The 288,358-nt window shown below is 39.6% G+C and overlaps 2 protein-coding genes and 2 pseudogenes across 8 annotated transcripts in view; 1 reads left to right on the forward strand and 3 right to left on the reverse strand.

Moving 5' to 3' along the window:
- Positions 1-12,291: 12,291 nt before the first annotated feature.
- LOC142143238 (centrosomal protein of 170 kDa-like) lies at positions 12,292-71,345 on the reverse strand (annotated as a pseudogene).
- Positions 71,346-89,718: 18,373 nt separating this feature from the next.
- LOC142143239 (centrosomal protein of 170 kDa-like) lies at positions 89,719-137,013 on the reverse strand (annotated as a pseudogene).
- A 16,663-nt stretch (positions 137,014-153,676) lies between these two features.
- On the reverse strand, positions 153,677-245,739 carry CEP170 (centrosomal protein 170). Of its 3 annotated transcripts, none has more exons than XM_075203496.1 (18): positions 245,549-245,739; positions 236,419-236,565; positions 233,069-233,158; positions 230,641-230,722; positions 213,258-213,313; positions 213,025-213,175; positions 208,310-208,441; positions 206,191-206,667; positions 203,789-204,396; positions 193,589-193,715; positions 187,052-188,797; positions 184,724-184,979; positions 183,767-183,941; positions 175,267-175,428; positions 168,937-169,025; positions 159,872-159,965; positions 157,266-157,317; positions 153,677-155,248 (listed from the first exon to the last, which is right to left on the reverse strand). In XM_075203496.1, exons 2-18 carry the CDS (start codon positions 236,521-236,523, stop codon positions 154,965-154,967), a joined length of 4,686 nt encoding a protein of 1,561 aa, XP_075059597.1. In that variant the 5' UTR covers positions 236,524-236,565; positions 245,549-245,739; the 3' UTR covers positions 153,677-154,964. The 3 variants fall into 3 exon arrangements, with proteins under 3 accessions (XP_075059597.1, XP_075059598.1, XP_075059599.1); XM_075203497.1 differs by having other exon boundaries at positions 183,794-183,941; positions 245,549-245,738; XM_075203498.1 differs by lacking the exons at positions 208,310-208,441; positions 213,025-213,175; positions 213,258-213,313; ... (2 more) ...; positions 236,419-236,565; positions 245,549-245,739 and adding an exon at positions 207,127-207,813.
- A 34,690-nt stretch (positions 245,740-280,429) lies between these two features.
- The window catches only part of EGLN1 (egl-9 family hypoxia inducible factor 1), a 23,953-nt gene continuing 16,024 nt past the window's right edge, over positions 280,430-288,358 (forward strand). For 2 of the 5 annotated variants that reach the window (XR_012689730.1, XR_012689731.1), the window contains exons 1-3: positions 280,432-281,694; positions 285,510-285,629; positions 285,962-286,098. Coding sequence is in view for 2 of the 5 variants with exons in the window: in XM_075203501.1 (XP_075059602.1) it covers positions 280,825-281,694; positions 285,510-285,629; positions 285,962-286,102 (1,131 nt within the window). In the remaining 3 variants the exon portion in view is untranslated. Of the gene's footprint in view, positions 281,695-283,061; positions 283,206-285,509; positions 285,630-285,961; positions 286,103-288,358 lie in introns of those variants that run through there. The other 3 variants (XR_012689732.1, XM_075203501.1, XM_075203500.1) reach the window with 3 other exon arrangements.

Here is a 288,358-nt window from a genome sequence, read left to right on the forward strand (position 1 = left end):
GAGTGGGAAGGGAGAGTTAGAGAAGTCAGAGAGATCACAGAGATGAGAGAAGACAAGGTCGAGGGAGTGACCAAGACAGTGGGTGGGGGAAGAGGTCCACTGAGTGAGGCCAAGAGAGGAGGAAAGGACGAGAAGTTTGATGGTGGCGTGGTCAGAACGGTTGTCAATGGGGATGTTAAAGTTGCCAAGTATGATGGAGGGGAGGTCAGAGGCGAGGTAGTGGGGGAGCCAGGCAGCGAAGTTGTCGAGGAAGAGGGATGTGGGGCCAGGGGGACGGTAGATGACGGAGACATGGAGGTGGATAGGGGAGAAGAGACGGATGGAGTGAACTTCGAAGAAGGAGAGGGAAGGTAAAGTAGGAATAACCCGAAAAGTACAGTTAGGGGACAGGAGGAGGCCCACTCCACCTCCTGGGCGCTCATCCGGTCTGGTGGAGTGAGTGAAGGAGAGACCCCCATAGGAGAGAGCAGCAGGAGAGGCAGTTTCAGAAGAAGTAAGCCAGGTTTCAGTGATGGCAAGAAGATTTAGAGAGTTGGAGATGAAGAGGTCATGGACGGAGGATAGTTTGTTACGGATTGACCTGGAATTCAAGAGGGCGCATGAGAAAGGGAGGATGGGAGCAGGGGAGATGCGGATGAGATTGTCGGGGTTGGAGGAGCGAGGGGGAGGGTGAGAGGTGGGGTGGTGAGAGTTGGGCAGGAGAAGGGGGGTCGGGGAGAGGATAGGTATGGGAAATGAGCAGGGCGGCATAGTACAGAGCAAGATCAAAAGCAGTGGCGAAGACAATATGAAATGCAGTTAAATGCAATGCAATAAAATTAATATAAAGTGCAGATGCAATGACATGAAATGAAATAAGAAAATGAAAAATGGGATGAAATGAAATAAAAGCGAATAAAAATTACAGTGTCAATAATATAAAATAAAATAATATTAAGATAAGATGCAAAGCAATAAGACAAACCATAAGATAAAATGGAATACTCTACAATACGATAAAATAAAGCTAAGTAACAATGAAATAGATCTAAGTAAAAGGTATACACTACAATACGATAAAATAAATCTAAGTCATAAAATAAATAAATAAATCAAAGTAATCGGATAAAACAGGGGCTGCAGAAAGCCGGTACCAGGTGTGAGGAACGGGAGAGTCCAGGAACCGCAGAAACCGGTGAAGGGGAGTGCAGGGCTAATCACCACAGGTCGTTGTAGTCGTCAGTGTAGTGTAGACCAGAGGTCAGGAACAACCAAGGCAGCGGGAGACGTGGCCAGGCTGCCCGCAGGGCGAAGACAAGGCAGCAGGAGATGGTGTCCAGAGGAACTGGCCAGCAGACCAGGTAGGGGAGACACGAGGAGAGGCAGCAGGAGATAGCAATGTCCAGAGATCGGGGCCGACACCACAGAGATCAGCAGCAGGAGATGATATGAGATGGCGGCAGAACAGGCGGCGGGTGTCCAAAGAAAATGGCCAGACGGGGGAGACACACGGAAAGGCAGCAGGAAGAAAGCAGTCCTGAGATCAGGGCCGATCACCACGGAGGTCAGAGAGCAGGAGCAAGCAGCGAGAGACCAGCAGGGACCGGGAGACCAGCAGGGACCGGAAGACCAGGCGGCAGGGAGACCCAGGCAGCTCAGGCGGATCGGGTCGGCAGGCGGTGGTCAGCCACGTGTTGAGGGGTAGACGGCAGGAGACAGCAGGCGGATCCAGCAGGGGGTCCGAGCAGGCGGATCCAGGCAGCGGGAGAGGCACCCTCACCGAAGAAAGCGGAGCACGGCGGGAGGCGTCACACTGGAGGACTGGAGGTAAGAACCAGGGGGGTAGTAGGCCCAAGCCGCGGCCTGTAGTAGTGGAGGCGGCGGTCAGTGGTGGGCATATGGATGGATTTAATGCTTTATAATGCTGTTTTATGTAAACGTGGAAAGTGTAAAATGAAATAGTGCTCTTTATGATCCTGGATTGTTAATGGATTTATTTCTGATGCCAGGCTGAATCCTCATCACTTGTTTTGGTTAGTATTCGGATGGCAGTATGTGTGATGGGGCGTTATGACGAAATGCAATTGGCTATTTTATTTAAAATACAATTTTACTCCAATAAGTATAGGCATGGTGTACATTTAATGTTCACAAATATATTTGTTAACATTTCCCTTCAGAATTTAAGAGTATAATGATGTATGTGTCCTATGTATCTCAAATAGTGCAAAAACATTGTGCTCTTTAGGTCTTATTTTTCCCCGTTGCAGGGTCCTTCAAAGTGTACCCATCGCCTACACACAGTGGAGAGCTGAGTAAGAATTATTTTGGCATCAATGATCGTGATAAATAGTAGGGGAAATAAATAAATGCGATAAGAGGCACACTGAGGAAGACGACAATGCGCATTTCGCTAGATGTGCTTTATCCAGGCTTTTTTTTTTTTTCGTCTGGGAAAAGCACATCTAGCGAAAGCACATTTTTTGGGAAAAATTGTGCACTGTCAAAAATCAGCAATTTTGTTCTTGTGTTTAATGTTTATAAACTGGCAGAGTGGCAGCCCCTTGAATTACTTGAAGAGCAAAAAAGAGATTAATATCTGAAAAGAAATAAAGAAAATGAATTTATTAAGAATGTACAGCAATAAATAATAGTCCCCCTAATCTATACTAGTGCAACAAACATTTTTCTTTTATATATTTTGCAGGGACCAATGATTGTTTATATGTTTTTCGGAACAAATGGTTGCCTGGTTAATTGTACATACTTATCTGTGTGGTAAGACTTAATGGAGTCATTAAGTTATGAGAAAAGGTTAGCCAGTTTGGGCATGTTTACTTTAGAAAAGAGGCATCTAAGGGGAGACATGATTACTATGTACAAATACATTAGGGGTCAATACAGAGAATTTCATGGGAACTTTTTACCCCAAGGACTATACAGAGGACACGGGGTCCCACCCTAAGGTTAGAGGAGAGGAAATTTCACAACCAGCAAAAGAAGGGATTCTTTACAGTAAGGGCAGTTAAGATATGGAATTCATTGCCAGGGAAGGTTGTTATGGCAGATTCAATAGATATGTTTAAGAAAGGGTTAGACAAATTTTTAGCGGAAAGGTGTATCCAGGGATACGACCGTTAATTAAAATGTAGGATCGTAGTGGATATAGGGTAAAAATAGGACTGCAATATTGAGTCTGGGGGGATTTTCACAATTGAAACAGATTGGCAGTTGCTTCCTCTGGATCAATTTCAAATATACGTGCAGGATCGTAGGAGATCCAAAATAGGTTGAACTTGATGGACTGGTGTCTTTTTAACCTCATCAACAATGTTACTATGTATGTTACTATATTGTAGTAAAAAAAAAATGTAACAGCGTTTGCCTCGTAGTCTTATACAGCAAAATACGTATTAAACACTTCAACATTTTTCTTTCTTCAAACACACAGCCAAGGACACTCAATTGATTTCAGAAAAAGAAAATAAAGCTGCTAGAATGGCCCAGCCAATCACCTGACTTGAATCCAATTGAAAATCTATGGAAAGAACTAAAGATCAGAGTTCATAGAAGAAGCCCATGGAACCTTCAAGATTTGAAGACTATTTGCATTGAAAAATGGGGCAAAATCACCCACTAGCAATGCATGCGACTAGTTTCTCCATACAGGAGGCATCTTGATGCTGTCATTACCAACAAAGTCTTTTGTACATTAATTAAATTAAGTATTAAATAAAAATTCAGAAAGCTTATTCAATAATTTTTCCCTTTGTGATTTCACATTATTACACACAGCTTAATTTATGAACATCTATGGTTTGATTTCTTTGTATATGTGGATTGCAAGGGTTGTTGCTGACATTTGGTGTAAATTTCATTACAATAGTCGCATTAAAAATATATTTACTGAGAAAAATGTTGATGTGTTCAATAATTATTTCACCTGCTGTATACTTACCTGCTGTAAAAGACTCCAAAGTAGGGTTTGAACGTTTGAGGGGACTTATTAGAGTCGAGATGTTATTCCTTGATGTGTGACTTGCCGCTGGGTGTATTGCTTACCTGTCATATAACAGATAATGGAATGGACCAATCACCGTTAAGCGTGGGCGGGTCTTTATAGCCTGTTGGTTGTAGGCAGTGTCAATCTCTGCTGACCTCTTTTGTTGACAATACACGTTACTACCTATTACGTTAAAATGGGGTGTGTTTTCAAGTATAAATAACCAATGGAATGGTACCATTGGCTTTTAGTGAAACGCACAATGGCGTAACACCACATGCTCCGCTGGCTCCTAGTGAAATATAAAATGTGTCTAATTCTGTATTTATCTAATAGCACAACAGGGATATCTAGCAATTTGAGAGATCAGAGTAGATAATTCCTTTGGTGCTCCCATATAGGTTTTGTTGGTAGGCTTATAAATGACAGAGATCGGGATAGGTCCTACAATTTAGAGTTAGTGCAGTGACACTAGATTCTATCTTCTGACAGTGCCATTTGATTATATATTCCCAATGGGTCACAGAAACTATATAAGGGGTAACGTAAGCACCTTTGAAGTGGCTTATATTTGTTTGTTAAGTAGCCTATGAGGGCTAGTATTAACAATGCAGCCACCGTTAATTTTACTCTGTGCTAACATCACAAGTGTTCTTAAGAGTATTTTAGGACTATATACTTCCTACCCTGGATATAGGCGCAGTAATAATTTTAGTCCCTTAATAAGGGGTTAAATGTTATGGGAGTTACAAAAAGTTGAAAAATTTCTAAGAGCTTTAAACAATTACAATGTAACATTATGAATTGATATATCAGCAGTGGCATGTTATAGCAGTGGATAATTGCTATTTTTAACATTGCACTACAACATTGGATCACAATATACATTTCATTGGTTTTAATATTTTGCTAATTAAAGATTCTTTTATCATAAGCTACTATATAGGTTTTTTATGCTAATAAAGTGTATTAATAAAGTTAATCGGTATATATTGGAAGAATAAATTCCAGAGTGCCCCAATATACACATTTCTGGTCTCTATCTCTTGGTTGTTTAGTTATATTATATGTGTGAAAGCACTGCTCTTTGGTGGTAATCAAACATGGATTATTTATTTTACTACTTAGGATTAGACATGGAACACTAAAGGGTTAAGGGTTTTACTCGGAGCGGTACAATTGTATAGTTTTACGTTTTGCCTTTAAACACATTGCCGTTTTAAATTTTGTCTGCAAAGTCGCAGAATAACTGCGATTTTCAGAAAATGGACCTTAATACATTTACTCCCTGATGTCCATTCTGTCCCATGACCTATATGGGGTTAGAATGAGGAGAATTTTAGGAAAAAATATTTTGATTCTGACAGTTTATTGTCTTCACAATGCTTCCAGCTGGACCAGCAAAAGTGTAAACTGATTGTATAGGAACGGTTTAAAAAACTGGATCGTAGGAATTCAACTATTCATGTGCGAAGCATATAAATAGGTGCATTTCTGCAAATAGTAATTTATTGCATTTTTGCAAATTACTTTTTGCTTCTAAGCAATTCAAAACTAGTATTTGTCTTTTTCTAGCAACTGTTTTCTTGGTACTGTTCATTTGATCAAATACCAAGCAAAAATGTGTGCTGGAAGAGTCTAGTAACAAAAAGGTCATAACAACCATCTTCTGCATTTTGTAAATGGTAGCCGACAGAAATAAACTTTGCTAGTTACAAGATAGCTACCACCCAGGTGGTATATTCCAAGAAATCTTAGTTCTAAGGTCCTAGACAATGGTTTTGAGTGACACACCTGTCACAGACAGCATAAGTATGGCTATTGACTAGAGCCAACCCAGACTTTACATGCCCACCTACTCACACTGCTACAAGGAAGTAATTATTAGAAAAAAACTACTGGAAAAAATTAATATATATAATGAGTGAAGTTACTGCCGTCTTGATGGGGTTGGAATTACTAGGGGAGGCCAAAAGTTGACCCTCTAAAACATCTGTATTGTTCTGGAAAAGTCCCCTTAAGGGACTATGGCATTTGAGAGTGGCCAGGCTATATCTTAGAGTGGCTCATTAAAAGGAATATTAGTAGTTTTAACACACACTGCATTGACCCATCACCGTTACCCATTTATTTCCTGACTTTTCACTCTTCTGTATGTGATACCAGCACCCAACTCCTGCTATCCAGTAATCCATTTGTGAAATACCATGACACAATTATTTCCTGTAGATGTGATGTGATGGGTACAAATATCAGTATTATTAGTTACAAAGCATTGAAGCACTGGATGTACTGTAAACAATTATGCATAACAATAGTAGCAATAGATAACAGGGCTTTAAATCTGAACCATCACCCAACAAGAATTGGTCATGTAGTTTTGAGGATGTCACTCATGTCTTCAAGTGGTGCTGTCTGTGTCTCCTCAAACACACAGGCCAGAGTGGTCCTCAAGGTTTATTGGTTGATGGGTGCTTTCTATGTTTATTTATTGTAGCAAACTGTATACTTGATGATGTATTTAAACAGGTTGAAGTATTCAGTGCTTCTCCAGTTGTGGATATAGGAAACAGAAAATATATTCCAGTATGCTGGGACTTGTAGTTCTACAACAGTTGGAGAGCCATGAGTTAACCATCTTCATAATGTGATTTGGTGTGATTGTTTCCTTCTACATCAATCATTAATTGTCCCAATATTACAGCAATTAGGGCTAAAATGAGTCCAATGCTTGATACAAATATCAGTTAGAAATTGATTAGGTTATCTGACATTTTGGTTGGAAGATGATGGTTATTGGCTTGTGATTGTTATCATCCTCTGACCAAACTGATCAGTGCTTGGAAATTATGTTAGTAAATCATACAGTTAACATAATAAAAAAATAAAAAAATATTAATTTACTGGCTGTACACATGACAGACATATTGAGCCCAGTGATTACATCCTGCAACTATTACTTCAATTGGTTGCTCAATTGGAAATATTTTCCTGCATAATGAAAATTTGATGACATATTAATGAGAAACTAGTCAATTGTTATATATCTGGTGCAAAGCATTACCTCTGCTCTTGTTTCTCTGGTTATATTATTCATGTAATAAATGCATAATTTGGGATAAACACAATAGTATGTGTGGTTTTCAATAATCTGGGCTAATGCTACATACACACCAGTTATCATCATCTCCTTTTCAATCCATTTGATACTATCATTCTAAAACATATAGTTATGTGAGTTTACAATAAAGGTTTAACTGACAAAGTTTACTATGGAAACATGAATGGTAGGGAGCTGCTTACACTGCTGAGATGTTCAATCTGAATTAGGGACACAGAATTAAAGGAGCACTTAGCACTACACCATCCAGTTTGATGACACTTCACATTGACAAATGTCCTTTTTTAGCCTTAAAAAACAATCCTGTATTAAATACTTTGCTTAAACCCTTGTCATCCACACATATACAGATTCTACAGTCCAGAATTTGCAGAATTTAGAAGCCCCCAATCTTTTTCCCATAAGCATATTACCTTGAGAAAAATCAAAGATATCAGAATAAATGTCTTACCCGACAAAGTAGATGATTCCAAACTTAAGGAAAAAAGGTCATTGGCGCTGGGAATTCCTCGAGTTGGGAATCGTCTAATTTACCTAGAAAAAACATAATTGTAAATATTAAAAATTCAACTAGCCCCATACGTTTATCAGGATTGTTACCATGTTCTCTCTCCCAATAAGCAGCTACATTAAAATTATAATACAATAAACATTTGTACAATTTATTACAAATAAGGACAAAATAAATGATTGAGGCTGAGCTCATGAGAATCATTGACCTGTCTCCGGATAACAAACGTTAACCCAAGCATCAGAACGCACGAGGACGATAAGAAAAATATGTTTCAAGGGGACCTACCTTTGTCATTTTAAACTTTCAGATCTAAAAATGAGAAAACCAGTATTTTTCTTTTTTCATACCATGCAAATAAATAGGACTTGAACACAAACAGTTACATGTCCCTTTTATAAAAGAATTTGTGGATAGGACTAGAACCAACCTTTATATAATCAGAATCCTCTGTTACTAGTAAAGTGTGGTTAATAAATAGAATTCCCTTTGGCCCCTTATTAGATAACTAATTTCTCTGACACTGAAAGTGGCTGTGCTTACATACATTACATCCCCATTCAGCAAACAAATATTGTCATAAGTAGTAATGGAACCAGCAATAAAATGTGCTTTCATGGGAAACATATGTCCAACCTGTATATTTTGTTTGGACAAATTATTTGCTAAAAGTGGGTATGCACTATTTTACTGCTGAACTCCATTAAATTGTAATGGTGTTGTTGTTTTTTTATTCTAAATTAATGTATCACACTGTATTTATTATGAAAACAAAGGCATCCCACGATTCTAACCATGTAAACCTTTTAATTTGCCGGTTTTTGTTTGAGCATAAAAGAAAAGTTGAACAATATTTTGGAGATGATAAAAAAAAACAAAAAAAAACTTTAACAACAAAAGGATACACATGTAACTAAAAGTAACCATTATTTTAAAAAAAAAGTAACATGCAAGGGAAACAAAAAATAAAAATCTTAACAGAAAATAAATAAACATTTTGTACAAAAAATAAAGATACATTTAAAATATTTCAGAAAGTGTATATATGATAGAATAAACTCAGCTACATTTGTGGAGGGAACTATAAACTTGTTTTAGACATTTTCCACTATTCCCATTTCAGTTTGAATTTCCACATGAACAATAGTATCTTTATTTATGAAGTTGTATTGTTACTCAAACCTTTGCCTATCAATCCCTTTTGCATATTACTGCATGTGCACGGGAGAGTCAACCAAAAAGATTGTGACTGTTACAGATTCAAACCTAATCGTAACAACTTTTTGCAATTTGAATTTTCTAAGTATATTAATAACCACTAAAAATGAAAAACAGCAATTTTAAAACAAATCCTCGTGTCACCAAATAACCCCTCTTTCCACACCTCCAGTTGCTGGAGAAATGGAAGGCTTCACAGAAAACAATGGTTACCAATGTCAGCCAATGCCAAGCTTCTGGTTTGTGAGAACATCTGCCCACTTCTACATATGCAACTGCCTACTGTATATATACGGAGGGCATGATCTTTATTCTCACGTTACACTGATAAGCACAAGAGTGGTACAGGTGTCAGCAAGTAATGTCACAGGGATTTCTTTGCGAGGGAGGATAAATGAATGGGAGACTTGAATCAAGATAGAAAGTTAATTAATTCAAGAAGAAATTCATCTCATAGTATTTGTTTTAGTAGTAACTATTGGATCCAATTTATAAATGCTTATAACTTTAGCACTCTATCATGACTATAGAAGGTCTCCCCTTAAAAAAAGTAACAAAAAAAGTAAATATTGGGAAATACCGAGGAAAAAAACGATGCCATTGCTTCAAGGCTTATAGCTAACTTTAGAAAAGTACATATATCTGCAATTGCTTTGTTTGACTTAAAAATATATAAATATGTGAAGCCAACACAGCACAAACATTATTAAGTTGCTATTAAGGTATAGACTAGCTGTGGTCATAAATGGGTTAAAACAGAAAGAGTAGGACACATCCAGCTGTCCATGGATGAAAAGTGTGGTATCTAGCTGATTCCCTAGCAGGGCTTATCAGTAAAGCCCTACATTATGGCCAGAGCGGGCACTGGGGTTGACGGTAGCAAGTGACAAAGGAATTTAATTTAAAGTAAATCATACTATTTGTTTAGAGGCCCTTTCATTTTTTTAGTTTAAATGAATGCATTTTTTGTATTTGGAAGTGATTGTTTGCTCCTTTGGCCAATGGGTGAACCATCTCTGCACTAAAAATGCTTTTCATTTAATAAAATATGTGAAGAATAAATTCCAACAACAGTTCTCATTCATTGTAATAGAAAAAGTAAATTAATTGATATAAAGGACAAATATGAGCAGCATTTCGCACCACTTGAATATTGGAAAAGTTAGTGATCCAAGCTGTTAAGATGTAGACCACTTAAACTGATGTCTAATCAGTTAAATCCATTTGGATAGAGAGTAATGATTTATAATATGCCTGCAGTCTTTTGGTTGTAGGACTAATCCTTTTATTTTATAAATATATGATTTTTATGAAAAGTGGATGGAAACATACAAAAAAATTATAAACGATCGTTCATGTGAATGTGACCAATTTTGACCTTTATGTCAAACAAAATTTACTCTCAAGTTTGTGTCCAGTTAAAATAATATTTTTAAATCAATTTTTTCATAATCAGAAAGAAATATTTATAGAACATAGACATTTGTACAGGTAAATTTTTTAGCAAAAGTGTAACCCATAGCTATCAGATATTTGTTTTGATTTATCCAACTTGCACTAGACTGATGGAAACTAATATCTAATTGGTTGCTTTTGCTATTTGCATATCTTTATTAAATACAAATTTAACATTTTATTTATCAAGCAAAAGTACCAAAAATGAATAAAGTATAACTTTTTATTAGGAAACAAGACAACAAAAAAATCTGATTAGTTGTGATGTTTAAAGTTGCACTACATCTTAGTAAAAGATATTACTAAAGTGTCGCTAACTCTAGGCAGAGCCTTAATGGCTGCTCTACAATGCAGATTTTCCTGGGGTTCTTCTGTTCCTCTTTGAGATTGAGGCTTGTGATTGGTTCTCGACTCCTCCTACTCACACACCTCTCTATCAGCAATTTAAACTGTTGGACGAAATTGATTAACTGGTTCGTATTACTGAACTGACAGCTGCATGTATTAGTTACAGGGGCTCTGCCTTGGGGGACGGGCACCTTAGTCAAATCTTTTATGTAGGTGGCAGTGCAATTTCAAATTCAATAAGGAAGTTATTTGTTTTATGACATAAAATGAGACGCTGGATATATACAAGATATAGTAATGAAAATGCTTAATACAAATTAAACTACAACTGAATTTGCAGCAAAAGAAGTTTTACATTTAATTTGTTTGATACATTTTTAAAGAATTACACAGAAACCTTTGCAATCCACTATTTATTTCTAGAACTGTAATGAAGCAAGTGATACATTTAGAACTTGTTTGTGTCTTGAAATGCTCTTAATTTGGGCCATGTATTTGATATATGTATTCATGCAGAGAATTTATTATGCTACACATAAAAAAACAGAACACTGCATCTGAATATATGACACATATGCATGTCTTTCAAATCACTGGAGTTATCTTCATGTTTTAGCTCACTATGAAGTCTGTTCCGCTCAGATGAGTTCAAATTGCAACACACATGGCAGTCAAAAACAATTTAATGCTGTAAGCATTTATACTTCTGTTACTACACTATGACTATGATATATATAGATGTAAAAGACCATGGGACAAAAAGCAATACCTAACTTGTTGGGATGACCAAGGCACAAGTGTTGAAAATAATGTTTTTTTGTGTGATAAAATGGTAACTGCTGGATAGATAAATGATGTTTAAAAATTGCGATAACAACTTGGTATAAAATCCACTAGTGTGCACAAATATTATAAATGATTCCTTATTCAGTAAACATACTTACCTGCTACTTAATTGTTTTGCATCCAGAACCTTTTCCACAATAGGACTTAACCAAACTGCAAAATGATTTAAGTAGTGAAGCATTATCTATAAATAAACAAGCTTTTAGCATTTTGCACATCATTATGATCTAAAAGGCTTCATAGCAAACCAAAAATAATCTTAAAATTGTTTTATATACAGTTTTCAGTGTTAATCCACCATAAAAACAAGTGGAAATATTTAATAAATTAGATCATTTGAATATATAGAGTATATTTGGTTGAGTGGGGCCATTACATATATATAGGGTATGTTTGGTAGGGAGGGTGCATTATTCTGTATAATGACTACATGGAAATGTTAATAAATACAAATGTTTTCCACACAGAACCTATAACATGCCTATAAGGCATATTTCTAATTATGTTCAATATTGACACTGTTGCAGTTAGGGCCGATGCACTCTGAGGCCAGCTCTTCACAATGGTCCCTCCTTTGAGGCTTAATAATGTCTTCAGGGATCCCCCAGAACTCATATCGGGGGTACCTCATTATAGGTATATTTGAGTGGAGAATTAGTTTTAAATTTTAATCTTTCACATCCCAAAGTGGACGCCTTATAATTGTGTAGAATATAATTGTATAAGACTTGTATATATAACATTGGAGTCAATACGGTTTCATTTTATTTGCGGTTTTGTATTATAAATGTCAGATTTATATTAACAGCGCTATTCGTGTAAAGTAGAATCTTCCTTTCCATCAGGGTTGAACAGATTGAAATGTATGCTAAAATCAGGATCAGATTCAACACCATCCAGTCAGTTTGGTACTGTGGAGCTTCGTTTGGGCTTTGGCTGGGCGGCAGGTAGAGAGCTGCCAAATCCCAATAAGTTCAGGGCATCAAGAGAGCCATCTGGGTCAATCATTGCATTGATAGCTAGAAAACAAAAAAAATATATATTTAAATGCTCAATACCAACAGTGTCAAAGTTAACATGTTTGTAGAATTATATTATGTTCTGACAATTTTCAGATTTAATTATCCATCAGCATAATTTTAAACACTGTTAATTAACAATTATTGCTTTATTCATCACCATAAAATAAATGTAATTCTTATTAAAAAAAAATCCACATTAAAGGGAGCAAGTGTTTAGTTTTGGTGGTAAAACCCATCGTATTAGTGAGGTGAATATGTGTTTCCTATTACACAAATTAACATGACTAAAAAAAAACTTAAGAAAAATAGAAAGCTCCTTCAATTATAGTCTGCACACACTAATAATAAAGCAAATCTGAAATGTAAATCAAATCTCTCTCAAGCCAAATGAATCAAATAGACCAATATTGTACATAAACTCATATTTAGGGGTAAATGTATCAAGCTGAGAGTTTTCCAGTGGGTTTGAAAAAAGGAGATGTTGCCTATAGCAACCAATCAGATTCTAGCTGTCACTTTTTAGAATGTACTAAATAAATGATAGCTAGAATCTGATTGGTTTTTAAAACACACCGGAAAACTCTCAGCTTGATACATTTACCCCTTAGTGTTAAATCAACAAGCTAGTAAACAAACAACTGTTTGCCAATATTAATGGCTGATGGTAGATTTTGTTGAATTAAAAAAAAATTGAATAACACATCAAAGTGATTTGTCACAATATAATACATAAAAATAAAGTAGCACATGTGCAACTTCAATTATTAACTAAATTCTTACACCAAGAACCTAGTGGTCTATATTCATGCAACTGCAATGTTACTAAATAATTAAGATAATCTACACATGCTAAAATTAAGTTTTAGCTGGAATATACCCCCCAGGTGAAACATGTGAGCAAAAATACTAATGTGTATGAAAAGACATGACTCTTATAGCATAAACTAAGCATTGTGACAATTATGTTCATGCAGAGAGAAGCACAAACTATTACTAGAATTAAAAGTGACAATAAAAAGGTTCATATGATGAAAAATTGGCGTAAAAAAAAAAAAGATGTATGGTAACATATGCTAGGAGTCTTCCAAACAAAATATGTGAACAAGAATGAATGACGTTGAAAGAAAATTATGATTCTGCAAGCATAACTGAGACTTGGATGGATAAAAATAAATGAAACTGGGAGAATAATGGAAGGATAGGAAAGTTATGATATTAATATAGAAAACCTGTGAAGCACCGATTGGTGTTTGCTATAAGATACTTAGCATAAATGACTGTACTGAAAATCAATTATTATTTACACATTGAAAGGGTAGCAAATAAAAATATGGTCCTTTTCATAGGTAATCTTAACTGTTCAGTTATAAATAGGCACAATGAAACTAGTGGTTCTGACAAAGAAATATGTTTTTTATTAATTTTAATAGACAACTAACTTTTGCAAATAGAAGAAGAATCAACTAGAGGGGTAGCGTACCTGGACTAGGTATTACCTAATAGAACTAATAGTATATGCAATGTCAAGTGAGGAGACACTTAGGCAATAGTGATAAAAACATGGTAACTTTTGCTTTGGGTTTCAATAAAACATATTGTAAGGGACCTAGAAATACTATGAATTTTAAAAGCAACATTTAATCTGTGCTTTTGGAGGCTTCAGGGAACAGCCAATCAGGAGAACACTGCAATCTGTATTTTATGTTAACATAGTGATTCCCACATTACATTTTAACTTTTGGAAGTGATTATTCTTTCAGATACACATAAAGTAAATTAATTGCTTCTCTGTGAGGCCCTGTGATATCTTATGACACAGCTTCCTGCTTAAGCTGGGTACACACTACAGAATTTTCCACCAACTTTTTATGCCGATCGATTTTACATGCGATCGATGTTCCGATCGCTCGGTCCTTGGACTGCATACACACTAGCCTTGTTTAGGACGATAAAGGGAAGAGCGGACGTCCCTTTAGCAACTTTTTTCAGCCATGTTGTTGTGAGCAATGACTGTAATTTCGTTGTCACTGTTGTGGATCGGTCGGAAGTTTATACACACTACACAATGGAAATGAGATTGGAACGAAAATATTAAACAGTACGACCAACCAAATGAGGCGACAATTGTCCATTTGGGCAGACTTTCGACCATTGTGTCACTTCACACACTGACCCGACTTTTGAACGAGCGGTCGTATGTCGGGTGATTTAGCCGATTATTGGACGAAAACCGTGTAGTGTGTACCCAGCTTTAGTAATGTCCTGTGACACTGCTCTGTGGTGCCATAATAAGGAGCCTATTGTGTATGTTTCGATCTACTCAACAGACTGAATTAGTGACTGTAAAGAAAGCAGCAATTAACCAGATTAACCAGAACATGGAATTTTGGTATATCTAGTCTGAGGAGCTTTAAAATAAATGCATATACTTGGGAGATTACATCAATGTTTTCCTTCTAAAAATTTTTATTTTTATGAACAGTTTACAAGAAAATTGTGTTTGAGTTGTGTGCATATCATGTATGTTGTGTAAACTAAAATAGAAGGGTAGTGACAATGGAATGATGGGATATGTTTAGGATTTTTCATGCAATAAAAGAAATAAAACATATCAATGATTACATAATAAATGGCATTTATAGATTTAGATCAATAATATGTAAACCTAAATACCTTGTAATTGTTTCTCAATTCGTTTCAGCTCTTGCAATATTGATAATATTTCCTGGAAAGAAAAACAAGTTTACTACATTTGTAAAAAATCAAATTAATGAAGTCTTTATGAAGTGTTGTTATACACTCCAAAGTACTTCAGGGGTAATCCTCAAGATAGGCAGTAAAGGTATGAATTGCATAGCTAAGACACCCTCTTTTACCATGTAAACACAGCAAAATGCTCACCGGAAAAGAGCCAATGGAAGCTCTATTGTAATAATATTATTCATATCATAAAACGATGAAGAAAGTTTTAGTGTTATCTTTGCTTTTAATGAACCTCAGCCTGCACCTTTTTCCTTTTCTGGAAGCTGTATTTTTCTTATCTGATGGTTTATTTGCTTTATCATCTAGCCTAGTGTTCATATTGTGGTTTACAAGTCTTGTAATGTATATTTTGTTTTAAGTAGCTCATCATAGATTATTCTGTATATGATAATCATATTTATTTACTATAGAAAAGAAAAAATATTTTCGCATATTTTTCCCCCAATTATAACATACTGCACTCAATAATTGCAAATTAAAAACAAAGAAATTGGTTTTATTTCTGAGCACAACTGATTAATCCTTCTCTTATTCAAAAGTGATTAGGCAGGGTCTTTCACACCCATGGGCATTCATCATTACCATTCTCTACCTGCTGGTCCCAAGACGGAGAGTGACACTCTGCAGCCAAATATTGGCCAGTAAGTCTCAGTATAAGATATGTAACTAATGCAGTGGACAACCCATTAACAGTAAGCCTACCACCATATTATATTTTCAGAATCAATAGTGGGTGTGAAAACCTACCAGTTAGCTGAAATTGCTTTATGGCTATAGCACAAACTGATGCAATTGAAAACCTATATATTAAGTTGTAATGTGAAGCAATGATCTCACTGGCAACCAGTCTAATAAATAGGAATTGATTGATTTAAAACGGTTTGTACCATTTGATATGGATTCGATTGCTTAGTAGGTCCCATCAGTCAAATACATGGGAAATTGAAGGAAATGTTACTTTCATCGCCTGATGTCAGTCATTATACACAGAGCACAAAGTCAGTGCAATGTACAGCTCAATGCAAAACCTTTGTGACAAAATCACATAAATTGACATTTCTTTGACTAAGCAAAGCCTTTCTCAAGACAAGTACATATACCATCTCTACATGTCTATGGATGTTAAATGAGCTTTCTTTCATGGAGATGGGGAGTGCCTAGGGTGGTGGAGCTTTCCTAAAATAAAGTTTGTGCAAGTGGAAAATGTCCTTCTTTCTCTAGATAATTATAAAAAGTAAATCTGTTGGGGCTTCGAAAAACTGGATTCCATGTTGCAGGTTCTTTGCTTTGCAAGACTGCCACGGAGACAGTAATTGGTAAATATAGGTAAAGTCCAAGGTGCAAAATATAATTGCAGTGTTAGTGTAAAAGAAAATACATTTAATGATAAATTCTTTCAGAAATTGCTTCTGGCCAGAAACACAGTAAAACAGACAACATCAACAGGTGTTAAAAACACAATAATAATAATAAAAATAATAATAACAATAATAATATGCAGATATTGGTGAGGTCAAAATCTTTACAAATAGGTGGTATGTTTCCCTATATTCCTCTGTATAATCCAAGTATTATTATTGATGAACACAGTCTGGTAGTAATATGATGCAGTGATCTCCTCAGCTCCTATTTCCTGGGTGCTCCACCGGGCTGTTTTTACTTGTCACCCAGCTCTTGGAGCCCAACAGAGTCCTATTATAATAGAATAAACATTTGAATCTCCTATTATAACAGACACTATGGGCCTGATTCATTAAGGAAAGTACTCTTTTTTTTTTTTACTTAAATTTTCTCCTGGACAAAACCATGTTACAATGCAAGGGGTGCATATTAGTTTATTATTTTACACATAAGGAAAATACTGGCTTTTTTTTCTAGATCAATTTAAAATTTCAGTGTACAAATAAGCTATCAATTATTAGCATGCTACATGAAAAACAGACAGTATTTTCCTTATGTGCAAAATAATAGACTCATTGCACCCCTTGCATTGCAACAGGGTTTTGCATAGAACACTTAAGTAAGAAAACTTACTAAATTTTTTGCTTAACTTTCCTAAATGAATCAGGCTCTATGTGAGCACTACAGTCAGCTGTGTGTGTGTTAGACCACTGACCATCAGTCTGACTAGTCCTGGCAGGTGTGGGCAATAACTTCCAACATTTCTCATTATTATTGCATAGTATTACACTGCCCCCACCTAGCTACTTCTTAATGCCACCCGGCTAGCAAAATTTTCTGGGGAGAACACTGTGAAGATAACTATATGGGAAAAGTTAGGACTTTATAGGAAGGTTGTGAATTTCTGTCAGAGTCACTGTAACTCTCTGTGTACTCCAACGTGCACCCAAATCTTTGAGAGCAGTTTTTAGGTAGATGGTGGTATTCAGAAGTTCTTTCTTCAAGAAAAGAGTGTCTTCTAGGGTGTGGATGCATGGATTAAACATAAGAATAAGCAATAAAATAATGAACACGAGTAAATGCAAATTTCTTGCATTAGGTAGAAAAAAACAAAAAAGTGTTATTTGTAATTATAATGAAAGAAAAATTGTCACATACCACACATGAAGTTTTAAAAATAGGAATTTCACTCTCTGATCTTAGTTTCTTCTCAATCTCATCCCAATTGCGTTCTTTGTCTTTAAATAATATTCTGAAATATAAATATAAAAACACATATATGCAAAGCTTAAGCACATTTTAAACAGACAAACACAGGTTTGGAAAACAGCCAATGAAATGTATATAAAAGCCTTTTATAAAACAAGATGGGAAAAAAAAGATATTTAAAATAAAGTGTGATTTTATTAATACATTTGTTCTAAGACTTTCAGCGATACATATAGCTTTTCATAGTCCTTTTGGAAAAAAATGCATGACATTTTCTTTACCTTTAATTCTGTAATGGAAAAGTAGTTATATATACAGCAATTTATATTACATAAACATGACATGCTTTGGTGCTATAATAAATGTACTATAATATGTGCAAACAATCTGCTAACTACAGTTATCTATGAAAATACTATATATTGCTATATTACCTTGCTGGGCAGCCCTGAGCTCTTTTTATCCCACACAGTATAGGGAGAGAAACTGAGAATTACATCCAGCATACAGAACATGAAAACTGTGTAGTATACACATAAAACAAAAAGGCCCTGTCCCATCGGATGCTTGGAAACTTTATACATATAGCTTAAATACTCATTAGAGTAATTACTATAATCATACAATGACACCAAGTTGGGAAAGTCACATCTTTGCGTAACAAAACATATATTCAGCTGAAATTGTGCCAACACATAATTTATCTATGTGGAACAAAAATGCAGAAGGGAAAACTTACAATATTCATTGTATGCATCCATAAATGTAAAATCAGTGTATTTCTTTTTACTTACATGTAAAAGTGAATTAGGGAGAGTCTTGGGTGTAGAACACTGAAAGCAGCTGAAGGGAAGAGTTACCATGTACTGAGATATGGGTGAGGTAACCTTAGGTAAACGTATCCTCGGCTGCAAGATGCTATATGTGTGATTGTAACAACCAGTTTTCTCACCACACTGCTTATCTTTGCCACTATTTAAGCAATTATGGTAAACTCTACAGAACTGTCATAGAGCTCATACTGGAGTGCATCAGCACCAAATTACAGCAATTAGCAGCATGTTCCATAATTAGTAAACCAAATGCCTATGGATGGTTGTCCCCCATTGATGACTAGATATCATTTTCACATTTTGACAATACAGCTGTTTCACATGGAATTACTTTCATTTAGTGGATTTTATAAATTTTTTTTGTTAACTTTTGATAGAATAATGTAATAAATACGTTTTTATGGAACAAATCTTTTTTTCTATTTTAATTGCTGCTATTTTTAATTGCTACTCCCAAATATTTAGCTAAAAATGTAATCAGCTATTCCTCCAGAATACACGGAAAGCAAATATGTGTATTTTATACAAGGACTGATACTATTATAGGAATTTAGTCCAAATATAATTTCAAATGGTGGATTGCTGATGGTGCAAAGAAGAGCTGTCTCTGGCAGGCAGTACTAGGCACAAACCATGCTTGTACAATGGGTAACGAAGGGTTCAAGGTAAACACTGATTTTTTATTATCAGGTGCCTGAAAAGCAAATGACATTTGGGGCATTGGGAATAGCACTGGAAGCAGAGCCTGGTTTTAGTGCTTGAAAGAAGAGAAACACAGGAAAAAGGGCTATTGTGGCAGGGCATTTGTATATATTTTGCCAGTCTTTCTTATCTTTTATGTAGTGGGATCAGCAAAAATCGGTGGAATGAATGCCTAATGTTAATAGGATGGCCTTTTCATTTGCATGCTAAGGGCTTTTACAAGTTAAAATAAATAATCACAAACATTTACGTTTGAATTGAGTTAATGTATCTCTCATGCTTTTCCTCATTTAAAAGCTTAAATAAACCTTAAAGTTTAAGGGTTTCTTCATTGCAATTTAGAAAATGAAAAGATGAATATAAAATGTCAGTATTATTCAGTCTTACAATAAAATGGATTGACTTGTCTGGCAATAAATGTTATGACAAGTAATCAGTTTACATTAATACTAAACCAGTACATGTTACTCAAAAGGGAAGTATAACACCTATATCTATCAAGGAGCATAGACGCTTCATTTGTGTTGGACTGTGGAAGAAACTGGAGCCCTACAAGAACATAAAAACTCCACAGAGATAGGGGCTGGCGCTGTGAGGCAACAATGTAAACCACCGCCCACTAAATCACTGAGAATGAGAGCCATACCTGGAGATTATAAAGTGCAGGCCTCCCATATTATGGTATTTATTCCAACAATAGAACAGTTCAGATGTAGTATTTGTAGAATTTTGACAGTAATTATTTCTACAGTAAGTACATAACTATATGTGCACAAAAATCTCATACCTTATTTTATTTGCAGTTTTGTCGATGGTTTGTCTAATTTTCTGAGAAAATTGAAACACTGGAGAAAGCAGTAAACTATCCCCCATTACCTATGTAAAAAAAAAAAAAGGGTTAGCATTCAAAATTACAATTTGGAAAAAATATTTCATTTTGTACTTATTAAAAATTGGCATGGAATTACATTCAACTATTAGTTCTTCTATATTTCTTTGCCTTTAAAATGAATGTTATCTGGAAGTACTGTACTACTTTTGCCCTTGGTTGGTTAATGCTAGTTTATAATAACCATCATGATATTCATGCTGTTATCATTATTATTAACATAGAAACATATAATTTTACGGCAAATAAGAACCACTTGGCCCATCTACTCTGACCATTTGTTTTTTTAATAACCTATGGTAACCTCAAACTCTATCTGGTCCTTTAATCTTTTGTAAGGGTATCCTTATGTCTATCCCAAACATCTTTATATTGCTCTACTGTATTAGCCTCTACCACCTCTGATGGGAGGCTATTCCACTTATCCACTACTCTTTCTGTGAAGTAGTTTTTTTCTAAAATTTTCTCTGAACCTACTTCCCCCCAGTGTCAGTACATGTCCTTGTGTTCTAATATTTCTCTTCCTTTGAAGAATGTTTCCCTACTGTATCTTGTTAAACCCCTTAATATATTTGAAAGCTTCTATCATGTCCCCCTTTTCCCTTCTCTGCTTCAAACAATACATATTAAGTTCTTTTAGTCTTTCCAGGTAAGTTTTGTGCTGTAGGCCATGCACCAGTTTTCTGGAAATAAATAAAGGGCGCAACTCTAATCTCATGAATGATTGTATATAATAAATGTGATATGAAAAAATGAGTGAGGACACATATAATGCTTATAGCTCTTTTTGCAAAACTGCATTACTGGAACCAACTTATAAAACAATTTCAGAAAAAATGGGGCTTTTTTACCCTACATGTCCCTACTGAGATGTTTGATTGTTGACCAGATAAGAACGCCAATGCATACAGTATTTTCCGGCTTGTAGCTGTTTTCAGTATTGGCGCGTATGAATGCGGGAAGTGGAACACAGTGGAATGCACGGCTACGGTGGCTGTAAGGATTAAGGACCAACGCGTTTCATCCGGCTAGCGGACTTTATCAAGGATGCATATCCACTATTTTGGGACTGATTTATACTGTTTTCAGTTCTCATTGGATAAAAATTCTTTATTTCAATTAGGATTTTAAAACATATAAAAAGGTGTTAAAAACGTATAAAAGGTATATGATTAAAAACAGGATTTATGCGTCCTGATTCATAATAAATGAAATAGTACTAAAAAGGAGTAGTACTAAAAAGGATATATAAAAAATATATGTTTAATTTTTTATTTGAAAAAGGTATATTTATAACTTCAAGAAAAAATCCAAGTCAAAATCACTGTTGAGACCGTGGGGTATCAGTGTTTTCATCTGGTATATCCACTTTGTTTCAATACGTGATATATTTGCTGCAAAATCTCCTCCTCACCAGCATTTCTCTATGTGTTGGATCCCTAAAAATGTAATTTATTCACATTACACACCTGATTATTAATGAAGTGACTGGAAACACTATGTGTTTTCAAACCTTTTCTAATGTTGTTCAGCAACTCTGGTTTTTAAGACACGTTTGGTTCTTCCAATATATTGGAGGCCACACATGCACTCCAACATATATATAACCCCCAGTATTGCAACTGATGTTGTGTTGAATCTCAAATTGATTTCCAGTGGTATTTGATTTAAATGCATTAATTGGTTTGGTTGTATTCAAATTATTGTTCTTACAACCTTTGCAATTCAGGCAATAGTGGAATCCTTTGGTATAAGTAGTTTTGTTTTTTTATGGGCGATATATAGCTTTTTGTGAGGATATTACGTATGTTTCTAGCTTTTTTGTAAATTATCTTCGGTTTTCTTGGGAGAAATTTGTTTACCTCATTGTGTATTGTGTAATAAAGGCAATTTCTGTTATTTCTTGTGGGTTCTTCTTTTTATATTGTAACAATTTTTTTCTGTCAAAGGACCTTACTCTTTATAATGCAGAATTCACTTCTTTCTCGTTATAATTTCTTTCAAGAAATTGTTGTTTAAGTTCATTTCGTTGTATGTTGAAGATTTATTTATTAGTACAATTTCTTTTTAATCTTCTAAATTGTCCAATATTTTTTATCCCGCTTCTATGATGATTGCTTGTTGCTGGTATAAAATTGTTGGTATGTACTTTCTTAGTGTATGTTTTTGCTTTTATGTTAATATCTTCAATTAAGGTTGATATCTAAAAAATGTACTTGAGTAGAGCTGGTTTCTGCAGTGAACTCTAGGTTTAGAGTATTTTGGTTTATATAGCTCAAAATAATGTTGTAATTCTTCATTTTCCCCGTCCCAAATGAACAGGACGTCATCTATATACTTCCTCCAAAAATGTAATTTATCTTTAAATGGATTATTTGTCCAGATATGTTCATTTTCAGACTTTGATACAAAGAGATTTGCATAGCTGGGAGCTAAACGCGCCCCCATCGCTTTTCCTGTGATTTCATTGTAGTATTCTTCCCCAAACCAAAAATAATTGTGTTGTAGGATAAATTCTATCCCGCATGATGAAATTTATTTGTTCATTTTTCAAATTTGTATCAGTACATAAATAATGATACGTATGTGCGCATCCATCTGCGTGTCTGATGCACATGTAAAGTGATTTGACATCGTAGGTTCCTAATATGAACGTATCTTACCGTTTTATTTCATCCAGGATATTTAGTACTGATGTTGTGTCTTTAAGGTGACTTTTTTGTTTACAGACCAGTCCCTGTAGGAAAAAGTCTATATATCCTGAAAGATTAGAAGTAATAGAATTGATTCCTGAGACGATCAGGCGTCCTGCAGGGTTATTAACCTCTTTATGGATCTTTGGCACATGGTAGAATACAGGTATTCTCCATGTATAAATGTTCAAATTCTTTTTTGTTGATAATTCCCATATGTAGCCCTTCTTCTAATAGATCCAATAGCTCACTTTAAAATTTCGCGGGTATTGTTCCAATTTTTGGTATGTTGAATTGTCTGCTAATAAACAGTTCGACTCTTTGATATATCCGGAATGGTCCATAATGACGATTCCTCCACCTTTATCAGCTGGTTTGATTATAATGTTTTTATTGTTTTTCAAAGCTTTGTTTTTCTTTTCTGAGATGTTTCTTCTGACCTTCGTTTTTTCTGAAAGATTTTTAATATCTTGTTCTACTAATGTCTGGAAAGTCTCTACTATTGGGCCTTTACAGAAGCTGGGATAGAAATTACTCTGTGGACGTAAGTTTGAATGTATATATCCCTCAGTGCAATTATTTCCATGATTGATCAGATTCCTTAAAAAGTATTCTTCATAAAAATTTTCCTAATGAAGTGATGTAGATCAATATAGACACTAAACTTGTCTGGTTTTGAATGAGGTGCAAACTTCATACCCTTTTTTAAGATATTCATTTGATCTGGGGTCAGAGTGGTGGTACTAACATTGAAAATCCCTGGTTCCTCTCCTTGAGACTTTAGGCATCTTATTCTTTTTATCCGAGGGGTTGTTTTTCTTATTCTTATTGATTGTGATGGGGGTTCCTCTGGTCTGAATAGAAATTCTAAAAAATCTTCTGAATCTTCAGAGAGTATTCTTTTTCTATTCTCGTTAGATGAATGACTAGTGGTTTGTTGTGGTATTGTGTTATTGATCTTTTTCATCAAAGCCTGTGATATAATTTCTGTCTCTTTTTTTGCAAATTGCTGTCCTTTCATGAATGATTTCTTAATGGTATAGTTTCTGTTATTTCTTGAATGTGTTCTGAAATGTTCAGTTTTATAGGGCTGATAAATTCTTTATTTTACTGGTCTTTTGGTGGATTCCCAAACAGAGGTTTTCTTTTAGGAACTTCCAATTTTTCATGATTTTGAACTTTGGAAAATCTGTCTTAACTTGTTTTTGTCTACTTTTCATGATGTCATATTTCTACTTGTCTTCTAGAACTCTGTAGAATTTTCTCCGTTTTCTTTCTGTGATTTCTTTTTCCAGTCTCGCTATTTTGTCATTAGTAAATGTAGATAACTGTTTATAATACTCCATGTTTTTTAAGGGCAAGAAGTCATTGTCTCCATGTTTATAAAAGGAGCAGCATTCTGATCTTGCGAGAGCGCCTCATTCCCTTTTTTATTCATGCACCATTTTAGTTGCCCTTCTTTGTACAGTCTCTAGTGTATTTATATCCTTCTGGACATGACCTTCAGAACTGAACACAGTACTCTAGATGAGGCCGTACCTATACAGTGGCATTATTACTTCTTTCTTTCTGCTACTGATTCCTCTCCGTATGCAACCAAGCATCTGCATTGCCTTCCTCATTGCTTTGTTACAATGCTTACCTACCTTTAAGTCACCTGAAATAGTGACTCCTAGATCTCTTTCCTCCTCAGTAGTTTTCATTATAGTGCCATTAATACTATATTAAGCCTTTGTGCTTTTGAGACTCAAGTGCATGATTTTGAATATTTTTGCATTAAACTGTAATTGCTACTCTCTTGACCATTCCTCTAGACCTAGATCATCAATCATTTGTTTTACCCCTCTTGGTGTGTCTACCCTGTTGCATATATTTGTGTCCTCTGCATAAAGTCATACTTTCCTTTCAATACCATTTCCAATGTCACCAATAGAGATATTAAAAAGCACTGGTCCAAGTATAGATCCTTGGGGTACTCCACTGGTAACCTTTATCTCCTGTGAATACACTCCACTTACTATAATGCTCTATTTTCTATCCAGTAACCAAGATCTTATACATTCAACCATTTTAGAATCCAATCACAAGCTTTCAAGTTTATTTAAGAGTCTGCGATGTGGGACAGTGTCAAAAGCTTTACTAAAATCTTGATATGCTACAACTGCGCCCCCCAGATCTATTACTAGTATTTAGTAATTAGTTATTGTAATATTTGGGCAAATGATTTAATTTTAATATGCCTTTACCATAGAATTGTGTGTGTATATCACTTACTATAGTTGTCATCCCCTCTGTCAGACTGTCTCTCAGTGGCCTCATTAACACTCTATTGAACCACCTATTGAGGCAGGTCTTTCTCAGAGTTGCCAGTCATGAATTGAGCACTGTTTAGTTTAGACTGCATAGGACTTGCTCACCTCACAAAGAACGTCCCTCTCTGCTACATTAAAGAGAGCCTCGCTCCAATCACCAGGTAGCTCTCTCGCTATTCAACTTACCCTGAATGTACTAGACATGGATTCACAGGCCTCCCTAATGTATATAATGATCCTACACCACTCTACTCTGTTCTCTACCAGCTCACCCTGTTTCAAACAAGAAAAGGTGGTGCCCATCCCTAATTAACGTCTTATATATATGAGTAGTAAGCTCACAGGGGAGAACTAAAACAGACACTCTGGGCTTACTGAGCAAAATCATTAAACAGGTGAGCAGCTTGGTAAACACCTGGAATTACATTAAATGGCACAAAGTATAAGAAAGTATAACTATGTTTGTTAGAACTCCACTAAATATCCAATCTTTATTTTTTAAGGCTATGTAAGACATCCGATTGCAGCCATACCTATGATTTATAAAGATTATCTCTGGTGAGCAGTTACCAAGATGTTTCTGTAATGTTCTTAGCAGCTATACTTAACGGGTACCAGATCAGCCATGCAAAATTGGACACATCACTGCAATTATTAGCATGCAGGCATGTACAGTTATTACAATAAAGACATTGAGCATGCATAGTTCGTATGTGCCAGTATTTACATGACTAATCTGGAAACTCTAATAAACCTGTAGATTCAAAAAGGACTTTGTTGCCTATCACAGCAAATCAGGTAAGTTCAGAAATTTACATTTAGGTTTGAATGCTGGTAGTTTGGAACTTACTTCATCTCTGCTCCAAGTCTTCCTTCGAGTGATAACTTGAGGTTCAGAACTTTCTTTAGGCTGAGGTTTTGAATCACCAGTTCGACAATTTGTCTCCGATTTGGACACAGTTGGAGGAATCTTTCTGAAGTTAAGGCTTTCATCAAAAACACGATCCACCAGCTGGCAGTCAACAAAAGAACATTCCATTTTTAGTAAAGGTATTTTTTCACTCATAAAGTGTCATACTTTTCAATTGGCCGCAAACTAACACGATGTGTCTCTGGAACAGTCGGGAGTTTCTACTAAAATCTCTGCTCATTTTCCCTCATGTCCCATAGAAATGTGAATGTAAAAGAGTGAAGAATCTGTACGGTATTAGTCCGCATCTCGCGACTAATTAAATGTCTCCTCTCACTCAACAGAAACAACTAGAGATTTCACAATTAATGTTTGTTATCTCTATCTATCTAATCAGTGATGACATTACATATGACATCTATTAAATCAGTAATACAAAACCCCCAGAACAATTTCAGCAATCAGCAAACATGGCTTATTCAACGAGAGGAGTGTTCCTTCCATGATCAGAGCATTTTTCCCTTTGAGGTATATTATGACTGCACATGGATGGAAAACATTTGTGAGCACATATCCTGAGGGTGGGAGTGAGGAAAGTGTCTGAAGTGAGGGGGGCTTTTTGTAGGGTTGGAGCCATATGCATGCTACTTATGCAGTTTTGCATGTCTGTACACTCATACAAAATGTGCAAGTGTCAAGGAGAATAGAGGACATCATTTTGAGGGGCAAGATGACCTGGAGGAGATGATGGAACATTTTAGATTCTCTTTTCACTTTACTTCAATTTAAATTTATTTCTAGCACTATTATTTTTATACTTTTTTTTTTGGGGGAGACGTCTGTACAGGAAACACCTAACCCATGCCCTTTCCCCTACATAACTGCAGCAGTAGGTCACTTGTAATAGTGATCAAATGGTTGCTGACATACCAACTGGCATTACTTTATGATTATGAGTGAATTATTAATACAGAGATGCAGCCAATCCAGCTCTTACCTGCCCTGACTGCGCCCCAGGCCTGACACTGTTTTCACATTTGGACACATAGGGGTTCATTGTCAGGCGCCGTCTGTGCACCTCCGCTGGGTGCTGGAGACGGACGCCCTCTGGCCGCAACTCACGTCCTGTTGCTAGGCAACGGGACGCGATCACATGATTTTGTTGCTAAGCAACACAGACGTTACCCGGCGATCAGCTGAGACTGATCGCCGTAAATCCTTCTTCCTATGATTTCCTTTTGGCCTCTATTTAAACTCTACTCTGGCACCATTAGGGTGCCAGAGCATTGGTTCCACCCTGCTCCAGCATTATCATTGTTCCAGATTGTCTACTGTGTACCTATTCCTTGGCTTGTCTGACTACTCTCCTGGATCTCCCCTTGTACTTCGCTGCCCGCACTTGTATTGACCCTTGGACAATTCCTGATTACTCTTTTGTCTTCCCTCCGTGATACTGCGCTTCTCTAGTTTCGACGTGGCCTGTCTGACTACTCTCCATTCATTGCACTGGTGACTACCTGGGAGAACCGCGACTTGCGCATCACACCCATACCTCCTTGTGGGGGTCCCTGGTGAACACCGGTGGTGCATTAGACTCAGCGCCTCTCAGCTTAGTAGCACCAATGCCAGTCAGTGATATTTCTAGTGAAAAGACGTGACAGAATACTCTGGCCATGAGCGGACCGGACGAACCTTCGGCCCGTGAATTATTATTACACTTGGGCCAAAGAGTGGTACGGCAAGAATCCAACCAGGCACAATTACTGCAATGCATTCAGGGAGTGGTCTCCCGCCTGGATTTTATTCAAGTCTCTCTACCTACTCTTTCCACGGTCGCCACAGCCTCCACTGCCTCAGCTCCTACCATCTCTTCTAGCATCGTAGCCACCAGAGGCCTCCGCATACCTCCTCCTGAGAAATACAATGGTGATCCTCTAAAATGTCATGGTTTCCTTAACCAGTGCGCCATTCAATTTGAGTTGGCTCCAGAGAACTTCTCGTCAGAAAGGGCAAAAGTGGCATATTTGATTTCTCTTCTCTCTGAGCAAGCATTGGCTTGGGCTTTTCCACTATGGGAATGGGATAACCCCATGCTTCAGAACTCCATGCTCTTCATTGAGAGGTTCCGTAAAGTATTTAACGAACCCGGAAGAGTTTCCTCAGCCGCCTCCGGTCTCCTAGGGCTACGCCAAGGTTCCCTCATGGCAGGACAATATGCAGTGAAATTTCAGACCTTTGCAGCTGATCTCCGATGGAACGATTAGGCTCTCATCGCGACCTTTTAGCAAGGACTCAATTATCGCATTAAAGATGACTTAGCCTCACGTGATCTTCCTCCTAGCCTGGATGACCTCATATCCCTCTGTATTAAGGTGGACATTCGTCACAGGGAACGAGCACATCAATAAGACCGAACTCGCTGGCCTTTTCCTCGGTTGGCACCTAACTTCATTTCTTCCACTCCATCCTCTGAGGAGCTTCCTTCCTGCTCATTGGCCTTGATATTAACCTATCGACCTCATTCCTGGAAAGAACATTCCTAGAGGTAGGGTTTATCCTCTATCCTTACCTGAGACACATGCCATGTCCGAATATGTTTCCGAAAATCTCAAGAGCAGATTCATCAGAAAGTCATCTTCCCCGGCAGGTGCAGGCTTCATTTTTGTTAAGAAAAAGGACGGTTCTCTCAGACATTGATTGCATTGATTACAGGAGACTAAACGCCATCACTGTTAAGAATCGTTATCCTCTTCCCCTGATTTCGGAACTCTTCGATCGCATTCGTGGGGCACAAGTATTTACCAAGTTGGATCACAGAGGTGCCTACATTCTGATTAGAATTCATAAGGGTGACGAGAGGAAGAGTACATTTAATACCAGAGACAGCCACTATGAATACCTGGTGATGCCTTTTGGGCTCTGTAACGCTCCAGCTGTTTTTCAGGAATTTGTTAACGAAATATTGAGGGATTTACTCTATCAGTCGGTGGTTATCTATTTAGATGACATTCTAATTTTTTCACAAGACCTGTCTACTCATCTTCTGCATGTCAAAGAGGTGCTTTCTCGTTTATGCTTTAATCAGCTATTCTGCAAATTAGAGAAGTGCCACTTCAATTGCTCCCAAGTACCCTTCTTGGGATATATGGAATCGGGTTCTGGCCTTCGGGTGGATCCCAGCAAATTGGAGGCTATTCGTAATTAGCCTCAGCCTTCCAGCCTCAAAGCTACCCAGTGTTTTATTGGCTTTACGAATTATTATCGCCAATTCATCAAGGGATTTTCCACACTAATCTCTCCCATTACTCTTCTTACCCGGAAGGGTGGTCAATCAAAATCCTGGTCCCCAGAGACAGTACAAGCATTTCTAGCCATTAAAGATGCCTGTACGCTTGCATCCGTCTTATCTCAACCCGACCAAAGTAAACCGTTCTTTTTGGAAGTCGACGCATCCTCTGTTGGGATTGGAGCGGTGCTGTCTCAGAGAACTTTTTGGAAAGGAAACCGCAAGGAAAGGGAAGACCTGCAGAATTCTTCTGCCAGTGAGGCCAACTATGGGATTGATGATAAAGATTTTCTCGCCATCAAGACCGCCTTAGAGGAATGGCGCTACCTGTTGAAAGAGGCACGCTTTCCCATCACAGTGTTTACTCATCATAAAAATCCCACCTATTTGCAGTCTGCACAATGCCTGAACCCCCGTCAGGCCCGCTGGTCACTATTCTTTAACAGAATCCAGCTGATATTAGCCTTCAGGCCCGGTACCAAGAATCATCGTGCTGACACACTGTCCAGATCATTTTAATCCTCTGATGCCTCGTCACTAATGGTTGCCAAACCCATCCTCAACCCTTCCACGATTCTAGCCTTGACCAATTCTTCTTTCTAGACTCCTCTTCCTGGTTGCTCTTTTGTGCAGGAACATCTCCGCATTAAACTCCTGAGATAGGCTCATAATGCCAGATTCGCTGGTCATGCTGGGGTTAAGAAGATGGTTGCCCTGCTATCTCGTCTATATTGGTGCCCCTCATTGCCCTCCGATGTCCAGAAATATATTCGTTCTTGTGAGGTCTGTGCCCGGCATAAAATTCCTAGGAGACCTCCTGCCAGTCTTCTCCATCCTCTTCTTATTCCAGACCTTCCATGGCTTAGTATTAGCATGGACTTTATCACAGACCTTCCTGCTAGTCAAGGTTTTAATACCATCTGGGTAGTGGTAGACCGCTTTTCGAAATTAGCCCACTTCATTCCTCTCAAAGGACTACCCTCCGTCTCCCAGTTTGCACTTCTGTTCATTCGAGAGATTTTTCGCCTCCATGGCTGCCCGAGGGACATCATTTCTGATCGCAGAGTCCAATTTGTCTCCCAATTCTGGAGGTCCTTCTGCAAACAACTTGGTATCAGTCTAAAATGCTCCTCCGAGTACCACTCGCAAACCAATGGGCAGACTGAACGCACCAACCAGGACTTTGAGGCATTCCTTAGATGCTACTGTTCAGATCACCAATCTTCTTGGAATTAACTTTTACCCTGGGCAGAGTTTACTCATAATAACCACCAGCATGAGCCTACGGGTAACTCTCCCTTCTTTACCATCTGCGGGAGACATCCTATTCTCCCCACCTTTTCTAATCTTGCTGATTCCTCGGAACCTGCCGCACAGAGTATTATTCGCAACTTTTCCAAATTTGGTCCCAAGTACGTTCCAGGTTACTACCGTCTTTGGATCGTTGCAAATGCTTTTTGGATCAGCATAGAAGGAATCTTCCAGTGCTTCGGGTAGGAGACAAAGTGTGGTTAGCTACCTGCAACCTTAGACTCAAGGTTCCCACTATGAAATTGGCTCCACGCTATATTGGTCCTTTTTCCATCTCTCATGTGATTAATCCAGTCACCTACAGACTTCATCTACCAGCTTCTCTTCGGATACATAACACATTCCATATTTCTCTGTTAAAACAACTCATTCTCAATGAATTTTCCAACAAATTTCCTCCACTGCCTCCTAAGACCATAAGGGGAGAAAAATTTCTAGTGGAACGCATCTTGGAATCTCTCATCTCTCGAGGGAAATGCCAATTTCTAATTCACTGGAAGGGTTACGGCCCTGAAGAAAGGTCCTGAGTCTTTGAAGAGGATATTCATGCCCCACGTTTCTTGGCAAAATTCTTGCACTATTCCTATGTTACCCACAAGAAAGAGGGGGAGGATACTGTCAGGGGCCGTCTCCGCACCTCCGCTGGGTGACGGAGACGGACGCCCTCTGGCCGCAACTCACGTCCCGTTGATAGGCAATGGGACGCGATCATATGATCGTGGCACTCGCGCATGCGCCACTTTTGTTACTAAGCAACACAGACGCTGAGAAATATCACCTTTAAATTTCAGTGTACAAATAAGCTAACAGTCAGTATTTAATTATGTTCAAAACAAAATACTAATTTGCACTCCTTGCATTGTAACATGATTTTGTCCAGGAGACTGAAATAAGAAGTTTCTCAAGTTAAGATCCTTAATGAATCAGGCCCATGGTTGGGAACTGAACTCATGACCCCAGTGCTGTGAGGCAGAAGTGCAAACCACTAAGCCACCGTGCTGCAAACTCAACATCAAAAGCGAGCGAAGAAGAGGTAGTACCTCGGTGGCCTCCAAATGGATTCAGAGAAATGGATTTTACGGTGAGTACAAAAAACCTCTTTTTTTATCCATCATATTTGGGGGATACTGCTATTCATGGGGATGTTCAAAAGCTTCCCCTACGGTAGTGAAAGGTCAGACATAGCTGCACGGAAGACTTTATGTCTAAAACAGGCGTCCTTTAAAACAAAAAAAAGACATTTAACCTATATAAATTAATACAGTATGGATTGAGGACCAGGTTGGTGCCCAAAACAGATGGTTCACCAATGCTCTTACAAGGCATTATTAATAGATACCCATGGAAGGTGTATCAACTGCTATTATAGTTACTAATAGAATGTGGGGAAAAATAAAAGCAATAAATAAAAAGTACACCTGTTTCTACCCAATAACCCCCCATGACCTTGGGAAAAACACACACATACATTTGGCATCTCTATACTCCAGAAAATACAAATATTCTGGAATTTCTCCAAGTATGTAAAAGAAAACGAATAAAGAATTTTGGGAACAAATTTTTATTTTAGTCTGTTTATTCCTACCTAATGGCCTCAAGTGGGTGTATGGTTTTTAAATATGGGAAGAGCTTATCTAGAGGGTACAATTTAAGTCTACGAAACTCATGCTTCCTAACATTTTATACCTATGGCATTGACTGTCTTAAACATTCTTTCAACATATTTTCTTTAAAATTTGCTGTTTTTCTGAAAGTAAAAGATATAGTAGGAGAGATTAAAATGCAGCATGTCCAGCATTGTTGGATCTCCCCTATAAAGAGGCCAGGTTATATGCGGGCGCTCTGCTAGATATAGTAAATGGTCGGAATCCTAGCGGAGGCAAATCTTATCGTAGTGGCAATGCAGTATGTGCACTGTGAAAGGAGGGCTGTACAGGTGGATGAATAGTGATGAAACTGTATGGTAATGCAGTGGCTATAAAGGTGCATACATAGTGTTAAAACATAGTGGTGGCTAAGATAATTGCTATATCAGTAGGAATTTATACAATGGATAAAGTAGTATTTGTACAATGGATACATAGTGGTAATATAATGAATTGATAATAACTTTAGATGTGAATGCATAGCCTATATTGTAGTGGATGCATGGTGCAAGACAGGGTATGTACATGGGATGTGGTAGTAGCAGCACAGTAGATGAACTAGTAACTGCACAGTGGATGCATAGTGCCCCTACACTAAATGTGGGAATGCAACAATAACAATACAGAGTGTAAGGTGTCTATATTAGGAGGGGTGAAGTGCTTTAGTTAGTAGGGTTAGGCACAAACAAATATTTCCCATGATAACGACATTAAGAAATGTACTGCAATGAAATATATTGCAATAAATATCTGATTAATAGAAAAGACACAAAAATGCATGCGTGGAAAACAGACAACAGAACATAAGAGGTTACCACATGAATACCCAGTGCTGCTGCTGCTGCTGCTGAGGATGGAGAGCAGACAGCAGGACAGAAGTAGTTAGAACAGGAAAGAGGAAATTAGAGGGGATAAATCATTAGGGCTAGAGTACTGCTTTCCCAATACAGCAATCCCAACTTCACTCCACAAAGACCAAAGATGAAACTGCTCCCAGTTGCCTCCTCTGACTTGGGCAGTGGGGGTACTACTCTCCACAGCCTCTGATCATGCTTTGCAGCAGCTCACTGCAGGAGCCAGCTCATTGTTTTCAGCCAATCAGAAGATTGATCATGTGGGGAGTTAATATATAATAGTGCATCATAAGGGATCATTGCCATACCCACAAGCCATTCTCCAAAGCACCAACATTAGACTCAGATAAATTTCTCTCCTAGACCAAACCTCTTGCACACATTATAAAACAACGCTAGTTATGGCACCAAAACCCCTAGACACACATACACTATAAAACAAACCAAATACATTTGACCAAATTCCATGGTAAAAACCATTAAAGCTATTTTATCCTCCAAACCTCCATGATCACTTACCTTGCTTTGATGTCCTGTGGAAAGGGGGATTCAGATGACTGCATTTGGGCCACAAGGCCAGTCACTCAGTAGGTGGAAGGAGACTGTGCAGAGCGCAGGTGACATTATCAGTAGGAGTCACTAATGCATTGCACGGTCATCATCCCTCCAAATACAGTTGTGCAAGGGATTATGAAGTCAAAAGTGGCCAAATGATCCCCCCCTCTTCACTGGAAAGCAAAACAAGGAAAGAGGAAGAGGAAGAGGAAGAGACAAGTAAGCCAGGCCCCAGACTAACAGTAATATTGCAGAAATATAAAGTAAGATATACCACCTAATAGTCACTTTCTACTACTGCAGTATTACTATGGGTTCGGTATATTGCCCATCCCTATTACACAGTGGATGCAGACGTGGTTATACAGTAGATGTAGTGCTACAACATTGAAGGCTTAGTGAATTTCAGGGGATACACAGTGAGGAGTAGAATGGTGGGTGAATAGTGTCAATGTAGTTGGATGCTGTAAAGGCTATCCAAGGGATGCATACTGACTTTACAATAAATAGGCTTGTGGTTATAAAATGATTTCACATATATTTGCATGCATAGAGGCTGAATAGAAATTATACATTGGATAAAGTGGTTTCTATATAGTGGCTATATATATATATATATATATATATATATATATATATAATGCATAATGTCTATATTAAGGTGAACAGTGGTCAAGTCGTTAATGTTGTAATGGCTGTGCAGTTCTTGCATAGTGGCAAGACAATAATTGTAGCAGTAACTATACAGGCAAAGTATTAGTTGTTAAGGTAATGGCTATACAGTGGATGCTGTAGTACATATACAATGGATGCAGTATTGACTATATAGTGAATATGGAAGTAGCTATATTTATGTATTATATATAGATATATAGTGGAGAGGATAGGGAATGTGGTAGTGTTTCTGCAGACAGGCCTGGCACTACCATTAGGCAGCAGCCTAGGGCGCAGCTTTTGAGGGAGCCAATGGGATTAATAAACACTGTTAGGGTTAATTAATTATGGGGAGAGAGGAGTTAATTATGTTGAAGGAGTTGTTATGATGAGGCTAAAGGATTTAAAGATTATAAGGACGGGTTCATTATTTATGAGGAGGAGGATGTTGGAGCTAATGATTATACGGAGGTTAATTTGCAATGTTGGGGGTTAATTAAGGATGGGGAGGTTAATGTTGATAAAGAGGTTATTATGATGATGAGAGATGTATTGAAGGGATGAGGGCATTGATTGATGAGGGTGTAAAGTATTATGATGAGAAGTTAATTATGAGGATTTGGGGGGTTAGTAATGATGGACTGTTTCTGTGTGCTTGACTCCCAGACTAAAATTTGCCAGCCAGCTCAGGGATGATGGTGGTAAGAGGGATGGGGCTGGTATTGGTGTAATGTGTGGGGAGAGGAGTGGTGGTGTAATGCACCATCAGCTCTTTTAAGTGAGCAGTAATAAATTACATTTACCTTCTAGTGGAATTGGGGAAACAAAACAAAAAAATAAACATCCTTTAGTCAGGGTTGTAAAATTAAAAAGTTATTTTGTCTTAAATATCTAACTTTTAAAACAATAACCCTTTTACTAACATGCAGTACTAGCAGCCCTAATATGTGTCAAGATAAATGCCACCTTTCTGGTGCATCACTCTACTTTCAATCAGTACTGCAGGTATTCACTGGATGTTTAACCTAATTTCCCTGATGCTGGGGGAATGGAGAACTACATGACCTATTACCACACATTTACCATAAAACTTTAACTGACTTTAATAAGTCAGAATCATTTTTGGTTAGTTCTTAGTTAGCAAGTCAGATCTTTACATTTGCTTACAGATTCATAAATTACATGTAAGTGTAAGTATGTTTTAAAAGCAGAACTTTAAAAAAAAGAAATGAGACCTGAAAAAATACATATTGAATGTTATAAGCAAAAGACAAAGTAAGAGGAAAGAACCTGTATATCTTCATGAAGATCTCCTACCTCTTCTCTGGTGTCTATAGCTGAACCAGGTGTAGTAGCTGCTGTGCTTACTGTGGTGCTTGGTGCAGTGCCAGATGATGTCACTGAATCTATTTCCCCTGCAACGTCATTAATTTCTCGAGCAATGAGAGCCAAATCTTGGCCGATCCTGTAAAATGAAATTTCTAAAGTTACTGCCAAATTAATGATTTCCTAGAAATCCCAAGACTACTATATACTGTATAGCTGAAAACTGCTTATGCCTTTTATTGGCAGTCAGAACAGCTCTGGTTAATCAGAAAAGCATTCAGAAGCTACTCATTGCACACTTCCATATTTCCATGAAGTCCTTTCCACAATCATAGTAACTGACTTGAAAAAAGGTAAAAACTACGGTTTATCTGTTTGTATACAACACTTAAAAAATTGGAAAATTAAATGCATGGAAACAGAATAAAGAGTTGGAAGACAGACAAAACAGTAGCAATAGGAAAGTGGGGAGGTTGGGAATGCACAGACACAGGTTAGGGGGAGAATTAATACGGGCACTTCTAAATTTCCAGTATAACAGAACCGTTATAAGTATCATTTTCTCATGTCTAAATAAATGCCTAATATATTTTAAACAATAAACCATCATGTACAAGGGTCCGATGACACATTAGCTCCTACAGAGATGCCACATCTTGGGGTCCAGCTTTTTCCTTTACCACCACTGTGTCATGATGGGAAGGAAGATATCCTGAGTTTTTGAGTACAGGAGCTGGCTGAAGTGCTTGAAATTGTAGTCATTATTGTTTATGTTGGTGTTATTTGATTATTTTCAATAGTTTTGCTTGTTATGCGTTATTGTCTTGAATATTATTTTTAATAATTTGTGTGTAGGAATCCATATACATTTATTTATAATGTCTGAATGCTGGGTGGATTTATTGCTATGCATGTGCCTTTTAAAACAATATGCTCTTACCGTGCTATTTCTTCAAGATGAGCAGTCCAGTCACGGATATAATCTTCCTGTTCTTTTGCCTTATGTTTAAATGTAGAGGCATTTAAAGTTCCTGAAGGTGGTATAACTGGTATATTTCCAGTAACTTGTGATCGCTGAATTTTAATGGTTGGAGAGGCACGTAGTCGAGGGGGTTTGGTTGAGTTATGTTTAGATCCAAATTCATCTTTAGAAGTTAAAGTATACTCGGGAGGAACTCTTCTCCATCGGTTATTGGCTATTTATTATTTGTTGTGGTAAGGAAAAAAAAAATTATATTTAAAAAGATTTTTCAATAAAAAAAACATAGTTATAGCAGACAATGAAAATACATTAAAACTCTGTAAAAGTCACAGTAATAATATTTGCCAAATGTCCCTAATGTAAATTCTAGAATACTTCATAATAATATATTTAGTATAATAATATTCATGTTGAAGAACTTTACCAGTAACTATATTGTAACTATACATGGCTTACATTAATTATACTTGATATTTTCTCTGCCCGATAGTCAACATTTATCATTCTAAAACCATTCTGAAGTCAAAACAATATCTTCTGGATACTCTCAGTGGGCAAATCCATTTAAAATACCTTCTTTGTTGCCATTTAAACTATATTATAAACTATATTATAGCTGTCACGGTTCTTGCGAGGAGACTCGGCAGATGTAGCGAAACCAAGAGATTCGAACAGTTTGGCACTACTCCAACAGGGCGCGGAGTCTAACGAGGAGACGGTGTTCACCAGGAGCCGCCGCAAAGCGGTATGGGCTTAGCTGCGTCTACCTCGCAGGTCGCGGTCCCTACTAGAGCACTGTACGAAAGTCCCTGGGAAGACTACAGGCAGTAGTACCATAGGAAGGATGATCAATACAATAAGTAATGGCAATGAAGATGATGCAGATCGGTGTAACTCTGTAAACCACTATGTGGTGTAAAGTTCAGGAGAATGAGCGTCAGCTCTGAAGACAAATGTAGAGGAGATGTCTGGAGATGAGCGTCAGCTCTGCAGGCCACTATGTGGCAGAGAATTCCGTAGAGTGAGCGTCAGCTCTGCAGGCCACTATGTGGCGGAGAGTTCCTTAGAGTGAGCGTCAGCTCTGCAGACCACTATGTGGTAAAAGTTCAGGAGAATGAGCGTCAGCTCTGAAGACAAATGTAGAGGAGAAGTCTGGAGATGAGCGTCAGCTATGCAGGCCTCTATGTGGCGAAGAGTTCCGTAGAGTGAGCGTCAGCTCTGCATGCCACTATGTGGCGGAGAGTTTGGTGGAGTAAGCGTCAGCTCTGCAGACCACTATGTGGTAAAAGTTCAGGAGAATGAGCGTCAGCTCTGAAGACAAATGTAGTGGAGATGTCCGAAGATGAGCGTCAGCTCTGCAGTCCAGAATGGAGGTAAATCACTGGAAAGTAACAGGAAGCCACTTCAATCACCAGGAGGTAACACGAAGAACAGGCACTGAAGATAGAGAGGAGGTGCCTTTTAAACTTGCCGCCAGGGAGAAGGACCAATCAGCAGAGAGCAGGGGAATTAGAATAATCGCTGGGTCTGCACATGCGCAGACCCGAATCCAAGATGGCGGCGCCCTGCGGGAAGCGGAGTGCCGATGAGAGGTGAGTCTGCCGGGTGTCAGGTGCGCTGCCTGAACACTCGGCGCGTGATAATAGCTTCTATTGTCACATCATTGACCTATGTGTCTATGCAGAGCCAAAATAGTTTTTCATACTGATGATTTCATAGCAGTTTACATTAGTCAGACAATGTGGAAGCTGCTGCCATTCTATATGTACAGTGCATTAAGCGTTTAAAATCAGCAGAGAAGAATGTAAAGTAAGCATACCCTCTACTGGATGACAATTTGTGTCTAAGGCTTAATGCCGGAAATAAACAAAAAGTGTACATGAGCTTTATAATCTCCGATGTGTCAGACTAAAGAAAGTTAAAAGTGAGCAGACAGCGTCAGCTAGCTTCTTGTAACCAGTCAAAGAAAGCAATATGGACTCCCATAGAGGCTTGGTACTTAGGACAACCCCAGAGGTTCACAGGAACTTCTACTTGTCAGTAGAAGAAGAAATAAAAAACACTGATGCATTTCGGAGAGGGATAATCTTTAGTTTGTTTAGATAACTGTTATGGGACTGGCAGATATGATGGCATAGATAACTGAAATACTATATAGTACATGAGTGTGAATAATTGTATAAACAACTGTGAAATATATCCTAATTTTTGGTGACTAATGGTAAACTGAGAGTGGCAGAAATAAAAAGTATCCTTCACTATAATGTCCTGTTTAGTAAATACCACACTCATGCTAGAGCGTGACGTAGATAACAGTACAAAACATGAGTGGTGTGAATACTTGTATTACCCGCTGTGAAAGATAACATTCTTTGACATCAAGTCATCATAGATAAGATTGTTCCCTGTAGTTGCCATTTCAGGACATACCTTAAGAATATCACAGTTAATAAATTGCATATTTTCCATTCAGGGTATTTCAACAATACTTACAGCTTATCTTCTTCATTTCTATCTAATATTTACCTCAGCCAATATTCCTGTACACAGCCTGTCCTTTATTCAAAAGCTTGTGACACATTTGTGTGACAGGCTGACAACTTTTGATAATTAATACACTTTTTATATTTTAGTGACTAAAATATAAATATAAAACTACTGCTTGTGTTTTATAAGGAATAATTTACTCCTACCATGACATAAGCATAACCAGGACCTCTGTATGGTCACATAACTGTTCAGTAACTTCTAATATACAGTACTTCTATTTTACAGAAGAGGGCACATTATTACATATATATTTCACAGTTAATCATACACAGTATTTACTACCACTTCTCAGCTGAATTACTCCCTTTTTCCGTGTGTGGAGCGCTTCTGAAAAATGTAATGAGGATGGGAATAACAGGAGCACTCTGGGGAAAGACTGGGCTGATTTTTATATGTAGCAATGTATTTTATACATTGTGCTCCAAATTATGAAAATAACATGCTATCTGGAAAAGTCCTAAGCATTCCAGAGAAATGATCCCATGATTGTATACCAAAAATACAATTAAATAAAGCGGTAATAAAATAAGGAGTAACTTGCCCTCTACCTTGTAAAATAAGGAAAAAAGAAGTTACCTTCTGTGCTGTGTATACAACTTGTTTTATGATGATAGAACTCCTTTGTGATATATAATATTCTTACATTTTCAACAGAAGTGCTTATCCTGTGTATATTTTTTAAATGTTATCTATGAATGGATTATTAAATTATTTTTACAAATCTTCTAAATACATGTATTGATTTTAGCCAGTTTACACAGTTTCATTAATATTAAAATGTTACATTTACCTGAAGGAGAACTGTGAGTTGGCGCAGCCATCTTTGCTTTGGCATCTGATAAGCGAGAAATGCTGTTAGCTCTGGCCCTTGGTGAACTTTTCCCATCAGGTGTTGGAGTGGTTTTAAGACTATTCCCACTTGCAAATTTTGCTGTTTGAGAAGATCCAGAACCTTTTGATATTGTTGCTTCAGAGTCATTGCGTGCTGACAAAGAACCAAGTCTTGTTCTACGTGGCTGTGCAAGCAAATCAATTCTCGAAATAGTTTTTTTACCAGTAGGTTGTTTTGATGTTGAACTTGTAGATACTTCAGAGTCAACAAATGCTCTCTCATTATCCCCAACTTCTGTATCTGATGCTTCACCTAAGCGTGATCTACGCAACAGTGAAGTCCTAGTTGGACGAGGTCTTGGAAGAGTGATTGACTTATTAGCTGCAGAAGCTTTTGATGTTGCAAATTTGTCATCTGCAGAAGTAAACTGAGCTTTGGTAAGTGGCTTTCTAGAATATGTTTTTTGATCAGATGATAAAATATCTGAGACAGCTGAACAAGGTAGACTAGAAGTCTGGTCATCATCTGTCAAGTAGAGATATGGTGGTCTATTTCTTGCACTTGTTCGCAGTACCTTACGTATATCAGTTCTAGTTGCAACCTCTTTAACATTGGTTTTATTTTTTCTTTCTCGATTCACCGCTGCTGATGAATTAGGAAGGTCTTTAGAAGGAGAAGAAGTTGATTTCTCTTTGTGTAGACTACTGAGGCTTTTTCTCTTCTGGGGACATTTTTTATCTGAATTACCAGCAACAAAACTAATGGTGCTTGCTATATCAACATCTGACTCAGGGGATATAGCATTATCTTGGGTATAGCTAGGAGTGATTGGCTCCTCATCAGGCTTACTTTCATCTTGGAGCTTCGCCTCAAGGAAAGCCACGACTGCTTCTGTATCTTTCAAAAGGAAAGTAGTATCCAGGCTAGAGTCATCTACAGAGAAACTTCTCTCTCTTATATTGTTTGCAGATGTAATAGGAAAGATAGGTGACACAACATGTTGTTTATTAATGTGTGGAATAAGTTCTATTGGTACATTTGAGCTAGGTTTGTCTAGAGTGAAAGTACCCTGTCTCACTAGTGGCTTTATGTGTTCTTTTTTCTCAGTTTCAGCATTTTTAAGGTTATCATTGCTTGAAACCAATTCATTTTTTTTACTAAGTTCATGAGTCATTTCTAAAGATTTCTGCAGTTTGTAAACATTTTGAGTCAATGAATCACCTTTACTTAGTTGTACAGGTGGCGGCTTATTGGATAATTTTGCAGATGACACATCTATAAGACAAAAGGTGAAATATATATATTATATATATCATCATCATTAACATTTATATAGCGCCAGCAAATTCCGTAGCGCTTTACAATTGGGGACAAACAGGAATAAACAATACTGGGTAAAACAGACAAAGAGGTAACATATACACTCGCACACATTATATATACTGTATACATCTGGAGAGATCGAAAATCTTCAGAGATGTAAAATAAAGTATAAACATTATTATTAATGTAATTATAATTAAAGCACAAATTCCTACCACTTTATTTACTCTCTTAATATTGCACACCAGCCTAAGTTATGGCTTAAATTAATCATGCAGGTGTTTAGGGGCTGTATTAAATGTGGCAGTTTCCCATGTCTGTAGCTTTTACTTTCCTTGTTTAGATTGAGCCACGTTCTCCTTTGCATAGCATAGCAAGGAATCTCCACAAATGTACCTTCTCAAGCCCTGTATCTCATTTCAACATTCTCATTCTAAAAAAGGAAATTTCTGCACTTCTCAAGAACAGTAATCACATAGTTGCCCCTATATTAGGAATGCGCTTACTTCTGCCATCTTCTCCTCTCTGTCTGTGCAAACTCTTGCTCCTCCATAAATTCCATTTTACTCTCTAAACTAAATTGTCCCCTGTTTTGTTAAAGACATTTTGTACAATTTTTTTTAACTATTTTATTGTTGGAACCACCGCTATTTTTAACTATTCCCTCACTACTTTTGCCGCAATAGTATGTCACTTCACTATACTATAGAAGATCCACTAAGGTTACTTATACAGAATGGGATGGATCTAAACTACAATGTGACATTATTGTTGAGAAGGGCACAAACAACTAAACATAGAAAAATCTCAGGCCCTGTGGTGAAACAAAAAAACAAGGATCATCAACTGCCCAAAGATAGAAAATAGCACAGTACCTGAATACATCAGCTACTCAGATTAAGGAACTAGCACAGTGCCTGTATCTACCATAGGTAAGTGATTCTTGCAAGTTATGTCAAGTAACAGCATGCTGCCTGGAGTAGGAACTAGCGCAGTTCATGTAATCACCAACTGCCCAGAGATAGAAACTAGCACAGTACATGAATACATCAGCTACTCAGATTATGGAATTAGCACAGTGCCTGTATCCACCATAGAGAAGGTATGACCTGTAACAGCATGCTGCCCTAAGCCATGAACTAGGACAGTGACTGCAATCATCAACTATCTAAAGCCAGGAACTAGCAAAGTACTTGTATACACCAGCTGCCTGGAGCCAGGAAGTACTACAGTATCTTTATCCATGAACATGTATCCCCACATAGCTACAGTTGCTATTTTGCTACCTTATGTAACAAATGTACCGCACACCTATTATATTATAAATTTGTTTGGGCAGAGCCATCTTTACCTATTATTTCATGTTACTGTATATTATCTGTTTATGTCACAATCCCCTGATAGTATCATGCGGAATATGTTGGTGCTTTATAAATAAAAAATAATATTATTTTACTGTTTGATGTTATTATTTATATATTTTATTTGTGCATTCGAATAATTTTGTTGAAAAAAAAAAAGAAAGGTTAAAACTTTTGCAAATTTACTTTTTTTTATTAATGAACCAAAAATAATGAATATGTTCCTTCACATACATATTTTAATTACATGACGCAGGATAGAATAAATACAAAAATAAAAAATCTACATTTCTTCATATTCTAACTTAAAATAAAACTTTATATTAAATCATAACTTAGAAAAATAAAATATTATCTTCCTTCACTTATAAAATACCTATGATATTGTAAAATATAACAGCTTTGCAGGAAAAAATCTAATAAGCATTATTGCTTTACAATTGTGAGCTTTTTAATGTGTTCCAAATGTTAGAGGGGAAGTATCTTATATTTATTGCACAGTAAAATTGACATAGCCAGACATGTTATGACTCCATCCATGCTCAACTTGAAAGGACCTCTATAAGGGGGCTCTGCTATTCTGGTGTCCCAAGGACCAACAGACCCTAGGACATTCCAACATGCAATGTGACAACCAGTCTAGTGACATCACCATTTACAGCAGTGATGGGCAGCAGGTGGCCCTTGAGAGGCCAGCTGCCCTCTGAACCTTCACCTGCATCTCACCAGCTATATGCCCCATTCATCCTTTTCTCCACACTGCCCCCAGCTTTTATGATCTGCTTTATGCACTGCCGAACATTACCCATGCTCCCAACTATTGAAGAGCTTGGGCTATAGATGAAGTGATTATAAAGCAGCAAATAAATGAATCTGATCTCATTCTTTGCAAGCAGCCAACTTCTGCATCACATGGCTTCCTCTGCATAACATAACGTCCTGTCCACCATGACGGGTGGTCCTGCAGCACCAGTGGGATGTATGATAAATAGGTTTGTAAAGGGAATATGGGGTGTTTTGTGTGACTTTGCAGGTCTGAGGGGTGTTTTGAGTGAGTGGGGGAGTTTCAGATTAAGGCTAATGTGCAGCCTTTCTGAAAGTTTGAGGGCTACACATGCAGCCCCTAAAGTGTATCAGATTGCACATTAATGATTTACAGTAATGTAGACAAAATGATGCATTTGTGTGCACTGATGCAACCAAAATACATCTATGTCAACTTGGAGGAAACATTACAGCAACATTCTTGGTGGTAGTTGTGTATGAACACTACAATTTGGCACTCACCTTAGTGCTTTTTGTCCTTAGGGCTTAAAAGCAGTTTGTCTCTCATAGTGTATTCAGGTGACCAGGGAGGGAACAGAGTATGTTACTTTCACCAGGCAGAACAAATGAGATAATGAGGGGTCAGCTGATATCATTGCATCATAAGGGGAGTATGAGGATTCCACTGGTTGCCAAGCAACCAGACACACAATCATAATGAAAAAAAAGGGCTAAAAATATGGCAATCATTCAAAGACTGAGTGTACAAAGGGGAATACTATAGGTACATATGAGCAAATAGGAGCTAACACCACCCAAATACCGCATATATATATAGGAGCAGTACCATTAATCTATAACTATAAAAAGCTAAAAATGAAAATGAATATAAACAGACTAAGCGTGCCTAAACAAGTGCAAATGCTAAAAGATATACTATGAATAAAATGAATAAAATATTAAACACGTATTATACGTATTATCCAAATATAGACACAAACAATTAACTATATGGTCCTAAAGTAAACTCAGTCAAGGGACTAGAAAACTAGTACAATTCAGTAAAAACTAATTTTTAGTTATTAACCATGGAGCTAAATACATTATTTGGTTTTAAGTATCCCTCCTCTGACTGTATTCATGTCAATGGAGTCCACTGAAGCAGTTCTGATAAGAGGTTATTAGATCTTCCAGCAGCACAGTTGAAGGGTGTCAGGAGAAGAGACCTACTACATTTGTCACCCTAGAGGCAAAAACAATAGGAATTAGGGGTGTTTCTAAAGACCATTAAATAGGTGTGCAATATGAAATGCACTAGACGGATAAATTGGTGCTCTTGTGCAGACAAGGAAATGATGTGGTTCTGCACTTTTTGCAGTATGTAAATTAAGCCTTAACATTGCTCATTTCTAAAAAGAATATGGTTGGGGAAAAGTCTCATTTGCATGTAGGAAAAGGGAGTGCTCTTTATGGATTAAATATGTAAAGCATATTCATATAAAGAAAACAGCATAATAAAACATCCTGCACTATGCCATTCTGCTCCACAGGAGGTTTCTGTCCGCCCCAGTCAAACTCCACTTCTGCCACTGTCCTCGGAGCAGACCTCACCTATCAAGAGGCATTCTGGGTTAAATAGTGAACTGAATAAAGACTTAATAATGCATAGAATTTTGTTCTGCCTTGAGAATACACTTCCTCATACACACGTTTAACACGTTTAAATGTATCCCAGCTACTTCAATCTTCAGACTTGAAAACCAGCTTTCTGCATGATTGTAAGATCTGATGCTATAATAACCTTCTTTGATATAAAGTACATTAAGACATCAAAACATATTAGGATGGCTATAACTAAATTAGGTTTTGAGTTGGCTATTTAAATATAAGTTCAATAGCTTATCTTCTATCTATGTGCTATTTTCAACTTTATGAAAAGAAATGGGTTCAATTCAAATCAAAACATTTCTATCCTATGATTTGGTATAAAATACACTTGTAGACATAGGTCCTCTGCACTCACCATGTACAGACTGGGGTGCAAGAGGGGGTTGCCCACAATGTATAGACAAGAAAACAGGGATACTCTGCACTCTCCAAACACATATTTAATGCTATATCAAGTACTGTTCTATATTAAAAACAGGGAATGTTAGTTCCACATATTGCAATATATGTTTAAGCTGACCAACTCACGCCAAAGTCTTCCCATTCTGGTCAGTCCTAACATGATCAAATGCTATGCTATTTTATCTGGGCTTAAGGCTTACCTGCACACAGCTTTTTTTTTTTTTTTTTTTAAATCTTTTTATTAGTTTTTCTCAGAAGTCAGAAAAAGACATGACAGTAACAGTAACAAACACAAAGTATACAATACCAATTACTTATTTAGATGCGTTCATATACAATCAAAATTTTAGTCCAGTGACTGAATTTGCTTAAATTATACATTGACAATATGTATAGCTTTATGCTTATAACAATTTAAAATCTATATCGAAGAGAACAAGAAAAATACGGTTTTAAGGAAAACAAACGAAAGAAAAGGGGGGGGGAGTAGTTGCCACTTTAGCGAGCAGAAGTCAGCTAAACAGTACAGATCAATCTTTTTCCAACCTAGTAGTAGTCTGTGTCTTTTAGGGAATAAGACTAGATATTATTTTTGTAATTTTTCTCTGTATTCAGATTGAACTCAAATCCTCAGCATCCGAGAGAGTAAGCAGTATCTTTAGACACGAATAGATGATTTATTTATTTTTTCTCATTAGGCGGGTCGAGAATTAGCTTAATTGTTTATGTAAATACCAAGTAGTATATTCAAATAGTTTATAGATATTTTGTTGGATCGAGGGTTCTAGCGACTCAATATAAGTGCCCCATTTCTTCTAAAATCTTTCTCCACCTTTTTCTATGTCTGGAAGAGTGGCTCTTCTGTCCAAATAAATAATATTCAAAATTTCAATTTTGAGCATCTCTAGAGATGGAGGCACTGGCGATGCCCAAAATCGCAGAATCAGTTTCTTTGCTACCGTAACCAATACAGTCAGAGCAGGTAAAATCCCATAGCCGGGTAGGCATTCTTTCCAACTGTTGAAGTCAGCCAGCAAGAGGGATTCTGCGGCCAATGCCACCCCTGATTTAAATGTGTTGTTAATGAAATCAACAACTTTATACCAAGATTTCCTAATCTTCCTGCAGTTCCAGAAGTTATGTAACCAGTCTGCTTTTTGAGATTTGCATTTTGGGCATAGTCCTGTCTCCCCGTCAACCATAAACCTACGTCTTGACTGTGGTATTGTCACGATTTGCACTCTGCAGCTGCTGTCTGCAGTGACTCTATTGGATTTGTTATGCTTTCCACTTGTAGTACCACTGCCCACCAAAGGGGCCACTGTGCTACTTGATTATTCTCCTTGATCACTGGGAGTGGTTTCAGCTGCATGAGGCCTATTTATACCTGCCTGCTTCAAACAGTCTGGGCCAGATCATCAGGTCATTCTGAGGAGCATTCCCTGTGCTCAGCTTCTATCTGCTATCTGGACTCCTGCATATTTCTTCGTTGAAATCCACTATTTGCTGTTACCTGTGTCCTGGACTCCTGCAGCTTCAACCATTATACCTGGTACTTGTAGTTCAACGCTGCCTGTTGAAATCCACTATTTGCTGTTACCTGTGTCCTGGACTCCTGCATCTTCAACCATTATACCTGGTACTTGTAGTTCTACGCTGCCTGTTGAAATCCACTATTTGCTGTTACCTGTGTCCTGGACTCCTGCATCTTCAACCATTATACCTGGTACTTGTAGTTCTACGCTGCCTGTTGAAATCCACTATTTGCTGTTACCTGTGTCCTGGACTCCTGCATCTTTAACCATTATACCTGGTACTTGTAGTTCTATGCTGCCTGTTGAAATCTACTATTGCAGTTACCTGTTTCTCATCTGCACTTTGAACTGTCTCATGAGTTACCTTGTCCTCTCTGTTTATTAATAAACTCATTATAACCACTTATCTCCTCTCCGTGGTCATACCTGGGGAATCCTGACAGTATGATCTGGCCATAAAACCAAGCCTGCTGCTGCACGGCTTTCATCTCTTTTGGAAAGGATTTCCAGGGAAGTGACCTACTCCGTTTTCAACATTAAGACCATGGCTGCTATTTCCTCAGAAAATTCCCTGTTCCAGTTGCTCCAAGTGGACATTCTTCAACTTCGCACTCAAATAGCGCAAGTATCTTCCTTGCTGAACCAAGTGCTAAGCAACTTCCAGTTTCCACCCCTAATACATCCTGCTGTAAGGAGTCTAACTATGCTGCTAACATTTCATTACCAAATTTGTCTGCCTTTGACTCTCTGCAAGCAGTACCTCCCAATATTCCTGTAACAAATTCCAGGTTTTCAGGTGCTCCACGCCCTTACCTGACCGAAGAGGAGCGATGGCGCGGGATGACCCACAAACTGTGTCTTTACTGTGCCAGTGATGTACATTTTTTACAGGATTGCCCGCTCCGTAGACTCCGACCATCTTCAACCTCTATCTCCAGCTCTAAATTACAAGCTTCTGTCTTCATTCCAGACATGTTATCTGCTCCCATGAGAACCCAGGTTCCCCAGTTCAACCCAGAGGGGGCGCTGCCCTTAAAGTCTGCTCCAGAGGGGGCGCTGCCCTTAAAGTCTGCTCCAGAGGGGGCGCTGCCCTTAAAGTCTGCTCCAGAGGGGGCGCTGCCCTTAAAGTCTGCTCCAGAGGGGGCGCTGCCCTTAAAGACTTCTCCAGAGGGGGCGCTGCCCTTAAAGTCTGCTCCAGAGGGGGCGCTGCCCTTAAAGACTTCTCCAGAGGAGGCGCTGCCCTTAAAGACTTCTCCAGAGGGGGCGCTGCCCTTAAAGTCTGCTCCAGAGGGGGCGCTGCCCTTAAAGTCTGCTCCAGAGGGGGCGCTGCCCTTCCCGTCCGCTCCAGAGGGGGCGCTGCCCTTCCCGTCCGCTCCAGAGGGGGCGCTGCCCTTCCCGTCCGCTCCAGAGGGGGCGCTGCCCTTCCCGTCCGCTCCAGAGGGGGCGCTGCCCTTCCCGTCCGCTCCAGAGGGGGCGCTGTCCCTCCAGTCTGCTCCAGAGGGGGTCCTGTCCCTCCAGTCTGCTCCAGAAGAGTTGCCAGTCCATGCGGTCCAGCCCGAGTTGCCAGTCCATGCGGTCCAGCCCGAGTTGCCAGTCCATGCGGTCCAGCCCGAGTTGCCAGTCCATGCGGTCCAGCCCGAGTTGCCAGTCCATGCGGTCCAGCCCGAGTTGCCAGTCCATGCTCCCAAGTCTGCGGCCCAGTCCGGGCCTGCTCCCAAGTCTGCGGCCCAGTCCGGGCCTGCTCCCAAGTCTGCAGCCCAATCCGGGCGCCCTGCCAAGTCATCTGCCCAGTATGGATTGTCTTCTGCCAAGGGGGTCCTACCCAAGTCCCAAGGGATGTATGTTCAACCCGAGCTGGCCGAGTCTCATGCTAATTCGAATTCACTTTCTGTTCAAGTCTTCCAACCACCTACTTTCAATGGGGATATTCAGCAATTTCGTGCTCTTATTAAATTCTGTATATCCTATTTTCCCTCTGTATCCAACCTCCTTGATACTCAACGAAAGCAAGTGTTTTACATGTTGGCCAACTTTACAGGGGGAGCTCTGGAATGGGCAGAGCCCTTAATTGAAACCCAAGATCCCATTCTGTCTGATTTACAGCTTTTTACTGAGGCCGTGATCAAAGAATTTACACCAGCACCTGCTATTCTCACTCCCAGTGGTTCATCTATGCCACATGTTCTATCTCCAGCTACTCCCACTTTGAGATTATCGTTTTCTTCACTCCATTTCCAGCAACCCTCTAAAAACCATAAAAAGAAAGTGAAGAGGAAGAAGAAGAAGAAGAAAGATTCTCCTGGATCTCAACTCCCCTGTGGTGTGGTTTCTATACCCTTCCCATCCTTGCATGAAGACTTCTCAAATACATGCCCAATTCTGGACTATGACTCTGACTTTTCTGACCATTTCTAGTATTTGGGCGTCTGGAATCCGCCCTTTAAGGAGGGGGTACTGTCACGATTTGCACTCTGCAGCTGCTGTCTGCAGTGACTCTATTGGATTTGTTATGCTTTCCACTTGTAGTACCACTGCCCACCAAAGGGGCCACTGTGCTACTTGATTATTCTCCTTGATCACTGGGAGTGGTTTCAGCTGCATGAGGCCTATTTATACCTGCCTGCTTCAAACAGTCTGGGCCAGATCATCAGGTCATTCTGAGGAGCATTCCCTGTGCTCAGCTTCTATCTGCTATCTGGACTCCTGCATATTTCTTCGTTGAAATCCACTATTTGCTGTTACCTGTGTCCTGGACTCCTGCATCTTCAACCATTATACCTGGTACTAGTAGTTCTACGCTGCCTGTTGAAATCCACTATTTGCTGTTACCTGTGTCCTGGACTCCTGCATCTTCAACCATTATACCTGGTACTTGTAGTTCTACGCTGCCTGTTGAAATCCACTATTTGCTGTTACCTGTGTCCTGGACTCCTGCATCTTCAACCATTATACCTGGTACTTGTAGTTCTACGCTGCCTGTTGAAATCCACTATTTGCTGTTACCTGTGTCCTGGACTCCTGCATCTTTAACCATTATACCTGGTACTTGTAGTTCTATGCTGCCTGTTGAAATCTACTATTGCAGTTACCTGTTTCTCATCTGCACTTTGAACTGTCTCATGAGTTACCTTGTCCTCTCTGTTTATTAATAAACTCATTATAACCACTTATCTCCTCTCCGTGGTCATACCTGGGGAATCCTGACAGGTATATATGCTCTATGAATCACCTTCAGGTGTACTTCCTGGAGATGAGCAGTAGATAAGGATTTCCAGATAAATTCAAAGTGCCGAGTTAAGGTGATTGGCTCATTTATACTAGAGATGTCTTTTTGCCACGCCTTCACTGTTCGGTTCCAAGGGGTTATATTTTGCGTAGATAGTAGATCTGCATAAATATATCTAATTTTAAATTTGATATTTTTCAAAAAGGAGAGCAGACTTTCCAAATTATCTGGGTTTTCTTTAGATTTCCTCGGATCTAGGTTTGAGTTTGCATAATGTCTAAGTTGGAGATACATAAAAAACTGAGAATTAGGGGTCCCTAGTTTTTCTTTTAATTGCTCAAAGGAATAAACCCTGCCACCCGGGTCAAAAATGTCCCTTATTGCCATTATTCCTTTATCACGCCATGCGAGATAGTTAATATTTTCTAAACTGGGCTGAAATGCAGGATTACCCCAGGTTGGGAGATAAGAAGTGGTTTTGAAGTCTCTATTATACTTTTTGTTAATATGGATCCAAGCTTTGTGCGTATCCTTAAAAAAGATATTTTTATCAATTTGTGGCGGTATCAAGGCTTTAGGTAAGTGTAAAAGAGCTGCCGGGGAGTATGGATGAAATAGAGCGTTTTCAAGTTTTTTATCAGTATAGCAATTACGTTGAAAAAGCCAGTTAGAGATGTATCTGAATAATGCTGCTTGTGTAAATAAGTTTATATCAGGCAAGCCTATTCCTCCTTGTGATTTTCCGAGAATCAGTTTGCTTCTTGGTATACGAGGTTTTTTAGAGTGCCAAATAAATTTGGAAAACAATTTTGTGCAAACATGCGTGTCCAGTTTGTTTAATCCTATATGGAGCATTTGAATTGGATATGATAGCTTTGGAAAAACTACACTTTTTATGACCGCATTAGGCCCTAGGAGAGAAAGTGGGAGATCATGCCATTTGGTTAAAAGCATTGAAATTTGTTTGATAATAGCAGGGTAATTGGCCCCATACAAGTTTTGGAGCTTAGCTGGGATATGAATTCCTAAATACTTGATTTTGGTATGACTCAGCGTGAAGTGAGATGTGAGGAATGTGTTATTCGTTATAGTTTGGGAACCTGCCAATGGGAGCATTTCTGATTTATCAAAATTTATCTTATATCCTGCAAAGGATCTAAATTCCTGAATTGTTTTTAGGATAGCCGGGATTGATTTTTCTGGGTTAGACACCATCAATAGCATGTCATCTGCGAAGAGGGCCAATTTAACCTCTTGGTTGCAAACTTTTATGCCTATGTAATCTGAGTTTTTTTCTTAAAGCCACTGCAAGGGGCTTTAGCGCCAACGCAAATAATAATGGAGATAGTGGGCACCCCTGCCTGGTACCTCTTTCTACTGTTAATGGAGCTGATAGATAACCATTGGACAGGATTTGTGTATTAGGTGAATGATACAATGTTTTCAGGGTTTTAATGTATTGTGTAGGGAATCCGAATTTGTGAAGGGTAGTGAATAAATGTTCCCAGGTTACCAGGTCAAATGCCTTTTCGGCATCTAGGGAGAGTAAAAGGCCGGGTCTTCTTTCCCTGAACCCTCCAAGGCCTGGAGGACCGTTAGGATTTTTCTAACATTGGTTACTGAATGCCGCCCCCATATAAAACCTGTTTGATCATTGTGAATAATAGTTGGCAACAGGATTTTGAGGCGTTCTGCCATTATTTTCGTGAATAGTTTATAATCAACATCAAGTAGTGATATGGGTCTATAAGATCCTGGTAGCCCGTGATCCCGTCCCGGCTTAGGGAGCACTTTGACAATAGCGCTATTAAAATAAATTGGGATTCTGTTTTCCAAGAGTATCAGATTGAAGAGATCTGTCAGCAGAGCTACAACTCTGTCTTGTAAAAGTTTGTGAAATGCCCCACTAAACTCGTCTGGGCCCGGGGACTTGAAAGACTTCAATTGTTTAATCGCTTGCAATACCTCCTCAGAGGAGATGGGCTGAATTAAGGAGTCTGCCTGCATTTTTGTCAGTTGGAGCAGAGCGTTTTTACCCCAAAACAGGGATTGTGCATTTGTATCAATTGTGTCTTGGGTATAAAGATTAGAATAGAATGATTTTAGGATTTCTATGATTTCTGTCGCTCTATATTTTATAGACCCATCATGCGATTGTAATGATGGAATATTACTGTTTAGCCTGGTGCCATTTAGTAAGTTCGAAAGAATTCTACTGGATTTATTGCCAAACTTATAGAAGTTAAACTTACTTGCCATATCTTGTCGTGTGCATTGCTGCTGCACTACCTGATCAAAGTGGACTTGTTTTTGTTTATATTTGTTTTTATTTTCTGCGGTAGGCTGACCTTTATATAACTCAAAGGACTTTGTCAGTTCACGCTGAGCCTCCAAATAAGTTTTCTGTTGGTCTTTATTATATTTTGTCGTATATGAAATGATCTCCCCCCTCAGGACTGCTTTGGCCGTCTGCCAGAAGAGCAAAGGGTCATCGACATGTTGTTGGTTATTATGCACATATTCGTCCCATGCTAGTTTTAACATATCTTTGAATTTATTGGAATTAGAAAGCTTGGCTGGGAATCTCCATTGCCTATGTTTACCTAGTGGAGTCTGTCTTTCTATTTTAATCCAAATCATAGCATGGTCAGAGAGACCTATTGGTTCAATACCAGTTGATAGGATTTTATTGCCTAAAGTGTGTGAGACCAGAAAATAATCTATACGGGAGAGTGTGTTGTGAGCTGCTGATAAACATGTGAACTCTAAATCGACTGGGTGTCTAGCTCTCCATACATCAAACAACCCCAGCTGTTCACTTATATACTTTATACCAATTTGACCACCAGACCTCTTCTGTCTTAAGGGAGCTGATCTATCTAAGTGTCTAGAGGCCACCATATTAAAGTCTCCTCCAATTATGAGAGATAAATTTTAAGTATGTATAGAGTTTATTAATCAGTTGTAGAAAAAATGGTTTAGACTGCCTATTAGGGGCATAAACATTGCAAAGTACATATTTGGAGCCTTCGATAGTAGCCTCTAATATAACAAATCTCCCTTCTTTATCAATTATCTTATGGTGAATATCCACCTGAAGGATTTTTCTAATTAGGATTGCCACTCCTCTTGACTTCTTATTGTATGAGGCATATACTAAAATTTTATGTCCTAACATAGAGAGTTTGTCATGCTCTGTGTCAGTTAGATGGGTCTCCTGAAGTAAGGTAATATCTGCTTTACACTTGTTTAAATATGTCAGCAATTTTTTCCGTTTAATAGGTGAGTTGATACCTCCAACATTCCATGAACAAATTTTTAGCGCAGACATCTAATTTTCATATTTATATATTCTAGGGCAATGTCAATAAACTTTGGACTAGAAATATGAATTAGAAATGAATAACTTTGACCTGACAATGAAAATATAAAAAATAAATAATTAAAAATATTTCGTGTGTTGGTCTTTCTTCCCCCATACTGTTGTTTGGCGTTTGATCTGATTTTTTTTTTTTATTTTTTTTTTTTGTTGTTGTTTTGTCTAAACTTTAAAGAAGAGCAACTACTGTTAAGGTAGGGAAGAGGTGGGGACATAAACATTGGGTGTGAAAGAAATAGGTGTGGCACAGAATAGTCACTGTGAACTCCAATTTTTTTTCAGTGTGCTGGAGACCAGCCCACCACCTTGACAAATTAAATGTAAATTTAATGAGAAATACTAACCATAATATTGGGATAGAGAGTTTAAAGTGAAGTGAAGGGAGGGAGGGGGACCCCACTAATTTGGCGATAGAAACCCACAGTTACCATCATCGTTACATGTTAATTAATGCAGTACAGTACAGTACAAAATAACATAACATACCGGGGATAACTCTGCATTAAAATTTAAATCTAGATCTAATAGGTAGGGCCAAAGCATAAAAACAACATCAGATCAGAATAGTTTAGCTTAGTGATACTATAACATTAAACATATTCTTAGTTACCATTGCGGCCTTGGATAGCATAATACAATCTTGAGACTTTTCAGATATTAGAGTATTAATAATAGAGCTTTTTTTTTTTTTTTTTATAAATCTCAAGCTTATCTAATGTTGAGTCTCCTTAGGTAAATCAGTTCATACTCACAAAGCTTTCTGCCACATAAAGTCTATATAACTAACATTTTAGGAATATAAGTATGGAATAAACACATTAAGACTAGATAGGCATATTTACGTGACCACGGGAACGAAACCAATTGTCACGACAGCTCAGATATTGTGAAAACGTGATAAGCTGGCACATGCTTCTGGCAAGTCCAAAACTTAGTCAGTCTCTTTGACTTGTTGATTCAGCTTCCGCTTCCAGTTCTTGTAAGTAGGCTTGCGCAGTCATGAAGTCCTTATAATCTTGGCCTTTGAAGATCCTCAGGTGTGCTGGATATAAGAGAGCAAACTTCTTTTCTCTCTTCACCATCATAGAACAGACCATAGAGAATTCCTTCCTTGCCCTAGTAACTTCTGCTGAGTAATCCTGGAAGAGCACCAAGCGGAAACCTTCCCATTTTATCGGGCCCGAAAATTTTGAGGCCATCCAGAGAGCATTTTTATGCGTATAATTGAGGCATTTAAAGATTACTGTGCGAGGCCTTTCTTTCATATTTTCTCTTCATGGCCCCAACCTATTCGCACGTTCGATCTCCATATTGGCGAAATCCTCGCTTATCCCCAGAGGTTTTGGTAACTCTTTCGATACAAACGTTGGCTGGGCCTTTAATTGTTTCTAGCAGACCTACCAACTGTAAATTACTCCTCCTGGATCTATTCTCCAAATCATCCAGCTTATTTAGCATCTGTTTTTGAGTTTTGAGTAGTGAGTCTGTGAGAGTCTTCTGGTTTCCGATATCACGCATATTTTCTCCAATGCGTAACTCGTTTACCTGGACTTGTTTAGTAATCTGTGAGACCTGGTCCTTAAGCTCTTGCATAGCAGCTGTAAGAGTGCTCATTTGTTGCTGCATTAAAGGTTCCATAGTCTCTTTGATGGCTCGAACTACTGATTCATAAGAGAGAGCTGGTGTATCCGGTGTCAAGTGATTAGCACGAGGTGCAGATGAAGAACTGGCATTTGAGTTGTCACTCACATCCTTGTCACTCATTTTGTTGCCTTGCTCAACATTCCTCGCTCCTCTTTTACGTTCAGGTTCAGTGCGTTGCTGCTTACCACCCGTGGGTGGGTTAACATATCTATCCATTATAGATGGTAAAGATCAAAAGACAGTTCCCCAGATGAATAACTTTAGATTTTAGAGTAGTCCCCTTCAATTTTAGAAAGAGTGGACAATTCTCCCTCCCAATTTGATTGGAGTATTACATCTCAGAGGATTCACGAATATAAGAGGAATATTCTCTTATTTGTTTTATAGGAAAAAGATTATTTCAAGGACAGTTGTTCCAAAATGTTATGTTAAAAGATCTGCTTTTGCTGCTGTGTTTTCAGTTAAGAACAATTTTATGTATTAAAGTATAGGTTATCCTGCAATGGACTTTCAAACCACTAGAGGGGGCACTATCACCTCCACTGTTGTCAAATATCTTTGCAAAGGTGTCTAGGATTGCAGGAATAAATGTTCTCTTTGCAAGATATTTCTGTTATTGATGTACTATGCTCCTGGGGTATCCAAGTAGATTAAGATTAAGATATATAGGGTTGTATTTCCTTCGTCTATATTTTTATTTATTGCAAATAAACTTTTGTCCTCTTTTTTTTCCTTTTTTTTCTTTCTTGTTTTATTTCTCTCTTAACTTCTTCTTTATAATGCTTAATTTCACAGATTAGGAGCTGATATTTCTCACCTTGATTCAACGATATTTTCGCGCCAAAATTTTTTTCTCTTGTCTAGCCCCAAGTGCAGATAGCTGTTTTCTGCAGCCGTTGGTAGCGGATTCAGGCAGTCCAAAATCGGAATACTTTGTTTCTGTGGGTCAGGACTTGTGGTATCAGGATCGCTGCCCTAGCAGTAATGACCACTTCTGTTTCTGCTGCTTGCTGTTTGAAACTCCTATGCTGGCACCGCAATGGCGCCCAAGCGCGCTCCGGGGAAGAGCTGGCCTCCGGTATTCAGGCAGATCGTTTTAACGTTTTACCCTTGGGTTCACAGAACCCTGCGGCACTGCGGGGATGTTTTCTGTGCTTTTCCGCACACTCTGTCCGCTCAAACCCGGCCTTTTCTATGAGTAGTCACCGGAGCTCTCTCACAAGCGTCCGGCCATGTCGGCTTACAAGCCACGCCCCTGAACACAGCTTTTAAAGGAAAGTCTTTCCCTTGCTCTAGCAGCCATGGGAGACCTGGGACTCACCTGACACACAAGTTGGAATTAATTAATGTAAAGAATGGGGTGCAAGAGTCATGGGACTTACATTGTATAAACAAAAACAGACATAGGTCCTCTGCACTCACCATGTACAGACTGGGGTGCAAGAGGGGGTTGCCCACATTGTATAGACAAGAAAACAGGGATACTCTGCACTCTCCAAACACATAATTAATGCTATATCAAGTACTGTTCTATATTAAAAACAGGGAATGTTAGTTCCACATATTGCAATATATGTTAAGCTGACCATCTCACGCCAAAGTCTTCCTATTCTGGTCAGTCCTAACATGATCAAATGCTATGCTATTTTATCTGGGCTTAAGGCTTACCTGCACACAGCTTTTAAAGGCAAGTCTTTCCCTAGCACTAGCAGCCATGGGAGACCTGGGACTCACCTGACACACAAGTTGGAATTAATTAATGTAAAGAATGGGGTGCAAGAGTCATGGGACTTACATTGTATAAAAAAAAACAGACATAGGTCCTCTGCACTTACCATGTACAGACTGGGGTGCAAGAGGGGGTTGCCCACATTGTATAGACAAGAAAACAGGGATACTCTGCACTCTCCAAACACATAATTAATGCTATATCAAGTACTGTTCTATATTAAAAACAGGGAATGTTAGTTCCACATATTGCAATATATGTTTAAGCTGATCAACTCACGCCAAAGTCTTCCCATTCTGGTCAGTCCTAACATGATCGAATGCTATGCTATTTTATCTGGGTTTAAGGCTTACCTGCACACAGCTTTTAAAGGCAAGTCTTTCCCTAGCACTAGCAGCCATGGGAGACCTGGTACTCACCTGACACAAGTTGGAATTAATTAATGTAAAGAATGGGGTGCAAGAGTCATTGGACTTACATTGTATAAACAAAAACAGACATAGGTCCTCTGTACTCACCATGTACAGACTGGGGTGCAAGAGGGGGTTGCCCACATTGTATAGACAAGAAAACAGGGATACTCTGCACTCTCCAAACACATAATTAATGCTATATCAAGTACTGTTCTATATTAAAAACAGGGAATGTTAGTTCCACATATTGCAATATATGTTTAAGCTGATCAACTCACGCCAAAGTCTTCCCATTCTGGTCAGTCCTAACATGATCGAATGCTATGCTATTTTATCTGGGTTTAAGGCTTACCTGCACACAGCTTTTAAAGGCAAGTCTTTCCCTAGCACTAGCAGCCATGGGAGACCTGGTACTCACCTGACACAAGTTGGAATTAATTAATGTAAAGAATGGGGTGCAAGAGTCATTGGACTTACATTGTATAAACAAAAACAGACATAGGTCCTCTGTACTCACCATGTACAGACTGGGGTGCAAGAGGGGGTTGCCCACATTGTATAGACAAGAAAACAGGGATACTCTGCACTCTCCAAACACATAATTAATGCTATATCAAGTACTGTTCTATATTAAAAACAGGGAATGTTAGTTCCACATATTGCAATATATGTTTAAACTGACCAACTCACGCCAAAGTCTTCCCATTCTGGTCAGTCCTAACAAGATCAAATGCTATGCTATTTTATCTGGGTTTAAGGCTTACCTGCACACAGCTTTTAAAGGCAAGTCTTTCCCTAGCACTAGCAGCCATGGGAGACCTGGGATTCACCTGACACAAGTTGGAATTAATTAATGTAAAGAATGGGGTGCAAGAGTCATGGGACTTACATTGTATAAACAAAAACAGACATAGGTCCTCTGCACTCACCATGTTAGGACTGACCAGAATGGGAAGACTTTGGCGTGAGTTGGTCAGCTTAAACATATATTGCAATATGTGGAACTAACATTCCCTGTTTTTAATATAGAACAGTACTTGATATAGCATTAATTAAGTGTTTGGAGAGTGCAGAGTATCCCTGTTTTCTTGTCTATAAAATACACTTGTGTCAGTTTATTTTTCATAAATTTCAAATGAAAATTAATCCAAAATTTGCAGAGAATATTTTGGTAAAACAGCTAACTTATCAATCAATTCACTAGAATGTACCTTTATGAAAACTAAAAGTAGTGCTTGAATACACTACAAGTAAAGTAACCCTATAATGAATAAAGCATACCGAAATTTATTTAGAAAAAACAAAACACATGGCCAAAAGGTAATGCTTGTGGAAGAAATTACCATTTTCAAGAGAAGAAACTATATTTGCTTCACTCTTCCCGTTATCTTGGTCATGCCCCACATGATTAGAAGCCAGACTTGTCCATTGAGAGGCCCAAAGTTTTTTGCTAGATGAAGTGACAACATCCTGGAATAAGAAAAAATAAAACAATGTGTTAGCAATAAATCTAAAGGAACACTTTTGCCAAAATTAAAAAACAAAACAAAAAACCCAGCCATAATTTTTATTATTTAGAGGTGTTGTCCATTTTTGGACAACATCCACCACTTCATCATGATATTCTCTTCTCTCTCCTAAAGCCTTTATGCTGGGAGCTACCAGGAGCTGTGTTACTCTGTGAGCTCTCAGCCCAGGAGCACTGGACACATCTAGTCCTCTTCAATTGCGTTGAATAAAGCACTATTCAGGGGTAAAAGTATCAAGGTGCGATTCTGCAAATCCAGTGATTTTCTCGGGAGAGTTGAAACTCGCTGATGTATGAAACTGAGATTTCATGTTAAATCGTCAGAGTTGTGTTTCTGTCAAAATCGCTATTTCCAAAAACAATAGAGATCAAAATCCCGACTGTCTGCCACTCTAGCTATACAAGTCTCAAATGTATGAAGCTGCGATTAAGCAAACTCTCCTGAGTTTACTGTAAAATTCGCCAGATAGAACACACTGCATCCTAGCAGCGTGTTTAGTAAACACATCACTGTTACACTGTTTTGTCTATAGAGCCGGAGGACCCGGCAGCTGTCAAATGTTTAAAAATAGATAAAAAAAAACAAAAGAAAAACCCTAGTGCTGCCCACCTACTGCTGGTTACGTGAAAATCAGGGAAAAATATTACGTGTTGTCCCCCCGATTTTCACTTAACCAGCACTTGGCAAACCAGCCTGGGTGGCACTATAGCAGGGGTACACGTGGCAGGGGTCCCCCTGCCATAATGACAAACCAACCCCAGGCTGTTCAGCGCTGGGCTGGCTTCCCTAGGGAGTGTTGTCCGCCAAAAAACGAGCGGGTTTCCCCTCTAGGGACAACCAGCCCAGTGCTGAAAGCACTAGTGCTCTTCCTACACCCTGGACGGTGGGTGTAGGGTTAGAATAGTGATATGTAAATGTAAAAAAACAAATGGATGACATTTTGTTTTGTGGAAGTCCCGGACAGCCAGGGTGCCATAAACAGTCTGGGAATGCTGATGCTTGTATAACTACAAGCACCAGCATACCCATGGCAGCCAGGGCATGCTGGCACTAGGAGAACCACAAGTGCCAACATGCCCTGATACCCACGGCTGGCTGACACATGTAGTTCCACAAAACAAAAAGTTTACAAAACCACAACTCCCTCATTCAAACCATATACATTTAATAAAAATAATAAAACTGCAATACTTCGCTGCCCGGGCTCTTCAACATCCTACATCATTACGGGCACCTTTCTGGCTATAAGATTAACGTTGCTAAATCAGAAGTCCTTCTGCTTAATATCTCCAACTGAGAAGGGCTAGCCCTCACCTCCCGCTTTAACTTACAATGGCAAAGAAAGAAAATTAAATATCTCGGAATTTTTATTACCGACTCCTACCGGGAGAGTTATCTGGGCCTTTTTGCAAAAATCAAGTCGGAACTCTTCTCCTGGCGCTCATTGATTATCTCGTGGCTGGGCAGGATTATTTTTGTCAAGATGAATCTCCTTCCAAAGCTTCTTAATTACTTTCAGACCTTTCCTGTTAGAGTTCCCCTTTCTGAACTTTCTTCTATCTAAAAATGCCTTTCTAGGTTTGTCTGGAACAGCCAGTCTCCTAGGGTCAAGCTGGCTATCCTAAAGAGCACCACTAAATGTGGTGGTAGGGGCTTCCCGGATTTTGAAGATTTACTATTGGGCTGCTCACTTGAGCCACATTGTAGCCTCCTTTGTTCCCCCGGCTGCACTGTCGTGAGTTCACATTGAATCCGCCTACCTCAAACTTCAGTTCTGTTTCTGCATATGGGGCCTTCCAAAACAGTCTAGATCGCCACCTACTGGCCGTTGCCCCACCCTGTCATTCTCAGCTACGATCTGGGAGACCTGCCTGCACCACCTCAATATCCGCCTTCATCCCCTCCTATCCTGCTTCTCTTGAGAAATCCTGCCTTCCCTCCTGGGCTCTCCTCAGCTTTCTCTGGTGCCTGGTCTACTTTTGGCGTCCGATTTGTTGGGGATCTCCTATATCAAGGTGCCTTTATATCCTGGGATGATCTACGTTCTACGTATCCAATCCTCCATCCTAAATTCTACAAATATTTTCAGCTGCGGCACTTTGTGGGCTCTCGCCCCAGGTGTGCTCCTCCCCCCACTTCCCCCATTGAAACCTTATGTCTCTCCTCACCCTTGAGCAGAGGTATGATTTCTTATATCTACCGCTTAACCCTTGATGCAATTTTGCCTGGGAGAGGGTCATCATCCAGCTGTTAGTAAAAGCGCCACAGTGTAACCTCAACCAGCTTAATTGTGTAACCGCCAAATTCTCTGTGCCAATTTATGGCCTTAAACCAGAATATTCCTCCAGTTAGAAAGGAAACTTACCAACCCACCCCCCCATATAAAGTATACTATCGATGGTACTTCACCCCCGACAAGCTCGCTAAAATGTTTCCCTCTAGCTCTCCATTATGCTGGCAGGGTTGTGGCCAGATGGGATCTTTTCTACATATATGGTAGACCTGCCCTAAAATATCCTCCTTTTGGGACAAAGTTAGGGCCCTCCTCTCCTCCCTCCTTCCGTGTTCTGTCTGGAAAAGACCTGTGGTTCTTCCACCTCTGCTATCCCCTGACTAACGATGACAGACAATCCACAAAATTAGCTTCCCACATCCTTGCTGTAGCGCAATGCTTGGTGGCCAAGTCATGGAAACAAGCTGGGCCCCCACTATCGTGGCCCTACGTTCCTATATCTGGTTTATTGCCCAGATAGAACAGATCACACACCATTTACACGATAAGGATGATAAATTCCACCAGATTTGGGCTCCCTGGTTTTACTTGTAACCCCTTAACTCCTTCATTAGTTCCCTCCCTTTAAGTGAACCCCCTTTGGTCTCCATTGGCGAGCGGCTCTTATTTTGTCTGGTCCTCGGAGTTGTCCCCCTGCCCGAGATTTTGTTAAGTACTTTCCTCTGCACTCTATTTTCTTCCTTCGGCGACGACCAGTGTCCTTCCCCTCCCCCACCCACCTCATATTCTTGAAAAATGTTATAGTTTGAGCAATTGGTGCAACAATTGTTCCTCATTTGTTTCTTCTATGACAAAGTGTTTTTGTTTTTGTGTTTTTAATCGAATGTTTGCCTTTGCATTGCTATCTACCTATGCCTGCTTTTGCAATGTACTAATTGTTGATTCCTGTTTGTATATCAGTGCTATTTTTTCAAAATATATAGTTAAAAAAAAGTGCTATTATTATCATTATCCTTTATTTGTTGGGCGTCACAAGGTTTCCGCAGCGCCGTACACAATACAAACAGTAGTACAAAACAGGGTGACAAAGTACAGAACAATAAACACAAAGTACCAATGATTCAGGAACTCCAGGAAGACATATGGAGTAAAGACAAAGCAGAAGAACCGGTATGGAGACAGGAGGGGAGGGGGCCCTGCTCATAAGAGCTTACATCCTAAGGGAGGGTGAAACAAAAACAGGCACGAAAGGGAACCAGTGAAGCAGGGGGAGAGAAGAGAGGGGCCAGGGGAGAGAGGGAGAACGAAAAGAGTAGATGAGGGTTAGGTGGCTCGTTGGTAGGCTTTAAGGAACAGGTGGGTTTTAAGTGCCCGTTTGAAGGAGCACAGGTTGGGAGAGAGATGGATGGAACGAGGGAGGTCATTCCAGTGTAGGGGGGCAGCTAGGGAGAAGTCCTGGATTCTAGAGTGGGAAGAGGTGATCAGAGTGGAGGAGAGGCGACGGTCATTGGCCGAGCGGACCGGAGCGTAGGTGGTGAGGAGGTTAGTGATATAGGGGGCAGTAGACTGGGAGAGAGCTTTTTAAGTGGTGGTGAGGAGTTTGAAAAGGATCCTGTAGGGGAAGGGGAGCCAGTGAAGGGCGTGGTAGAGAGGGGAGGTAGAGGAGGAGCGGCGTGAGAGAAAGATGAGTCGAGCAGCTGCATTGAGAACGGAGCGGAGAGGGGCAAGGTGGGAGAGGGGGAGGCCAGTGAGGAGAAGGTTGCAGTAATCGAGGCGGGAGATGATGAGAGAGTGGATGATTGTTTTGGTGGCATCTTGAGAGAGGAAGGGCCGGATGCGGGCGATGTTGCGCAGTTGGAAGCGACAGGCTTGGGCAAGGGATTGGATGTGGGGGCGAAGGAGAGAGAGGAGTCAAGAGTGACACCTAGGCATCGGAGTTGGGTGACAGAGGAGATGGTAGTGTTATTGACAATGATAGAGAGGTTGTGATGGGAGGGGAGTCTGGCGGGAGGGAAGACAATAAGTTCAGTTTTAGAGATATTGATGTTAAGAAAGCGCGAGGACATCCAGGAGGAGATGGCGGAGGCAGTGAGATACACGAGAGAGGAGAGTGGAAGAGAGATCAGGAGAAGAGATGTACAGTTGAATGTCGTCAGCATAAAGGTGATACTGAAGACCAAAGGAGGTGATAAGAGCACCGAGGGAGGAAGTGTAGAGCGAAAAGAGAAGGGGGCCGAGAACAGAGCCCTGGGGGACGCCAACCGGGAGAGGGGAGGGGGTAGAAAAGGAGCCAGACATGGAGACAGAGAAGGTGCGGTTAGCGAGGTAAGAGCAGAACCAGGCATGGACTGAGCCAGAGAAGCCGAGAGAGAGAAGAGTTTGCAGAAGGAGGGGGTGATCAACGGTATCAAAGGCCGCAGAGAGGTCAAGGAGGATGAGTATGGAGAAGTGACCCTTGGATTTGGCTAATAGGAGGTCATTGGTAACTTTAGCCAGGGCAGTTTCAGTGGAATGGTGGGGGCGGTAACCAGATTGGAGAGGGTCAAGGAGGGAATGGTCAGAGAGGTATTTGGTGAGTCGACAGCAGACTATGCACTCAAGTAATTTGGAGGCGTAGGGGAGAAGTGAGATGGGGCGATAATTGGCAAGGGAGGTGGGGTCAAGATTGGGTTTTTTGAGGATAGGAGAGATAAGAGCGTGTTTAAAGGAGGAGGGTACTACACCAGAGGAGAGTGATAGGTTGAAAAGGTGAGCAAGGTAGGAGCACGCAGTGGGAGAGAGAGAGCGAAGGAGGTTAGAGGGGATGGGATCGAGAGGACAGGTAGAGGGTGGGGAGGAGAGAATGAGGCTGCGAACTTCTTTGCCAGAAGTAGAACAGAAGGAGCACCAGAGTTGTTTGTTGGAGGGGGAGGAGGGATGGGGGCAGTTGGAGAAGGGGTGGAGGAGATGTTGAGTCTGATGGCCCCAATTTTTGAAGAGAAAAAAGTGGCGAAGTCTGCAGCGGAGAGGGAAAGTGGGACAGGAGGGGGGACAAAGGAGGGAGTTGAAGGTGGCAAAAAGGTGACGGGGATTAGAGGACTGAGAAGAAATAAGGGACTTGAAGAAGGTTTGTTTAGCAAGGGATAGAGCAGAGCAGAATGAGGAGAGGATAAATTTAAAGTGAAGGAAGTCAGCCAGGGAGCGAGATTTCCTCCAGAGGCGTTCTGCCGTGCGAGAGCACTTTTGGAGGAAGCGGGTCAGTTTAGAGAGCCAAGGTTGGGGGATGAGGCAGCGTTGGCGGATAGGAGAGGCAGGGGCAACAGCATCCAAGGCAGTAGTGAGGGATTGGTTATAGAGAGAGGCCGCTAGGTTAGGGCAGGCCAGGGAGAAAAGGGGGGAAAGGAGAGAATCAAGAGAGGAGGAGAAAGAGATGGGGTCGATCACTTCAAGGCGTGTCTGGTGAGGGTAGATTTCGGTGGGGTGGAGCAGGGGAGGAGGTGTCAAAGTAAAATTTACTGAAACTAACAGAAATACATACGAATTCACATATAATACTAATATATAGAGAACCAATGTATTATAAAGGCCTGTAGTATTACTCAGGACCTGTACTTTTAAGAAGACAAACTTTAGCTGAAAAACAAGTTATATAATATTACTAATGAGACACAGGTTTTTAGTAATTTTCCATTGTTGCACACTTCAGGAGAAAAACAGATTATATCATAGTCATATGATGATTAAGCAACCATTTCCACGGGTGTGGTAGGGCCTGTGTATACTGAGAATGGGCTAAAGAGGCAACCTAAAATGGAGGCCAGAAACTGGGGACACTGAGGCAACCTAAAATGGAGGCTAGAAACTGGGGACACTGAGGCAATCTAAGATGGAGGCCAGAAACTGGGGACACTGAGGCAGCCTAAGAAGGAGGCTGGTGCTGAGGGGCCACAGAGTCACGGATGGTGTTGAGGGGCCACAGAGTCACAGATGGTGCCGAGGGGCCACAGAGTCACGGATGGCGCTGAGGGGCCACAGAGGCACAGATGACTTTGGTGGAGCTGGCACGGGGCACCAATGGGAGAGGCAGCAAGCGGGAGAGAGGCACAAATGGGCAGAAAATGTTCGATTAAGCTGTGGCAGGCGGGGCAGATGATGATGAGGAGAAGGCCGGAGCCGCGGTCAGTAGTGAGGCGGCTAGATGCAGGGGAAGAGGCAGCAGGCTCACCATCAGTAGGAGACCACAGGAGACAGTCACGGGCGGCAATACAGGAGCAGATTAGGCGGACAAGAGGAGTCACGGGCGGCAACACAGGAGCAGATCAGGCGGACCGGAGGAGTCACGGGCGGCAACACAGGAGCAGACCAGGCGGACCGGAGGAGTCATGGGCGGCAACACAGGAGAAAATCAGGCGGACCGGAGGAGAGCAGTATCATCGGGCATGGAGGATCGTGGAAGAATTGGCCGCAGGACCGGAGACAGCTGGACAAATCCACCTCTTCATTAGCACTGCAGGAGTTAAATTAGGGGAAATATTTACCTAAAACATACCTGTTCACCGCAGCACAGAGTATATAAGTGACTGTATTGGTCTTGTGGGAAACAAAGACCTGCCCTCTCGTGCAATTATGTTGGTGAAGATAGGGCTTCCTGTGAAGGGGCATTGTCATGATGTGAGAAGGAGAATAGAGTCAGATTTAAAGTTAGAAAGTGGAAAGAGCCAAGCACCCCAAAAGCAGAGTGGTGAGGTCAGGCTCCTGATGCAGGAAGATTGTGGAGTCAAATGCACCTTTAAATGAAATAATGTTCTAACAGGTAACTTGTATACAATCTACAATGCCATACAATTGTGATTAGCATAAATTTCACATTTTCAAAGCATGTTTTACTGTAACAGATATGGTGATTTGAAAGCTCATGGAAGCATACACTGTGCAATTGCCCAACACTGTTATACAAAGTCTTAAGTGTTACTTTTTAACTATAGACATCTAGCAGTCATTTTATTTTTTATATTTGCACTACCTTTGCTTCTGGTGTGTTGATCTCTTCTGCATTTGTTTTTTCGTCAAATGACTATCCTTAAGATCGTTATCCACAGGAGACAATTCAATGTTGTGAGATGTAACTCGCTTACTGTTTGGTTGATGTCCAAGACTCCCAGAGCTTCTCAATAAAACATTTTGTGAAAATAATAAGGATGTACAAGATTCTTCAGATTTCAGTTTTAGCAACAATTTAGCATGTTGTTTGCTATGAATTACTCTGTGAGATGAGGAACCTGATTGTAGACCTAATAATAATCCTTTTGGATCAGCAGAAGCAGCTTTTACTCTCTCAATTCTTGACTGTGGAATAGGATATGGTGCTTCTGGACCTGTGGCACTAGCATTCAGAGAGAATGAATATGAGCGTCTTTTTATTGGATGATCATCATCGAAAAACTGTATTAGAAATGCAGTTTGACTTGCAGTGTCTTGCTGCCTTCCCCCAGTCTGACTATTCTGATCAAACTTTCTCTGTTCTAAATTTTTTTGTCTTGCACGATCTTGTAAGTTGTTAGTTTTGTTTATACATTTAAGAGATGCACTATTTTAATAGTCCCTTTGAGTTCCATCCTCATGTTTATTGCCTAAAATGAGACAAAAAATTAAAAAAAGGAAAGAGACTATTACAATAAATGTGCACAACATGGACATCCCTTCAAAGGCGTCTCAGCATATAATATTAAATACTTTAATACCAATTATACCAAATTATAATTTTCAACTGAGTTCAATATTTTGTTATGACTTGCTAATATTCTGGCATTTGAAAACCTTAATAAAAACCTAATACAATATGGATATCTACCCTAAAGAGAAAAATGATATATTCATATATTATGATGTTAAAACCTGCCTAATCAGCATCTTCAAGCGCTAACCACAGTGTCAGTATATACAGATTACTGCGCAGCTTTAAATTCACTAATGCATGTAAACTATTTTTAGGTCAGCTCAGATACTGTGTTGCCATTTGCACACACTCCCCAACCATTTCTGTATCACTATACTTGTCAGTTTACAGGGATGTAACTACAAATATCTTCACTATATAGCAAAATTGTGGTGGGACCCTCTATGCATCATCATAATGTCACACCCACCATGATGTCTGCTCCATCCCCAATTAAGTATTGGAGGTAAATTTATTATGGCACTTTTGTTGTTCAAATCATCATTGCTCTAGGCCTCCAGCACCCACAAAAAATAAGCCTCCAAAAAGGTGTATCTGCTAATATGTCCAAGTCTAATTGTGTCGCAATTATGTGAACATACCCTTACTATGCTTGGGTGCTGCCTTTTTGCCTCTCGAGGTATAAAGAGAAGCAAGCCAATAATAAATAGAAATTTATATACAGATGCATGTTTCCGCATTTTTATGCAAATACGGACATACCCAAAAATTGATGAAATGTTCAGTTATAGATAATATTTCCCAGAAGGCTGTTCTCCAGATTAAGTGTGACATACAGTATGTGGTCATATGTATAAGAACTACTTAACACTTGCAAAGGCTTTGCTTACCTTCTGCAAAGAATGATTAAAATTTCCCAGTTCCATTACTAATCTGTGTTAAATTTTCATATGACATTTTGTTTTTCAAGAAAGTTTGGTTTGTTTGTAGCTTATACGAGTACACTAACAAGAGTGCCTCAAAACAGACATTTCATTAAAGTTTCTTGAAATTTTAGTTTTACAACGCAACTCAAAAATGCATATATTTCTAAGCACGTTTACCATAAAATTTGCTAAGATTTATTTTTACAATGCAAAGGTCAAACATACACAGATGCATCTTGCCCTTTTTTGTGTGTGTAGTTTAACCTATTCAAAAACATCACAGACGCTAAATGACATTAATTTGTGAATACAGTTCAATAGTGAGTTAAAATGTACTACCTTGTAACCTCTTCAAGTATACTGGTACATCACTTTTAATACTTTTAGCATCATCTTCATCTGCTTCTTTCAACAAACGAGTTGGGTTATTTTGTGCCAACCTGTCAGCTACTTTACTTTCTGCAGCAATCATCTCTGTATTTAACCCAGCAAGTTCTTTATCGCTAGAGGATAGAGGCTTCTTTCCTTTTTGACGTTGGTCCATAAATTTGGTTACATGATCTTTAATGGTTACTTTACCTGGAGAACTATCATCAAATTCAATTGTAAATGAGGCATGTCCTGCACCTGATACTTGAGGACATTGTGGGTCTTATGTTGGCATTTTAAAATTTGCATTTTCTTCTACTTCAGATCTTTGTTGGAGTTCTTTGTTAGGGATCTCAAAATAACTGGACTCTCTGCAAAATGCACTCATAGCTTCTTCCTTGAATGCTTTCATTTGCTCACCAAATTTCTTGCCATATTTGCAGGAGCCTGAAAAAGAAAGCAAATGTGTATCAATTTATGACTGCTATAACCATGGACCTACTGCTACTACTAATGCACCAGTCAGTACTCATATTTAAATATTTTATACACATTTCTAATTATTTTGTTAATTTACTTAATTAGTAAAAAAATAAGTCCTTAAAAGTAAATATCAGACTTTGAAACTGCACCAATGTTTTCAAAAGGTACCAATAGCCACTAGTGGGCATACAGAAAATACCCAACGAGGAAACTGTCATACCATCTGGCCCAGAAATTATGCTAATGAAATATACAAAATGAGAGATTGCTTCAAGATACCAGTCCTCTAGTAAATGCAGCATCTTTCACAGCTTCTGTCCGCCTAGCGTCTTTGTTACCTGATGACCAATAGGAGGGGCTACGTTTAATTTGTGCGCAACTCCATATATTTGAACTTGCTCTGATCTATAGCAAATTATGGTCAGATAGCTTGATAAAGTACCTGTCAAGGTACCAACGAGGAGTGACTGGACCCTTGCGGTTCCGCTGAGATATGTAGGACTTCACCTAGAGGCACGGAGGGAAAGGTTTTCGCCAGGGCAGCTAGAAAATAAAGGGTTATATTGTATACCCATAACCTGAGAAGGACATCTTCATATTAGTATAGGATAATCGTCAGTTAGCTCCTGTTATATACATCTCTAGATCCCTATGGAGATTTAACAGCTCAGCCCCATACATTTTCTACTCTTAGAGACATTATTAGAAAATATATTCTTGTCTTCTAGATAATATACAAGTCTACTAGCTATGCATCCAGCGTTTTAATACACACTATTTCACCTTATTCACCAGCAACTTAATATTTCACTAATTTTAACCCTATATTTTTTAATATTATAATAAAAGTTATATTTTAACTAATTTTGATGTTCTACCAATCATTTCTATAATATTCATGGAAATTGGTGCACCATATTATATAACTTCTAGCTCCTTTTTTCGTGCTATTAGATAATAAAGGAATTAGATACATTTTATATTTCGCCAGCAGTGTGTGTGATGACGCGTTTTGCTAATAGCTTTATCAGAGGAAAGCCGATGGGACCATTTATACTTGAAACCACACCCTTTTATGATGCAATACTTTTTAACATGTATTGACAACCAAAGACGTCAGCCAAGATTGACAGTGCATACATATAATAGGATATAAATACCCACCCACACTTGACGGTGATTGATCCATTACATTATCTATTTTATGACAGGTAAACAATAAACCCAGAAATAAGTTACACATCAAGGAATAACAAACCGAGTCTAATAAGTCCCCTTGAACGTACAAACCCTACTTTGGAGTCTTATACAGCAGGCAAGTATGTGCGGCTATGAGGCAAACGCTTTTTTATTTTTACTACAGTAAAGTCTTATCAGACAGATAAGTATGTAAAATTAACCAGGCAATCATTTGTTCCGATAAACATATAAACAATCATTGGTCTCTGCAAAATACACAGAAACCCTTCTGCCCTCTAGTATAGGCAAATCAGATTTTATAACATAAAAGTGATGCATAGCAATTTAAGGATGAATACGAATACTGTGAAGTACAGTGCCACTACTGGACAAATATAAATCAGTGACACTATAATATACATATTTCACAATTGGGAATGGAACATTCCCAGGATACTAATTAGTCAAGAATGGAGTCAACTGATAAATATAGACGGTTCTCTATATCTTATTGAGTGAAGGGGAGTAAATTGCTGACTGCCTGATTGTAAACTTGCACTTTGGATTTGGCACAATAATAGAGCTGAGTAAGAATTATTTTGGCATCAATGATCATGATAAATAGTAGGGAAAATAAATAAATGAGATAAGAGGCACACTGAGCAAGACGCCAATGCACGTTTCGCTAGATGTGCTTTATCCAGGCTTTTTTTTTGACTGGAAAAAGCACATCTAGCGAAAGCACATTTTTTGCTTTTTATAAATTTGGGACAAATTGTGCACCGTCAAAAATCAGCAATTTTGTTCTTGTGTTTAATGTTTAGAACCTGGCAGAGTGGCAGCCCCTTGAATTATTTGAAGAGTAAAAAAGATATTAACTGAAAAGAAAAGAAGAAAATTAATTTATTAAGAATGTACAGCAATAAATAATGCAATAAATAATAGTCCCCTAATCTATACTAGTGCGACAAACATTTTTTTTTAAAATATTTTGCAGGGGCCAATGATTGTTTATATGTTTATCGGAACAAATGGTTGTCTGGTTAATTGTACATACTTATCTGTCTGGTAAGACTTTATTGTAGTAAAAATATAACAGCGCTTGCCTCATAGTCTTATACAGCGGGAGAAATACGTATTGAACACTTCAACATTTTTCTCAGTAAATCCGGAAGTGGAAAGAACATCATTTCACCATAAACAGGCCACGAGCAGGTTCCAAAGTAGGATTTGAATGTTTGAGGGGACTTATTAGAGTCGGGATGTTATTCCTCGATGTGTAACTTGTCGCTGGGTGTATTGCTTACCTGTCATATAACAGATAATGGAATGGACCAATCGCCGTCAAGGGTGGGCGGGTCTTTTTATCCTATTGGTTGTAGGCAGTGTCAATCTCGGCTGACGTCTTTTGTTGACAATACACGTTACTAAGTATTACTTTGAAAAGGGCTGTGGTTTCAAGTATAAATAACCGATTGAATGGTACCATTGGCTTGACTCTGAAAAAGCTGGCTCCTAGCGAAATATAAAATGTATCTAATTATGTATTTATCTAATAACACAACAGGGATATCTAGCAATTTGAGAGATCAGACTAGATAATTCCTTTGGTGCTCCCATATAGGTTTTGTTGGTAGGCTTATAAATGACTGAGAGATCAGTATAGGTCCTACAATTTAGAGTTAGTTTAAAGACACGTGTAATAGAAGAAAGCATGCTTGACAAGGGCACTCTGTAATAGTCATTTTTCAAATTTAAAATATACCTTTTATTAGTTAAATTTAAAATATAATATCCCCATCATAAACCTAAATATCGTTGGCAGCGAAATAATAAAAAGAAGAGAAAGTAATGAAAATAAAGATTAAAATAAAGATATAAATAAAATGGCAAGAGATGCCAAGCCTCGCTATGTTGTTTTATTTCTTATGTATTTTGAGGATATATTTCATTCATTAATGGTTCTCACATTGTGTGAATCCAAAATTAACCAGAATATCAGTGGATGAGTTCGGATTGCTGTGTAACAAGGTATGTATTCTTAGTTTTATTGATGAACCTTATTACTCCATTCTTATCATGAATGGTAACATTGATCACATACTAATATGCCCATTACGAGAGATTAGTCAATATGACTTATATCAAGTTAATTCGTACCCTAACTGGTTCTAATATAAGAATAATGTTGATTTAATGTCATTTATTCAGTGTGAACTAAGAAACTGTTTGCACTTGGATCTCAGAGACGTTATAGCCTGGGGGAGCTAAGTTTCTCTTTTGTCACTTATCCAGTGCTAGAGATTGCTGGGTAAATGCCATGACTAATTAGCACTCGGACATCGGGGGATATGAGTCCTTTTTATAGCTATTCCTTGGCTCAAAGATTTTCAATTCAGTGCATCTCTATAAAACAGAATTAGTATTCCTCTGATAATAGGATCATAGTTTGTTTCTCCATTCTTGTCATAAATGGTAATATTGTTCATATGTCTAAATGTCTATTACAAAAAAATAGTCAATAGGACTTATATCATGTTAGTTACTACAGTAACTGATCCTCCTCTAAAAATAGTATGGATTTAGTATTATTTATTCAATATGAACTGTTACTAAGTAACTATTTGCACAGCAATCTCGGAGCCACTCAGAAGGAGGAGGCACTACAGATTCAAACCGACACGAGGGGGAGACACAAAACTTAGAGAATGCAAAAAAAGGAAACAAATGGAGGGACGGGAAGGTCCCCAATTCCAACGGAGGAACTACAGAGGCTAGATGTATCAGATTCATTGCTTAAAATTATCAATCTAACTGAGAAACAATTGGATCCGATACATATAAGAGTCCTAAGTCGAGGATTATCATTTTCACCGACACAATCTTTTAACCGGTTTGAATGGGAAAAACATTTAAACTTGTTTACAAGAAAATTATTATTAAAAAAAGTTTTACTGCAGCCAGAAAAGGATAAATGATCCTCAGCTGATAAGCTTGACCAATGAGGATACCACATTGAACATGGAACTGGCATCTCTAACTGATGATGAAAGACAGGCTCTATCAATCCTAGAAGAACTTGATACCAATAGGAAAGAAGAGAATCAGATGACACAAGATATACCAAAGCAGACCAAACTAAAGAAAAAATCCACTTTTTCTCCAGACATAACAATTTGTCCACAGGTTAAGATTTATCGTGATCTGGTATCTAAGGATTTAGATAAATTACTTGGACAGGCAAGATTAAGGAATCTTAATAAAAATCTATCAAAACAAGAATTCAAAGCACTTAAAGAAATAGATGAATGGGAAGACACAGTGATAAAACCTTCTGACAAAGGCGGTAAAATTGTCTTATTACCCACATCTAAATATATGACAGAAGCATATAGACAACTAAATAACACTCAGTGTTACAAAAGGTTGATTTTCAATCCTACAGCCAACTATGTGAGGAAATACAACAACCTGATCAATAATGCTTATAGAAACAATATCATATTTAAATCAGATTACGAATTTTTAAAAGTAGAAAATCCAAAGATTCCTACCTTTTATATCCTGCCAAAAGTTCACAAATCTATAACTGATCCACCTGGCAGACCCATTATATCGGGAATTAACAGTCTGACCGAGAATGGCAGTAGATACGTTGATCAACATCTACGTAAATATGTCACAAGTTTACCATCATACACTAGGGACACATTAGATGTCCTATCTAAGATTAGTGATATTTCTGTCAATCAGGAGGTTATATTAGCGTCATATGATGTGGAATCACTTTACACAAATATCTCACATCAGCAGGGCATTAAAGCAGTCCAATACTTTTTAGATATGGACTGCAAAAATGACTTCTATGATTTTCTGATCTCTCTTTTAGAATTCATACTAACCTACAATTACTTTGTATTTGACGATAGATACTATCTACAAATTCGTGGAACAGCTATGGGCACAGCTGGTGCACCAACTTATGCTAATTTATATCTCGGCTGGTGGGAGAAGGAATTTGTCTTTAATGAACAGAACGAACTATATACTGACCATATTCAAATATGGTTCAGATATATAGATGATATACTCCTATTATGGGAAGGAGAAGAAACTTCATTTCATAAATTCACTGAACAACTAAATACTAACAACTTGAATCTCCTACTTACCTCTGATATACAACAACAAACTATTAACTTTCTTGATCTCCAAATATCTATAGACACAGAAGGAAAATTAAAAACAGATATGTATAGAAAATCTACAGCCACCAACAGCTTATTGCACTCTACTAGTGCACATTTTCCTTCAGTAATAAAGGGTGTCCCGAAAGGGGAATTCCTTCGAACAAAACGAAACTGTTCAGATATTACCACTTTCCATAAAAGATCTGGAGAATTAAGAGAAAGACTCCTACAAAGGGGATATAGCAAAAAGAATATACAAAAGACCTCTTATGAAGTAAATCAAAGAGAGAGAGAATCCTTAATATTCCCTGTGCCCAAAACTGCTCCTGAACAAAAAACAAGAATGATAGGAACATTCTGCTCTGAATGGAGAAATATCTCAAATATATTTCAAAAACATTGGCATATATTATTATTAGATGATGATCTTAAACTAAACCTGGATGACAGAATTACCATAACATGGCGGAGAGCCCGTAACCTGAGAAATCGCTTTGTTCATAGCCACTTTGTTAAGAAAAGGAAACCATTGAATCCAATAGTGGGATTCCACAAATGTGGCAGAATGAATGTGGCAGCATGAATATGTGCATAGATATTCTAAAGTTTGGAAAATCAATCAATTTGTAAATTGTAATTCAATTGGGGTCGTTTACTGTCTAACTTCTCCCTGTGGCCTGAATTATATAGGTATGACAACCAGGCCATTTAAGAGACGCTTATTGGAGCATGTTAATAATATCAAAAATGCTCCCAGCGATAGGGACAAATTTAAACCCATCACCACAGTAGCTAAACATTTTCTACTATACCATGAAAATAATCCGTATACACTCTAAGCATATGTGATGGAACAGGTATCCCTAGGAATTAGGGGTGGAAATTTACAACAAGAATTTCTGAAAAAAGAATCCAAATTAATATTTTTAATGAACAGCCTGGTGCCATATGGGTTAAATGATAAAACCAATTACATGGTTTTTATCTAGTAGGCCCTAATGGACGTAATAACACATGATCCTTCTTAATAATTAGGTTTAATCTGATTATAACAATTTCCATTCTTCACTTTTATCACTCCTTAATTGTTTATTAAGAGTTGTCACACATTTATATCATACATGGGAATGTATGTCTTAAACTTATTTTTTCACTTCAATGGGGACAAGATAGCAAAAGCTTCTTTCTTCCATTTACATATATTTTTTTATTAAAAATCACACTCCTTAACCACTGTTATTATAATTTTTCATTTTTTCTTTATTAAAAATAATTATCACAAAAATACATATATATGTATTATTACTTCAAAATAAAACACACTCACATATAAAAATGGAAAAATCTTTTTATTATATATATATATGTAAACAGTCATTTACTACTCAAAAATCCACAATTATGTTATATTTTTCGATAACAAAATATAAATAAATCATTTAGTAAATAAATTTTAGGAGGATCTATGAAGGCTGAATATATCCTTAATAAAGAGGTCCCTATTAGAATGAATAGATATTCATAAATACTACCTATACTCACTTGATGTATAGGACCCCTGACCGATCTGCTATTGTTTCTGTTTATTAAAAAAGGTTTCCTAATCTTGATTTAATGTGATTAGCTTACACATTGTAATGAATATTGGGAGAATCTAAGAAGGTTCAATATATTTATAAACATAAACAATAAGTTCTTGCACGATCGTATAGATACTTACAAATATCATTCATGTCCACCTATGAGAAAAAATACACCTATCAGCTTACTATATCTGATGGGCGGGACCCCTAATGGATTTGTTAATGCTCTTGTCTATCAAGAAGATTCTCCCGATTTCAACATAATCTTATTGGCCCATATATAAAAGAAGTGTCAGTTCCCCTCTCTCGGCTTGCCTAGTTAAAGTGAGTAGCGAAACGACGCGTCGGCGTTCGCCTCGCTATGTTACAATAAGATCTCATGTTGTCTCTATGATTTGATTTGATATGTTACAATCCAATTACTAGAGGGATAATATCGCTTTATAGAGATGCACTGAATTGAAAATCCTACTAACCGAGGGATAGCTATAAAAAGGGATTTAGTTCACCCGATGTCTGAGTGTTAATTAGCCACGATATTCACATAATTATTATTATTATTAATATTTATTTATAAGGCGCCACAAGGCGTCTGCAGCGCCGTACAGAGACAAACAAAATTACAATACAATGGGAGACAGCACAGTAAACACAGCAACTCAGTAAGCTCAATGCACAGCTAGAGAGGGCGGGGAAGGGGGAGGGAGGATCCGCAAATGACGGGGCCCAAGAAGGAGGGCGCGGAAGACAGGGAGACCCCCAGGGGGAGGAGGGAACGAGAGTGGACGTGGGGTGGAGGACCCTCGAGGAGGAGGGCTAAGTAGCTGGAGAGCAGAGTTAGAAGTGGTGGAAACAGGAGGAGAGATGGCCCTGCTCAGAGGAGCATACAATCTAAGGGGAGGGGTGGACAGACAGAGAGACGCAGGGGAGAGAGGGAGAGTAGGGGGACAGAGGCAGAAGATAAGGTAGGAAGTTAAGTGGGAGACAGAAAGGCTTTAAGAAAAAGGTGGGTTTTTAGGGCCCGTTTGAAACTGGACAGATTAGGGGAAATTCTGATGGAGGGAGGGAGCTTGTTCCAATGGAGGGGGGCAGCGCGGGCGAAGTCTTGGATACGCGCGTGGGAGGAGGTTATAAGGGGCGAAGGGAGGCGACGGTCAGAGGCAGAACGGAGAGGGCGGGATGGAGCATGAATAGAGAGGAGGGTGGAGATGTAGGGCGCAGTGGAGTTGGCGAGGGCCTTGTAGGTGAGTGTGAGGAGCTTAAAGAGGATTCTGAAGGGGAATGGGAGCCAGTGAAGGGCTAGGTAGAGGGGGGAGACAAAAGAGGAGCGGCGAGAGAGGAAAATAAGCCTAGCTGCAGCGTTAAGGACGGATCAAAGGGGATCGAGATGAGAGTGGGGGAGGCCAGTGAGGAGGAGGTTGCAGTAGTCCAGGCGGGAGATGAGCAGAGAGTGGATAAGGCATTTGGTGGCATCTTGGGAGAGGAAGGGCCGGATGCGAGCGATGTTGCGCAGCTGGAAGCGGCAGGATTTAGCAAGAGAGAGGATGTGGGGGCCAAAGGAAAGAGAGGAGTCGAGGGTGACACCAAGGCAGCGAAGTTGGGGGACAGGGGAGATAGAGGTGTTGTCGACAGTGATGGAGAGGTCAGAAGGGGATCGGGTATGAGAGGGAGGAAAAACTATGAGCTCAGTTTTGGCAAGGTTAAGTTTGAGGAATCGAGAGGACATCCAGGAGGAGATGGCAGAGATGCAGGCGGACACCCTAGAAAGGAGGGAGGGAGAGAGATCAGGAGAGGAGAGGTATATTTGAGTGTCGTCAGCGTAGAGGTGGTAGCTGAAGCCGAAGGAGCTGATGAGTTCACCCAGGGAGGAGGTGTATAGAGAGAAGAGTAAGGGTCCCAGAACAGAGCCCTGAGGGACACCGACTGGAAGGGTGGATGGGGGGGAGAGAGACCCAGAGGTGGTGACAGAGAAGGATCGGTGAGTAAGGTAAGAGGTGAACCAGGACAGGACTGGGCCGGAGAGGCCAAAAGACTGGAGGGTGTGAAGGAGGAGGGGGTGGTCAACGGTGTCAAAGGCTGCAGAGAGGTCAAGGAGAATGAGAAGGGAGAAGTGGCCCCTGTCTTTAGCAGAGAGGAGGTCATTCGTAACTTTAGCCAGGGCAGTTTCAGTGGAGTGGAGGGGGCAGAAACCAGACTGGAGAGGATCAAGGAGGGAGTATTCAGAAAGGTAGGAGGTGAGACGGCTGCAGACGAGCCTCTCGAGAATTTTGGAGGCAAAAGGGGGAAGAGATATGGGGCGATAGTTCGAGAGAGAAGTGGGGTCGAGATTAGGTTTCTTAAGAATGGGGGATACGAGGGCATGTTTGAAGGAGGAGGGGAAGGTGCCAGTGGAGAGGGAGAGATTAAAGAGGTGAGCGAGGTGGGAGCAGGTGGTGGGGGAAAGGGAGCGAAGAAGGTGGGAGGGGATGGGATCCAGGGGACAGGTAGTGGGGGGGAGGATGAAATGAGAGAGTGGACTTCCTCGCCGGTGGTGGGACGGAAGGAGTGGAGGGGAAGGTGGTTGGGGGGGAGGACAGAAGAGTGGGAGGGGTGGAAGAGAAAGTGGAGGAGGAGATTTCAAGTCGGATGGCCTCGATTTTAGAGGAGAAGAAGGAGGCGAAATCGGAGGCAGTCAGGGAGGAGGGAGGGGAGGGGGCCAGGAGAGTGCTGAAGGTGGCAAAGAGGCGGCGGGGGTTAGAGGACTGGGAAGAGATGAGGGATTTAAAGAAAGATTGTTTAGCGAGAGAGAGGGCAGAGCTGTAGGAGGAAAGGATGAATTTAAAGTGGAGGAAGTCAGCCAGGGAGCGGGATTTTCTCCAGTGACGTTCGGCGGAACGGGAGCATTTTTGGAGGAAGCGGGTAAATTTGGAGTGCCAGGGTTGGGGTTTGGAGCAGCGGGGGTGGACGGAGTGGGCAGGGGCGACCGCGTCCAGAGCGGAGGTGAGGGTGTGATTGTAGAGGGAGACCGCTTGGTTAGGGCAGGCCTGGGAGGAAAGGGGAGAAAGGAGGGTATCGAGAGAGGAGGACAGAGAGGCAGGGTCAAGAGCGTCGAGGTTGCGTATGGACAGAGTAGGTTTGGGCAGGGGGAGGGGAGCAGGAGAAGAGGAGAGAGAGAAGGAGAGGAGATGGTGGTCGGATAGAGGAAAGGGAGGGATGGAGAAGTCGGAGAGATTACATAGGTAGGATAAGACAAGATCAAGGGAGTGACTAAGGCAGTGGGTAGATGAGGAGGTCCATTGGGTGAGACCAAGCGAGGAAGAGAGGGTGAGCAGTTTGCTGGAAGCAGGGTAGGTGGGGTTGTTGATGGGGATGTTAAAGTCACCGAGAATGATCGAGGGGAGATCGGAGGAGAGGTAGTAAGGAAGCCAGCTAGCAAAGTGGTCAAGGAAGAGGGAGGTGGGGCCAGGGGGGCGGTAGATGACAGTGACGCGGAGGTGGATGGGGTAGAAGAGGCGGATGGAGTGAGCTTCAAAAGAGGAGAAGGAGAGGGAGGGTTCAGGGGGAATGACATGAAAAGTACAGGTGGAGGAGAGGAGGAGGCCAACTCCACCGCCTGGGTGGACACAAGGCCTGGCGGAGTGGGTGAAGGAGAGGCCACCATAGGAGAGGGCATCGGGGGAAGTAGTATCAGAATCGGAGAGCCAGGTTTCAGTAATGGCAAGAAGGTTAAAGGAGTTGGATAGAAAGAGGTCGTGGATAGCAGTCAGCTTGTTGCGGACGGATCTGGCATTCCAGAGGGCACAGAACAAAGGGAGAGAGGAGAGGGGGGAAATGGGGATGAGGTTAGCAAGATGAGCAGCGCGCGGGGGATGGCGGGGAGGAACGGGAGAGGTAGGGCGGGGGGAGAGTATGGGTATGGAGTGAGAGCGGGGAGGCATAGTAGGGAGAGCGAGTAACAGAACAGTGAGATAGTGGGGACACTGAAAAACAGGTAAGAACAATGGCAGGAAGACAATGAAAAGATGGAAGATAATAACGAATTAGGGCGTGGAGGGCATGGAACAACAGTACAGTGAGATAATAAGGACAATGAAAACATGTAAGAATGATAGCAGAACAGTAAGATAATAAGGACAGCGGATAACAGGTAAGAATAAGCAGGGAGACAATAGCAAGATGGAGGACAATAACCAATTAGGGCGTAGAAGGCAAGGAATAATAGAAGGAGAGGTAATAAGGACACTGGAAATAGGCAAGAATAATAACAGGTAAAAGTAGTTGCTGGTAAATATAAAATCAGGAAAAACAAGATAAAGGCATATAAATAGTAGAATAATAACAGGTAAAAAGTAGTTACTTGTAAATGTACAATCAGGGAAAACAAAATAGTGGCATATAAAATAATGATTTATATGCAGTTGATGCAGTTAAGCCAGGGATTCAGCAGGAGAAGGGTTAACTGACAAACCAGTTCTGTACACAGTAGATCAGTTGATGCAGATAAGCCAGGGATTCAGCAGGACAAGGGTTAATTGACAAGCCGAGTCGGTACACAGTAGATCAGTTGCTGCAGATAAGCCAGGGATTCAGCAGGAGAAGGGTTAATTGACAAACCGGGTCGGTACACAGCGATCAGTTGCTGCAGATAAGCCAGGGATTCAGCAGAAGGGTTAACTGACAAGCCGGGTCGGTACACAGCGATCAGTTGCTGCAGATAAGCCAGGGATTCAGCAGGAGAAGGGTTAACTGACAAGTCGCGTCGGTACACAGTAGATCAGTTGATGCAGATAAAGCAGGGATTCTGCAGGAGAAGGGTTAATTGACAAGCCGGGTCGGTACACAGTAGATCAGTTGATGCAGATAAGCCAGGGATTCAGCAGGAGAAGGGTTAATTGACAAGCCGGGTCGGTACACGGTAGATCAGTTGGTGCAGATAGGCCAGGGATTCAGCAGGAGAAGGGTTAACTGAAAAGCCGGGTCGGTACACAGTAGATCAATTGATGTAGATAAGCCAGGGATTCAGCAGGAGAAGGGTTAATTGATAAGCCGTGTCGGTACACAGTAGATCAGTTGGTGCAGATAAGCTAGGGATTCGGCAGGAGAAGGGTTAACTGACAAGTCGGGTCAGTACACAGTAGATCAGTTGATAATGCACCGGACAAGTGATACAAGAGGAAATTAACCCTCCCCAGGCTATAATGATATCCCGTTTTATAGAGATGCATTGAAATGAAAATCCTATAAGCACACTGATAGCCATAAGAGGGATCTAGATTATCTGATGTCTGAGTGTTAATTAGCCACGGCATTTACATAGTAAATTTTAGCAGCGGACAAGTGACACAAGAGGAATTTAACCTTCCCCAGGCTATAATGACCCCAAGATTGCTGTGCAAATAGTTACTTTGTAACAGTTCATATTGAATAAATAATACTAAATCCATACTATTTTTAGAGGAGGATCAGTTACTGTACTAACTAACTTGATATAAGTCTTATTGACTATTTTTTTGTAATAGACATTTAGACATATGAAGAATATTACCATTTATGACAAGAATGGAGAAACAAACTATGATCCTATTATCAGAGCGATACTAATTCTGTTTTATAGAGATGCACTGAATTGAAAATCTTTGAGCCAAGGAATAGCTATAAAAAGGACTCATATCACCCGATGTCAGAGTGCTAATTAGTCATGGCATTTACCCAGCAATCTCTAGCACCGGATAAGTGACAAAAGAGAAACTTAGCTCCCCCAGGCTATAACGTCTCTGAGATCCAAGTGCAAACAGTTTCTTAGTTCACACTGAATAAATGACATTAAATCAACATTATTGTTATAGGAGAAACAGTTACGGTACAAATTAACTTGATATAAGTCCTATTGACTAATCTCTCGTAATGGACATATTAGTATGTGATAAATGTTACGATTCATGATAAAAATGGAGTAATAAGGTTCATCAATAAAACTAAGAATACATACCTTGTTACTCAGCAATCCGAACTCATCCACTGATATTCTGGTTAAGTTTGGATTCACACAACGTGAGAACCATTAATGAATGAAATATATCCTCAAAATATATAAGAAATAGAACAACATAGCGAGGCTTGGCATCTCTTGCCATTTTACTAATATTTTTATTTTAATCTTTATTTTCATTACTTTCTCTTCTTTTTATTATGTCGCTGCCAACGATATTTAGGTTTATAATGGGAACATTATATTTTAAATTTAACTAATAAAAGGTATATTTTAAATTTGAAAAATGACTATTACAGAGAGCCCTTGTCAAGCATGCTTTCTTCTATTACACGTGTCTTTAAACTGAATATTTCACATGCAGAGGTGCACCAATCCAGCTATATGATATTCATATAAACGTGATAAGAATATCAGTCTGGATATGTAAAAAGTAAAAAATAACACTTAGTGCGGTGGTATATAACCTTTCTAATTTAGAGTTAGTGCAGTGACACTAGATTCTATCTTCTGACAGTGCCATTTGATTATATATTCCCAGTATTTCCTGGGTCACAGAAACTATATAAGGGGTAGCGTAAGCACCTTTGAAGTGCCTTATATTTGTTTGTTAAGTAGCCTATGAGGGCTAGTATTAACAATGCAGCCACCATTGATTTTACTCTGTACTAACATCACAAGTGTCCTTATGAGTATTTTAGGACTATATACTTCCTACCCTGGATAGAGGCGCAGTAATATTTTAAGTCCCTTAATAAGGAGTTATATGTTATGGGAGTTACAAAAAGTTGAGAAATTTCTAGGAGCTTTTCAACATTTACATTGTAACATTAAGAATTGATATATCAGCAGTGGCATGTTATAGCAGTGGATAATTGCTATTTTTAACATTGCACTACAACATTGGATCACAACATACATTTCATTGTTTTTAATATTTTGCTAATTAAAGATTCTTTTATCATAAGTTACTATATAGTATTTTATGCTAATAAAGAGTTATGGAATTGTATTAATAAAGTTAATCGGTATATATTGGAAGAATAAATTCCAGAGTGCCCCTATTATTAACATTTCTGGTCTCTATCTCTTGGTTGTTTAGTTATATTATATGTGTGGATACGTGATGGGTACAAATATCAGTATTATTAGTTACAAATCAGTGAAGCACTGGATGTACTGTAAACAATTATCCATAACAATAGTAGCAATATATAACAGGATTTTAAATCTGAACCATCACCCAACATGAATTGGTCATGTAGTTTAGAGGATGTCACTCATGTCTTTAAGTAGTGATGTTTGTGTCTCTTCAAACACACAGGCCAGAGTTGTCCTCATGGTTTATTGGATGAGGGGGGGGCTTTCTACGTCTATTTATTGTAGCAAATTGTATACTGGTCATGATGTATTTAATCAGGTGGAAGTAATCTGTGCTTCTCCAGTGGTGGTTATATTAAACAGAAAATATATTCCAGGATGCTGGGACTTGTAGCTCTACAACAGTTGGTGAGCTATGAGTAAACCATCTTCATAGTGTGATTTGGTGTGATTGTTTCCTTCTACATCAATCATTAGCTTTTACAAAATAGAAATACCATCTCCCAGAAGAACAGTTTTGTCAAGGTACCGACAGGTACTGTGCAAATAGCGTCATTGTATCTTTTAAAAGCAGGAAGTGTTCGGCCCACCAAATTTCAAAATATCTGGCAACCCTGGCTTGCCACCTATGGAGTAGATAAACCAAGGGCACATTAAATCGGAGTTTGACATCACTGAATTAGTTTTAAGTCACACGTTAAACGTCTGACAAGACCCAGGACGCCAGGCTGAATCCCCTCCATTCCCCATGCTAACCCTCCCCTCCTTTCCCCCTCTTGGCCCCTTAAGTCTGATCTTCTCTACTCATCAGACATTACGCCTCCTCCCCTCCTCCCCCCTCACCCCCTTTCGAGCTTTAACTTTTTTCCACTCTCAGTTTCGTGATTTAGCTTTATAACACAGTTCTTAATAACAAATTTTTCTTTAAGTTTTAAAATTCTCTGATTTGTAATCTAACCATTATGCTGTTAAACCATGGAAAACCTTTCAATAAAATATGTTTAAGAAAAAAAAAAAACAAACAGGAAGTGATCACCAGCATCTGGAGGGATTCTTGCTGTGACTGTCCACTTTGAAATGTAGCCTGAAGGAGGGGGCAATTGGTGGGGGCCAGCAGGCTAGATGTGATATTAGAATGTGGTCTTTGCAAATCTGTGACCACAAGGTACATTTTTTTTAATGCTGAATCTTTTTTTAAAAACAAACAAACAATAACACAGGTACTAGGAAATATTCTTGAAAATCATCAGTATGCCACGAAATCTGGTGACACACACTGTGTAATTGTCCCAATATTGTAGCATTAAGGGCTAAAATGAGTCCAATGCTTGATAAAAATATCAATTAGAAATTGATCAGGAAATTTGACATTTTGGTTGGAAGATGATGGTTATTGGCTTGTGATTGTTATCATCCACTGACCAAACTGATCGGTGCTTGGAAATTACGTTAGTAAATCATACAGTTAACATAAAAATAAATATTACTTTACTGGCTGTACACATGACAGACATATTGAGCCCAGTAATTACATCCTGCAACTATTACTTCAATTGGTTGCTCAATTGGACATATTTTCCTGAATATTGAAAATTGGATGACATATTAATGAGAAACTAGTCAATTGTTATATATCTGGTGCAAAGCATTACCTCTGTTCTTGTTTCTCTGGTTATATTATTCATGTAATAAATGCGTAATTTGGGATAAACACAAGAGTATGTGTTTTCAATAATCTGGGCTAATGCTGCACACACACCAGTTATCATCATCTCCTTTTCAATCCATTTGATACTATCATTCTAAAACATACAGTTATGTGAGGAAAAAGGTTTAACTGACTAAGTTTACTATGGAAACATGAATGGTAGGGAGCTGCTTACACTGCTGAGGTGTTCAATCTGAATTAGGGACACAGAATTAAAGCAGCACTTAGCACTACACCATCCAGTTTGATGAGACTCAACATTGACAAATGTCCTTTTTTTAGCTTTAAAAACAGTCCTGTATTAAATACTTTGCTTAAACCCTTGTCATCCACACATATACAGATTCTACAGTCCAGAATTTGCACACTTTAGAAGTTTCTAATCTTTTTCCCATAAGCATATTACCTTGAGAAAATCAAAGATAACAGAATAAATGTCTTACCCGACAAAGTAGATGATTCCAAACTTAAGGAAAAACGGTCACTCGCGCTGGGAATTCCTCGAGTTTGGAATCATCTAATTTGCCTACAAAAAACATAATTATAAATATTAAAAATTCAACTTGCCCCATACGTTTTCTCAGGATTGTTACCATATCCTCTCTGCCAATAAGCAGCTACATTAAAATCATAATACAATAGACATTTGTACAATTTATTACAAATAAGAACAAAATAATTCTTTAAGGCCGAGCTCATGAGAATCATTGACCTGTCTCCAGATAACAAACGTTAACCCAAGCATCAGAACGCACGAGGACGGTAAGAAAAATATGTTCCAAGGGGTCCTACCTTTGTCATTTTAAACTTTCAGATCTAAAAATGAGAAAACCAGTATTTTTCTTTTCTTCATACCATTCAAGTAAATTGAACTTGAACACAAACAGCTACATGTCCCTTTTATAAAAGAATTTGTGGTTAGGACTAGAACCAACCTTTATATAATCAGAATTCTCTGTTACTAGTAAAGAGTGGTTAATAAATAGAATTCCCTTTGGCCCCTTATTAGATAACTCATTTCTCTGACATGGAGGGGGGAATTCAAAAAGTATTACCGTTATTACGGTAGTTTTAACCCGGCTTTCTGCTCGCAGCTCCCTGCGAGCAAAAATCCAGCATCATGACTACCGTAATAACGGTAATAATGCGCAGGCCGCGTTACTTTTAACGGTAACGCGGCCAATTGAATTCCCCCCTGAAAGTGTCTGTGCTTACATAAATTACATCTCTATTCAACAAACAAATAATGTCATAAGTAGAAATGGAACCAGCAATAAAATGTGCTTTTAAGAGAAACATATGTCCAACCTGTTTATGTTGTTTGGTCAAATTATTTTCTAAAAGTGGGTATGCACTATATTACTGCTGAACTCCATTAAATTGTAATGGTGTTGTTGTTTTTTTTATTATTCTAAATTAATGTATCACACTGTATTTATTATGAAAACAAAGGCATCCCACGATTCTAACCATTTAAACCTTTACATTTCCTGTTTTTTGTTTGAGCATAAAGGAAAAGTTGAACAATATTTTTGAGATGATAAAAAAACAAAAAAACTTTAACAACAAAAGGATACACATATTACTAAAAGTAACCATTTATTTTTAAAAAAAGTAACATGCAAGGGAAACAAAAATCTTAACAGAAAATAAATAAACTGTTTGTACAAAAAAATAAAGATACATTTAAAACATTTAATAAAGTGTATATATGATAGAATAAACTCAGCTGCATTTGTGGAGGGAACTATAAACTTGTTTTAGACATTTTCCACTATTCACATGTGTTTGAATTGCCACATGAACAATAGTATCTTTATTTATGAAGTTGTATTGTTACTCAAACCTTTGCCTATCAATCCCTTTTGCATATTACTGCATGTGCACGGGAGAGTCAACCAAAAAGATTGTGACTGTTACAGATTCAAACCTAATTATAACAATTTTTGGGAATTTGAATTATCTAAGTATATTATTAACCACTAAAAATGAAAAACAGTTACTTTAAATCAAATCCTCGTGTCACCAAATAACCCCTCTTTCCACACCTCCAGTTGCTGGAGAAATGGAAGGCTTCACAGAAAACAATGGTTCCCAATGTTAGCCAATGCCAAGCTTCTGGTTTGTGAGAACATCTACCCACTTCTACATATGCAACTGCCTACTGTATATATACGGAGGGCATGATCTTTATTCTCACGTTACACTGATAAGCACAAGAGTGGTTCATGTGTCAGCAAGTAATGTCACAGGGATTTCTTTGCGAGGGAGGATAAATGAATGGGAGACCTGAATCAAGATAGAAAGCTAATTAATTCAAGCAGAAATTAATCTCATAGTATTTGTTTTAGTAATAACTATTGGATCCAACTTATAAATGCTAAAAACATTAGCGCTCTATCATGACTATAGAAGGTCTCTCCTTAAAAAAAGTAACAAAAAAAGTAAATATTGGGAAATACCAATGAAAATAACAATGCCAATGCTTCAAGGCTTATAGCTAACTTTATAAAAGTATATATATCTGCAATTGCTTTGTTTGACTTAAAAAATATATAAATCTGTGAAGCCAACACAGCACAAATATAATTAAGTTGCTATTAAGGAACAGACTAGCTGTGGTCATAAATGGGTTAAAACAGAAAGAGTAGGACACATCCAGCTGTCCATGGATGAAGAGTGTGGTATCTAGCTGTTTCCCTAGCAGGGCTTATCAGTAAAGCCCTACATTATGGCCAGAGCGGGCACTGGGGTTGACGGTAGCAAGTCACAAAGGAATTTGATATAAAGTAAATCATACTATTTGTTTAGAGGCCCTTTCATTTTTTCAGTTTAAATGAATGCATTTTTTGTATTTGGAAGGGATTGTTTGCTCCTTTGGCCAATGGGTGAATCATCTTTGCACTAAAAATGCTTTCATTTAATAAAATATGTGAAGAGTAAATTCCAACAATAGTTCTCATTCATTGTAATAAAAAAAGTAAATGAATTGATATAAAGGACAAATATGAGCAGCATATCCCACCCCTTGAATATTGGAATAGTGAGTGATCCATGCTGTTACTATGTAGACCACTTAAACTGCCGTAGGTGGAGTAGGCTTTGGCATTGTTCCAATTTGTTAAATCCATTAGGATAGATAGCAATGATTAATAATATGCCTGAAGTCTTTTAATTGGAGGACAAATCCTTTTTAGCAAAAGTGTAACCCATAGCTATCAGATATTTGTTTTGATTTATCCAACTTGCACTAGACTGATGGAAACTAATATCTGATTGGTTGTTTTTGCTATTTGCATATCTTTATTAAATACAAATTTAAAATTTTATTTGTCAAGCAAAAGTACCAAAGATGAATAAAGTATAACTTTTTATTAGGAAACAAGACAACAAAAAAATCTAATTAGTTGTGATGTTTAAAGTTGCACTACCTTTTAGTAAAAGATATTACAAAGTGCCCCTAACTCTAGGCAGAACCTTAACGGCTGCTCTACAATGCAGATTTTCCTGGGGTTCTTCTGTTCCTCTTGGAGATTGAGGCTTGTGATTGGTTCTCGACTCCTCCTACTCACACACCTCTCTATCAGCAATAAACTGTTGGACGAAATTGATTAACTGGTTCGTATTACTGAACTGACAGCTTCATGTAGTAGTTACAGGGGCTCTGTATTGGGGGACGGGCACCTTAGTCAAATCTTTTATGTAGGTGGCAGTGCAATTTCAAATTCAATAAGGAAGTTATTTGTTTTATGATATAAAATGAGACACGCTGGATATATACAAGATATAGTAATGAAAATGCTTAACACAAATTAAACTAAAAACTGAATTTGCAGCAAAAGAAGTTTTACATTTAATTTGTTTGATACATTTTTAAAGAATTACACAGAAACCTTTGCAATCCACTATTTATTTCTAGAACTGTAATGAAGCAAGTGATACATTTCGAACTTGTATGTGTCTTGAAATGCTCTTAATTTGGGCCATGTATTTGATATATGTATTCATGCAGAGAATTTATAATGCTACACATAAAAAAACAGAACACTGCATCTGAATATATGACACATATGCATGTCTTTCCAATCACTGGAGTTATCTTCATGTTTTAGCTCACTGTGAAGTCTGTTCCGCTCAGATGAATTGCAACACACATGGCAGTCAAAAACAATTTAATGCTGTAAGCAATATATACCTCTGTTACTACACTATGACTATGATATACATAGATGTAAAAGACCATGGGACAAAAAGCAATACCTAACTTGTTGGGATGACCAAGGCACAAGTGTTGAAAATAAAGTTTTTTTGTATGATAAAATGGTAACTGCTGGATAGATAAATGATGTTTAAAAATTGCGATAACAACTTGGTATAAAATACCCTAATGTGTACAAATATTAAAAATGATTCCTTATTCAGTAAACATACTTACCTGCTACTTAATTGTTTTGGATCCATAACCTTTTGCACAATAGGACTCAATCAAACTGCAAATTGATTTAAGTAGTGAAGCATTATCTATAAATAAACAAGCTTTTAGCATTTTGCACATCATTATGATCTAAAAGGCTTCATAGCAAACCAAAAATAATCTTAAAATTGTTTTATATACAGTTTTAGTGTTAATCCACCATAAAAACAAGTGGAAATATTTAATAAATTAGATCATTTGAATATGTAGAGAATATTTGGTTGAGTGGGGGCATTACATATATATAGGGTATGTTTGGTAGGGAGGGTGCATTATTCTGTATAATGACTACATGGAAATGTTAATAAATACAAATGTTTTCCACACAGAACCTATATTATACCTGTAGTTTGTTCAATATAGAAATAAATGTATATTTCTAATTTTGTTCAATAGTGACACTGTTGCATTTAGGGCCGATGCACTCTGAGGCCAACTCATCCCAATGGTCCCTCCTTTGAGGCTTAATAATGTCTTCAGGGATCCCCCAGAACTCATATCAGGGGTACCTCATTATAGGTATATATGAGTGGAGAATTAATTTTAATTTTTAATCTTTCACATCCCAAAGTGGATGCCTTATAATTGTGTAGAATATAATTGTATAAGACTTGTATATATAACATTGGAGTCAATACGGTTTCATTTTATTTGCGGTTTTGTATTATAAATGTAAGATTTGTATTAACAGCGCTATTCGTGTAAAGTAGAATCTTCCTTTCCATCAGGGTTGAACCGATTGAAATGTATGCTAAAATCAGGATCAGATTCAACACCATCCAAGTGTGAGGATACTAATACAATATTTGGTCGACTGGTCCTGCTTTCCATTTGACAACGGGTTGATATTGATGAACTGACGTTTGGTACTGAGGAGCTTCGTTTGGGCTTTGGCTGGGCGGCAGGTAGAGAGCTGCCAAATCCCAATAAGTTCAGGGCATCAAGAGAGCCATCTGGGTCAATCATTGCATTGATAACTAGAAAACAAAAAAAAAATATATATTTAAATGCTCAATACCCAACAGTGTCAAAGTTAACATGTTTTTAGAATTATATTATGTTCTGACAATTTTCAGATTTAATTATCCATCAGCATAATTTTATACACTGTTAATTAACAATTATTGCTTTATTTATCACCATAAAATAAATGTAATTCTTATTAAAAAAAATCCACATTAAAGGGAGCAAGTGTTTAGTTTTGGTGGTAAAACCCATCGTAACACAATGTATTAGTGAGGTGAATATGTGTTTCCTATTACACAAATTAACATGACAAAATAAAAATTAAGAAAAATAGAAAGCTCCTTCAATTATAGTCTGCACACATTAATAATAAAGCAAATCTGAAATGTAAATCAAATCTCTCTCAAGCAAAATTAATCAAATAGACCAGTATTGTACATAAACTTATATTTAGGGGTAAATGTATCAAGCTGAGAGTTTTCCAGTGGGTTTGAAAAGTGGAGATGTTGCCTATAGCAACCAATCAGATTCTAGCTGTCACTTTTTAGAATGTACTAAATAAATGATAGCTAGAATCTGATTGGTTTTTAAAACCCGCCGGAAAACTCTCAGCTTGATACATTTACCCCTTAGTGTTAAATCAACAAGCTAGTAAACAAACAACTGTTTGCCAATATTAATGGCTGATGGTATATTTTGTTGAATTAAAAAAAAATTGAATAACACATCAAAGTGATTTGTCACAATATAATACATAAAAATAAAGTAGCACATGTGCAACTTCAATTATTAACTAAATTCTTACACCAAGAACCTAGTGGTCTATATTCATGCAACTGCAATGTTACTAAATAATTAAGATAATCTACACATGCTAAAATTAAGTTTTAGCTGGAATATACCCCCCAGGTGAAACATGTGAGCAAAAATACTAATGTGTATGAAAAGACATGACTCTTATAGCATAAACTAAGCATTGTGACAATTATGTTCATGCAGAGAGAAGCACAAACTATTACTAGAATTAAAAGTGACAATAAAAAGGTTCATATGATGAAAAATTGGCGTAAAAAAAAAAAAGATGTATGGTAACATATGCTAGGAGTCTTCCAAACAAAATATGTGAACAAGAATGAATGACGTTGAAAGAAAATTATGATTCTGCAAGCATAACTGAGACTTGGATGGATAAAAATAAATGAAACTGGGAGAATAATGGAAGGATAGGAAAGTTATGATATTAATATAGAAAACCTGTGAAGCACCGATTGGTGTTTGCTATAAGATACTTAGCATAAATGACTGTACTGAAAATCAATTATTATTTACACATTGAAAGGGTAGCAAATAAAAATATGGTCCTTTTCATAGGTAATCTTAACTGTTCAGTTATAAATAGGCACAATGAAACTAGTGGTTCTGGCAAAGAAATATGGTTTTTATTAATTTTAATAGACAACTAACTTTTGCAAATAGAAGAAGAATCAACTAGAGGGGTAGCGTACCTGGACTAGGTATTACCTAATAGAACTAATAGTATATGCAATGTCAAGTGAGGGGGCACTTAGGCAATAGTGATAAAAACATGGTAACTTTTGCTTTGGGTTTCAATAAAACATATTATAAGGGACCTAGAAATACTATGAATTTTAAAAGCAACGTTTAATCTGTGCTTTTGGATGCTTCAGGGAACAGCCAATCAGGAGAACACTGCAATCTGTATTTTATGTTAACATAGTGATTCCCACATTACATTTTAACTTTTGGAAGTGATTATTCTTTCAGATACACACAAAGTGAATTAATTGCTTCTCTGTGAGGCCCTGTGATATCTTATGACACAGCTTCCTGCTTAAGCTGGGTACACACTACAGAATTTTCCACCAACTTTTTATGCCAATCGATTTTACATGCGATCGATGTTCCGATCGCTCGGTCCTTGGACTGCATACACACTAGCCTTGTTTAGGACGATAAAGGGAAGAGCGGACGTCCCTTTAACAACTTTTTTCAGCCATGTTGTTGTGAGCAATGACTGTAATTTCGTAGTCACTGTTGTGGATCGGTCGGAAGTTTATACACACTACACAATGGAAATGAGATTGGAACGAAAATATTAAACGGTACCACCAACCAAATGAGGCGACAATTGTCCATTTGGGCAGACTTTCGACCATCGTGTCACTGCACACACTGACCCGACTTTTGAACGAGCGGTCGTATGTCGGCTGATTTAGCCGATTATTGGACGAAAACCGTGTAGTGTGTACCCAGCTTTAGTAATGTCCTGTGACACTGCTCTGTGGTGCCATAATAAGGAGCCTATTGTGTATGTTTCGATCTACTCAACAGACTGAATTAGTGACTGTAAAGAAAGCAGCAATTAACCAGATTAACCAGAACATGGAATTTTGGTATATCTAGTCTGAGGAGCTTTAAAATAAATGCATATACTTGGGAGATTACATCAATGTTTTCCTTCTTAAATTTTTATTTTTATGAACAGTTTACAAGAAAATTGTGTTTGAGTTCTGTGCATATCATGTATGTTGTGTAAACTGAAATAGAAGGGTAGTGACAATAGAATGATGGGATATGTTTAGGATTTTTCATGCAATAAAAGAAATAAAACATATCAATGATTACATAATAAATGGCATTTATAGATTTAGATCAATAATATGTAAACCTAAATACCTTGTAATTGTTTCTCAATTTGTTTCAGCTCTTGCAATATTGATAATATTTCCTGGAAAGAAAAACAAGGTTACTACATTTGTAAAAAATCAAATTAATGAAGTCTTTATGAAGTGTTGTTAGCTTGAAATGTTTCAGACACTCCAAAGTACTTCAGGGGTAATCCTCAAGATAGGCAGTAAAGGTATGAATTGCATAGCTAAGACACCCTCTTTTACCATGTAAACACAGCAAAATGCTCACCGGAAAAGAGCCAATGGAAGCTCTATTGTAATAATATTATTCATATCATAAAACGATGAAGAAAGTTTTAGTGTTATCTTTGCTTTTAATGAACCTCAGCCTGCACCTTTTTCCTTTTCTGGAAGCTGTATTTTTCTTATCTGATGGTTTATTTGCTTTATCATCTAGTCTAGTGTTCATATTTTGGTTTACAAGTCTTGTAATGTATATTTTGTTTTAAGTAGCTCATCATAGATTATTCTGTATATGATAATCAAATTTATTTACTATAGAAAAGAAAAAATATTTTCGCATATTTTTCCCCCCATATAACTTACTGCACTCAATAATTGCAAATTAAAAACAAAGAAATTGGTTTTATTTCTGAGCACAACTGATTAATCCTTCTCTTATTCAAAAGTGATTAGGCAGGGTCTTTCACACCCATGGGCATTCATCATTACCATTCTCTACCTGCTGGTCCCAAGACGGAGAGAGACACTCTGCAGCCAAATACTGGCCAGTAAGTCTCAGTCTAAGGTATGTAACTAATGCAGTGGACAACCCATTTACAGTAAGCCTACCAACATATAATATTTTCAGAATCAATAGTGGGTGTGAAAACCTACCAGTTAGCTGAAATTGCTTTGTGGCTATAGTAGAAACTGTTGCAATTGAAAACCTGTATATTAAGTTGTAATGTGAAGCAATGATCTCACTGGCAACCAGTCTAATAAATAGGAATTGATTGATTTAAAACGGTTTGTAACATTTGCTATGGATTCGATTGCTTAGTAGGTCCCATCAGTCAAATACATGGGAAATTGAGGGAAATGTTACTTTCATCGCCTGATGTCAGTCATTATACACAGAGCACAAAGTCAGTGCAATGTACAGCTCAATGCAAAACCTTTGTGACAAAATCACATAAATTGACATTTCTTTGACTAAGCAAAGCCTTTCTCAAGACAAGTACATATACCATCTCTACATGTCTATGGATGTTAAATGGGTTTTCTTTCATGGAGATGGGGAGTGCCTAGGGTGGTGGAGCTTTCCTAAAATAAAGTTTGTGCAAGTGGAAAATGTCCTTCTTTCTCTAGATAATTATAAAAAGTAAATCTGTTGGGGCTTCGAAAAACTGGATTCCATGTTGCAGGTTCTTTGCTTTGCAAGACTGCCACGGAGACAGTAATTGGAAAATATAGGTAAAGTCCAAGGTACATAATATAATTGCAGTGTTAGTGTAAAAGAAAATACATTTAATGATACATTCTTTCAGAAATTGCTTCTGGCCAGAAACACAGTATCACAAACAACATCAACAGGTGTTAAAAACACAACAATAATAATAATAATAATAATAATAATAATAATAATAACAACAATAATAATATGCAGATATTGGTGAGGTCAAACTCTTTACAAATAGGTGGTATGTTTCCCTATATTCCTCTGTATAATCCAAGCATTATTATTGATGAACACAGTCTGGTAGTAATATGATGCAGTGATCTCCTCAGCACCTATTTCCTGGGTGCTCCACCGGGCTGTTTTTACTTGTCACCCAGCTCTTGGAGCCCAACAGAGTCCTATTATAATAGAATAAACCTTTGTATCTCCTATTATAACAGACACTATGGGCCTGATTCATTAAGGAAAGTACTCTTTTTTTTAACTTAAATTTTCTCCTGGACAAAACCATGTTACAATGCAAGGGGCGCATATTAGTTTATTATTTTACACATAAGGAAAATACTGGCTTTTTTTTCTAGATCAATTTAAAATTTCAGTGTACAAATAAGCTATCAATTATTAGCATGCTACATGAAAAAACAGACAGTATTTTCCTTTTGTGCAAAGTAATAGACTCATTGCACCCCTTGCATTGCAACAGGGTTTTGCATAGAACACTTAAGTAAGAAAACTTTTTGCTTAACTTTCCTAAATGAATCAGGCTCTATGTGAGCACTACAGTCAGCTCTGTGTGTGTTAGACCACTGACCATCAGTCTGACTAGTCCTGGCATGTGTGGGCAATAACCTCCAACATTTTTCATTATTATTGCAAAGTATTACACTGCCCCCACCTGGCTACTTCTTAATGCCACCCGGCTAGCAAAATTTTCTGGGGAGAACACTGTGAAGATAACTATATGGGAAAAGTTAGGACTTTATAGGTAGGTTGTGAATTTCTGTCAGTCACTGTAACTCTCTGTGTACTCCAACGTGCACCCAAATCTTTGAGAGCAGTTCTTGGGTAGATGGTGGTATTCAGAAGTGTTTTCTTCAAGAAAAGATTGTCTTCTAGGGTGTGGATGCATGGATTAAACATAAGAATAAGCAATAAAATAATGAACACGAGTAAATGCAAATTTCTTGCATTAGGTAGAAAAAAACAAATAAGTGTTATTTGTAATTATAATGAAAGAAAAATTGTCACATACCACACATGAAGTTTTAAAAATAGGAATTTCACTCTCTGATCTTAGTTTCTTCTCAATCTCATCCCAATTGCATTCTTTGTCTTTAAATAATATTCTGAAATATAAATATAAAAACACATATATGCAAAGCTTAAGCACATTTTAAACAGACAAACACAGGTTTGGAAAACAGCCAATGAAATGTATATAAAAGCCTTTTATAAAACAAGATAAGAAAAAAAAGTTATTTAAAATAAAGTGTGATTTAATGAATACATTTGTTCTAAGACTTTCAGCGATACATATAGCTTTTCATAGTCCTTTTGGAAAAAAATGCATGACATTTTATTTACCTTTAATTCTGTAATGGAAAAGTATTTATATATACAGAATTTATATTACATAAACATGACATGCTTTGGTGCTATAATAAATGTACTATAATATGTGCAAACAATCTGCTAGCTGCAGTTATCTATGAAAATACTATATATTGCTATCTTACCTTGCTGGGCAGCCCTGAGCTCTTTTTATCCCACACAGTATAGGGAGAGAAACTGAGAATTACATCCAGCATACAGAACATGAAAACTGTGTAGTATACAAATAATTAAAAGCAAAAAGGCCCTGTCCCATCGGATGCTTGGAAACTTTATACATATAGCTTATAATGCTCATTAGAGTGATTACTATAATCATACAATGACACCAAGTTGGGAGAGTCACATCCTTGCTTAACAAAACATATATTCAGCTGAAATTGTGCCAACACATAATTTATCTATGTGGAACAAAAATGCAGAAGGGAAAACTTACAATATTCATTGTAAGCATTCATAAATGTAAAATCAGTGTAAATCTTTTTACTTACATGTAAAAGTGAATTAGGGAGAGTCTTGGGTGTAGAACACTGAAAGCAGCTGAAGGGAAGAGTTACCTTGTACTGAGATATGGGTGAGGTAACCTTAGGTAAACGTATCCTCTGCTGCAAGATGCTATATGTGTGATTGTAACAACCAGTTTGGTCACCACACTGCTTATCTTTGCCACTATTTAAGCAATTATGATAAACTCTACAGAACTGTCACAGAGCTCACACTGGAGTGCATCAGCACCAAATTACAGCAATCAGCAGCATGTTTCATAATTAGTAAACCAAATGCCTATGGATGGTTGTCCCCCATTGATGACTAGGTATAATTTTCACATTTTGACAATACAGCTGTTTCACATGGAATTACTTTCATTTAGTGGATTTAATATTTTGTTTTGTTAACTTTTGATAGAATAATGTAATAAATAAGTTTTTATGGAACAAATCTTTTTTTCTATTTTAATTGCTACTCCCAAATATTTAGCTAAAAATGTAATCAGCTATTCCTCCAGAATACAGGGAAAGCAAATATGTGTATTTTATACAAGGACTGATACTATTATAGGGATTTAGTCCAAAAATAATTTCAAATGGTGGATTGCTGATGGTGCAAAAAAGAGCTGTCTCCGCCAGGCAGTACTAGGCACAAACCATGCTTGTATAATGGGTAACGAAGGGTTCAAGGTAAACACTGTTTTTTTATTATCAGGTGCCTGAAAAGCAAATGACATTTGGGACATTGAGAACAGCACTGGAAGCAGAACCTGGTTTTAGTGCTTGAAAGAAGACAAACACAGGAAAAAGGGCTATTGTGGCAGGGCATTTGTATATATTGTGCCAGTCTTTCTTATCTTTTATGTAGTGGGATCAGCAAAAAACGGTGGAATGAATGCCTAATGTTAATAGGATGGCCTTTCCATTTGCATGCTAGGGGCTTTTACAAGTTAAAATAAATAATCACAAACATTTACGTTTGAATTAAGTTAATGTATCTCTCATGCTTTTCCTCATTTAAAAGCTTAAATAAACCTTAAAGTTTAAGGGTTTCTTCATTACAATTTAGAAAATGAAAAGATGAATATAAAATGTCACTATTATTCAGTCTTACAATAAAATGGATAGATTTAAGTGCATATGTCAGTTTTTACTCTATTACAAATAACAACATATAGTGTCAAACCTAATTGTTCAAATGAATACAATAAAATTACTAAGCTGGAAGGATATTAAGTTAAAAACTTATATTTAGTATATAAAAATAAGATATTTGGAAACAATTATTCTACACAGAGTAGACTTCCTGCAAGCAGAGAAGAGACTTGTCTGGCAATAAATGTTATGACAAGTAATCAGTTTACATTAATACTAAACCAGTACATGTTACTCAAAAGGGAAGTATAACACCTATATCTATCAAGGAGCATAGACGCTTCATTTGTGTTGGACTGTGGAAGAAACTGGAGGCCGACAAGAACATAAAAACTCCACAGAGATAGGGGCTGGCACTGTGAGGCAACAATGTAAACCACCGCCCACTAAATCACTGAGAATGAGAGCCATACCTGGAGATTATAAAGTGCAGGCCTCCCATATTATGGTATTTATTCCAACAATAAAACAGTTCAGATGTAGTATTTGTAGAATTTTGACAGTAATTATTTCTACAGTAAGTACATAACTATATGTGCACAAAAATCACATACCTTATTTTATTTGCAGTTTTGTCGATGGTTTGTCTAATTTTCTGAGAAAATTGAAACACTGAAGAAAGCAGTAAACTATCCCCCATTACCTATATAAAAAAAAAAAAGGGTTAGCATTCAAAATTACAATTTGAAAAAAATATTTAATTTTGTACTTATTAAAAATTGGCATGGAATTACATTCAACTATTAGTACTTCTATATTTCTTTGCCTTTAAAATGAATGTTACCTGGAAGTACTGTACTACTTTTGCCCTTGGTTGGTTAATGCTAGTTTATAATAACCATCATGATATTCATGCTGTTATCATTATTATTAACATAAAAACATATAATTTTACGGCAAATAAGAACCACTTGGCCCATCTAGTCTGACCATTTGTTATTTTAATAACCTATGGTAACCTCAAACTCTATCTGGTCCTTTAATCTTTGTAAGGGTATCCTTATGTCTATCCCAAACATCTTTATATTGCTCTACTGTATTAGCCTCTACCACCTCTGATGGGAGGCTATTCCACTTATCCACTACTCTTTCTGTGAAGTAGTTTTTCCTCAAATTTCCTCTGAACCTACTTCCCCCCAGTGTCAGTACATGTCCTTGTGTTCTAATATTTCTCTTCCATTGAAGAATGTTTCCCTACTGTATCTTGTTAAAACCCTTAATATATTTGAAAGTTTTTATCATGTCCCCCTTTTCCCTTCTCTGCTTCAAACTATACATACTAAGTTCTTTTAGTCTTTCCAGGTAATGATGTAGACCATGCACCATTTTACTGGAAATAAATAAAGGGCGCAATACTAATCTCATGAATGATTGTACATAATAAATGTAATATGAAAAAATTAGTGAGGACACATATAATGCTTATAGTTCTTTTTGCAAAATTGCGTTACTGGAACCAACTTATAAAACAATTTCAGGAAAAAACGGGGCTTTTTTACCCTACATGTCCCTACTGAGATGTTTGATTGTTGACCAGATAAGAACACCAATGCGTACAGTATTTTCCGGCTTGTAGCTGTTTTCAGTATTGGCGCGTATGAATGCGGGAAGTGGAACACAGTGGAATGCACGGCTACGGTGGCTGTAAGGATTAAGCACCAACGCGTTTCATCCGGCTAGCGGACTTTATCAAGGATGCATATCCACTATTTTGGGACTGATTTATACTCTGTTTTCAGTTCTCAGTGGATAAAAAATTCTTTATTTCAATTATAATTTTAAAACATATAAAAAGGTGTTAAAAACGTATAAAAGGTGTATGATTAAAAATAGGATTTATGCGTCCTGATTCATAATAAATGAAATAGTACTAAAAAGGAGTAGTACTAAAAAGGATATATAAAAAATATGTTTAATTTTTTATTTGAAAAAGGTATATTTATAACTTCAAAAAAGAATCCAAGTCAAAATCACTGTTGAGACCGTGGGGTATCAGTGTTTTCATCTCGTATATCCACTTTGTTTCAATACGTGATATATTTGCTGCAAAATCTCCTCCTCACCAGCATTTCTCTATGTGTTGGATCCCTAAAAATGTAATTTATTCACATTACACACCTGGTTATTAATGAAGTGACTGGAAACACTATGTGTTTTCAAACCTTTTCTAATGTTTGCCAGATGTTCAGCAACTCTGGTTTTTAAGGGATGTTTGGTTCTTCCAATATATTGGAGGCCACACATGCACGCCAACATATATATAACCCCTTCAGTATTGCAACTGATGTTGTGTTGAATCTCAAATTGATAACCAGTGATATTTGATTTAAATGTATTAACTGGTTTGGTTGTATTCAAATTATTGTTCTTACAACCTTTGCAATTCAGGCAATAGTGGAATCCTTTGGTATAAGTAGTTGTGTTTTTTATGGGAGATATAGAGCTTTTTGTGAGGATATTACATATGTTTCTAGCTTTTTTGTAAATTATCTTCTGTTTTCTTGGGAGAAATTTGTTTACCTCATCATCTTAGTGTAGTACATGCCAATGTTTATGGATAATGTTTTCTAGAGCTTCGGTATTGCTGTTGAATTGTGTAATAAAGGCAATTTCTGTTATTTCTTGTGGGTTCTTCTTTTTATATTGTAACAATTTTTTTCTGTCAAAGGACCTTACTCCTTATAATGCAGAATTCACTTCTTTCTCGTTATAATTTCTTTCAAGAAATTGTTGTTTAAGTTCATTTCGTTGTATGTTGAAGATTTATTTATTAGTACAATTTCTTTTTAATCTTCTAAATTGTCCAATATTTTTTATCCAGCTTCTATGATGATTGCTTGTTGCTGGTATAAAATTGTTGGTATGTACTTTCTTAGTGTATGTTTTTGCTTTTATGTTAATATCTTCAATTAAGGTTGATATCTAAAAAATGTACTTGAATAGAGCTGGTTTCTGCAGTGAATTCTAGGTTTAGAGTATTTTGGTTTATATAGCTCAAAATAATGTTGTAATTCTTCATTTTCCCTGTCCCAAATGAACAGGACGTCGTCTAAATACTTCCTCCAACAATGTAATTTATCTTTAAATGGATTATTTGTCCAGAAATGTTCATTTTCGGACTTTGATACAAAGAGATTTGCATAGCTGGGAGCTAAACGCGCCCCCGTCGCTTTTCCTGTGATTTAATTTTAGTATTCTTCCCCAAACCAAAAATAATTGTGTTGTAGGATAAATTCTATCCCACATGATGAAATTTATTTGTTCATTTTTCAAATTTGTATCAGTACATAAAAAATGATACGTATGTGCGCATCCATCTGCGTGTCTGATGCACATGTAAAGTGATTTGACATCGCAGGTTCCTTATATGAACATATCTTTCCATTTTATTTCATCCAGGATATTTAGTACTGATGTTGTGTCTTTAAGATGACTTTTTTGTTTACAGAACAGTCCCTGTAGGAAAAAGTCTATATATCCTGAAAGATTAGAAGTAATAGAATTGATTCCTGAGACGATCAGGCGTCCTGCAGGGTTATTAACCTCTTTATGGATCTTTGGCAGATGGTAGAATACAGGTATTCTCAATGTATAGATGTTCAAATTCTTTTTTGTTTATAATTCCCATATGTAGCCCTTCTTCTAATAGATCCAATAGCTCACTTTAAAATTTTGCGGGTCTTGTTCCAATTTTTGGTATGTTGAATTGTCTGCTAATAAACAGTTCGACTCTTTGATATATCTGGAATGGTCCATAATGACGATTCCTCCACCGTTATCAGCTGGTTTGATTATAATGTTTTTATTGTTTTTCAAGGCTTTGTTTTTCTTTTCTGAAATGTTTCTTCTGACCTTCGTTTTTTCTGAAAGATTTTTAATATCTTGTTCTACTAATTTCTGGAAAGTCTCTACTATTGGGCCTTTACAGAAGCTGGGATAGAAATTACTCTGTGGACGTAAGTTTGAATGTATATATCCCTCAGTGCAATTATTTCCATGATTGATCGGATTCCTTAAAAAGTATTTCTTCAGAAAAATTTTCCTAATGAAGTGATGTAGATCAATATAGACACTAAACTTGTCTGGTTTTGATCGAGGTGCAAACTTCATACCCTTTTTTAAGATATTCATTTGATCTGGGGTCAGAGTGTGGTACTAACATTGAAAATCCCTTAATTTGACATGTTTTGGGTAGTCTTTATGGGGTGGGTCTTTCCTCCTCTGGTTCCTCTCCTTGAGACTTTAGGCTTTTTATTCTTTTTATCCGAGGGGTTGTTTTTCTTATTCTTATTGATTGTGATGGGGGTTCCTCTGGTCTGAATAGAAATTCTGAAAAATCTTCTGAATCTTCAGAGTGTATTCTTTTTCTATTCTCTTTAGATGAATGACTAGTGGTTTGTTGTGGTATTGTGTTATTGATCTTTTTCATCAAAGCCTGTGATGTAATTTCTATCTCTTTTTTTGCAAATTGCTGTCTGTCACGGTCGTCTGAATTTCTTGATCCGATTCGGGACCCTTGGGACTAGCTGGAGCAGGAGTGAAACAGAACTTAGCAGCCTGGATGAACTTCTTGCTCATGTTCGTGCTGATTGTAGAATATAGCAGGGGAATTAGCAGTCTGGAAATGTAGACAGGAACACTGCACTTGTAATGCAGTCAGGAACACTGCACTTGTAATGCAGTCAGGCACACTGCACTTGTAATGCAGTCAGGCACACTGCACTTGTAATGCAGTCAGGAACACTGCACTTGTAATGCAGTCAGGAACACTGCACTTGTAATGCAGTCAGGAACACTGCACTTAGGAGTGCAGACAGGATTACTGCACTTGTAATGCAGTCAGGAACACTGGAGCCAAGAACTATCCTCTGGAGAGAAGTGTGTTGTTCTGGCAATGAACAGATCACAGCAGCAGGTTTAAATAGGATGTCCCAAACAACTATTGGCTGATCAGTTCATGTGATCACAGCTTCTGAATCTGGTTGGTTTGGAATGATCACCTGACTGCATCCAAGATGGCCGCGCCCATGCATCAGGACAGACAGTATGTGTTTGTTTACAAATGAAGGTGTGGAGAACGGGAATGCTGCAGATGACCAGAAGGGACCCAGGTAGCCGTGATATGACAGCGGCGGATGAGGTAAGTGCGGCTAAGATCCCGATTTGTGACAGTACCCCCTCCCTTACGAGTGGCCACTGGACACTTAGATTGGGGCTTAGTTGGAAACTTGCGGTGAAATTTTTTGATGAGAGATGGAGCGTGAACATCAGAAGCTTTGATCCAGGCCCTCTCTTCTGGACCATAGCCTTTCCAGTCGACTAGATATTGTAAGGTTTTATGTCGAAACCGAGAGTCCAAGATCTCTTTAATTTCATATTCGTCACCATGTTCAGTCTGCACTTCAGGAGAAACCAGTTTGGGTGTATAAAACCGATTTAGCACCAGTGGTTTCAAGAGAGAGATATGGAAGGTGTTGGGTACCCTGAGGTAAGATGGTAGATGTAATTTGTAGGACACTGGATTGATGACTCGGGAGATGTTAAACGGTCCAATAAAGCGAGGAGCGAATTTCATAGATGGAACTCTGAGGCGTAGATTGCGAGTAGACAGCCAGACTCTGTCTCCGGGTTTCAAGCTTGGAATGGCTCGTCGCTTTTTGTCGGCCTGAATTTTGTAGCGTTGGGACGCTTTAAGTAGAGATTCCCGTACCTGGCGCCAGGGGCCTGAAAAATTCTTTAGGAAAACTTCAGAGGCAGGTACTGAGGCTGTAGGAAGGGGATTAAACAAGGGTACCCTGGGGTGTAGGCCATAGACCGTATGAAATGGAGTGGAAGCAGAGGATTCGTGATAATGATTATTATGAGCAAATTCTGCCCAAGGAAGCAGATCTACCCAGTCGTCTTGAGAAGAGGATATGTACAAACGGAGAAATGTTTCTAGGTCTTGATTAACTCTTTCCGTTTGCCCGTTGGATTGGGGATGATAGGCCGAAGAGAAGTTTAGTTTGATCTGTAGTGCTTGGCACAAGGATCTCCAGAATTTCGCCACAAACTGAACTCCTCTATCTGAGACGATTTCTTCAGGACACCCATGCAAACGGAAGATCTCCTTTATAAATTGCTGAGCCAGGATAGGTGCTGATGGGAGTCCACGGAGAGGAACAAAATGCGCCATTTTAGAGAATCGGTCAACGATGACCCAGATGGTATTGAAATTATTAGAATTGGGCAAATCGGAAACAAAGTCCATAGAAATATGGGTCCAGGGTTTGGTGGGAATAGGCAGAGGCAAAAGTTGACCAGCTGAAGATTGTCTTGAACTTTTATGTTGGGCACAGCTGCCACATGCGGAAACAAATTGCTGAACATCCTGATGAAGCGTAGGCCACCAGTAGCTTCTCAATATGAAAGATTGAGTTTTGCGGATGCCAGCATGACCGGCAAATCTGGAACAATGTGCCCATTGGAGCAATTTTTTACGCAGATTCTCAGGAACAAAAGTTTTCCCCTGGGGAGGTGTATTGTCGGGTCTACTGACTGCGATGCTGAGTGGGCTGATAATAGGCCGTGGATCCACAATGATGGAATCTTCTTCTTTTACCATAGAACGTGACAGAGCATCGGCCTTGCGATTTTTGGAACCGGGACGGAAGGTGACATGGATATCCAATCGAGAAAAGAATAGTGCCCATCGGGCCTGACGTGGATTCATGCACTGTGCAGTTTTAAGGTAGAGCAGATTCTTGTGATCCGTGTATATTGTGACAGGATAACGAGCTCCCTCAAGTAAATGTCTCCACCCTTCAAGCGCCAATTTGATGGCAAGCAGCTCTTTGTCCCCTATGGCATAATTTCGTTCAGCTGGTAAAAATTTTCGGGAGAAGAACCCGCAGGGATGCCATTGCTCATCAGCTGGTTTTTGGGAGAGAACTGCCCCTACTCCGACAGATGAGGCATCAACTTCCAAGTAGAATGGACAGGTTAAATCTGGTTGCCTCAGTATGGGAGCAGAAATAAATGCTTGTTTCAGAAGTTGAAAAGCAGATTGGGCTTCTTCAGACCACTTGGCAGGATTAGCTCCTTTTTTGGTGAGGGCGGTGAGTGGTGCTACTACAGTAGAGTAGCCACGAATAAATTTTCGATAGTAGTTAGCAAATCCCAGAAATCGCTGTACTGCCTTTAGTGTAGATGGTTGAGGCCAGTTAAGAATAGCTTGCACCTTCTCTGGGTCCATACGGAGACCGGTGCCCGAGATGATATACCCCAAGAATGGAATGGATTCAACTTCGAAGGTGCATTTTTCAAGCTTGCAATACAGTTTATTCCTTCTGAGATGGCTGAGGACCTCTTTAACATGTCTGCGATGGGACTGGATATCAGAGGAGAAAACGAGGATATCGTCCAAATATACCACAATAGTATGGTACAGTAAGTCCCGAAAGATTTCGTTTATGAAATTCTGAAAAACCGCTGGGGCATTGCTCAGACCGAATGGCATGACAAGATATTCGTAGTGCCCATCCCTGGTGTTAAAGACGGTTTTCCATTCATCGCCACGCCTGATACGGATCAAATTGTAGGCCCCGCGGAGATCCAACTTCGTAAATATTTGCGCACCTTTGACTCTGTCAAATAACTCTGTGATGAGGGGCAGAGGATACTGGTTCTTGATGGTAATGTCGTTGAGACCTCGGTAATCGATGCAGGGACGTAATCCACCATCTTTTTTTTTTACAAAAAAGAACCCGGCTCCTGCCGGTGAAGAGGATGGGCGAATAAAGCCCCTTTCCAAGTTCTCTTTTACATATTCAGACATAGATTCTGTCTCAGGGATAGAAAGAGGGTAGACTCTGCCACGCGGTGGGGTTTTACCCGGAACAAGATCAATGGGACAGTCCCAATCCCGATGAGGTGGTAGAGTTTCAGCGGCCTGCTTACTGAAAACGTCTGTGAACTCTTGGTAGGCAGAAGGAACTGGCAAAACTTCCTTATCAGAGGTGGAGCAATGTGGAAGAACACGTTGTAAACAGGACCCGAAACAAGTTGGAGCCCACGCCAGGATTTGTGGAGTCGACCAGTCAATATGGGGGTTATGCGTTTGAAGCCATGGAAACCCGAGAACCACAGGGCTAGTGGCTTCTGGGATGACCAAAAAGGTAAGAGACTCGGAATGCAGAACTCCTATTTGGAGCGTCACTGGAGAAGTCTGATGCGTAATGGTACCCCCTGGAATACGGCTACCGTCAACCGCAGACAGAAAGATGGTCACTGGAATTTTCTCTAGTGGAATGGCTAGTTCAGCAGCTAATCTGGCAGACATGAAATTCCCAGCTGCTCCAGAATCCAGCAGGGCTGAAATGTATTGGGAGCCTTGAGCGTGTTTCAGAGTGACTGAGATAATACAGTCCTTGCCTTGTGGGGAGCGAAGAGCCACTCCTAGGCTCACTTCCTCATCGTCAGCTAGGAGGTTGTGTTTACCCGGCTTACGAGGACAATGATGTAACAGATGTCCGGAACTGGCACAGTATAAGCAAAGTTTCTCTCTAACTCGCCGTTCTCGCTCGGTGGGTAAAAGACGTGCTTTGCTTAATTGCATGGGTCCTTCAGGGAAAGGAGACGGTACACGGACCCGTTGAATAGGGTGGAACTTGGGGTGTTTCAGCTTCCTCTTTTCTAGAGCTCTTTCTCTGAACCGAAGATCAACCCGATTGCAGGTGGTAATCAATTGGTCTAGCGTTGTAGGTAAGTCCCGAGACGCTAATACATCCTTAATGTGGTCAGACAGGCCCTGCCAGAAAACCGCAACAAGAGCATCGTTATTCCAAGATAGTTCAGAGGAAAGTGTTTGAAATTGAACGGCATATTGGCCCACAGACTGCTGCCCTTGCCGAAGGCGCAGAATATCTAAAGCGGCTGACATTGTTCTTCCAGGCTCGTCGAATATTCTGCGGAAGGTAGACAGGAAGCTATCAATGTCAAATAAAATTGGGTCAGATTTTTCCCAGAGCGGTGATGCCCATGCCAGAGCTTGCCCTGATAGTAGCGAAACAATATAAGCAGTTTTGGTACGTGCAGTGGGGAAATTTCCGGGTTGTAATTCAAAGTGTATACTACACTGGTTGAGAAACCCGCGGCAATTCTTCGGATCGCCATTGTATTTAGCTGGCGTGGGAAGATGGAGTCTGGATGAAGTAAGTAGTGAAGCAGGTATTACTGGCTCAGGCGGAGTATGGGATGGTTGACTGCGGAATAACTGCAAGGTATCCATACGTGTAGAAACATCCTGCAGCAATCTCAAAATTCGCCCCTGGTTAGTTTCTTGTCTCTCAATGCGTTCAGCTAATATTTGGACAGAGTCCTCCCTCGGGGTATGTTCCCCTAGCGGATCCATTACGCCAGAACAAACTGTCACGGTCGTCTGAATTTCTTGATCCGATTCGGGACCCTTGGGACTAGCTGGAGCAGGAGTGAAACAGAACTTAGCAGCCTGGATGAACTTCTTGCTCATGTTCGTGCTGATTGTAGAATATAGCAGGGGAATTAGCAGTCTGGAAATGTAGACAGGAACACTGCACTTGTAATGCAGTCAGGAACACTGCACTTGTAATGCAGTCAGGCACACTGCACTTGTAATGCAGTCAGGAACACTGCACTTGTAATGCAGTCAGGAACACTGCACTTGTAATGCAGTCAGGAACACTGCACTTGTAATGCAGTCAGGAACACTGCACTTAGGAGTGCAGACAGGATTACTGCACTTGTAATGCAGTCAGGAACACTGGAGCCAAGAACTATCCTCTGGAGAGAAGTGTGTTGTTCTGGCAATGAACAGATCACAGCAGCAGGTTTAAATAGGATGTCCCAAACAACTATTGGCTGATCAGTTCATGTGATCACAGCTTCTGAATCTGGTTGGTTTGGAATGATCACCTGACTGCATCCAAGATGGCCGCGCCCATGCATCAGGACAGACAGTATGTGTTTGTTTACAAATGAAGGTGTGGAGAACGGGAATGCTGCAGATGACCAGAAGGGACCCAGGTAGCCGTGATATGACAGCGGCGGATGAGGTAAGTGCGGCTAAGATCCCGATTTGTGACACTGTCCTTTCATGAATTATTTCTTAATGGTATAGTTTCTGTTATTTCTTGAATGTGTTCTGAAATGTTCAGTTTTATAGGGCTGATAAATTCTTTATTTTACTGGTCTTTTGGTGGATTCCCAAACAGAGGTTTTCTTTTAGGAACTTCCAATTTTTCATGATTTTGAACTTTGGAAAATCTGTCTTAACTTGTTTTTGTCTACTTTTCATGATGTCATATTTCTGCTTGTCTTCTAGAACTCTGTAGAATTTTCTCCGTTTTCTTTCTGTGATTTCTTTTTCCAGTCTCGCTATTTTGTCATTAGTAAATGTAGATAACTGTTTATAATACTCCATGTTTTTTAAGGGCAAGAAGTCATTGTCTCCATGTTTATAAAAGGAGCAGCATTCTGATCTTGCGAGAGAGCGCCTCATTCCCTTTTTTTATTCATGCACCATTTTAGTTGCCCTTTTTTGTACAGTCTCTAGTGTATTTATATCCTTCTGGACATGCCCTTTAGAACTGAACACAGTACTCTAGATGAGGCCGTACCTATACAGTGGCATTATTACTTCTATCTTTCTGCTACTGATTCCTCTCCGTATGCAACCAAACATCTGAATTGCCTTCCTCATTGCTTTGTTACATTGCTTACCTACCTTTAAGTCACCTGAAATAGTGACTCCTAGATCCCTTTCCCCCTCAGTGGTTTTCATTATAGTGCCATTAATACTATATTAAGCCTTTGTGTTTTTGAGACTCAAGTGCATGATTTTGAATATTTTTGCATTAAACTGTAATTGCTACTCTCTTGACCATTCCTTTAGACCTAGACCTAGATCATCAATCATTTGTTTTACCCCTCCTGGTGTGTCTACCCTGTTGCATATATTTGTGTCCTCTGCAGAACGTCATACTTTCCCTTCAATTCCATTTCCAATGTCACCAATAGAGATATTAAAAAGCACTGGTCCAAGTATAGATCCTTGGGAACTGCACTGGAATGAGGTCGAAGAAGGCGAAGAAGAGGTAGTACCTCAGTGGCCTTCAAATGGATTCAAAGAAATGGATTTTACGGTGAGTACAAAAAAACTCTTTTCTTATCCATCATATTTGGGGGATACTGCTATTCATGGGGATGTTCAAAAGCTTCCCCTACGGGAAAGAAAGGTCAGACATAGCTGCACGGAAGACTTTATGTCTAAAACAGGCGTCCTTTAAAACAAAAAAAAGACATTTAACCTATATAAATTAATACAGTATGGATTGAGGACCAGGTTGGTGCCCAACACAGATGGTTCACCAATGCTCTTACAAGGCATTATTAATAGATACCCATGGAAGGTGTATCAACTGCTATTATAGTTACTACTAGAATGTGGGGAAAAATAAAAGCAATAAATAAAAAGTACACCTGTTTCTACCCAATAACTCCCCATGACCTTGGGAAAAACACACACATACATTTGGCATCTCTATACTCCAGAAAATACAAATATTCAGCTAAATATTCTGGAATTTCTCCAAGTATGTAAAAGAAAACGAATAAAGTATTTTGGGAACATATTTTTATTTTAGTCTGTTTATCCCTACCTAATGGCCTCAAGTGGGTGTATGGTTCTTAAATATGGGAAGAGTTTATCTAGAGGGTACAATTTAAGTCTACGAAACTCATGCTTCCTAACATTTTTTACCTATGGCATTGACTGACTTAAACATTCTTTCAATATATTTTCTTTAAAATTTGCTGTTTTTCTGAAAGTAAAAGATATAGTAGGAGAGATTAAATGCAGCATGTCCAGCATTGTTGGATCTCCCCTATAAAGAGGCCAGGTTATATGCGGGCGCTCTGCTAGATATAGTAAATGACCGGAATCCTAGCGGAGGCAAATCTTATCGTAGTGGCAATGCAGTATGTGCACTGTGAAAGGAGGGCTGTACAGGTGGATGAATAGTGATGAGGTTGAAACTGTATGGTAATGCAGTGGCTATAAAGGTGCATACATAGTGTTAAAACATAGTGGTGGCTAAGATAATTGCTATATCAGTAGGAATTTATACAATGGATGAAGTAGTATTTGTACAATGGATACATAGTGGTAATATAATGAATTGATAATAAATTTAGATGTGAATGCATAGCCTATATTGTAGTGGATGCATGGTGCAAGACAGGGTATGTACATGGGATGTGGTAGTAGCAGCACAGTAGATGAACTAGTAACTGCACAGTGGATGCATAGTGTCACTACACTAAATGTGGGAATGCAACAATAACAATACAGAGTGTAAGGTGTCTATATTAGGAGGGGTGAAGTGCTTTAGTTAGTAGGGTTAGGCACAAACAAATATTTCCCATGATAACGACATTAAGAAATGTACTGCAATGAAATATATTGCAATAAATATCTGATTAATAGAAAAGACACAAAAATGCATGGGTGGAAAACAGACAACAGAACATGAGAGGTTACCACATGAATACCTAGTGCTGCTGCTGCTGAGGATGGAGAGCAGACAGCAGGACAGAAGTAGTTAGAACAGGAAAGAGGAAATTAGATGGAATAAATCATTAGGGCCAGAGTACTGCTTTCCCAATAGAGCAATCCCAGCTTCACTCCACAAAGACCAAAGATGAAACTGCTCCCAGTTGCCTCTCCTGACTTGGGCAGTGGGGGTACTACTCTCCACAGCCTCTGATCAGGCTTTGCAGCAGCTCACTGCAGGAGCCAGCTCATTGTTTTCAGCCAATCAGGAGATTGATCATGTGGGGAGTTAATATGTAATAGTGCATCATAAGGGATTATTGCCATGCCCACAAGCCATTCTCCAAAGCACCAACATTAGACTCAGATAAATTTCTCTCCTAGACCAAACCTCTTGCACACATTATAAAACAACGCTAATTATGGCACCAAAAGCCCTAGACACACATACACTATAAAACAAACCAAATACATTTGACCAAATTCCATTGTAAAAACCATTAAAGCTATTTTATCCTCAAAACCTCCATGATCACTTACCTTGCTTTGGTGTCCTGTGGAAAGGGGGATTCAGATGCCTTTGGGCCACAAGGCCAGTCACTCAGTAGGTGGAAGGAGACTGTGCAGAGCGCAGGTGACATTATCAGTAGGAGTCACTAACGCATTGCACAGTCTTTATCCCTCCAAATACAGTTGTGCAAGGGATTATGAAGGTCAAGAGTGGCCAAATGATTCCCCCCCCCCCCCCATTGGAAATCAAAACAAGGAAAGAGGAAGAGGAAGAGACAAGTAAGCCAGGCCCCAGACTGACAGTAATATTGCAGAAATAGAAAGTTAGATATACCACCTAATAGTCACTTTCTACTACTGCAGTATTACTATGGGTTCGGTATATTGCCCATCCCTATTACACAGTGGATGCAGACGTGGTTATACAGTAGATGTAGTGCTACAACATTGAAGGCTTAGTGAATTTCAGGGGATACACAGTGAGGAGTAGAATGGTGGGTGAATAGTGTCAATGTAGTTGGATGCTGTAAAGGCTATCCAAGGGATGCATACTGACTTTACAATAAATAGGCTTGTGGTTATAAAATGATTTCACATATATTTGCATGCATAGAGGCAGAATAGAAATTATACATTGGATAAAGTGGTTTCTATATAGTGGCTATATATATATAATGCTTAATGTCTATATTAAGGTGAACAGTGGTCAAGTCGTTGATGTTGTAATGGCTGTGCAGTTCTTGCATAGTGGCAAGACAATAATTGTAGCAGTAACTATACAGGCAAAGTATTAGTTGTTAAGGTAATGGCTATACAGTGGATGCTGTAGTACATATACAATGGATGCAGTATTGACTATATAGTGAATATGGAAGTAGCTATATTTATGTATTATATATAGATATATAGTGGAGAGGATAGGGAATGTGGTAGTGTTTCTGCAGACAGGCCTGGCACTACCATTAGGCAGCAGCCTAGGGCGCAGCTTTTGAGGGAGCCAATGGGATTAATAAACACTGTTAGGGTTAATTAATTATGGGGAGAGAGGAGTTAATTATGTTGAAGGAGTTGTTATGATGAGGCTAAAGGATTTAAAGATTATAAGGGTGGGTTCATTATTTATGAGGAGGAGGATGTTGGAGCTAATGATTATACGGAGGTTAATTTGTAATGTTGGGGGTTAATTAAGGATGGGGAGGTTAATGTTGATAAAGAGGTTATTATGATGATGAGAGATGTATAGAAGGGATGAGGGCATTGATTGATGAGGGTGTAAAGGATTATGATGAGAAGTTAATTATGAGGATTTGGGGGGTTACTTATGATGGACTGTTTCTGTGTGCTTGACTCCCAGACTAAAATTTGCCAGCCAGCTCAGAGATGATGGTGGTAAGAGGGATGGGGCTGGTATTGGTGTAATGTGTGGGGAGAGGAGTGGCGGTGAGGTGGTCATTATAAATCTTAGCAATGTAATGCACCATCAGCTCTTTTAAGTGAGCAGTAATAAATTACATTTACCTTCTAGTGGAATTGGGGAAACAAAACAAAAAAATAAACAACCTTTAGTCAGGGTTGTAAAATTAAAAAGTTATTTTGTCTTAAATATCTAACTTTTAAAACAATAACCCTTTTACTAACATGCAGTACTAGCAGCCCTAATATGTGTCCAGATAAATGCCACCTTTCTGGTGCATCACTCTACTTTCAATCAGTACTGCAGGTATTCACTGGATGTTTAACCTAATTTCCCTGATGCTGGGGGAATGGGGAACTACATGACCTATTACCACACATTTACCATAAAACTTTAACTGACTTTAATAAGTCAGAATCATTTTTGGTTAGTTCTTAGTTAGCAAGTCAGATCTTTACATTTGCTTACAGATTCATAAATTACATGTAAGTGTAAGTATGTTTTAAAAGCAGAACTTTAAAAAAAAAGAAAAAAAGAAATGAGACCTGAAAAAATACATATTGAATGTTATAAGCAAAAGACAAAGTAAGAGGAAAGAACCTGTATATCTTCATGAAGATCTCCTACCTCTTCTCTGGTGTCTATAGCTGAACCAGGTGTAGTAGCTGCTGTGCTTACTGTGGTGCTTGGTGCAGTGCCAGATGATGTCACTGAATCTATTTCCCCTGCAACGTCATTAATTTCTCGAGCAATGAGAGCCAAATCTTGGCCAATCCTGTAAAATGAAATGTCTAAAGTTACTGCCAAATTAATGATTTGCTAGAAATCACAAGACTACTATATACTGTATAGCTGAAAACTGCTTATGCCTTTTCTTGGCAGTCAGAACAGCTCTGGTTAATCAGAAAAGCATTCAGAAGCTACTCATTGCACACTTCCATATTTCCATGAAGTCCTTTCGACAATCATAGTAACCGACTTGAAAAAGGGGAAAAACTACAGTTTATCTGTTTGTATACAACACTTAAAAAATTGGAAAATTAAATGGATGGAAACAGAATAAAGAGTTGGAAGACAGACAAAACAGTAGCAATAGGAATGTGGGGAGGTTGGGAATGCACAGACACAGGTTAGGTGGAGAATCAATACTGGCACTTCTAAATTTCCAGTATAACAGAACCGTTATAAGTATCATTTTCTCATGTCTAAATAAATGCCTAATATATTTTAAACAATAAACCATCATGTACAAGGGTCCGATAACACATAAGCTCCTACAGAGATTCCACATCTTAGGGTCCAGCTTTTTCCTTTACCACCACTGTGTCATGATGGGAAGGAAGATATCCTGAGTTTTTGAGTACAGGAGCTGGCTGAAGTGCTTGAAATTGTAGTCATTATTGTTTATGTTGGTGTTACTTGATTATTTTCAATAGTTTTGCTTGTTATGTGTTATTATTAAAAATAATATTCAAGACAATTTGTGTGTAGGAATCCATATACATTTATTTATAATGGCTGAATGCTGGGTGGATTTATTGCTATGCATGTGCCTTTTAAAACAATATGCTCTTACCGTGCTTTTTCTTCAAGATGAGCAGTCCAGTCACGGATATACTCTTCCTGTTGTTTTGCCTTATGTTTAAATGTAGAGGCATTTAAAGTTCCTGAAGATGGTATAACTGGTATATTTCCAGTAACTTGTGATCGCTGAATTTTAATGGTTGGAGAGGCACGTAGTCAAGGGGGTTTGGTTGAGTTACGTTTAGATCCAAATTTATCTTTAGAAGTTGAAGCATACTCAGGAGGAACTCTTCTCCATCGGGTATTGGCTATTTATTATTTGTTGTGGTAAGGAAAAAAAAAATTATATTTAAAAAGATTTTTCAATAAAAAAAACATAGTTAAAGCAGACAAGGAAAATACATTAAAACTCTGTAAAAGTCACACTAATAATATTTGCCAAATGTCCCTAATGTAAATTCTAGAATACTTCAAAATAATATATTTAGTATAATAATAGTCCTGTTGAAGAACTTTACCAGTAACTATCTTGTAACTACATGGCTTCCATTAACTATACTTGATATTTTCTATGCCCGATAATCAACATTTATCATTCTAAAACCATTCTGAAATCAATACAATATCTTCTGGATACTCTCAGTGGGCAAATCCATTTAAAATACCTTCTTTGTTGCCATTTAAACTATATTATAGCTTCTATTGTCACATCATCGGCCCATGTGTCTATGCAGAGCCAAAATAGTTTTTCATACTGATGATTTCATAGCAGTTTACATTGGTCAGAAAATGTGGAAGCTGCTGCCATTCTAAATGTACAGTGCATTAAGCGTTTAAAATCAACAGAGAAGAATGTAAAGTTAACATAACCTCTACTGGATGACAATTTGGGTCTAAGGCTAAATGCCGGAAAAAAACAAAAAGTGTACATGAGCTTTATAATCTCTGATGCGTCAGACTAAAGAAAGTTAAAAGTGAGCAGACAGCGTCAGCTAGCTCCTTGTAACCAGTCAAAGAACGGAATATGGACTCCCATAGAGGCTTGGTTCTTAGGACAACCCCAGAGGTTCACAGCAACTTCTACTTGTCAGTAAAAGAAGAAAAAAAGGGATAAAAAATAAATAAATAGATCAAGGGAGAGGGATAATCTTTAATTTGTTTGGATAACTGTTATTGGACTGGCAGATATGATGGCATAGATAACTGAAATACTATATAGTACATGAGTGTTAGTAATTGTATAAACAACTGTGAAATATATCCTAATTTTTGGTGACTAATGGTAAACTGAGAGTGGCAGAGATAAAAAGTATCCTTCACTATAATGTCCTGTTTAGTAAATACCACACTCATGCTAGAGCATGACGTAGATAACAGTACAAAACATGAGTGGTGTGAATACTTGTATTACCCGCTGTGAAAGATAACATTCTTTGACATCAAGTCATCATAGATGAGATTGTTACCTGTAGTGGCCATTTCAGGACATACCTTAAGAATATCACAGTTAATAAATTGCATATTTTCTATTCAGTGTATTTCAACAATACTTACAGCTTATCTTCTTCATTTCTATCTAATATTTACCTCAGCCAATATTCCTGTACACAGCCTGTCCTTTATTCAAAAGCTTGTGACACATTTGTGTGACAGGCTGACAACTTTTGATAATTAATACACTTTTTATATTTTAGTGACTAAAATATAAATATAAAACTATTACTTGCATTTTATAAGGAATAATTTACTCCTACTATGACATGAGCATAACCAGGACCTCTGTATGGTCACATAACTGTTCAGTAACTTCTAATCTACAGTACTTCTATTTTACAGAAGAGGGCACATTATTACAAATATATTTCACAGTTGATCATACACAGTATTTACTACAACTTCTTAGCTGAATTACTCCCTTTTTCCGTGTGTGGAGCACTTCTGAAAAATGTAATGAGGATGGGAATAACAGGAGCACTCTGGGGAAAGACTGGGCTGATTTTTATATCTAACAATGTATTTTATACATTGTGCTCCAAATTATGAAAAAAACATGCTATCTGGAAAAGTCCTAAGCATTCAAGATAAATGATCCCATGATTGTATACCAAAAATACAATTAAATAAAGCTGTAATAAAATAAGGAGTAACTTGCCTTCTACCTTGTAAAATAAGGAAAAAAGAAGTTACCTTCTGTGCTGTGTATACAACTTGTTTTATGATGATAGAACTCCTCTGTGATATATAACATTCTTACATTTTTAACAGAAGTGCTTATCCTGTGTATATTTTTTAAATGTTATCTATGAATGGATTATTACATTATTTTTATAAATCTTCTAAATACATGTATTGATTTTAGCCAGTTTACACAGTTTCATTAATATTAAAATGTAACATTTACCTGAAGGAGAACTGTGAGTTGGCGCAGCCGTCTTTGCTTTGGCATCTGATAAGCGAGAAATGCTGTTAGCTCTGGCCCTTGGTGAACTTTTCCCATCAGGTGTTGGAGTGGTTTTAAGACTATTCCTACTTGCAAATTTTGCTGTTCGAGAAGATCCAGAACCTTTTGATATTGTTGCTTGAGAGTCATTGCGTGCTGACAAAGAACTAAGTCTTGTTCTACGTGGCTGTGCAAGCAAATCAATTCTTAAAATAGTTTTTTTTACCAGTACGTTGTTTTGATGTTGAACTTGTAGATACTTCAGAGGCAACAGATGCTCTCTCATTATCCCCAACTTCTGTATCTGATGCTTCACCTAAGCGTGATCTATGCAACAGTGAAGTCCAAGTTGGACAAGGTCTTGGAAAAGTGATTGACTTAATAGCTGCAGAAGCTTTTGATGTTGCAAATTTGTCATCTGCAGAAGTAAACTGACCTTTGGTAAGTGGCTTTCTATAATATGTTTTTTGATCAGATGATAAAATATCTGAGACAGCTGTACAAGGTAGACTAGAAGTTTGGTCATCATCTGTCAAGTCGGGAGATGGTGGTCTGGTTCTTGCACTTGTTCGCAATACCTTACGTATATCAGTTCTAGTTGCAACCTCAGTTTCAGCATTTTTAAGGTTATCATTGCTTGAAACCCCTTAATTTTTTTTACTAATTTCACGAGTCATTTCTAAAGATTTCTGCAGTTTGTAAACATTTTGAGTCAATGAATCACCTTTACTTAATTGTACAGGTGGTGGCTTATTGAATAATTTTGCAGTTGTCAAGTGATCTTTAGTGTGTTCATGCTGCGTTTTGCATAAAGTTTGCTTTTTTGCAGAATTTGCAGGAAGAGAGCCATCTTTCTTAGAAGCCTCATAACCCAATATTGAATAATCTGTGAGGCTTCCTATCTTTTTCACTGAACTGCTATATAAAGGTTTCCATGACTTATCCATGCTTCGCCCATATGAAACATAAAGGTTGTCTTTTTTGCTTACAAGTCTAGGTGATTCTATCTCCTGTAACTTGGCATCTTGTTTCTTGCCAATATCTGACCTATGATTACTTGTTCGCAGTACGTTACGTATATCAGTTCTAGTTGCAACCTCTTTAACATTGGTTTTATTTTTTCTTTCTCGATTTACCGCTGCTAATGAATTAGGAAGGTCTTTAGAAGGAGAAGAAGTTGATGATTTCTCTTTGTGTAGACTATTGAGGCTTTTTCTCTTCTGGGGACATTTTTTATCTAAATCACCAGCAACAAAACTAATGGTGCTTGCTATAGCAACATCTGACTCAGGGGATATAGAATTATCTTGGGTATAGCTAGGAGTGTTTGGCTCCTCATCAGGCTTACTTTCATCTCGGGGCTTCGCCTCAAGAAAAGCCATAACTGCTTCTGTATCTTTCAAAAGGAAAGTAGTATCCAGGCTAGAGTCCATGTCTACAGAGTCACTTCTCTCTCTTATATTGTTTGCAGATGTAAAGGGAAAGATAGGTGATACAACATGTTGTTTATTAATGTGTGGAATAAGTTCTATTGGTACATTTGAGCTAGGTTTGTCTAGAGTGAAAGTACCCTGTCCCACTAGTGGCTTTATGTGTTCTTTTTTCTCAGTTTCAGCATTTTTAAGGTGATCATTGCTTGATACCACTTCATTTTTTTTACTAATTTCATGAGTCATTTCTAAAGATTTCTGCAGTTTGTAAACATTTTGAGTGAATGAATCACCTTTACTTAGTTGTACAGGTGGTGGCTTATTGAATAATTTTGCAGTTGTCAAGTGATCTTTAGTGTGTTCATGCTGCGTTTTGCATAAAGTTTGCTTTTTTTGCAGAATTTGCAGGAAGAGAGCCATCTTTCTTAGAAGCCTCATAACCCAATATTGAATAATCTGTGAGGCTTCCTATCTTTTTCACTGAACTGCTATATAAAGGTTTCCATGACTTATCCATGCTTCGCCCATATGAAACATAAAGGTTGTCTTTTTTGCTTACAAGTCTAGGTGATTCTATCTCCTGTAACTCGGCATCTTGTTTTTTGCCAATATCTGACCTATGATTACTTGTTCGCAGTACGTTACGTATATCAGTTCTAGTTGCAACCTCTTTAACATTGGTTTTATTTTTTCTTTCTCGATTCACCGCTGCTGATGAATTAGGAAGGTCTTTAGAAGGAGAAGAAGTTGATGATTTCTCTTTGTGTAGACTATTGAGGCTTTTTCTCTTCTGGGGACATTTTTTATCTGAATCACCAGCAACAAAACTAATGGTGCTTGCTATAGCAACATCTGACTTAGGGGATATAGAATTATCTTGGGTATAGCTAGGAGTGTTTGGCTCCTCATCAGGCTTTCTTTCATCTCGGAGCTTCGCCTCAAGGAAAGCCATGACTGCTTCTGTATCTTTCAAAAGGAAAGTAGTATCCAGGCTAGAGTCAGTGTCTACAGAGTCACTTCTCTCTCTTATATTGTTTGCAGATGTAAAGGGAAAGATAGGTGATACAACATGTTGTTTATTAATGTGTGGAATAAGTTCTATTGGTACATTTGAGCTAGGTTTGTCTAGAGTAAAGGTACCCTGTCCCACTAGTGGCTTTATGTGTTCTTTTTTCTCAGTTTCAGCATTTTTAAGGTTATCATTGCTTGAAACCACTTCATTTTTTTTACTAATTTCATGAGTCATTTCTAAAGATTTCTGCAGTTTGTAAACATTTTGAGTGAATGAATCACCTTTACTTAGTTGTACAGGTGGTGGCTTATTGAATAATTTTGCAGTTGTCAAGTGATATTTAGTGTGTTCACGCTGCGTTTTGCATAAAGTTTGCTTTTTTGCAGAATTTGCAGGAAGAGAGCCATCTTTCTTAGAAGCCTCATAACCCAATATTGAATAATCTGTGAGGCTTCCTATCTTTTTCACTGAACTGCTATATGAAGGTTTCCATGACTTATCCATGCTTCGCCCATATGAAACATAAAGGTTGTCTTTTTTGCTTACAAGTCTAGGTGATTCTATCTCCTGTAACTCGGCATCTTGTTTTTTGCCAATATCTGACCTATGATTACTTGTTCGCAGTACGTTACGTATATCAGTTCTAGTTGCAACCTCTTTAACATTGGTTTTATTTTTTCTTTCTCGATTTACCGCTGCTGATGAATTAGGAAGGTCTTTAGAAGGAGAAGAAGTTGATGATTTCTCTTTGTGTAGACTATTGAGGCTTTTTCTCTTCTGGGGACATTTTTTATCTAAATCACCAGCAACAAAACTAATGGTGCTTGCTATAGCAACATCTGACTCAGGGGATATAGAATTATCTTGGGTATAGCTAGGAGTGTTTGGCTCCTCATCAGGCTTACTTTCATCTCGGGGCTTCGCCTCAAGAAAAGCCATAACTGCTTCTGTATCTTTCAAAAGGAAAGTAGTATCCAGACTAGAGTCCATGTCTACAGAGTCACTTCTCTCTCTTATATTGTTTGCAGATGTAAAGGGAAAGATAGGTGATACAACATGTTGTTTATTAATGTGTGGAATAAGTTCTATTGGTACATTTGAGCTAGGTTTGTCTAGAGTAAAGGTACCCTGTCCCACTAGTGGCTTTATGTGTTCTTTTTTTCTCAGTTTCAGCATTTTTAAGGTTATCATTGCTTGAAACCACTTCATTTTTTTTACTAATTTCATGAGTCATTTCTAAAGATTTCTGCAGTTTGTAAACATTTTGAGTGAATGAATCACCTTTACTTAGTTGTACAGGTGGTGGCTTATTGAATAATTTTGCAGTTGTCAAGTGATCTTTAGTGTGTTCACGCTGCGTTTTGCATAAAGTTTGCTTTTTTGCAGAATTTGCAGGAAGAGAGCCATCTTTCTTAGAAGCCTCATAACCCAATATTGAATAATCTGTGAGGCTTCCTATCTTTTTCACTGAACTGCTATATAAAGGTTTCTATGACTTATCCATGCTTCGCCCATATGAAACATAAAGGTTGTCTTTTTTGCTTACAAGTCTAGGTGATTCTATCTCCTGTAACTCGGCATCTTGTTTTTTGCCAATATCTGACCTATGATTACTTGTTCGCAGTACGTTACGTATATCAGTTCTAGTTGCAACCTCTTTAACATTGGTTTTATTTTTTCTTTCTCGATTCACCGCTGCTGATGAATTAGGAAGGTCTTTAGAAGGAGAAGAAGTTGATGATTTCTCTTTGTGTAGACTATTGAGGCTTTTTCTCTTCTGGGGACATTTTTTATCTAAATCACCAGCAACAAAACTAATGGTGCTTGCTATAGCAACATCTGACTCAGGGGATATAGAATTATCTTGGGTATAGCTAGGAGTGTTTGGCTCCTCATCAGGCTTACTTTCATCTCGGGGCTTCGCCTCAAGAAAAGCCATAACTGCTTCTGTATCTTTCAAAAGGAAAGTAGTATCCAGGCTAGAGTCCATGTCTACAGAGTCACTTCTCTCTCTTATATTGTTTGCAGATGTAAAGGGAAAGATAGGTGATACAACATGTTGTTTATTAATGTGTGGAATAAGTTCTATTGGTACATTTGAGCTAGGTTTGTCTAGAGTGAAAGTACCCTGTCCCACTAGTGGCTTTATGTGTTCTTTTTTCTTAGTTTCAGCATTTTTAAGGTGATCATTGCTTGAAACCACTTCATTTTTTTTACTAATTTCATGAGTCATTTCTAAAGATTTCTGCAGTTTGTAAACATTTTGAGTGAATGAATCACCTTTACTTAGTTGTACAGGTGGTGGCTTATTGAATAATTTTGCAGTTGTCAAGTGATCTTTAGTGTGTTCACGCTGCGTTTTGCATAAAGTTTGCTTTTTTGCAGAATTTGCAGGAAGAGAGCCATCTTTCTTAGAAGCCTCATAACCCAATATTGAATAATTTGTGAGGCTTCCTATCTTTTTCACTGAACTGCTATATAAAGGTTTCCATGACTTATCCATGCTTCGCCCATATGAAACATAAAGGTTGTCTTTTTTGCTTACAAGTCTAGGTGATTCTATCTCCTGTAACTCGGCATCTTGTTTTTTGCCAATATCTGACCTATGATTACTTGTTCGCAGTACGTTACGTATATCAGTTCTAGTTGCAACCTCTTTAACATTGGTTTTATTTTTTCTTTCTCGATTCACCGCTGCTGATGAATTAGGAAGGTCTTTAGAAGGAGAAGAAGTTGATGATTTCTCTTTGTGTAGACTATTGAGGCTTTTTCTCTTCTGGGGACATTTTTTATCTGAATCACCAGCAACAAAACTAATGGTGCTTGCTATAGCAACATCTGACTCAGGGGATATAGAATTATCTTGGGTATAGCTAGGAGTGTTTGGCTCCTCATCAGGCTTACTTTCATCTCGGAGCTTCGCCTCAAGGAAAGCCATGACTGCTTCTGTATCTTTCAAAAGGAAAGTAGTATCCAGGCTAGAGTCAGTGTCTACAGAGTCACTTCTCTCTCTTATATTGTTTGCAGATGTAAAGGGAAAGATAGGTGATACAACATGTTGTTTATTAATGTGTGGAATAAGTTCTATTGGTACATTTGTGCTAGGTTTGTCTAGAGTGAAAGTACCCTGTCCCACTAGTGGCTTTATGTGTTCTTTTTTCTCAGTTTCAGCATTTTTAAGGTGATCATTGCTTGATACCACTTCATTTTTTTTACTAATTTCATGAGTCATTTCTAAAGATTTCTGCAGTTTGTAAACATTTTGAGTGAATGAATCACCTTTACTTAGTTGTACAGGTGGTGGCTTATTGAATAATTTTGCAGTTGTCAAGTGATCTTTAGTGTGTTCACGCTGCGTTTTGCATAAAGTTTGCTTTTTTGCAGAATTTGCAGGAAGAGAGCCATCTTTCTTAGAAGCCTCATAACCCAATATTGAATAATCTGTGAGGCTTCCTATCTTTTTCACTGAACTGCTATATAAAGGTTTCTATGACTTATCCATGCTTCGCCCATATGAAACATAAAGGTTGTCTTTTTTGCTTACAAGTCTAGGTGATTCTATCTCCTGTAACTCGGCATCTTGTTTTTTGCCAATATCTGACCTATGATTACTTGTTCGCAGTACGTTACGTATATCAGTTCTAGTTGCAACCTCTTTAACATTGGTTTTATTTTTTCTTTCTCGATTCACCGCTGCTGATGAATTAGGAAGGTCTTTAGAAGGAGAAGAAGTTGATGATTTCTCTTTGTGTAGACTATTGAGGCTTTTTCTCTTCTGGGGACATTTTTTATCTAAATCACCAGCAACAAAACTAATGGTGCTTGCTATAGCAACATCTGACTCAGGGGATATAGAATTATCTTGGGTATAGCTAGGAGTGTTTGGCTCCTCATCAGGCTTACTTTCATCTCGGGGCTTCGCCTCAAGAAAAGCCATAACTGCTTCTGTATCTTTCAAAAGGAAAGTAGTATCCAGGCTAGAGTCCATGTCTACAGAGTCACTTCTCTCTCTTATATTGTTTGCAGATGTAAAGGGAAAGATAGGTGATACAACATGTTGTTTATTAATGTGTGGAATAAGTTCTATTGGTACATTTGAGCTAGGTTTGTCTAGAGTGAAAGTACCCTGTCCCACTAGTGGCTTTATGTGTTCTTTTTTCTCAGTTTCAGCATTTTTAAGGTGATCATTGCTTGAAACCACTTCATTTTTTTTACTAATTTCATGAGTCATTTCTAAAGATTTCTGCAGTTTGTAAACATTTTGAGTGAATGAATCACCTTTACTTAGTTGTACAGGTGGTGGCTTATTGAATAATTTTGCAGTTGTCAAGTGATCTTTAGTGTGTTCACGCTGCGTTTTGCATAAAGTTTGCTTTTTTGCAGAATTTGCAGGAAGAGAGCCATCTTTCTTAGAAGCCTCATAACCCAATATTGAATAATTTGTGAGACTTCCTATCTTTTTCACTGAACTGCTATATAAAGGTTTCTATGACTTATCCATGCTTCGCCCATATGAAACATAAAGGTTGTCTTTTTTGCTTACAAGTCTAGGTGATTCTATCTCCTGTAACTCGGCATCTTGTTTTTTGCCAATATCTGACCTATGATTACTTGTTCGCAGTACGTTACGTATATCAGTTCTAGTTGCAACCTCTTTAACATTGGTTTTATTTTTTCTTTCTCGATTCACCGCTGCTGATGAATTAGGAAGGTCTTTAGAAGGAGAAGAAGTTGATGATTTCTCTTTGTGTAGACTATTGAGGCTTTTTCTCTTCTGGGGACATTTTTTATCTAAATCACCAGCAACAAAACTAATGGTGCTTGCTATAGCAACATCTGACTCAGGGGATATAGAATTATCTTGGGTATAGCTAGGAGTGTTTGGCTCCTCATCAGGCTTACTTTCATCTCGGGGCTTCGCCTCAAGAAAAGCCATAACTGCTTCTGTATCTTTCAAAAGGAAAGTAGTATCCAGGCTAGAGTCCATGTCTACAGAGTCACTTCTCTCTCTTATATTGTTTGCAGATGTAAAGGGAAAGATAGGTGATACAACATGTTGTTTATTAATGTGTGGAATAAGTTCTATTGGTACATTTGTGCTAGGTTTGTCTAGAGTGAAAGTACCCTGTCCCACTAGTGGCTTTATGTGTTCTTTTTTCTCAGTTTCAGCATTTTTAAGGTGATCATTGCTTGATACCACTTCATTTTTTTTACTAATTTCATGAGTCATTTCTAAAGATTTCTGCAGTTTGTAAACATTTTGAGTGAATGAATCACCTTTACTTAGTTGTACAGGTGGTGGCTTATTGAATAATTTTGCAGTTGTCAAGTGATCTTTAGTGTGTTCACGCTGCGTTTTGCATAAAGTTTGCTTTTTTGCAGAATTTGCAGGAAGAGAGCCATCTTTCTTAGAAGCCTCATAACCCAATATTGAATAATCTGTGAGGCTTCCTATCTTTTTCACTGAACTGCTATATAAAGGTTTCTATGACTTATCCATGCTTCGCCCATATGAAACATAAAGGTTGTCTTTTTTGCTTACAAGTCTAGGTGATTCTATCTCCTGTAACTCGGCATCTTGTTTTTTGCCAATATCTGACCTATGATTACTTGTTCGCAGTACGTTACGTATATCAGTTCTAGTTGCAACCTCTTTAACATTGGTTTTATTTTTTCTTTCTCGATTCACCGCTGCTGATGAATTAGGAAGGTCTTTAGAAGGAGAAGAAGTTGATGATTTCTCTTTGTGTAGACTATTGAGGCTTTTTCTCTTCTGGGGACATTTTTTATCTAAATCACCAGCAACAAAACTAATGGTGCTTGCTATAGCAACATCTGACTCAGGGGATATAGAATTATCTTGGGTATAGCTAGGAGTGTTTGGCTCCTCATCAGGCTTACTTTCATCTCGGGGCTTCGCCTCAAGAAAAGCCATAACTGCTTCTGTATCTTTCAAAAGGAAAGTAGTATCCAGGCTAGAGTCCATGTCTACAGAGTCACTTCTCTCTCTTATATTGTTTGCAGATGTAAAGGGAAAGATAGGTGATACAACATGTTGTTTATTAATGTGTGGAATAAGTTCTATTGGTACATTTGAGCTAGGTTTGTCTAGAGTGAAAGTACCCTGTCCCACTAGTGGCTTTATGTGTTCTTTTTTCTCAGTTTCAGCATTTTTAAGGTGATCATTGCTTGAAACCACTTCATTTTTTTTACTAATTTCATGAGTCATTTCTAAAGATTTCTGCAGTTTGTAAACATTTTGAGTGAATGAATCACCTTTACTTAGTTGTACAGGTGGTGGCTTATTGAATAATTTTGCAGTTGTCAAGTGATCTTTAGTGTGTTCACGCTGCGTTTTGCATAAAGTTTGCTTTTTTGCAGAATTTGCAGGAAGAGAGCCATCTTTCTTAGAAGCCTCATAACCCAATATTGAATAATTTGTGAGGCTTCCTATCTTTTTCACTGAACTGCTATATAAAGGTTTCTATGACTTATCCATGCTTCGCCCATATGAAACATAAAGGTTGTCTTTTTTGCTTACAAGTCTAGGTGATTCTATCTCCTGTAACTCGGCATCTTGTTTTTTGCCAATATCTGACCTATGATTACTTGTTCGCAGTACGTTACGTATATCAGTTCTAGTTGCAACCTCTTTAACATTGGTTTTATTTTTTCTTTCTCGATTCACCGCTGCTGATGAATTAGGAAGGTCTTTAGAAGGAGAAGAAGTTGATGATTTCTCTTTGTGTAGACTATTGAGGCTTTTTCTCTTCTGGGGACATTTTTTATCTAAATCACCAGCAACAAAACTAATGGTGCTTGCTATAGCAACATCTGACTCAGGGGATATAGAATTATCTTGGGTATAGCTAGGAGTGTTTGGCTCCTCATCAGGCTTACTTTCATCTCGGGGCTTCGCCTCAAGAAAAGCCATAACTGCTTCTGTATCTTTCAAAAGGAAAGTAGTATCCAGGCTAGAGTCCATGTCTACAGAGTCACTTCTCTCTCTTATATTGTTTGCAGATGTAAAGGGAAAGATAGGTGATACAACATGTTGTTTATTAATGTGTGGAATAAGTTCTATTGGTACATTTGAGCTAGGTTTGTCTAGAGTGAAAGTACCCTGTCCCACTAGTGGCTTTATGTGTTCTTTTTTCTCAGTTTCAGCATTTTTAAGGTGATCATTGCTTGAAACCACTTCATTTTTTTTACTAATTTCATGAGTCATTTCTAAAGATTTCTGCAGTTTGTAAACATTTTGAGTGAATGAATCACCTTTACTTAGTTGTACAGGTGGTGGCTTATTGAATAATTTTGCAGTTGTCAAGTGATCTTTAGTGTGTTCACGCTGCGTTTTGCATAAAGTTTGCTTTTTTGCAGAATTTGCAGGAAGAGAGCCATCTTTCTTAGAAGCCTCATAACCCAATATTGAATAATTTGTGAGGCTTCCTATCTTTTTCACTGAACTGCTATATAAAGGTTTCCATGACTTATCCATGCTTCGCCCATATGAAACATAAAGGTTGTCTTTTTTGCTTACAAGTCTAGGTGATTCTATCTCCTGTAACTTGGCATCTTGTTTTTTGCCAATATCTGACCTATGATTACTTGTTCGCAGTACGTTACGTATATCAGTTCTAGTTGCAACCTCTTTAACATTGGTTTTATTTTTTCTTTCTCGATTCACCGCTGCTGATGAATTAGGAAGGTCTTTAGAAGGAGAAGAAGTTGATGATTTCTCTTTGTGTAGACTATTGAGGCTTTTTCTCTTCTGGGGACATTTTTTATCTGAATCACCAGCAACAAAACTAATGGTGCTTGCTATAGCAACATCTGACTCAGGGGATATAGAATTATCTTGGGTATAGCTAGGAGTGTTTGGCTCCTCATCAGGCTTACTTTCATCTCGGAGCTTCGCCTCAAGGAAAGCCATGACTGCTTCTGTATCTTTCAAAAGGAAAGTAGTATCCAGGCTAGAGTCAGTGTCTACAGAGTCACTTCTCTCTCTTATATTGTTTGCAGATGTAAAGGGAAAGATAGGTGATACAACATGTTGTTTATTAATGTGTGGAATAAGTTCTATTGGTACATTTGTGCTAGGTTTGTCTAGAGTGAAAGTACCCTGTCCCACTAGTGGCTTTATGTGTTCTTTTTTCTCAGTTTCAGCATTTTTAAGGTGATCATTGCTTGATACCACTTCATTTTTTTTACTAATTTCATGAGTCATTTCTAAAGATTTCTGCAGTTTGTAAACATTTTGAGTGAATGAATCACCTTTACTTAGTTGTACAGGTGGTGGCTTATTGAATAATTTTGCAGTTGTCAAGTGATCTTTAGTGTGTTCACGCTGCGTTTTGCATAAAGTTTGCTTTTTTGCAGAATTTGCAGGAAGAGAGCCATCTTTCTTAGAAGCCTCATAACCCAATATTGAATAATCTGTGAGGCTTCCTATCTTTTTCACTGAACTGCTATATAAAGGTTTCTATGACTTATCCATGCTTCGCCCATATGAAACATAAAGGTTGTCTTTTTTGCTTACAAGTCTAGGTGATTCTATCTCCTGTAACTCGGCATCTTGTTTTTTGCCAATATCTGACCTATGATTACTTGTTCGCAGTACGTTACGTATATCAGTTCTAGTTGCAACCTCTTTAACATTGGTTTTATTTTTTCTTTCTCGATTCACCGCTGCTGATGAATTAGGAAGGTCTTTAGAAGGAGAAGAAGTTGATGATTTCTCTTTGTGTAGACTATTGAGGCTTTTTCTCTTCTGGGGACATTTTTTATCTAAATCACCAGCAACAAAACTAATGGTGCTTGCTATAGCAACATCTGACTCAGGGGATATAGAATTATCTTGGGTATAGCTAGGAGTGTTTGGCTCCTCATCAGGCTTACTTTCATCTCGGGGCTTCGCCTCAAGAAAAGCCATAACTGCTTCTGTATCTTTCAAAAGGAAAGTAGTATCCAGGCTAGAGTCCATGTCTACAGAGTCACTTCTCTCTCTTATATTGTTTGCAGATGTAAAGGGAAAGATAGGTGATACAACATGTTGTTTATTAATGTGTGGAATAAGTTCTATTGGTACATTTGAGCTAGGTTTGTCTAGAGTGAAAGTACCCTGTCCCACTAGTGGCTTTATGTGTTCTTTTTTCTCAGTTTCAGCATTTTTAAGGTGATCATTGCTTGAAACCACTTCATTTTTTTTACTAATTTCATGAGTCATTTCTAAAGATTTCTGCAGTTTGTAAACATTTTGAGTGAATGAATCACCTTTACTTAGTTGTACAGGTGGTGGCTTATTGAATAATTTTGCAGTTGTCAAGTGATCTTTAGTGTGTTCACGCTGCGTTTTGCATAAAGTTTGCTTTTTTGCAGAATTTGCAGGAAGAGAGCCATCTTTCTTAGAAGCCTCATAACCCAATATTGAATAATTTGTGAGGCTTCCTATCTTTTTCACTGAACTGCTATATAAAGGTTTCCATGACTTATCCATGCTTCGCCCATATGAAACATAAAGGTTGTCTTTTTTGCTTACAAGTCTAGGTGATTCTATCTCCTGTAACTCGGCATCTTGTTTTTTGCCAATATCTGACCTATGATTACTTGTTCGCAGTACGTTACGTATATCAGTTCTAGTTGCAACCTCTTTAACATTGGTTTTATTTTTTCTTTCTCGATTCACCGCTGCTGATGAATTAGGAAGGTCTTTAGAAGGAGAAGAAGTTGATGATTTCTCTTTGTGTAGACTATTGAGGCTTTTTCTCTTCTGGGGACATTTTTTATCTGAATCACCAGCAACAAAACTAATGGTGCTTGCTATAGCAACATCTGACTCAGGGGATATAGAATTATCTTGGGTATAGCTAGGAGTGTTTGGCTTCTCATCAGGCTTACTTTCATCTCGGAGCTTCGCCTCAAGGAAAGCCATGACTGCTTCTGTATCTTTCAAAAGGAAAGTAGTATCCAGGCTAGAGTCATCTACAGAGATGAGAAGTATAAATATGATACTGCAGCTTTATATAACTGCTTTGCAGGAAAAAATCTAATTAGCATTATTGCTTTACACTCGTGAGCTTTTTAATGTGTTCCAAAATGTTAGAGGGGACGTATCTTATATTTATTGCACAGTGAAATTTACATAGCCAGACATGTTATGACTCCATCCATGCTCAACTTGAAAGGACCTCTATAAGGGGGCTCTGCTATTCTGGTGTCCCAAGGACCAACAGACCCTAGGACATTCCAACATGCAACGTGACAACCAGTCTAGTGACATCACCATTTACAGCAGTGATGGGCAGCAGGTGGCCCTTGAGAGGCCAGCTGCCCTCTGAACCTTCACCTGCATCTCACCAGCTATATGCCCCATTCATCCTTTTCTCCACATTGCCCCCAGCTTTTATGATCTGCTTTATGCACTGCCGAACATCACCTCCCAACTATTGAAGAGCTTGGGCTATAGATGAAGCTCAAGTGATTATAAAGCAGCAAATAAATGAATCTGATCTCATTCTTTGCAAGCAGCCAACTTCTGCATCATATGGCTTCCTCTGCATAACATAACGTCCTGTCCACCATGACTGGTGGTCCTGCAGCACCAGTGGGACGTATGATAAATAGGTTTGTAAAGGAAATATGGGGTGTTTTGTGTGACTTTGCAGGTCTGAGGGGTGTTTTGAGTGAGTGGGTGAGTTTCAGATTAAGGCTAATGTGCAGCCTTTCTGAAGGTTTGAGGGCTACACATGCAGCCCCTAAAGTGTATCAGATTGCACATTAATGATTTACAGTAATGTAGACAAAATTATGCATTTGTGTGCACTGATGAAACCAAAACACATCTCTGTCAACTTGGAGGAAACATTACAGCAACATTCTTGGTGGTAGTTGTGTATGAACACTACAATTTGGCACTCACCCAGGGCCGTAACTAGGACCGTGCGACAGGGGCTGAAGCGGGGCACAATTTCAGAATATTTTAGGTTAATGTGGTTAAAATTGAGAGCTAGGGGGGCGGCATTTTTCTTTGTCGACCCAGGCGTTAGAATTCTAAGTTACGGCTCTGCACTCACCTTAGTGCTTTTTATCCTTAGGGCTAAAAAGCAGTCCGTCTCTCATAGTGTTTTCAGGTGACCAGGGAGGGAACATAGCATGTGCAATATGAAATGCACTAGACGGATAAATTGGTGCTTTTGTGCAGACAAGGATATTATGTGGTTCTGCATTTTTTGCACTATGTAAAAAAGCCTTAACATTGCTCATTTCTAAAAAGAATATGATTGGGGAAAAGTCTCATTTGCATGTAGGAAAAGGGAGTGCTCTTTATGGATTAAATATGTAAAGCATATTCATATAAAGAAAAGAGCATAATAAAACATCCTGCACTATGCCCTTCTGGTCCACGGGAGGTTTCTGTCTGCCCCAGTCATACTCCCCACCTGCCACTGTCCTCGGAGCGGATCTCACCTATCAAGAGGCATTCTGGGTTAAATAGTGAACTGAATAAAGACTCAATAACACATAGAATTTTGTTCTGCCTTGAGAATACACTTCCTCATACACACGTTTAACATGTTTAAATGTATCCCAGCTACTTCAGTCTTCAGACTTGAAAACCAGCATTCTGCATGATTGTAAGATCTGGTGCTATAATAACCTTCTTTGTTATAAAGTACATTAAGACATCAAAACATATGAGGATGGCTATAACTAAATTAGGTTTTGAGTTGGCTATTTAAATATAAGTTCAAAATCTTATCTTCTATCTATGTGCTATTTTCAACTTTATGAAAAGAAATGGGTTCAATTCAAATCAAAACATTTCAATCCTATGATTTGGTATAAAATACACTTGTGTCAGTTTATTTTTCATAAATTTCAAATGGAAATTTCCAGAGAATGTTTTGGTAAAACAGCTAACTTATCAATCAATTCACTAGAATGTACCTTTATGAAAACTAAAAGTAGTGCTTGAATATACTACAATATACTACAAGTAAAGTAACCCTATAATGAATAAAGCATACCAAAGTTTATTTTAAAAAAACAAAACACATGGCCAAAAGATAATGCTTGTGGAAGAAATTACCATTTTCAAGAGAAGAAACTATATTTGCTTCACTCTTCCTGTTATCTTGGTCATGCTCCACATGATTAGAAGCCAGACTTGTCCATTGAGAGGCCCAAAGTTTTTGGCTAGATGTAGTGACAACATCCTGGAATAAGAAAAAATAAAACAATGTGTTAGCAATAAATCTAAAGGAACACTTTCGCCAAAATTAAAAAACAAAACAAAAAAACCCAGCCATAATTTTAGAGGTGTTGTCCACTTTTGGACAACATCCACCACTTCATCATGATATTCTCTTCTCTCTCCTAAAGCCTTTATGCTGGGAGCTACCAGGAGCTGTGTTACTCTGTGAGCTCTCAGCCCAGGAGCACTGGACACATCCAGTCCTCTTCAATAGCGTTGAATAAAGCACTATCCAGGGGTAAAAAGTATCAAGGTGCGATTCTGCAAATCCAGTGATTTTCTCGGGAGAGTTGAAACTCGGTGATGTATGAAACTGAGATTTCATGTTAAATTGTCAGAGTTGTGTTTCTGTCAAAATCGCTATTTCCAAAATCAATAGAGATCAAAATCCCGACTGTTTGCCACTCTAGCTATACAAGTCTCAAATGTATGAAGCTGCGATTAAGCAAAATCTCCTGAGTTTACTGTAAAATTCGCCAGATACAACACGCTGCATCCTAGCAGCGTGTTTAGTAAACACATCACTGTTACACTGTTCTGTCTATAGAGCCGGAGGACCCGGCAGCTGTCAGATGTTTAAAAATAGATAAAAAATATTAAAAAAATCCCTAGTGCTGCCCACCTACTGCTGGTTACGTGAAAATCAGGGAAAAAAATTTGTGTGGTGTCCCTCTGATTTTCACTAAACCAGCACTTGGCAAACCAGCCTGGGTGGCACTATAGCAGGGGTACACGTGGCAGGGGTCCCCCTGCCATAATGACAAACCAACCCCAGGCTGTTCAGCGCTGGACTGGCTTCCCTAGGGAGTGGGGTCCGCCAAATAAACGAGCGGGTTTTCCCTCTAGGGACAACCAGCCCAGTGGTGAAAGCACTAGTCCTCTTCCTACACCCCTGGACGGTGGGTGTAGGGTTATAATAGTGATATGTAAATGTTAAAAAACAAATGAACGCCATTTTGTTTTGTGGAAGTCCCAGACAGCCAGGGTGCCATAAACAGTCTGGGAATGCTGATGCTTGTATAACTACAAGCACCAGCATATCCATGGCACTAGGAGAACCACAAGTGCCAACATGCCCTGACACCCACAGCTGGCTGACACATGTAGTTCCACAAAACAAAAAGTTTACAAAACCAGAACTCCCTCATTCAAACCATATACATTTAATAAAAATAATAAAACCCCAATACTTCGCTGCCCGGGCTCTTCAACATCCTAAACCATTACAGGCAGCTTTCTGGCTATAAGATTAACATTGCTAAATCAGAAGTCCTTCTGCTTAATATCTCCAGCTGAGAAGGGCTAGCCCTCACCTCCCGCTTTAACTTACAATGGCAAAGAAAGAAAATTATATATCTCGGAATTTTTATTACCGACTCCTACCGGGAGAGTTATCTGGGCCTTTTTGCAAAAATCAAGTCGGAACTCTTCTCCTGGCGCTCATTGATTATCTCCTGCCTGGGCAGGAACATTTTTGTCAAGATGAATCTCCTTCCAAAGCTTCTTTATTACTTTCAGACCTTTCCTGTTAGAGTTCCCCTTTCTGAACTTTCTTCTATCAAAAAATGCCTTTCTAGATTTGTCTGGAACGGCCAGTCTCCTAGGGTCAAGCTGGCTCTCCTAAAGAGCACCACTAAGTGTGGTGGTAGGGGCTTCCCGGATTTGAAGATTTACTATTGGGCTGCTCACTTGAGCCACATTGTAGCCTCCGTTGTTCCCCCGGCTGCACTGTCGTGGGTTGACATTGAATGCGCCTATTTCAAACTTCCATTCCGTTTCTGCTTATGGGGCTTTCCGAACAGTCTAGATCGCCACCTACTGGCCGTTGCCCCACCCTTTCATTCTTAGCTACGATCTGGGAGACCTGCCTGCACCACCTCAATATTTGCCTTCGTCCCCTCCTATCCTGCTTCTCTTGGGAAATCCTGCCTTCCCTCCTGGGCTCTCCTCAGCTTTCTCTGGTGCCTGGTCTACTTTTGGCATCCGATTTGTTGGAGATCTCCTATATCAAGGTGCCTTTATATCCTGGGATGATCTACGTTCTAAGTATCCAAACCTCCATCCTAAATTCTACGAGTATTTTCAGCTGCGGCACTTTGTGGGCTCTCGTCCCAGGTGTGCTTCACCCCCCACTTCCCCCATTGAAGTGTTATGTCTCTCCTCACCCTTGAGCAGAGGTATGATTTCTTATATATACCGCTTAACCCTTGATGCAATTTTGCCTGGGAGAGGGTCATCATCCAGCTGTTAGTAAAAGCACCACAGTGTAACCTCAACCAGCTTAATTGTGTAACCGCCAAATTCTCTGTGCCAATTTATGGCCTTAAACCAGAATATTCCTCCAATTAGAAAGGAAACTTACCAACCCCCCCATATAAAGTATACTATCGATGGTACTTCACCCCCGACAAGCTCGCTAAAATGTTTCCCTCTAGCTCTCCATTATGCTGGCAGGGTTGTGGCCAGATGGGATCTTTTCTACATATATGCCCTAAAATATCCTCCTTTTGGGACAAAGTTAGGGCCCTCCTCTCCTCCCTCCTTCCGTGTCCTGTCCGGAAAAGACCCGTGGTCCTTTCCCCTCTGCTATCCCCTGACTAACGATGACAGACAATCCACAAAATTAGCTTCCAACATCCTTGCTGTAGCGCGATGCTTGGTGGCCAAGTCATGGAAACAAGCTGGGCCCCCACTATTGCGGCCCTACGTTCCTATATCTGGTTTATTGCCCAGATAGAACAGATCACACACCATTTACACGATGAGGATGATAAATTCCACCAGATTTGGGCTCCCTGGTTTTACTTGTAACCCCTTAACTCCTTCATTAGTTCCCTCCCTTTAAGTGAACCCCCTTTGGTCTCCATTGGCGAGCGGCTCTTATTTTGTCTGGTCCTCGGAGTTGTCCCCCTGCCCGAGATTTTGTTAAGTACTTTCCTCTGCACTCTATTTTCTTCCTTCGGCGACGACCAGTGTCCTTCCCCTCCCCCACCCACCTCATATTCTTGAAAAATGTTATAGTTTGAGCAATTGGTGCAACAATTGTTCCTCATTTGTTTCTCCTATGACAATGTGTTTTTGTTGTTGTGTTTTTAATCAAATGTTTGCCTTTGCATTGCTATCTACCTATGCCTGCTTTTGCAATGTACTAATTATTGATTCCTGTTTGTATATCAGTGCTATTTTTTCAAAATTTATATTTAAAAAAAGTGTTAAGGACAAGTCCCACTCTTCCTTAGCACTGCAGGAGTTAAATTAGGGGAAATATTTACCTAAAACATACCTGTTCAAAGCAGCACAGAATTATATCAGTGATTGTATTGGTCTTGTGGTAGACAAAGACCTGCCCTCTCGTGCAATTATGTTGGTGAAGATAGGGCTTCATGTGAAGGGGCATTGTCATGATGTGAGAAGGAGAATAGAGTCAGATTTAAAGTTAGAAAGTGGAAAGAGCCAAGCACCCCAAAAGCAGAGTGGTGAGGTCAGGCTCCTGATGCGGAAGATTGTGGAGTCAAATGCACCTTTAAATGAAACAATGTTCTAACAGGTAACTTGAATACAATCTACAATGCCATGCAATACAATTGTGATCAGCATAAATTTCACATTTTCAAAGCATGTTTTACTGTAACAGATAGGGTCATTTGAAAGCCCATGGAAGCATACACTGTGCAATTGCCCACCACTGTTAAACAAAGTCTTAAGTGTTACTTTTTAACTATAGACATCTAGCAGTCATTCTATTTTTTATATTTGCACTACCTTTGCTTCTGGTGTGTTGAACTCTTCTGCATTTGTTTTTTCGTCAAAATGACTATCCTTAAGATCATTATCCACAGGAGACAATTCAGTGTTGTGAGATGTAACTCGCTTACTGTTTAGTTGATGTCCAAGACTCCCAGAGCTTCTCAATAAAACATTTTGTGAAAATAATAAGAATGTACAAGATTCTTCAGATTTTAGTTTTAGCAACAATTTAGCATGTTGTGTGCTATGAATTAATCTGTGAGATGAGGAACCTGATTGTAGACCTAATATTAATCCTTTTAGATCAGCAGAAGCAGCTTTCACTTTCTCTATTCTTGACTGTGGAATAGGATATGGTGCTTCTGGACCTGTGGCACTAGCATTCAGAGAGAATGAATATGAGCGTCTTTTTCTTGGATGGTCATCATCGAAAAACTCTATTAGAAATGCAGTTTGACTTGCAGTGTCTTGCTGCCTTCCCCCAGTCTGACTTTTCTGATCAAACTTTCTCTGTTCTAATTTTTTTTGTCTTGCACGATCTTGTAAGTTGTTAGTTTTGTTTATACATTTAAGAGATGCACTATTTTCATAGTCACTTTGAGTACCATCCTCATGTTTATTGCCTAAAATGAGACAAAAAATTAAAAAAAGGAAATAGACTATTACAATAGATGTCCACAACATGGACATCCCTTTAAAGGGGTCTCAGCATATAATATTAAATACTTTTACCAGATTATAATTTTCAACTGAGTTCAATATTTTGTTATGACTTGCTAATATTCTGGCATTTGAAAACCTTAATAAAAACCTAATACAATATGGATATGTACCCTAAAGAGACAAATGATGTATTAATATGTTATGATGATAAAACCTGCCTAGTCAGCATATTCAAGCGCTAACCACAGTGTCAGTATGTACAGATTGCTGTGCAGCTTTAAATTCACTAATGCATGTAAACTATTTTTAGGTCAGCTCAGATACTGTGTTGCCATTTGCACACACTCCCCAGCCATTTCTGTATCACTATACTTGTCAGTTTACAGCAATGTAACTACAAATATCTTCGATATATAGCAAAATCGTGGTGGGACCCTCTATGCATCATCATAATGTCACACCGACCATAATGTCTGCTCCATCCCCAATTAAGTATTGGAGGTCAATTTATTATGGCACTTTTGTAGCTCAAATCATCATTGCTCTAGGCCTCCAGCACCCGCAATAAATAAGCCTCCAAAAAGGTGTATCTGCTAATATGTCCAAGTCTAATTGTGTCACAATTACGTGAACATACCCTTACTATGCTTGGGTGCTGCCTTTTTGCCTCTCGAGGTATAAAGAGAAGCAAACCAATAATAAATAGAAATTTATATACAGATGCATGTTTCCGCATTTTTATGCAAATACGGACATACCCAAAAATTGATGAAATGTTCAATTATAGATAGCCCAGAAGGCTGTTCTCCAGATTAAGTGTGACATACAGTATGTGGTCATATATATAAGAACTACTTAACACTTGCAAAGGCTTTGCTTACCTTCAGGAAAGATTGATTAAAATTTCCCAATTCCATTACTAATCTGTAATAAATTTAAATATGAAATTTTGTTTTTCAAGAAAGTTTAGTTTGTTTGTAGCTTATAAGAGTACACTAACAAGAGTGCCTCAAAACAGACATTTCATTAAAGTTTGTTGAAATTTTAGTTTTACAACGCAAGTCAAAATGCATATATTTCTAAGCACGTTTACCATAAAATTTGCTAAGATTTCTTTTTCCAATGCAAAGGTCAAACATACACAGATGCATCTTGCCTTTTTTTGTGTGTGTAGTTTAACCTATGCAAAAACATCACAGATGCTAAATGACATTAATTTGTGAATACAGTTCAATAGTGAGTTAAAATGTACTACCTTGTAACCTCTTCAAGTATACTGGTACATCACTTTTACTACTTTTAGCATCATCTTCAGCTGCTTCTTTCAACAAACGAGGTGGGTTATTTTGTGCCAACCTGTCAGCTACTTTACTTTCTGCAGCAATCATCTCTGTATTTAACCCAGCAAGTTTTTTATTGCTAGAGGCTTCTTTCCCTTTTGACGTTGGGCCATAATTTTGATTACATGATCTTTAATGGTTACTTTACCTGGAGAACTATCATCAAATTCAACTGTAAATGAGGCATGTCCTGCACCTGATACTTGAGGACATTGTGGGTCTTCTGTTGGGATTTCAAAAATTGCATTTTCTTCTACTTCAGATCTTTGTTGGAGTTCTTTGTTAGGGATCTCAAAATAACTGGGCTCTCTGCAAAATGCACTCATAGCTTCTTCCTTGAATGCTTTCATTTGCTCACCAAATTTCTTGCCATATTTGCAGGAGCCTGAAAAAGAAAGCAAATGTGTATCAATTTATGATTGCTATAACCATGGACCTACTGCTACTACTAATGCACCAATCAGTACTCATATTTAAATATTTTATACACATTTCTAATTATTTTGTTAAATTTACTTAATTAGTAAAAAAATAAGTCCTTAAAAGTAAATATCAGACTTCGAAACTGCACCAATGTTTTCAAAAGGTACCAATAGCCACTAGTGGGCATACAGCAAATACCCAACGAGGAAACTGTCATACCATCTGGCCCAGAAATTATGCTAATGAAATATACAACATGAGAGATTGCTTCAAGATACCAGTCCTCTAGTAAATGCAGCATCTTTTACAGCTTCTGTCCGCCTAGCGTCTTTGTTACTGGATGACCAATAGGAGGGGCTACGTTTAATTTGTGTGCAACTCCATATATTTGAACTTGCTCTAATCTATAGCAAATTATGGTCAGATAGCTTGATAAAGTACCTGTTAAGGTACCAACGAGGAGTGACTGGATCCTTGCGGTTCCGCTGAGATATGTAGGACTTCACCTAAATGCGCGGAGTCGAAGGTTTTCGCCAGGGCAGCTAGAAAATAAAGGGTTATATTGTATACCCATACAACTGAGAAGGACAACTTCATATTAGTATAGGATAATCATCAGTTAGCTCCTGTTATATACATCTCTAGATCCCTATGGAGATTTAACAGCTCAGCCCAATACATTTTCTACTCTTAGAGACATTATTAGAAAATATATTCTTGTCTTCTAGATAATATACAAGTCTACTAGCTATGCATCCAGCGTTTTAATACACACTATTTTACCTTATTCACCAGCAACTTAATATTTCACTAGTTTTAACCCTATATTTTTTAATATTATAAAAAAAAATATATTTTAACTAATTTTGATGTTCTACCAATCATTTCTATAATATTAATGGAAATTGGTGCACCATATTATATAACTTCTAGCTCCTTTTTTTGTGCTATTAGATAAATAAGGAATTAGATACATTCTATATTTCGCCAGCAGTGTGTGTGGTGACGCCGACGCGCGTTTTGCTAATAGCTTTATCAGAGGAAAGCCGATGGGACCATTTAATTGGTTATTTATACTTGAAACCACACCCTTTTATGATGCAATACTTATTAATGTGTATTGACAGCCAAAGACGTCAGCCAAGATTGACAGTGCATACAGATAATAGGATATAGCTACCCGCCCACACTTGACAGTGATTGGTCCATTACATTATCTATTTTATGACAGGTAAACAATAAACCCAGAAATAAGTTACACATCAAAGAATAACAAACCGAGTCTAATAAGTCTCCTTGAACGTACAAAACCTACTTTGGAGTCGTATACAGCAGGCAAGTATGTGCGGCTATGAGGCAAACGCTTTTATATTTTTACTACAGTAAAGTCTTATCAGACAGATAAGTATGTAAAATTAACCAGGCAATCATTTGTTCCGATAAACATATAAACAATCATTTGTCTCTGCAAAATACACGGAAACCCTTTTGCCCTCTAGTATAGGCAAATCAGATTTTATAACATAAAAGTGATGCATAGCAATTTAAGGATGAATACGAATACTGTGCACAGTACAGTACAGTGCCACTACTGGATAAATATAAATCAGTGACACTATAATATACATATTTCACAATTGGGAATGGAACATTCCCAGGATACTAATTAGTCAAGAATGGAGTCAACTGATAAATATAGACGGTTCTCTATATCTTATTGAGTGAAGGGGAGTGAATTGCTGACTGCCTGAATGTAAACTAGTACTTTGGATTTGGACACAATAATAGAGCTGAGTAAGAATTATTTTGGCATCAATGATCGTGATAACTAGTAGGGAAAATAAATAAATGAGATAAGAGGCACACTGAGCAAGACGCCAATGCACGTTTCGCTAGATGTGCTTCATCCAGGCTTTTTTTTTTGTCTGGAAAAAGCACATCTAGCGAAAGCACATTTTTTGCCTTTTATAAATTTGGGTCAAATTGTGCACCGTCAAAAATCAGCAATTTTGTTCTTGTGTTTAATGTTTATAACCTGGCAGAGTGGCAGCCCCTTGAATTATTTGAAGAGCAAAAAAGATATTAATATCTGAAAAGAAAAGAAGAAAATGAATTTATTAAGAATGTACAGCAATAAATAATGCAATAAATAATAGTCCCCCTAATCTATACTAGTGCAACAAACATTTTTCTTTTAAATATTTTGCAGGGGCCAATGATTGTTTATATGTTTATCGGAACAAATGGTTGTCTGGTTAGTTGTACATACTTATGTCTGGTAAGACTTTATTGTAGTAAAAATATAACAGTGCTTGCCTCATAGTCTTATACAGCGGGAGAAATACGTATTGAACACTTCAACATTTTTCTCAGTAAATCCGGAAGTGGAAAGAACATCATTTCACCATAAACAGGCCACGAGCAGGTTCCAAAGTAGGATTTGAATGTTTGAGGGGACTTATTAGAGTCGGGATGTTATTCCTCGATGTGTAACTTGTCGCAGGGTGTATTGCTCACCTGTCATATAACAGATAATGGAATGGACCAATTGCCGTCAAGGGTTGGTGGGTCTTTATATCCTGTTAGTTGTAGGCAGTGTCAATCTCGGCTGACGTCTTTTGTTTACAATAAACGTTACTAAGTATTATGTTGAAAAGGGCTGTGGTTTCAAGTATAAATAACCGATAGAATGGTACCATTGGCTTGACTCCTAAAAAGCTTTTAGTGAAACACACGTTGGCGTAACACCACATGCTTTGCTGGCTCCTAGCGAAATATAAAATGTATCTAATTCTGTATTTATCTAATAACACAACAGGGATATCTAGCAAATTGAGAGATCAGACTAGATAATTCCTTTGGTGCTCCCATATAGGTTTTGTTGGTAGGCTTATAAATGACTGAGAGATCAGCATAGGTCCTACAATTCAGAGTTAGTGCAGTGACACTAGATTCTATCTTCTGACAGCTAATTGATGTCACGGGCACTAGGAGTCTTTACCCAGGGATCACCAGGTGGTAGGCTTACCAGAGCAACGTAGGTGGTAATAGGGTACTCTGGTAGCAGGGTGATCACGGAACAGTAAATAGCAGATGATGAGATGCTCAGGAAAGTCTATGACTAGCAACACTGGTAATATGGAGGTGGTAGTACACGAGGAACTGTATGGACAAGGACACGTGAAGGTAGTCAGTGGTCTGCGATAGCAAGTTGTACCACTGCTATAGTGAGGAGGAATGTCCAACAGAAACGAGGAGGTGATGAGAGTCAGCGGTCTGCGGATAGCAAGTTGTACCGCTGTCTGAGTGAAGGAATGGAATCCAAGTGGAGGTATCCGGGGAGTCAGTGGTCTGCGATAGCAAGTTGTACCACTGCTAGGTGAGAGGATACTGGAACAGGTGAAACTGGAAACAGGGATCAGTGGTCTGCTACTAGCAAGTTGTACCACTGAATATATATGTGAGGAGGTGCACGGGGAGAGACTGCAACACAGGGTAAACACGGCACCTTAACACCATCCACAGTAATATGCACAATATAGATATATGAATGACTGAACAGCACTGCAAATATGGAAAGTCTCTTGAAGTAATCCGGAACAAGATAGTACAGTCAATGATGGCAACAGACTCAGTGGATAGCAGACTCCAGAGGAGAACCAACACAGTCCAGCAGGTATGCAATACACCAGCACAGTCAATGAGAAGTATGCATACCGTGGTTCAGAAGCAGGCAGTCAGACAGGAGTGCAGCGATACCTGAGCGGCAGGAGGCCGGCAGGATGAGAAGTCCCTGGATGGATGAAGCAGAGGTCTAGTAGGTGCAGCGCACAGGTAAGTAAACCAACAGGGACACGAATCCACAGGAATCGGTAGAACACGGAACTGGACTCTTGGAGGACCCAGGAGAATGGTGATGATCTGGCAGCAGGATAGCAGATGAGACACGAATCCAATGCTGACAGGCGGGTAGAGGCCAGCGGAACACAGGAAGGTGTGGAGAGCGGATCAGCAACAGATGGACGATTAGCGCTGGCAGCAGGAGCAGGACTCTGCGGACACACGGAGGTAACCAGTAGCAACCAGCAGGTGCAAATAGCGATGGAACACGGGTGAGCAGAGTAGACCAGGAGCTGTTGATCACGGGAGTAGCGAATGGCAATAATAGCAGCAGTCTCGAGGAAACACGGGAGAGATGAGATGAAGACTGCAGCGCACAGAGGTAGCGGATAGGAATCAGCTCACCGTCACGATGTTGAAACACAGACGAGTTGCAAGCTGGAGTCTGTAGTGCACGGAGGCAGCGGATAGGAATCAGCTAACAGTCATGATGTTGAAACACAGACGAGTTGCAAGCTGGAGTCTGTAGTGCACGGAGGCAGCGGATAGGAATCAGCTCACAGTCTTGATGATGAACAGGTGAGTAAATGTGGAGAGTGGCTGAAGTGCACGGAGGCAGCGGATAGGAATCAGCTCACAGTCTTGATGATGAACAGGTGAGTAGATGTGGAGAGTGGCTGATGTGCACGGAGGCAGCGGATAGGAATCAGCTCACAGTCACAATGATATGAGATAGAGTTGAAGTGGTTTGGAAGACTGTAGTGCACGGAGGCAGCGGATAGGAATCAGCTAACAGTCACGATGATACACTTGATGTAGAAGTGGTATGGGAACCACAGTAGTAGAAGTGGTTTGGAAACCACAGCGGTAGAAGTGGTTTGGAAACCACAGGAATCAGCAGCGCTGAATAAACGAGGAAACACCTTCAGAGACTCATGGGGAATGAGACTCCAAGATCAGGCAACGTGGTGTTGACCACAGGTGCTTAATATAGGGAGGTTGCCTGATCTGCCAATTAAGTTAAAGGAACATACACTGAAGGTTTGGAAAGGGCTGCGCATGCGCAGTCCCTCAGGATAGAGGACGTCCACGGTTCCTAATAGTCCGGGAAGAAGCACTCACAGTCCGGTGAGTGACAGTACCCCCCCTTTTAAAGGTGGGCACAGAACGCCTGGAACCGGGCTTGTCCGGATTTTTGGAATAAAACTTCTTCAGAAGGGCAGGAGCATTAAGATCTTCAGCTTTGATCCATGAACGCTCTTCAGGACCAAAGCCCTTCCAATGAACGAGGAAACGGAGGACTCCTCGCGAAATTTTTGCATCCAATACCTCAGTAATCTCGAAATCCTCCTCCTGATGAACTTGAACTGGCTGCGGTGCTGAGGGAGGAGTCGAGAAACGATTGATAATAAGAGGTTTGAGTAAGGACACATGGAAGGCATTGGAAATCCGAAGATTCTTAGGAAGAAGAAGTTTAACACATACTGGATTGATAACTTGAATGATCCTATATGGACCAATAAAACGAGGGGCGAATTTCATAGATGGAACCTTCAAACGAATATTTTTGGTAGATAACCAAACCCGATCTCCAATTTTTAGTGGTGGAATAGCCCGCCTCTTCTTATCTGCGAAAGACTTATATTTGTTAGATGTCTTCTTTAAACAGGTTTTGACCTGAGACCAGATATTTTTGAAGGTCTGACAAGCAGTCTCCACAGCAGGAACTTGGGTGGGTGGGAGGGCAGGAAATTCCGGAAAAGACGGATGGTGACCGTAAACCACAAAGAATGGAGTTTTGGATGATGACTCATGGTACATGTTGTTATGGGCGAATTCAGCCCAAGGGAGCAATTCTACCCAGTTGTCTTGGTTGGCTGAAGAGAACATCCTAATAAAAGTCTCAAGATCTTGATTGACTCGTTCCGTTTGTCCGTTAGATTGCGGATGGTACGATGATGAGAGTGCTAATCGTATGCCCAAGGTTTTACAAAGGGCCCGCCAGAATCTGGAAACGAATTGTACTCCTCTATCTGACACAATCTCAGACGGACATCCATGGATGCGGAAGATTTCTTTAATGAAATGTTCAGCCAGAGTAGACGAGGAAGGTAAACCGGACTGAGGGACGAAATGAGCCATCTTCGAAAATCTGTCTACCACTACCCAAATAGTATTGTGATTCTTACTTGGTGGCAAATCAGTAACGAAATCCATACTAATATGGGTCCAAGGTTTGGACGGAATGGGTAGTGGTCGCAGCAACCCTGCTGGAGTTCTGCGGGAGGATTTGAACTGAGAACATAAATCACAGGAAGCAATAAACTCTTTGACGTCTCTCCTCATTGAAGGCCACCAGTAACTTCGAGAGAGAATCTCAAAGGTCTTGTGTTCACCGGCGTGTCCGGAAAAACGAGAGGCATGGAACCACGAAAGGATTTTCCTCCTCAGAGTAGGAGGCACGAGGGTCTTCCCAAATGGTAGCATTTTGGTGGATGAAGCAGCCAGAGAAATACATTTGGGGTCTAGAATAGCATGGTTGGGAACCTCTTCTACATCAGAGGACGTCACCAAAGCTCGAGATAGAGCGTCAGCTTTCTTGTTCTTAGCGGCTGGTTTGAAGGTTATAATTAATTCAAAACGGGAAAAGAAAAGAGACCATCTTGCTTGACGAGGGTTCAAGCATTGAGCAGATTGCAAATATGACAAGTTCTTATGATCCGTGAAGATCGTCACCGGATGGCGAGCTCCTTCCAACAAGTATCTCCATTCCTCCAATGCAGCTTTGATGGCCAGCAACTCCTTGTCCCCGATAGTATAGTTTTTCTCTGCGGGCAGAAGACCCCGAGAATAGAAGGCACAAGGATGTAATTTTTGTTGCTCCGAGCGTTGGGAGAGAATGGCTCCTAAGCCCACATTAGAGGCATCTACTTCTAGGAAGAAGGGAAGTGTCACATCAGGCTGTCGAAGAATGGGAGCAGACGAGAAGGACTCTTTGAGAATTTGAAAGGCTTGGAGAGCCTCAGATGACCATTGCTTAGTATTAGCCCCTTTCCGAGTTAGGGCCACAATAGGAGATGCAATGGATGAAAAGTCTTGAATGAAGCGTCTATAGTAATTGGCAAAACCTAAAAAACGCTGGATGGCACGAAGAGTAGTTGGCTGAGGCCAATGTAGTACAGCATTTACTTTGTCTGGATCCATCTTCAGGCCAACTCCGGAAACTATATACCCCAAGAATGGAATCTGGGGTAATTCGAATGAACATTTTTCCAATTTACAGAACAATGAGTTTTTCCGTAGTCTGGAGAGGACCTCTGCCACATGTTGGTGATGAGAAGGCAGGTCCTGTGAGAAGATCAATATGTCGTCCAGGTAGACAACGACACATACATATAATAAGTCCCGAAAGATCTCATTGATGAAACCCTGGAAAACAGCGGGGGCATTACACAGCCCGAAGGGCATTACTAAATATTCGTAATGCCCATCTCTGGTGTTGAACGCTGTCTTCCATTCGTCACCGGAACGAATTCTAATTAAATTGTAGGCACCACGAAGATCCAACTTAGTGAAGATACGGGCTCCCTTGATGCGATCGAATAACTCAGTGATCAGCGGAATGGGATACCGATTCTTGATAGTAATGGCATTGAGTCCACGAAAATCTATGCAAGGGCGTAATGATCCATCCTTCTTTTTGACGAAGAAGAACCCAGCTCCAGCGGGAGAGGTGGAAGGTCGAATAAACCCACGCTGGAGGTTCTCCTGTATGTACTCAGATGTGGCTTGAGTCTCAGGTAACGAGAGTGGATAGACCCGGCCCCTGGGAGGAGTCTTGCCAGGTAGAAGGTCGATCGGACAATCCCAAGAACGATGAGGAGGAAGACGTTCAGACTGAGCTTTATCAAACACATCAGAAAATGAAGCATACTGAGGAGGGAGTCCCGGTGAGGAAGATGAGATGGAAGATTGCTGTACTTTGAGAGGAATAACTTGGGAAAGGCACCGATGATAACATTCAGACCCCCAAGACGTAACTTGAGGAGTGCGCCAGTCAATCTGGGGAGAGTGACACTGAAGCCATGGAAGGCCTAAGACAATCGGACTTGTCGTAACTGGAAGGATTAAAAACGATATTTCTTCATGGTGCAGGGCACCAATCTGAAGAGTTACTGGAGACGTACTCTGGGTGATGAGACCGTTGATGAGACGTGATCCATCTATAGCCGTCACAGTAATGGGTGTTCTTAACGTAATTACTGGTAGAGACCATTGATGCACTAATGATTTGGAAATAAAATTTCCTGCTGCTCCGGAATCAATCAATGCCTGTGACTCAAAGGTTTTGGTAGCAAAGGAAATCGTAACATCAAAAGCGCAGACTTTAGATTTCATAGAAGATGGAGAGGACTCCAGGGACCCTAACTTTACCTCTCCAGAACTAGTTAGGGCCTGGCATTTCCCGATCTCTTAGGGCAAGAGCTGAGCATATGAGTGGAATCAGCACAATAGATACAGAGTCTATTCTTTACTCTTCGTTTCCTCTCCTCTGAAGATAATTTGGAACGTCCTATCTCCATGGGAATCACAGTGGGTGAAACTGGACGAAATTGAGGGTTTGAACGAAGAGGTGCTTTAGCAGAAGTTGTTTTCTCAGCCTCTCTTTCACGAAATCTCATATCAACACGATGGCAAAGAGAGATCAGATCTTCAAGTGACGAAGGAAGCTCCTGGGTAGTCAGTGCATCTTTAATTTTATCGGAGAGCCCCTGCCAGAAGGCGGCAACTAGGGCTTCAGTATTCCACTGAAGTTCAGAGGCTAAGATCCTAAATTGAATGACGTACTGGCCTACTGTATGAGATCCTTGTCGCAAACGGAGGATGCTGGAAGCAGCGGAGGTCACACGACCTGGTTCATCGAACACACTTCGGAATGTAGAAATGAATTTGGCACTATCTTGCAATATTGGGTCGTTTCTTTCCCACAGAGGGGAGGCCCAAGCCAGGGCTTGTCCAGAAAACAAAGAGATAAGATAGGCCACTCTGGAACGATGGGTAGAAAAATTTTGAGGTTGGAGCTCAAAATGGACTGAACATTGGTTAAGGAAACCCCTACAAGTTTTGGGGTCCCCATCGTACTTTGACGGAGTAGGCAGGTGAAGCGTGGAAGCTGTAGACACCTGGGATGGCACTGGGGAAACGGAGGAAAGCACAGGAGCCTCAGTAGTGGCTGTCACAGTCTGTCCAGATGTTCCTTGGGAGGTTAATGATTGATAACACTGAAGTAACAGCTGTTGGCGGGCATCCTGTTGCTCCACACGGCTGACCAGATGTTGCAGCATCTCTTTAGCGGTAGGTTCCGTATCTGGGTCTGTCATGGCCTGATCTTACTGTCACGGGCACTAGGAGTCTTTACCCAGGGATCACCAGGTGGTAGGCTTACCAGAGCAACGTAGGTGGTAATAGGGTACTCTGGTAGCAGGGTGATCACGGAACAGTAAATAGCAGATGATGAGATGCTCAGGAAAGTCTATGACTAGCAACACTGGTAATATGGAGGTGGTAGTACACGAGGAACTGTATGGACAAGGACACGTGAAGGTAGTCAGTGGTCTGCGATAGCAAGTTGTACCACTGCTATAGTGAGGAGGAATGTCCAACAGAAACGAGGAGGTGATGAGAGTCAGCGGTCTGCGGATAGCAAGTTGTACCGCTGTCTGAGTGAAGGAATGGAATCCAAGTGGAGGTATCCGGGGAGTCAGTGGTCTGCGATAGCAAGTTGTACCACTGCTAGGTGAGAGGATACTGGAACAGGTGAAACTGGAAACAGGGATCAGTGGTCTGCTACTAGCAAGTTGTACCACTGAATATATATGTGAGGAGGTGCACGGGGAGAGACTGCAACACAGGGTAAACACGGCACCTTAACACCATCCACAGTAATATGCACAATATAGATATATGAATGACTGAACAGCACTGCAAATATGGAAAGTCTCTTGAAGTAATCCGGAACAAGATAGTACAGTCAATGATGGCAACAGACTCAGTGGATAGCAGACTCCAGAGGAGAACCAACACAGTCCAGCAGGTATGCAATACACCAGCACAGTCAATGAGAAGTATGCATACCGTGGTTCAGAAGCAGGCAGTCAGACAGGAGTGCAGCGATACCTGAGCGGCAGGAGGCCGGCAGGATGAGAAGTCCCTGGATGGATGAAGCAGAGGTCTAGTAGGTGCAGCGCACAGGTAAGTAAACCAACAGGGACACGAATCCACAGGAATCGGTAGAACACGGAACTGGACTCTTGGAGGACCCAGGAGAATGGTGATGATCTGGCAGCAGGATAGCAGATGAGACACGAATCCAATGCTGACAGGCGGGTAGAGGCCAGCGGAACACAGGAAGGTGTGGAGAGCGGATCAGCAACAGATGGACGATTAGCGCTGGCAGCAGGAGCAGGACTCTGCGGACACACGGAGGTAACCAGTAGCAACCAGCAGGTGCAAATAGCGATGGAACACGGGTGAGCAGAGTAGACCAGGAGCTGTTGATCACGGGAGTAGCGAATGGCAATAATAGCAGCAGTCTCGAGGAAACACGGGAGAGATGAGATGAAGACTGCAGCGCACAGAGGTAGCGGATAGGAATCAGCTCACCGTCACGATGTTGAAACACAGACGAGTTGCAAGCTGGAGTCTGTAGTGCACGGAGGCAGCGGATAGGAATCAGCTAACAGTCATGATGTTGAAACACAGACGAGTTGCAAGCTGGAGTCTGTAGTGCACGGAGGCAGCGGATAGGAATCAGCTCACAGTCTTGATGATGAACAGGTGAGTAAATGTGGAGAGTGGCTGAAGTGCACGGAGGCAGCGGATAGGAATCAGCTCACAGTCTTGATGATGAACAGGTGAGTAGATGTGGAGAGTGGCTGATGTGCACGGAGGCAGCGGATAGGAATCAGCTCACAGTCACAATGATATGAGATAGAGTTGAAGTGGTTTGGAAGACTGTAGTGCACGGAGGCAGCGGATAGGAATCAGCTAACAGTCACGATGATACACTTGATGTAGAAGTGGTATGGGAACCACAGTAGTAGAAGTGGTTTGGAAACCACAGCGGTAGAAGTGGTTTGGAAACCACAGGAATCAGCAGCGCTGAATAAACGAGGAAACACCTTCAGAGACTCATGGGGAATGAGACTCCAAGATCAGGCAACGTGGTGTTGACCACAGGTGCTTAATATAGGGAGGTTGCCTGATCTGCCAATTAAGTTAAAGGAACATACACTGAAGGTTTGGAAAGGGCTGCGCATGCGCAGTCCCTCAGGATAGAGGACGTCCACGGTTCCTAATAGTCCGGGAAGAAGCACTCACAGTCCGGTGAGTGACAATTGATTATATATTCCCAGTGTTTCCTGGTTCACAGAAACTATATAAGGGGTAACGTAAGCACCTTTAAAGTGGCTTATATTTGTTTGTTAAGTAGCCTATGAGGGCTAGTATTAACAATGCAGCCACCATTAATTTTACTCTGTACTAACATCACAAGTGTCCTTAAGAGTATTTTAGGACCATATGCTTTATAGCAGTGGATAATTGCTATTTTTAACATTGCACTACAACATTGGATCACAACATACATTTCATTATTTTTAATATTTTGCTAATTAAAGATTCTTTTATCATAAGTTACTATATAGTTTTTTTATGCTAATAAAGAGTTATGGAATTTTATTAATAAAGTTAATCGGTATATATTGGAAGAATAAATTCCAGAGTGCCCCCATTATACACATTTCTGGTCTCTATCTCTTGGTTGTTTAGTTATATTATATGTGTGGAAGCACTGCGCTTTGGTGGTAATCAAGGTATCCAAAAGGACAGGACAGAGCAGGTCAGCAATAGTGCAAGACACAGACGCTTTAACCAGCAGGAAGGCCAAGCCCTCCCTGCATTATATACAGACACACACCAATCAGGGAACAGGAGGGTGTGACCCAGGACGCCAGGCTAAATCCCCTCCATTCCCCATACTAACCCTCCCCTCCTTTCCCCCTCTTGGCCCCTTAAGTCTGATCTTCTCTCCTCATCACACATTAAGCCTCCTCCCCTCCTCACCCCCTTCCAAGGTTTAACTTTTTTCCACACTCAGTTTCGTGATTTAGCTTTATAACAAAGTTCTTAATAACAAATTTTTCTTTAAGTTTGAAAATTGTCTGATTTGTAATCATTATGCTGTTAAACCATGGAAAACCTTTCAATAAAATATTAAAAAAAAAAAAAAAAAGCAGGAAGTGATCACCAGCATCTGGAGGGATTCTTGCTGTGACTGTCCACTTTAAAATGTAGCCTGAAAGAGGGGGGGCAATTGGCGGGGACCAGCAGGCTAGATGTGATCTTAGAATGTGGTCTTTGCAAATCTGTGACCATTAGGTACAGTTTCTTTTAATGCTGAACCTTTTTTTTTATAAACAAACAAACAATAGCACATGTACTAGGAAATATTCTTGAAAATCATCAGTATGCCACGAAATCTGGTGACACACACTGTGTAATTGTCATAATATTGTAGCATTTAGGGCTAAAATGAGTCCAATGCTTGATACAAACATCAGTTAGAAATTGATCAGGTTATCTGACATTTTGGTTGGAAGATGATGGTTATTGGCTTTTGATTGTTATCATCCTCTGACCAAACTGATCGGTTCTTGGAAATTATGTTAGTAAATCATGCAGTTAACATAATAAAAATATAAAAAAATATTACTTTACTGGCTGTACACATGACAGACACAGTGAGCCCAGTGAGTTACATCCTGCAACTATTACTTCAATTGGTTGCTCAACTGGACATATTTTCCTGCATAATGAAAATTTGATGACATATTAATGAGAAACTAGTCAATTGTTACATATCTGGTGAAAAGCATTACCTCTGCTCTTGTTTCTCTGGTTATATTATTCATGTAATGAATGTGTAATTTGGGATAAACACAAGAGTATTTGTTTTCAATAATCTGGGCTAATGCTACACACACCAGTTATCATCATCTCCTTTTCATTCCATTTGATACTATCATTCTAAAACATATAGTTATGTGAGTTTACAATCAAGGTTTAACTGATAAAGTTTAGTATGGAAACATAAATGGTAGGGAGCTGCTTACACTGCTGAGATGTTCAATTTCAATTAGGGACAGAGAATTAAAGGAGCACCTAGCGCTACATCATCCAGTTTGATGACAATTTTTTAGCCTTAAAAAACAGTCCTGTATTAAATGCTTTGCTTAAACCCTTGTCATCTACACATATACAGATTCTACAGTCCAGAATTTGCACATTTTAGAAGTTTCCAATCTTTTTCCCATAAGCATATTACCTTGAGAAAAATCAAAGATATCAGAATAAATGTCTTACCAGACAAAGTAGATGATTCCAAACTTAAGGAAAAACGATCACTCGCGCTGGGAATTCCTCGAGTTTGGAATTATCTAATTTGCCTACAAAAAACATAATTGTAAATATTAAAAATTCAACTTGCCCCCATACGTTTTGTTACCATGTCCTCTCTGCCAATAAGCAGCTACATTAAAATTATAATACAATAAACATTTGTAAAATTTATTACAAATAAAGACAAAATAAATGATTGAGGCTGAGCTCATGAGAATCATTGACCTGCCTCTAGATAACAAACGTTAACCCAAGCATCAGAACGCACGAGGATGGTAAATTGTCTATTTAAACTTTCAGATCTAAAATTGAGAAATCCAGTATTTTTCTTTTTTCATACCATTCAAGTAAATTGAACTTGAACACAAACGGCTACATGTCCCTTTTATAAAATAATTTGTGGTTAGGACTAGAACCAACCTTTATATAATCAGAATCCTCTGTTACTAGTAAAGAGTGGTTAATAAATAGAATTCTCTTGAGCCCCTCATTAGATAACTCATTTCTCTGACACTGAGGGGGGAATTCAATTCCCCCGAAGTACCGCCGAGCTAAAACTATTACCGTTATTATGGTAGTTTTAACCAGGCTTTCTGGTCGCAGCTCCCTTGGAGCAAAAATCCAGCGTTAGAACTACCGTAATAACGGTAATTACGCTCACTATTACCGTAATAACGGTAATAAGGCGCAGGCCGCATTTTAACGGTAACGCGGCCAATTGAATTCCCCCCTGAAAGTGGCTGTGCTTACATACATTACATTCCCATTCAACAAACAAATATTGTCATAAGTAAAAATGGAACCAGCAATAAAATGTGCTTTTAAGAGAAACATATGTCCAACCTGTTTATGTTGTTTGGTCAAATTATTTGCTAAAAGTGGGTATGCACTATTTTACTGCTGAACTCCATTAAATTGTAATGGTGTTGTTGTTTTTTTAGTCTAAATTAATGTATCACACTGTATTTATTATGAAAACAAAGGCATCCCACAATTCTAACCATGTAAACCTTTAAATTTCCTGTTTTTTGTTTGAGCATAAAGGAAAAGTTGAACAATATTTTTGAGATGATAAAAAAATAAAAAACTTTAACAACAAAAGGATACACATATAACTTAAAGTAACCATTTATTTTAAAAAAGTGACATGCAAGGGAAACAAAAAACAAAAATCTTAACAGAAAATAAATAAACTTTTTGTACAAAAAATAAAGATACATTTAAAACATTTAATAAAGTGTATATATGATAGAATAAACTCAGCTGCATTTGTGGAGGGAACTATAAACTTGTTTTAGACATTTTCCACTATTCACATTTGTTTGAATTGCCACATGAACAATAGTATCTTTATTTATGAAGTTGTATTGTTACTCAAACCTTTGCCTATCAATCCCTTTTGCATATTACTGCATGTGCACGGGAAAGTCAACCAAAAAGATTGTGACTGTTACAGATTCAAACCTAATTGTAACAACTTTTTGCAATTTGAATTTTCTAAGTATATTAATAACCACTAAAAATGAAAAACAGTTACTTTAAATCAAATCCTCGTGTCACCAAATAACCCCTCTTTCCACACCTCCAGTTGCTGGAGAAATGGAAGGCTTCACAGAAAACAATGGTTACCAATGTCAGCCAATGCCAAGCTTCCGGTTTGTGAGAACATCTGCCCACTTCTACATATGCAACTGCCTACTGTATATATACGGAGGGCATGATCTTTATTCTCACGTTACACTGATAAGCACAAGAGTGGTACAGGTGTCAGCAAGTGATGTCACAGGGATTTCTTTGCGAGGGAGGATAAATGAATGGGAGACCAGAATCAAGATAGAAAGCTAATTAATTCAAGCAGAAATTAATCTCATAGTATTTGTTTTAGTAGTAACTATTGGATCCAACTTATAAATGCTAAAAACATTAGCGCTTTATCATGACTATAGAAGGTCTCTCTATAAAAAAAAGTAACAAAAAAAGTAAATATTGGGAAATACCGAAGAAAAAAAACGATGCCATTGCTTCAAGGCTTATAGCTAACTTTAGAAAAGTACATATATCTGCAATTGCTTTGTTTGACTTAAAAAAATATATAAATCTATGAAGCCAACACAGCACAAATATAATTAAGTTGCTATTAAGGAACAGACTAGCTGTGGTCATAAATGGGTTAAAACAGAAAGAGTAGGACACATCCAGCTGTCCATGGATAAGGAGTGTGGTATCTAGCTGATTCCCTAGCAGGGCTTTTCAGTAAAGTCCTACATTATGGCCAGAGCGGGCACTGGGGTTGACGGTAGCAAGTCACAAAGAAATTTGATTTAAAGTAAATCATACTATTTGTTTAGAGGCCCTTTCATTTTTTCAGTTTAAATGAATGCATTTTTTGTAATTGGAAGTAATTGTTTGCTCCGTTGGCTAATGGGTGAACCATCTTTGCACTAAAAATGCTTTTCATTTAATAAAATATGTGAAGAGTAAATTCCAACAATAGTTCTCATTCATTGTAATAGAAAAAGTAAATGAATTGATATAAAGGACAAATATGAGCAGCATATCCCACCCCTTGAATATTGGAATAGTGAGTGATCCATGCTGTTACTATGTAGACCACTTAAACTGCCGTAGGTGGAGTAGGCTATGGCATTGTTCCAATCAGTTAAATCCATTTGGATAGATAGCAATGAGTTATAATATGCCTGAAGTCTTTTGGTTGGAGGACAAATCCTTTAATTTTATGAAAATAAGATTGTTATGAAAAAGTGGGTGGAAAAACTCAAAAAAAAACTATAAACGATCCTTCATGTGAATAAAGAATGTGACCAAATTTAACCTTTATGTCAAACAAAATTTACTCTCCAGTTTATGTCCAGTTAAAAAAATCTAAAGACATATTTTTAAATCAATTTTTCCATAATCAGAAAGAAATATTTATAGAACATAGACATTTGTACAGGTAATTTTTTTAGCAAAAGTGTAACCCATAGCTATCAGATATTTGTTTTGATTTATCCAACTTGCACTAGACTGATGGAAACTAATATCTGATTGGTTGTTTTTGCTATTTGCATATCTTTATTAAATACAAATTAAAATTTTTATTTGTCAAGCAAAAGTACCAAAAATGAATAAAGTATAACTTTTTATTAGGAAACAAGACAGCAAAAAATCTAATTAGTTGTGATGTTTAAAGTTGCACTACCTTTTGGTAAAAGAAATTACAAAGTGCCCCTAACTCTAGGCAGAGCCTTAATGGCTGCTCTACAATGCAGTTTTTCCTAGGATTCTTCTGTTCCTCTTTGAGATTGAGGCTTGTGATTGGTCCTTGACTCCTCCTACTCACACACCTCTCTATCAGCAATTTAAACTGTTGGACAAAATTGATTAACTGGTTCGTATTACTGAACTGACAGCTGCATGTAGTAGTTACAGGGGCTCTGTCTTGGGGGACGGGCACCTTAGTCAAAACTTTTATGTAGGTGGCAGTGCAATTTCAAATTCAATAAGGAAGTTATTTGTTTTATGATATAAAATGAGACACGCTGGATATATACAAGATATAGTAATGAAAATGCTTAACACAAATTAAACTACAACTGAATTTGCAGCAAAAGAAGTTTTACATTTAATTTGTTTGATACATTTTTAAAGAATTACACAGAAACCTTTGCAATCCACTATTTATTTCTAGAACTGTAATGAAGCAAGTGATACATTTAGAACTTGTATGTGTCTTGAAATGCTCTTAATTTGGGCCATGTATTTGATATATGTATTCATGCAGGGAATTTATTATGCTACACATAAAAAAACAGAACACTGCATCTGAATATATGACACATATGCATGTCTTTCAAATCACTGGAGTTATCTTCATGTCTTAGCTCACTATGAAGTCTGTTCCGCTCAGATGAGTTCAAATTGCAACACACATGGCAGTCAAAAACAATTTAATGCTGTAAGCAATATATACCTCTGTTACTACACTATGACTATGATATACATAGATGTAAAAGGCCATGTGACAAAAAGCAATACTGAACTTGTTGGGATGACCAAGGCACAAGTGTTGAAAGTAATGTTTTTTGGTGTGATAAAATGGTAACTGCTGGATAGATAAATGATGTTTAAAAATTGCGATAACAACTTGGTATAAAAACCCCTAATGTATACAAATATTAAAAATGATTCCTTATTCAGTAAACATACTTACCTGCTACTTAATTGTTTTGGATCTAGAACCTTTTGCACAATAAGACTCAATCAAACTGCAAAATGATTTAAGTAGTGAAGCATTATCTATAAATAAACAAGCTTTTAGCATTTTGCACATCATTTTGATCTAAAAGGCTTCATAGCAAACCAAAAATAATCTTAAAATTGTTTTATATACAGTTTTAGTGTTAATCCACCATAAAAACAAGTGGAAATATTTAATAAATTAGATCATTTGAATATGTAGAGAATATTTGGTTGGGTGGGGGCATTACATATATATAGGGTATGTTTGGTAGGGAGGGTGCATTATTCTGTATAATGACTACATGGAAACGTTAATAAATACAAATGTTTTCCACACAGAACCTATATTATACCTGTAGTTTGTGTAAAGTTCAATATAGAAATAAATGCATATTTCTAATTATGTTCAATAGTGACACTGTTGCACCGATGCACTCTGAGGCCAGTTCTTCCCAATGGTCCCTCCTTTGAGGCTTAATAATGTCTTCAGGGATCCCCCAGAACTCATATCGGGGGTACCTCATTATAGGTATATTTGAGTGGAGAATTAATTTTAATTTATAATCTTTCACATCCCAAAGTGGACGCCTTATAATTGTGTAGAATATAATTGTACAAGACTATAAGACTTGTATATATAACATTGGAGTCAATACGGTTTCATTTTATTTGCGGTTTTGTATTATAAATGTAAGATTTATATTAACAGCGCTATTCGTGTAAAGTAGAATCTTCCTTTCCATCAGGGTTGAACCGATTGAAATGTATGCTAAAATCAGGATCAGATTCAACACCATCCAAGTCTGAGGATACTAATACAATATTTGGTCGACTGGTCCTGCTTTCCGTTTGACAACGGGTTGATATTGATGAAGTGACGTTGTGTACTGAGGAGCTTCGTTTGGGCTTTGGCTGGGCGGCAGGTAGAGAGCTGCCAAATCCCAATAAGTTCAGGGCATCAAGAGAGCCATCTGGGTCAATCATTGCATTGATAACTAGAAAACAAAAAAATATATATTTAAATGCTCAACTACCCAACAGTGTCAAAGTTAACATGTTTGTAGAATTATATTATGTTCTGACAATTTTCAGATTTAATTATCCATCAGCATAATTTTATACACTGTTAATTAACCATTATTGCTTTATTTATCACCATAAAATAAATGTTATTCTTATTAAAAAAAATACCACAGCAAAAGGAGCAAGTGTTTAGTTTTGGTGGTAAAACCCATCTTAACACAATGTATTAGTGAGGTGAATATGTGTTTCCTATTACACAAATTAACATGACTAAAAAAAACCTTACGAAAAATAGAAAGCTCCTTCAATTATAGTCTGCACACACTAATAATAAAGCCAATCTGAAATGTAAATCAAATCTCTCTCAAGCAAAATGAATCAAATAGACCAGTATTGTACATAAACTCATATTTAGGGATAAATGTATCAAGCTGAGAGTTTTCCAGCGGGTTTGAAAAGTGGAGATGTTGCCTATAGCAACCAATCAGATTCTAGCTGTCATTTTGTAGAAAGTACTAAATAAATGATAGCTAGAATATGATTGGTTTTTCAAACCCGCTGGAAAACTGTCAGCTTGATACATTTACCCCTTAGTGTTAAATCAACAAGCTAGTAAACAAACAACTGTTTGCCAATATTAATGGCTGATGGTAAATTTTGTTGAATTTAAAAAAAAAAATAGAATAACACATCAAATTGATTTGTCACAATATAATACATAAAAATAAAGTAGCACATGTACAACTTCAATTATTAACTAAATTCTTTCACCAAGAACCTAGTGGTCTATAATCATAACAAAAAGTATGGTAACATATGCTAGGAGTCTTCCAAACAAAATATGTGAACAAGAATGAATGACGTTGAAAGAAAATTATGATTCTGCAAGCATAACTGAGACTTGGATGGATAAAAATAAATGAAACTGGGAAAATAATGGAAGGATAGGAAAGTTATGATATTAATATAGAAAACCTGTGAAGCACCAATTGGTGTTTGCTATAAGATACTTAGCATAAATGACTGTACTGAAAATCAATTATTATTTACACATTAAAAGGGTAGCAAATAAAAATATGGTCCTTTTCATAGGTGATCTTAACTATTCAGATATAAATAGGCACAATGAAACTAGTGGTTCTGGCAAAGAAAGATGATTTTCATTAATTTTAATAGACAACTAACTTTTGCAAATGGAAGAAGAATCAACTAGAGGGGTAGCGTAGCTGGACTAGGTATTACCTAATAGAACTAATAGTATATGCAATGTCAAGTGAGGGGGCACTTAAGCAATAGTGATCAAAACATGGTAACTTTTGCTTTGGGTTTCAATAAAACATATTGTAAGGGACCTAGAAATACTATAAATTTTAAAAGCAACGTTTAATCTGTGCTTTTGGATGCTTCAGGGAACAGCCAATCAGGAGAACACTGCAATCTGTATTTTATGTTAACATAGTGATGCCCACATTACATTTTAACTTTTGGAAGTGATTATTCTTTTAGATACACACAAAGTGAATTAATTGCTTCTCTGTGAGGCCCTGTGATATGTTATAACACAGCTTCCTGCTTAGTAATGTCCTGTGACACTGATCTGTGGTGTCATAATAAGGAGCCTATTGTGTATGTTTCCATCTACTCAACAGACTGAATTAGTGACTGTAAAGAAAGCAGCAATTATTCAGATTAACCAGAACGTGGAATTTTGGTATATCTAGTCTGAGGAGCATTAAAAATAAATGCATATACTTGGGAGATTACATCAATGTTTTCCTTCTTAAATTTTTATGAACAGTTTACAAGAAAATTGTGTTTCGAGTTCTGTGCATATCATGTATGTTGTGTAAACTGAAATAGAAGGGTAGTGACAATGGTATGATTGGATATGTTTAGGATTTTTCATGTAATAAAAGAAAAAAACATATCAATTATTACATAATAAATGGCATTTATAGATTTAGATTAATCATATGTAAACCTAAATACCTTGTAATTGTTTCTCAATTCGTTTCAGCTCTTGCAATATTGATAATATTTCCTGGAAAGAAAAACAAGGTTACTACATTTGTAAAAAATCAAATTAATGAAGTCTTTATTAAGTGTTGTTAGCTTGAAATGTTTCAGACACTCCAAAGTACTTCAGGGGTAATCCTCAAGATAGGCAGTAAAGGTATCAATTGCATAGCTAAGACACCCTCTTTTACCATGTAAACACAGCATAATGCTCACCGGAAAATAGCCAATGGAAGCTCTATTGTAATAATATTATTCATATCATAAAATGATGAAGAAGGTTTTAGTGTTATCTTTGCTTTTAATGAACATCAATCTGAACCTTTTTCCTTCTCTGGAAGCTGTATTTTTCTTATCTGATGGCTTATTTGCTTTATCATCTAGCCTAGTGTTCATATTGTGGTTTACAAGTAATGTATATTTTGTTTTAAGCAGCTCATCATAGATTATTCTGTATATGATAATCATATTTATTTACTATAGAAAAGAAAAAATATTTTCGCATATTTTTCCCCCCATATAACTTACTGCACTCAATAATTGCTAATTAAAAACAAAGAAATTGGTTTTATTTCTGAGCACAACTGATTAATCCCTCTCTTATTCAAAAGTGATTAGGCAGGGTCTTTCACACCCATGGGCATTCATCATTACCATTCTCTACCGGCTGGTCCCAAGACGGAGAGAGACACTCTGCAGCCAAATATTGGCCAGTGAGTCTCAGTATAAGGTATGTAACTAATGCAGTGGACAACTCATTTACAGTAAGCCTACCACCATATAACATTTTCAGAATCAATAGTGGGTGTGAAAACCTGCCAGTTAGCTGAAATTGCTTTATGGCTATAGCACAAACTGTTGCAATTGAAAACCTGTATATTAAGTTGTAATGTAATGCAATGATCTCACTGGCAACCAGTCTAATAAATAGGAATTGATTGATTTAAAACGGTTTGCAACATTTGCTATGGATTCAATTGCTTAGTAGGTGAAATGTTACTTTCATCGCCTGATGTCAGTCATTATACACAGAGCACAAAGTCAGTGCTATGTACAGCTCAATGCAAAACCTTTCTGACAAAATCACATAAATCAACATTGACTAAGCGAAGGCTTTCCTCAAGACAAGTACATATACCATCTATGGATGTTAAATGGGTTTTCTTTCATGGAGATGGGGAGTGCCTAGGGTGGTGGAGCTTTCCTAAAATAAAGTTTGTGCAAGTGGAAAATGTCCTTCTTTCTCTAGATAATTATAAAAAGTAAATCTGTTGGGGCTTCGAAAAACTGGATTCCATGTTGCAGGTTCTTTGCTTTGCAAGACTGCCACGGAGACAGTAATTGGTAAATATAGGTAAAGTCCAAGGTACATAATATAATTGCAGTGTTAGTGTAAAAGAAAATACATTTAATGATACATTCTTTCAGAAATTGCTTCTGGCCAGAAACACAGTATCACAAACAACATCAACAGGTGTTAAAAACACAATTATTAATAATAATAATAATAATAATAATAATAATAATAATAATAACAATATTAATATGCAGATATTGGTAGGTCAAAATATTTACAAATAGGTGGTATGTTTCCCTATAATCCAAGTATTATTATTGATGAACACAGTCTGGTAGTAATATGAAGCAGTGATCTCCTCAGCTCCTATTTCCTGGGTGCTCCACCGGGCTGTTTTTACTTGTCACCCAGCTCTTGGAGCCCAACAGAGTCCTATTATAATAGAATAAACCTTTGTATCTCCTATTATAACAGAAACTATGGGCCTGATTCATTAGGGAAAGTACTTTTTTTTTTTTTACTTAAGTTTTCTCCTGGACAAAACCATGTTACAATGCAAGGGGTGCATATTAGTTTATTATTTTACACATAAGGAAAATACTGGCTTTTTTTTCTAGATCAATTTAAAATTTCAGTGTACAAATGAACTATCAATTATTAGCATGCTACATGAAAAAACAGACAGTATTTTCCTTATGTGCAAAATAATAAACTCATTGCACCCCTTGCATTGCAACAGGGTTTTGTATAGAACACTTAAGTAAGAAAACTTTTTGCTTAACTTTCCTAAATGAATCAGGCTCTATGTGAGCACTACAGTCAGCTCTGTGTGACCACTGACCATCAGTCTGACTGGTCCTGGCATGTGTGGGCAATAACATCCAACATTTGTCACTATTATTGCAAAGTATTACACTGCCCCCACCTGGCTACTTCTTAATGCCACCCGGCTGGCAAAATTTTCTGGGGAGAACACTGTGAAGATAACTATATGGGAAAAGTTAGGACTTTATAGGTAGGTTGTGAATTTCTGTCAGTCACTGTAACTCTCTGTGTACTCCAACGTGCACCCAAATCTTTGAGAGCAGTTCTTAGGTAGATGGTGGTATTCAGAAGTGTTTTCTTCAAGAAAAGAGTGTCTTCTAGGGTGTGGATGCATGGATTAAACATAAGAATAAGCAATAAAATAATGAACACGATTAAATGCAAATTTCTTGCATTAGGAAGAAAAAAACAAATAAGTGTTATTTGTAATTATAATGAAAGAAAAATTGTCACATACCACACATGAAGTTTTGAAAATAGGAATTTCACTCTCTGATCTTAGTTTCTTCTCAATCTCATCCCAATTGCGTTCTTTGTCTTTAAATAATATTCTGAAATTTAAATATAAAAACACATATATGCAAAGCTTAAGCACATTTTAAACAGACAAACAGCCAATGAAATGTATATGAAAGCCTTTTATAAAACAAGATAAGAAAAAAAAGATATTTAAAATAAAGTGTGATTTAATGAATACATTTCTTCTAAGACTTTTAGCGATACAATAAGATTTTTACTCACCGTAAAATCCATTTCTCTGACTCCATTTGGGAACACTGCGAGACATTGGGGTATAGTAGTGGGCTCAGGAGTCTTGTCACTTTAACTTGTTAAGTCTGTGCACTCCTCCTCTACTTAACCCCCCCTCTCAGAGAGATCCTTAGTTTTGAATAACCAAGAGTGAACGTAAAGGAGGTAATATAACCTGGACAGGTCTTAAATTATAAAGAACCATAACCAAAGTTTTCACACACAGAACTATATACAGAGCAAGGGAGGGTGCGCAGTGTCCTCCAATGGAGTCAGAGAAATGCATTTTACGGTGAGTAAAATTCTTATTTTCTCTTTCCTGCCCCTGGGGGACACTGCGAGACATTGGGGATATACCAAAGCTTCCTCAAGGGTGGGAATGCTCTGGACCAGCTGCACGCATAACCCTGCGACCAAAGCTTGCATCAGCCACCGCAAAGCCTTGAAGTCTGTAAAATTTAGAGAAAGTGTGCACGGAAGACCAAGTCGCCGCTCTACACAATTGCTCCGCAGACGCTCCGTGCCTGGCCGCCCAGGAGGCACCTACTGCCCTAGTAGAATGCGCCTTCAAATTTCCTGGAACGGACAGAGAAGCTGCAACGTAAGCTTCTCGAATTGTGGACTTGATCCACCTGGCAATTGACTGCTTTGAAGCAGGCCAACCCCTCTTGTTTGCGTCATATAAAACAAAAAGATCTCTGGTCTTTCTGACCTGAGATGTACGGTCTACATTAGCCTGTAGAGCTCGTACCACATCCAAGTACTGCATAGACCCTTCTGAAGAATCCTTTTTTGACTTGAACACAGGTACAACAATTTCCTGATTAAACCTGGAAACCACCTTAGGAACGAAAGATGGTTTAGTACGAAGGACCGCCATATCAGCGTGGAAAATAAGAAAAGGAGGGTCACAGCGAAGAGCTCCAGGCTCAGACACTCTGCGAGCAGAAGCTATCGCCAACAAAAACACTGTCTTCCACGTAAGATACCTTAAGTCTATTGACCCCACAGGTTCAAATGGAGGCTTAGAAAGAGCGCGAAGAACCAAATTGAGGTCCCAGGGCTCGACAGGATGGCAAAATGGAGGTTGCATATGTAACACCCCTTGCAAGAAAATCTTAATGTCAGAATAACTTGCAATCTTTTTCTGAAAGTTAACAGAAAGGGTCGATATCTGGCCTTTGAGAGAGCCCAGACGAAGACCCCTCTGAACCCCATCCTGTAAAAAATCCAACACACGAGAAAGCTTAAATCTAGAGGAATGGAATCTTTTAGACTCACACCACAAAAATATATGTCTTCCACACTCTATAATATATAGAGGACGAAGATTGCTTTCTGGCCTTAATCATGGTAGTTATAACCTCTTGAGAGAAACCCTTTGCTTTAAGTATTAGGGTTTCAGTAGCCAGGCCGTCAAAGCCAGCTGATCTAAACCCTGGAAAAGGAATGGACCCTGGACCAGAAGATCTGCCCGCATGGGAAGCCGGAATGGAGGAGCCCCTGCTAATAATAGCAGATCTGAGAACCACGCTCTGCGTGGCCAAAATGGAGCTATTAGAATAGCGGGAACATTCTCCCTCTTCAACTTCTTTAGAACCCGGGCAATCATAAGTATTGGAGGAAAAAGATACACCATCTGATATGGCCATGGAGCTGACATGGCATCTATTATTTCCGCCCCTGGGTCTCGAGCTCTTGCGCCGTAGCGTGGAACCTGATGGTTCAGCCTGGACGCCATCAGATCTATGTCCGGGCATCCCCAACGGTCCCCCAGAAGGGAGAAGATCTGACTGTTCAAAGCCCATTCGCCGGGATGAAGTAAGTGTCTGCTGAGGAAGTCTGCTTCCCAATTCTTCACCCCCGGAATGTAAATGGCTGAAATCTTGGGCACTTGATGCTCTGCCCAAGACAAAATGCGCCTGGTCTCTCGCATGGCAGCCGCACTGCGAGTGCCCCCCTGGTGGTTTATGTATGCCACCGTGGTGGCGTTGTCGGACTGAATTTGTAGTGGCTTTCCTCTTAGAAATTTCTGGGCTCCTATCAGAGTATTGTACACTGCTCTGAGTTCTAGTAAGTTTATTGGAAGAAGTGATTCTTGAGGGGACCAGAGACCCTGAAGCCTCAGAGTTCCTGTTACACCTCCCCATCCCAACAGACTTGCGTCTGTTGTGACTAGAGTCCAAGCCCAGGTCTGTAAGGATTGACCCTTTTCCAGATTGGTTTGGGACATCCACCAGACAAGAGACAGCCTTGTGGATCTGGACAGACGAATAATCTGCTTGTCTAAATTCTTCTGAGACCCTGACCACTTGAGCAAGATCTCTACCTGAAGTGGACGGGAATGAAACTGTGCAAAAGGGACTGCTTCGAAAACCGATACCATTGTCCCCAAGAGTTTCATGCAACTGAGGACTGAGACTCTCTTTTTCACTAGAATGACTCTGGTCCTTTTCCACAGGGCTAAGACTTTTTCCCTTGGAAGGTAAACTCTCAGAGACTGAGTATCGAAAAGCAAACCCAGGAAATGCATTTGTTGGGCTGGAACAAGAGATGACTTGGGTAGATTCAACACCCAGCCGTGACTCTGAAGAAACTGTATGACTGTCTGCACCTGGTGGGACAGAAGAACTGCCGATGGTGCCTTCAATAGAAGGTCGTCTAGATAAGGTATAATTGTTATACCCTTCTGGCGCAACAGACCTGCCATGATGGCCATAATCTTGGTAAAGACTCTGGGGGCAGTAGCCAGACCGAAAGGGAGAGCCCTGAACTGGAACTGTGCGTCTCCCACTGCAAACCGAAGGAGACTCTGATGTCCCTCCCATATCGGTACATGTAGGTAGGCATCCTTGATGTCTATGGACGCCAAGAACTCCCCCTTCTCCATCCCTGCTATTACAGAGCGAAGGGATTCCATACGGAATTTCTGAATAGTCAGATGTTTGTTTAATGACCGAAGATTCAGAATGGGCCGGAAGGACCCATCTGGCTTTGGTACTAGAAACAGGTTTGAGTAAAAACCTAGACCTCTTTCTAGAGGAGGCACCTGAACAACAACCTGCGCTGTTAGAAGTCTTTGAATAGCCTCCTGAAGCGCCACCCGTCTGAGGGGACAAGACGGGAGAGGGGTGATAAAAAATCTGTGATGGTGGGAGTGGGCAAGGTCTATCACATAGCCCCTGAATCCAGAGATCTGGCGTGAATATCCACCACTGATCTCTGAACTGAAGGAGACGAGCTCCTACTTGATGCTCCCCCTGAACAACCCCTTCATGCAGAGGGCTTATCTGCTGGGCGAGTAGAACCTCTTCTCGCCCCACCTCTACCTCCTCTGCCTCTGATAGCAGGAGCCCTAGGCGCTGAGTAATGCCCTCTATTAACGGTACCTCCCCCTCGGGAGAACTTCCTAAAGGAACGAAACCTTCCTTGACGGGACCTGTTGGGAGCAGTAGGGAGAGAAGTGTTCTTTCCCCCTGTGGTGTCCTGGATGACCCTCTTAAGCTCCGCCCCGAATAGGGTTAAGCCGTCAAAGGGCAGATTCTCTAAAGCCCTTTTAGAGTCTGCATCCACCGACCATGTCCGTAACCATAGGTTACGCCGAGCTGCTACAATAAGGGCAGATGCCTTAGCATTCACCGACACCGCATCCATAGCTGCGTTTGCCACATACTCTGAGGTCTCCAGTACCTGCTCTGCCATTTGTAAGAGCTCTGTACACGGAATATTATCTCTAAGCCCTTTAATCAAAGCTTCCATCTATAACTGCACGGCCTTGTTGGCCCAGGCCACAGCCATATTGGGTCTAAACATACTTCCCACAGCCGTGTATGCTGAGCGAAGAGCAGAATCACACTTTTTATCTGTGTAATCCTTGAGGGTTATCCGTTCTTGGACAAGAATAGCAGATGAAGAAGCTAAACGGGCCACCGGGGTATCCACCTTAGGAGATGATTCCCACTTTACCATGTCCTCAACTGGCAGAGGATAAAGGGATTTGAATTTTCCTGGCATCATAAATTGTTTACTTGGTCGCTGCCAAGCCTCAGAAATAATCTCCAACATCTCTGAAGAATGGGGGAATGTAGCCAACTGCGCCTTAGCTCTTTTAAATAGAGAGACACCCATGGGCGCTGAGGGCTCAGGATCAGCATACCCTAATGTATGCCTGGTTCCTAAAATTAAACCATCCACACTAGTGGAAACTGAGTCAGAGTCATAACGACATTCCCCTTCCGGGTTCAAATCTACCTCACCTTCCTCTGCCGAGGAGAGATCAGAATCCTGTACTACGTCCAGACCTGTGTCAACAACAGCTCTCTTACTCCTCTTGGAAACAGATAATAACCTGTCTTCCCTCTGGGATGACCCCCCATGTGATGTGGAAGCATAGTCCTCAGACTGACTGCCTATGCGTGTAAGTGGGATAGTGTTCTCACGTACCTCTGTCACGCGCAGCATAACTTATTACAATAAAAGGTAATTGATCTGATGTGGCGTTTCACTCAGTGTGCAGCCTGATATATGTAAAGGAGTGTCCACTATTCTCCTACAAATAAAGCATAGACATACATATAATAAACATATACTTAGCGCGCACCTTTTTCACATCTCACAGGTGATAGGGACTCCTATATTCCCTTCACTGGATGACCCTTATCTCTCTCCTCAATTAGAGTTCCTATAGTCTGAAAATCAGACTCATGGAAACATAAAATAAATGGAGAAATGATAGTGCAGATTGTTATAAATAAACATGTAAAAGTCCACAAAGTTCCCGGAAAAAGAATGTAGAATATAATCTTCAACCTCGTGATGGAAACGAAGGAATACCACCGTTATTCTTGTGACTTTAATGCACCATCTCCCCCAAAGGTATATGCTTACAAGATGTTGGCTTTAATAAAGCATCTCAAGTTATCCTTTCTGTATGCCGTTTTCAAGTTCCTCCACAGAGTAATAGCATGATGTACCAGATAAAAAGAAATAAAAACCAATCTGGTGCATTATCATAAAAACACCATTTAATATTATCTCCAAACAGAGACCTGTACATATAAAACATCAAGGATATCCCCAAATGGTAATGTGTGTACTCATACCAGATAGATTCAGGATATTCACATGGAAATAACTGTCGTCAGTCTTTCCACAGCTGAAGAGAAGGATTGCAGCCAAGGCGGTTCCACCACTGCAGGCGATGCAACCCGGACTGGGCTGTCACGCTCCTGAGCCTCCGCAGTACAAGCTGCGCAAAGGGCGTCTCGGTCAGTGTCCAACAGAAAGTTTTGTATTACATTTTGAACAGGTAAAATACATAACAGAAGGCCCAGAGCAACCCTTGCCTTTAGCTGTCCCCTTCTTAGCCATTGTCCTATTTCTTAAAATAATTATAAAAAGAAATATAGACAAAATGAGACTATAAAAAAATCTCTTGTGCTAGGAAGTCTCTTTAGAAAAAGAGCACCACTCCAAATAACAAAAAACAAAAAGTTATACAGAACTTTCTGTGAAAATTCCTATAACATGAAATAACTCACATGACAAATGCATACATATGTAAAACCTCCACAAAACATTCCATTAGTCATACAAGCCTGTTAATCTGTAAGGCAGTTATGTCTGTCGGTAGAGGATAGGCAAAGCAGAGGATCTGGCCAGCGCTGACACGCTGTTTACTTCCGTGTTCCCACGAGTAGACTGGGTCCTGTGCGCAGGGAAATACAGCCTGGGAGGAGGAAGTTGTCATTACTTCTCCTCCCCTTCCTGCTGCTTCTGTCCACCCTGCTTGCCTCCGCCTTCAGGCGCCATCCTGACCTCGCAAAAATGGCCACCATGAAGCGCTGGACTCGCACTGTATCCACCTATAATGCCCAGGAGCGCGAGTCATGAGAAACGGCCAACTCACCTCTAAATGAGTGTGAGCGCCGCTTGTCCCCTCTTTTCCTAGCTGCTCGTTGCCATAGGGGCGAGCGGGGACCTGCCGGCATCTGAAGCCGCATGGGAGGAGAAGCTGACTGCAAACTCTCTCCCCTTGTCCGCTATCCTGGAGTACTGTGCAATTCTAAAGGGAAATACCGGCAGAAGGTGAAGGTAAGTGAGCCCAGGCTTCTCTTACCTGCGCTGGGACCCAGAGTGAGCAGAGCTGCGTCCTACTCACTTTCCTGGGTCTTAGGCTGGAGTCCCGCGCTGCACATAAGGGAAAGAAAAAATAAAAACATGTTATATCTATAAAGACTAATAGAGTATAGGCACGAGCCTATACTCCAGTGACCTTAGCTCCAAGTCACTTACAAAAAACTGAGGATCTCTCTGAGAGGGGGGGTTAAGTAGAGGAGGAGTGCACAGACATAACAAGTTAAAGTGACAAGACTCCTGAGCCCACTACTATACCCCAATGTCTCGCAGTGTCCCCCAATGGCAGGAAAGAGAAATATAGCTTTTCATAGTCCTTTTGGAAAAAAATGCATGACATTTTATTTACCTTTAATTTTGTAATGGAAAAGTGTATACATATATATATATATATATATATATATATATATATATATATATATATATACATACAGTAATTTATATAACATAAAAATGACATGCTTTGGTGCTATAATAAATGTACTATAATATGTGCAAACAATCTGCTAACTACAGTTATCTATGAAAATACTATTTATTGCTATATTACCTTGCTGGGCAGCCCTGAGTTCTTTTTATCCCACACAGTATAGGGAGAGAAACTGAGAATTACATCCAGAATACAGAACATGAAAACTGTGTAGTATACAAATAATTAAAAACAAAAAGGCCCTGTCCCATCGGATGCTTGGAAACTTTAATGAGCATTATAAGCTATATGTATAGAGTGATTACTATAATCATACAATAAAACCAAGTTGGGAAAGTCACATCCTTGCTTAACAAAACATATATTCAGCTGAAATTGAGCCAACACATAATTTATCTATGTGGAACAAAAATGCAGAAGGGAAAACTTACAATATTCATTGTATGCATCCATAAATGTAAAATCAGTGTATTTCTTTTTACTTACATGTAAAAGTGAATTAGGGAGAGTCTTGGGTGTAGAACACTGAAAGCAGCTGAAGGGAAGAGTTACCTTGTACTGAGATATGGGTGAGGTAAACTTAGGTAAACGTATCCTCTGCTGCAAGATGCTATATGTGTGATTGTAACAACCAGTTTGGTCACCACACTGCTTATCTTTGCCACTATTTAAGCAATTATGATAAACTCTACAGAACTGTCACAGAACTCACACTGGAGTGCATCAGCACCAAATTACAGCAATCAGCAGCATGTTCCATAATTAGTAAACCAAATGCCTATGGATGGTTTTCCCCCATTGATGACTAGATATAATGTTCACATTTTGACAATACAGCTGTTTCACATGGAATTACTTTCATTTAGTGGATTTAATATTTTGTTTTGTTAATTTTTGGTAGAATAATGTAATAAATACATTTTTATTGAACAAATCTTTTTTCTATTTTAATTGTTGCTATTTTTAATTGCTACTCCCAAATAATTAGCTAAAAATGTAATCAGCCATTCCTCCAGAATACAGGGAAAGCAAATATGTGTATTTATACAAGGACTGATACTATTATAGGGATTTAGTCCAAATATAATTTCAAATGGTGGATTGCTGATGGTGCAAAGAAGAGCTGTCTCCGGCAGGCAGTACAAGGCACAAACCATGCTTGTACAATGGGTAACGAAGGGTTCAAGGTAAACACTGGGTTTTTTTTATCAGGTGCCTGAAAAGCAAATAACATTTGGGACATTGGGAACAGCACTGTAAGCAGAACCTGGTTTTAGTGCTTGAAAGAAGGGAAACACAGGAAAAAAGGGCTATTGTGGCAGGGCATTTGTATATATTGTGCCAGTCTTTCTTATCTTTTATGTAGTGGGATCAGCAAAAATCGGTGGAATGAATGCCTAATGTTAATAGGATGGCCTTTCCATTTGCATGCTAGGGGCTTTTACAAGTTAAAATAAATAATCACAAACATTTACGTTTGAATTAAGTTAATGTAGCTCTCATGCTTTTCCTCATTTAAAAGCTTAAATAAATCTTAAAGTTTAAGGGTTTCTTCAATGCAATTTAGAAAATGAAAAGATGAATATAAAATGTCACTATTATTCAGTCTTACAATAAAATGGATAGATTTAACTGTATACGTCAGTTTTTACTCTATTACAAATAACAACATTTAGTGTCAAACCTAATTGTTCAAATGAATACAATAAAATTACTAAGCTGTAAGGATATTAAGTTAAAAACTTATATTTAGTATATAAAAATAAGACATTTGGAAACAGTTATTCTACACAGAGTAGACTTCCTGCAAGCAGAGAAGAGACTTGTCTGGCAATAAATGTTATGACAAGTAATCAGATTACATTAATACTAAACCAGTACATGTTACTCAAAAGGGAAGTATAACACCTATATCTATCAAGGAGCATAGACGCTTCATTTGTGTTGGACTGTAGAAGAAACTGGAGCCCCACAAGAACATAAAAACTCCACAGAGATAGGGGCTGACGCTGTGAGGCAACAATGTAAACCACCGCCCACTAAATCACTGAGAATGAGAGCCATACCTGGAGATTATAAAGTGCAGGTCTCCCATATTATGGTATTTATTCCAACAATAGAACAGTTCAGATGTAGTATTTATAGCATTTTGACAGTAATTATTTCTACAGTAAGTACATAACTATATGTGCACAAAAATCACATACCTTATTTTATTTGCAGTTTTGTCGATGGTTTGTCTAATTTTCCGAGAAAATTGAAACACTGAAGAAAGCAGTAAACTATCCCCCATTACCTTTATAATATTAAAAAAAAAAGGGTTAGCATTCAAAAATTACAATTTGGATACAATATTTAATTTTGTACTTATTAAAAATGTGAATGGAATTACATTCAACTATTAGTACTTCTATATTTCTTTGCCTTTAAAATGAATGTTATCTGGAAGTACTGTACTACTTTGCCCTTGGTTGGTTAATGCTAGTTTATAATAACCATCATAATTTCCATGCTGTTATCATTATTATTAACAAGAACCACTTTGCCCATCTAGTCTGACCATTTTGTTTTTTATTAACCTATGGTAACCTGAAACCCTATCTGGTCCTTTAATCTTTTGTAAGGGTATCCTTATGTCTATCCAAAAATCTTTATATTGCTCTACTGTATTAGCCTCTACCACCTCTGATGGGAGGCTATTCCACTTATCCACTACTCTTTCAAATTTCCTCTGAACCTACTTCCCCCCAGTGTCAGTACATGTCCTTGTGTTGTAATATTTCTCTTCCTTTGAAGAATGCTTCCCTACTGTAACTTGTTAAAACCCTTAATATATTTGAAAGTTTCTATCATGTTTCCCTTTTCCCTTCTGTTTCAAACTATACATATTAAGTTCTTTAAGTCTTTCCAGGCAAGTTTTGTGATGTAGGCCATGCACCATTTTACTGGAAATAAATAAAGGGCGCAATACTAATCTCATGAATGATTGTATATAATAAATGTAATATGAAGAAATGAGTGAGGACACATATAATGCTTATAGCTATTTTTGCAAAATTGCATTACTGGAACCAACTTCTAAAGCAATTTTAGGAAAAAAACGGGGCTTTTTTACCCTACATGTCCCTACTGAGATGTTGACCAGATGAGAACACCAATGCGTACAGTATTTTCCGCCTGTAGCTGTTTTCAGTATTGGCGCGTATGAATGCGGGAAATGGAACATAGTGGAATGCACGGCTACGGTGGCTGTAAGGATTAAGCACCAACGCGTTTCATCCGGCTAGCGGACTTTATCAAGGATGCATATCCACTATTTTGGGACTGATTTATACTCCTTTTTCAGTTCTCATTGGATAAAAATTCTTTATTTCAATTATGATTTTAAAACATAAAAAGGTGTTAAAAACGTATAAAAGGTGTATGATTAAAAATAGGATTTATGCGTCCTGATTCATAATAAATGAAATAGTACTAAAAAGGAGTAGTACTAAAAAGGATATATAAAAAATATATGTTTAATTTTTTATTTGAAAAAGGTATATTTATAACTTCAAGAAAGAATCGAACTCAAAATTACTGTTGAGACCGTGGGGTATCAGTGTTTTCATCTGGTATATCCACTTTGTTTCAATACGTAATATATTTGCTGCAAAATCTCCTCCTCACCAGCATTTGTCTATGTGTTGGATCTATAAAAATGTCAATTTATTCACATTACACACCTGGTTATTAATGAAGTGACTGGAAACACTATGTGTTTTCAAACCTTTTCTAATGTTTGCCAGATGTTCAGCAACTCTGGTTTTTAAGGGATGTTTGGTTCTTCCAATATATTGGAGGCCACACATGCACTCCAACATATATATAACCCCTTCAGTATTGCAACTGATGTTGTGTTGAATCTCAAATTGATTTCCAGTGATATTTGATTTAAATGCATTAACTGGTTTGGTTGTATTCAAATTATTGTTCTTACAATCCTTGCAATTCAGTCAATAGTGGAATCCTTTGGTATAACTAGTTGTGTTTTTTATGGGAGATATAGAGCTTTTTGTGAGGATATTACGTATGTTTCTAGCTTTTTTGTAAATTATCTTTGGTTTTCTTGGGAGAAATTTGTTTAGCTCATCATCTAAGTGTAGTACATGCCAATGTTTATGGATACTGTTTTCTAGAGCTTCGGTATTGCTGTTGAATTGTGTAATACAGGCAATTTCTGGTATTTCTTGTGGGTTCTTCTTTTTATATTGTAACAATTTTTTTCTGTCAAAGGACCTTACTCTTTATAATGTAGAATTCACTTCTTTCTCGTTATAATTTCTTTCAAGAAAATGTTCTTTAAGTTCATTTCGTTGTATGTTGAAGATTTATTCATTAGTACAATTTCTTTTTAATCTTCTAAATTGTCCAATATTTTTTATCCAGCTTCTATGATGATTGCTTGTTGCTGGTATAAAATTGTTGATATGTACTTTCTTAGTGTAATGTACTTGAGTAGAGCTGGTTTCTGCAGTGAATTCTAGGTTTAGAGAATTTTGGTTTATATAGCTCAAGATAATGTTGTAATTCCTCATTTTCCCCATCCCAAATGAACAGGACGTCGTCTATATACTTCCTCCAACAATGTGATTTATCTTTAAATGGATTATTTGTCCAGATATGTTCATCTTCCGACTTTGATACAAAGAGATTTGCATAGCTGGGAGCTAAACGCGCCCCCATCGTTTTTCCTGTGATTTGTTTGTAGTGTTCTTCCCCAAACCAAAAATATTTGTGTTGTAGGATAAATTCTATCCCGCATGATGAAATTTATTTGTTAATTTTTCAAATTTGTATCAGTACATAAATAATGATACGTATGTGAGCATCTATCTGCGTGTCTGATGCACATGTAAAGTGATTTGACATCGCAGGTTCCTAATACGAACGTATCTTTCCATATTTATTTCATCCAGGATATTTAGTGCTGATGTTGTGTCTTTAAGATTACTTTTTTGTTTACAGACCAGTCCCTGTAGGAAAAAGTCTATATATCCTGAAAGATTAGAAGTAATAGAATTGATTTCTGAGACGATCGGGCGTCCTGCAGGGTTATTAACATCTTTATGGATCTTTGGCAGATGGTAGAATACAGGTATTCTCAATGTATAGATGTTCAAATTCTTTTTTGTTGATAATTTCCATATGTAGCCCTTCTTCTAATAGATCCAATAGCTCACTTTGAAATTTCGCGGGTCTTGTTCCAATTTTTGGTATGTTGAATTGTCTGCTAATAGACGGTTCGACTCTTTGAAATATCCAGAATGGTCCAGGATAATGACGATTCCTCCACCTTTATCAGCTGGTTTGATTATAATGTTTTTATTGTTTTTCAAGGGTTTGTTTTTCTTTTCTGAGATGTTTCTTCTGACCTTCGTTTTTTTTAAAGACTTTCAATATCTTGTTCTACTAATTTCTTACAGAAGCTGGGATAGAAATTACTCTGTGGACATAAGTTTGAATGTATATATCCCTCAGTGCAATTATTTCCATGATTGATCGGATTCCTTAAAAAGTATTTCTTCAGAAAATTTTTCCTAATGAAGTGATGTAGCTCAATATAGACACTAAACTTGTCTGGTTTTGATTGAGGTGCAAACTTCATACCCTTCTTAAGATATTCATTTGATCTGGGGTCAGAGTGGTGGTACTAACATTGAAAATCCCCTAATTTGACATGTTTTGGGTAGTCTTTACGGGGTGGGTCTTTCCTCCTCTGGATCCTCTCCTTGAGACTTTAGGCTTCTTATTCTTTTTATCCGAGGGGTTGTTTTTCTTATTCTTATTGATTGTGATGGGGGTTCCTCTGGTCTGAATAGAAATTCTGAAAAATCTTCTGAATCTTCAGAGAGTATTCTTTTTCTATTCTCATTAGATGAATGACTAGTGGTTTGTTGTGGTATTGTGTTATTGATCTTTTTCATCAAAGCCTGTGATGTAATTTCTATCTCTTTTTTTGCAAATTGCTGTCCTTTCATGAATGATTTCTTAATGGTATAGTTTCTGTTATTTCTTGAATGTGTTCTGAAATGTTCAGTTTTATAGGGCTGATAAATTCTTTATTTTACTGGTCTTTTGGTGGATTCCCAAACAGAGGTTTTCTTTTAGGAACTTCCAATTTTTCATGATTTTGAACTTTAGAAAATCTGTCTTAACTTGTTTTTGTCTACTTTTCATGATGTCATATTTCTACTTGTCTTCTAGAACTCTGTAGAATTTTCTCTGTTTTCTTTCTGTGATTTCTTTTTCCAGTCTCGCTATTTTGTCATTAGTAAATGTAGATAACTGTTTATAATACTCCATGTTTTTTAAGGGCAAGAAGTCATTGTCTCCATGTTTATAAAAGGAGCAGCATTCTGATCTTGCGAGAGCGCCTCATTCCCTTTTTTTATTCATGCACCATTTTAGACTTTTTTGTACAGTCTCTAGTGTATTTATATCCTTCTGGACATGACCTTCAGAACTGAACACAGTACTCTAGATGAGGCCGTACCTATACAGTGGCATTATTACTTCTTTCTTTCTGCTACTGATTCCTCTCCGTATGCAACCAAGCATCTGAATTGCCTTCCTCATTGCTTTGTTACATTGCTTACCTACCTTTAAGTCACCTGAAATAGTGACTCCTAGATCCCTTTCCCCCTCAGTAGTTTTCCTTATAGTGCCATTAATACTATATTAAGCCTTTGTGTTTTTGAGACTCAAGTGCATGATTTTGAATATTTTTGCATTAAACTGTAATTGCTACTCTCTTGACCATTCCTCTAGACCTAGACCTAGATCATCAATCATTTGTTTTACCCCTCTTGGTGTGTCTACCCTGTTGCATATATTTATGTCCTCTGCATAAAGTCATACTTTCCTTTCAATACCATTTCCAATGTCCCCAATAGAGATATTAAAAGCACTGGTCCATGTATAGATCCTTGGGGTACTCCACTGGTAACCTTTATCTCCTGTGAATACACTCCACTTACTATAATGCTCTATTTTCTATCCAGTAACCAAGATCTTATACATTCAACCATATTAGAATCCAATCTCAAGCTTTAAAGTTTATTTAAGAGTCTGCGATGTGGGGCAGTGTCAAAAGCCTTACTAAAATCTCGATATGCTACAACCGCACTCCCCAGATCTATTACTTTAGTTACCCAGTCAAAAAAGTCAATAAGATTTGTTTGATCTGATTTTTCCCACCAGTAAATCAATGCTGTTTGGGATCCTGTAAATTACTGGATTTAAGATATTCTACAACTCTTTCTTTTAAGATTGTTTCCATCAATTTCTCTAATACCGATGTAAAACTTACTGGTTTGTATTTGCTTACCTCTCCCATGATTCCACTTGTGTGCAGTGGGACTACATTTGCTCTTTTCCAGTCCTCTGGAATTACTCCTGTAGCTAGTGACTGATTGAATAATTCGGTAAATGGTGTTACCAGCACCTCTTTAAGCACTTTCAGTATGTCAAAAACTTGAGCTGAAATGCTTCGTCAATCACCCTTCCTTCCAAGTCATCATGAGGATTTATCATAAAAATCAGTTATTGTAATATTTGGGGTAAATTTAATATGCCTTTACCATAGAATTGTGTGTGTATATCACTTACTGTAGTTGTCATCCCCTCTGTCAGACTGTCTCTCAGTGGCCTCATTAACACTCTATTGAACCACCTATTGAGGCAGGTCTTTGTCAGAGTTGCCAGTCATGAATTGAGCACTGTTTAGTTTAGACAGCATAGGGCTTGCTCACCTCACAAAGAACGTCCCTCTCTGCTACATTAAAGAGAGCCTCACTCCAATCACCAGGTAGCTCTCTCGCTACTCAACTTACCCTGAATGTACTAGACATGGATTCACAGGGCTCCCCAATGTATATAATGATCCTACACCACTCTACTCTGTTCTCTACCAGCTCACCCTGTTTCAAACAAGAAAAGGTGGTGCCCATCCCTAATTAACGTCTTATATATATGAGTAGTAAGCTCACAGGGGAGAACTAAAACAGACACTCTGGGCTTACTGAGCAAAATCATTAAACAGGTGAGCAGCTTGGTAAGCACCTGGAATCACAATAAATGCCATAAAGTATAAGAAAGTATAATTATGTTTGTTAGAACTCCGCTAAATATCCAATCTTTATTTTTTAAGGCTATGTAAGACATCTGATTGCAGCCATACCTATGATTTATAAAGATTATCTCTGGTGAGCAGTTACCTAGATGTAACTGTAATGTTCTTAGCAGCTATACTTAACGGGTACCAGATCAGCCATGCAAAATTGGACACATCACTGCAATTATTAGCATGCAGGTATGTACAATATTGCAATAAAGACATTGAGCATGCATAGTTCGTATGTGCCAGTATTTACATGACTAATCTGGAAACTCTAATAAACCTGTAGATTCAAAAAGGACTTTGTTGCCTATCACAGCAAATCGGGTAAGTTCAGAAATCTGCATTTAGGTTTGAATGCTGGTAGTTTGGAACTTACTTCATCTCTGCTCCAAGTCTTCCTTCGAGTGATAACTTGAGGTTCAGAACTTTCTTTAGGCTGAGGTTTTGAATCACCAGTTCGACAATTTGTCTCCGATTTGGACACAGTTGGAGGAATCTTTCTGAAGTTAAGGCTTTCATCAAAAACACGATCCACCAGCTGGCAGTCAACAAAAGAACATTCCATTTTTAGTAAAGGGATTTTTTCACTCATAAAGTGTCATACTTTCTAATTGGCCGCAAACTAACACGATGTGTCTCTGGAACAGTCGGGAGTTTCTACTAAAATCTCTGCTCATTTTCCCTCATATCCCATAGAGATGTGAATGTAAAAGAGTGAAGAATCTGTACGGTATTAGTCCGCATCTCGCGGCTAATTAAATGTCTCCTCTCACTCAACAAAAGCAACTAGAGATTTCACAATTAATGTTTGTTATCTCTATCTATCTAATCAGTGATGACATTACATATGACATCTATTAAATCAGTAATACAAAACCCCAGAACAATTTCAGCAATCGGCAAACATGGCTTATTCAACGAGAGGAGTGTTCCGTTCATGATCAGAGCATTTTTTCCCTTTGCTGGCTATTGCAGTGTGCTGGGGGAAAAAATGTTGTGTGTAGTTTCCTTGCAGGATAACCCCACCCTTTCTAGCACCTGTTATGGCCTATAAATTGATTTGAGCAGCTTCCACTTTTGTATTTGTCTGATAGGCATGTTGGTGTCAGTAGCTGAGAGGGGTTACTGGCACTGAATTGCTGTTTGGAGGCTTCTGGGGTACCTCTTTGGTAAGTTGGCTCTCAATTTGAAAACACATAGGTATGGCCCAAATATATGGGACTCTCATTGTTTAGAGTAGGACCATCCTATTAGCAAAAGCGCCTTGGCGTGGCGGATGGCTTAAACATACATTTGCAAATGTGTGCAACAAAGACTTTTGCATTTTTATCTACAGTAGAAATGGCAGATCTGTTGCTGGCTATTGCAGTGTGCTGGGGGAAAAAATGTTGTGTGTAGTTTCCTTGCAGGATAACCCCACCCTTTCTAGCACCTGTTATGGCCTATAAATTGATTTGAGCAGCTTCCACTTTTGTATTAATCAGTGATGACATTACATATGACATCTATTAAATCAGTAATACAAAACCCCAGAACAATTTCAGCAATCGGCAAACATGGCTTATTCAACGAGAGGAGTGTTCCGTTCATGATCAGAGCATTTTTTCCCTTTGAGGTATATTATGACTGCACATGGATGGAAAACATTTGTGAGCACATATCCTTAGGGTGGGAGTGAGGAAAGTGTCTGAAGTGAGGGGGGCTTTTTGTAGGGCTGGGGTCATATGCATGCTACTTATGCAGTTTTGCATGTGTGTACACTGATACAAAATGTGCAAGTATCAAGGAGAATAGAGGACATCATTTTGAGGGGCAAGATGACCTGGAGGAGATGATGGATCATTTTAGATTCTATTTTTACTTTACTTAAATTTAAATTTATTTCTATTATTATTTTTATACGTTTTTTTTATTTTTGGAGACGTCTGTACAGGAAACACCTAACCCATGCCCCTTCCCCTACATAACTGCAGCAGTAAGTCACTTGTAATAGTGATCAAATGGTTGCTGACATACCAACTAGCATTACATTATGATTATGAGTAAATTATTAATACAGAGGTACAGCCAATCCAGCTCATACCTGCCCTGACTGCGCCCCAGGCCTGACACTGTTTTCACATTTGGACACATAGGGGTTCATGCTGCATTGGACATATATCTCTTCCTTTAGCGTAAAATTTGGATCTCCATACTACGCATGCGCACAAGAAAAAATGCATATGTTAATATGTGGATTAGGACGTATATTACACTTGTGTCTCCTTATGCTTAGAGAGGCAGCACAGTGGAGTGAAGGTGCATGTAAGCATAGGCAGTGGATGTATCTCAAGCGACTGCTGGAGGGCTGGTGAACGATCCGTGCTGATGATGATGACTGCGTCATTTATTATTATTTTTTTTGCATTTATTTATTTAATTTATTTCACTTGTGTTTGTACATTAAAACACCAGTCATATTCATCAAGTTGATAATGATGACTGGAGTCTCAGCAAGCGAATCCCACCCTTTACGCATTCATGTGCATTTTACATACTATGCTGAATCGCAAATACGATTGTATGCGCTATGAACACAAATGCAATCAAACTTTGCATGAGCCCCATATAGTAAACTTGAAATATAACCTAAACCCCTCCTCCAAAACAATTAACTACAATAAAACTGAATTGCAAACAGTACATTTAGCATTCATAATTATTAATATGTTGTCATGATCTTTGCGATTGTGATATATAGAATCAATGTCATAGGTGGTTCTATATTGATCAGTTTGAAATGTTCCATATTATATAACCAGTGACGTAATTAATTACATTGTCATTGTCATGTCATTTTCTGAATTAAAAAAATAAATGTGTATATTTGAGAGTGGCCCTAAACAAGGACTGTACTGAATCTTATCTGTGATTTTTTTCTTTTGATAAAACCAATCATAACCTTTTCTGCTGCCAGAGGTGTGTGCTCATCAGATAGCCATAACATTTTCTCCATGTTACCATCTTTCCCATTTTTTTTAAAATATCTTTTACTCTACCCAGGCAAAATTTATATTGATTTGGGACAGCTATGGCTTTCCTTTGGTACCAAAGTTAAGTAGATTTCACCTTCCTTTATTAACCAAATGTACAAAAAAAAAAGGATTTTTTTATTACTTTATATAAAATCCATTTATCTGAATTTATAGGAGGCACTGCTAAACATGGGATATAGTGGGATCAGTGCTGGAGTAGGCACTCTTTAAACTATAAACTTGTTTGAATCCCAGCTCCTCCCCTCTATGGGGTTGGGTACGATATATCTATACTGAGATTTCCGCCGCGCAGAATTCCTGCAAAAGAAATCTGAAAGAGTGAAATAAACGAAAGAAAATGAAACAGACTTACCTTGAATCGGACACTGGAGATGACCGATAGAAACATCATGCTGACAGTAAGCCTTTCCGATCAAAGAAATGTGCGGCACTGCAATTTGACATTATCGTGACGTCTGTCAATGTAAATTGAAAGCGGCAATGTGGGGACCCCTAAGGTTAAGTGTTTAAACACACATTGCCGCTTAAAATTTAGATTGACAGACTTTGTGATGATATCAAATTGCAGTGCCGCACAGTTCTTTCATCGGAATGGCTTACTGTCAGCATGCTGTTTCCATCGGTCATCTCCAGCGTCGGATTCAAGGTAAGTCTGTTTCATTGTCTTTCGTTTTTTTCACTCTTTCGGATTTCTTTTGCAGGAATTCTGCGTGTCGGAATGGTGGTAATCACCGCCTTTATGCCCCTTCATTCATATTTCCTCAGGTTTTTTTGGACAGGACTGAAATAATGAAAGAACACCACTCATCATGATCATCTATTTATATAGCGCAACTAATTAGGCAGCGCTGTACAGAGAACTCACATCAGTCCCAGCCCTTTTGGAGCTTACAGTCTAAATTCCCTAACATGCACACACAGACCGGCAGAGAGACTAAATCAATTTAATAGCAGGCAAGTAACCTACCAGTATGTTTTTGGAGTGTGGGAGGAAACTGGAGCACCCAGAGGAAACCCACGCAAACACGGGGAGAACATACAAACTCCACACAGATAAGGTCATGGTTGGGAATTGAACTCATGACCCCAGTGCTGTGAGGCAGAAGTGCAAACCACTAAGCCACCGTGCTGCCCACTCAACATCAAAACCGAGCGAAGTAGAGGTAGTACCTCAGTGGCCTCCAAATGGATTCAGAGAAATGGTTTTTACAGTAAGTACAAAAAAACTCATGATATTTGGGGGATACTGCTATTCATGGGGATGTTCAAAAGTTTCCCCTAAGGGAGGGAAAGGTCAGACATAGCTGCACGCAAGACTTTATGTCCAAAACAGGTGTCCTTTGAAAAAAAAAAAAAAGACATTTAACCTATAGAATTTGATACGGTCTGGATTGAGGACCAGGTTGGTGCCCAAAACAGTTGGTTCACCAATGCTCTCTGCCATGCTAGGTAGGAAGCGCTCACTGACCTGTAAGAGTGAGCGGTACTGATATCCAGAACCCGAATTCCCACTTAAGGTACAATAGAGCTCACTTTCCAATATGCCACACTTTGTGGGGGTCTGAGAGTAGGGACTATGCATATTTTAACATAGACTTAAGTTGTCAATGATATCCAAAGAGTATATTATAGCAGGATAACACACTCTCTAACACTGGAGGAAAGGGTGGGAGAGCTGCTCTTTGTCTTATTATTTCCAATGTCTCTCCTACCAACAGGGAGACCCATATGGGAATGATCACAGTAATCACTGGAGTCTCAGGCAAGCCCTGTGGTGTCTTCTGCGGTTCAGAACAGAGCAAAACTCATAGTGCGTGGGTCTAGTGCTGGGACCAGAAACTGTTTGATTCTGGTCATGGCACTGCAACCTATACAAACAATGTTCAAATTCAAAAATGATTTTAACAATCTGGATGCCCTTGAGTGTTGCTGCACTGTAACAAGGAATCTTAGTGCAGAGTCTTCATCCTGATAGGCAGACTTGGGATCTTGCATGGAATAGCTGAATATGCAAAACCTTACAAGGCATTATTAATAGATACCCATGGAAGGTGTATCAACTGCTATTATAGTTACTAATAGATTGTGGTAAAAAAAAAAACCAATAAATAAAAAGTACATCTGTTTCTGCCCAATAACTACCCATGACCTTGGAAAAAACACACACATACATTTGGCATCTCTATACTCCAGAAAATACATATATTCAGCTAAGAATTCTGGAATTGCTCCAAGTATGTAAAAGAAAACAAATAAAGAATTTTGGGAATATAGTTTTATTTTAGTCTGTTTTTCCCTACCTAATGGCCATAAGTGGATGTACGGTTTTTGAATATGGGAAGAGCTTATCAAGAGGGTAGAATTTAAGTCTGTGAAACTCATGCTTCCTAACATTTTATACATATGGCATTGAGTGACTTAAACATTCTTTCAATATATTTTTTTTTAAATTTGCTGTTTTCCTGAAAGTAAAAGATATAGTAGGAAAGATTAAATGCAGCATGTCCAGCATTGTAGATATAGTAAATGGTTGGAATCCTAGCGGAGGCAAATCTTATCGTAGTGGCAATGCAGTATGTGCACTGTGAAAGGAGGGCTGTACAGGTGGATGAATAGTGATGAGGTTGAAACTGTATGGAAATGCAGTGGCTATAAAGGTGCATACATAGTGTTAAAACATAGTGGTGACTAAGACATTGGATACATAGTGGTAATATAATGAATTGATAATAACTTTAGATGTGAATGCATAGCCTATATTGTAGTGGATGCATGGTGCAATACAGGGTATGTACATGGGATGTGGCAGTAGCAGCACAGTAGATGACCTAGTAACTGCACAGTGGATGCATAGTACCCTTAAATGTGGGAAGCTGTGCACAAAATGCAATAATAACAATAAAGAGTGTAAGGTGTCTATATGAGGAGGGGTGAAGTGCTTTATTTAGTAGGGTTAGGCAATAACAAATATTTCCCATGATAACAACATTAAGAAATATATTGCAATGAAATATATCGCAATAAATATCTGATTAATAGAAAAGACACAAAAATGCATGGGTGGAAAACAAACAACAGAACATGAGAGGTTACCACATGAATACCTAGTGCTACTGCTGCTGCTGAGGATGGAGAGCAGACAGCAGGACAGAAGTAGTTAGAACAGGAAAGAGGAAATTAGAGGGGATAAATCATTAGGGCCAGAGTACTGCTTTCCCAATACAGCAATCCCAGCTTCACTCCACAAAGACCAAAGATGAAACTGCTCCCAGTTGCCTCCCCTGACTTGACAGTGGGGGTACTACTCTCCACAGCCTCTGATCAGGCTTTGAAGCAGCTCACTGAAGGAGCCAGCTCATTCTTTTCGGCCAGGATATTGATCATGTGGGGAGTTGATATATAACATAACAGTGCATCATAAGGGATCATTGCCATGCCCAAAAGTCATTCTCCAAAGCACCAACATTAGACTCCAAATACATTTGACCAAATTGCATGGTAAAAACCATTAAAGCTATTTCATCCTCCAAACCTCCATGATCACTTACCTTGCTTTGATGTCCTGTGGAGAGGGGGTTCAGATGACTGCATTTGGGCCACAAGGCCAGTAGGTGGAAGGAGCCTGTGCAAAGCGCAGGTGACATTATCAGTAGGAGTCACTGACGCTTTGCACAGTCTTCATCCCTCCAAATACAGTTGTGCAAGGGATTATGAAGGTCAAGAGTGGTCAAATCATCCCCCCCACTGGAAATCAAAACAAGGAAAGAGGAAGAAACAAGTAAGCCAGGCCCCAGACTGACAGTAATATTGCAGAAATAGAAAGTTAGATATACCACCTAATAGTCACTTTCTACTACTGCAGTATTACTATGGGTTCAGTATATTGCCCATCCCTATTACACAGTGGATGCAGACGTGGTTATACAGTAGATGTAGTGCTACAACATTGAAGGCTTAGTGAATTTCAGGGGATACACAGTGAGAAGAATGGTGGGTGAATAGTTTCTATGTAGTTGATGCTGTAAAGGCTATCCAAGGGATGCATACTGACTTTACAATGAATAGGCTTGTGGCTATAAAATTATTTCACATATATGTGCATGCATAGAGGCTGAATATAAATTATACATTGGATAAAGTGGTTTCTATATAGTGTATAGAATGCATAATTTCTATATTAAGGTGAACAGTGGTTAAGCCGTTGATGTTGTAATGGCTGTGCAGTTCTTGCATAGTGGCAAGACAATAAATGTAGCAGTAACTATACAGGCGAAGTATTAGTTGTTAAGGTAATGGCTATATAGTGGATACTGTAGTATATATACAATGGATGCAGTATTGACTAAATAGTGAATATGGAAGTAGCTATATTTATGTATTATATATAGATATATAGTGGTGAGGATAGGGGATGTGGTAGTGTTTATGCAGACAGGCCTGGCACTACTATCAGGCAACTGCCTAGGGCGCTGAGCTTTTGAGGGTGCCAATGCGGGCTGGTGACACACAGAAAGAAGAAAGTGCTTCAGTTTAAACCCTCAACACAAAGTGTATCGAGCACGGAGTACATGGCTCCTACCTCCCCCCAGCTGTATGCTCACACTGATAGGCTGGCCTGCAGGGTGCGCTGTGGGAGTGAAACCTCACAGAGGGGAACTGACAAAGGATATAATATAACTGGTGGGAAGTTTATATTGAAGGGGTTAGGCATAATGATTGAGAGTTAATTAGGAGGCTGAGGGATTTAATGATCTTATTGGGGTACTTTGATAAGGCCGAGAGATGTAATTATTAAGGGAGTTAATGAATATAAATGGGATTAATAAATACTGTAAGGGTTAATTAATTATGGGGAGGAAGGAGTTAATCATATTGAAGGAGTTGTTATGATGAGGCTAACGGATTTAAAGATTATAAGGAGGGGTTCATTAATTATGAGGAGGATGCTGGAGTTAATGATTATACAGGGATTTATTTGTAATGTTGGGAGTTAATTAAGGATATGGAGGTTAATGTTGATAAAGAGGTTATTATGATGATGATGATTATGAGAGATGTATTGAAGGGATGAGGGCATTGATTGATGAGGGTGTAAAGGATTATGATGAGAAGTTAATTATGAGGATTTGGGGGGTTACTTATGATGGACTGTTTCTGTGTGCTTGACTCCCAGACTAAAATTTGCCAGCCAGCTCAGGGATGATGGTGGTAAGAGGGATGGGGCTGGTATTGGTGTAATGTGTAGGGAGAGGAGTGGCGGTGAGGTGGTCATTATAAATCTTAGCAATGTAATGCACCATCAGCTCTTTTAAGTGAGCAGTAATAAATTACATTTACCTTCTAGTGGAATTGGGGAAACAAAACAAAAAAATAAACATCCTTTAGTCAGGGTTGTAAAATTAAAAAGTTATTTTGTCTTAAATATCTAACTTTTAAAACAATAACCCTTTTACTAACATGCAGTACTAGCAGCCCTAATATGTGTCCAGATAAATGCCACCTTTCTGGTGCATCACTCTACTTTCAATCAGTACTGCAGTTATTCACTGGATGTTTAAGGTAATTTTCCTGATGCTGGGGAATGGAGAACTACATGACCTATTACCACACATTAACCATAAAACTTTAACTGACTTTGAAAAATCAGAATCATTTTTGTTAGTTCTTAGTTAGCACAAAGTCCGATCTTTATATTTGCTTACAGATTCATAAATTACATGTAAGTGTAAGTATGTTTTAAAAGCAGAACTTAAAAAAAAAGAAAAAAGAATAAAAGAAATGAGACCTGAAAAAAATGCATATTGAATGTTATAAGCAAAAGACAAAGTAAGAGGAAAGAACCTGTATATCTTCATGAAGATCTCCTACCTCTTCTCTGGTGTCTATAGCTGAACCAGGTGTAGTAGCTGCTGTGCTTACTGTGGTGCTTGGTGCAGTGCCAGATGATGTCACTGAATCTATTTCCCCTGCAACGTCATTAATTTCTCGAGCAATGAGAGCCAAATCTTGGCTGATCCTGTAAAATGAAATTTCTAAAGTTACTGCCAAATTAATGATTTGCTAGAAATCACAAGACTACTATATACTGTATATCTGAAAACTGATTATGCCAGCTATGGTTAATCAGAAAAGCATTCAGAAGCTACTCATTGCACACTTCCATATTTCCATGAAGTCCTTTCCACAATCATAGTAACCGACTTGAAAAAATGGAAAAACTACAGTTTATCTGTTTATATATAACACTTAAAAAATTGGAAAATAAAATGGATGGAAACAAGATAAAGAGTTGAAAGACAGACAAAACAGTAGTAATAGGAATGTGGGGAGGTTGGGAATGCACAGACACAGGTTAGGGGGAGAATCAATGCGGGCACTTCTAAATTTCCAGTATAACAAAACAGTTATAGGTATAATTTTCTCATGTCTAAATAAATGCCTAATATATTTTAAAAAATAAACCATCATGTATTAGGGCCCAAGGACACATTAGCTCCTACAGAGATGCCACATCTTGGGGTCGAGCTTTTTCCTTTACCACCACTGTGTCATGATGGGAAGGAAGAGATCCTGTGTTTTTGAGTACAGGAGCTGGCTGAAGTGCTTGAAATTGTAGTCATTATTGTTTATGTTGGTGTTATTTCATTTATTTCAATAGCTTTGCTTGTTATGCGTTACTATTAAAAATAATATTCAAGACAATTTGTGTGTAGGAATCCATATACATTTATTTATAATGGCTGAATGCTGGGTGGATTTATTGCTATGCATGTGCCTTTTAAAACAATATGCTCTTACCGTGCTATTTCTTCACGATGAGCAGTCCAGTCACGGATATAATCTTCCTGTTCTTTTGCCTTATGTTTAAATGTAGAGGCATTTAAAGTTCCTGAAGGTGGTATAACTGGTATATTTCCAGTAACTTGTGATCGCTGAACTTTAATGGTTGGAGAGGCACGTAGTCGAGGGGGTTTGGTTGAGTTACGTTTAGATCCAAATTCATCTTCAGAAGTTGAAGCATACTCAGGAGGAACTCTTCTCCATCGGGTATTGGCTATTTATTATTTGTTATGGTAAGGAAAGAAAAAAGAATATTTAAAAAGATTTTTCAATAAAAAAAAAAACAGTTAGAGCAGACAATGAAAATACATTAAAAGTCTGTAAAAGTCACACTAATAATATTTGCCAAATGTCCCTAATGTAAATTCTAGAATACTTCATAATAATAAATTTAATATAATAATATTCCTGTTGAAGAACTTTTCCAGTAACTGTATTGTAACTATACATGGCTTACATTACCTATACTTGATATTTTCTCTGACCGATAATCAATATTTATCATTGCAAAACCATGCTGAAATCAATACAATATCTTCTGGATACTCTCAGTGGGCAAATCCATTTAAAATACCTTCTTTGTTGCCATTTAAACTATATTATAGCTTCTATTGTCACATCATCGGCCCATGTGTCTATGCAGAGCCAAAATAGTTTTACATACTAATGATTTCATAGCAGTTTACATTGGTCAGATAATGCGGAAGCTGGCATTCTATATGTGCAGTGCATAAACAGATTAAAAATTAACAGAGAAGAAACTGGAATGTAGAGTAAGCATACCCTCTACTGAATGACCATTTGAGTCTAAGGCTAAATGCCGGAAATCCACAAAAGGTGTACATGAGCTTTATAATCTCTGATGCGTCAGACTAAAGAAATTTAAAAGTGAGCGGACGGCGTCAGCTAGTTCCTTGTAACCAGTCAAAGAACGGAATATGGGCTGTCATAGAGGCTTGGTTCTTAGGACAACCCCAGAGGTTCACAGGGACTTCTACATGTCAGTAGAAGAAGACAAAAAAACTGATGCAATTGGGAGAGGGATAATCTTTAGTTTGTTTGGATATTGGACTGGCAGAAATGATGGCATAGATAACTGAAATACTATATAGTACATGAGTGTGAGTAATTGTAACAACAACCGTAAAATATATCCTACTTTTTGGTGACTAATGGTAAACTGAGAGTGGCAGAGATCAAAACTATCCTTCACTATAGTATCCTATTTAGTAAATACCACACTCATGCTAGAGAGTAAAGTAGATAACAGTACAAAACATGAGTGGTGTGAATACTTGAATTAACCGCTGTGACAGATAAGATTTTTCCCTATAGTGGCCATTTCAGGACATACCTTAAAAATATCACACTTAATAAATTGCATATTTTCCATTCAGTGTATTTCAACAATACTTACAGCTTATCTTCATTTCTATCTAATATTTACCTCAGCCAGAGATCACAGTACCCTTGAAATATTCCTGTACAGAGCCTGTCCTTTATTCAAAGGCGTGGAACACATTTGTGTGACAGGCTGACAACTTTTGAAAATTAATACACTTTTATATTTTAGTGACTAAAATATAAATATAAAACTACTACTTGCATTTTATAAGGAATAATTTACTCCTACTATGACATAAGCGTTACCAGGACCTCTGTATGGTCACATAACTGTTCAGTAATTTCTAATATACAGTACTTCTATTTTACAGAAGAGGGCACATTATTACATATATATTTCACAGTTGATCATACACAGTATTTACTACCACTTCTCAGCTGAATTACTCCCTTTTTCAGTGTGTGGAGCGCTTCTGAAAAATGTAATGAGGATGGGAATAACAGGAGCACTCTGGGGAAAGACTAGACTGATTTTTATATATAACAATGTATTTTATACATTGTGCTCCAAATTATGGAAAAAACATGCTACCTGGAAAAGTCTTAAGCATTCCAGATAAATGATCCTATGATTGTATACCAAAAATACAATTAAATAACCCGGTAATAAAATAAGGAGTAACTTGCCCTCTACCTTGCAAAATAAGGAAAAAAGAAGTTACCTAGAATTCAGTGCTGTGTATACAACCTGTTTTATGATGATAGAACTCCTCTGTGATATATAACATTCTTACATTTTCAACAGAAGTGCTTATCCTGTGTATATTTTTTAAATGTTATCTATGAATGGATTACTACATTATTTTTTACAAATCTTCTAAATACATGTATTGATTTTAGCCAGTTTACACAGTTTCATTAATATTAAAATGTAACATTTACCTGAAGGAGAACTGTGAGTTGGCGCAGCCGTCTTTGCTTTGGCATCTGATAAGCGAGAAATGCTGTTAGCTCTGGCCCTTGGTGAACTTTTCCCATCAGGTGTTGGAGTGGTTTTAAGACTATTCCTACTTGCAAATTCTGCTGTTCGAGAAGATCCAGAACCTTTTGATATTGTTGCTTCAGAGTCACTGCGTGCTGACAAAGAACCAAGTCTTGTTCTACGTGGCTGTGCAAGCAAATCAATTCTTGAAATAGTTTTTTTACCAGTAGGTTGTTTTGATGTTGAACTTGTTGTAGATACTTCAGAGGCAACAGATGCTCTATCATTATCCCCAACTTCTGTATCTGATGCTTCACCTAAGCGTGATCTACGTAACAGTGAAGTCCTAGTTGGACGAGGTCTTGGAAGAGTGATTGACTTATTAGCTGCAGCAGCTTTTGATGTTGCAAATTTGTCATCTGCAGAAGTAAACTGAGCTTTGGTAAGTGGCTTTCTAGAATATGTTTCTTGATCAGATGATAAAATATCTGAGACAGCTGAACAAGGTAGACTAGAAGTCTGGTCATCATCTGTCAAGTCGAGAGATGGTGGTCTATTCCTTGCACTTGTTCGCAGTACCTTACGTATATCAGTTCTAGTTGCAACCTCTTTAACATTGGCTTTATTTTTTCTTTCTCGATTCACAGCTGATGATGAATGAGGAGGGTCTTTAGAAGGAGAAGAAGTTGATGATTTCTCTTTGTGTAGACTATTGAGGCTTTTTCTCTTCTGGGGACATTTTTTATCTGAATCACCAGCAACAAAACTAATGGTGCTTGCTGTATCAACATCTGATTCAGGGGATATAGAATTATCTTGGGTATAGCTAGGAGTGTTTGGCTCCTCATCCGGCTTACTTTCATCTCGGAGCTTCGCCTCAAGGAAAGCCATGACTGCTTCTGTATCTTTCAAAAGGAAAGTAGTATCCAGGCTAGAGTCAGTGTCTACAGAGTCACTTCTCTCTCTTATATTGTTGGCAGATGTAAAGTGAAAGATAGGTGATACAACAGGTTGTTTATTAATGTGTGGAATAAGTTCTATTGGTACATTTGAGCTAGGTTTGTCTATGGTGAAACTACCCTGTCTCACTAGTGGCTTTATGTGTCCTTTTTTCTCAGTTTCAGCATTTTTAAGGTTATTATTGCTTGAAACCACTTCATTTTTTTTACTAATTTCATGAGTCATTTCTTCAGATTTCTGCAGTTTGTAAACATTTTGAGTCAATGAATCACCTTTACTTAGTTGTACAGGTGGTGGCTTATTGAATAATTTTGCAGATGTCAAGTGATCTTTAGTTTGTTCACGCTGCGTTTTGCATAAAGTTTGCTTTTGTACAGAATTTGCAGGAAGAGAGACATCTTTCTTAGAAGCCTCAGAACCCAATCTTGAATAATCTGTGAGGCTTCCTATCTTTTCCACTGAACTACTATCTAAAGGTTTACATGACTTATCCATACTTCGCCCATATGAAACATACGGGTTGTCTTTTTTGCTTACAAGTCTAGGTGATTCTTTCTCCTGTAACTCAGTATCTTGTTTTTCCCCAATATCTGACCTATGATTAGGTTTACTCTTAGAGGTATGTGAACTAGTTTCTTCTTTTGGAAGCTTAGGTAAAGTTCTCCTTTTACAATCGTTTTGACCAGTCAAAGAGGTGGCAAATCCACTACCTTTGAGTGATGCTCCAGATTCACTCCGATCTGCATCTAAAATAAGTAGAATATCTAATCATTTCCTTTTACTTATGAAACATTAGAGAATTCTACAAAAGTATAATTTGTCTTTATATTTACTTTAGATTATTGTGGAAAATTCAATTTTTACCATTTTAACAATGTTTAGGAGAAAGGAATGGAAAAGTCATGAGGAAAGTACCATATAACACATACTATAATGTTCTCCAATAAGCAGGTTTTACCTCTATCGCATTTTGCCCCTCACAGGTTTTTTTTTTTACAAATATATTACAAAATAATTGGCAGCTTTACAGTAAGCACTGAGTTTAAGCCAAGCAGCTTTCAGATGTGAGCAGGAGAAACAATGAAATGTACATGATTGCAACAGTAACCCAGTAAAGTTAAGGCTCTTACTAACCTGCAATGTTACACTGTTCAGCTGCTGCTCAGTGTAAATGTAAAGATTAATTATAATAGCAATACAATAACAGTCACCGATTCACTTTGACCCAGGATAGTTATGTCTAGCACCCCTCCTGTTTTTGCATTGGTACTAGCCAACACTGCATTTTAATAAAAGGGGCAATCCAATATATCGCTTAGTAAAAGGACACCTCTATAAGAGAAAACGTGAAATATATATATCATCATCATCATCATCAACATTTATATAGCGCCAGCAAATTTTGTAGCGCTTTACAATTGGGGAAACACAGGAAGAAACAATACTGGGTAAAACAGACAAAGAGGTAACATATACACTCGCACACATTATATATACTGGATATATCTGGAGAGATTGAAAATCTTCAGAGATGTAAAATAAAGTATAAACGTTATTATTAATGTCATTATAATTAAAGCACAACTTCCTACCACTTTATTTACTCCCTTAATACTGCACACCAGCCTAAGTTATGGCTTAAAATAATTATGCAGGTGTGGGGGGCTGTCTTTATTAAATGTGGCAGTTTTCTGTGTGTGGAAAAGCTAATATAAAGATTAAAATAGCTTATAAAAAAAAATCAAAGAAAATTCTCAATAACAAATCAGTATTATGTAGCAAAAGATAAGTGATTTCTGCAAATTATGACTTGTAACATCATTCTTTTGTACCAAGAGCCAGGAACTAGCACAGTGCCTGTATCTACCATAGATAAGTGATTCTTGCAAGTTATGTCAAGTAACAGCATGCTGCCTGGAGTAGGAACTAGCGCAGTTCATGTAATCATCAACTGCTCAGAGATAGAAACTAGCACAGTACATGAATACATCAGCTACTCAGATTAAGGAACTAGCACAGTGCCTGTATCCACCATAGACAAGGTATGACCAGTAACAGCATGCTGCCCTAAGCCATGAACTAGCACAGTGTGACTGCAATCATCAACTACCTAAAGCCAGGAACTAGCAAAGTACTTGTATACACAAGCTGTCTGGAGCCAGGAAGTACTACAGTATCTTTATCCATGAACATGTATCCCCACATAGCTACAGTTGCTATTTTGCTACCTTATGTAACAAATGTACCACAGACCTCTTGGATCATTCAATTGTTTGGGCAGAGCCATCTTTACCTATTGTTTCATGTTACTGTATATTATCTGTTTATGTCACGATCCCGATAGTATCATGCGGAAGATGTTGGGGCTTTATAAAGAAAAAATAATATTATTTTACTGTTTGATGTTATTATTTATATATTTTATTTGTGCATTCGAATAGTTTTGACAAAAAAAAAAAGGTTAAAACTTTTGCAAATTTACTTTTTTTTTATTAATGAACCAAAAATAATGAATATGTTCCTTCACATACATATATTAATTACATTACGCAGGAGAGAATAAATACAAAAATAATAAATCTACATTTGTTCATATTCTAACTTAAAATAAAGCTTTAGATTAAAACATAACTTAGAAAAAAAAAAAAAATATTACCTTCCTTCACTTATAAAATACATATGATATTGTAAAATATAACAGCTTTGCAGGAAAAAATCTAATTACCATTATTGCTTTACACTTGTGAATTTTAATGTGTTCCAAATGATAGATGGGGAAGTATCTTATATTTATTGCACAGTGAAATTTACATAGCCAGACATGTGATGACTCCACCCATGCTCAACTAGAAAGGACCTCTATAAGGGGGATCTGCTGTTCTGGTATCCCAAGGACCAACAGAGCCTAGGACATTCCAACATGCAATGTGACAACCAGTCTAGTGACATCACCATTTACAGCAGTGATGGGCAGCAGGTTTCCCTTGAGGCCAGCTGCCCTCTGAACCTTCACCTGCATCTCACCAGCTATATGCCCCATTCATCCTTTTCTCCACATTGCCCCCAGCTTTTATGATCTGCTTTATGCACTGCCGAACATCACCCATGCTCCCAACTATTGAAGAGCTTGGGTTATAGATGAAGCTCAAGTGATTATAAAGCAGCAAATAAATTAATAAGATCTCATTGTTTGCAAGCAGCCAACTTCTGCATCACATGGCTTCCTCTGCATAACATAACGTCCTGTCCACCATGAAGGGTGGTCCTGCAGCACCAGTGGGACATATGATAAATAGGTTTGTAAAGGGGATATGGAGTGTTTTGTGTGACTATGCAGGTCTGAGGGGTGTTTTGAGTGAGAGGGTGAGTTTCAGATTAAAGCTAATGTGCAGCCTTTCTGAAAGTTTGAGGGCTACACATGCAGCCCCTTAAAGTGTATCAGATTGCACATTAATGATTTACAGTAATGTAGACAAAATTATGCATTTCTGTGCACTGATGCAACCAAAATACATCTCTGTCAATTTGGAGGAAACATTACAGCAACATTCTTGGTGGTAGTTGTGTATGAACACTACAATTTGGCACTCAACTTAGTGCTTTTTATCCTTAGGTCTTAAAAGCAGTTTGTCTCTCATAGTGTATTCAGGTGACCAGGGAGGGAACAGAGTATGTTACTTTCACCAGGCAGAACAAATGAGATAAGGAGGGGTCAGCTGATATTATTGCATCATAAGGGGAGTATGAGGATTCCACTGGTTGCCAAGCAACCAGGCACACAATCATAATGAAAAAAAAGGGCTAAAAATATGGCAATCATTCAAAGACTAAGGGCTAGATTTACTAAGCTGCGGGTTTGAAAAAGTGGGGATGTTGCCTATAGCAACCAATCAGATTCTAGCTGTCATATTGTAGAATGTACTAAATGAATGAAAGCTAGAATCTGATTGGTTGCTATAGGCAACATCCCCACTTTTTCAAACCCGCAGCTTAGTAAATCTAGCCCTAAGTGTACAAAGGGGAATACTATAGGTACATATGAGCAAATAGGAGCTAACACCACCCAAATACTGCACATATATAGGAGCAGTCCCATTAATCTATAACAATAAAAAGCTAAAAATAAAAATAAATATAAACAGACTAAGCGTGCCTAAACAAGTGCAAATGCTAAAAGATATACTATGAATAAAAAAATTAAATACGTATTATACATCCACTTCTATTTATATATGTGTTTTCTTTCCTAAGTCTACTACAAGCTGTGTATTTCCTCCCAGGGATCAGTTATCTCGTTGTACATGTGTTTCCATTTCCAGGCAAGTGTAAGCAAGATTTTAGATAGTATAGATATTAGAAGGAAACGTGCATTCGTAGGTAAAAGCCCAATGCAAATATAGACACAAACAATTAAATATATGGTCCTAAAGTAAACTCAGTCAAGGGACTAGAAAACTAGTACAATTCAGTAAAAACTAATTTTTAGTTATTAACCATGGAGCTCAATACGTTATTTGGTGTTAAGTATCCCTCCTCTGACTGTATTCATGTCAATGGAGTCCACTGAAGCAGTTGTGATAAGAGTTTATTAGATCTTCCAGCAGCACAGTTGAAGGGTGTCAGGAGAAGAGACCTACTACATTTGTCACCCTAGAGGCAAAAACAATAGGAATTAGGGGTGTTTCTAAAGACCATTAAATAGGTGTGCAATATGAAATGCACTAGATTGGTGCTCTTGTGCAGACAAGGAAATGATGTGGTTCTGCACTTTTTGCAGTATGTAAATAAGCCTTAACATTGCTCATTTCTAAAAAAAGAATATGGTTGGGGAAAAGTCTCATTTGCATGTAGGAATAGAGAGTGCTCCTTATGGATTAAATATGTAAAGGATATTTATATAAAGAAAACAGCATAATAAAACATCCTGCACTATGTGTATTACCTGCCAAGAGGCATTCTGGATTAAATAGTGAATTGAATAAAGACTCAATAACGCATAGAATTTTGTTCTGCCTTGACAATACACTTCCTCATACACACGTTTAACACATTTAAATGTATCCCAGTTACTTCAGTGTTAAGACTTGAAAACCAGCATTCTGCATTGATTGTAAGATCTGGTGCTATAATAACCTTATTTATTATAAAGTACATTAAGATCTCAAAACATATGAGGATGGCTTTAACTAAATTAGGTTTGAGTTGGCTATTTAAATATAAGTTCAATAGCTTATCTTCTATATGCTATTTTCAACTTTATGAAAACATTTCTATCCTATGATTTGGTATAAAATACATTTGTGTCAGTTTATTTTTCATACATTTCAAATGGAAATTAATCCAAAATTTCCAGAGAATATTTTGGTAAAACAGCTAACTTATCAATCAATTCCCTAGAAAGTACCTTTATGAAAACTAAAGTAGTGCTTGAATATACTACAAGTAAAGTTACTCTATAATGAATAAAGCATACCGAAATTTATTTAAAAAAAACAAAAAACACATGGCCAAAAGGTAAAGCTTGTGGAAGAAATTACCATTTTCAAGAGAAGAAACTATATTTGCTTCACTCTTCCCGTTATCTTGGTCATGCCCCACATGATTAGAAGCCAGACTTGTCCATTGAGAGGCCCAAAGTTTTTTGCTAGATGTAGTGACAACATCCTGGAATAAGAAAAAATAAAACAATGTGTTAGTGTTAAAGGATGTTTTCCTCCTTTTGGGTTTCAATCTCCTTAATATTCTGGCAAATGTATGTATGACCATTTAATACCTTTATATACATGACTATTACCGTCAACCAACTCCTCACAAAAGGTATTTCTAAATTGACCCAAGAAACATCATTCTTATATTCCCTTATATCGACAGACTTCAAGAATAACTACAACAAGATATAAATTAATTTAAAGTGTGTTGTATTATATTATAGAACAATAAACAGCGTAACAATATTTTACACAAAATATAGATTTTGTGCCATACATCATTCTTATTGCCTGTAATATACATATATATGTAATTGTGTGTGTGTTCTCTAACTCTTATCTAAAGGTGTAGTGTGTGTGTGTGTGTGTGTGTGTGTGTGTGTGTGTATGTATTTATGTATTAAGCTATATGTATGTGACTGCATTGTGTAGTGAAGGGAGAGGGGAGAATCCATAGAGACAAGCATGCACACCTCACTCAAGTCCAAATGCCATTTTTAAACACATGGTTACAACCATATCAATCTGCACTACTTCCCCTTTGAACCAACAGTACAACAAAACTTTATATTTAACAATCTGATCACTTCCTGCACTTTCTATGCATAAACCAACATAGCCAACAAAACGTTATATTTAACAATCTGATCACTTCCTGAAACCGACACAGCCAACAAAATGTTATATTTAACAATCTGATCACTTCCTGAAACCAACACAAAACCACACAGGACTATGTATAACACAAACGTCTCCATTTATATCAACAATCTATCCCAAACAAGGCATGCATTTATGTAACTCTGTCCATACCAAACCAAAATATTTCCAATCACATTTACCATCTGCATTCAAACTTTCATTCTCATACACATAATCATTCATTCCCATGTAACATTTATGTATCCATACTCACTCACCTTTTACTACATTCAAGCTCCATCATTCACACTAGCCAAGGCCTAGGGACTGTTCACCTAGGAGTAAAAGCCGTATGTCCTCTCCGTCTGGGGATCAAGTATGGAGAGAAGGCTTATTTCTCTGTGTACAGTAAAAACATTTCTTGTGGGTGAAGTCTAGAACTGCTCTAAAAACCTGATTATCTGGTATCATGTTTCCCAGTGGGGGAAGGATGGTGTGTTCCCAATCAGTGTGCTAATTCAATTGTGGTTGAATCTGTTATATGTTATAAAATGAAACATAAATAATAGATTATTTATGTACTCATCAGTTAGCATTAAATCTAAACTAACACTTTTGCCAAAATTAAAAAACAAAACAAAAAACCCAGCCATAATTTTCATTTATTTAGAGGTGTTGTCCAACTTAGCTCTTGTGTGAGGTCTATTTATAATAAAGAGATCAAAGTCCCGGAAAGGTCTATTTATATAATACTATAAATAGACCTCGCACAAGAACTAAGTTCATTGCATATCGGAGCCTCTACAATGTAGAAGCTGATTGCGGCGTCTGTCATCTTTTTTTAGCTTTTAACCAAGCATGTTCCGGATTAGATTTTACAAATATGGGGCTCTTCTGGCTGAAGATAAGAAAACTGCAATCAAAAATGGGGCCCTCCTGGCCAGAAGAACGGAAGAATTTTCTAAGCATGGACTACTGGAATTACAAATTAATTTTGGACATTTACAAGCCAGATTGTGGATACAAATTTATTGTGACTTGGTTTACACACATTTTAGGATTAAAAGCTTCTGACGACAGATGAAAACATCACTGGTGAGTATATTGGGCTTTTATTATTTTTAATAAACTTATGTGGTATAAATGATGGTGTTTAGTGTCTTTATTGAGGCTTTATTATTTTTATTAAATGTATGTGGTTTGAATGAGGGAGTTGTGGTTTTGTAAACTTTTTATTTTGTGGAACTACATGTGTCAGCAAGCCATGGGTGTCAGGGCATGTTGGCACTTGTGGTTCTCCAAGTGCCAACATGCCCTGGCTGCCATGGGTATGCTTGTACTTGTAGTTATAAAAGCATCAGCATGCCCAGACTGTTTATGGCACCCTGGCTGGCTAGGACTTGTAGTTCCACAAAACAAAATGACATGTTTGTTTTTTTACATTTATATCGCCGTTATTACCCTTGACCCACCGCCCAGGGGTGCAGGAAGAGCCCTAGTGCTTTCACCACAGGGCTGGTTGTCCCTAGAGGAGGGAAGTTCACTTGTTTTTTCTCGGCGGACCCCACTCCCTAGGGGGACCAATGCCGCGTGTCACCCCAGGCTGGTTTGCCTAGTGCTGGTTACGTGAAAATCGGGGGGACCCCACACAAATTTTCCCCCGATTTTCACGTAACCAGCAGTAGAGTTAATAGTGGTGGAACAGGGGGACCGCACGTTTTGAACCTAAGCTATTTCTTCCTGTCCAATCAAACAGTCATAGAACTGGCTGATAGCTGCTCTGAATGGAACCTGGCAGGATAAATATCATATCAAGAACAGAGATGGGGGGTAGGCACAGCAAAACAATATGTGAAAATAAATTGCATAAGTGGAGCTGCATTTCTGCACCATTTTTAACATCAAACTCCAAGTTTCTAAGGATTTTAATCTTTTGTGAATTTATAACAATTGGGGTGGGGGGGATTAAATTCCCCGTATTGTTCTAAAGAACAATGTGGAGTGCACATTATTACCGTTATTATTACAGTTACTATGGTAATTTCAATGTGGATTTCTGCTTCCCCCTTGAAATCTAATCAGTTTGCTCCTAAATCTATGGGATTCGTTTGATTCAAATCACAACTTTTTCAGCACAAAGTATATTGTTAATGAGAATCACTCTCTTTTGATGGATGTATATTGCTTTATTGTTGTTTTTATTTATGGAGTTTAGCTGCTAGAGTGTTCTAGCATGCTTCCTCTAGTTTAATAGTAGATCTGGAGTTCCTTGAAACTTTATATAAGAAGCTTGATTTAATAGCTGTGACTTTTTTTATTGAGTGATCTGTTTTATATGTTTATTGTCATGTATTTATTTTAACTTTACAGTGGATATAAAACGTCTATATATCCTTATTGCAATTGCAGGTGTTTGTGATGTAAGTCTGAAATTAAGACAAAACATGTCCGACCATTTTTCTACTTTAATGAGACCCCACAACCAACAAAATTCAAGTACAAAGGCAATCTTTAGGTAAAAGCAGTGAAAATAAAAATACTTTAAATACCACTATTACATAAGTGCACACACTCATAAACGAATACCTCATGAAAGTAAATTTCGCTTTTAATATAGAAACAAGTCTTTTCAAATAAGTCTGTCAACTCCACATACAAAGCGGCAATGGCTTTCAAGGCAAAACTTGCCTTGAAAGTGATTGCAGTTTTAAATTTCCTCTACAAAGTCGCCGATATCCGGCGATTTACAGAAACTGATGCTTAATACATTTACCCACTGGACTTTGTAATTCTATCTCATTCTTCTCTGCAATAAAGTAGATGAGCTTATGTGCACAGCCCTCTTTAGGTTATTCTACAGGTTTCCAATTGAATTGAGGTCTAGGCTCTTATTGGACCATTCCAGGACTTCGATTTTCCTTTTCTGAAGACATTGCTTGGTTGACTTGGATCGTTATCATGTTGGAAGGTGACATTTCTCTTAATCTTCCAGAAGTCATTCAGTTCCGTGCCAAAATAGCTTTCTATATGGAACTATTCAACACTCCAAATAGCATAATAGTGCCACCATCGTGAATCAGTTGGTATGGTGCTTTTCAGGTTTGAATTGTATTTTTTTTGCACCGAACATATCTTTCAGAATTAAGGCCAAAAAGATCAACCTTGGTCTCATCAGACCATAAGACACTTTCCCACATGGTTTGGGTGATTGAATGTATATTTATGCATAATTTAGAAGGCTATGGTGTTCTTGTCAGAAATGTTATCACATAGCCCAAACATTTGCAGAATACGGGAGACTGTTTTCACATGCAGGGAGTGACCAGTTCCTGTCATAAATTCCTGCAGCTCCTTTAATATTGCTGCAGGACTCTTAGTATCCTCCCTGTCAGGCGCCGTCCCCGTGCCACTTCCCCTGCACAGGGATGGGCGCCTGCTTCTAGTCCTCAGGTGTCTGGTTGCTGGGAAACCAGACGCGCTTCCTCTGCCCTGCCAACTAGCTCGGCGCTCGAGCATCCCGTTGCCTAGCAACGGGCCGCTACTCAGGTCCGGCGGTGGTGTTCTGTGTCACCACCCCCGGTAATTAGGGCATCCCCTCTCCTCTAGCACCAAATTGGTTCCAGAGTATTGGGCCCCCCTGCTCCAGCGTTCCAGTGTTTTCTACTGTCCTGTGTGCTTCTAGTGTATGACTCGGCTTATGTTACCTGACTTATCCGCCGCCTTCTCCCTTTGGCTACCTGACTTCCAGTGCTTGACCTGGATTGTTTACAACGTTTACGGATTCTCCCTGGGTACCGCATTGCACGCATCTACGCTTCACTGGTTGCTCTCTCTGAGGACCGCGACCTGCGTGTCTCCCACAGCAAAGCCCATACTCCTCTGCTGGGGTTCTTGGCGAAGACCTGGGGTACGTTAGACTCCGCACCTCATTGCTGAGTAGCGCTAAAATCAGTAAGCAACTCCTCCAGTCTAGTTATGTGACTGTCAAGGTTCTATGAGGAGGCCACTTACTGGTATTGGCACAAATGTCACGGTTCAATGTGGAGGCCACTTACTGGTATTGGCACAGTTAACCCAGAGGTGCGGAGTCTAAACGCACTCCTGGACTTCACCAGTGACCCCCGCAAGGAAGTTTGGAATTAGCTGCAGGAGTACGCAGGTTGCGGCCCTCAAGGTCAGCCACCAGTGAAGTGGTGCTGGTAACGATGCTGTACTGACCGAAGGTAGGAAGAAATAGGAATCAGGCTGAAACGTGGTGAGGTGATCCGAGGTCAAACCGGGCTGGCTGCGTAGTACAGAGGAGGCACACAATAGCGAGGTCAAACGGTCCGGGGTCAAAGCCAACGAGGAGGATAAAGCCCAAGGGAGATCCAAAGGGAGAGTCAAACAAGCCGGGTCAGGAGCCAGAAGATCAATCCGGGAAAAGTAACACTCTGGGAGACGCTGGAGCAGGGGAACCATTCCACGATACTCTGGCACCCTAATGGTGCCAGAGACTTTCTGATATAGGAGGCGGCAAACCCCAATTGGAGAGCGGTGGTCAGGTGAGCAGAATAGCGGGACGTGGGGAATCCGAAACAGGTGCCCGTCCTCGACACCGAGTGAAGGTGCAGGGACGGCGCCTGACAGTGACACTCTCTCATAAGCTTTCTCTTTGTCTTACCATTAACTAGGGGTATCCTGATATTGGCAATATCTCTGTTGTGCTATATTTTCTGTACTTATTGGTAAAAGTCTTCACAGCAATCCATGGTACATGTAATGCCTTTGATTTTTTTTTTTAAACCCCTCCCCTGGTTGGTACCTTTCAACAATCGGATCTCATAGATGTTTTGAAAGCTCCTTGTAGACCATGACGATTCCAATAGGATGCAACAAATAAAACTCCAAGGAAAACCTAGAGGAGCAGCAAATCTTTGTTGATCACAATGACTTTCATTGCTGTCAGGTGTATGCCAATTACCTTTTAACATGATTCTAAATGATTGGTTAACACAACTACAGCAGCATTATGAAAGTTATTATTTGTAAGTACTGTAGGTTTTTATTTTCACTTGTTTTTCCTAAATATTGTCTATTTGTTCTTTATTTGAGTTTTGTTGGTTGCAAAGTCAAATTAACCCCTTAATTCTAAGAATGAGTCCTTATCTCAAAAGCGCTAAGCATGTACCTAAAAAGTGCTAAGGACAGCCTCAGAGCAACGTCACAAGACCAATCCTGACCCTCATGTTCTCAAGGAAATTACTTCTGTTCAGGGTTAACTCATATCTTTTAGTATCCCACCAGGTTGCAAATAAGCTGAAGTGGCTCAACCAGCGCTATTATGAGAAGGGTGACAAGGCCGATAAGACTGCTGGTCACCAAACTTAGACCGAAGATTGCGGCCCTGAATCTCCTGGCTGCCACGGACTCCAATGGAGTTTTACATTATGACCCCCAGCGAACTCGTTCTGCTTTCCAATCCTACTATACTAAACTTAATAACCTCCCTCAACCTTTAGATCCAATGGTCACCCAACAGCACTCGCAGTTGATTGGTTCTTTTCTCTCTTCTGCTAAGCTTCCGCAACTCTCCCCGCAGGCTAGTGTTCTTCTGGGGGCCGAGATTACCAAGGATGAAGTTGTACAGGTTGCAAAGTCCCATTAGTCAGGTAGGGCCCCCGGGCCTGACGGCTTTACGGCTGTCTACTACAAGAAGTTTGCTGAGCTCCTGGTTCTTCGTTTGCACACTCTCTTCACTCTTTTCCTGGCTGGAGGTTCTTGGTCCAGGGATTCCTTGGACTTGGATCTCAGTTATTTATCAAGAGGGTAAAGATGTTTACGATGTTACCGCCCTATCTCCCTGCTTCATACAGACGTCAAATTATATGCTAAAATTTTAGCTAATAGATAAAATTTTGTGCTTCCCTACCTTGTCCATTATGACCAGTGTTGGCTTCATTCCGGGACGCCAGGCCAGAGATAATACCAGGACGACCGTTGATCTCATTCATGTCATTAATACCAGGAAGGCTCCGGCCATTATTCTCTCTCTTGAAGCTGAGAAGGCTTCTGACAGGATCTCCTGGAGCTTTATGTCCTAAGCCTTGTCCGCGTTTGGCATTTCTGTCAACCACCTTACTGGTTTCCAAGCCCTGTATTCTTAACCCTCTGCGAGAATCATGATCAATGGTACTCCTTCTGACCTTATTACCATCTCCAACGGTACCAGTCAAGGTTGCCCCCACTCCCCTCTTATCTTTGCCCTTGTTATAGAGCCTCTTGCTGCTTTCATTCCGAGCTTGTCCTGACATACGTGGTGTGAAGGAGCTTGGAGAGTAAGCTTTCTATCTTTGCGGATGATGTCCTCTTGACTCTCCAACATACGGGAGCATCACTCCCCGGGCTCTTCAACATCCTACACCATCACGGGCACCATTCTGGCTATAAGATTAACATTGCTAAATCGGAAGCCCTTCTGCTTAATATCTCCAGCCGTGAAGGTCTAGCCCTCACCTCCCGCTTAAACTTCCGATGACAAAGAAAGAAAATTAAATATCTAGGAGTTTTTATCACCAACTCCTATGACTCCTACCCGGAGAATAATCCGGGCCTTTCTGCAAAAATCGGAACTCTTCTCCTGGCGCTCATTGATTATCTCATGATTGGGCAGGATCATTTCGGTCAAGATAAATCTCCTTCCTAAGCTTCTTTTCTTTCTTCTATCCAAAAATGGCTTTCTAGGTTTGTCTGGAACGGCCGGTCTGCTAGGGTCAAGCTGGCTCTCCCAAAGAAAACCACTAAGTGTGGTGGTAGGGGCATCTCGGATTTAAAGATTTACTATTGGGCTGCTCACTTCAGCCAGATTGAAGCCTCCTTTGCTCCCGCGGCGGCACTGTCCGGGGTTGACATTGAATCCGCCTACCTCAAGCTTCCGTTCCTGCATATGGGGCCTTCCAAAACAGTCTAGATCGCCCCTTACTGGCCGTTGCCCCACCCTGTCATTCTCGGCTACGATCTGGGAGACCTGCCGGCCCTACCTCAATATCCCGTCTTCCACGGCTCCTATCCTGCTTCTCTGGGGAAATCTTGCCTTCCCTCTGTTAGGAACCCTCCCGTCAGCACGTCAAAACCCGGAATCTCCTCTAAAGTCCGGTATTCACTGGAGCCCCTAGTGGTGGGGACAGACTTGGCCGCAGACAACAGAGGGTCGAGAGATGAGCGCTGACTGGGGAGAACCCAGCTATGGAGGGTAGAAGCAAAGGCAGAGTGAAATCCAGGCAGGGGTCGAGGGAGGGCAGCAGACAAAGAAATTCCAAGCACAATCCGAGGTCAGGGCTCACGGGCAATACAACAGGGTAAAAAAACAAGCCAAGGGTCATACAGGTCTGAGCAAACAATCAAGGAGCAGAAACAGGAACAGGGAGCCTAGCTACACTGGGAGCTATAACTGCTAATGAGGCTCTGTCCTCACTGCCTTAAGTAGCGAGGGGAGCCAATAGGAGTGAGTGCCAGTGAGACCCCTCCCTACTGCACTAATCTCAGAGAATAGGCCATACAGGAATAGGAGAACAGAATAATCAATTCTATCAGAGCCAGGTATGGTAACTTCCCAGCCAAGAGTCTAACACAGAATCTATACACAAAAAACAAAACAAGAAGTTACCTTTTTCTGCGCGCATGCGCCCGGGTGTCAGACCGCTGGCCGGGCGCTGCGGCAGTGGAGTTAGAGCGTCCCGGTTGTTGCCCAGGCAACTGGGACGTAGGAGGCGGAAGTGACGTCCCGGTCGTCATGGAGACAGCCGGGACGCCTGGAACCACCGGACGAGAGTCGCGGCGGCCCTTCGGGGAACCGCGGCTCATAACACCCTCCTGGGATCTCCTCAGCTTTCTCTGGTGCCTGGTCTACTTTTGGTGTCCGATTTATTGGAGATCTCCTATATCAAGGTGCCTTTATCTCCTGGGATGATCTCTGTTCTAAGTATCCAAACCTCCGTCCTAAATTCTATGAGTATTTTCAGCTGCGGCACTTTGTGGGCTCTCTTCCCAGGGTTGCTCCTCCCCACACCCCTACTGCCCCCTTTGAAACCTTATGTCTTTCCTCACCCTTGAGTAGAGGTAAGATTTCTTATATCTACAGCTTAACCCTTGATGCACTTATGACTCCGGGCGGGAGACACGGGAGGGAGTGGGAGAGGGATCTGGCCCCCCAACCCCCTCTAGGAGGATTATTGGGAGAACTGGTTGCCACCAGGTCCATCTTCACCTTGATCAAGGAGAACGCATATAAAGTATACTATCGATGGTACTTCACCCCCGATAAGCTCGCTAAAATGTTTCCCTCTGGCTCTCCATTATGCTGGCAGGGTTGTGGCCAGATGGGATCTTTTCTACATATATGATGGAACTGACCTAAAATATCCTCCTTTTGGGACCGAGTAAGGGCCCTCCTCTCTTTCCGTGCCCTATCGGGAAAGACCCGTGGTCCTTTCTCCTCTGCTATCCCCTGACTGACGATGAGAGACAATCTGCAAAATTAGCTTCCCACATCCTTGCTGCAGCGAGATGCTTGGTGGCCAAGTCATGGAAACAAGATAAGCCCCCACTATCGCAGCCCTACGCTTCTATATCTGGTTCATTGCCCAGATGAAACAGATCACACACCATTTACACGATAAGGATGATAAATTCCCCCAGATTTGGGCTCCCTGGTTTTACTTGTAACCCTTTAACTTCTATGACAATGTGTTTTTGTTGTTTTTTTTTCAATGTTTGCCTTTCCATTGTTATCTACCTATGCCTGTTTTCGCATTGTACTAATTGTTGATTCCTGCTTGTATATCAGTGCTATTTTTCAAAATAAATAGTTAAAAAAAAAGCGCTAAGGACAAGTCCCACTCCTCCTTAGCACTGCAGGAGTTAAATTAGGGTAAATATTTACCTAAAACATACCTGTTCACAGCAGCACAGAGTATATCAGTGACTGTATTGGTCTTGTGGGAGACAAAAACCTGCCCTCTCGTGCAATTATGTTGGTGAAGATAGGGCTTCATGTGAAGGGGCATTGTTATGATGTGAGCAGGAGAATAGAGGCAGATTTAAAGTTAGATAGTGGAAAGCACCCCAAAAGCAGAGTGGTGAGGTCAGGCTCCTGATGCAGGAAGATTGTGGAGTCAAATGCACCTTTGTATGAAACAAGGTTCTAACAGCTAACTTGCCAGGCAATACAAATGCGATTAGCATAAATTTCATATTTTCCAAGCATGTTTTACTGTAACAGATATGATTGTTTGAAAGCCCATGGAAATATACACTGTGCAATTGCCCAACAGTGTTCAACAAAGTCTTAAGTTTACTTTTTTAACTATAGACCTCTAGCAGTCATTCTATTTTTTATATTTGCACTACCTTTGCTTCTGGTGTGTTGAACTCTTCTGCATTTGTTTTTTCGTCAAAATGACTATCCTTAAGATCGTTATCCACAGGAGACAATTCAGTGTTGTGAGATGTAACTCGCTTACTGTTTGGTCGATGTCCAAGACTTCCAGAGCTTCTCAATAAAACATTTTGTGAAAATAATAAGGATGTACAAGGTTCTTCAGATTTCTGTTTTAGCAACAATTTAGCATGTTGTGTGCTATGTATTACTCTGTGAGATGAGGAACCTGATTGTAGACCTAATAATAATCCTTTTGGATCAGCAGAAGCAGCTTTTACTTTCTCTATTCTTGACTGTGGAATAGGATATGGTGCTTCTGGACCTGTGGCACTAGCATTCAGAGAGAATGAATATGAGCGTCTTTTTCTTGGATGGTCATCATCGAAAAACTCTATTAGAAATGCAGTTTGACTTGCAGTGTCTTGCTGCCTTCCCCCAGTCTGACTTTTCTGATCAAACTTTCTCTGTTCTAAATTTTTTTGTCTTGCACGATCTTGTAAGTTGTTAATTTTGTTTATACATTTAAGAGATGCACTATTTTCATAGTCACTTTGAGTACCATCCTCATGTTTATTGCCTAAAATGAGACAAAAAATTAAAATAAGGAAAGAGACTATTACAATAGATGTCTACAACATGGACATCCCTTCAAAGGGGTCTCAGCATATAATATTAAATACTTTTACCATATTATAATTTTCAACTGACTTCAATATTTTGTTATGACTTGCTGTGTTAATATTCTGGCATTTGAAAACCTTAATAAATACCTAATACAATATGGATATCTACCCTAAAGAGACAAATGATGTATAAATATATTATGATGTTAAAACCTGCCTAATCAGCATCTTCAAGCGCTAACCACAGTGTCAGTATGTACAGATTGCTGCGCAGCTTTAAATTCACTAATGCATGTAAACTATTTTTAGGTCAGCTCAGATACTGTGTTGCCATTTGCACACACTCCCCAGCCATTTCTGTATCACTATACTTGTCAGTTTACAGGGATGTAACTACAAATATCTTCACTATATAGCAAAATCGTGGATGGACCCTCTATGCATCATCATAATGTCACACCCACCAAGATGTCTGCTCCATCCCCAATTAAGTATTGAAGGTAAATTTATTATGGCACATTTGTTGTTTAAATCATCATTGCTCTAGGCCTCCAGCACCAACAAAAAATAAGCCTCCAAAAAGGTGTATCCGCTAACATGTCCAAGTCTAATTGTGTCGCGATTATGTGAACATACCCTTACTATGCTTGGGTGCTGCCTTTTTGCCTCTCGAGGTATAAAGAGAAGCAAGCCAATAATAAATATTATTATTATTATTAATTTTTATTTATAGGGCGCCACAAAGTATCCGTAGCGCCGTACAAGGACAAACAATGGCACAGTACAAGGTGAAACAGCACAGTACAAGTAACAGTAAGCACTATAACTCTGGGGGCTCAGGCACAGCATGAAAGAGAGGGAGGGAGGGGAAAAGTGAGTATAGGCAGGTAACTATGGCCCAAGAGGGTGGGCACGGATGACAGGTTGAGAGTCACTGAGGGGAGCGGAGAGAAGCGAGAGGAGACAGAGGGCAGAGGGACCGAGAGGAGGTGAGCTGAGTAGCTGGAGAGCGCAGTTAAAAGTGATGGAAACAGGAGGTAGGAGAGCCCTGCTCAAAGGAGCGAACAATCTAAAGGGAGGGGAAGACAGACAGACACATGGATGAGACGGAGAGACGGAAGAAACGGAGACGGAGTCGAGGAAGGGGGAGAAGGGAAGAAGGGATGAAGGGATGAGAAAGAGAGGTAGAAATCTATATACAGATGCATGCTTACACATTTTTTATGCAAATACGGACATACTCAAACATTGATGAATGTTCAATTATAGATAATATTTCCCAGAAGGCTGTTCTCCAGATTAAGTGTGACATATAGTATGTGGACATATGTATAAGAACTACTTAACACTTGCAAAGGCTTTGCTTACCTTCTGCAAAGAATAATTAAAATTGCCCAATTTCATCACCAATCTGTGTTAAATTTTCATATGACATTCTGTTTTTCAAGAACGTTTAGTTTGTTTGTAGCTTATAAAATAGTACACTAACAAGAGTGCCTCAAAACAGACATTTCATTAAAGTTTCTTGAAATTTCAGTTTTACAAAGCAACTCAAAATTGCATATATTTCTAAGCAGGTTTACCATAAAATACACAACGATTTATTTATTTTTCCAATGCAAAGGTCAGACATACACAGATGGATCTTGCCTTTTTTTTGTGTGACGTTTGACCAATGCAAAAACATCACAGACGCTAAATGACATTAATTTGTGAATACAGTTCAATAGTGAGTTAAAATGTACTACCTTGTAACCTCTTCAAGTATACTGGTACATCACTTTTAATACTTTTAGTGTCATCTTCAGCTGCTTCTTTCAACAAACGAGGTGGGTTATTTTGTGCCAACCAGTCAGCTACTTTACTTTCTGCAGCAATCATCTCTGTATTTAACCCAGCAAGTTCTTTATCGCTAGAGGATAGAGGCTTCTTTCCTTTTTGACGTTGGTCCATAAATTTGGTTACATGATCTTTAATGGTTACTTTACCTGGAGAGCTATCATCAAATTCAATTGTAAATGAGGCATGTCCTGCACCTGATACTTGAGGACATTGTGGGTCTTGTGTTGGGATTTCAAAAATTGCATTTTCTTCTACTTCAGATCTTTGTTGAAGTTCTTTGTTAGGGATCTCAAAATAACTGGGCTCTCTGCAAAATGCACTCATAGCTTCTTCCTTGAATGCTTTCATTTGCTCACCAAATTTCTTGCCATATTTGCAGGAGCCTGAAAAAGAAAGCAAATGTGTATCAATTTATGACTGCTATAACCATGGACCTACTGCTACTACTAATGCACCAATCAGTACTCATATTTAAATATTTTATACACATTTCTAATTTCCTTAATTAGTAAAAAGTCCTTAAAAGTAAGAATCAGACTTCGAAACTGCCCCAATGTTTTCAAAAGGTACCAATAACCACAAGTGGGCATACAGCAAATGCACCTCGAGGAAACTTTCATACCATCTGGCCCAGAAATTATGCTAATGAAATATACAACATGAGATTGCTTCAAGATACCAGTCCTCTAGTAAATATAGCATCTTTCACAGCTTCTGTCCGCCTAGCGTCTTTGTTACCTGATGACCAATAGGAGGGGCTGTGTTTAGCTTTTGCGCAACTTCATATATTTAAACTTGCTCTGATCTATAGCAAATTATAGTCAGATAGCTTGATAAAGTACCTGTCATGGTACCAATGAGGAGTGATTGGATCCTTACGGTTCCACCGAGATCTGCAGGACTTCACCTAGAGGCGCAGAGTCTAACAGGGTGGAAGGTTTTCGCCAGGGATCCCAGCAAGGGAATTTGAACTTCGCGGCTTCCACTCTGCAGGCCGCGGCCCCCTAGGGAGGTTCCCAGTGAACCGTGTGAGAGAGAGAGAGAAGGATAACGGATTGTTGCCCCCATTGGGGAAGGTACAGGATTCAATAAACTGTGTCAGAGATACCACTGAGGAGTGACCGAGAGAACTGACTGAAAGAACCAGCGCAGAGTAATGTGAGGGGGAGCCTAATATGGGGATGTCATTCTAATCAGTGAATGACAGAGGAAGGAGGGTTTAAAAAGGACTGGCGATTCTGCGCATGCACAGAACCGTCGATGTAAATGACAGCCGGCGGATGATGGAGCTATGGGCAGTGGACTGGTAAGTGCACCAGCTTCTGGGCAGACGCCGCAGGAGATTGGCATGTGACAGTACCCAAAACGTTACTTATAATAAAATTATGCTCCTTATATTTTCATCCTTAACAAAGCCTAATTAATATATGCTATTCCCATTTTTGTTGAGTTTTAGAGATAGTGGTGATAACAAATGAGACCCAAGAACCTCCTCAAACCACATAGATTGTGATCAGCTATATTGATCTTATTAAAGCAAATAAATAAACATTTAGGGAGCAACCCAAATTTTCCTATCATTAAACAATGATAGGAGAATTAATGCAAGTTAAGCAAAATTAGAATTCTTCCCTTTACTCTGAAAAGGTTTGAATGCCCAAACAAAAGACAAGAGAAGAGATTAAGGAGGAAAAGCTAAGGTATTTTAAATTAGTGGAAAAAAAAAACTTGCTGAGGGTGGAAACACAGCTCAAAGATCCAGGTCAAGTGTGAGCAAACCAGAATTTTCTCAGCTGACCCTAATCCGAGTGACCAAAGCTCACTTACTAGATAAAGATTGCTCAGAGTCTCACATACAGAGAAGAACCCCACCAGCATATTGCCTTCCCTCACTTTCAGTTATCCCTCTATGCCAAATAGGTGCAAGGGCTACCCACTGAGCCACCGTGCTGCCCAAGTCCTAGATTCCAACTCATCTATGAAATTTAAGCTAGTCTTTGTCTTGACAAAATACAGTATTTATACCTGTAGCATCGAAATCATGAAGTTTGTTTTCCTTGCTATCTTGCTTTTTCATTTTTCCTGCAGCATCTTCATCACCCCACCAAGATGGTTGCCCATACAAAGGTGTACCACGAGGCATTGCAGAAAGGTCAACTATTAAATATATAAAAACAAGTAAAAATAATTATTATATATTTATGATTGTATAACAGCATCAATTATTGTTATAGAATATTTCTGCCATTAAAAGCAGAGAAATTACATTTAATTCCATTAAGTATACTACAAGATAGTGCAGTCTATTTAAAAAAAAGAAAAAGGATGTATTTCTGGCCCTGGCCCTGTCTAAAATTTTGGTGATTCTACTGCTGCTTTATGTTGCTGATTTTCCTGCTATAATAATAATAATGAGCCCAGGCTTTCTGGCTTTGGGGCTGATTATAGAATTTATAGCAGGGGGGTAAGCTGTCCATTTTTTAATTATTGTTATTTTTTATCAACAGTACTGTTCCTGCACTAATAGATAAACCTCAAATTGAATCACCACAGTTTTTAGTACTGGGATAAAACAAAGTCACACAAAAAATGCATAACATGATCTCTCTGCAAAAATCTATATCCAGCACTGGGGCTCTTTCAAGTGCATCAACAGTCACTGCATAAATGACAATGGTCATAATCCCATAAACAGTAAGTTAGAAGAGAACACAACCACATCAATACATCAAATATATGAATGAATACATTTTCATTGAATAAAATACATACTTCCCATTCCCATTGTTATTATTTTTTAAATATATATGAGAAAGTAAGAAAAAGTACTCCTGGGACTTGTTAGTAATCAAAATTCGACATTTTCTTAATCTATATTTCAACATCTTGGATCCAATCAGGACCATTTTATCAAGTACACATGCAAACAATGGCATACATCATCATCATCATCACCATTTATTTATATAGCGCCACTAATTCCGCAGCGCTGTACAGAGAACTCATTCACATCAGTCCCTGCCCCATTGGAGCTCACAGTCTAAATTCCCTAATATACACACACACAGACAGAGAGATACTAGGATCAATTTTGATAGCCACCAATTAACCTACTAGTATGTTTTTGGAGTGTGGGAGGAAACCGGAGCACCCGGAGGAAACCCACGCAAGCACAGGGAGAACATACAAACTCCCAAACTGGGATGTAAATAATTTTCTGTACCCACTTTTTTTTTGCCATCTCAAATTTTAATGAAGCCGGTAAGACAATTTTAAAACACAAGAACATTGTTGCAAAATTTGAAAAGTATACAACCACAGCAAATCACAGTTATAAAGAAACAGAACAGTGAAAATTATGCACAGTATATGGTAGATATAAAAAACAATTATACCAGTATAAAGAAAACATAATAAAAACTGTAGAAAGCATAGGAAGGTGGAAGAAGGGGAGAGATGGCGTAGAAAATGCAAGAGTGGGGAGTTAGGAATTAATGCCAAAGAAACCGCAGACCAAAGAATGTAGGAAATATGACTTTGTTATGTAGGTAGGTTAAAGTTGGCACTACCACTTTTAGTTTCTTTTGTAGTTAAGAACATATTTAGTAATCTCTTTAACCACTATTCAATTACACCATATTGCACAGTATTCCTGTATTATCTTCGGAAGATAAAGTCATCCATTTTTATATAATAGTCCAGCATTATTTAGGAGATGTGAAAATCTATAAAGAAAATAGCACATTGATCGCATACAGTGTTCCTTTGTAAAGTGCTTCACAATTAATATATCAATAACCACAGTTTTACTCCAACAGAAGAGCATATCTGTTAGTTCTCCAAAAAAGGATGACATAAAATCATATAATTATAGTAGAGAAAAGCTACAGCATATAAAAGTAATTGTACTTGGTTTAAAATGCTGCTGATGATATATAGGTAAAGCTTAATTACGGTGGCACTATAAAAATTTAAAATCACAGGTTTGTTGCACAATTTTTTATATGCTTTGTCTATATAAAATAAAAAAAATGGATTTCCAAAAAACATATGTTTGCAATACAATTCATTGGGGGGAATTCAATTGGGCACGTCACTGGAAAAAATAATGCGGCCTGCGCAGTATTACAGTAATAGTGCACATAATTACCGTTAATATGGTAATTCCAAAGCCGGCTTTTTGCTCGCGGCTCCGAGGGTATCACATCATATGCGGTATATAAAATATAGGCCACACAATCAGACCTTTGAGATTTTATGGGGGGGGGGGTATTAGGATTTGCGGCTGCGCATGTAAAGTGTCATTACGGTACCGCAACGTCGCAGATTTCCAAAATCCACAATGTTGCGGGACCTGTGCAGCCCCGATGTTGCGGGACCCGTGCAGCCGCGCGTAAACGCGGCCGGGAAAGCTAATTGAATATGCCCCTATGTGTATTATATCAATGTCCAATATTTTATTTGTAATGTGGCTCTATTTTAACATTTATAAATTATTTCCATATATTATTCTTTGTTCTGTAATATTTTTCATATAACATTTTGCATATAAGTGTTTATCATAAAACAATCATATATGCAGGAGTAACTGAGCATCATTTGCGGGATTTTTTATTCTCATAGTTGTCTAGTCATACATATTGTTCCCCATTAAGGCCGAAACTTGTTTTTGGTGCACAAGGATAGTTGCATACATTGCTTGCAAGTGAAAACTTTTATTTACTCTAATAAACTCTTAAGTTCACTTGATCTATGATTTTTTCTTTCCCTCTTTCCCTCTCCATTCAAACGAAGGCTAGAAATACAATCCCCAAATGGATGCAGGATAATCAGAGGTGTCCGGCTGGAGAAAATGAAGCAGTTTCATCCACGCATTATACAGGGTATTGTAGGATTTTTATTTAAATTTCTTTATCCTAAATACTGTCTACTTGATTTTCACTTTAATTTTGTTGACTACAAGGTCACAATAAAATTTTAAAAAGTCTTGATTATATCTTGAGTTCAGGCTTTATATCTCAAACACAATTTCAATAAGGATATGTAGACTTATATCTAATTTATATTTAATGTTATCTATAAGATCACAGAATAACTAAAAAGAAGAGAATGCAGTAAAAAAAAAACAACCAGTGATGTGGGCAGTAGAATGGTATCTTGTGACTAAGAAGGGGAGTGTAATATATAGTGAAAATAAAATGTATGAGAGATGGAATATCTGAGAGAATTAATGAATATATACCCAGCTAATGGGGATGAAAATAATCATAAAAATATATCCATCCAAAACACAAAAACAAATGAGGAATAGTTTCATAAACAGGAGAATAGTAAATATAATGGTGAGCTAGGTGTAACTGGGTAAGATAAGCATGTAAATGTATTGTATATAATAATAACCTCCTTCATTCTCCAAGCAGTGTGTCCTCCTTCCATTAGGGTACAGAATTTCTATTTACCCGGTACAATCAGAATTTAACTTTTTGCAACATTGTTAAATACTGCAAATAAACACTTTGTATGCTATATGTATCGACATGATAACTATTTACCAACTATTATTGAACACCATATATTGTATAACAAAGTCATTTTATAACCATTTGCTTTTGTTTTTTTAAAAAAGCATTGATGGTGCCACTATGGGAGTTCTGTGAAACAACAAATCAACAACAACAACAACAACACAGACAGCACACTCCCTCAACCACCTCCCAGAGACTACCAGCCCTGTACTTTTCATTTTTCAAAAATAAAAAAGCCATAATTTACCTCTGTATTTTTAAATATTTTGGAAAGAAATACCTAAAGTTAAAGACAGATTACATGCAGTAGCTACTTGGAGTTGGAACATAGTACACAGAAAACTTCCACATGCACTCAAGAAACATGCATATTATGCTAAAGAAAATAAGGCTGATTTTCTATTTGCAAATAAATTTAAAAAATTTAGAAAAACAACCAAAATTGCATATATAAAAGAAACAAATATAAATCTTTCTGATATAGTACAAGCATTTGCATCATATGTCTGCTTGCTTTATAAAGTAACAGAATATAATCCAATGACTTTTTTAATTCTATTCTGCATAAGTTATCTTTCTAACTCTGACAATCAGCCAGATCTCCTCAACTAACCAATCCATCATGGGTGCTAATTTAGCCAAATTATTTTACCAAGCTGCCAAGGTGTCTTTTGATCTGTAACAGAATGCATGAAGGTATAATGATCACCATACCTAGGTTTGGCAAATTCTGGTTAAGATCCATGTTTATGCTCAAATTATAGACCCATATCATTGATAAATGAGACTTAAAAATATAAGGGCACAAGATTATGTGACATTCTTCCATATCTGGTAGTTGCTGAACAGCGTATCATGGAGAATAGACACTTTGTGAACCTTATTCAGATATTATGGGCTAATGGGAACCAATACTAGCAGCACTGATAGCTCCGTATTCCAATCCACCCATCATAAAGGTTCTAAATGCTGGCTTTTACTTTGCATCAATTAACACTGCTAATGGCATAGGATAAGGGTGCCCGATATCATCACTGTTTTTTTGCTGTACTGATGGTACCTACAAAACGTGTTACCATTACTTAAAAAGCAGTTAGACTAACCTTAAAATCAAGGGTGCTGAAGCTTAGTAAATGTGATGCACAACATAATAAGATGGTACCCTCGTGCATACAAAATTTGTATCCGTGACTACAAGGGCATAAATTAATATACCTGGTACTTTTTCCTCAGACTTCAATGAATCCAATGATTTTTGATGCGAGTTTGTAGGTATATTTATCTTTGAATCTGAACTCTTGGATTTCGATACTTCCGCTTCCAAATGTTTTTTTGAAAACTGAAGCTGACTTGTAAATTTTTCATGCTACAAAATAAAAATAATTTATTTTTAATCTCATATTAACATTAACACATCAGTAAAAGAAAAATGTACAAAAGCAAATTACCTTTAGTGCTTCTTCAGGGACTTTCATTTCACCACGTACTACAGTAAAAAGATTGGTATGTATGGTTTGCTAAGGAAATACTAGGAGATATCTGAGAAACAACCTTGCAAACAAAAAAGATGATTTCATTTAAAGTTTATTTACATACAACATGTGTATGTATGTATGTATGTATGTATGTATGTATGTGTGTTTATACACATATATACATTTGTGGTCAAAAAAAAATTGCCGTTTTTCTAATAATGCATAATTTCTTCTACAAAAACTGCAGAGATTAAAAAAAAGATTGTGGTATCCACATATTTATTTATTTAGCTTGATTGAAATAAAACATAAAATGTAATATACTCCTAATTTAGTCCACACAGAAGTCTTTAAATGGGCCCAAGTATTTATAAATAATTTGATTTCAAGCAGGTGATTTACTTTTACTTTGCAACTGAACTCTGTGGTTAGTAGCAGGTGCCTGGAATATCATCATCATATATTTATATAATTCCGCAGCGCTGTACAGAGAACTCACTGACATCAGTCCCTGCCCCATTGGGGCTTACAGTCTAAATTCCCTAACACACACACAGACTAGGGTCAATTTGTTAGCAGTCAATAAACCCACCAGTATGTATTTGGAGTGTGGGAAGAAACCAGAGCACCCGGAGGACACCCACGCAAACACGGGGAGAACATACAAACTCCACACAGATAAGGCCATGGTCGGGAATTGAACTCATGACCCCAGTGCTGTAAGGCAGAAGTGCTAACCACTAAGCCACCATTAAATGAGGCTGACCACACCTAGGGGTAAATGTATGAACATGCGGGTTCTTCAACACCCGCGTGTTCAGCGTGTTCGGCGATTACATTTCAAGCGGCGCTGCATTGTAAAGGGAAGTTTCCCTTTACAATGCAGCGCCGCTTGAAATTTAATCGCCGAACACGCGGGTGTTGAAGAACCCGCATGTTCATACATTTACCCCCTAATGTTATTAGAATATTTATGGCCCATGTCACTCTGGCCAACCTCCCTGTAAGCGCCTGCAAAAGAAAACTTGAGCTAAGGTTGCAGAGTAGGACGGTCTGAAGGACATTCAGATACAACTTGGTCAGTTTAAACTTGCTCTATCCATCAACAACTCAATAAAAGGGAGCTATATGGTAGGAAGCTCAGGATGGAAGCCCAAATTAGACCTTTTTAGTAAGACACATCATCACTATATTTAGAGAAACCAAAATGAAGGTTTCAAAGAAAAAATTAACACCGCCCTTACAGTCAAACACAGAGCAAGTTGCTGTGCTGCTTATGGTTTGGGTGCTTTAAACTCATGCATGGTATCATGAAATCTGGAGATTACTAAGACATTTTGGAGCGCATATCTTAAAACCAGTGTCAGAAATCTTAGTCTGTCGAAAATTACGGTCTTCCAGCAGGACAATGACACACCACAAAAGGCACCGAGGGGGGGGGGGGGGGCGTGGCTTGGCAGCCAAGATGGCCACAGACAAAATCTAAGAGCTCCGTGCAGCCTGAATATTCACCCGAACCCATCTGCACAAATCAGAAACTATCTCTCCTTAAACTACTGGCCTGTCATTCAGGAACAGGAGAGCTCCCGATCCAGGAGTATATTGTCTGTCAGACAACCAGTTTTACACTTTATTTGGTCACTCTTCACTAGAGCACCCTTTTGGCCATAAAATATCCTGTTGGTTCTGTCCCTCTCTGGAGAGACCATTTTCTCCCCTCTCAGTTCTGAAGGATGTGCCCTATACCGGCAGACAAACCATCATATTTCTTACCTTGCCTGTCGTGCTGCTGAGCTGTCTGGCTGAAGATCAGCTAACACACGCTGCTCACCCAACGGCTGGACTGGGGGTGAGGCTATCTCCTATTAACTCCACAGCTGCTGTGGCTGCCAACACAAGCTGTGTCAGACCTGCTTTACAGACTGTGAAACCTATTTTATACCTATTTTATAGCTGCCTGACAGGTTAGACACTTAACCACCAACGGAATTAACACAGGCTACACTCACAGCACTCAATTTAACATCAGGGCTGCAATCTACTCATCAGCACTCCTTACCTGTCAAAGCACATCAGTTACCCAGCATTGGGATTCCCATAGACAAATTGTGATAACTAACTGGGCAACCCCCTGTCACCGCACATTTTAATTTTCACTTGCTGGATGTCTTCAGCACACATTTTTCACAGCATCATTTCAAGACTGTAAATTCGGAACTCACTGCTGCCATCTTGTGGCCTTTTGTTCTAATTGCAACACAGAGTGAATTCCACTGCCACCTAGGGCTAGATTTACTAAGCTGCGGGTTTGAAAAAGTGGGGATATTGCCTATAGCAACCAATCAGATTCTAGCTTTCATATATTTAGTACCTTCTACAAAATGTAAGCTAGAATCTGATTAGTTGCTATAGGCAACATCCCCACTTTTTCAAACCCGCAGCTTAGTAAATCTAGCCCCTAGTGTTTGAATCTTTACATACATTGTGTAGTTGCCTATCTGATGTGGAAGACATATACTGTGTCACAGTCTCATAACACCGCATCCTTTGACCTTATTGGCTCTCTGCCACTCATGAATCCCCCTCTTGAGCATTTGTTAAGTGCCTCCCGGCACCCAGTTTACCAACTAAACACGAAGAGGGGACCCACGAGACACTCACAGGACTGTTCTGCCACTGGTTGGCATACACCCCCTGACAACTCTCAACTGCTCAGCATTCCACATTGAAGTTGCCCAGTAACCGCAACTGCCACAGCGAGACATCCAGCACAATGGTGTATCGGCACACCCACTACCACACTGCGGGCCATAACCCTGCACATTTCCAGTGGTGACCGGCGTCTTACCGGCATATTAACGGAAGTCTTTTGAATTAACATGTAGGATACCCACCCAGTGTAACACCCTAAGCAACAGATCGCTAGTCGGAGTCTACCTTCAAACCCTGCAGGTCCTACATATTAGGTAGCCAGTCATGGCTCCTAAGTCTAATGTCTTGGCTCCTCCAATTAAATTCAAGCAAAAGCCCAAGTCTGCATCAAGCTCACATTCTACGTCAAGAGGCTCTCCTCCATCGGTTCGGATCCAAGAACCGGTGGTCCCCCCTCTGCGTCCTCTTATCCCCGATTTGCGATCTGACGGAGCACTGGACGCCCCATTAATAGCGCGCATTTTGCACTCCCTTTTACATCGGATATTAACTGCCCTTCGGGACGATCTGACTTCTGAGATGAGGGCGGCGATGTGAGGCCTGAAAACTGACATTGCCGAGATTGGAGATCGTACAGACCATCTGGAGACAAAGATAGGGAAATTGAATGCCTCCCATAATGACCTATCTTCCTCACACCACTCTCTTTAGAGTGCAGTTGAAGGACAAAGTTGCGTATCTAGAGGATCGCTCCCGCTGAAACAACATCAAAATCAGAGGTATTCTGAAATCTGTCACCAATACAGATCTACAAGACTATGCCGTTTCACTGTTCAAGAAATTACTACCTTTAGTGGACGATAAGGACATTCTTATTGACCGTATACAACGCCTCCCATGTCCTCGATCTGCGCCAGGGAATGTCCCGTGAGACACTCTCCTCCAGGTCCATTTCTTCCATATCAAGGAGGCCATACTCCGAGCAACACGTGATCCAAGCAATGCAGCGGTGCTTAGTGATTTGCAGCTTTTTCACAACCTCTTACTCACTACCGTCAACCACAGAAGAGCTCTTCATCCAATCACAACAACCCTGCGAGCAAATGATATCTCTTATCGATGGGGTCTCCCGGTCAAGCTGTTGGTCCGAAATGAAGATTCCATGTATGTCATCTCGTCCCTTGAAGCCGGCACTAAACTTCTGGAGGAATGGCACATGCCTCTTCCATCTAGAACCGCTGCTAGCAAGTCTCCGCTTCAACTAGAATGGACTCATGTTTCTAAGGCAGTGGTTCCCAAAGTGTAGCCAGGTAGGGGGGAAACCCCCCCCCCCCCCAAAAAAAAAACTTACCAATCAGGCGGCGCCTGGGACCCAGCATCCTCCCTCCTCACTGAATGTCGGGCGTGACGTCATCATGCTCTAAATTCAGTGACAAGCGGCCGGAGAGAAGAGAATGCTGGGTCCCGGGCGCCGCCAGATTGGTAAGGTTTTATTTTGTGTTTTTTTTTGTTTGTTTGTTTTTCCTCTTCCTGGCCCCCGTGATGCAGAGTGGGCACATAGTGAAGGAAAGATGCAGAGTGGGTACAGAGTGAGAGGAGGACGAAGAGGAGGCACAGAGTGAGAGGAGGACGCAAAGGGGGCACAGAGTGAGAGGAGGAAGCAAAGAGGGCACAGAGTGAGAGGAGGACGCAAAGGGGGCACAGAGTGAGAGGAGGACGCAGAGGGGGCACAGAGTGAGAGGAAGACGCAGAGGGGGAACATAGTAGAGGAAGATACAGAGGGGGCACAGAGTGAGAGGAAGACACAGAGGGGGCACAGAGTGAGAGATGGACGCAGAGGGGGCAAAGAGTGTGTGATGGACGCAGAGGGGGCACAGAGAGTGTGGAGATGGAGGGCACAGAGTGTTTGGAGATGGAGGGCACAGAGTGTGTGGAGATGAAGGAGGGCACAGTGAGTTAGCTGTAAATTATTCTTTGACAGAAATATAATTGAAAAAAAATATATAAAAATAATCTTTTCCCTTGGATTTATGTGTATTATTTTTGCATATAACTAAATATGTTTTTCTGTTCTACCCTAAATACTTATTACATTTTTTTGACTACTCATAAAACGGGACTTGTTGGTTATTATTTTGGAGGGGTGCCTTGAAAAAAATTGTGGAGACTCTAAGGGTGCTGCGATTTAAAAAGTTTGGGAACCACTGTTCTAAGGACTGAGGCTTACTGTTTTTGATGAAGTCTTACAGCTTCTATCTCTGGCTCGATAAGTATAACTATTAGCAATTTTACTGTCTAATGTTTAATGTCTAATGTTTGAAAGCTACGTTCTAAGTTTTTGATACACAATTCATGATGTGTGATAATAGGTTTACTTAAGGGTAGTTTTATAGCCTTGCGGGACCTGGCATGTCGTGGTGGGGAGCCTTGATGCCCCCAGGTTATGCGCATCCCCCCTCGCACTGGTCATATTGCACTGATATAATACTATTACCTGCAATTTATCAAATGTATCATTTGATGTTATATTGTTGCTACATTGTTGCTCTCCCCCTTCTCCGGGTGCTACATGGGTGGGATTTATTTAGTTCCACCACCTCTCCATATGATACCCAGTTTGCCACACGCTTTCCTCTGTGGCAAATGTCCTGACCCCGTTCCAAGGGTCAGTTCAGTTTTTTTTCTCGTTTTTTTCCTTGAACCTCTCCAGCCTGTTCCCCCCTCTCCCCGGATCACTCAAACAACATGTCTCAAGAATAGTACAGGCTCCTTAGCTATAACTCTCCTCTTTCAGATTCCATCACTCATGGTTCAGTTTTACTCTCTGAATGTTAAGGGACTTAACTTCCCTGCACCATTCCATTCAAAAGGAATGGTGTAGCCGTGTTGTTTAGAGCCTGTGTCTGTTTCAGCCTACAATTAAAAATAGAGGACAAATCTGGACGATTTATAATTCTGGTTGGACTTTTAGAAGACAAACTGGTGACTTTAGTCTCTCTATATGCCCCTAACTCCCACCAAATTCCTTTCCTCAAGTTACTATGCGAGGAGGTACAGAAAGTAGAGGCCATTTAGTCCTGCTGGGAAACTTTAACCTGACCTTAGACCCCAAAATAGACAAGTCCAGACCACTAAGATCGTCAGGACCTGACCCAACCCACGGACCTTCGTAAACTATGAGCGGAGCATGACCTATATGACATTTGGCGGGTTCAGTCTTCAAATGTACGAGAATATACCTACTACTTCGGGGTTCATGACACATACTCCAGAACAGATATGGTCCTGACAGATACATGGACATTTCAACACACCAGTAGTATTAACATACACCCTATCACATGGTCAGACATGCCCCCAATAGAGTGGTCCTGGAACCTACAACTTACTAAAATTCCCCCGATACCTTGGCGGATGCTGGCCTACCTAGGGGTCGTTTTTTCGATGATGATGATGATTGTCACAATATATTCAGACTAACAAACCATATTATACATCTCTTTCCACTCATTGGTGTGAACTGAAAGCAGTCCTGCGAGGCTCAGCCATCCAAATAGGCACTCGCTTAAAAAAGCAATACCTTTCCCATCAACAAACTCTTGAGCCTACTCTAACCACTCTAGAATTACAAAACCAGCCATGCCCCTCCAAAGCTCTACAAAAAGAAATAAATGATGTCAGGAAACAGTTCAATACATTTTTCATATCCCGCATGACATCAGCTCTCACTAAATTGCGTCAGAAATTTTACACCACGGGCAATAGAGCCAGCCAGCCTTTGGCCTGTAAACTTAGGGGTAAACAAGCCAGAAATCAAATAAAAACTCTCCATGACTTTAAGGGCAATAAGATCTACAACCCATCATGCCTGATGTTACTGTTTCACCTAACTGTTTTTTCTAAACCCACCCATCTGCTATCTCTGCTGTCCTTTCTGCTTCTTATTCCCTGACTCCTACTTTACATCTCTTCTTCCTCTTTTCTCTCCTTCTACCTTGCATTCTTTTTATTCACCTCTTGTGCTCTCACCATTTCCTCACTACACTTGTAAGCCCTTACCATACTTGATTTCTGAATTCTTTCAACTGTCTATTTCACACCTTCTCTAGCTTTAGCATGATTTACTCCTCTCTCACTTCTGTCCTCTCCCTCTATCCCCCTGCTTCCCATGTCCAACCTTTCCATATTCTTCCTCCTCCTCACTCCCCCCTCTCACTTCCCATCCCCCTCCCTATTTCATTCCTCTCATCTCTTCTGTGCCTCTGGGTCCCTGATCTAACATGATGCCCCCTCTTACATCTTTTCCTCTCTCCTCCCTTTCCCCACTCACACACTTTCCCTCTTGTCCCCTTCGCTGCTCTTCTCTCAGCGTCAATCTGCTCCTACCTACCTCCTCTTTCCACCCAGCTAATCTTCTCCCTCACGTCACTCCTACCTTCTGCCTCTCCCATTCATAAACCCCTTATCTGCCCCATCTCCACTCCTCCCCTACCTCTTGCTCCCCTGCCCCTCATCTGCTGTCTGCTGACAAATCCCCTCTTATTTCTGCATCTCATCCAATTCCAACCCTCTCTTCCTGTCATTCCCCTCGCTCATATCTTACTCACCCTTGCAGACGAGCAACCCCAACAATCTCATCCACATCTCTCCTCTTCCCTCTCTTCCACTATCCTGTGGTCTCTGGAATGCCAGATCAGTCTGTAACAAATTGACCTCTATCCATGATCTCTCTATCTCTAGATCCTTCAACCTACAGCTTGCCATCACTGAAACCTGGCTATCCGCTGAGGACACTACCTCTCCAGCTGCTCTCTCTTTCGGGGGCTTGTCCTTCTCCCACACACCCAGACCTGGGGAACGGCAAGTTGGTGGCGTCGGCATACTTCTCTCCTCCTGCTGTTCTTTTCGGGTTCTTTCCCCTGAACCCTCCCTCTCTTTTTCCTCCTTTGAGGTACACTCTATCCGCCTATTCCACCCAGTCCAACTTCGTGTTGCTGTTATCTACCGTCCTCCTGGTCCTGTCTCCCAATTTCTTGATCACTTTGCCACCTGGCTCCCTCACTTTCTCTCCTCTGACCTTCCCTCCCTGATCTTGGGGGATTTTAATATCCCTATAGACAATCCCTCAGACCCTGCTGCCTCCAAACTTCTCTCCCTCTCCTCCTCCCTTGGTCTCTCTCAATGGACCTCCTCTCCCTCCAACCGCAGTGGCCACTCCCTAGATCTGTTTTTTTCACACCTCGGTACTGTCTCTGACCTCATTAATTCACCTTTTCCTCTCTCGGACCACCATCTCCCTGTCTTTTAGCATCTCTCCACCCCTCTCATCGTCCCCGGCCCCCAAGGTTACTCTCACCAGGCGTAATCTTGACACAGTTGTTCCTACCAGTTTCTCCTCCTCCATCACCACTCTTTCTTGCCCCGGTAAGGCTGTCTCCTTCTACAATCGCACTCTTACCGCTGCACTTGACTCTGTCATCCCGGCTGTCACCGTCAGGCTTCGTCGGTCCCCCCCACAACCATGGCACACTAAACTCACCCGCTATCTTCAAAAATGCTCCTGCAGTGCAGAACGGCTTTGGAGAAAGTCACGCACTCATGCTGACTTCCTCCACTTCAAGTTCATGCTTGCCTCTTATAGTTCGGCCCTTTCCCTCTCTAAACAATCTTTCTTCAAAGCTCTCATTTCTTCCCAATCCTCCAACCCCCTGTCGGCTTTTTGCCATCTTCAACTCCCTCCTCTCCCCTCCCTCTCCCTACCACGCTCTCTGCTGTCGACTTTGCATCCCACTTCACCTCAAAGATTGAGTCTATACGTCATGACATCTCCCAGCAGTCCCTTCTTACCCCACCCTCTCCCCCTCCATGCCCATTGTGTCCCCCTTCTCACCCTCCTCTGCTGCTATCTCCTTTCTCCCCTCCCCTCCAGCTAGCTCACCCTCCTTCTCTTCCTTCCCTCCAGTATCTGCAGATGAAGTCCATACCCTTCTCTCTTCCTCTCCCCCCTCCACTTGCACACAGGACCCAATCCCCTCCTACCTCCTCCGCTCCCTCTCTCCCGAAGCCTGCTCCCACCTTGCACACCTCCTCAACCTCTCCCTCTCCTCTGGAATCTTCCCCTCCTCTTTTAAATATGCTCTTGTCTTCCCCATACTCAAGAAACCGTCCCTTGATCCCGCCTCTCTCTCTAATTACCGCCCTATTTCGCTTCTTCCTTTTGCCTCCAAACTCCTTGAACGGGTTGTCTACAACCGTCTCACCTCCTTTCTTTCCTCTCACTCACTACTTGTCCCGCTCCAATCTGGTTTTCGACCCCTCCACTCCACTGAAAGTGCCCTCACTAAGGTCACTAATGACCTTCTCCTCGCTAAATCCAATAGACACTACTCCCTTCTTATCCTTCTTGACCTCTCTGCTGCTTCGATACCATTGACCACGCACTCCTTTTGCAAACGCTCAAATCTTTAGGCCTATGTAACACTGCCCTCTCCTGGTTTTCCTCTTACCTCACCAACCGCTCCTTCTCAGTCTCTACTCATGATTCTACATCACCCCCTCTTCCCCTACCCGTTGGCGTTCCTCAAGTCTCCGTTCTTGGCCCCCTGCTTTTCTCCCTCTACACCTTCTCCCTTGGTGTCCTCATCCGCTCCTTTGGCCTCCAGTACCACCTCTATGCTGATGATACCCAAATCTATCTTTCATCCCCTGACCTCTCCCCCTTCCCTTCTGTCTCGTGTCTCCTCCTGTCTCTCGGCCATCTCATCTTGGATGTCCCAACGCTTCCTTAAACTCAATATTTCCAAGACCGAGCTTATAGTCTTCCCCCCTGCCAGGACTCTCCCACCTCTCCCCCTTTCTATTTCTGTTACTAACACTACCCTCGTTTCTGTCCCCCAAGTCCGATGCCTTGGGGTCATCCTTGATTCCTCCCTCTCATTTAAGCCTCACATTCTGTCTTTCTCAAAATCCTGTTACTTCCACCTTCTGAATATATCTAAGATACGTCCCTTTCTAACCACGGAAGCCACGAAAACCTTTGTTCACTCGCCTATTATCTCTCGCCTTGACTACTGTAACCTTCTTCTCTCTGGCCTACCTGATTCTCGCCTTGACCCTCTTAAGTCTATCCTCAATGCTGCTGCCCGCCTCATTTTTCTCTCCCGCTGCTCTATCTCTGCGGTCTCCCTCCAACAGTCACTACATTGGCTCCCCATACCCTACAGAATTAAATTTAAACTCCTCACCCTCACCTTTAAAGCTTAGTCAATCTTCCCCTTCCTACATCTCCAATCTCATCTCTACCTACACTCCTACCCGCCCCCTCCGCTCTGCCTCTGACCGCTGCCTCACTACTTCACTGATCACCTCCTCTCACTCTCGTCTTCAGGACTTTGCCCGGGCTGCTCCTCTGCTGTGGAACGATCTTCCACGTTCCATCAGGTTAGCATCTACTCTCAAAGACTTCAAGCGTGCCCTTAAGACTCATTTCTTTATTCAAGTCTATCAGTTCTCCTAACTTTCTTGTCCTGGCTCTCTCCCCTAGTTAGTAATACCCTTTATGTGTCTCCCCCTTCCCTTAAGGTTGTTAGCTCTCATGAGCAGGGCCCTCTTTCTTTGTGTGCTCCTTCTACTGTTCCTTCACACTCTATACCTCTTGGCCTGCTTCGCTAGCCCTGTTTTCCCTGTTTTCTTAATCTTCGGCCTTCTTCTTGCTGATTTCTACTATCCTTTTCACCATCTGTCAGATATTATTTGATTTGCTTTACCCTGTCATCTGTGTTTGTATATATTTGTGTATCATGTTGTGTCTTGGTTCTGTTTTCCGTATATGTAATGTACGGCGCTGCGGACCCTTTGTGGCGCCTTATAAGTCAAAGATAATAATAATAATAATAACCCCGCTGACATAGCAAATCAATTCGCTAAATATTACGCCAGACTTTATAACTTTCAGGATGACAAAGACAAGTTGCAACAAACAGAACTCTCCATATCTACTTTCCTCCACCACCTTAACCTCCCTTTATTAGATGTAAATAGTTTGGAGCTACTTAATCTCCCTTGGTCCCAGCGGAAGGTTGAAGACATCATCAAACGGCTCTCGAAAGACAAAGCCCCTGGTCCAGATAGTTTTGTTAATGCCTTCTACACCACATTTAGGTCAGAGCTGGCCCCGTTTCTTACCAATCTTTAAAACAATGTTTTGACAGGCAATAGCTTCCCAGCTGAGATGTTGGAGGCACAAATAATAACTATCCCAAAACCTGGTAAGGACCATTCCGATTGTAAGAACTACAGATCCATAGCGCTACTCAACACTGACCTAAAAATTTATGCTAGGTTGATAGCTGACCGTCTGAATCCTTTTTTACCACAGATGATCAATCCAGATCAGGTTGGCTTCATATTGGGTCGTCAGGCGTCGGATAATATGCGCCGCATTTTGGATGTCCTGTCTGGGACTGGAGAGGAGCTTGTTATGCTTTCTCTGAATGCAGAGAAAGCTTTTGATTGGCTCCACTGGCTTTATATGAAAGCAGTATTACTTAGATTTGGTATACAGGGAAATATTCTACATTCCATATTGACCCTATATCAGGGACCTTCTACGAGGGTATTTAGTAACGGTTTCCTATCTTCCCCTTTCCCTATCACAAATGGAACAAGGCAGGGGTGTCCCTTCTAACCTCTGACGCTTGTTCTGGCCATAGAACCTCTAGCACATACAATTAGACTGGTCTCAAACTTCCCAGGTATTACTCTTCACTCCTATACACACGAACTGTTCGCAGACGATGTTTTCCTATTTGTTACCAGCCTGGAGACCTCGTTGTCAGCCTTGAAACACATCTTGGACGGTTATAGCGCTGCCTCGTTCTACAAATTGAACATCGCTAAATCTGAGGCCCTCCCTATCAACATACCGCAATCCTTACTATCGACCCTGCAAAAGCAATTTCCTTTTGTTTGGTTAAGGGACTCTCTGCCTTATCTGGGTATACACATTCCCTTGCCTACTATATTAATTTCTCCCCAATTTTTCTCCATCTTCTCTCCTTGGCCAAGAATTGGATTAACTTAGAGGTCTCCTGGCTGGACTGCATAGCTGCCCTTAAAATGATGTTGTTACCCAAACATATATATTTTTTCTCACTATACCATATATTGTACCTAAATGATTGTTGGCCCGCTTCCATTCACTATTGATGACATACGTGTGGAGACAGAAACGCCCCCTTCTCATCCCCAAACGTATGGCTCTATCTAAGCAGCGTTGAGGTCTGATGCTTCCCATATTAACTCACTTCCAAGAAGCCTGTATATTCAGCCACCTGCGGGATTGGGCACTTCCCCAAGCCTCTAAGCCATGGGTAGACATTGAAAGGGTCCTGTGCCCTAGCTATCCTCTATCGGACCTTCTCTGGACTCCCAGGCCCACCCGCCCCTTAGCTGTCTATAGACTAGTGTCCATCTCAGACGCCATGCAGGTGTGGGACAGGGTTATTGGGTTACATACAGATTTTGCACTTCCATCCCGCAATCTCTCCTTTCAAGCGATATGCAAACTTATTCCAGATTTAATTCTCACCGCTTGGAAAGAAAGGGGGATTGCCTTCCTATCAGATTTGTTTGCCCAGAGCCTCTTTCTTCCCTTCTCTCTGCACCAAGATCGTTATAGCTTACCGTCATCGGAGACATATAAGTACTTGCAAGTTAGGCACTGGATGGTGACTGTCTCTAGCACCCCTTACTCTCTCTCCTCGCTCCCACCACCTGTTTTAGATAGACTGACAAAGATTGCCAATGTAGGCGGAATAACTTTCTGGTATCAATACCTCCTCTCCTAGATCCCTTCCACTAAAGCCCCAGCTCAACTTCGGTGGGAAGCAGATGTGAAATTAAGCTTCATCCCGCAACAATGGGAGAAAATCTATATAACTTCCCTTTGCATGTCAAAATGCAACAATCACACAGAGATGCAGGTCAAACTCCTCAATCGGCTATACCTTACCCCAGACCGGCTCCACAAGATCTGGCCAAACCAATCAAAATTCTGCTGGCGCCACTGTGCTCAGGTAGCTGATGTCTTTCACATCTTCTGGACATGCCCAGTGTTTCAGCCACTCTGAGGCGAAGTATTTGCCCTGATCTCCACTGTTTTAAAAACCACTGTTGCTCCAGTCCCCGCCTTAGCTCTTCTTCATGTATACCCGATTTCCATTCCTAGACAAGACCGATATTTCTTGGGGCACATGTTGATAGCTGCTAGAGCAACAATAGCCCAAAACTGGAAGTCCCCACCTCCCCTACTATTCCCCGAATCATTTCCAAGATTCAGTACAGCTTTGAGATGGAAACAACACACATGCCCTATTCCACATCTGCATCAGCTCCCATTATGAGATGGTTTAGGTGGCGTGAATATGTCACAGATGGCCCTGGGGCACCCCGAGACACCCCGGACTCCCCACCATTCCCCTCTCCAGTGGCCATCATAGAATTCCCCCAACCCAACGAACAGACTACACCCTCTGGCACCCCTGCCATGCTGGGAGTATTTTCAGACTGTCAAAATGAAGGTTAATGTGTTTTGATGTATACTTCTGTATGTATATTGCTGATTTTATGAGCCTTGCTTCAACTGAGTGACTCCCCCCCCCCTGTGTGGGGGTCCCCCATGTGTTCCTCCTTGTGTGGTTTCCCCTTTTCTTTATTCTGTACCCCATGGATTTTTTAAAAGTTTCAATAAACATATTGATGATAAAAAGAAAGGCACCCTGGGTTGTTTAAGACAAGACACTGTTCTGAAGAAGATTGGAAGACCTGTCGACCGCTGTTCTGGCTGCATTGCACCGAACATCATTAGTCTCTATAGCAGCTAGACAAGCAGTAAGCACTGTCTAAGTAAGGGAGTAGTGAGATCTGTCCAATGCCCAGTATATGCACAGCAATACAAAATACAAACATATGTTATTTTCCCCTTAAATCCAATGGGAATACTCCTTACTGCAGTAGTCCAAATGGAAATGTCAATACTTAATGTGAATAGCGAGACCACATATAATATAGCAGCAATAATCGCTTTCCTTTGCATCTTCAATTGTTTGACCGACTTTCACTCTTCCCACTCTCTTCTTGACCCTCTCCAGTCTGGCGTCCGTCCCCTTAACTCAACTGAAACTGCTCTCGCTAAAGTAACAAACGACTTACTCTTAGCTAAGTCCAAAGTCACTTCTCCCATCTCGTACTCTTCAACCTCTCTGCTGCTTTCGACACTGTCATCATTCTCCTCTCCTCAACATCCTTCACTCCCTAGGTCTTTGCGAAACAGCTCTCTCCTGGTTTGCCACCAACCTCTCTGACCACTCTTTTAGCGTGTCTGCTTCCGACTCTTCCTCCTCCCTTCTTTACATTTCTATCGGAGTCCCACAAGGCTCTGTCATTGGCCCTCTGCTCTTCTCTCTCTACACCACCTCTCTCGGTGAACGCATTCAATCATTTGGTCACCAATATCACCTCTATGCTAATGACACGCAAATTTATCTTTCCTCCCCTAATCTCTCTCCCACCTTTATAACCCAGGTATCTAGCTGTCTCTCGGCTATAACTACCTGGATGTCAAGCGCTTCCTGAAACTCAACATCTCCAAATCTGAGCTCATCATATTTCCTCCTGCCAATGATGATCCCTTCCAATATCTCCCTCTTGGTTGACAACATCACTCTCACTGCTACATCCAAGCCCGCTGCCTTGGAGTCACTCTTGACTCGTCCCTCACCTAATCCTGCCACTTCCTACTCCGTAACATCACAAAAATCCATCCCGTCCTCTCTCTGGAAGCAATCAAAATCCTGGTCAATTCACTAATTTCTCGTCTCGACTACTGCAACCTTCTGCTGACTGGCCTTCTTAACTCTCACATTTCTGACTTTCAATCCATACAGAATATTGCGGCTAGGCTCATGTTTCTCTCCCACCGCACATCTTCCGCTACTCCTCTGCATAAATCCCTTCATTGGCTCCCTATCTGTTTCAGAATTCAGTTCAAGTTCCTTACCCTCACTTACCAAACTCTTACCAATGCTTCTCCCTCTTACAACTCTGACCTTGTCTCCAGGTACATACCTGGCCACTCCGCTCTGCCTCTGATCTTTGTCTCAATTCACATCTAATTACCGCCTCCCATGCTCGCCTCCAAGGCTTCTGCCGTGTTGCCCCCATTATTTGGAACTCCCTACCTCATCTCACTTGACTCTCCCCCAACCTTCAGTCCTTCAAACGCACAATCAAAAGTCACCTTTTCTAGATCGCCTATCCTACCACCTCCTAACCATTTTATCCATCACCTCCTTTTTTCGCTTGCCATCCCCTTTTTCTTCCAATTGGTCCTACTGTCTCTCACCACCCCTCCCTATAGAATGTAAGCTCTCGCGAGCAGGGTCCTCTTTACCTACTGTCCCATGTCTGTCTCTCTTGTATGTCCTGTCTTTTGCTGCACTCAGTGTGAGTCCCCATAGCATTACTCACATTCATCTGTGCTATTTATGCATATTACCTCATCTAATTGTTACCTGACTCTGTATCCGGTGATACGGAATCTGTGGCGCTTTATAAATAAATAAATATTAACAATAATAATCATCATCAATGCAAATTTCTGCACTAGCAAGAGAGACATCTCCCAACAGGCATACGTGTATCTGTGTCCATATCTACTTAAGTTGCAATTACGTGAACATGTCATTACTGTACATACACAGTACGGAAATGCAAATCTAATGCAGAAAAAAAAGATCAGACGTACATTCAACTCTAAATCAGCACATGTGTGTTTGGCTGTGCAGGTCATAATGTTTCTCCAGCCTCCCGAGCATTGAAAGGTTTTTCTAAGGTAAGCAAAAATTATGTCACATTCTTTAAGGGCCTGTGAATAGAAAGCAGCCACTAGCATGTCAAAAGCAGATGTTGTACCAGGGCCTTACATTAACCTTAAGCAATTGTCGAAAAATGGTTTAAATATGGAGCTCTAGAACAAACTCTATATGCTGACGATGCCTTTTTGTGTTTGAAAATAACCAAATAAGACAAGCATGGGCACCATTGCTTATATCTTCTAACTCTAAGGTAGTTTCACCCAAGTAGTGATGAAAAAGTCATATGCTGTTTTGAAATAATTAGGAATGCTATATAATAAGAATGCTATATAATGGGGACTGGATACTTCTATTCTATTTCTTCTTTCAAACTATAAATCATAATTCATAGTCCTTAAAGCTTGGTATCTGAGTGGAAAAAGGGAATGATAGTAGTATGTCCTAGTATTGAAAAACAACAATGATCCAGTACCTGTGATTATAGTCAAAAATAATTTGAAATACAGACAGTACTCTAAAAGTAAAAAACTTAACTTATTATATATTCAGAGGAAATAATTCAAGAAAGGCTTTTTCACAGGTGGAATTCCATTAGGTAAGAAATGCTGTTTGTGAAGTTGGAAATGTAACAATAAATACCATTACCTTACAATTAAATAGGACACATGGCCTAGCCATACTTAGCCGTCTCTTTATTAATATGCAGCAATAAGGCTTATTTGCGGCAATAAAAAAATATAACATCAATTGCTGGAAATTTATAAATAAAATATCACTGGGGTTGCTGCGTGATAGCCCTGAGTGGTAAAAGTTAACTTACCATTTTACTAGGCCAGGCTGAATGAATGTGCACATGCATGACCTGATTAGCCTATTTACTAATGGGCAGTGGAACTGAAAGGCCAGGTTTGGGCTTTCAATACCACTTAGTACATGGAAAAGACAAACAAAAAAAGTAGATTGAAAGCCATTTTTTAAAAAAGAAAAATATATTGAAAAGCCATTGAGCACTGGAAAAAAATGCTATATATCTCTTCAGTTATCGCCAGCCTGCGATGGCAATAACAGATCAAGAGTTGTGGAGGAATTTGTACTGCCGCAATCCTTGTTAAGTAGTCCTTTGCTCTCTTTTTTCACAACTAGGAATACCTACAGTGGACAACTCATGTAAAAAAAAAAAAGCAACTGCATGTTCATAGAACAGGCATATTAAATTCATTCTGCCATAATAGCTTAAAGCAGCAATTCCACAGATTCATTTTTTTTGCCTTTAAATTAAGTACCTTTTATCAGAAAGTTTAGATATCCTTCTACAAATCATTATCTTCTTTGTCAAAAGCTTTCTAGCTGCCAGATACAGACACTATCAGTCTGCTACACAGGTGCAGACTCGCAGTTCTCAGCGTGCCATTTGATGGCAGAAAGAGGAAAAGGAGGATGTCAGATAGAGCTCAGAAGGGCATTTCAAAGCCTCTCTACTACTCTACTCACTACATCATGTATGCTATGTAACTGTGGTTGCCATGGCAGTCCAGAATCATAAATCATTAATAGCAGCCTGAAGAAAAAAGCAATGGCAAAAGACATGAAAGGGTGCACGAGGGAGTAGGACAGTAGACAGGCATGGGACGATAGGTATAGAGGACCCTGCCCGGGAGAACTTACATTCTGGAGGGAGGGATGTACTATTCCATGATTTCTTATTTAAATTGTCAGCTAATTGTATAAATAGATTTTAGTAGTGATACTACTTACTTCACTCTCTATGCACAACTGTCTATGCTTTCTCAAAATGTCATAAATAAAGCCTTTAAAAAATAATGAAAGGATATCATATCCAAATCTCAGTTTATCGTCAAGCTTCAAGGTAATATACGTTTGTTCCAGAATCCTGATATCATTCACAAATGTCTGTAATAAAAACAAACATAAAAATATAACATGACACCAAAATTGTTAAAATATGCATGCATATATCATATTAGAAGTCACCAAAGAGTTCAGTGACAATAAAAAAAGGTGAATCCTTTCATACACATCACATAAATCAGAGGCGGCATTGAAGATCTGTAAAAATTGTATTATATCCTGAGATAATACAATAAGATTACCTAAACAACACTGAATTGATAGAGATATAATTGATAGAGATATTATTTACAGGAATGTATACATATAGTAGCATTACTTGTTCTATAAGTTATTTCACTAAATTATAGTGGATAATATACACAATATTGTAGGTCATAGGATATTGGAAGTTAGAGTATAGCGCTGGTGCTCTCCTTACTTTCATTGAGATCCTCCATCACTAAGCTGTCAGGCCACCACTCAACAATTAGGTCATACACAATAAGGAGACCCGCAACACAGCCCACAGACAAGCACATACAAGCATCATTTCTCCTTGCAGTTTTCAGCTGCGATGACTCAAAGTTATACACTGACACAAGAGCTTAACACTGCATACATGTTATGCAGTTGTTAGTGCAGCTGCGCAAGTAGTTGTTAGGCAGTCAAGGGTTTAACATACAAGATAATATTAAAATACAGCTACCACAAAAATAGGTTTAAAAATAATGATGAAATACATTCCTATCTCTTGTGCATTCTGACATCAAAACATACTAAAGATTATACATTTTGCAGTTGCAGCACACTGCTCTCCCCATCTATAATATTAGTAAAAGGTTATACACATATAGCTGATGTATACCATCTAATAAAGAAAGCCTCAATAACCTATTTACTGACTTGCTGTTCAATTATAGCCATAGTCCCTATTCAAAGTGTAATTCCATCTTTTAGTAATATTGTAATAAAGTTAATATTGGTTAAAACAATATATATATATATATATATATATATATATATATATATATATATGCATGCTTTTTTATTATTGTGACCAATTAAATACTATGTTTCTGGACATCCCAATAACTTTTGGGGTTTTTTATCTTTTCAAAATCTATTCTAGAAGGAGCAGTGCAGCCAGCACAGACATCAAAGTTTTTTATACAATTATTGTGCCAGAAAAGTACATCTACCACAATTTATTGCACATATAACAGTAGCAGTAAACAATGTTATACTCTCATGAACAAGCTGCCTGTAGCTTGACTTGCTTGAATCCGACCTGTACAGTACAAAACAATGGTTGAAGTGGGAGGTAGTGGACTAGATAATCCTAAAGCTAAATGACACTGTCTGCGAACCAGAACACCCAAACTAAACAGGATTACCTAGCAGGCCAGTTGGTGCTGTATCATTGCTGTAACTAAAGCTTACTGGGACCACATTGTTACTGACAAATATGCATGTTTCAGCTTCATTGATTCATTTGAAGCCAATGCCCAAGTCATGAAATGATAGTACTAATAATCATAAAATATCAATATATAAAGGCATAGTTTATTATTATTACTATTAAATTTAATTTATAATACATTTGGGTCCCATGAATCTTATGACACAACTGTCACACCTATATATGTTTTGGCTTAGAAATCAGGGAATTCCAGCTACAGACAAATTATGGTAATTTCAACTAATAGGGATAATTAAAACTGATAGTTGTATATGAGCGGGTTAGGCTTCCCTATCGCTGGCTTGAAGCATATGGTAAAATGCCATTAAAAAGCCACAATTAGGAGTTCTATAAGATTATAGGTTAAAGGCCACCAGTAATTTTATACAAGATCAGCAAGACACAAACACAGGCCAAAACAGAAACAATATATGTCAGTATACTACAAAAGTTATACCACTTGGCAGCAATAGAAAGTTATCAGATGACATATAATCTAGCAAGTAAATATACTCTTAATTATTCTTGATTATTGTGGAGTTAAAAATAAATAGGTATTAAATAACAATATCCATATTCATATCATATGGAAACTACACCCAAAGAAAGTTTCCAAAATGTTCTATATTCTTTGCAGGAATAATGTATGGATAAAAGTTCTGGAGTTTGCTTTGTTAACCGTTCTGTTCTTTTATAAACATTCATATCACAAACAAATCAATTTAAATAAAGTCTTGTTTTTATAGAAACAAGACCATTTTGCAGTTCAATAAGAAAAAAATGTCTTTGTTATAAGATAAGTAATAGTTAATAAGCTAAAATGTATCTGAAATTCACTGGGAACATATATATTAATTATCTTATAGAAGATTGACTCCACAATGTATAGTAACAATTTTCTTTTACCTAATAATACCTATTTAAAACGCATTACATGTCATACTCACCCCATTAAGACTGCCCAAGTCCTTTACTAAGTGCTCATCGTTAGATGGTTCATAGTTGATAACTGCATGCTGTTTGTCCACACTTCTCGACTATAAAGTTTTAAATTAGAAATAAATTAGTATGATATTGTCTTTATGCAAAACATACATTTGCTAAAAGAAATAAACATACCAGACACGGTACAGTATGTAGTTGGACAATATATAATCTCCATACATCAGGATCTTGTAATTGAAGGGTAATTGAAGTATTGAATGTGTGTATATTCAGCAGGCAGGACAGTGTGTTTGATATTATTAAAGAATCTCTAAAGGCAGGGCATTAGTAGGGGCATTGCTCTTTGTATATCGGATAAAGGGTGTATGCGCAGCAGAGGGCTGTTTGTAGCTTTGACTAAAAACTGCACTGATTGAAAGATTAATGTGATCCAAGCCAATTGTTACTAAAGTGGATATAGCAGCAATGACTGGAAGGGAGGGCTGCAATGCAGTCAGATTGGGAAACACAAGTATTTTCATTAGCTTTAGCATCCAGTGGTCTGGAAGCCAAGCTAAGCCCATGAATCCTCTTCAAAATGCTGCTAGGGAAGAATTGTAAGCAGTAGCTTCAAATAAAAGCGCAGAAGCATCTGAGCTAATGTTAATGACACTCAAACCTTTTTTTAGAATTGTCAGATAAAACCTGTACTTGATAAATGGGTGTATTATAACACACAGCTTCCTTGGTGACAAGTGTTGAAGTTTATTAATTGGACGTAGTTGTAATCAATTATTTCTGTATACTACAATCTGTTGAGATGCGATTAATACACAACCTAGCCACTATCGTAGCAACATTTAAATAGGTTTAATGTATTTCTATCATTTAATATAAAATATAATCTGGTGAAAAAGCTAATTAATGATTCCAACATATTAATTGCAATGTTTCCGGTCCTATTTATGAAGCATTCGCACATTGTGAACGCTAGTTATAGCTAATATCACTTTTCATACACCAAAAAACAAGTCTAGAGATGTCATAAAAGAACCAGTTTATACAGGTCTAGAGGCGGGAGCCTGAAGAAGAACACTTAGCCACCTCAAGGAACAATGACCAGAGGAATCAACAAATGGGGCGTTGATTTCTTGGGAGGTCATGTAACATAAGCAATACTAGGGGAATTGATTTCAATTGTTGCTGCAAAAATTTCACATAAAACTGATAAAGAATTGGCCTAATTGCGTCCCAAAACGTAGGTGCAAATTATGGTCTGCACCAGAAGTACATACAACCAATTTATACCAGGTATACATCACCTACACTTACCCCCATGTTTATAACTGTTTGCTTTGTTTGCAAAATAAGTATTAGCTATTCGGCATCCTTAAAACTTTCCGTACACACAAGAGCATAATAAAGGCACATGCCACAAACAAAAGCAGTTTACTGTTGCTGGCAACCATCATCATCATACAGCAATTGCACCTGCCCTTGATCCTCTACAAATAATACAGCTTAGACAGACTTATATGTGTCTGTGGCCTGGTCTGCATCTGTTTGCAATTGCGGAAACATGCCCTTACTTTATTCGGCCTACGTTAGAACTTCGCTTCCCTACCCCTTCCCATCTCTTCACACGCAAGTGGTCTTAAGGGCCAGAATCACACAAATCTGCATAGGCATACACCCACTTTTCTGGGCACAGAGCAATGTCACACCAGGCAACCTGTTGCAGTACTAACGCTGCTCAACAGTATTGCTGCAAAGCCTCTAACAGCCTGAGCAGAAGATCATTTCTCCTACTAAGGGTAACTTTTTTTAAACCGCCTGGTGAGTTACCATAAAGTTTTAGTTTTTTAATGGAATTCTTCTCTAAGCAGGGAATCAGCAGAATATGTAACAACGACATAATAACAATACTGTTATTGTATTATTATTATTAGTAGTAGTAGTAGTAGTAGCATTATTATTATTACAATTCTCAGGGTCATTCCTGCTTTCCACAGTGCAGAGATTTTAAAAGTAACACATTCTATTATAATTCAACCAAACAACTTTGATTTTCCAATCTTCTTGCTGCTTGCATCAACTACTCTTATTTTCCAGTTTCATTTCTGTCAAATAACTTATTTCTATCAACAAAGTTTTAAAGTATTTTCTTACATGTATTACTTTATTTGTATTAAACATTACATTTCTTTACTGTGGGGCATGGCCTGACTGCCAATGTGAGAGATTACTGCTGAGAGGAGCTCTGACTGGGCATCTCTTTCTAAGTTCACTTCACTGGCTTCATGGTGCTCCGTTGCCTGCACAACCCTAGGTATTGGGGGACCTCCATTGTCACGGATAAGCAAATCCAACAAATGAACAGAGAAACTGCTGTCAAGCTAGAGCAATTTGCTCATCACTCAGGAAAAAATGGGAGCAGCTTAGCTATGTTACGTGTTCAGTTTGTGCATTTACTGCAAAATGCCATAACAGACACTCTAGTAATGGGATCCTTGAAAGAGACATCCCCTGGGCCCGGTACCTGTAGAACCCCAGCAACAATAAACAATAAGATCATGGACAATGCAGTGCCCTCCAGGTGGAACATAAATGTCACTGTAATCTAGGAAATATTACTAATGATGTAAAGGTATTAAGTCTGATATTAGGCGATTGTGACTTGCAAAACAAGACAGGACAACTGTTGTAGAGACCATGGTAGGAAGCCTGAGGACAAATTCATGACTTTTACTGTGGCTAGGCATACAGTTAAACAAGGAGATCTGGATACATTTAAAATGGAGAATTTGGATAATAGTTGAGTAGGATTAATGTAAGAATAGTAGGGGTGCCTGAGAAGATAGAGGGTAAAGATACAAGCTTTGTAGAGAAGTGACTAGGACTGTCATACAACAAGCTTTTCACTAAAAAGGCATATCAGATACAAATCCCACCAGAACTTTGGTCCCACCTTTCCGATTTCACCCATAAACATTCTCAAAATTTCCATGTGCACTAATTCAGTGACCTTTTAATGTCAGTGTCTCTCATAATCTATGCCATCTATGGCTGCATGGCTCTTCACAATCAGCACCACTGCCCATACCCTATCAGAATATGGGCTTCAAAACTTTATACAGTCCCTGAAGACCCACCTCTTCAAAGAAGCCTTTCGCTCACCTCTATAATCAAAAATGTTACTCCAAATCTCCCTACAACTATGTGATATTAAAAGTAAGTGACTGTTTGGGTAAGATGATACTGTCCCACACATGCAATGAATGGATATTTTTATTATGAGATAACCTCCATATCTACAGTTATATTAATTCAGGAAACTATAACCCTTTTATGTAGACCATCACTCAAGACTTACCTGTAACATTAGCTCACAGTCATCTCTTCCAACAAAAATCATTTCTCTTGGGAGTCTATGTCGTGTACCGCCACTGCTCACCAAAAACCAAGATGTCAAGCTCATTTTTCCACTTCGACTTTTAATCCTTCATATAATAAAGGTTTTCTAAATAGGTAAAAACAATTTATTATTATACCAATAAAACAATGTACCCCTTTTCATTACAAGTTTGCCCCCCATTCTCCATTCATTTAAAATCTTAGACAGGATTAGCTGAAATGTTGCAATTTGCATTAACAGTCTAAAATGGTAAAACAAAGACTAACCAGTGGGGATTACAGTGGAAATGCACATATCATCCTTGAGACAGTTTTGTAAGGGATTTTATTAGTAAAGAGAAATATATTTGTATTTTAGCCATTTATTTTGTCTTGTTTATCAGATTAATTCTTATTGCTTTACCCTGAAAATAATTCACAGATCTAGGATCAACATTAATGATCAGTTCAGAAGAGAACATTAACTGCGCATTATTAATAAAACAAGGAAAAAACACGAGGATGGTGTATTGAGGAGTGACCATTTCCCAATGTTTGTCATATTGACTTATTGATCATTTCTTTTTACAAATTGGACTATACTTTTGGGGGTGTCTGCAGTAAGGTCATTTTAAGCATGCTAGTATCAGTCAGAAAGCTTTATGTTGTAAGCATTTTATATAAGTATAATTACATTTTGAACTTGTAGTTAACTACACCTCTGCTATCCTTGATTTGGTGTGTATCCCCCGATGGCTGTAATGGTTCAAGCTCAGGATAATCTCTTTACTGCTATTCTCTCCCTCAGGTATTTATGCAAATATATGGTCCTTGAGAATAAGGGCATGGATACACTGCTAAAGCTAAGTACACATCTATGCAATTATCGTGCAGATGACACGATTCACGGCCGTTTGGTCAAATATTTCTTGAGTGTGTATGCTCCCGTTTTCATGTTTATACCAAAACACATTGCATCTGTTCATTTGGTTTGCTAAACTTCCTAAAAATCACAATCAACAATGGAATGATGTCAGGCAAATGTGGAAGTATGTACAGTCACACTCTTTTTAGCAGATGATTAAGAGAGATGAGGATCACAGATCTGAAGGTAAAATGTGTAGGAGTGTACACATGAATCTGCTTGATTAGACTTACAATTGTTGGTGAAATTGTTACAGAAATTGCATCTGAAGTAAGATTACATTGGTGTGTACCCATCTTTACAAGATATAAAAAAGTCCAACCCAGCAGGAGAGAGTATCTCCTAAGTCAGCGGATCCCAAAGTGTGCGCCACGGCGCTGTCACAGAGGTGCCGCTACCAGCCAGTGAAAAAAACAAACAAAAAAACTTACCAATCCGCGCGGTGCCCGGGTCCCAGCATCCTCCTCTCTCCCGCAACGCACCCGACATTTAGTGACAAGCTGCGGGAGACAGGAGGATGCTGGGACCCGGGCGCCCGTTCGGATTGGTAAGTTTTTTTCTCTGGCTGGCCGCGGCGGAGGTGGGAGAATGAGAGGGCAGAGGGGGAGAGTGGGAGGGGGGGGCAGAGTGGCGGCAGAGTGAGAGGGGGGGGCAGAGTGGTAGAGAGACTGGCCAGAGTGGCAGAGAGAGGAGGCAGAGTGAGAGAGTGGCCAGAGTGGCAGAGAGAGGGGCCAGAGTGGCAGAGAGTGGGGCCAGAGTGGCAGAGAGTGGGGTCAGAGTGGCAGAGAGTGGGGTCAGAGTGGCAGAGAGTGGGGTCAGAGTGAGAGTGGCCAGAGTGAGAGAGTGGCCAGAGTGAGAGATTGGCCAGAGTGGCAGAGAGAGGAGCCAGAGTGAGAGAGTGGCAGAGGGGGCAGATGGCCAGAGTGAGGGGCCAGATTAACAGAGAGAGGGGCCAGAGTGAGAGAGTGGCAGAGGGCCAGAGTGAGGGGCCAGAGGGGAAGGGGGCAGTGTGAGAGTGTGAGTGGGGGCAGTGTGGACAGTGTGAGAGGGGGCAGCGTGAGAGAGGGCAGGGGTGGCAGCGTGAGAGGGGGCAACGTGAGAGAGGACAGAGGGGGCAGCGTGAGAGGGCAGAGTGAGAGGAGGCAGCGTGAGAGAGGGCAGAGGGGGCAGAGTGAGAGGGGGCAGCGTGAGCGAGGGCAGAGGGGGCAGCGTGAGAGGGGGCAGCGTGAGAGGAGGCAGCATGAGAGATGGCAGAGGGGGCAGCGTGAGAGAGGGCAGAGGGGGCAGCGTGAGAGAGGGCAGTGAGAGAGGAGGCAGCGTGACTGAATGCAGCGGGGGCAGCGTAACTGGATGCATAGGGGGCAGAGTGTGTGGAGATGAAGGAGGGCACAGTGTGAGTTAGCTGTCAATTATTCTTTGACAGAAATATAATTGCAAAAAATATATAAAAATATTATTTTTTCCTTGGAGTTATGTGTATTAGTTTTGCATACAACTAAATAAGTATTTCTGTCCTGATCTAAATACTTATTACGTTTTTTTTGACCCAACTACTTCTAAAACAGGACTGCCCGGTAATTATGTTGGAGGGGTGCCTTGAAAATATTATGGAGACTCTAAGGGTGCCGCGAACTTCAAAAGTTTGGGAACCACTGTCCTAAGTGAAAATCCAAATTTGGCAACTGCAGGCAAGTACAAGCTTGTATTTTACCATATCTTATTTAAACTTATTTTATGGTGCTGTTATCTTTTAAATGGCAAAGTAGACCTGTCATCCCACACACATAAATTACACAGTTTATAATACATAGGGGCAGATTCAATTTGTACCGTTACTACAATAAAAATTAACTCTCATTTTTGCTCACACCTCTAACAGACGTGAACAAAAATGAGGCAGAATTCTGCAAAAAAAAAAAAATCTGCGCAAGGTCTCCCGCCGCCGTTCCGGAGGCACTTTGCGCACATATTTTATTACAATTGAGTCTGCCCCATAGAATTTGGATTTGTCTGTGTGTGTAAAAACAAAACAAAAAAGAGGCAGTTTCTCCAACCCCAAAACACAGACAAATGAAATCTCTCTTTTTAAATGGATTTTCCATCTAAACGAAACAACTAAGCACTGTCTCTGGGTGTCACGATGTCTGCCAGGAACTATGTTGGACCTTTATATATTGATGTATCCTGCCTGTAGTGCCATGTTCCACCAAAGGGGCCACTGTGGTACTCAGACTGCTCTCTCATCTGCCAGAGCTGCCTCGTTATTCCTGGAAGCCTAAACACCTGCCTCTGGCCTATAAAGCCCTGCCTGTCCCAGCAACCTTTGCCAGATCATCTGTGGCATTTCCTGTGTTGCTGTGCCTGTTCTCATGTCTTATCCTGATTGATCTCCTGGTCTACTCTCCTGTTCAGATATCCTGTTCAGATATCCTGTTCCCTAGCTCCTAATTGCTGCCTATTCTCTGAGTCTCCAGCACATCTATCTGCAGATCATTTCAGCCACTGTGTCTACGCCACTATCTTGTGTTAATGCTCTGCAGATTATTGCTACCTGTTCTCCGAGTCTCCAGCAAATCTATCTGCAGATCATCACCATTGCATCCTGTGTCCGTTATCTTCAGTACCTTGCTCTGCAGACTTTCGCACCTAGTGCATCATCTCCACTACTTTGTGGTAAAGTCCTGCAGATCATCGCATTCTGTGTCCGTTATCTTCAGTGCCTTGCTAAGCAGACTGTCACATCTAGTGTGTCATCTTCACTACTGTGTGATAAAATCCTGCAAACCATCACCTTCTGCATATGTTATTTACGGAGTTCTTTTGCCATTTCTGCCATACCCTACCGTACTGCATCTTGAAAACTTTGTAACCGGTGTTTAATAAAAACCACTTCATTCATTACGCTCTTTCTGTGGTTTTATATTGGGAATTCTGACACTGGGCAATACTTATTTTTGTTATTTATACAGAGCTATATAGAGGATATTGTTATTCACATTGGTCTATACCCCACTGGTGCTTTCAATCTAAATTCCCTACCTCACACACACTAGGGTCCACTCTGGCAGAAGCAAATTGACCTGCCAGTATGTTTTTAGATTTTGGGAGTTAAAGAGAGCACCTGGAGGAAACTCACGCAAACACAGGAAGAACATACAAACTTCACACAGATGGAACCCTGGAAGCAATCTTAGTCTGCCATTGCTAAGATGGATTCCTGCTCTTATTGGATTTGAAGTCCTACCTCTGACCATGGCTTAGATAGTATAGCCTAAAGACACATCCAGAGGAGGGTCAATCGCAAAGTAAAAATTGCATATTACACTGAATTTCTGAGTGAAAAGAAGTCAACACAACCTCTGCATAGTTCAAACTTCAACATGAAATATTTCTATAGTTATGGAGTTGCTGAGTTTAATCTCCTTCTTTGGACTATCTACTCCTCTGGGTTAAATTATACGATGAAGTGTGAGATATCTATAATTGAACAATTTTGTGTCATGCTGGTTCTCTGTTATGCCTGATTTTAAGAAAAACTGTTTTAGCCAATAATTTTGTGACAGTTACTAAAAACATTCACCTAGTGCTCCTTAGATCTAGTATTTCTTAAATTCCAACTTGGAAGCATTTACAGATATTTTATAGTCTTCAGTTTTCATTTTCAAAGTCTTTGGTCAGCTGCTTAAAGGAGCACATGGTTGTGGAGAGTAGACACAACATCCTGGGAGGTAAGAGGGGTCACAAAATATTGGGGGCAACTTGTTTCTGTATCATTTTTGAAAAAAGGTAGACTTATGCTAATTAAGCATTAGATCTGAGAGTGACCAACACTTGAGGGGTCATCATCCTCTGTATCCTGTATATGCTGCATGTTAGCTGGATTACCCCCTGTCACCATAAGTTTCAGAAACTGTATAAAAAAATAACTTTTTTTTTGGGTTCCAACTTGTATTTCCTCAGCACTTCTGGATTATCATCACCTCTAACTGTTGTGTACTGGTCCTTATAAGGAGCCTTTAAGAGCAATAAACCATCACTGCTGTGAAGATTCTGTCTGATACATATTGCCTGCTGTATCCTGTGACCAACAGATAAGAGCTAACACTCCAATCCTTTACCTGGCTGTTTGTGTTGAGCAAAATATCTCAGTGCTCTGCCTGCTATCCAGCAGTTCTGATCCATACTAAGCATTAGGAGGAACCAGTATCATATTACTGATCCAAAGTAAGCCGTCAGGGGGAAGCAGTCAGAAAAAAGGCGCTGCAGTAGCTATGCCAACTACCCAGAAGTAATCGGTTCCAGGGAATGAGTCTAGTGGTGGCAGTACTATCCTACAACTAGTGTGCAGTTGGCATTCGCAGTTGAAGTGTCTGGTGGCAGGTGACACCAGTAGAAATGGTCAGTAACGGCAGGTTACTGATGGACACAAAGAAACCCAGATAAACTGTTTAAGACACCAAAAGGAGACCAGATGGCAGAGTAAGCCAATCCGGTCACAGTTTAAAGCTGGTGGCACCAGTCTTCACCTACTCTCTTCATTTTGCTGCCTTAGTTCTTAAGGTGGCAGCAGTAACTACTATTATAATAACCAGTAGGCTACTGGTTTAGTAATTGGTTAACAGCCCCCAGCTACCTTCCACAAGGACAGCAGTCACAGAAAAAATGACTTCCCTTACCTACTGTCATAGTAAGAAATAGGAAGTAGCCTGCAAAGAACTAGAAACATACGTCAGTCAGAAGAGGAGATTATCTGGAGTCCCTAGACTTCCCCAAATTTCAATTTGGACAGAAGGTAACCCTAATGCATTAACAACTGGCTAATAGTGATCATGATAATGTTTATTTTAGAGTATATCAGCACTGTGGCACAGTGGTTTGCCTTGATGCATCACAAAACTGGGGCCACTAGCATGGTGAGCCTTCACCTGCAGCACCCAGTTCTGTGCCTGCACCTGCGGCATCCAGAATGATATGCTCCCTTCTACTGTGCAGCTTTTTTTTTTACATGTGCGGAGGTGTAAGTGGCATGTGGGAGAGGTCTGAGTGGACTGTGTGGCATGTGGTGTCATTTTTGAGCAAATGAAGAGCATGTGAGGGCATTTGAGGATTGGTTGTTTTGTTTTTATCATTCTTGAACTTAAGCATAATGTATTGAAGCTTGTAAGGCCACACATGTGAACCTTGAAGTATATTGGGTTGCCCATCACTGTTCTACAACGTTGTTCTAAAACAAATGACATATCGACAAACCAGAAAGAGAAGTCCCTGAAGGTGAGTGTAATAAATAGCCAATATCAAAGCTACAACCAACCACTTCAAAACAAATGTATTTTACCTCATTGCCACTGAAATCCAGTGACAATTTTAAATCACCGGTACTTACTCTAGCTTGGCGGCAGCCATGTTAGGGCACGCAAGAGCCAATCTAACTGTCCTCTACATCTCTGTATTAATAGATCACTCAATCAGTGTTTGAAACAGACAGCAAGGATCCTTGCACAGGGAAAATGTTATGACCCCTATAACAGGTACATATACACTCTGAGCAAATGTTTAGCCCCCAGCAGTGCAGGAAACACCAACCAATCAAAAGGGAGGGTTAACTATTTACTATCCTAGTAGAGAGCTGTCAATTTTTATCATGAGGAAAGCACAAGTAGAGACCCATCAAATAGCAGTGCTGACAGGTCCTTAAATATGTTATTTCTGCATATAAACAGAACTATAAGAATAGGAAACACGTTAGATTTAGGAACTTTTTTTTATACAGAGGCACGTCTGACACAACCATATTTCTGTATCAGTTTGACAGGAGCCTCCTATCACCACTTTGTGCTATCAGGGGCCCTAGCGGTTTGTAGCTAAGTCTGTGTCGTCCTGCTTGCCACCTTTCCACTCCTCATATTATCACAATGCCCCTGTCACATGCAGTCCTGTCCTCTCATAATCAGATCACTGCTTCACACATGATCAGCATCCTCTTTCCTGCTGCTGTGAGCATCCTCATGGTCTGATTGGGTAATAAACAAAGAACATACAAAAAAGCAGGAGCTGAAGATTAAATGCCATACTGACAAAGTCAATTGCACCTTAAAAATGAGCAAAAATATGGACAAAATGCACTTAGCCATGGTATTGCCTCTTATTTTTATGCAGTTATGAATTACTAATTTTGCTCTACAACTTGAAACATTTATTGAGATACATAATATGCGTACTTTATAACAGCTCGCACTGACTGTTATGTTGTATTTAAATGTGTTTGTGTTTTTTTTTTCTTTCTTTCTTTAAATTCCTCATAGAGATGCTGTTCTTTTTTTTTTATCAGAATGGACAAAAACCTGCCAAACTGGATAGGAAGTCTGTTTTAACAGGACAATAATCAAAGCACACTGCAGGAGCAGCTATGGATTGGTTTAAAATGAACATAAAATCTATGGCAAGACCTCTAATGGCTGTCCATCACCACTCCCCAAATAACCTGACCCATCTTGAGCAATTTTGCAAATAGGATTGTGCAAATATTATCCCATCTCTGTGTTTAGAGTTAATAGAAACTTATACAAAAGAAAGCCTAATGTAGATGCCAGAGGTTGTTCAACTAAGTACTGACCAAGAGAATGAATATTTATTAAATAATATTTCACTATTTTAATGTTGTTATAGTTCACTCTTTTGGGGGGTGGAGGGTAGGGAGGTCTCTGAAGATGAATGTGTGACTCACAAATAAAATTTACCATTAGTGAAAGGAAAAAGTCCGTAAGTGTTAAAAAAAAAAAAAGGGGGGATGGGGTCTAAATACTTTTTCAGTGCACTGTAATTTGCCCCATAAAAGATTTAATATGACAGTAACAATACCAAGTGCAATGTAATCCCAAATACATTCTGACAGTGCACAATTCACATTATGCAATATGTGATGCTGTGTCACTAGGACTGAAGAGTAGCTGTTCCATACCCCAGAGCTTTGTTTACATATCCAGAAACTGGAATAGAGTCAAAATGTTAAAATCAAACATCAAAATGTTAAACTTTGTTGTTGTTATTATTATTATTATTATAATATATACTTTTAAGTATTATAATAAAAGATATTTTGTGCAGCCGCACAGACGGTATGTCAGTACCTGCTCATAGTAGTGATCTATTACCAGCTTACATATTAGCTAACATTAGATCAGTATTACAAGTTATATAATGTTGCAGAGATGCAGGGGAGCCCTGGACCGGATCCCCTCCACCCTCCAAATATAAAAGTTTTTAAAAGTTAGGAAATTAAAATATGGGGGGGAAAAATTATTAAAATACAGTAGTCAATTAAGAAAAATTAACACCCTGGGAGGGTGCAGGTTCAACGTGCCTTTAAGGGGAGAAAAAAAACTTCTAAAACTAAACTGAATACCTTTTAAAGGTTTCTGCTCCTATACAATTGTGTCAGACTTTGCACAAGGCACACATATTTGGTGAAATAGACACTGCCCAAACATGAAGAGGCAGGACCATGTCACCATGTGGTTAAAAACCAAGACAGCAAGCTCAGGACCACATTGGGTCTCAAAGCCCCTATCTCATTCCTGCAAACAATCTGTATATCTCCAACTACATATTTGCTTTGTTTGCATTAACAATAATAGATCCTTATTTAATTTTCCAAAGCACAGAATACCACAGAATACACACACCTTCAAGTTATTAATTCAGCAATGTTGCTTTTTCCATTATTATTGTTACAAAGTCGTCAATCTATGCAAGAATGAACGTTTTGCTGTTTCTACCAGGTCAGTAGCCATTCATAATTCAGAGCTCTGCAACATGATTAGTGTAATCAATATAAGACAGGAGATAGGATAATAATTACAGATAAGCAACATGCATTGCATGCCGCGTTATTCAGAATGAAGTCATCGGGCCATGCTGTTATATCAGGATGTTCTGTGTCACATCACCACCTAAGGCTTCCCAGCAAATACAGCAATAAAGGTCCTGCTTTGTTCTGTGTGCTATGGCAATATGCAGACTCCATACCGCAGGGTAACACACCCGCTTACACTACTGTACACGCGTACATGTCATCAACACAAAGAAGTTCTTCCTAAGCAAGATGCCACTCATGGCTAGTGACCCCCAATGTCAGCTGGTTTGGTAAACATGATAAAGGCCGCCAGTCTGCACAGACATCACTCACCGCCTAGGAGCCACTGTACGTATCCTCCGATTTATAACAGTGTCAGGGATTTTTAGACCACATAAAGATACCATGAATCTCCGTGCTGGTAACACTGGCCAGACGATGCTTATCAGCAGCAGCAGCACCCGGCGGGTAACGGCTCGGAGGAGAAGGGCGGGGCTGGGAAGGATGGAGGAACCATTTACAGAGCATGCGCACTAGTTGACGACGTTCACTGCAACGCTTAGTAAGGAGGGGTAAATCAGTGTGCGTGTACAGTATTGCGAGGCACACGACTGGCACTCTTACAAGGCTGTCCCTAGACTTCAGTAGGATGAGCTGCAGTTTCTTGCATTGTAAAAGGGAAACTGGTTAAATAGTTGAAGAAGTGCACGAGGTGGTTAGAGGGGCCCAGAAACCCCCCTCTAGTGTAGTCCAGCAACGTGTTATATTTCACAGCCAAATTTAATGTGAGGGTGTTGTGTTTTCTCAGGATATTTATGTTTTTACAGCTGGAAATATATATATATAAATGTATACATTAACTATACTATATACATGGTATATGACTATTGTAAATATGGATCCTTATATTTGGTAAGTAGTGAGGTCATTTGTGTCACAGAACTTAATTTGACAATGTCCCATTATGGAATATATAACTAAATCAGTGAACAATATGACCTTATACAATACTCTTTTGTACCATAAGGAATAAAATACCCCACACTGTAACATAAAGAGGATGCTGGAAGCATGGAGGTTCAGCAGTTAGCACTTTTGTGTCTCAGTGCTGGGAATGGGGCAGGGGCTGATTAGAATGACAAATACAAATATTCACTGTACATTGGGGAATTGGTGGCTATATAAATAAATGATGCTGATGATATTAGAAGTCACCAAAACTCTTATTCACTCACTTGCAATCTCTCGCCTTGATTACTGTAACCTCCTCTGTGGTCTACCTGACTGTCACCTTGCCCCTCTCAAGTCTATCAATGAAGTAACCAAAATAGAAACATACTTAAAACAGCAACAAAAAACCTAACTAGTACCAATCCAACTCAGGAGAGAGCAGAGCACGGACTCTAACCACGACTGGCTGACCTCACAGTAAGCAACTCTAATTACAAGTGGTACAATTAGAAATCAGTTCTTAGTGGTACTGTAACTTCTGCAATGAAATGCATTGGGGACTGGCCTATATTGATGTCAAATGCTGTTGTGAGGAGGAGTGTGTAAAGCAAGTGTAACATCTCCACAAAGTGGTCTCCTGATCCACTGCAACTCCTGTGAGGGCTGGTGATTTTAGATGCATGTTAAAGGACAGGTGCCAGCTGCAGTTTCCTATGATACTGCCTTAAATTAATAGACTCCAACATTAAATACCCCCACTTCACCATGAACCCACTAATAATTTCATAGCCACCATTCTCATCCCACCTTTAAATTAATAGCTTTTCCACCAACACCAGCCACATTGCACTAAAAGCCCTCCACACTTGCATTCTTCCATTCTTCTATCTGCCTTCCGTGATGCCAGGAGTGTGTGTCCTGTTTGTGACTGACTTGCTGCCAGTGGCCTCAGAAGTGGAGTAGGGAGTGTTAGGACTCTGCCTGTATTTTGTTTGTGGCTGCAGTACCTCAATTCCACCAGAGGTGCTACTGTTTGCCCCTAAACTTTGCACTTCTCCTGTTGGAGTTAATCTCCTTACCTAATTAGTGCCAGCACCTGTTTCGCGACTACATATACATGCCCCTATTTGTGTTCTGTGCAGTTCATTGTTTATACCTGGCTGCTGCTTGTTTCCTGCTTATACCCTGTTCCAGTTTGCTTCATTGCTGTCTGATCTCTTGTTATGACCCTTTGCTTGATTACCGGACTCTACTTGTTTGCCTGTTGCGCTGACCTCTGCCTGGTCACTGGACTCAGCTAGTCCTGCTTCCCTTTACTGCCTTGTGCCTCTGGCTAACTGGAATCCTGATCCTGGCCTCCCTAATATAATGCCTCGTGTCTCCTGGCAATCGGGTAACTTAATGTACTTGTTCCTGCATTTTGAACTGTATTTGCCATTTAAATTATTGCTTGCAACCTGGACTATTCTTTTCATTCATCACACCTGCTCATAGTTGTGTATTGGAATATACCTGTTAATTCTGCTACCTGAAATCACCATATTCCATGAACTGAATCCTTGTTCACATATTTTGCCTAAATAAAGACACTTAGTTTTTCTACTGCTATTTCCACGTCCTGAATTTACTGGGAATCATAACACGATGAACTGCTATACAATCTGGACCTGCTGATTGCACGCCCTCTGCTTTAGTCCTGGGATTCCTAGTGTTTTTGTATTGGACTCTGTGTTTGACTGTTGGAGACCATGGGCCTGATTCATTAAGGAACTTAGGTAAGTAATTTCTTACTTAAGTCTCCTGGACAAAAACATGTTAAAATTAAAGGGGTGAACACTAGTTTTCTACTTTGCACATAAGTTAAATATTGGCTATTTTTTCATGTAGCACACAAATATCAACTTTAAATTTCAGTGTACAAATAAGCTATCAAGTTACATATTTTGCCTAAATAAAGACACTTGTTGTTTCTACTGCTACTTCCGCGTCCTGATTTCACAAGGAATCATAACAGGGAGGAGGTAGCTAATGGGGAGCAAAGCAAACCCCAGCTCTGTGCTTGAGTACTCCACTCCATGTGATAGCCACCAGGAAGACTCCCATAAACTTGGCACCCCCCAAAAAGGAAAGGAGTAAAAAAAAAACTCCAGCTGCTATATGGTAGTCTGTGGCCAATATGCCCCTGAGTAGGGCGCAACAGCAATTTCTTAAAGATACTGTGTACTGGACTATGCCACCTTACTTGCACCATTGCTAATAATGGAAGTACTATGTTAAACTACACAGTGGATTGCCATAGGACACAAAAAGGCCCTGCCCTATAAACTTCTCATTCAAGAGAATACGAAGTTGATATGGGACAAGCAGCAACACCACCTTGGTTTGTTTGAAACAAAAGTGCATGGTGTGGAACTGTTACAAGCATTGGGGACCAAACAGTGCCTACTAGGTAAGAATGCTTTAATGCTTATGTTTTTATTTTTAAAGTGGACTTGTCAACCACATAGAATGGAGACATCCATTATATGGTTGAAACCAATATGCAAGCTATTTGCTAGAAGCTGTGGTATCACAGAGGCATTGTCTGACTTATGGTCATGATTTATTAGTTCCAAGTAAATTTATAGGCTACACTGTCATAACTATTAGATCAGCCAAAAAATGGATACCTCTACTGTATGTAGATGACAGGACCCACTTTATCTCCACTGAAAACCAAAGTTTTGCTTTTGTGTGGAGATGCCTTTAAAATTTGGGGGCATATTCAATTAGGATTCTCGGCCGTGATTACGCACGGCCACACAAATCCTGATACCACAACGTTGTGGATTTCTGGGCACAGAAATCTGCAATGTATTGCGGTATGACGCTTTATATGCGCAACCACGAATCGTAATTGAATACCCCCCTTAGTGTCCATTGTGAATTGATATATTTCAGTTCTGCTGTGTTCCAGTATATATTACTTATTTTCAAGATTTATTTTAGTGTTTGTGAGGCTTAGCAACTTTGCATGTATGTTTTTTAGCAACTTATTTGACTCATTATGTGAAGTCAGCACAAGTCTAGCAACAATAAACAGATATTTCCTTTTTTTTATTAGTGATGTAATTTTGCACAGAGTGTGTACATGTAGTAGGTTTATAAATAGGGTCAGCTTGGTTGCAGACCATGGACTTGTCTCTGTTAAGAAACTAGCAACAACACTGCTATAAGAATTAGAACACCAGGGCATAGCAAGCAATGCATTGCCATGAGCAATAAAGTCATGGGGCTGTATCTATTGATTATCTATAGGACCTCTTACACTTAAATGTTTGCTTTTTCTTCCTAATATTCGCTTGCCTTGTTCTCCATCTTCACTACTCACCCACCATGTTCACCCTCAATGAGGAGGCAAGAGAGGACTTCAGTAAGAGTTTGCTTGTCTTGCTTTATGAACCCAATGTAACTGCAGTCTTTATGAAACTCTCTTGAGGTTGAAACAACATATGGGATTGAGTTTTGAGGTATATGAATTGCGCATGTATGGATACACAGTATACTAGGCCTGCCCAAAAGTTAGGAGCCAGCAGCATTGTAATGAAATAAACACACACAAATTCTTAGCTGTGGTTACATTTCCCATGCAAAAATAATCTACAATGGGCTAATAACAGTTTTATCGCCATAAAATGGTTATACACCAGCCTTTTCCCTGATTGCACCCACCTGTGCTCCAACATGTGTTTTACAGACTGTAGTGTGCTGCCACAAAGCCTGTCTCTCCCCACAAAATACACTACACCATTATGAAGCCTGTGTACTTTACATTATGAAGTACATCAGCCCGTGTGTACCTAAAAGAAACATGAAACTGTATCTAGTCATTAGTTTATTTCCAGGCAAGAGTTAACTTTCAATGCTAGATAAATTATACTGGAACAGCCCATCTGCTGTGTAGTTCTTGGGAGACCAGATCATCCAGTTTCTGCAGAAACTGGCAGTCTGGATATTTTTCTGACCACCCTGGGTTCCTGAGCTTCTGTTACAGGGCACCCAGGACCAATCATGAGCTGGGAATAACAAAAGTGCACTCCTATTGGAAGCTGAACCCAACTACCCCCACCTCTTGGCACTGTCCCGACCCCGCTTCTTACTTAGTGTGGAGTGGGGGTGGGCAGAGTCTTCTGTTTTAGGGAGTTTGTCGCTGGGTAGCATCTTCTATTTCTAGGAGTATGGCACTGGGCTGTGACTTCATAGTCAAGCGCAACACCTCTAGCCCATTACAAACATGAAGGAGCAGCAGCTTCAAAGGTAAGCACTGCTAGATGCTGACGATCCATGCCAGTGGCCAGCTCTTAATGTGAGGGGTGTCCATTTGACAGTCAAGACAATGAATGAGAGAAGCCTGAGTTTCTCTGTTATGAGAAAAGGGAGATGCTCTTGTGTCTTAAGTGCCTTAATCGCTACATTATGGAAGCCTATAATGTCTTAGTGGTTAGCACTTCTGCCTCTCAGCACTGGGGTCATGAGTTTGATTCCTGACCGTGGCCTTATCTGTGTGGAGTTTGTATGTTCTCCCCATGTTTGTGTTGGTTTCCTCCAGGTGCTTCGGTTTCATCCCACACTCCAAAAACATACTATTAGTTAGTGGCGTGTGACAGAGTCACTTGAAGGAGGCTAAATGACAAAGGTATGTGTCCCAGGCTTCCAGAATTGTGTACGTTAAAACACCAGGGAGAATGTGTAGATGTGTGGGTAAAGCTTCACACAGGGTATTTCCCTGTGCTAACAAAACATGGTAAGGGTCCATGGTGTTATGTATGGAGAAAGAGAAGGGTGGGCTTCATACATAAAAACCAGTCTGGGTCTTCTGATCTGTCAGTCTCTAAACAGACTGATTTAGAGATGCGCCTGTGAAAAGGCAGCTAGAATATGCAATCATTGTCTCAGACCTGGGGAGGAGGTGAGTTGCCTCCTGAGACACTCTGCTGTTGTGAGCAATGATATGTTGAGTGTGTGTTTGGACACAAGAGCTCCAACAGCTAAGAGAGGGTGTCGCTAAAATGTATTAGCTAGTAGCCAAACGACTAGAATTTTGTTTATGTTTTGTGTTATTTCATTTATTATGACACCACATTGATTAAAATATAACCTTTATTAGTATATTATATAAAATAGTCTTCTTAAAATAGCGCGAAATTGAAAGTGATTTAGTGAATATGTGAGTTAAAACTAGGGCGTTTCTCTGTGTGCTTGCTTGTACTTCTCAAAAAAATACAATATGACCTTAGTTATGCAGGGCTATTAGAATTATTAGCATCCTAGAGTGCAGTGAATCATAGAACCGAGGGGGTCAAAATAAGGAGATAAGCACTGCAACGATAGTACAGCTATAAACAAAATGTTATCTGAATGGACTCTATATAGGTAGAATCTTTTACTCCCCATAGGAGATCCTATATTCAGTTGTTAGTAATGTTATTTAGGTATATATAAAGGTATTAAGTATTCCCAATTTATAAGCTACTATCAATAAGAGTCTCAGGGAATTATTCTTCTGACTCTCTATAGATGTTACAATAAATCCCTGTCATCAATACTGAATTGGTGAGGGATATAGTAAACATAGCCTAATTTGGATGGTATATACCTACTATATTAACAATACTGCATAGGTCATTAATTAATTCAGAGAAGTTTTTGCGCACCCAGAGTTTTAACTCACATATTCACTAAATCACTTTCAATTTTGTGCTATTTTAAGAAGACTATTTTATATAATATACTAATAAAGGTTATATTTTAATCAATGTTGTATCATAATAAATGAGATATGGGAAACTTTGTGCACCATAAATAACCTCTAGCTTTCCTTTTTGTTTGAACTATAATAAATATGTTATTGGTAGCACCCCTCCAGATGAGATAGGAATTTTCATAAGATTTTTATATTGGAGGGTCATTCCCTAATCAGTGCGACAGTAACCTCCCTTTTTTTATTTGTTTTGTGTTATTTGCAAGCTGGTGAATAAACTAGCTGTGGCTTTTAACCTGAAACCTCTGTACTTGTGTGGTTTACTGCTGCTGTTCGTTGCCATCTTCCCCAGGAGATGGTACCTATTCCGCTGATGGTGTCACAGGCACTATATAAATAGCTGATGATGGATTGCTACATTCTGGAAGCTTATAATGAACCTAGGAGGGGGCTTTAGCCAGTCTTCTGCTTAACAGTCAGGATTAAACCATTATCAAATATACCACACAGTTCCTAACTCTCACTTCAGAGAAAGGCTAGAAAAAATGGGCATTTTTTTTTTTAACTCAAAAGGTTTTTATTGAATTTTTTAGAAAAGCATATTACAAACATAGCAGTGGTTGCAGAGTACATACAGCAGATCAGTTATATTGAACAATCCACACTGCTTAGATAAACAATCAAACAAGTAAATAAAAATAAGAAAAAATATTGGTACAGACAACAACACATCTTATGACCCAGTATACATAAGCCGAAGACGGCAAAGAGAACAGACAAGAAAAACAGATGGATAAAGGGGGGGAGGGGGGGGGGACAAGACAAGACTAGAGACTATCCGGTTATAGAAAGTTTACCAGTGGGTCTAGCCCAAGTACCCAACTTAACTCAAAAACCATTCCACAGTACTCACGGATCAAAGATTGAGCTGTGATTCGTAAAGTACTCATACCATATAAACGAAAATGGGCATTTTTAACAGCTTCTTAGTAATTGGAATTAGCTCTAATCTGGGTTATAGAGTTATATCAGGATTCTGCTTGAAAAACATGGAAGGGATGTCTACCGTGTTCCTTAGGAACATTATAATAGCTGGGTGAAGTAATAGATACAATATCAGAGGAGGGTGGGTGGAGTATAAAGAGAAGTGAGGTGATAAGGGTGATTCTGTTAAGATGTGTGTGTAAGGTAATTATTCAATTAGCAAATGTGGAAGAAAAAGAGAAAAGGGAGACAAAAAGCTTTCTATTGTTTGTAATTAGCACAAATGTTGAAAGCGAATAAAAAGTTGTTAGAATTTTTGTGCCATAAAATGTATCAGAATTCTAGTCTGTTAGGTATTAGGAGCAATATGTGAACATATGTTTAAAACAGGTGTACAGTATGGTTAAATCAACATATATATCAGTATGCTATTGTTAGAATATAGTATAATATGTACAGTTTAAAATAAAATACATTAAAATAAGGATTAAATAAAGCACAATAATCATACACAATGATTTGAAATAAAATGAAATGAAATAGAAAATAAAAAAGGATCAAATAAAAATGAAACAAATGGGTAAGATAAGGAAGATGAATGTCAGGATCTGCCTCCACCAGCTCCTGTCTGCTGGACTAATGTTGGACTGTAGTACCTCTGACTAGCAGTGCTATTGTACTTTTGCCTTTTCCCTCACTAGCAGGAGTTAACCTGCTTTTGTTAATTGCTGCACCTGTGTCTCTGCCTACTTCTGCCTGCTTCCCACAGTGCACTTTGCTGGTCATTGTTGTTACTGTTCTGTTTCTCATGGACTTACTGCAAGCTGCTAGCTGTTATCCCTGTTCTCGGCTATTCATCTCACTCAGAGAGTTCACCTGTATGTGCTGTTGTATTTTCTGCTACTTACCTGTTTCCACTGCTCATACTCAGCTATACCTGGTCTGTACCTTTCCTGCATTATTTTGGATTATGTTTGTTCAATAAAACTGTATGTTTTTTCATCCTACTCCGGGCTCCATGTGACAATGAGATGGAACTTAAAAGTTCCTTTGTTGATTAGGGTGAAGGGAGAAATTGGGTATTGAGTAGCCCATACAGGTTACCAGTATTGGGATGTGTTTAAACCATCAGGTGTTCATAAACTACTATGTCCTTTATAGAAGTAGGTAAGATGCATACTCGTGTTCTTCGACTGAATAAGCCATTGGTGTGTGGGGCAGTGAACTCGTATTGATGACAATAAAAAAAATAAGAAATGTGCCAGATGTAATAGCAAAACATAATTTATTAAATAAAACTCACAGTAGTCACATAGTGGAGTCCCCCTCCCTAACCCTCCCCTGATAATCCAGTTATTACCTCACCCAACTATTATAATACCTTTCTTGGCAATGACTGACCATTTCAAGGACAAACTTACATGGAGAGATCTTCTGACTAATCTTAATGAACTAATATATTTATGCAATAAGTTTAACATATATTAACATATATTTCCATGGTTGCTTTAAGGACAGGTTAGGGTGTGTACCCTCTGTGGCCTTTGATTACTGGCGTTGTCTCCTTTGGGGCATTGAGTCTCATTACCTCCTTAATTACTTCAGGTTGCACCCCCAAAATGAGTCTCGACGGAAAGTTGACGGCATCAAATGTGGCACAAAGTCTAGTGGAAAACAATAACAACTTTCCATACCTCATACATAAACTCACAGTTCCAAAACTAAAGTGCAACGGTCTCTCTTCCTCCACAACTGTAACGCTTCGGTCCCGCAAGTAGTACCTGTCCCGTTACCCGCATTTCATTTATCTGGAAACTGCCATGTTCCAGCATCAGACTAACTTCATTCATTCATTCAGCTATATTCAGATCTGTGCAGGTGCAAGCCTATTGCACCTCCTCGTGGTTTGCCTGTGTTCCAGTCTGCTCTCAGTCTCCTGCTGTGTAGAACTATTGCTGCTCCACCACTCAGAGCCGCTGCTACTATTGTGACTCATCAGCTGTTACTACGAGTTACCCCACACTACTTTAGTCTGCTCTCAAGCCTCCGGCTCTGTTGAATTATGGCTGCTCCAGTACTGATATTACCATCTCAACTGTACTTCATCGTGACAGCTCCAGTTCTCTCACCGCCACCACTCAGAGCCGCTACTACTACTGTGACTCATCGGCTGTTACTAAGAGTTACCTTCACCACGTCAGTTTACTCTCAGTCTCCTGCTGTACTGAACTATTGCTGCTCTAGTACTTCTATACCATCTCTGATGTACTTCATCGTGACAGCTCCAGTTCTTTAACCGCTATCACTGTGAGCCGCAACTGCCTTGGTGACTCATTGGCTGTTCTCCCTCAGCTACCTCTGCTTTCCCGTGTGTGCTCAGCATACTCCAGTGCTGTACTCCCGCTGTTCCAGTATCTCTACCAATCACCATTGGATACACCATTGTGACAGCCTCTGCTTTTCCTCGTTGTACCACAGGACATCTATTCTCCTTGTGCCTCATTCGTTTCTACCCGTGTTACCTGGCTCCTCCACACCGTTCTGCTGTTCACCCACTCACAGGACCGCGACCTGCAGGTTTGGTGCCGCTAAATCCATACCTCCTAGCGGGGGTTCCTGGTGAAAACCACCTGCCTGTTAGACTCCGCGCCTGTGGGTGGGCTAAGCCATGTCAAGCAGAGCATAGGGATCAATTTCCCATAAGCCAACCGTGACCGCAACCTACTCTTTGGATTCATCCCTTTGAACTAAATTTATTTTGTATTATTATTATTATTGATTTGTAAGACACCACAGTGCTCCAGAGTGCTGGACAGTGGGTAAAATAGGACAACATAAAGGAAAATACAATTTAGATACAAAAATGTAGACAGCTTGCATTCTAATTGGAAGAGGGAACAGCTGAAGCAAGGAGTCAGTGTGGCTCAGAGTGGAGATTGGGATAGTTGTGACGTTGCATAATGAGAGTAGTATAGGTGGGAGTAGGGTAAGCTCTAATAAAGATATGGGTTTTCAGAGAGCCTTTAAAGATTTAAAAGCTGTGACGACTCTGATTGGGCATGGTAGGGAATTCCATTAGTGGATAGCGGCTTGTAGGCGATAAGTCTTGTAGTTGCAGGTTATAGGTGGTTACCAGAGACAAGACAAGGTACAGGTCAGAGCTAGATCTAACATTGCGAGAAGGAGAGTATTTTGACATGAGATTTGAGATGTATGAAGTGGTGGTGTTGTTAAGGGATTTGTAGGCAACTTTAAGCAATTTAAATTGTTTTCTGGAGGACATGGAGAACCAGTGTAGGGATTTGCAGAGTGGTGTGGCAGATGTTGAGCAGTGAGAGAGGAAGATCAGTCTTGAATCGAAAAGCCACACACACTTAACGTATTTCCCATATACATTTTTTATAGGATTAAATACATGTATAAATAAATCTTTGACTTGAAAATAACCTAAGCAAAATACATCAATAAAATCAAATCAAATCGTTCATAATCAGATTTCTAATATATAAGAATATGGATAGAGCTAAGAATATGGTTAGAGCGCATTCCCAGACAAAAAAAAAATCTATCTACATATTCTCTATTCTAAAAACTAATCCAAGAAAATCTGATAGCAAAATAAGCTCATATATCCAAATGAAAGTGCTTTCTTCATGCATCAAGGACTTATTCTCAACCTAAATACGAATAAATGTTAGAATATTCACTTTAATTGTAGGGTTTAATTGTTAGGTGTTCACGACAATGCAATAAGTCAAATCCTTTCAGCTCAAATAATAATCCAAATAGCAGCTGTTAATACTTTACCCAGATTTTGGGATAGCAATTGTCACGACTAAGTATAGCGTACCTGCTATCGTTGGCACTACTCGGTGGAAGGTGCGGAGTCTAACGTGCCCCTGGTATTCACCAGGGACCCCCACAAGGAGGTATGGACTCAGCTGCAGGGAACACGCAGGTCGCGGTCCTTCCACGAGTCAGATAGCGAAGCACGAGAGGAATGTCAGCAAGACCGGTTCGGCAATGGTGCGGGCAATGTAGGTACACAAGGAGAATCCGAAGGGGTGATGAGTCTAGCCGGGTCGGTAACATTCTGACAGCGAGGTACAAAAGGGAGATCCAAAGAGTAGTCAAGGCAATCCGGGTCACAAAGGTCACAGGCAAACAGCAATAATCAGGAGGCAGGCAAAGGTCAGGAAATGGGCAATCACAGGAATACATTAGAAACGCTGGAAGACAGGAGGACCTGAAACTCTGGCACTGGAAGTGGGACCATGGAAGGCTTAAACACATCTGATGCCCAATCAGCTTCAGCGCCGCAGCGCTGTCATCATATTAGCGCCGTATTGCTTCCTGAATGCAACGGGAAAGCTTTCAGTGCTGTAGCCGGGTGGCTGAGCGGGGCTGAGCAGCACAGCGGGACATCCGTTTCGATCTCACAGGCGGCGCCTGACAGCAATACTTGAAGCTTTAATGTGTTTCTCAGTTTTAAGAAATAAATGTCAATCAGTGTCACACGACGCTCATTTGGCTTCCATAACCGAGGACTAAGACACTCACCTGTCCCTCATTAAGCATTCCTCAGCCCCTGGCGTTGGATCTGCACATGCGCAGACTTAGTACCCGTTGGTCCGTTGCAAGTTTCCTATTGGTTATTGGTTCTGGCTCTAAACTTGAAAAGGCACTTCCTCCCTTTCCTCTGGGCCTGTTGATCAAGTTACCTGTCTGATTAGGATCTTGCCTATTCCCTGTCTAATTGGATCGTCAGTGCCTCTGCTGTGTGTTGCTGTTCCACGGGCTATACCGCTCAAGCTGCACCTGTCTCTGCTGTGTTGCTGTTCCACGGGCTATACCGCTCAAGCTGCACCTGTCTCCGCTGAGTTGCTGTTCCACGGGCTATACCGCTCAAGCTGCACCTGTCTCCGCTGTGTTGCTGTTCCACAGGCTATACCACTCAAGTTGCACCTGTCACTGCTGTGTCGGTGTTTCGTGAGCTATACCGCTCAAACTACACTTGACCCTGTTGCGTTACCGCTCCACGGGCTGCATTACTCAAGCTACATGTCACGGGCACTAGGAGTTTTAACCAGAATTCACCAGGTGTAGCTACACTTACCAGAAGTGCGGACCTCTGGGTAGTGTGGTGAATCAGTGGAACCATACAGTAGAATAGAGGAAAGGAATGTCAATAGTATAAATGCTGAGTCTTGGCACCATGGAACTGCGATGGTACAGCAGTTTAGTAAACAGGATAACATGAGGAAAGAGTCCAAGTGCCTTAGCACGCAGGTAGCATATAGCAGACCAGTACTTGATAACTGGATAACGTTAGGCAAAGACCAATCAACAATATAGTAGAAGAGTCAGCGACTTGCAGCTACAATACATAGGCACTTGTAGACTTTAGTCCAGCTAATATGTACCATACAGAGTAGTAGCTATATCACAAGGAAACATGAATGGTCTACAGCTGGTAAGTTTCACCACGGATATGTAGAGAAGACTTGTCCAGCGCAGGTGTGTAACAGAATAGCGTGAGTGGTCTGCAATAGGCAAGTTTTACCACTGATGTGTAGAGAAGACTTGTCCAGGTGCAGGCGTGGAACGGAGTAACGTGAGTGGTCTGCAATAGGCAAGTTGTACCACTGATGTGAAGAGAAAACTTGTCCAGGCGCAGGCATGGAACGGAGTAACGTGAGTGGTCTGCAATAGGCAAGTTGTACTGCCGATGTATAGAGACTTGTCCAGGAGCAGGCAGGTAACGGAGGTAGCGAGAGTAGCCTGCAGCGGGTAAGTTCTACTACCGATGTGGAGAGACTTGTCCAGAAGCAGGCAGGTAACGGAGGTAGTGAGAGTAGTCTGCAGCGGGTAAGTTCTACTACCGATGTGGAGAGAAGACTTGTCCAGAAGCAGGCAGGTAACAGAGGTAGCGAGAGTAGTCTGCAGCGGGTAAGTTCTACTACCGATGTGGAGAGGAGACTTGTCCAGAGCAAACTGATAACACGAGCAGAAACAGGAAACACCTCAGAGTCTCAAGGAATGAGAACCAAGAACAGGCAAAGGTAATAGGGCAACAGGTGCCTTAAGTACTGAGAGGTGATTAATTAACCAATGAGACTAGAGGCGAGGTATAACAGTTCAGGGTTTCTGCACATGCGCAATCTAGTCAAGATGGCGGACGGCCGCAGCTCAGGAGAGGCGCCGGCAGGAGCGAGAGAGACCCATGTCCCAACCTAGAGGCACTAACAGTCCGGTGAGTGACACTACACTTGTCTCCGCTGGGTCGCTGCTCCACGGGTTTCTCTGCTCAAGTCACACAATCTCCATTACCATGGTGTCTGGATCATCTACTCTGCATCCATCCCTGTGGCCCAGCCGCACTACAGGTTGTATCGCTCAAGCTGCTTGATTTCATCTGCATTCTGTTTATGGACTGTTCTTGCTGCATTTGTCTCTCTCTGCATAGCTGTGTTACGGGTTATTCCACTTAGGCTACACTTATTGTTGTCACCCTGCTGGCTGGACTGTTATCTGTACCTCTCTTATCGTGCTGCCATATTGTGGTCCCAAATACCTAAGCTACACTTGTCGTTACTATTCTACTGCTGGACTGTTCATGCTACTATTACTTCTAATTATGAAGTTATACTGCTAAGCTGTATATTACTCCTGTGTAGAGATGAGCGCACTCGGATTTCCTGAATCCGAGCCCACCCGAACGTTGCCGATCCGAGACAGATCCGGGTATTGGCGCCAAATGAAAACTTGAAAGCGAGGCTCTGAGTCATAATCCCGTTGTCGGATCTCGCGATACTCGGAACCTATAACTTCCCCGCTAGTCGCCGCCATCTTCACTCGGGCATTGATCAGGGTAGAGGGACGGTGTGTTAGGTGGTCCTCTGTTCTGGTAGATCTCGTGCTGTGCTGTTTAGTTCTGTGCTGTGCTGTACGTGCTGTACTGTGCTGTGTTCTGTTCTGCAGTATCAGTCCAGTGGTGCTGTGTGCTGTGCTCTGTTAATTTTGAGTTCAGTGGTGCTGCTGGGTCCTGTGTGCTGTGTCCTGTTCAGTCCAGTGGTCCTGTGTCCCGTGCTCTGTGCTTCTAAGGGCATAGTTATTTCCCCAATATTCCCAAGTGTTTAAAAAATGTAAAAAAAAGTTAATAAAAAAAATATACAAAAAACTAATTAAATTTTTTTTTAATTACAACAAAATTTGCCAAACCAATCCTGCAGTATAAGCCCATTGGTACTGCAATATTACCAAGTTCACACATTCAGCAGTAAAAGTCCAGTGGTACTGCTGCAATATTACAAAGTTCACACATTCTGCTGTATCTTGTGCTACATATAATGGAGAGCAAAAATTTGGAGGATAAAGTAGGGAAAGCTCAAGACCCACTTCCTCCTAATGCTGAAGCTGCTGCCACTAGTCATGACATAGACGATGAAATGCCATCAACGTCGTCTTCCAAGCCCGATGCCCAATCTCCTAGTACAGGGCATGTAAAATCCAAAAAGCCCAAGTTCTCAAAAAAAAGCAAAAAGAGAAACTTAAAATCATCTGAGGAGAAAAGTAAAGTTGGCAATATGCCATTTACGACACGTAGTGGCAAGGAATGGCTTAGGCCCTGGCCCGTGTTCATGACTAGTGGTCCATCTTCACCCAAGGATCTTAGCCCTCCTCCTCCTCCTCCCCCCCCTACAAAAAATTTAAGAGTTATGCTGTCAGCAACAAAACAGCAAACAACTCTGCCTTCTAAAGAGAAATTATCACAAATCCCCAAGGCGAGTCCAAGGGTGTTGGTGGTTGTCAAGCCTGACCTTCCCATCACTGTACGGGAAAAGGTGGCTCGGGAGGAGGCTATTGATGATGTAGCTGGCGCTGTGGAGGAACTTGATGATGAGGATGGTGATGTGGTTATTGTAATGAGGCACCAGGGTGAAAAACAGCTGATGTCCATGGGATGAAAAAGCCCATCGTCATGCCTGGTCAGAAGACCAAAAAATGCACCTCTTCGGTCTGGAGTTATTTTTATCCAAATCCGGACAACCAATGTATGGCCATATGTAGCTTATGTAAAGCTCAAATAAGCAGGGGTAAGGATCTTGCCCACCTAGGGACATCTACGTCACCTGAATAACCTTCATAGTTCAGTGGTTAGTTCAGGAACTGGGGCTAGGACCGTCATTGGTACAGGGACACCTAAATCCCGTGGTCCAGTTGGATACACACCAGCAACACCCTCCTCGTCAACTTCCTCCACGATCTCCATCAGATTGAGTCCTGCAGCCCAAGTCAGCAGCCAGACTGAGTCCTCTCCAATACGGGATTCATCCGAGGAATCCTGCAGCGGTACGCCTACTACTGCCACTGCTGCTGTTGCTGCTGTTAGTCGGTCATCTTCCCAGAGGGGAAGTCGTAAGACCGCTAAGTCTTTCACAAAACAATTGACCGTCCAACAGTCGTTTGCCATGACCACAAAATACGATAGGAGTCACCCTATTGCAAAGCGTATAACTGCGGCTGTAACTGCAATGTTGGTGTTAGACGTGCGCCCGGTGTCCGCCATCAGTGGAGTGAGATTTAGAGGGTTGATGGAAGTATTGTGGCCCCGGTAACAAATTTAGTACCGGGGCCACCCCACTACACAGTCCAGATTTTTTTTTTGGGAAATTCAGAGCCGTGGAGGGTTTTTTATTAATTATATTGTGGTGACCACTCCTCTACGCAGTCCAGGTACATTTTTTTGGTGCGATTAAGACCAGTTGATGGTTTTCTTATTATATTGTGGTGACCCACTCCTCTACGCAGTCCAGATACATTTATTGGTGCGAATCATACAAGTTCAGGGTTTTTAAATTATATTGTGGTGACCCACTCCTCTACGCAGTCCAGGTACATTTTTTGGTGCGATTAAGACCAGTTGATGGTTTTCTTATTATATTGTGGGGACCACTCCACTACGCAGTCCAGAAAGATACCTCGTTGCAACGTTTTGGACTAATAACTATATTGTGAGGTGTTCAGAATACACTGTAAATTAGTGGAAATGCTTGTTAATGAATGTTATTGATGTTAATAATAGCGTAGGAGTGAAAATAAGCCCAAAAACGTGATTTTTGAACTTTTTATGCTTTTTTCATAAAAAAATCCGAATCCAAAACCTTAAATCCTAACCAAAACCTTTCGGCAGGTGTTTTGCAAAACAAATCCGAACCCAAAACATCGTGAAAATCTGAATCCAAAACACAAAACACGAGACACCAAAAGTCGCGGGTGCACATCCCTACTCCTGTTACGCTGCTAGTGGAACTGTACACCTTGCAATTACTATCCTTGTGTCAATATACTACAGACTGTTCTGTTCAAACCTTTAGTCATCATTAAAACCGCTACTTGTATTGTTCATCCTGCATCTGTCTTTACTCCGCTGCTTGGTTATAGAGCTTACATCTTAATATCTCCAGTGTGTCTACATACCACTTACACCTACTCCCCTGGGATCTCGCCTGACACTCCTGGTAGGGACCAAGACCTCCGGGCGGACGCCGCTATGCCCAAATCACCTTGCGGTGATCCCTGGTGAACACCATCCGCTCGTTAGACTGCGCGCCCTGCTGGGAGTAGCACCAAGTTGGGCAGGTCCAAGAGTCCAGAGTATCAAACCGTGACAATCAGTCATAACTGAAAAGCTGATTTATCTCCACTCCCACTCTGACCACCTGATCTAGCACCCACCAATGTTAAGAAGGAAAGACCTAGGGGTTTGCGCAAGGGAGAGAAAAACACAGTGGAAATTTGACCATGGATAAAAGAAAGCACTCCAGGGGGGTAGGGCAGTGATTTTCTGAAGATTGATTTCCTGGAAAGTGCAGGGCTGACTGGTGTTGAGTTTCTGTATTCTACCAGCAGACCCGGTGATCTTTGCTGTTCTGTATATTGGGAAGGAGGCAGTTTTTCCATCTGAGGACCTGTCATCACCTTACATCATCGGGAGATACTCGCCAGGTTCTGGGTAAATTGGTGCAACAAGAGCGGTGGAGAGACTGATACCCAGAGCCCCACCACGCTGGGGGTGGCCAAGCGGTTGGGAACAGAAAGATACCAGAACTTCCTGAACCTCCTGTTGACAGACTCTTTTGCCTGTGGAACTGTTGCATGACTAAGGTGGGTAGGGAACTTTTCTGGGACTCCTATTGACACTGGTGATATGCTAACCTGTTGTTTAAACTGTGCAATCTTTTGTTCTGTTGTATTACTGTAGAAAAAGTAAAGATAGAGTCGTATCTTTGGTTTTCCTCATTGCCTGTGTGATTTTTGAATCTAAGAGTGCAGGCTAACTTTAAACTTACAACACTAAATTTGAAAAAAAGAAAAGAGTGTAATTTTAATGGGGCACTCCTGAAAGTCAGAATATGAGGATTAAAAACTTAAATTCTTTATTATGTTATTAAAAGATATATAATATATATGAAGATCCCTATTTCATAACATCAATATTCAATACAAAGTAAGTAATAAAGTAATATTTGTGAAATAGTATTAAATGTTAATTAAAATATTCAGTTTATACTGCAATGCTATGTGTCTCCTTAATAGCTCCTTTTCATTTTCCTAATTTAATGAAATTAATACTTTAAATATGTATAAATTGTATTATAAGAATAGGCTTTGGAAGCTTCATTCAGTGTGCAGGAAGTATAACTCAGAATACATTCTTATGAATGGATGATGGGTACAATCCCTAACTTTTATCTTTCTAGCAACCTTCTGTAAATAATAATGCATCAGTATAATAGCCATCCCTCAGCAAATATTGTTCAAAATACTCATACTGGTTTTTTAGCCACCGCCTCATTAGCTTATTTCAGTGGTACTGGAGACATAAATAATTGTCATAAAACCTCCAATTCTATTAAAACATAAACCATGTCCCACCACTGCCATCTGCTGGTAGAAGTTTAAAATGCACCCTGACTTCTTTTAAAATGATAATATACAGCAACTTGTGGCACAGTATCTACAGAATCTCTCCTGTACCTGCCTGACTTTTCAGTGTCCCATACTCTGAGTCAGTTCTTGTGTTGCATCAGATGTTTAAATACATTTTTGAAATTGTCCATATTTTCAATAAACCTACAGGAAAGGTCAATGGACAGTGGTTACTTCCCATCAACATAACTCAAATCAAGAAGATGTGGATAACCCAGAAACTTCTTCCATATCATCGGAAATTGAGAGACATTATTAAATCCACCATTCAAGAAAAGAGAAGATGTTAAGATGCTAACTGCAGAGTTTAAGCAGGAACTTGCAGCACTGGGTTCTGGAACGGCTATGCTAGAACAATTTGTTGACGATATATGCCACTTCCAAGGATTTGTGGAATCAGAATTGAAAGAAATTTGTATAAAACAATTGGAAGATCTGGAAAAGAGATCAATTTGCATTAATATTCACATATGGAACATTCCCAAATCAGTGTACCGAGTCCCTCCCTAAATATTTAGAAAAATGATTCCATCAATCTCTGCAAGAGTCTACAGCAGAGAATTTACAACTGGACCTATCGCATTATTAATATTATTATTATTATTATTATTATCATCATTTATTTGTTGGGCGCATAGAGCTCTTTGCCCTAAGCCTCCTTCGAACCTCGCTTCTTGAGATTTGATTGTTCATTTTCACTATTACTGATATCAGGAGCAACATTCTTCATTGCATATGGAGATATAGCTCTGCAGATATTTCAGGAGCTAACCCCTGCAACGCTTCAAAAAAGGCGGGACTTTTCGAAAATGCTTCATGCTCATAAGGTCTGCAACAGATGGGTCTTCCCTTTTTATCTTTTGGTGATACATGAGGGCCAGACCCACAAATTTAAAACACTGGAGCAGGGGCCTTTCAACCCTTGGTCTGTTATCCACACCTTCTCCATCCACAATCCTGCTGGACACTGCAAGACCAACTGACCCGAAAGCCAGTTGTTCACATGCCGGATTGAACACTACTTAATCATGTTGCCCACCAGTGTCGGACTGGGACATGAAGGGCCCACAGGGGGAATACAATGGTAGGTTGCCCACCAGAAGGGCTGTGGCCAGTCACTAGAGAGGTATAACCAAACAAGGGTATGGTAAGCCTACAAAGGACAGCTAGCACCATAGTGTAGTATATAAAGAATATACAGTCTTGACCTGCCCCTTAGATTGTGCAGAACAGTCACCAACAATCGGGATTGTCCCACTAGAATCAGAACATATGACAGACTATCCTGCTCTCTCCTACCTTTTCTTGTCACTTTCACCACCTGTGGCTGCTGGTTTCTTTATTTGCGGCTTGTCTGGATCCTAGAATGTTGGGGGCCATATTTGAAAAAAAAAAAATTGGGTACATTAAGAAAATGTCAACCAGCCCTAGCACTAAATCAATAGGGCCCACGATTAATATTTAGGCCTTCCTCTAGTTCCAACATTAAAATAATAGTATTCCGATTTAATAAATAGATCTATATCCCTCCAACCAACCCCAACATTAAATAGTATTCCCATTTAATAAATAAACCTATTTCCCTTCCTCCAAACAGTCCCAGCACTAAATTAATAGCATTTAGTATAATAAATATACCTATTTCCCACAACCGTCACTACCATTAAATAATTCATATTCACATTTAATAAATAGACCTCATGCTCCTCAAACTCAGTCCCACATTCAATTAATATGCCCCAAACCACCCCATCTTAAATTAATAGTCCCCACTATAAAGTGAAATTGCCCCATCACCCCACAAACAAAATAGCACCCATTAATTAGCCACGACCTACCTCACACACACACTAGATTGCCATAAGCCTCTTGTGCCAACACACACACATTACTGTGCCCTTCATCACCATGATGTGCCCCACCCCCTTATAATCACACTGCGCCCTCCATGCTACTTTTGCTCCCCCCTTCATCACCTAGTGTCATGCTGCCTTTGCTTCCCCCTTCTCCTGGCTCCCCTTTATCACCCTGTTCCATGCTGCTTTTGCCCCACCTCTCTCCTGGCCCCCATTCATCACTCTGTGTCATACTGCTTCCCCCCTTTCATCACTGTGTCATGCTGCTCCCCCCCTTTCATCACTCTGTCATGTTGTTTTCCCCCCTTTTCATCACTCTGTGTCATGCTGCTCCCCCCCCCCCTTTCATCACTATGCACCATCCTGCTTTCCTCCCCATGCCTCTGTTCCTTTTCTTACCTTTTTATTGGTTTCTTTCTTGCTTACTCCTCTCTGCGACGCTCCTCACAGCATGTCAGACGTGATGTGATGACGTCACGCCCGACATACAGTGAGAACGGAGCAGGGAAGAGGGGCGCCACGATCACGTGAGTATTATTTTATTTTTATTTTCCTCGGGGGATACCCCGGCGGACCAGTCCGACCCTGTTGCCCGCTATTTGGTATCTGCGCTACTTTAATGTCATCTCATTGGACTTAATTAGGTGTTAGTTGACGCTGTCATTTTCTTTCCTATAGAGGTGTAGTAAGCCTTCGTAGGCCAGATTAGAACTATTACCCATAGAGACTTGTTCCAGTTTGCCTTTGTACTTGTGAGTCTTTGTTTCTGTACCAATTAGTATCAATTATCTATCTCATATAGTTACTGCTGTATTTTAACACCTCTCACTCCAAGGTGAGTTCCAGTTGTACAGCTGGGCTTACAGAGACAGTGATTCTCTGAGTATCATCTCTCCATACACTGAGACGCTGCTTCATTATCTTCAAACATTTTTAGATTTAATTTTGGTTACATATTAAAGATTCTACTTCACATTTAGAAATTTGTTGCACTGAAAATTTTTGTTAGATATTGACTTGATTTGCATACTGCCTTAATTTCCATTTTGAAACTCAGTTGACTTTAATAGTTGGTAACTTGGGCCTCTCAATCTGAGGAGGAGCCTTTGAATACCCCCATAGACTCAATGATAGCTCTCCTCCTACCGATGGGGTTTGCTCCCCCTCGAGCTGGGACACCATAAACTTATGGTAAATATGCTTTAATAGAGCTAGTTGCAAATTTGTATTGGGTACTTCACTTACAGCAGATAGTTTAACATTTTCTAATTTGTTAAACTCTTAGGGCTAGATTTACTAAGCTGTGGGTTTGAAAAAGTGGGGATGTTGCCTATAGCAACCAATCAGATTCTAGCTTTCATTTATTTAGTACCTTCTACAAAATGACAGCTAAAATCTGATTGGTTGCTATAGGCAACATCCCCACTTTTTCAAACCCGCAGCTTAGTAAATCTAGCCCTTAGTATGTTTACATGTGAATATTATTGTCTACATTACACAATATACCTATGTTTCTCACTTTCTTTTCCAGGAACCTCCTACCTTATTGTTGTCACTACTTTGTTAGTACCCCCAAGTACACAGAAAGTATTGCTTAGTTAATTTGGAAGACTTTTTTTTTTCTTAACCAAGTATTTATTAACGGTCAAATAGAATGTTATATCATACAGATTACAATCAATACTTTAAATAAAGATAGAGAGCTCAGAGAGGAAATAGGTCCGGTTCTATTAGACGATGCAAAAGGAAGACCGGTATATTTTTATATTTAAAAGGAAGAGTAAGAAAAGAGAAGAAAGTGAGAAAGAGAGAGATAAATGATAAAGAAATGGGTAAAGGAGGAGAGGGGGTGGCGTGGCAGGAATCACCCCAAAATTAGATGCAGCAAGTAGGGAAGGGTTGTGAATGGCTAGGGGGGTATGACTAAGTAAAGGAGGAGCGGTATTGGAAGAAAGACATCCATGGGATGTTGTTCCAGAACTGTAATGGCTTTTTTAGATGTTGTTTGCCTAACTCTAATCTGGTCTTCCTGTTTTTGTGGCTCACAAATGGTTTACATTTTGTGGTAAACCCTCTAAATTCACTCTTGTGAAGTCTTCTCTTGATTGTTGACTTTGACACATATACACCTACCTCCTGGAGAGTGTTCTTGATTTGGCCAACTGTTGTGAAGGGGATTTTCTTCACCAGGGAAAAAATTCTTCTGTCATCCACCACAGTTGTTTTCTGTGGTCTTCCGGGTCTTTTGGTGTTGCTGAGCTCTCCGGTGCATTCTTTCTTTTTAAGAATGTTCCAAACAGTTGATTTGGCCACACCTAATGTTTTTGCTATCTCTCTGATGGGTTTGTTTTGATTTTTCAGCCTAATGATGGCTTGTTTCACTGATAGTGACAGCTCTTTGGATCTCATATTGAGAGTCGACAACAGATTCCAAATGCAAATGTCACACCTAGAATCAACTCCAGACCTTTTACCTGCTTAATTGATGATGAAATAACGAGGGAATAGCCCACACATGTCCCTGAAATAGCTTTTGAGTCAATTATCCCATTACTTTTGGTCACTTAAAAAGTGGGAGGCACATATAGAAACCGTTGTACTTTCTACGCCGTTCACCTGATTTGGATGTAAATAGCCTCAAATTAAAGCACATCTTGTTAGTTTAATTTCAAAAATATCAAAGCTGCCGCCCTCTCTCTCCCTTCTCAAGAGAGCATTCCTGATAACAATTCTATCCTTCCATCCACAGTAATTCTGGCACTAAACCCTGACTCCTGTCCTGTTTGAGACTTTGAGACAGAGCCAAAGCATGACTCCTGAGAAACTCATTTGTCCCGACAGATAGTTTCCGACAAAAAGTCCTGTCAGAGTTCCATGATCATAAATTATCTGGACACCCTGATATTAGAAAAATGATCTCTACCCTTTCCATATCAGTATGGTGGCAAATCTGGCTACAAGACATTTATGACATTGTACTCTCCTGTGAGGTATGCTCCTGCAACAAAGTTCCACGTGACATTCCCTACGGTCTGCTGGATCTATTACTGGTACTTAAACACCCATGGTAACACAATTTCATGGATTTTTTTCCAGTGAATGTATAGTTTACAAATACTTTACTGTTATTTGCGTAGTTATTGATAGATTTCGTTGTGTATCTCTGTCTTGTGTGACATGGGCACACTTCAGGTGATGCACACACGAACAACTTCTTGATTTTTACTTTGCTTTTATTGTCAGTATGATAAAGTAAATTGACAGCATAGAGTTCCACACTCTTTCTTGTGACCCTAACTCTATAGCCAGAAATCAACTCCTTAACAATCGGCCACTATCTGGCATCGGTCACAACTGAGCAATGAATCAGACAGACCTTGGCTCACTACTTATAGTTTTATATTGCTTTCAATTAACTATTGACCACACCACCTATCAGAGTGTTCCTAAATACAGCATTACATTTATGTGGATAAAAATCGGCACCTATTAAAGCGGTGATAGTTATTGTTTACGTAGTTTTGCGCTCCAATAAACCTGTTTAATGAAACAGACAGGTTTAAATAGTTTACACTCCTCCCACAGCTCTAACTTGATGGACAGATGACACTCCCACCTTGCTTTTAAAATGGAGTTCGTTGCAGGTAGTCTGTTTGATTGCAGGCGCACCCTGTCAGGCTACTGCTTGCGGGGGCGAGGTAGCAGGGAAGAAAGCAACCCGGTTGCCTTGGCAATGGCCAGGATGCTGGGGCTGGATATAATGTCCTGACTGCCAGGGCAACAGTCAGGACACAGCTAGTAACAGCAGGAGACGAGCCATCGCGACTAGCGGAGCAGCTCATTATAGTACCCCCCCCCTTGAAGGAGGGTTGAAGGAACCCCTACATCTAGGTTTCTTAGGAAACTGCTTGAAGAAGTCTTTGATAAGCTTGTCAGTGTGTCTCCCCACTGAGCCCGGAGGCGTTTCCCCAGACTCTAGCCCTTCCAATGTACCCGAAAATTAACCTGCCCTTGGACTCTCTTAGAGTCAAGAATTTTTCCACTACAAATTCCTGACATCCATCAACCTTGACAGGCTAAGTTCTCTGTGGTCGATGAGGTCTAAACTTGCTTGAAGTGATGGCAAGTTTAAGAAGAGAGCAATGGAAGGTAATAGGGATTTTTAAGGACCTAGGAAGCTTCTATCTGAAAGCTTTATTGATTGACTTGCTTCGAGATGTCAAAAGGTCCAATAAAGCAGGGCTGCTGGAGTCTGATGTTCCACAAAGAAAGCCATACCCTGTCACCAACTTTAAAAGAGCAAGGACTGCGAGGTAGAATCAGCAAAGAACTTTGATCTAAAGGAGGCTTGACGCAGGGCACAGTGAACCTTTTTCCCACCATTACAAGCTGAGCAGCAGTAAAGCGAACCTCAGGCAGACGTGTCGGAACTATAGAGGACATGGAATTAGCCATGGGGTGGAAACCAAGGTTGCAGAAAAACGGAGACACCTGAGTGGAGGAGTGACAAGCATTGTTGTAGGCGAACTCTGCCCAAGGAAGCAGAGTGGCCCAGTCATCATGACATTTCAAGACGTACAATCAAAGAAAGTGTTCAAGGGACTGATTTACCCTCTCCGTTTGCCCCTTAGACTGAGGGTGGCATGCTGAAGAAAGACTGAGGTTGATTCCAAGCAAGGTAGAGAAGGACCTCCAGAAGACAGCAACAAACTGAGAGCTCGGTCAGACACCACATTGATGGGAAGACCATGAAGCCGGAAAATGTGCTAGACAAACAAGGATGCCAGAGTCCAGGCACATGGAAGCTTGGTCAGAGGGATGAGGTGTGCCATCTTGCTGAACCGGTCAACAGTTAGCCTGATGACCAAGGTAAGTCTAGAAAAATGGAAAGATGCGCCCATGGTTTAGCAGAAATAGGAAGTGCATTAACTGACCATAAGAACATGTTTGGGAAGATATTTTTTTTTTTGGAGCAGACTTCACAGGAGAGGATGTATTCCCTGATATCGGCAGACAAAGATGGCCACCACACAATATGAGGCAAATTTTCGATGGGTGTCCAGAAGATTTGCTGTCATGAAACTCGAAGAGTACTGCCTTCCTTAGGTGATCCGGGGTGAAATCTGTCAGCAGAATTCTCTGGAGGTGCCTGATACTGAAGTTGATGCAGAGTTTTATCCAGCTCTTGGGCTAGGGTGGCAAGGATGGTAGAAGTGGGAACAATGGGAAGAGATTCTGCAGGAGGAGACTGATGAGAGACAATGCTGCGGGTAAAGAGTGCCCATCGTGCCTGCCTGAAATTCAATCTCTTGGCAGACTCAAAATACGTAAATACCAAGGTGAGATTTGTGTCACCCTCAAATCCGTGACGCCACTCTTTGAAGGCCCACTTAATAGCAGAAAGCTCCCGATTGCCCACATTGTAAATGGCTTTTGCAGGCAAGAACTTACAGTATAGATAGGCACCTTGGTAAAAAAGATGATCGAGGAGATCCTCTTGGGACAGAATTGCTCCCGCTCCTATGTCAGATGCATCCACTTCGACTACAAAGGGTAGCTCTGGGTTAGGATGTCTGAGGACCAAAGCAGAAACTAAAGTGCATTTCAAAGCCTCAAAGAAAGCCACTGCCAAAGTATACCAACCAATTTGCAGCGTCTGCCCCCTTACAGGTTAGGGCAGTAATGGGTGCCATAAGAACAGAAAATGAACGAATAAACCTCCTATAGTAATTTGCAAACCCCAGAAATCTTTGTATGGCTTTCAAATTTGTGGGAAGCACCCAGTCCTGTATAGCTTGGACTTTACTGGAATCCATCTGGGTGAGATGGCATATCCGAGGAAGGTGACCTTATTGACCTGGAACTCGCAATTCTCCAGTTTGGCATAGAGATGGTACTTGAGGAGGACTTTACTCTCATGCAGGCGGTGTTGAGCCAGGAACAATGGATTCCCCAGCGCGATAGAGGGATAGAAAAAAGGGGGGGTTGGTGTCAGTGAAAAAGCAAAGTGGGAGAGATATGTAGATGTATGTAGGTGTGACAGTGTTAAAATAAATGTAAACTTACTGATAAAAACAAGAAGGCATCTCTAAAGTAAAAGATATCCGTTTATATGTAGGAGACAGGTTGCTAGTTGTATATGTCTCACAGTCCAAAATAGCAACTGCCAGTCTATGGGTACTGTTAAAACAATGTCACAGAGAAACAAAGGGGCCACAAGTCTGGGAAGGTTGGGTAGTGCACTTACCTCCCTCCCCAGATGATGTGTCCAGATCGTCCGTATAAAGGTCCTCCTTCTAGGTAGCGATCCTATACCTAGAAAGTTGGTGCTTTTAGCGATGTAACAGAAAACAGTCTCAAAGTCTCTGCATCCACATAAGTTACAACGGTAATGTTGGTGAGACCAAACGGAAGTGTTTCCGGGCAGTGAGAGGCTGTTACTTTCTGTTGTAGAGTCTATCACCCAGGTAGCGATCCCGCTCCTAGACGTAGTGTAATCCTCACAAAAGGCCGGAAAGACAATCTCAGGGTCCGCGCATGCGCGGTAGGACCAGCGGCGATAATGTTAAGTTCAAACAATGTGTCAATATGCTATTCCTACGCGTTTCACCCCAATGGGGGCTTCTTCAGGGAAAATGAATAGTGAGCCAGGGACTGAGAATAAATAAAAATATTGTCAAGATAGACAACGATAAAAGTACCCATAAACTCGCGAAGAATGTTGTTGATTAAGTAATGGAAGACGGCTGGTGTATTGCTGAGGCCAAATGGCAAGACCAGGTATTCATAGTGGCCTCTCTGCGTGCTGAAGGCAATCTTCCACTCGTCAACCTTTCTGATGTGGATTAGATTGCAGGCTCCACGAACATCTATATTGGTAAAGATCTTGGCCTCTTTAAGCTGATCAAAGATGACAGAGATGAGAGAAGGAGGGTAGGTGTCTTTGATAGTTATTTTATTAAGTTATTGGTAGTCAATAGATGTTCTCAGGCTTCCATCCTTTTTGGATACAAGCAAGATCCCAGATGAATTTGAAGGCCTAGTAGAGCCTTTTTGTAATTCCTCCTCCACGTATGATTTCAAAGCTTTGTTTTCCGGAATGGAGAGAGTTAACCAGGTTAATGGTGAAATCATACTCTTGATGAGGAGGAAGGGTATTCGCTTCTTCCTTAAAAAAGACATTCTGAAAGTCTCAGTAAGGCTAAGGTAGCAGTTCAGGACAGGCCTGTATGACCCAGAGAGGAAGGGTCAAGCAAGAGGATAAACATGAGGAACTGCACTGAATAATCTCCCTCTTACACCAGTCAATTAGAGGGTTTCTAAATGGAGGGTTGTAGTGGGGGGCATCCTAAAAAGAATCCTGCCACCCGTCGAAGGATTTCCATCCAGAACATAAATTGTAATAACTGACTCCACGTGGATGGGCTGGATGCCCAAAATATTAGCTAATTCTAGGTAAAATAAATTTCCAGCAGCCCCACTATCAAGGAAGGCAAAGACAGGAACTGAATGTCCATTGAAAGAAATTTCAGCTCGGACCAATAACAAATTTTTGGAGGTGACTATTTGAAGGGTTAGATGAATTTCTGCCTCATTCACTAGGCCTAGTCTTTTTCCCACCTTGTTGGGGCAAGAGCAGAGGAGGTGCCCCTTGATGCCACACTACAGGCAGAGACCCAGGGAGCGTCTTCTGGACCTTTCTTCAGGGGAAAATCAGTATGCCCCCAACTGTATAGGTTCTGCAGTAACTTCAAGAGCAAGAAAAGGGTCAGAAGGTGCAAAGGAGGATGGAGATTCCTTTCTCATATTCCTCTCCTTAATTCGCCTATCAATTTTGATGGCAAGCTGCATGAGATTCTCCAGAGAGGTTAGAGCGGGGTATTGTAACAGAGAATCTTTAATCTTATCTGAGAGACCTAGGCATAACTGGCTGCAGAGAGCTGGATCATTCCATTCACTGTCTGTGGACCAGTGCCGGAACTCAGCGCAGTACTCCTCTGTCATTTGCCATGCTTGTTTATGGGATCTCAGATGTGTTTTGGGGAAGTGACCTGATCAGGATAATCATATAACAAAACAGATTGGAGCGTGGGACTGCTTGGACCCAGACTGAAGGCCGAGGACTGAGTGTCACCCTGGAGAAGAGAGATAACTATCACCACTCTTTTCTGCTCAGATCCTGAAGAGCGGGGTCACAAGCGAACGTATAGCTTGCAACTCTCCTCGAAGTTGCAGATGAGCCTTCGGTCTCTGGAAAAGCGATCCAGAAGATTTAACTTGGGTTCCATCTCTGGTGCCAGGGTGTCCTGGAATGATTTAGAGGCCTCTTCCAGTGCCGACAAACAGAGTGAAAGCTCTTGAGCCACTTCAGGTTGGGTCTGGATCTGGCCAGCCAAAACCTGGGTAGGGCTTGAACTAGTTTGGCTGGGGTCCATCTAAGTGAGACACTCAAAATATTTTAACAGCCGGTTATAATCTTATGGATAACAGTTCTGACATTAATTCCTAGAACACGTATGTGACTGGATCATTGATAAATAACTTTTGGTATAAATTTATTTAAAGCAAATAGCGCAGACCGCTTATTTATATAATTGCCAATGCACTTATTTTTTGATACTGTGTATATTGTGAGATAGGTAATCGTTATCTCTGAGACCAGGGCAGAATTTTTTTTTTCCCTGTTTACCCTTGCTAAAGGAAATACCTTATTTCTAATGTATATATCTGATACAGTGAGCCTGTGTTTATCAAGCCTTTGGTGTATTGTGATGTGGGGAATTGGCTTGCTTTGGGTCTTTTTCTTGTTCTGTGGGAATGTGTATTCGGTGACTGTCTGAAGTATTCATGCCAGTCAGACCTTTTGACTTGCTAGTGGGTCTCTTGCCTCTGAAATAAGATGCAGGAAATCACAGCTAGGTTTTAAAGAATTTCATAGCCAAGTATAAATATTAGTGGCTTTGCTATGCATTTAAATCCATGTTTTGGTAAACGGCGTTACATCCTGAGTCTAAAAATAGCCTGTGTCCAAATCTGTATAAATGCACTGACTTGTACACTGAAATGTATCGTTCTGATGTTCCATCTGACCTAACCCCTGATACCTTAAATCAGTGGAACTGTCCTTGTCAGGACACTTGAGCAATAAACATCACTCTGCTTCAAGACCCTGCTTGACAACTTCTTCAATATTGCTGTAATCCTGTGACCTGCCGATTAGACCCTAAAATCTAATCCGTTCTCCGGCTGTCTGAGGTTTGGACCCAAGCTTTTCCAGTACCACCGCTCTGCCTGCTATCCATGCAGCTCTAGTCAGTGTGATAGGCCAGGGAGGATCCATCCACAGCAACCGGGATCCATAGTAAAAGGTCCGGAGTTACCAGCCCTAGTGTACCAGCACAGGAGTACACTAGCAGTGACAGTTACCCAGAAGGAACGTGGTTATGAGAGCCATAAAGGTGTGGTGGCGGCAGCATTGTAAACCCCTTCTACTGTGGCAAGAGGGCGCATTTGGGATAATGAAAGGGAATGGTGGCAAAGTAAGCCCAGCCAGGTCCCAGCAGCAACAGACAGGGTGGCATAGGCGGTTCATCCTGTCACAAGGTAATAGAGGTTTTAACCTATAGCAGCCGCCTTTCCTGTAGAGCTTGTTATGTTTGCAGGTACTTGGATGCCCCCAGGTCTTAACTATTGCATAGTAAGAGCTTATGTTCAGATAGCGTAGTACAGGTGGTAAGAGGAGAAACCGGAAAACAGGAGACAATCCAGGAATGGTCCAATGGGTCCAAAGCAAATATAATAGTCTGAGGCAGGCCGAAGGTCAGGTTGCAAGCAAGGAAAGTCCAGTGTACAGGCAGAGTTCAGGGCAATCGGCAAACAAGCAGGGTCCAAAATAAGCCAAGGGTCACAACAAAGATCAGTCAGATTTTGGGCAGAATATACACAAGTTAACTTGGAGCTGGTCTGCAAGTGTGGTGCACAGAAGCTACAACTGGCAGAAAGACTAAGCCTCCCCTGCCTTAAGTACAGAAGTGGCCCAATCAGAATGCAGGACCTGAACTGCGGTAATCAGCCTCAAGGGGCTGTTGATTAATTACACTAAACTGCACCCGCGCGCCAAGCAGCTTGCTAGGCTTGGTGGTAAGGGAGAATGTGTCTTGGTTGCCCTGGCACCGGACGGGATGTTGGGGTCGGAGATGACCTCTGGCTGCCAGGTGCAACAGCTGGGACGCAGCTATTAACAGGACAAAGTGATCCATCGTGGATAGCGAGGCCACTTGTTATAGCTGCTTGCTGTGAAAAATGTGTCTTTATAACTACTTGTAAGTTAAATCAGACTTTTTAATTTTATTTTGTCACACATATGTCCTCCATCCATATCTCTTTAACTTGAGGTGATGAAGTACTGTACAAATGACCAGCTAAATGCCTGTCTGCTCTTTTAGACAGGCATCCTTTTGTCACATTTGTTTTCCTACTGCTGAGATGTTCGCCCTATTGTTCATGGCATCCGCCACATTACAAATTGCCATCCTGATTTTTAACATGACAAAAATGCAAAATATAAGATTTACTAAGCTGTTTAACAAGCTGCTGCAGTAAGTGACAGAAAAAGAGCCAGAAGAAAAAGAGGTGGTTTTAAGAGGTGAGATTGAGCTATCTTGCCATTCAGAACATAAGAGGTACCATTGACATATGAATTATGGATGACAATCATTATTTATGGATTAAGGAAGCAAAATTTATTTACAATTCACTTAAGAAGGCAAAAGTTACCTAAAAAAATAATTTTACCCCCTTGATCAATAAATAATGAATGTCCCCATGTATATGGCTTCTTTATTTGTTTAAATATGATAATAGGACAAGAGCTGAAGATGTTAAATTTGCGACAGAGAGAGACAGAGATACACAACTTTGTGTTCCTGTGTGTATTATTATGTAAAGCACACACTAAAGCTATCTGTATCCTGGTATACATAAATACTTGCCAAAAATCACACAGATTCACAAATAATAGTAAGCAAGATGCACAGATTCTTCTCAGGTAGTCTCCCATGTCAGCCACTGAAAATTATACATGTAGGCTATTATGGAGTTGGTTATAGAGGTTTATAATTAATGTTGCTTTATCATGTTGCATAGGAAAGGAGTTTGTTATGTTTATAGAGGTTAATATTTCAGGAGGTGAGAGCTGAGGGTGTAGCGCTGTAAATTCTGCAGTGCAAAGCGGATTAAGATAGGTGAATGAGCAGTGCATGCCATCAGATACATTACATGGTAATGTGGGCCTCACCCACAAAATAAAAATGTGAGAATTATGTTGCTTAAAAAATTAAATATAAGTGAGAATGAGAAAAAAATTGACTCCTCACACACATCCACAAAGCCCAGTGTGGTCATTAAATGTTTAAATTACCAGTAACACCCAGATTGGTGCTCAAGCAACCTATCCAATTCCTTATCCATAACATTATTGAAGTCTCCAATGCGCATATTTGGGGATTCGGGAAAATAAACAGACAGATTTTTAATGCAATTACAAAGTGTTATAAAAATCCACTAATCACAAGTTTCCAATTTTCACAAAAGGGTCCCAGCAATCTCCTTTGATGTTCCTAATTTGTTTTTGTGTGTTTTGCTAATTTCGTCTAATGGGCTTGTACAATGTCATGATTATCTGATCCATAAGTACAACATTCTTGGCCCACCATAGCACATACACATATCTAACAAGATATAAAGAGCTTCCCTATTTTGCAAGGCTACCTACCTAATCTGGACTCATTAATTCATTTTAATAAATAATTTTGGGTCTCATTAACAAATTTACTTAGTATTCCTGAATATTTTTGTAATCTGTCTGATAATAAGCCTACACCTACATGTGGGAACAAGCCAAATAAAATCGTTCATTCCTGGTCTTTTAGGCTTTTTGTTGTCTATGCATTTAACACTCATGTGTATTTATAGGGCTTCCAGATCATTCTTGTTTTATTAATATGGCAGATATAATGGCCTAAATAACATGTCCCATTTGTGCCTGCGTATAGCTATAAGTAAGCTCTTTTACCGCATATAAAATACAACCCCTGGGCAAAATAAAGCTTCAAATCTCACATATACTTTGTCCGATTTGATTAGACCTCTGCTCCAGGGTAACAGGCACCTTAACATTATTATATTTGGATCTACCAACAGGCTTAGGCTAGGTACACACTGAAGAATTCTCCGACCGACGTTATCTCAAATTATTGAACCTATGACTGAAAATCCAATCAGTCTGATGATTCATGCGTACACACTGACGATTTACCTTCAGATATGTGCTCTTCATCTGGTCCTCTAGTCTTCAGAGAATGACAACACAATATTCATTCATTCATTATTGTCACACTGATTAAAACCGCCTTGTTATAGATATCCACGTCATAATGAATTTCGTTAGCTTCTGTGTCTCTGAAACAAAACATTCTGTCTCAGGACAAACAAATGAATTATTCCTTCTACTGCACTTTCTACATTTATTCACCGGGACATTCATCGCTAGCATCAGCTGAAAAGAACGCAACTCTGTAAGCTCTATGGAGATCGTGAGCATGAGTGTATACACACTACACGATCAGTCGGTGGTTGGTAGGAAAATATTAAACAGTACGACCAACCAAATGATACGATGATCGGCACCGTTTGGTCAGATATCGTGTGAGTGTGTATAGTGACACAATGATCTAAAGTTGTCCCAAAACTTTAGATCATTGTGTCACTATACACACTCACACGATATCTGGCCAAACAGTCGGATGTCAGCTGATTGGAGGTTTTTAGTGCAATCATCGGGCCAGTGTGTACCTAGTCTTATTAATGTAAAATGTAAAGCATTGAAGTGAGTACCTATTCCATCTTATGTGGTGAGAAACACAAGGGCATTATTATGTCCTAATGGCTATGGGGGCAGTGTGGTCACTTCAGTCTGGGGTCAGGCGTGACTCGTCTTGTCCTCCTTTTTGTCCTTCTATGATCTTTTTGCAATGTGATGCGTGGATCGAAGTGTCTACTTTACGAATGTACGCATCATCAGTAATTCCTGTATGATCCTTCCTACCTCAGGTCGAGGGCTCCTTTATTCAGGAACTTTATTAGGACCAGATCTCCAGGCTTCAGAGAGTGACACTTTCATCTCATTGAGGAGGAAGTCAGTGACCTGTTTGTCATTAGAAATGAGAGGTTTGCAAATTCTTTATATCTTTTCCCAATAAGTCTTGTCCAATCTAGTTCTTCCTCTAGGTATTGTTCTGATGCAGAAAAGTACTAGAAATAAGGCATCGGGCCATTGCAGGTTCTCTATTTCTGAACTTAAGCCAGTTTATTTTTAATGGTTCTGCTTCTTTATGTTTCTAGCCACAGCTTTGTGGATGATAAGGAGTGTGTAATTGTTATTTTATGCCTGGGGATTTTTTTTTATGCCTCTCTATGACGTGGGCAGCAAAAGTGGCAGCTCTGTCATAGGACAGTGTTAGAGGAAACACATATCTACATATAAATTCAGTTAAAAGTTTCTTTGCAGCTACCTGTCTAGTTGCTATTGCACAGTCACAATTCACTATGGCATAGATGGTGTGCACCTACCAGCAGTTCACGCTACTGAGCACGGAGTCTAACACGCCTCTGGCTTTCACCAGGGACTCCCGCAAGGGAGTATGGACTCAGCTGCAAGAGGCGGCCACATGCTGCCAGAGTCTACTTTATATAGGGGCCGAATGGGGCGGTCAGTGACGTCATGGACCACCGACTAGCTGGGGAGAAGTGTGTCCTGTTGCCTAGCAGCGGATGCGCTTGAGCAGAAAGGCTGAGCGGCAACGAGACGCAGTTGATCAGTGAGGCAGGGAGAAGGTGTACATCCCTGCAATGATGTATGAGAGCGGGGACGGCACCTGACATGCCATATTCAATCCATCCATCCTGAGAATAGAGCTATACACACTAACACATACTCCAATTTTGGTGAAATGACAGTACTGGCACTGAATTACTAGCAAATTTACCTGAATTGTTTTGCAGAAAAATGTGACACAAAGTTTTGGCAATGGAAGAAAACCCAGGAGCAAACTAATATTTGCTCACCGTACCTTATTATTTTGTCCTTACCAATGCAGTTTCCCTTTGTTATCACACCATCCATCTACAAATAAAGTCATGTTTGCATGTGGTAAGGGGGTGTTCGTAAGATCTGTGCAGCTGTGAATGGTTCAGCGGTGGTATGCAAACAATCATGGTATTGTAGTGGTATGTCAGGAACTGAAAGCAAAGTTGCAGGGTTTAAGGGATACTAATAATATACCTATATCAGAAATCACTGTAAGCTTTCATGGCACAAAGCCTATTTTCGTTGCAAAAGTATTCACCTCTCTATTTTATACCCAACACTATCCCATTCCACTTTGAATTGACTTTACGAATTAGCATTGCCCATATAAACAGGCGATATCCTATCCCCTACACTGGATTTCAGCACTAAGGGCAGATAGTGTTTTAGATGGCTAAGAACTACCTTACTTAAAGCTATTCCCCCAGGACATGGAAAGACGATGTCTCCCTACTAAGCTCCCCGTCTCTATTCAATTCTTCCGCCTCTTTTACAGCATTTCACAATGGGGCTGTCACGTGGTGCAGTGATCGGCCTCTGGTCACATGACTTTGATGTCATCAAAAGGTCCTTTTAGTGGAGACGAGCTGACCAGGAGGGCTCCCATTGCATTTAATGACACCATTCACTGACACTAGCACATATAGTCGCAGACGGGTATAACTGGTTTACACCCTCCCCCATAGGCAGAACATTATCTTTACGTTTCATATCCAGTCATCTGTGTAGAAACGAGAGCGGAACTCGCCTTCTGTCATGACTAATAATCGGAGTCTGCTTGTTTGACAGGTAAACACACGTGTGTCTTGTACAGGGGCCGACGCGTGAGTGACGCAGCTGAATCGCTGGTAGTTTCCTGACGGCAGACTGAGCGATACGCGCTCACCGCTACTCTTTACCTCCCTGCACAGCGGCCTGCAGGGGACAAGGAGCGGTCATCATGGCTGGTGGAGGTGGCCGGGGCTGTGAAGGCAGCAGTCAGAGCGAACGTGATCGACAGTACTGCGAACTGTGCGGCAAAATGGAGAATCTCCTGCGCTGCGGACGCTGCCGGAGCTCTTTTTATTGCAGCAAAGAACATCAGCGACAGGACTGGAAGAAACACAAGCTGGTGTGTAAGGGAACTCCGGCAGCCCCTGCGCCAGAGGACAGCACTCCAGTCACAGCAGACAGCAGCGACAGCAAACAGCCTGTCCTCACAGATGCACCGTCTAACGTGGACTCGCCTCTGTTAACCTCCGCTACCGGAGCCACTGGAGCTGGAGGTGAAACTTTGAAAGCCGGACCCGCCCCAAACAACCTGGCCGGGGCAGAAACCGTGGCAGGCCCTGACTCTAAGCAGCGGGAGGTGGTCGTCGGAGGGGCTACATTGAGGGCGATTAAAGAGGAAGATTATACCCAGACCTCGGGCGAGGCCGGGGGCAGCAGTGCCGCCAGGAGAGGAGGAGAGGGAGCGGAGAGGCCCAATGGGCGCACCAAGCCGCTGCTACAGAAGCTAGCCCTGGAGTATATCATCCCCTGTATGAACAAGCATGGGATCTGTGTGCTGGATGACTTCCTGGGCCAAGAGGTGGGGGAGCGGATAGTGAGCGAGGTGAAAGCCTTACACAGCACGGGACGGTTTACTGACGGACAGCTAGTCAGCCAAAAGAGCGACTCCTCCCGGGACATCCGCGGGGACCAGATCACTTGGGTTGAGGGTAAAGAGGCAGGATGTAAAGCCATCGGCCACCTGATGACCAGCATGGACGACCTCATACGACATTGCGGTGGCAAGTTGGGAAACTTCAGGATAAACGGCAGAACCAAGGTGGGAGAAATGTCTGTGTCTAGTTGTATATGGTTCTTCTGAATGCTTTACCTTCTAACGGGATGGCTGGGGGAGGGACTCGGCTCAGCTGCCTATTGGGTTCGGTTTTAAGGGAAAAAAAAATCCAGGTAGCCTAGTGACCCAGCCCAAGGTAACCTAGTATGGGGCTGGGGGTGAAGCAGACGCTGTTTACCGTGCTCAGTATAAATGTCAAAGTATGAGGGACATTGTCAATATTCCAAATAGACAAGTTCCCCTCACTGTCTGTTAATCTGCGCTTGGTGTCACAGGTTATTGTTTAAGGGGGTGTGTCTCTTTTGGAAGTTACTTATGGAGAATGTAATAAGCCTTTTTCAATCCTTTTAGCACTCGGTAACACTTTGCATATTAAACGACGTAAATCTGGAAAAAAAAATAGAGGAAGATGAATGTGTTTTTTGATTGTTAAATGTGAGATAATCAGAATACTCTGCTACGTCAGTGGTTTGCCATCATTAAGCTGCATTTTAGCAGCACTATATTAAGATCTCATTTTTGTTTTAACTGTTTAACTAAGTCAAATTGACAATACGAATAAAGCATTTACATTAACATGTCATTATAATTTTTATAGTTCGGGCATATCCAGTTCAATACAAATAAACAAAATACTAATCTGTTTGAAGTCCTTATTTACCTATCAGTAGCAGCAGCTATTTATATAGCGCCACTAATTCTGTAACGCTGTACAGAGAACTCCCGCACATCAGTCCCTGTCCCATTTTAGCTTAGTCTAAATTCCCTAACACACGCACACAGAATATACAAACTCCACACAGATAAGGCCATTGTTGGGAATCTTAACTCATGACCCCAGTGCTGTGAGACAGAAGTGCTAACCACTGAGCCTCCATGCAACCAATGAAAACATAATTAGATTTAAGTAAACCGTAACCCACTTAATTGATGCTAATAAAAGTAAATAACCTATGTCGGTGGTGTGTTTTAGTACTTTTAAAACTGTGGTGGGCAACTGGAGCAGTATTTTCCCTTTTATTTTTCCAGATTCCCTGGTCTTGACCTGTTTTTTGTCTTGTTTATTTTTGTTCTTTCTGAAAAAATGTGTGTGTGTGTGTGGATACTGTAAGTGAAAACACTGCGGGAAACCAGGGAAAATACACTGCCAGTGGGAAAACTGAAGAGTAGGCTAGGTGAGCCTTCATCTGTGGCCCCCCCTCCGGCTTCTCCTGATTGGACTTAACCTCTGCTTTGTAAGCAGTGTTTCCACTTAGGTGCTTTCTTTGTTTCTTGTTTCCATTTACAGATCATTGGGTGGCGTTGTTTTTATTTTTTTTCTGGTGGGTTTGGGTGTTTTTTTCCCATTCCAGGTTTTCCAGGAAAAGACAGGTCAAGACCAGGAAATCTGCAATTTGAAAGTGGAAACACTGTAAGACAACGCAGGGAGGTCTCGCAGCGGAGGAGGGAGTGTAGTGTGTTCTTCCTTCCTTCCTCTATGTGCTCCACTTGTAAATGTAAGCAAAAGTGGGGAAGTTTGAGAAGGCATGTGAGGAGGTTTGGGTATATTTCAGGGGCATGTGGGAAGGTCTTGGTACCCCACAGGGTTTGAATGCATATGTGTGCGTTTTGTGGCAAGTAATGGTCGGAGGGCATGTGGTGAAAATTTTGGGGCCTGTGGGGGGCATTTTGGAATGAGCGATGTAGGTGTGCCGAGGTAGTTTCCAGCCTTTTCATCATTTTTGGAATTATGGGTAATGTGTGGCCCTTTTTGAAAGTTGCTGGGCCGCATTCAAGTATATCAGGTTGCCCATCACTCTTGTATAATCAATAGCCACAAAATTGGTTGTTAAAATCTAATCTATCTTTTTGTATCATGGAAGAGATTTTCCCCCTAGATGCTCTACTATTGCTTCTGGAGGTTTAAAACTAGCTTTGTTAAACTAAATTAACACAAGTATCTGCTTAATAACAAACACACATTTAAAATATTTGTCAAATATTATGCAAAATTAAGTAAACTGAACACTGCAGATCATTTATATAGTAATTTAACTGGCGTTTGCGGCTAAAGATAAATGGGTATTTTGCGCTTTACAATACAATCTGTCTCTGTCTTGCACTCATTTTGAAATCTGGGCACTGTATACTTTCAGAATCTTCACGTAAACATTACTGTCAATAACCTAATCGGTGACCATAGTTTTGAGTTAATAGGTGGGTTATCCACTTCTATACAATCCACTGAGAGAATATTACAGCAGAAGAGATTACCTTTTGTATCTCTTTCAAATGTATGATTTAGTTGTCTTATGTTTAGTTTTAAGTAATCCTGGCCATGCACAAGCTGATCCTACCGCCCGGTCTGTGCAAGTCACTATGATCAGGGCTAATTTTGATAAATTGAATGATATGTGGATGTTCATACATGATCTCTACATGAATACAGAGCCTGAAGGTGTGTTCGTAAAATTACCTGAATGTACAAGTCAACAGCGCTCATCATCTGATGTGCTGCCAGTTTAAGTGGGGAATTCAGTTAGCCGCCAGGTGCTGGACACATTGCCAGCAAATATGGTACAGAAATCTGCGCTCCCTTTCCTTGCATCGCCATGGGACGTGAGGGAAAATGAAATGAGTTGAGATTTTAGTAAAAACTCCTACGCGGTGGGTCGTCGTGCTCTGTTCCAAAGACGCATCGCGTCACCTTGTGACTACTTGAATTCCACCTAAGTATATATTTGTTGGGTTTTTCCCCCCTGCCCCGTCTTTAACTACACTTTAAAGCAAACTCAGGTTCAGGATTTTCATTTCATCCAGTAACTCACTGCTACATACTACTATAATGCATGCTGAATCTTTCTTGCCCGTTCTTTGCCTAGAATACTTCTGGTATTTGAGAGGAGTGGTGAACAAATAAGCCGATATAGATAATTGTTGTTTAAGTGGCCGGGGGGTCTCTACCTCCTTTTTGTTTCTGTCATATATGTGTGTTACTTTTATGAAAATGGCACCATTAATTTTCCCCGAATTTGAATATTCAGTTTTCTAACATTAGAGGGATTCCAACTATTTTTTTGTTTTGTTTGTTTAAAATAAAATTTTAAATATATATTTATAATTAGAGAGGGACATGAGTGAGTCTTATTATATTATATTGTTTTTGCCAGAATTTGCATATGCAGTGTAATACGGATCGAATGGTAACTGGCAAGCCAACTACTGTTCAGTCTGATTTGCCTGCATCTATTATTGCAGGCTGGCAGAGGAGATCTGGGGCTAGATTTACTAAGCTGCGGGTTTGAAAAAGTGGAGATGTTGCCTATAGCAACCAGTCAGATTCTAGCTGTCATTTTGTAGAAGGTACTAAATAAATAAAAGCTAGAATCTGATTGGTTGCTATAGGCAACATCCCCATTTTTTTCAAAACCGCAGCTTACTAAATCTAGCCCCTGATCTCTTCACTAACCTGCCTTTTAGTAAGGCAATGTCCTAGTGACATTAGAGGATTTCTCATTCTAATGTGAAAGCATTGTGCGCTTGTATTAGAAACACAGAGCTTTTCAGGTTGAACATTATGCTGCTGTTGTGAGTTAAATACCTGAACAAAACGTTGCCATGAGTGGACCCCTAGGCCTCAATTGAAGGCACAGTAGTAACAAGTGCCTAATCACAAGCACTAACCTACCTGGCTGCTTTAGTTGTGTAGATACAATGTAGTAGGCCTTTAGTTGTAAATATGCTTGTGACCATTACCAGATAAAAAAGCTTTAAAACACCAAAAAATTATTTTTTTACACAAACTGTGTCTTTCTTTACAGGCTATGGTGGCTTGTTACCCTGGCAAAGGAACTGGCTATGTGCGACATGTTGACAACCCTAATGCAGATGGAAGATGTGTTACTTGCATATACTATTTGAATACTAACTGGGATGCAAAGGTATTGAATTTATTTTATTTATAATGACTAATACCTTAAAGTTCTTAAGTTTTGGTTTTTTTTCCAAGTCTTTTATAATATTTGAAAATGACAATTTTTGTGTTTGTTTATAACATATACTGGTATGTATGTATATATAATATAGTGATGGCAGTTTAAAGTCCTCTGGTGTCAGAATAATGTACTGATGGGCAACAGGGAGTTTTTGAGTACATGTGGGTTCTGGGGACACTTTATGGTAAGCGGGGGCCTGAGTGCTTGTGGGAATTTTATGATGGGGGTGCTGAGGTAGTTTTGGCACTTTCTTTTAATTGTTATTGAATTTTATACAGGCAAATGGAGGAGTGCTTAGAATTTTCCCAGAAGGCAAGTCTCAGTTTGCTGACATTGAACCAAAATTTGATAGGCTGTTGTTTTTTTGGTCTGATCGTCGAAACCCTCATGAAGTTCAGCCAGCCTTCGCTACAAGGTAACTTTATTTTATTTCCCTGTTACCTATATTCTGTTGTATATTACCATAGCAGGTTTTTCTGCACATTGATCACAGGTTCTCAGAAGCAACATAAACGTTATTGTCTGTGTTTCAATACACTGCATTTTCCTAGTTCGTCAAACAGTGTTAAAGTCAAAGTAGTGATACATTAACATTAGTGGGAAGTACTGTTTTTCCCATTCACAGAGAAGCAGCATTTTAGCAACTTAAGTGCTTTTGATGTAATGGGGAAACCTATTTCTAATTGACATTTTATATGCTACTACTCAGGATTTAGGACACTGCAATTGTCAGGCAAGACATGGACTTTTCGAGGCCAAAAAAGTGAGTCCTGAAGCTCCATTAGTGACACACAGCAGTAAATGACAAAAAATGGTTTCCCTGTTGTACCACAAGAACTTCTGTCAAAATGCTTTAAATTATGTTGGCATGTTCTTTGCGGCCACAAACTGACTTTGTAGTGCATGTCTCTACAGCAATGGCTAGTCAACGTATTTTGTAGCAGAAAAATAATTATGCTTTTTTGCAATAAAAATATTAAATTATCATGAAATGCTATGTTAAAGGGTAAATTTAGCTAACCACCCACAGTTCCAATATTTACAGAAGGGGGATGTTGGGAAAAATTAGATTAACGCTGGGGTTACCCTTTACTTTGTTTTTACCATGGTAATTATGTGCCCATTTACTTTAGGGACACACAAAATATTTGTATGCATATGACACGAACGTCCACTAGTTTGGTGCAGATAGTTGCAGATAGTTTTAATAGGTCCAAAATCAATATTGATGAAAATAAATCAGTCTGTCTGGCACTTAAGTTATCACTCTCTAAGTGTTGGGGGGGCTAATATAAATGTTGCAGGCAGATTTGTCCCTGTTGCAATAAGCTAAGTGTCTCTCTGCTGTCTGGTTAAGAGCCTAGAAGACCCCGACTGACCATTATGGATGGAAGTGTACCCTTTCTCCTTCATTCTCACCAGGAAACTCATAAACCAGCTCTTGATCCAAACCTTTTGAAAGCTGTTTCACAAATACTATAACGATTTCCCTGGAAACCTGGGACACACATATAAATAATCTACAATTTTACCAGGGTTTCTGTCTCATATCCCCCACCTCCTGTTCCGACCTAGAGGACGGAAGACTTGTAACCCCTAAATAATAGACTCTGAATAGTTCATCCACATTTGCTTCTGTGTATTTATAAAGCCAGGAATCATCTGGTAACATGGTCATTCTTCTTTCTTTTCACACATCCATCTCAAAGGAGTGTGTTCTGTAAATTGTTTAAATTATTTCTGTAAAGATAGCCCTCAAGTGTTTCTAAAACCCTCTTAATTGCCAACAGTTTTTTTTTTTCACAATTGCATTTTTTCCCCATGATCATTAAGCTTGCTACTCAAATAAATCACAAGATGCTCTTCCCCATCCTTATTCTGGGGCAGAGCTGCACCTATACCTACACCTGAGGCATCTGTCTGCACAATAAATCCCTCTTAAGTCTGGTGTTACCAACCAATGCCTGAAAACCATTTTCTGCTTCAGACTTTAAAATGAGCAATTGTTTTCCCTTGGTAAGACCAGTCAACGGGACAGCTAAGGTGGGTATAACCTTCCAATAATATCATGTGATCCCTACAAGTGATGATCTTCTTGTCTCTTGATTACAGGTTGGCCCACTTTTGAATAGCCCCACTTTTGAATGGGCTTTTGGCAAACTTCTGCCTAAGTTGTGCTCACAGTATTTTACTTTTTGAATCTCTGTACAGCACTTCTTTGGGTTGGCTGTTAGACTCCATCTATGAGGCAGGGTTAACACCACTTGTACCCTACGTAAGTGAGACTGCCAGACCGGACTATGGATGATTACATCATCCCGATGGGTGGCTGTATATTGTCTGTTGGGCCTTAAAATTCTATCCATCATTCTCTGCAACGTGACTGGGGCCCCATGTAATCTAAGAGGCAATACTTTGTAATCCAGAATACTTTGTATTGAAACTGTCCCTCTGGTGCGGAGAAATCTGTCTTTTCTTTTGCACTGTCCGTTAACGCCACTTGCTAGTATCTTTTTGTTAAGTTTAGAGTGAAGATATATCGGACTCTTTCTAGTATTTCAATTAGCTTATTCACAGGAGGGATGAGGTAGCCTTCACGTTTAGACACAGTACTAAGTATCTGGAAATCGTTGCAGAGGTGTAAACTCCTGTCTGTTTTTGGAAGTGGGACAATG

Source organism: Mixophyes fleayi, chromosome 3, assembly GCF_038048845.1.
Source record: "Mixophyes fleayi isolate aMixFle1 chromosome 3, aMixFle1.hap1, whole genome shotgun sequence".
NCBI lineage: Eukaryota > Metazoa > Chordata > Amphibia > Anura > Limnodynastidae > Mixophyes > Mixophyes fleayi.

Bases quoted from the DNA above. Each gene is read 5' to 3' on its own strand.
- CEP170 (XM_075203496.1), bottom strand. From the start codon at position 236,523: ATGAGCTTGACATCTTGGTTTTTGGTGAGCAGTGGCGGTACACGACAT. The intron at 230,723-233,068 runs GTGAGTATGACA...TTTTTATTACAG, and splicing joins ACTTGGGCAGTCTTAATGGG to ACATTTGTGAATGATATCAG. The intron at 157,318-159,871 runs GTATGTGACAAT...TTTTCTTTCCAG, and splicing joins TTTTCAAAACTTCATGTGTG to GAAATATTATCAATATTGCA.